General features: G+C 40.5%; 3 protein-coding genes and 1 pseudogene across 5 annotated transcripts; 1 reads left to right on the top strand and 3 right to left on the bottom strand.

Moving 5' to 3' along the window:
* Window positions 1-44406: 44406 nt before the first annotated feature.
* ARMH4 (armadillo like helical domain containing 4) lies at window positions 44407-185416 on the bottom strand. 3 transcript variants are annotated; one of them, XM_070377778.1, is made up of 8 exons: window positions 185261-185416; window positions 174589-175969; window positions 169750-170004; window positions 167292-167504; window positions 133141-133395; window positions 52732-52763; window positions 44797-44931; window positions 44407-44555 (listed from the first exon to the last, which is right to left on the bottom strand). In XM_070377778.1, the coding sequence occupies exons 1-8, from the start codon at window positions 185402-185404 to the stop codon at window positions 44487-44489; spliced, it is 2484 nt and encodes an 827-aa protein (XP_070233879.1). In that variant the 5' UTR covers window positions 185405-185416; the 3' UTR covers window positions 44407-44486. The 3 variants fall into 3 exon arrangements, with proteins under 3 accessions (XP_070233879.1, XP_070233880.1, XP_070233881.1); XM_070377779.1 differs by having other exon boundaries at window positions 44407-44552; XM_070377780.1 differs by lacking the exon at window positions 185261-185416 and adding an exon at window positions 183622-183641.
* LOC102279378 (iron-sulfur cluster assembly enzyme ISCU-like) lies at window positions 143848-164638 on the bottom strand (the record flags this gene model as incomplete). The annotated part of the gene is given in 5 exon segments (XM_070378479.1): window positions 143848-143892; window positions 147212-147555; window positions 147558-147664; window positions 162498-162629; window positions 164604-164638. Coding segments are annotated over 5 exon segments (663 nt in total), but the record flags the coding sequence as incomplete, so codon positions are not given.
* Window positions 185417-192977: 7561 nt separating the features above from the next.
* On the bottom strand, window positions 192978-193766 carry LOC102280227 (mitochondrial carrier homolog 2-like; annotated as a pseudogene).
* Window positions 193767-226019: 32253 nt separating this feature from the next.
* Window positions 226020-252517, top strand: ACTR10 (actin related protein 10). Its single transcript, XM_005900865.3, has 13 exons — window positions 226020-226188; window positions 228604-228676; window positions 230483-230565; window positions 232294-232402; window positions 234538-234645; window positions 236363-236430; window positions 236951-237030; window positions 242243-242278; window positions 244856-244935; window positions 245013-245086; window positions 250202-250283; window positions 251166-251367; window positions 252108-252517. The coding sequence occupies exons 1-13, from the start codon at window positions 226112-226114 to the stop codon at window positions 252287-252289; spliced, it is 1254 nt and encodes a 417-aa protein (XP_005900927.2). The 5' UTR covers window positions 226020-226111; the 3' UTR covers window positions 252290-252517.
* Window positions 252518-257395: the final 4878 nt, after the last annotated feature.

Genomic DNA, 257395 nt, shown 5'->3' with positions numbered 1-257395 from the left:
TTTCTGGGGTCAGGTCATTTCTTTTTAAAATATCTAAAGTTGGTTTATATTATTTGAAATCCAAAGAATCCTAAATCAGAAGAGGCCTAAATGTAGAAGTCTTTCATTCAGTTCAGTTCAGTTCAGTTGCTCAGTCGTGTCTGACTCTTTGAGATCCCATGAATCGCAGCACGCCAGGCCTCCCTGTCCATCACCAACTCCCGGAGTTCACTCAGACTCATGTCCATCGAGTCGGTGATGCCATCCAGCCATCTTATCCTCTGTCATCCCCTTTTCCTCCTGCCCCCAATCCCTCCCACCATCAGAGTCTTTTCCACTGAGTCAACTCTTCGCATGACGTGGTCAAAGTACTGGAGTTTCAGCTTTAGCATCATTCCTTCCAAAGAACACCCAGGGCTGATCTTTAGAATGGACTGGTTGGATCTCCTTGCAGTCCAAGGGACTCTCAAGAGTCTTCTCCAACACCACAGTTCAAAACCATCAATTCTTTGGCATTCAGCCTTCTTCACAGTCCAACTCTCACACCCATACATGACCACAGGAAAAACCATAGCCTTGACTAGACAGACCTTTGTTGGCAAAGTAATGTCTCTGCTTTTCAATATGCTATATAGGTTGGTCATAACTTTCCTTCCAAGGAGTAAGCGTCTTTTAATTTCATGGCTGCAGTCACCATCTGCAGTGATTTTGGAACCCAAAAAAGTAAAGTCTGACACTGTTTCCACTGTTTCCCCATCTATTTCCCATGAAGTGATGGGACCAGATCTTTGTTTTCTGAATGTTGAGCTTTAAGCCAACTTTTTCTTCTCCTCTTTCACTTTCATCAAGAGGCTTTTTAGTTTCTCTTCACTTTCTGTCATAAGGGTGGTGTCATTTGCATATCTGAGTTTGTTGGTACTTCTCCTGACAATCTTGATTCCAGCTTGTGTTTCTTCCAGCCCAGCGTTTCTCATGATGTACTCTGCATATAAGTTAAATAAGAAGGGTGACAGTATACAGCCTTGACATACTCCTTTTCCTATTTGGAACCAGTCTGTTGTTCCATGTTCAGTTCTAACTGTTGCCTCCTGACCTGCATATAGGTTTCTCAAGAGGCAGGTCAGGTGGTCCGGTATTCCCATCTCTTTCAGAATTTCCCGCAGTTTATTGTGATCCACACAGTCAAAGGCTTTGACATAGTCAATAAAGCAGAAACAGGTGCTTTTCTGGAACTCTCTTGCTTTTTCAATGATCCAGCGGATGTTGGCAATTTGATCTCTGGCTCCTGTGCCTTTTCTAAAACCAGCCTGAATATCTGGAAGGTCACGGTTCACGTATTGCTGAAGCCTGACTTGGAGAATTTTGAGCATTACTTTACTAGCATGTGAGATGAGTGCATTTCTCATTAGGGATCATGAAAGTGTTCTGGCAGTTCTCACAGGCTTCAAGGCCAGGAAATGGTCCAGCTGGCTGTCAAAAGCTGGGACTCCAGATAGCCAACTGGTGATACAAGTTGAAATGCTAACCTAGACCAAGTTTAGGCCTCCCTCAGAAATAAACTTTCAGAATCAGTGAGGGCTTAGGTTCAGGCGGACAGTCACGTACTCTGAAAGAATTTATCTGCAGAGTGAAGTTCATCATTTATTTTTCAACAAATATTTTTTATGTACTTTCTGTGAATCAGACCCTGGGTTAGGTACTGGTAATAAAATGGTGAACAAGAACCTGTGTGTTTGCGGAGCCTGCATTCTAGTGATGGAAACAAATTAAAAAATAAGTAAGGAAATAAAGGAAGTGAGATTGTGGTTCAGTTCAGTTCAGTTCAGTCACTCAGTCGTGTCCGACTCTTTGCGACCCCATGAATCGCAGCACACCAGGCCTCCCTGTCCATCACCAACTCCCGGAGTTCACTCAGACTCACGTCCATCGAGTCAGTGATGCCATCCAGCCATCTCATCCTCTGTTGTCCCCTTTTCCTTCTGCCCCCAATCCCTCCCAGCATCAGAGTCTTTTCCAATGAGTCAACTCTTCGCATGAGGTGGTCAAAGTACTGGAGTTTCAGCTTTAGCATCATTCCTTCCAAAGAAATCCTAGGGCTGTTCTCCTTCAGAATGGACTGGTTGGATCTCTTTGCAGTCCAAGGGACTCTTCAAGAGTCTTCTCCAACACCACAGTTCAAAAGCATCAATTCTTTGGTGCTCAGCCTTCTTCACAGTCCAACTCTCACATCCATACATGACCACAGAAAAAACCATAGCCTTGAGTAGATGGACAAAACAAACAAATTCTTCTGTTCTGGGAGAATCTATTTTAACTATGATGGTTAGGGAGGCTCTGGCTGAGAACCTGGAAGTTAAACTGAGAACATAAAGTTAAGAAGAAACAATGCTGTGAAGGGCAGCAAGGAACACTTCAGGCAAAGGGAACAGCATAAGTTGGAAAAGAGCTTGAAGTGTTCCAGAAACTGGCTTTAGGCTTGGGTTGGATCATAGTGAAAGAGGGAGTCCGTGGCATCAGATGTAGTGATACAGGCAGAAGCCAGATCATGTAGCAGTTTGTAGATCATGGAAGGAATTTTTATTTTGTTCTAAGTATAAAGCAAAGATATTGAGGGTGTTTGTTTAACTGCTGCTACTGCTGGTGGTTTAGTTGCTAAGTTGTATCTGACTCTTGTAACCCCATGGACTATAACCCACAAGGTTCCTCTGTCCATGGAATTTTTCTGGCAAAAATATTGGAGTGGGTTGCTACTTCCTTCTCCAGGGCATCTTCCACATCCAGAGATTGAATCTGTGTCTCCCGCATAGCAGTCAGATTCTTTACTGACTTGAGCCGTAGCTTTAAATTGTGGAGAAGAGAGAGACAGTCATCTCAAAGTATTGTACCTTCTTATTTTATAGAAAAGAAGTAGAACCTCAAAAGTTTGGAATTATTGGTTCCCAAGTCCTTGGCCAATCTAATACAGAGCCAAACTGTAGAGCACAGAGTAGTCTGCTCAGTGCTAATGTGGCAGCCTGGATGGGGTGGAGTTTGGGGAGGAGGATGGATATATGTATTTGTATGGCTGAGTCCCTTTGCTGTCCACCTGGAACTATCACACCATTGTTAATCAGCTATGCTCCGATATACAATAAAAAGTTTTAAAAAATAGCAGATCTAGGACCCAATCCCAATGTCATGCCCTTCAGCTTAGTGGTCTCATTTCCTTCCCTTCTCCCAGAGCAGCCAAAGCACCCTCAGGGCTCCAGGCAGAGGACTCAGGACAGGGTGTCTCATTCATGGTCTGTATCCTCCCCTCCATCCTCATATACCTCTGAATGTTCTGGTCATGGGGAAGCCTACTTGTTCCCTGCCCACCACCAGAGACAAAACCAGGTCACTCAGTCTTAGAAATGGACATGTGCTGCAATGATGATGGTGATGACCGGCTTTAGTTCCTTTATCTTAATGCTTTGCACATACCAGGTAATTTAATCGTCACAGCCACACTTTCAGATGGACATGATTATAGCACTTATTCCCATATCTGGAAAATGAGGCACAAATAAGCTAAATGGGCTGTTCCCTAAGCTGCAAGCAGACCATGCATTGTCCCTTAGGTTGTTCACCCCCCACATCCAGCCCTGAGCTGGGGAGAGTTCAGGTTCCTTGTTGCTCCCACAGCATCTGTTCTGTTTTTCTCACATTACCTGTTGTGTAGTGGTGATGTTTTCCTTTTTAGCTACAAGCCAGGAAGTTTCCTGTGGGTGGTTATATGGGAATAATTAGTCTTTATGTAAGCACTGCCTTGCAGGATATGAAAGACATAACTCTCAGGCAGCCAGAGAACCCAGGAGGATGCTTATAATCACTAGGCTTCATTCTCTCCAGGAATAATTATGGATTTCAACCACAAATCACCACTTCAATAGGGTTTTCACACCTTAGCTTCTTCCCAAAATTTTAAGAGCGGATTTTCTAGGGAAAGATTATGGATGAAGGGGCAGACATCCTGTGGTTCTTTTTTCTTTTTTTTTTCTGTGGTTCTTTTTTCCTGCTGGAGGTGGCTTCTCATCAGGAGTGGAAAACAGATGTCACTTCCTGGGGAATCAATGTCATGGTCTAGCCAGAGCCCTCAGAGTCATAGGACATGGGGGCTGGAAGGTGCCTTACAGGCTATGAATTCAGTCTCTTTTGATTATGTATAATGAGAGTCAACTTCAAATGCCTAAAGCAGAAAAGGAGATTGGGGTATTAACATAGTTACAAATGTAATAGCGAATCATCACCATATGTGCATACAAACTTCTCCAACACCCACACTTTCTCCCCACACCCTCTCCTCTCACCATCCCCCACTACCACCTCTGCCATTCTTCAAGACTAGAGAGTGTTTTTCAAGACTAGCAGGGTCTACTGCTATGTAACAACTACTCACAAAAGTTAGTGGTGTAAAATATCAATCATCTTGTTATATTTCATGATTCCATGGATTGAGAGTTCAGGCAGGACTCAGATGAATAATTCTTTCCTTTCCCCATGGTTCCAATGAAGCTCACTTGGTGGCAGCCAACCAGCAGGTGAGCTTGTGCAGGGGCCAGAGACAGCCTCATTCACAGGTCTGGTATCTTGCTGGGACTGTCAGCTGAGCACCTACACATGGCCTCTCCTGTATGGCAACCTTGTTCTTCAGTCGCTAAGTCATGTCCGATTCTTTGCAATACCATGAACTGCAGCACACCAGTCTTCCCTGTCTTTTAGCATCTCCCAAAGTTCACTCAACCTCATGTCCATTGAGTTGGTGATGCCATCCAAACCATCTCATCCTCTGTCACCCCCTTCTCCTCCTGCCCTCAGTCTTTCCCAGCATCAGAGTCTTTTCCAATGAGTTGGCTCTTCACATCAGGTGGACAAAGTATTGGAGCATCAGCATCAGTCCTTGGGGTAGTCAAATTTCTTACATGGCAGCTCAGGGGTCCCCAGAAACAGGTAAAAGCTGTAAGGCTTCTTCTGATCCAGTCTCAGAAGAAACAACATTTCTACCACATTGTATAGTGAAACAAGTCACTAAAGCCAGCTTGAATTCAAGGAAAAGCAAATTATTAATAGAATCCACCTCTCAATAGGGTTGTTAAATGATTTCTCTGGTGGCTCAGACAGTAAAAGTTCTGTCTACAATGTGGGAGACCTGGGTTCGATCGGGTCGGGAAAATCCCCTGGAGAAGGAAATGGCAATCCACTCCAGTACTATTGCCTGGAAAATCCCATGGACAGAGGAGCCTGGTAGGCTATAGTCCATGGAGTCGCAAAGAGTCGGACACGACTGAGCGACTTCACTCACTCACTTTAATCTCCCACAGACAGTTTGCTAGACAAGCATCCACAATACTTAATACTTAAATACTGCTTGCTTAGATCCAAGAGGAAAGATGAATGAGAAATGGAAACAAACATCTGATCAAATGGTTTGGGAGTCAAAGGATATGAATGATGTGTCTTCTCCTCTCATTTCACCAGTGATCAATAGCTCCAAGAAAGGATTATATATAAAGAGAAGGTAAGAATATTATACTTACTTTCTTAGAGTTGTGAAGACCAAATAGATTTTATATATGCAACGTACTTAGCACAGTGCCTGACACATAGTAGACTCCCTATTAAAATGCTTCATCAAAAAAAAAAAATAAATAAATAAAAATAAAATAAAATGCTTCATCATCATCACGCTTGATGGGCCTCATTTTGATACTTAACCTTGGCTGTGCATGTATGCTCAGTTGCTTCAGTGTATATGACTTTTTGCAACCCCATGGCCTATAGCCCCCAGGCTCCTCTGTCCATGGTATTTTCCAGGCAGGAATACTGGAATGGGTTGCCTTTTTCTCTTCCAGGGGATCTTCCTAACCCAGGGATTGAACCCACATCTCCTGCATTGGCAGACAGATTCTTTACCACTGAGGTTCCTGGGAACCCCAACCTTAGCTAGACATCAAAATTTAACTCCCCAGAAGCTTCTTTTGCAGGATTATAATGGAAAGCAAAAAGAGGAGAATGAAAGATGGCTTATAGCATTGTGACTCCGTTTGCACGCAAATTAGCAATGGTCATTCAATCAGGATTCTCAAAGTAAATGCTTTATTTTAATGTGTTATCTAATAAAAACAACAATGCCATTATGAAGCTCTTAGATCCTGTCCCTACATGAATCACAGAAATGATCATATTGCATAAAAAACTGGTGGTGGAGGTGACCATCTTGTGACACTGACTGTTTCTCTTGCAATTCCCTGAGTCCAGGCTTTCCCTTTATCAGCCATCAACTTCTAGGGCTGGACTGATGTCAAATCCTATCTATCTCCTTTAGTAAGATGAAGTTTCTGTTTCTAAGAAAGTGAATTTACTGGGCTCTATCCTTAGGTTTTCAAGGCTTCACAAACTCCCAGGTGCCTGGCATCAATCTTCACTTCTAGAAAAAAAGACCACCAGTGTGGAAAAGGTTGTGTAATACTTTTATATAACTCAGGGTACACTGATGTGGCAGGACACCTGGAGCTGGTTCTGATACATTACTGGGATGGTTCCTTAAAGTTTGAATAGAGTAAGAAATGAGGAACTGCCTTGGCAGAATGTTGACAGGATCAAAAGGCTCGGGAAGGTGGAAACAGTAGAAACAATATATTACATGAGACATGGAAACCCACCAATTGACTGTAATCCAGGACAGCCCAGACACTCCCTTCATTAACATAATAAATAATGAATTCCTGAGAGGGACCCTGAAATATCCAAAACGCTTGTTAGCCATCCTTTGAAGGTCATTATTAAAAATGGGAGAATCTGCCATTGAGCTGGTCCATAAAGTAGAACTAAGAGGATTATGAAATGGCAAATGGCAGTGCTTAATTGTCAGAGGCAAGATGAATGTAGTAATTATTATCCTGGTCAGCAAGATTTGGAGTAGCAATCGGGCTTCCTTGAACACCAGGTAACTATAGCAATCATAGTGTTACAAGAAGTGATGATAAATGGAGAGCAGACTGAGTACTACTTAACTTTTATAACCAATAAAACAAAAGACAGGAGAACAGAAATCTGTGTAAGTTGCAATAAGGGGGAACTATGGTCCCTCAGGGCTTCCCCGGTGACTCAGTGGTAAAGAATCCACCTGCAGTGCGGGAGACGTGGGTTTGATCCCTGTATCAGGGAGATCCCCTGAAGGAGGAAATGGCAACCCACTCCAGTATTCTTGCCTGCAAAATCCCATGGACAGAGAAGTCCGGGGATCTACAGTCCATGGGGTCACAAAGAGACATGGCTGAGTGACACATGCACGCACAGTCCCTCACCTATTCTAAATCTAAGTCAGTGTAAAAGCTCAGGATCCATTAATTTAAGGGAAATCTAGGTCTGGTTGGGGAAAGAATCTACAGCAACACTGTATGTACAGTAAATATCCCCCCAAACCTTCCCTCAGAGGTACATGTGCCCAGTTGCTAGGTTAACTATATACTGGGGAAAGAGATATATCTCGATCTGTGGTATCTGAAATGCAACCACATTCCTACACATGGAGCAGGGATAGGGGGCATATGGGGGCCAGATGATAGATGGAATTTTATATATAATGCATAATTGGGACAGATATTCTTAATAACTGGCAGAACCTTCACAATGATTCCCTGACCTTTTGGACTAAGAGCTAGAATAACAGGAAGAGCTCTACGGGTGTCCTGACACTCTTCCTACACCTAGTCAAGATAATTAATCAGAAGCAATGTCACATCGCAGGTAGAAGTGCAGAATGTAGAACCATCGTCAAAGACTTCAAGCATGTATGACTGGCAGTCCCCATTAAGTCACCTGAGGGTCCCCAGCAAAAGCCAGACGGGACCGAGGACAGCAGACCATGACAAACTTAACTAGATGATGACTCAAATTTCAGCTCCTGTGTCAGATACAGTATCTTCACTAGAACAGATAGACACAGCCTCCAGCACTTGGTATATGGCTGTTGCTCTGGCAAGTACATTCTTCTCAATCTTTGTGAGGAAGGAGGATCAAATGAGTTTCACTGTTTAACATAAGGAGGAGGAGCAGGATGCATTCGCTGTTTCTTATCTCTAAGAGCTTCCTTCTGCAAAGTCTTCAATGGTCTTGATATCCTGCAGACACCACATTTGCCCACCATATTGATAATATCTGCCAGTTATACCTAGGGAGCAAGAAGTAAACTAGATGCCCTAGTAAGAAGCATGTTTGCCAGGAAGTAGGAGAAAAATTCCACAAAGATTAAGGAACCTGCCACACTGATGAAATTCTTAGAGGTACAATGATCACAGTGGTCCCCAAACTTTCTGGCACCAAGGATTGGTTTCATGGGAAACCGTTCTTCCGTGGACTGGAATATGGGGTGAGGGGTGGGAGTGGTTTAGGGATGATTCGAGCACATCCCATTTATTGTGTGTGCTGTTTCTACTAGGCCTTCCCTCATAGCTCTGTCGGTAAAAGAATCTTTCAGGAGACCCGGCTTTGATTCCTGGGTCAGGAAGATCCTCTGGAGAAGGAAATGACAACCCACTCCGGTACCCTTGTCTGGAGCCTGGCAGGCTACAGTCCATGGGATCGCAAGAGTGAGACATGACTTAACGACTAAACCACCACTATTTCTATTCTGATTACATCAGCTCCAGCTCAGATCATCAGGCATTAGATCCTAGAGGTTGGGGACCCTTGATCTAGGATATGTTGGCAAATCGTCCTTAAGGTAAATTGTAATGCCTTGAAATCTCCACCACTAAGAAAAAGAAAAATTTCTTTGGATTTTAGGGGCAATATTGCTCTTAAAAATAATGTTCCAATTCATATATCAAATAATTAAAAATCTGCCCATTTAGAGTGCTATCCATAGTGAAAGGAAACTCTGAAGCAAATCGAAAGTGTACTGTAAGCTGTCCTGCCACTTGGGCCATTAGACCCAATGGGTTAATGGACTAGGGATATCCATGGACGATACGGATGGGTGTCTGGAGTCTGACAAGACCCAGTAGGAGAAGCCAGGGTTCTGGAGCAATGCTATTCCTTCTGTGACAGAGAAATATTTGCCTTTCAAGGAAAAACAAAAACAGCAATGACAACAACTCCTGGAGAGCTTCCGGGCACTGATATAAATTGAGTGAGTATGCGACCAGAGTTGCCCATATCATGAACGGGATATGAATAGATCCATCAAAGCATATGGCCAGTAGCACAGCAATAATCCACTGCTATAGAAACAATACATTCAGGATCATAGAGTCTTAAGGCAAAAATAAATTATGTTACAGTTGATCCAGACTCTCAAGGCACCTAACCTTTGTTTCACTGACATCTCTCACTAACTCACATCCATAGAAGAGGACTATTCTCAGGTCTCATTCACAGATGGGTCTGCTCAGTAGATGGGGACCAGTTGCATAAGTGGGCTACTTCTGCCCTAACTGCCCCCATCCCTGATGAGTGGCCCTGAAGGGCACTGGTGAAAGGAAATCCTCTCAATTGGCAGAATAGGGAATACAGCCCGTGGTGGTTCCCTAGGTGTGGAGGAGTAAATGGTCTGAAGTATGGAGGTACTTGATAGATGTGTACTTTTGAACAGTGGCAAATAGCTTGGCCAGTTGTTCAGAAACTAGGAAGGAGTGAGAATGAAAGTTTAAAGGTAAGGAAGTCCAGAGGAAAAGGCATGTGGATAAACCTATAGAAGCGTACTTTTATTTCTCATTAATGCCCATCAGAGAGCACCATTTCTGAAGAAACATGCTTCATACTGGCAGGGATGAGCTCTCTATGGAGTCAAGATGACTCCCCTCACCAAGGCTAATCTGTTATTCATCAATAGAAGCTGACCTTCCAGGAAAAAATAGCCTAACACAGAGCCTTCTATAAAGCATCATCCACTTAGATGATTTAACAGTCACTTGTTTGCACGGGATCACTTCTACCCTAAAGGTGGCTACAATTTACCATAGTAGAAAATGACACATATCTGGATATGGGTATGTCTTCCTATCCACAGTGCCTTTGCTAATCCCACCATCCAAATATTTACAGGACATCTGATCTACCTGCAGGTATCCTGTACAACACTGCCTCAAATCAAGAGCGCTAAATTCATAGTAAAGAAGTCAGGCTAGGAGCTTCCTTGGTGGCTCAGTGGTAAAGAATCTACCTGCCGATGCAGGAGACACGGGTTTGAGCCCCTAATTCAGGAAGATCTCTCATGCAGCTAGCAACTTAAGCCTGTGTGACAAAACTATTGAGCCTGTCCACTAGAGTGCAAGAGCTGCAACTACAGAGCCCACATGCCACAGCTACTGAAGCCCACACCCTAGAGCCCATGTTCCACAACAAGAGAAGCCACCTCAGTGAGGAGCTCACGCACCACAACTAGAGGGGAGCCCCTGCGCTCTGCAACCAGAGAAAATACCACGCTGCAGCGAAGACCCAGCACAGCCAAAATAAACAAATAAAATTATTTTTAAAAAAATAAGAAGTCAGACTAATGTGTACATGGCCATGGGATCTTCTGGTCTCACCACCATCTATTAGAATGCTATAATGGTTATTTGAGTCAAGCTAAGACCCCAGCTAGGGACACTCTCCTGTGAGGTTGGAGCAAGGCTGTCCAAAATGCTGCTTATGTGCCAAGCCAATGGTTAACAATAACAGCTAGAATACACAGGTATAGGAATTAAGAAACACAAATCGCTTTGGCCTCTTTTACCATATTTGTAACTGAACAGAATCCTACAAGGACTCCTCAGAATAGATCCCACCCATGTCCTCCACCTGCCTTTTATCTATAGAAAAATTTTAGTCAAAAAAAAAAAGGAAAATTTAATCAGAGAAGTAAAAAAATGAAGAAAGGGAAACAGTCAAGCAAGACAAAGAATCCGCCTGCTAATTCAGGAGATGTGGGTTCGATCCCTGGCTTGGGAAGATCCTCTAGAGAAGGAAATGGCAACCCACTCCAGTATTCTTGCCTGGAGAATCCCATGGACAGAGGAGCCTGGCAGGCTACTGTCCATGGGGTCACAAGAGTCGGACACAACTTAGCGTCTAAACCACCAGCCATTAAACAAAGTCAAGGACATTTAGTTCTTCCTCAAGGACTATGGAAAATCCCATGGACGGAGGAGCCTGGAAGGCTGCAGTCCATGGGGTTGCTAAGAGTCGGGCACGACAGAGCGACTTCACTTTCACTTTTCACTTTCATGCATTGGAGAAGGAAATGGCAACCCACTCCAGTGTTCTTGCCTGGAGAATCCCAGGGACGGGGGAGCCTGGTGGGCTGCCGTCTATGGGGTCGCACAGAGTCAGACACGACTGAAGCAACTTAGCAGTAGCAAGGACTACAGATAATATTCTTAGCCATGTCCTTTGAGCTGTTTTGAAGATAATGAAATCCCCACCAGGTGGAAGATGTTAGCTATATGCTGCCCACAAGCACCCCAACCGGTTGCAACTAGGTTGATAATACTGACTCCTACTTGCCTCCCTCCAACCAATCAGAAAAATGTCCATGAGCAGATCACACCCTGTCATCAAACACTGTAAGATCCTCACTACCTGCTCCGGTGTGACCCACAGTTTTGAGGCATTAGCCCACTGTGTCCCTCTTCGTCTTTCAAAGCAATAAAGCTATCCTTTTCTACTTCACCCAAAACTCTGTGTCTGTGTTTCTATTCAGCACTGGTGAACAGAGGCCAAGTTTCAGCAATATATTCACAGTGACCCACTTATAAAAATTGTATTTTATAAATTGTATTTCCTCACCCTGTAAACCTAGGCACTTCTAAAATGTACATCCTGATTGCCTATGTTAGAGCTCAGAAGACACAAATTCCACTGACTTTGAACCTGAGGCTAACTCTTGATCACTTTAGGCTCCTCCTGCCTGTAGATTAATAGGCAAAGAAAGGAATACTGTACTGATGGAGATAATTAATCCTGACTACCACAAAGAGCAGATGTTTCTACCATCTGAGGGAGCATGTAGGAGTAGGTCTGAAATCTAGAGGATTCACTGGGGAATCTCCTGTAGTTTTTATTAACTATGATATTGTGACTGGACAATTGCAAAAACTTTGTCTGGACAAGGGTAAGTCAGATGAGAGCTCAATTCCTCAGGAATGAATGTCTAGGTTATCCTACTAGGTAAGTAACTTATACCAAAAAAAAAAATACAAACAGACATAGAAAACAAACTTATGTTCACCAAAGAGATAAGGACAGGAAGGATAAATTAGGAGTCTGGGATTAACATATATACACTGCTGCTGCTGCTAAGTCGCTTCAGTCATGTCCTACTCTGTGCCCCATAGACAGCAGCCCACCAGGCTCCCCCATCCCTGGGATTCTCCAGGAAAGAACACTGGAGTGGGTTGCCATTTCCTTCTCCAATGCATGAAAGTGAAAAGGGAAAGTGAAGTCGCTCAGTCGTGTTCAACCCTCAGCGACCGCATGGACTGCAGCCTACCAGGCTCCTCTGTCCATGGGATTTTCCAGGCAAGAGTACTGGAGTGGGGTGCCATTGCCTTCTCTGATATACACTAGAATATATAAAATAGACAATCAACAAGGGCCTACTGTATAGCACAGGGAACCATACTCGATATTTTATAATAATCTATAAAAGAATCTGAAAAAATAGATATACATATGTATAACTGAATCACTGCTGTACACCTGAAACTAGCCCAACCTTGTAAATCAACTACACTTCAATTTAAAAACAACCTAGAGGAGTGGGATGGGGTGGGGGGAGTTTCAAGAGGGAGGGGACATATGCATACTTATGGCTGATGCTTGTTGAAGTGTGGCAGAAACCAAAACAATATTGTAAAGCAATTATCCTTAAATTAAGAATAATAAAGTTTAAAAATTATCTTTCAATTTAGAATAAATAATTTTTTTAAAAAATAGGAAAAAAAATGAAAATAGTGTCACAAGCAGGGCTGTAATTGTTTTTCCAGAGAGTTGCCTGATAGATGTTTATCAACACACAAATGTTTTCTTTCTGTCTTTCTTCATTCCCTCTCCATCTGCTTCCTCCAATTCCATTACCAAAGAGTCCATTACTTGCACATGAGCCTTTGTATCAGGCTCTGCTTTCACAAATCTTGGCTAAGACAAATACCTACCTCATAGTGTTGTCAGGTTTCATTGCAATAATATGACGATGGCCAAGAATGAGCAGCCTAATCCTAGAAAAATGTGCCCACCTTAGATGGTTTTACTTATTGTCTCTTAAGGACAATGAGACAAAAATACTTGGAAATTCAATTGCTGGGCAGACTGAGGCAGGAAACAAATAGATGTTAGGATGGAATCAAGAAGGGTTTCTTCCAGTCTGGTCCCTGGACAGGGTGACTTGGAAAGGCTGAAAGACAAATGTTCTGGGGGTGTCCTACTGAGGAAGGTTGGGTTTGCAGCATCTCTGGGCTGTTAGACTGTTGTATCCTTCTGGCTCCTCTGTTAAGTACTATGAAGCCTGAACTCCAGCCCCACCAAGGAGTGGCACGAAGAACCTGAGCTGATTCTTTGGTCCTGATAGAAAGCTAATTTTCAAGTATACCATGTACTGACTGAAACCCCTTCTGATTTTTGCCCCAGTTTTGTAGGCATATGAGTCAGGAAAATGGCTAGATGTGTACATGTACATGTCTGTGTTTTTAGGCTGAGTAAGCTGTATCTCTAAAGTTGTATTGTCCAAAATGGTAACCAGTCACGTTGACAACTTAAATTTAATTAAAATGAAATATAATGTTAAAGTCAGTACCATAGTCAACTAGTCACATTTTAACAGCTCAATAGCAAGTAATTTCAGAATTAATTACAGACATCAGAAAATAATGAAATAGGATGATGTGAGTTGATGGATATGTTAACAAACTTTATTATACCTAAAAGTGAAGTGAAGTCGCTCAGTCATGTCCGACTCTTTGTGACCCCATGGACTACAGTCCACCAGGCTCCTCCATCCATGGGATTCTCCAGGCAAGAATACTGGAATGGGTTGCCATTTACCTAGTAGCCATCATTTTGAAATATCTATGTGTATCAAATCTTAACATTGTACACCTTAAATTCACACAATGTTGTACATCAATTATCTCTCAAAGCTGGAGAGAAAGAGAAAAAGAAGTAATCAAGTGCTCAACAACCACATATGGCTAATGTCTACCATCGTGAACCACACAGATACAGAATGCTTCCATCATCACAGAACGTTCTTTTGTACAGAGCTATAGAGGAGCTGCAGCACTTGGAACCCAGGTCTAGGTTGTTGGGGAACAAACATAGCTGAATGCATCAACGGGAAAGAGAGCTCTCCTCCCTAACTTGCATCTAGAATGCAGTTAATGAACCTCCCTCCTCCCACCAGAGCTTCCCTGGTAGCTCAGTTGGTAAGGAATCCTGCAACGCAGGAGACTGCGGTTCGATTCCTGGGTCGGGAAGATCCTCTCGAGAAGGGATAGGCTAGACCACCTGACCTGCCTCTTGAGAAACCTGTATGCAGGTCAGGAAGCAACAGTTAGAACTGGACATGGAACAACAGACTGGTTCCAAATAGGAAAAGGAGTACATCAAGGCTGTATTTTGTCACCCTGCTTATTTAACTTATATGCAGAATACATCATGAGAAATGCTGGGCTGGAGGAAGCACAAGCTGGAATCAAGATTGCCAGGAGAAATATCAATAACCTCAGATATGCAGATGACACAGGAGAAACAGTGGAAACTGGCTGACTTTATTTTGGGGGGCTCCAAAATCACTGCAGATGGTGACTGCAGCCATGAAATTAAAAGACTCTTACTCCTTGGAAGGAAAGTTATGACCAAACTAGACAGCATATTAAAAAAATAGAGACATTACTTTGCCAACAAAGATCCATCTAGTCAAGGCTATGGTTTTTCCAGTAGTCATACATGGATGTGAGAGTTGGACTATAAAGAAAGCTGAGCGCCAAAGAATTGATGCTTTTGAACTGTGGTGTTGGAGAAGACTCTTGAGAGTCCCTTGGACTGCAAGGAGATCCAACCAGTCCATCCTAAAGGAGATCAGTCCTGGGTGTTCATTGGAAGGACTGATGTTGAAGCTGAAACTCCAATACTTTGGCCACCTGATGAGAAGAGCTGACTCATTTGAAAAGACCCTGATGCTGGGAAAGATTGAGGGCAGGAGGAGAAGGGGACTACAGAGGATGAGATGGTTGGATGGCATCACCGACTCAATGGACATGGGTTTGGGTGGACTTGGGGAGTTGGTGATGGACAGGGAGGCCTGGTGTGCTGCTGTTCATGGGGTTTCAAAGAGTCGGACACGACTGAGCCACTGCCCTAAAATGAACTGATCCCACTCCAGTATTCTTGGGCTTCCCTTGTGACTCAGCTGGTAAAGAATCCACCCACAATGCTGGAGACCTGGATTCGATCCCTGGGTTGGGAAGATCCTCTGGAGAAGGGAAAGGCTACCCACTCCAGTATTCTGACCTGGAGCATTCCATGGACATAGTCCATGGACTCGTAAAGAGTCGGACACTACTGAGCGACTTTCACTTTCACTCCTCCCACCAGTCAGGGAGAGCCATACTGGCCCCCGGGACCATCAGCGACACCTTGTGGCAACAAAAGCAACAACCGTTAAAAGATCGTCTCTCCTTAAAGAGACCTGAATTGAGTTTCTGGTTTTCTGTCCTCTGAATACATGGAACCAGAGCCAACCCACTGTGCCCGAGAGAGATTATAAAATGCATTATTACTTCCCATGAGTGGTGAGCATGCCAAGTATCTTCTCATCTAAGCAGACCAAGAACCTTTCTAGGTAAATGCTATCAGTATGATCCCCATTTTAAAGATAAGGTAGCTGATGCTCAGGGAGACTGTTTAATCTGAGGTCATTAGCGATGGGACAGAGAAAAAGGCTGTTTTGTGCTAATAGATTGCGTTTCCTAGTCGTGTAATTTGAATATTAAAAGGAATGTGACATCATTTTTTCCCAAAATGATACAGTTGGATATAGCATGCGCAAACAGAACACAGGAGAGGCGCCGCATGTTTCTTTCTCCACCCCTTTGTTGTTTGCTGGTGTTTCTCATTGAACTTGTATTATCCTCAGCAGTAAATCAGTCTCCCCTATTCACAGATTCCTATCCCCAAATGAATACATGCAAAGACTATACTTTGGCAAGACTGTACAGTATAGAAAATTCCATTAAATTTGAAATCATAAATTTGCTACCAATTTATCTTATACCCTATTTACAAGGGTCAAGGCATGTCATAGGTTCATTTGGCAGCCATTCAGAGCCTTTTTATAAATGTATAACTAAGAAACAAAATTATAGTATTACCTGTAAAGGTTTTTCAAGGTCTCCAATTGCCAATTTTTTTTGCAACTCAGACATTGACTTCTGTTGCCCGTCAAGTGCTCTTTTCGTGAGCTTCCCCTACCTGTCAATCATTCTAAGTCTTTAATTAGGGCTCTTCCAAGGAGACTCTGACATCCCAGAGAGTGATGCTTCCACACGGCTCCTCATCCTCTTTCCCAAATCAAAAACCATGTGAGCAGACATGGTCAAAAGAGAAGCTTGCTGCTTGTTGGGAAATACTTTAAAGGGCAGATTTTTACAGTGTGGGTTGGGTGGCGGTGGAGGGGGGATGTGGAATGTGCTTTGGGAATGCTGAGTCATCATAAGCAGGGCAGTAGAAACTTGCTATGCCTGAGAAAATGGCTTCCAAAGCCCTACTCCAGTCAGCAGCCACTAAACATTGTTCTGATCATTTTGTGGGGGTAAAAAAATTATAGGTGTTGCCTCCTGGAAAGTCGATAATCAGCAAAAACAGAGTTGGACACTGCTGAAGGGGCTTCCGGCACCAGCCGTGTCCACAGCTGCTCAGCCTCCCAGCTTCCCTGATGAACCAGCATTTTTGTTTTGGGCAAAGACTGTTTCACGTTGCCTCTGACTCAGAAAAGCCAATGAGATCCGAGAGGAGCAATGCAAACAGAAGCAGAGGGCAGGTGAGAGCTAGCCAAACCATGAGAGCTGTTTGTAGCGGGAAGGGCATGGTGCTAGGACTCAGAAGATGCAGTCTGCTTTCTATTTTGAATAATTCCTTTGTTTCTGGAGGACATGGTGGTTACTGGAAAAGTCAAAGCAGTGGGTAGGTACCACCCCTAGAGATGTGTGGTCCTCGCCCCTTCAAGTCTTTTTGAGATCCTAACCCAACCAGCCCCTTCTCTCTCTCTCTCCATTTCAATATAGATGGGTGCCAACTTTCATCCCAGCTCTATTCAGCAAGACTATTTCCCGCATTGCCGTGGCCCAGCTGCTCAAGTCCTGCCCGCAGGAGTCGGGGAGGGGGTGGGGAGGCACAGAAGTCCTCCTGTCTGGACATTACTGTGGCTACCACCTCTTTGCCATCACCTCTGATCTTCAGAGTCAGAAATGCTTCTCCCCCAAACAGACTTCTCCCATCAAATGTGACAATTCTCTCAACTTCATATGTCCTAAGATCTTACTGGAGTTCTCAAAAACTAGTCGTGAAAGTGAAAGTAGCTCAGTTGTGTCCGACTCTTTGCGACCCCATGGACTATACAGTCCATGGAATTCTCCAGGCCAGAACACTGGAGTGGATGGCTGTTCTCTTCTCCAGGGGATCTTCCCAACCCAGGGTTGGAACTCAGGTCTCCCACATTGCAGGAGGATTCTTTACTGTCTGAGCCACCAGGGAAGCCCAAGAATACTGGAGTGGGTAGCCTATCCTTTCTCCAGGGGATCTTCCAACCCAGGAATTGAACCTGGGTCCCCTACATTGCAGGCAGATTCCTTACCAGCTGAGCCACAAGGGAAGCCCAAGTATTTATATATATAATTATATGTAAATTATGTAATTATATATAATAAATATTGTCATATTTATATATATCAAAACTAATTATACCAAATTATTTATGCTTTTGAGAGTGAGGGGACATAATTAGTATGCCAGAGCAACAGGCAGAAACTGGGACTGTCTCAGCAAACCAACATACATTCATCATTTCCCCAAAAAAGCCACTTCGAAACGTGAGGTTTATAACCATCTCTGTGGGGAAGCAAGCTTGTCGTGAGCTAGTAGGAACAACTTATGGGGTGACCTTGTGCACACTTGGACCACTTTTGAGAGTTTCATTCTGAGCCCAGAAGCTTAGCAAGTGGCAGGGTGATTCGCTACCTTACTGAACTGTTGCCCTCTCCCAGGGCATAGAAGGGCCTTCATCTTCCTGCCTTTGTGCAAGAATCTATCTCTGCCTGGGGGCCTGACACCCCAGGGCCCCCTCTCCTTTCTCAGGAGACCCAGCATCCCCCAGGCAGGTAGCTGTCTTGTAGGCACTGTTTCTACTGTTAGAACCACTGCCCCAGCTGCAGGGTGGCCCTGATTCCCAAATCCAGAAGGTGTCCACAGAATTTGTCACTCCTAGTGGGTGAGGCAGGCTGGGAGACACAGTGTGAAAGAATGCATTTCCAGGAGTACATCATGTTTTACAGAGCTGACAGGATCTGATTATTTTCCATTTATTCCACTGAAGTATAGTTGATTTGCAATGTATTCATTTCTGCTCCATAGCAAAGTGATTCAGTTATATTAATACATATATACTGTGTTTTCATATTCTTTTCCACTATGGTTATCACAGGATATTGAATATAGCACCCTGGGTTATACAGTAGGTCCATGTTGCTTATACAAGGATCTGACATTTAGATTAGAAGCTTCTGGGCCCTATTTGTGGGAAAGGCAAAGAGCAAGAAGACTGAGGATAAGAGAGTAAAATTAAATTTTTACATGAAGCAAAATACTATAGTAATTTCTAAAATTATAGAAGTGCCTATCAGTGAAGTACCTGCCCCTAAAAATACACAGGTTTCTTTTCAATTTTTCTCATAATGGAGGTGAATGAGTGTGGTGGTGGAGAGGGGGTGGTGTCTAGCAGGATTTATACATTTTTCTTGACATGGAGAATTAAAAGTCTACAAGTGCTATTTCTAAAACTTAATGAAGCAAAAATGCAAAATGGAATTTCTGCCATGGTTTCAGCTATATAAAAACCATCTAGTCTTATGAGCATGAACCAGAAGGGAACAAGAAAAAATAAAATATTCAGATTATAGGAGTGTGAGGATGGTGAAGATAGCTTTCTCTATTTCCTTTCTTCCTATTATAGCAGCTGTAACATTAAGAATAATTCAACTGAATTAAGCAGTCTTTAACATTAGGCACTCCTAAAAGAAAAGAATCCCATTCGTGCCACAGTTACAGGGCTTACAGCAGATGCTTGTGGCTCCCCTTGGGTTGCAGCTCAGCTGCGGGAGCATCTTTCTCAAACAAGCAAGAGCCAGGGGGTAGGGTCGGGTCTTGGGGAGGCATCCTGGCAATGTGATAGGAGCACAGACTCTGGTCCTGCCAACCAGAGTCAGACCAGCTTACTGTCTTTCTCAGGTCATCACCCAGCCAGGAAGGATTGAGCCCTCAGTGACCTATTTCCTTCTAGGACCCAGGCAAAGCCAGAGTGACTTAATCTTATATTAGAAGACATGACTGATCAGTCAGAGCCTTCTCTGGCTAAACCATACTGACCTGGATGAATCTATTTCTTGATTCACGCTACATCTTGAGTCAAATTCTACTCACCACTCGAACGCTGGCCTTGATTTTATTTTGGGGGTGAAGATAGTAGCTGAAATTTTGGTGACCTTTTCCATGTAAGCCCAAGTAGAATTTGTGGGTTGGGAAAGGCTTCGTGCACTTTATAGACATCTATGTACTTTAGATTCTTCAAAAGTAAAGATACTAAGTAATAGCTAAAATTTTAAGTGTTTACCATATACCAGGGACCATGCTAAGCGATCCCTCACATGATCTTGTTTCCTCTCTCCCTAGGATGTCATGCCGTCCCCATTCCATCCTCTCCAACTCCTGCACAACCACCAATTGATGAGCTCTGGGGAGAAGGTACAATGACCATCCCCACTCTGCAGATGAAGAAAGAGAAGCTTATGTTAAGAAATTTACCCAGGGTCCCACTTAGGACTGGAAACCAGGCTCCAAAACCTGCACGCCTAACCAACATACTGATATATATCGAGCGACATAAATGATCTTCTGTCAATCACCAGCCTGTTTGAAGTTTTCTTTTTTAGCTGTTTATTTTAGATCTGAAAGGAACCAAGAGATGACTGTTGTACATCTCCTTTCTTTATAGTGGAGAGAGTCATCTCTGGGTCCCTGGTCAGTTCAGGATCTAAAGAACAAGCTATTATGATTGGCTGGGCCAGGTTCTGGGTCTTGGGGTGGCGGGGGTGGAGGGAGATTCCTTATGGAAAAACGTGCCTCCAGCCCCAAATCATAGCTGCCTGAATCTGCGGTTTTGGTCGGTTCCAGATTCTCCGTGAACACGCCAATTCGTCCTTCCTTGGGGAAGGAAAGTGATTATCTATCCCCTCCCCTGGGACGATTCGCCCCAGAGAGCTGGAGTCTATAAATAAAGCTGGTCACCTCCACCAGACAGGCTAAGCCTTCAACTAGCTTGATATACCAAATGTCAGCAAGGCTGAAAGAAGAGTGAGGAAGAAGAGAGCGCTGCTGCCACTCTTCTGACTCAGCGCGTTACTCACCAGCAGTGACTAAGCCGCTTTCTGTGCCCGCCAAGGAAGCCTACCCAGTTTATTTTGCAACCAGACGCCTTCTTGACCTAGAGGGTGGAGTCCCGGAATCAGTCCCCAAGAACAGTATCCATTCCTGCAGCCCGAGTGGTTACCTTTAATGTAATAATAACAAGTAACAAAAACAGAGCATGTGCTGTGGTTCAGACACTGTGCTCCATGTGTAACTGAGCAGGACACTATGGGACCTTCCCGGGACAGACCCCACCCCCATATCCTCTGCTGTAGCTCCTCTCTGAAGTGTTAATACCTAGATAAGAGTATCTGGTGCATATTTCCTGAGTTTTCCAGATGCTAAAAACTACCGCCAAATGGAAGAAATTAACTACTTGATGATCAAGAGCACATAGCCCCCTGGACCTTCTGGGGCCTAAGGATTGATGATGTTAACACCCTATTATCTCAAATCAAGCAAACAAGAATTGTGCATAAGGGGAGGGAAGTTTAAAAGGTAGGGGATGTATATATACCTATGGCTAATTCGTGTTGATGTATGGCAGAAACCCACACAATATTTTAAAGCAATTATCCTTCAATTAAAAATAATTTTTTTAAAAAGAAGTGTGCACATGTTGATCACATACCCTGCAACCTTCCTCCCTCACCTGGCCTTTAAAACCTTCAAAGTTTTTGGGGTTTGACGAAGCATGAGCCACTTGTTCTCCTAGCATGGCCCTGCAATAAATCTTTCTCTGCTCCAAACTCTGACATTTCAGTATTATTTGGCTTCTTGTGCATTGGGCACGTGAACTTGTGTTGTGTAGCACGAGCTCTACATGCACCATCTACTTTAATATTTACAATGACTCCGTAAGGTAAATTCCCTTACTACTAGCATCCCCATTCTACAGATGAGAACATTAAGGCTTATTGAAGCTGGACAGGTAATACTGTTTGACTCTCCATACCTGTTCTTCTCCCTACTCTGCACTGATTCGTCTGGCCTGTGTGACTGCATCAATAAGGCCTTTTCCCTCTGTGGTTCCAGTTGAGTCAGGCCAATGGGAGACACTGAATTGAGGCAGGAAACTAGGAGAAGGGAGGAATGGGCATTTCCCCCTCTTCCTCCTGCCTGCTTGGCCAGCTTTGGCAGTCGTTCCTGGACCATAACCCTGATCCAGCAGCTTGGGCCCCACCCTATTATACCCGCCCCGCCAGGTTCAGGTAACTCTGTCCCTTCCTCTTCTCCCTTCTGGCAGAAACATGACCACTCCCCCTGCTATTAGTCCCTGGGGGCTTCACCATCCCTCACTGGTTGCCTTAGCCTTTCCCAGCCTGGGTTTGGTGGGGCAGGGAGGGAGGAAGGATCTCTTTGTTAAACTCTCCTGTCCAGTTCTTTGAGGGTACCATCTCTTCCTGGCTAAGGCAGAAACTGAATTCCTTGCTTGAGTTAGCCCAGCTTAGTATGGTAAAGCTGGGATTAAGAATCTTGGCAGTCTGATTCCAGAACCAACTATCTATCAATATATTGGTTAAAGCCCCACATAAGGCCAACAATGACAGGAAAAAGAGAATCCAGATCATGATTTCAAACCCTCTATCCCTTGCTAGATGCCGCTGTTTAGGTGAATATGATTCATATTCAGAGCTATGTACCGGGCCTTTCTCCCCACACTGTCAAGGTCACCCCAGTTTTCCCAGAGTAGGTAAGGCCACTGTGAGAATGACCTGTCCAGAGGTCCAAGAACCTAACCGGGGAAGCTTTATCCTATCCAGGCCCCTTCTCCCACTTGCCACCCAGCCACTAGCCAAACATGATCCCCCTGAGGGATCAGGTGAGTTACTACCCACCGGGTCCTCCTTGCTCTTCCACACCCTGCGAAAGTCAAATCCAAATCACCTCCAAAGTCCTGGTGAGTCCCATTCTCTCCCTAGCTCTGAACTCTGCCTCCATCTGAAATAACTCACCTTATACCTCCACTCTCCATCCCATAGCCCGGTCGGTGCTCTGGGTCACACTAACCCAAACATGAAGCTTTTTATAGGTAAAATTGTCTGGACCAGCTAGGTGTCCATCACCTTACTCTTCACTTGATGTCTTCTTTCTGCATGTTCTTTTTTTTTTTTTTTTAACGATTCCTTTACACCTAATTGCTTAAAGTAAATCACTTGCTAGTTAAAGCTTTATCAGGCACCTGGTGTTTCTCCCCTTTGAAACACTCCCTAACACTCCTTTTCTTTGCAAGCATTCTTAATTTCAGAGAGAAGGTCATAGTACAACCCCAGAGACCACCAGAGCCCATCTCTGGACATCCTGAAGCCAGCCTTGATGGGTTTTGAAACGTTTCATGAGCAGAGAACGCAGAGCCTGCACCTGGCCTCTCTCTTATCTAAAACCCTGTTTTGAGCTAACACTGTAAGTTTTACTCCCTGAATCCTTTTGGGGAGAACAGTCTTGAAGGTACTAGCCTGCTGCAGCCTCCTTTGCCTGGCAAAACAATAAAGCTGCTCTTCTCTTTTCACCCAAAACTGTGTTTCCATGATTTCAATTTGGTGCTGAAGTACAGAGTCTGAGATTTTGGTAGCAAACTTAGTCCTCTGACTTTCACAAACACTTTTCACAGGGCATGTGTATATTTAGTAGACTTTCCACTAAAGTAACACAAACAACTTCAATTGAGCATTGAACATCTTTGTCTTTAAAAGACCTCTGGACACTCTTCCACCGCGGATTGTCCCTGACTGCTTCTCCTACACAGAACCCGACTGTGCACTGTCTTGCCCTCCTCTTTCCAAGAATAAAAAGCAGGAAAGTTTGTCTTTTTTTGTCATTTTGGCACCTGCACCCTCTTCAACACAGTAGGTTTTCAATGCATTTCCTTTAACAAAGCTCCCTCTCCCTCCAAAACAAAAATTCTGGGAATAGGTGCTGAATTGGTCATCACCATGTCACACACCAAGGTAAATGTTCACCTCCATAATGCAACTTGAACCTGCCTCACCTGCACTGTGCAGGCTAGAAGTCTGAGGAAAAGGGGCAATGATTTCACTTTCAGCAAAGAGTGAATTGTGAAGCATCTAAAGGAAAGGTGCAAAGCACAGAAGAGCCTGGTAGAGCCTGGTAAATAACCCAGGATTCAGCCTGAAGAACTTTGGGTTCTCTCTTTTTTACTAACTGGGTACAATCAGACCACTGATGTCATCTTTCATTCCTATGAAATTTGATAATCTACTTAATAAGTACTTCTCAGAATGTGTTCCTAGACCAGCAGCATCACCTGGAAGCCTGTGAGAAATTCAGATACTCACATACATATACACGATGATACTACATGTGAAATAGCTAAGTAGTGAAGAGTTCTGACAAAATGTGGTCCACTGGAGAAGGGAATGGCAAACCACTTAAGTATTCCTGCCTTGAGAACCCCATGAACAGTATGAAAAGGCAAAATGATAGGACACTGAAAGATGAACTTCCCAGGTCAGTGGGTGCCCCATATGCTCCTGGAGATCAATGGAGAACTAACTCCAGAAAGAATGAAGAGACGGAGCCAAAGCAAAAACAACAGCCAGTTGTGGATGTGTCTGGTGATAGAAGCAAGGTCTGATGCTGAAAAGAGCAATATTGCATAGGAACCTGGAATGTCAGGTCCATGAATCAAGGCAAATGGGAAGTGATCAAACAGGAGATGGCAAGAGTAAATGTCAACATTTTAGGAATCAGTGAAATAAACTGGACTGGATGGGTAATTTAACTCAGATGACCATTATATCTACTATTCTGGGCAAGAATCCCTTAGAAGAAATGGAGTAGCCATCATAGTCAACAAGAGAATCCAAAATGCAGTACTTGGATGCAAACTAAAGAACGACAGAATGATCTCTGTTCATTTCCATGGCAAACCACTCAATATTACGGTAATCCAAGTCTATGTCCCGACCAGTAACACTGAAGAAACTGAAGTTGAACGGTTCTATGAAGACCTACAAGACCTTCCAGAATTAACACCCCAAAAAAGATGTCATTTTCATTATAGGGGACTGGAATGCAAAAGTAGGAAGTCAAGAAACATCTGGAGTAACAGGCAAATTTGGCCTTGGCATACAGAATGAAGCAGGGCAAAGGCTAATAGAGTTCTGCCAAGAGAATGCACTGGTCATAGCAAAACCCTCTTCCAACAACACAAGAGAACACTCTACACATAGACATCACCAGATGGTCAACACCGAAATTATACTGATTATATTCTTTGCAGACAAAGAAGGAGAAGCTCTATACAGTCAGCAAAACAAGACCAGGAGCTCACTGTGGCTCAGATCATGAACTCCTTATTGCCAAATTCAGACTTAAATTGAAGAAAGTAGGGAAAACCACTAGACCATTTGGGTATGACCTAAATCAAATCCCTTATGATTATACAGTGGAAGTGTGAAATAGATTTAAGGGACTAGATAGGATAGACTAAGTGCCTGATGAACTATGGATGGAGGTTCATGACACTGTACAAGAGACAGGGATAAAGACCATCCTCAAGAAAAAGAAATGCAGAAAAGCAAAATGGCGGTCTGAGGAGGCCTTACAAATAGCTGTGAAAAGAAGATAAGCAAAGGGAAAAGAAAAGATATACCCATTTGAATTCAGCTTTCCAAAGAATAGCAAGAAGAGACAAAAAAGCCTTCCTCAGTGATCAGTACAAAGAAATAGAGGAAAACAACAGAATGGGAAAGACTAGAGATCTCTTCAAGAAAATTAGAGATACCAAGGGAACATTTCATGCAAAGATGGTCACAATAAAGGACATAAACGGTATGGACCTAACAGAAGAAGATATTAAGAAGAAGTAGCAAGAAACTGTACAAAAAAGATCTTCATGACCCAGATAATCATGATGACGTTATCACTCACCTAGAGCCAGACATCCTGGAATGTGAAGTCAAGTGGGCCTTAGAAAGCATCACTATGAACAAAGCTAGTGGAGGTGATGGAATTCCAGTTGAGCTATTTCAAATCCTAAAAGATGATGCTGTGAAAGTGCTGCACTCAATATGCCAGCAAATTTGGAAAACTCAGCAGTAGCCACAGGACTAGAAAAGGTCAGTTTTCATTCCAATACCAAAGAAAGGCAATACCAAAGAATGCTCAAACTACTGCACAATTGCACTCATCTCACACACTAGCAAAGTAATGCTCAACACTTTCCAAGCCAGGCTTCAACAATATGTAAACCATGAACTTCCAGATGTTCAAGCTGGTTTTAGAAAAGGCAGAGAAACAGAGATCAAATTGCCAACATCCACTGGATCATGGAAAAAGCAAAAGAGTTCCAGAAAAACATCTATTTATGCTTTATTAACTATGCCAAAGCCTTTGACTGTGTGGATCACAATAAACTGTGGAAAATTCTGAAAGAGATGGGAATACCAGATCACCTGATCTGCCTCTTGAGAAATCTGTATGCAGGTCAGAAAGCAACAGTCAGAACTGGACATAGAACAACAGACTGGTTCCAATAAGGAAAAGGAGTATGTCAAGGTTGTATATTGTCACTGTGCTTAACTTATATGCAGAGTACATCATAAGAAATGCTGGGCTGGATGAAGCACAAGCTGGAATCAAGATTGCTGGGAGAAATATCAATAACCTCAGATATGCAGATGACACCACCCTTACAGCAGAAAGTGAGGAAGAACTAAAGACCCTCTTGATGAAAGTGAAAGAGGAGAGTGAAAAAGTTGACTTAAAGCTCAACATTCAGAAAACGAAGATCATGGCATCTGGTCCCATCACTTCATGGCAAATAGATAGAGAAACAGTGGAAACAGTGGCAGACTTTACTTTTTTGGGCTCCAAAATCACTGCAGATGGTGACTACAGTCATGAAATAAAAAGACACTTCCTCTTTGGAAGAAAAGTTATGACCAACCTAGATAGCATATTAAAAAGCAGAAACATTACTTTGCCAACAGAGGTCTGTCTAGTCAAGGCTATGGTTTTTCCTGTGGTCATGTATGGATGTGAGAGTTGGACTGTAAAGAAAGCTGAGTGCCAAAAAACTGATGCTTTTGAACTGTGGTGTTGGAGAAGACTTTTGAGAGTCCCTTGGCCTGCAAGGAGATCCAACCAGTCCATTGTAAAGGAAATCAGTCCTGAATGTTCATTGGAAGGACTGATATTGAAGCTGAAACTTCAATACTTTGGCCATCTGATGTGAAGAACTGACTCATTTGAAAAAACCCTGATATTAGGAAAGATTGAAGGCAGGAGGAGAAGGGGATGACAGAGGATGAGATGGTTGGGTGCACATGAGTTTGAGTAAACTCCGGAGTTGATGATGGCTAGGAAGGCCTGGCGTGTTGGAGTCCATGGGGTCACAAAGAGTTGGACACAACTGAGCGACTGATCTGAACTGAATGCAATACTGTAAAGCAATTATCCTTCAATTAAAATAAATTTTAAAAATAAAAGAATAAATCTGGAGGTAAAGAAGCTCCTCTGAAATAAGTCATATTGAAACAAACAAAATCCTTATAAATCATGCCAAGGTGAGCTCCTGCTTGCCTGCCGTTAGAACTGTCACGTGAGTGTATGTTCCTCGGTTCTTTGTCTCATCACAACAAAGATTTGGAATGACGGACATTAAAGCCCCCTCGGTGTGTCACAGCTCTCGGTTCTTAGATAGACTGCTCTCAGGTTGCAAAAGGACCGTGTTATAGCTCTTAGACAAATCAGTGCTACAGCTCAGTGTTACAGCTCTATTTTATTTAGAAGATAGCAGGAAAATCCATCTTTGAGGCGTGAGGGCACGTAGATCCAAAGACTAGAAGAGAAGAGCACCCCAGTGCGTGGGGGAGAGAGAGAGAGAGAGCGAGCTTTGCTGCTGCTGCTGCTGCTGCTAAGTCGCCTCTGTCGTGTCCGACTCTGAGCGACCCCATAGATGGCAGCCCACCAGGCTCCTCCGTCCCTGGGATTCTCCAGGCAAGAACACTGGAGTGGGTTGCCATTTCCTTCTCCAATGCATGAAAGTGAAAAGTCAAAGTGAAGTCAGCTAGCTTTGGCTCCTCTTTTTATGTTTTTTTTTTCCCTCCCTGGGCCTGTCCTATGTAAATTGGGCCAGCCAGGAGTGTTGTTTGTTTTACCTGAGGTCCTCACTCTGGTCCTCAGACCTTCTTTTGTTCTATTTTCGCGGGCTTTTCCCTTCTTTGTCTTTTAGCCACCACCATTTCAGACTCCTTTTCCCTATTCTACCTACCTAACAGAACCATGTCAAAAATGCTTACTTCAGGGAATTCCTTGGCAGTTTAGTGCTTAGTACTCAGCGCTTTCACTGCTGTGGCCCAGGTTCAAACCTTGGTGGGGGATCTAAAATCCCGCAAGCCTTGTGGCCCCCAAAAAAGTTTAGTTCAGCTTCTGTCTGTCCCTTCCCAGTGTGGGCAAACAAGACATGCTTTTTAAAACTATCTCAAACCTTCCCCTCTCCCACTCTCTTCTCTTACCTTCTCTACCTTTTCTGTCTCATCACTCACTGGCTGCAAGACTCAGGTTAGCCATGCCCTCTTGCTGAGCTTTCACGTCTCATCCATTTTGATAATCAATGATTCTCAAAATGCAGTCACCTGACCAACAGTATTCCTATCACCTGGGAACTTGTTAGAAGTGCTGACATCAGACCCCACCCCAGACCCACTGAATCAGAAATTCAGGGTGTGAGGCTCAGCTGTCTTTGTTTTAAAAAGCCCTCAGGTGATTCTCAAGCAGCTCCCAAATTTAAAAACTATTGTTCTCCACAGGTGGTTGCCAAAGGGGAGAGGGTTGAGGGAGAGATGGAGTTGGAGATTGGAGTTAGCAGATGTAAGTTCTTATAAGAATGGATCAACAACAAGGTCCTACTGTATAGCAGAGAACTATATTCAATCAGTTTAGTCGCTCAGTCGTGTCCAACTCTTTGTGACCCCATGAACTGCAGCACGCCAGGCCTCCCTGTCCATCACCAACTTCCAGAGTTTACTCAAACTCATGTCCATATCCTATGATAAATCATTATGGGGAAGAATATCAAAAGAAGAATGTGTATATACATTTTTATGTATAATATATGCATGTGAGTGTGTGTGTTGGTCGCTCACTGACTCTTTGAGACCCTATGGACTGTAGCCTGCTAGGCTCCTCTGCCATGGAATTCTCCAAGAATACTGGAGTGGGTATCCATTCCCTTCTCCAGGGCATCTTCCAAACCCAGAGATTGAACCTGTGTCTCCTGTATTGTATGCAGATTCTTTACCATCTGAGCCACCAGTGAAGCCCCATTACATATATATAACATAAATATATATATACGTATATATGTATAACTGAATCACTTACCTATATAGCAGTAATTAACATAATATTGTAAATCAAGTATGTTTCAACATGCTATGTGCTCACTCAGATGTCTGACTCTTTGCAAACCCATGGACTGTCTCCCACCAGCCTCCCCTGTCCAAGGAATTTTTCAGGCAAAAATACTGAAGTGGGTTGCCATTTCCTACTCTAGGAGATCTTCCCGAACATGGATCGAAACTGCATCTCTTGCATCTCCTGCATTAGCAGGTGGATTCTTACCACTGTGTCACCTGGGAAGGCCCCATATATCAATAGAAAATAAATAAAATTTTTCAAATAAAAAAAGAACTTCTGTTCTCAAATATTGCTATGATGCCGTTCTCTCACAAACACCATTTTGTGGTATCATTTGATGACCAGTTTTCTCCCCAGATGTCCGAAGCCCTCACACCCTCTTTATTCCCCTTCTCTGAAACATGGAAAGTTAAGATGCTTGAACCTGTTCCCTCTGCCAGTGGCTTCTTCACATCTCTCAGGTGATGGCACTCGGTAAAATAAGAGCATTAATTACCATATATTATTATTTTATTTGCATATTTTGGTCTCCTCGCTAAAGTGGGAGCTCATGAAGTAGGGACCACACATATTTGATTTGCTGTATCCCCAGAACTTACCTTCCTGTGCCCAGCATAGCCAGAACTGTCCAGTAGAATATTCTGTGATGATGAAAATGTTCCACATCCTCTCTGGCCAATACAGTAGCTGCTAGACACATATGGCTACTTGGGCACTTGAATAAAGATAGTCTGACTGATAAACTGAGTTTTCTTATTAATTTAATTTTAATTAATTTAAACTTAAATAGCCATGTGTGACAATTTCCCAACATAGAAAACACTATAAGTTCTAGGCACTCAAAAAAAAAAAAAAAGAAAATGTATTAACTGGATGAATGAATTTCTTATCAAAAGCACTAAGAATGTTATTTTTTAAGTTCACCACTATTCATAAAAATATATTTATCAACTTTGACTCATACAACTACCTTGCCTGCAAAAAATTTGTTTTTCACTCTAGGTAGGAACTGTCTTTTCCATTTCAGTGAAATTATTTTCAGGTTATCACCAGCAATCTAGTAAAAACTTTTAGCTGGGAGTGGGAATCAAAGGGTAGAAACTAGGCCTATTACATTGGCCTTGAATGTGAAATTGAATTAATTCCTTTCATAGAGTCTTTGGGGTGAAGGGACCACAAGGAATAATCAGTGGTCTCCTCCTCCCTCTGATGGACTCTGCTTACAGCCCTGTCCAGGCTGCCTGGAAACTCTAGAACTGCTAAGGACAGAGAAAACTGGATCTCCCCTCTGTAAGAGGAGATAGAGTGATGTGAATGCGAAAGTATTTGGGGGACTTTCCCAGTGGTACAGTGGATAAGAACCCACCTGCCAATGCAGAGGACACGGGTTTGATCCCTGGTCCCAGAAGATTCCACATGCCTAGGGCAACTAAGCCTGTGTACCACAACTTCTGAGACTGTGCTCAAGAGCCTGTGAGCTGCAGCCACTGAAGCCCACGCTGCCTAGAACCTGTGCTCCGCAACAAGAGAAGTCACTGCAACGAAAAGCCCACGCTCCACAATGAAGAGTAGCCCCCAGTCGCCGCAACCAGGGAAAGCCTGTGTACAGCAATGAAAACTCAGCACAACCAAAAATATAATTAATTAATTTTTGAAAGTATTTGGATTATAATTCATCTTAGAAAGTCACTTAACCTCTCTGAGCCTCAACTTCCTGCTCTGTATGATGGAGATAATAATGTCTACCTCACACGGCTGAATATGTCAATTACTTGGCATGCAGAAATGTATTTATTCCCTGCTTTCACAGCCAAAAATTTAACAAGTCCAAGAGAACTCTCTCTCTACTGGAAAGGTTTTCTTCTTTCTATAAAATATCTGCACCTTCTGTACTTTCTGAACATAGCCCTCAATGAATCTGACCCTGTTTTTCCTGTTCCTTGTCTTCAAGACTCTTAGGTTGCTCCTTTATCTTCAAGACTCAGGTACATAAGTTTACACTTTGGGGAATATTCATCATTATTTTGGTTAGTACTGGATGGTTTGACTGGAAAATCCCTTTTATCAGATATCCTGGAATATATCCACAGCCTAAACTACCTTTTCTTTAAAATAAAAGAGTTAAACTAAAAATAAGATTCCAGGACCTTTCTAGCTCTAAAACCACTACATTCTTTGGTTACAGGATTTTCTGACAAGGAAGTGTGTGGCCTAAATGTGTCATCTTCATTACTAGAGATATCAGACTACTACATTAGGCTCTGATGTCCTGAAATACTCCTGCAGTTTATACCAGATTACAGCTTCTTCCCTTATTTTATACCCTCACTCATCTATCAATACTTTCTCCCTCCCTGTCTTTGTCTGCTGCTGCTGCTGCTGCTAAGTCACTTCAGTCATGTCTGACTCTGTACAACCCCATAGACGGCAGCCCACCAGGCTCCCCCATCCCTGGGATTCTCTAGGCAAGAACACTGGAGTGGGTTGCCATTTCCTTCTCCAATGCATGAAAGTGAAAAGTGAAAGGGAAGTCGCTCAGTCATGTCCGACTCTTCGCGACCCCATGGACTGCAGCCCACCAGGCTCCTCCGTCCATGTGACTTTCCAGGCAAGAGTACTGGAGTGGGGTGCCATTGCCTTCTCCGGTCTTTGTCTGGGTTCTCCCAAAACCAGAAACTGAGACAAAGGCTTAAGTGAAGTGAAAAGTAAAAGTGAAGTCGCTCAGTTGTGTCCAACTCTTTGCAACCCCATGGTCTGTAGCCCACCAGGCTCCTCCATCCATGGGATTTTCCAGGCAAGAATACTGGAGTGGGTTGCCATTTCCTTCTCCAGGGGATCTTCCCAACCCAGGGATTGAACCTGGATCTCCCACATTGTAGGCAGATGCTTTACAGTCTGAGCCACCAGGGAAGTAGTTTGTTTGAAAAAGTGATCTCAGGGAACAGGAGTACAGATGGAGGAGAGAATAGTGGAGGGAAAGGAACAACTGGGAGGCATCATCAGATTGACTACTGTTATGGGTGACTAGCTTCCACTCTCACCAGGTTCCTGAAGTGAAGTGAGTTGGCTCAATTGTATCCAACTCTTTGTGACCCCATGGACCATATGGAGGCCCGCCAGGCCCCTCTGTCCATGAAATTCTCCAGGCAAGAATACTGGAGTGGGTTTCCATTCTCTTCTCCAGGGGATCTTCCCAACTCAGGGACTGAACCAAGATCTCCCACATTGTGGGCAGATACTTTACCATCTGAGCCCAGGGAAGCCAAAGGATATTGGAGTGGGTAGCCTATCCCTTCTCTAGTAGATCTTCCCAACTCAGGAATCGAACCAGGGTCTCCTACATGGCAGGTAGATTCTTTACCAACTGAGCCACCAGGGTTTCTGAAGGACCTTATAAATTTCAACTCCAAACCAGAAAGGAAAAGGAAAGCATTTTTCCATCAATTCCTCTCCCCACTGGCCAAGGGTGGCCCCGCACATATCGATTCCCTCCTATTAATACTTGTGAGTTATCTGTGTCTGAGCATTGATCTGGTTTCCCTGGTGTGGTATCAGGACACTCTGGTAAGAGATAAATGAAAGGGTCATAGCACAAGGCTGGTATCTGTCAGGCTGCACCCACCCAAAGCTGCTCGAAGCCTGCACAGAACTGGGGAACACAGTAGTGACATAAGAAAGAGGATTTGGAGTGTTGCCCAGGAGATATGTACCACCACCCATTTCTTGCACTTGGTTGTGACCCCTCCGCTTTATATTCCCTCTAACATAGAGAGTCCCCTGCAAGTTGGTGGCCAGACACAATCTCTGCAAAAACAGTTGCTGCTGTTGCATCTGATCCCAAGACCATAATTATCTTCATCTTCCTCCTCCATCACCTATTCAGGCTTCTCTCCCCTTTGGCCAGCATCTCAGTGGGTCTAGGTAGTTGGCTTGGAGAGTGACCTTGAGTATCAGAATTTCAGCACAATATACAGGAAAGAGTCTCCTGAAATACTCCCATACAGCAATCTCTTAATCTTAGACAACAGTTCCTGTGTTGATAATTCACTGACCTGAGTCTGTCATTTTATTTTCTTTTTCTAAATATCCCAAAGCAGTCTAAAATCCCAGCCACCTCAATCTTTAAAATACCAGAGCTCCCATACTGCTTCAGGACCACAGCTACCACAATCCAATACTTAGCCTCTGCCCTCACCCCATACCAGTCCACCATGGGTATTAATACTTGAGACATTGCTGGCCACGTATCACCTCTCCACCTACCACCAATAATGGGGTCCTTACTACCTCTGACAGGTGAACTCACTTCAAAATTCCAGTCCCAACTTTTGCATCTTGGGTTCCCTGAAAGCAGAACCTGAGACAAAGCATTGTGTGCCAGTTAAGTGAAACAGGGAAGGAAGAAAGCCAATACAAGGATGAGTTTTCAAGGTGCACTGCAATGGACCAGTGTGCCCTCCTAAGGAATATTCTGAGGAATCTCATGAAACGACCCTGAGAACTGGCCATGTAAGCAGGAAATGGTAGGAGCATGTATCCATTGGTCTCCATCCCCATTGGTTAGGACCCAGCAAGTTAGCCCTCCTGCATTGCTAGGCTGTACATGTGTAAGTGCCAAACAAGGCCCCAGAGTAACCTATGCTATGACATCAGAGCACGCCTGAGGTGCTGGCAGGTTGTACCTGCCCACATTGGGGGACATCTCTGCAGAACTGATGCTACTGCAGTGGCTAGAATAAGAGCTGGGATTTAGAGTGGTACCATGTGGTCCCAGTTTGCCCAGGACCATTCCAGGTTATGTCTGTTGTCCCATCACAATTCTTAGTGGTGTCCTCTTTCAGTCTCATGTGTCCCAGATTAAACCTAAGTATATGCTTACTTAGCGTTTCCTCCCTCCTTCCCTCTCTCTCTCTCTCACACACACACATACATACACACTGGAAAACCCAAGGAAACAAGTTCCACTCTGACAGTAATTGATGCAAAAAAATACTAATTAAACTCAAAAGACTTGAGCTGAATGAGCCTTCAATTTAGATGACACAATAAGCATGTGTTTTTCCCTAGTATTTCTCACAATACAAAATGTTATCTATGGACTTCCCTGATAGCTCAGTTGGTAAAGAATCCACCTGTAATGCAGGATACCCCAGTTCAATTCCTGGGTTGGGAAGAGCCGATGCAGAAGGGAGAGGCTAACCACTCCAGTATTCTTGGGCTCCCTTGTGGCTCAGCTGGTTAAGAATCCGCCCGCAATGCGGGAGACCTGGGTTCAATCCCTGGGTTGGGAAGATCCCCTGGAGAAGGGAAAGGCTACCCACTCCAGTATCCTGACCTGGAGAATTACATGGACTGTATAGTCCATAGGCTCGCAAAGAGTCAGACACAACTGAGCAACTTTCACTTTCACATGTTATCTACTCTCATGGTTATTCGGCCTTACTGTCTAATTACAAAAGCTTACAATCCTGCCTCAGTAGCAAAGGCAAAGAGAGAAAAGCCATCTCTAATCCCTTAGGACTTGACTTTTGCCCACTAGCATTTGTTTCTGGAGATTTGTCTTCTTTTAACTATGTTTTCATTTCTATCATATGGAAGTGACTGGACGTAAGTGGGCAATCTTGGAAAATCAAATACCAACTAAATCTTAATGAAAAAAAAAAAAAAAAAACCCAGCTTATTCCTTCAAATCCAGCTTTGGGATTTTCACAAGCTCTTTTCTTTCTCTTTAGTCCCTTTAAAATAACCATGAGATATGTAGCTACAGGGAGGCAATAAGATAGCATGTAAATTATAATCCTGATTTTGTGTAAAAATAACAGTATGTCTATATAACATAAGTATACAGAAAAAAAGAAAAATATAGACTAAAACGTTAACAAATGGTTATCTTGGGGTGAGACTGAGGTGGTAATTATTTTCTTCTTATGCTTCTCTGCATTTCCTCAATTCTACATTGTTGCCTTGAGCCCTCCAGAATATGCCTTGTGTTGATATGGCAACCGTGAAAAACTTCTTTATTTTTCATATGCTTAAGAAGATAAACTACTTGATGATTTTCTGTGACAACTGTCAAAAGGCCACAGAAACACTCAGCATGGGGCATGGAACCTGCATTGCTCATGAGATTCTCCAGGTCACATATCAAAATCCCAGTAGCATCCTCACATGGTTCAGCCTTGAGAGAAGCTTCTTGGATTTGTTTTCAAGAAAAACAAGATCCTGGGGGTGCAGTTGTTGTTTAGTCACTGAATCATGTCTGACTCTTTGTGACCCCATGGACTGCAGCACACCAGGCTTCCCTGTCCTTCACTGTCTCCTGGAGTTTGCTCAAACTCATGTCCACTGAGTCGGTGATGCCATCCAACCGTCTCGTCCTCTGTGGCCCCCTTCTCCTGCCCTCAATCTTTCCCAGGGGGAGCAGGGGGTGGGGGAATTGGATATAGGTGGTCAAAAGATGCAAACTTTCGGTTATGAGATAAATAAGTACTGGGATGTATTGTACAATTTAACTACAGTTAACACTGCTGTGTGAAAGTTGCTAAGAGCAGATCCTGAGTTCTCATCACAAGGAAAAAACTTTTTATAATTATGTGAGGAGATGGATGTTAACTAAACTTGTGGGAATCATTTTGCAGTATATGTAAGTCAGGACATTGTGCTGTACAATTCAAACTTATACAGAGCTCTATGTCAACTACAGCTCAATAAAACAGGAAAAAAGATTAGACAGCAGTTCCATAATTGTATAAAATTGGTTCTTAGGCATAATAATTGATTTCATTTCCTGAAAAAAAAAAAGGGGGGGGAAACAAAATCCTAAGTTTTGGTTCTCATGTCAAAGAATCAGAAACTCTCACATTGGTCTTTACAAAGCAAGGGAGTCAGTCGGATCGCAGATATAACCATACCCGAGGCACAATCAAAGGAACATAATCACCTAAAGGTATTCTGAGAGTTTTCCCAAATGTTTAAGTTTTATTAAATTCAAAGTTCTTTCTTTGGAGCCTACTATTAAAAGGTACAAAGGATGACCATATACATACTCACATTTTTTTAGAAAGTCAAAGCTGCCTATACTCTTCTTGCAGTTTGCAGGTTATTTTTCTCAGACTGTATCAGCTGGGATAACACACAGTCCATCTCTCTGGAAGGCAGCATACTGGATTCCCAGATACCTGCAGGGTCTCAGAAATACCAGGACCCTGGTCCGCTCCTGTCTTTGTCTTTTCCCTCATCCCCTAAATTCTAAGCACTGCCCAAGGCCCACTGCTTCCCCACTCTGAGCACTTGTGGACCCGTCCTCCTCTTCCACGTTCACTCCTGCAGCCTTGGTCCAGGCCACAGTCATCTCTCACCTGCACTGGTACACCGGCCCTTGACCCTGATCTTACCAGTCCAGCCTTCCCAGAAACTCAGCCTGATCATATCACGGCTCAGCAAAATACCCTTCCATGGCTTTCTAAATGCCCTCCAAAAAAAAGCCCTAATTCCTTGGCACGATCTAGCAGACCCTTCAGGATCAACCTCATATTTACAGTGTATGTGCTCACAACCCCTGCTCCCACCCTTAGTGCCCTAGCATCCCCAGTGCTCCAGACATACTTAATTACTCCATCTCTCACCACTGGCTTTTGCACATGGTTCCTCTGGCTGAAGCTTTCATCCCATTCTCCTTTTCCTGACTAACTCCTACTCAACCCTCTAGCCTCATGTTTGATGCTTGCAGTCCTGGAGAAACATCTCCAATCTTGGCAGGGTTAGATGCTGCTTTTCTGAATTCCGTTGTGTCCCTGTGATGAACTGGCCCATTTACTTCCTCCCTCACTAGTCAGTAACTCTTCCTGGACTTTTCATGCACTATCCTTGTTTCCCCCAGCTCTTAACACACTGCCAAACACAAAACAGATATTTAATAAATACTGATTCCATAAGAAGCAATAACATCACACTGCTCTTGGTTTACCAAAGATAGACTCTCTAACCATCCTCACTCCCTTTAACACAGACGTTCAGAATTTGTTCAGTTCAGTTACAGAACCATTCCAGATTTCTTCTCCTTTCTTTCATCTCTTAACACAAAGAAAGGAAAGAGGGAAACTGATCATTTCACTTTTTGTATCAAAATCACTTTTTGGAAAAGAAAAGACTGGAATATCAGGTATCCAAACACCTTTCTGTTTTGGAAGACTGTGCTTACACTTTCCTGAATGTATACTTTGGTCTGTCTGGTCATGAAAAGTCTGAAAATACACGAACTCTATAGCCATGCTGTGAGGCATAAAATTGGAGAAATGTCTCTAACGCAATTGGTTTCTTCATTTCACTGTGAATTAGGAAGACAATACTGAGATACACATGATGCTGGTTAATAAAACCCCAGTTTTCTGACCTCTTCAGTTCAGTTCAGTCGCTCAGTCGTGTCCGACTCTTTGCGACCCCATGAATCGCAGCACGCCAGGCCTCCCTGTCCATCACCAGCTCCCAGAGTCCACCCAAACCCATGTCCATTGAGTCGGTGATGCCATCCAACCATCTCATCCTCTGTCATCCCCTTCTCCTCCTGCCCTCAATCTTTCCCAGCATCAGGGTCTTTTCAAATGAGTCAGCTCTTTACATCAGGTGGCCAAAGTATTGGAGTTTCAGCTTCAACATCAGTCCTTTCAATGAACACCCAGGACTGATCTCATTTAAGATGGACTGGTTGGATCTCCTTGCAGTCCAAGGGACTTTCAAGAGTCTTCTCCAACACCACGGTTCAAAAGCATCAAGTCTTCGGCGCTCAGCTTTCTTTATAGTCCAACTCCTACATCCATACATGACTAAGGGAAAAACCATAGCCTTGACTAGATGGACCTTTGTTGGCAAAGTAATGTCTCTGTTTTTTAATATGCTGTCTAGATTGGTCATAACTTTCCTTCCAAGGAGTAAGCGTCTGACCTCTTACCAGGTTCATATTTTTAGGACCAGAGCAACAGACCTCTCCACGTGCCTCAACTGCAATGAAATCATTCAAGTGAGCACTACACTGGCCTTCCATTCTGCTTGCTCTCCGTTCCCTCACCTGTGAACCTTGAGAAGGAAAATAAGAGGATTTCTCCCCCTGCAGTTAATTCTTCTGTTTCCACTCCTTTTCAATTCCTCCATCCTTATCCCACCAAAGGTTCACTTCTGAGCATCATCAGTCTTGAACCTTGAATCTGGAAACTAATCTGAGGATGAGAATTTATACACTATAATACAAATAATTAACAGTGATCATGTGTTTATTGATGCTGCTGCTTTTTGAGGAGGGAAAGTTAAGATCTTTGCTTTACTAAGTGAACTACTTGAGAGGTTTTTAACCCCAATATCTTGTGTATGTTTTTAAACAAAGTAGAACAATATGTGATTGGTCTCTGTTTTTTTTTTTTTTGCTGCTATTGACTGGGGGAAATTTCTTTCTTCCTTCATTCGGTCTTCCTTCCTCACTTTCCTATATACACATAATAGAAATTTGAGCTAATCAATAGGGAGTTAGATGCCCCAAATAGGATAAGGCCAATGCATTTATGACTGGAGAAGGAAATGGCAACCCACTCCAGTATTCTTGCCTGGAGAATCCCAGGGATGGGGGAGCCTGGTGGGCTGCCATCTATGGGGTCGCACAGAGTCAGACATGACTGAAGCGACTTAGCAGCTGCATTTATGCAGCTAACAGTGGCTTACAAAATGAATGTTGATGATTCTTTCTGCATATAGAACTTAAGCCATGGAATTATGTTTCCAGCTATGCTGACTGCCAAAGTTGATAATTATCAAAGCAAATAACTAGATGTCTCTCCTCAGTCCATCCCCAGCTTCAGTCTAATGGCTTCCTCCCAAAAGGAAGTGTGTTTCTAGTGAGAGATACTAAATGTACAAATAAGGGGCTTTCAGTAAGTCAGTACTATTATTTTGTTTTCAAATTATTTCCTTCCTAAAAATGTATATTCAATTATTTGAACTTTGAATAATTAAGAAACTTAACTGAGTTTAAGCTTATTTACAATAACCAAGCTCTTTTCATCTCATTGATCGCGGATTTCAATGAGATCCCACCCATGTCTGCTCTACCTAGTGCATGGTCATTTCCTTGGATGGAGAGGATGGAGACCTAGGTTGGTATAGATTTATGGCCTCTTCCCCTGCTAACAGTCTACTTCATTTGCATTCTTGTCACTTATCTTTATAATTTTTCCAAGCATCAGAACTTAAGCCTTCTCTAGCACATACTAATGTCTTGTGCCCTTTTGACATCTGCTTTGTATTATGATTTTTTTTCCATTTTCTACCCATAGTTTTCCCTTGTAATGATACCTTCACATGCCCTCAAAAGCAGAGCTTTTTTTTTTTCTTCTTCAGTTGTAATCCTGCCTTTTCAGATTTCCTTGTATTCAAAACAAAGCCTATCTTGCCAAAAGGTCATGCAGCTAAAACCCTGTGCCAAGTAATGTATCTTGTTCCCAAAAGCTACTCTTTGGCATCTGGTAGAAACACTGATTATTTACACAGAAATTACAATGCCTGTGGATGATCTGATGCATCTCCCCTAAGTTGTGGATGTGATTCCCATTAAGGGGCTTTGTTTGGACTCCATGTGAAGAAGATATCTTTACAGAGAGAAAAGCACAAGGGATACCTCTATGACATTTTGACTTCTAAGTTTTAGCCACTTAAAAAAAAAATGATGAAATAAAGAACCACCTTTGAGGCTGTGCAGCCAAAAAGGTCAGGAAAAAAAAGTACGAGAGGTATACCATGAGGTTAATCAATAAAAATATAATTTTCCTGTACATTTGTGGAATGTCAATTTTATAAAATTTGGGAATTTTCATTCTAAATAAATGTTCACTTTCAAGTCTAAAAAAAAAAGAACTATCTTTGATTGACCATGTTAAAACTACTTTCAGTGTGTTCTAAAACTGTGCTTTAAAAAAATTTCCCCATAACATTTTTGACCCGTGTAAGAGATATAGGTACTCTAAGAAAATGTTTATGCAAGACTGCATCTGAGGCAGTTTATGACCTGAAGCCAAGGCTAAAGCACTGCTCAGGGAATCTGTTTCCCTGGGATACTAATTAACTCCAAATATTGCATATGAATTAAGCCAGCAGCTACTGAGAGAAGCAACTAACAGAAGAGGGAAAAGCAGAGGTTTAAAAGGAAAGTATTGTCTTCTGATTAGAGAAAGACACCAGGGGCACAGGAGGAACCCTCTCCCTCTATCTCAGCACTCTACTCTTTAACAGCGGTTCCCAATCTTTTTGGCACCAGGGATGGGTTTTGTGGAAGACAATTTTTCCGGGAGGGGGGCTGGGGATGGTTTGGGGATGATTCAAGCTCATGACACTTATTGTGCACTTTATTTCTATTATTACTATATCAGCCCCTCTTCAGATCATCAGGTATTAGATGCCAGAGGTTGGGGACCCTGCTCCAGAAGCCTCCACCCTTTTCCTCTTGCCTCCCATTTTCCCTGCTGCACTACGGTGGGTGTGATTGATGAATAGCTGACTAGGGCAGATTCTCTCCCCGGGGGCCTGCTCTCCCTGTCCCTTTAATAAGGAAGCTGTTCTCTGCCTAGAGGTTCTAGCTGTCCTCACACTTGCCCAGACAGGAGAATCCCAAGCTCCTCCCCTGGAGATTCTGATTCAGTGGGTCTGAGAAGGGGCCTTGGAATTTATGTTTAATAAGTATTCCAGGTGATTCTCAGGAGCCAGAGAATTTGGGAAACCCTGCCTACCCCTCAGAATAAGACACAGTCCCTAGCCCCACAGCAGGACACCTGAAGTTCTGACCGGGTCAGTTCAGTTCAGAGGGGCAGGTGTTAGCAATTGAAACTGCATCTGTCACCACCCTCCAACTCTAGACGGCGTTATATGTTTAGTTGTTAAACGTTTTAAGCTTAGTTTTTTGAATAAAGAGTTGATGTTTTATTTTTAACATGCAAATATAAGCATACAAAAACCCATCAGTGCCTGATTTACTACTCTCGACCTGAACTACTGCATAACCATTGGCAGGCACCTCCACAGGGCAGCAACCCTAATCCCAGGTTTTGTTTAGAACACAACAATCTTCTCCGTTCCTCTGAATAACCCAAACCAACCACTGAAAACCACTGTTCCACAGCCACAGGCAGCGAGGAAAACACACTAGCTGAGCGATCCATAGAACCGTCCACTCAACCCAGGTGTTTAAATGGCTTCGTATAGCAAACCGCTAGGATCTAAGTAATCTCTTTCTCTTTAAACAGTCACCTGCCCCCATAAGAACTGCAGAGACATTTCTGTTTAGGCCTAAAGGCACAAACAAGTCACCATAGCCCTCTGGACAAGTGATAATATACGTCTGTCACTGGTGACTTTATTTTACTACAGTTTGAAGGTTCAACCTATTTACCATGATCTTCAGACTAAGAGTAGCCCGAGGCAGGAGTGGCTCTCAGTATCACCCACGGGATACTGCATAGACAGGCCTATTGTGTTTTCTCTACAAACAGCTTGTCAAGAACACAAAGGCAGTAATGATACATTGTGCTCACCTCCTCCTTACCTTAGGAACACTTACAGCAAGAGGCTGCTCTCAGAAAGGGCAAACGTACCCTCTGTAGTATCAGGATGTCTCTACTCATGAAATAACAAAATCCTGAAGTGTCACAGTTCTGAGCTCTATTTTTAAAACCTGACCCTGAGCATGTGTGTCTATTCTAACATCTATTTGACTGTACAGAGCTTTTAAATTCTCTTGATCAAGTTAGCCCATTTGCTTGTATTTCTTGGCAAAAAGAATTATTTAATAAAATCATTCATGTAAGCCAGCTCTCTCTCTCAAGAATGAATTCAAGAAAGGTTTCTCTATGAGTTACCTACAAGTGATACTTAAATTTATGTGATTATAAGGAAAACAGCTGATGTGGGAGAGAAAAAGAAACAAAGGTCTGTCTGGTCAAGACTATGGTTTTTCCAGTGGTCATGTATGGATGTGAGAGTTGGACTGTGAAGAAGGCTGAGCACCGAAGAATTGATGCTTTTGAACTGTGGTGTTGGAGAAGACTCTTGAGAGTCCCTTGGACTGCAAGGAGATCCAACCAGTCCATTCTGAAGGAGATCAGCCCTGGGATTTCTTTGGAAGGAATGATGCTAAAGCTGAAACTCCAGTACTTTGGCCACCTCATGCGAAGAGTTGACTCATTGGAAAAGACTCTGATGCTGGGAGGGATTGGGGACAGGAGGAGAAGGGGATGACAGAGGATGAGATGGCTGGATGGCATCCCTGACTCGATGGACGTGAGTCTCAGTGAACTCTGGGAGTTGGTGATGGACAGGGAGGCCTGGCGTGCTGCGATTCATGGGGTCGCAAAGAGTCGGACACGACTGAGCGACTGATCTGATCTGATGAGAAAAATTAGTAAGACGTCGTTCATTTAACAAAGACAGAAACTTGTGTTCCGTGTTCCTGGGTCAAGAAGCTATTTCCTTAGAATCTTGGTTTTGAAGGACTCTGAAATGTTGTTGGTTCTTCTAAAGCATGTGGAAAGGGCACTGAGCTGAAGATAGGGGTGCATGGTGTGGGGTCCAAGTGGGTTCTAGTCCTGATTCTTTCTGGGTACAATTTTGGATAATCGTTTCACTTCTCTGCTTCAGTTCTGTCTTCAGTCAAATGGGAGAAGAAAAACATACACAGCTTTGAGGAATAACTGTGTAGCTTTCCTTGCAAACAGCAAAGCAGGCCCCATTACATTTGAACAAGTTCTCCATGCTGTAAAACATCATGGACAGTGTTATTAGTAACCTTTATTCTTCCACGCTAATGAGCCAAGTCTTCACCCAAAACCACTTCCTGGACTTCCCTGGTGGTCACTGATTAGGACTTTGTACTTGTACTGCAAGGGGCATAGGTTAAATCCCTGGTTGAGGAAGTTCCAAATGCCATGTGATGAAGTCAAAAAAATACCCCCAAAACTTGCACTTCTTAAAATCCCAAATACCTGGAGAAAAGGAATTGCATTCCACGGGAAATGAGACATGATCTACGCAGTCCAGCATCTCCACAGTGAGTCACCTTGAGAGAGGCTGGTTTTTCATAAGCTCTGTCTTGTGCCAGGACTCTTAGCTCCTGAGCCTGCTCCTACCAGAGAACGCGGTTTTCTAATAAAGTCAAACAAGAACCAATGGTGGTCCAATCATACAAGGACCAAGACTGCAGATATAGAAAAGCAGTGCTCTGAATAATTCAGAATGGTGGCCACACAAGCACAGAGCCAAAGAGAAGAGCCAAACGCTCTGGGAGCTTACCTACCCTCCTTTTCCTCTTGATTTCTTCCTCATTTCTTCTTGACAAAGTCAATGATATACTAAAAGGATCTCTCTTAATGATAAACATGTAAGAATCTATGGATACATCTGTTGGACTCAATTAGACTATTTAAGCGGAGAAGGCCATGGCACCCCACTCCAGTACTCTTGCCTGGAAAATCCCATGGATGGAGGAGCCTGGTAGGCTGCAGTCCATGGGGTCGCTAGGAGTCGGACATGACTGAGCGACTTCACTTTCACTTTTCACTTTCATGCATTGGAGAAGGAAATGGCAACCCACTCCAGTGTTCTTGCCTGGAGAATCTCAGGGACAGAGGAGCCTAGTGGGCTGCCGTTTATGGGGTCACACAGAGTCGGACATGACTGAAGCGACTTAGCAGCAGCAGCATACTATTTAAGAAAGCAAGCTTACATGAAGACCAAGAGTCAATTTAATGCATTACTTCTAGTGCATTTTTTTCTTTGTCAAGAATGAGAATAAAAAAGAAGGGGGAAAATAATAAAACCAGGAGACTCATGTACATAATGTAAGGTACGTACAAATCTACATATATCCTAATGAGCTGAGAGATCTTCTTGATGAAAAAGATTTCATTCCGAGTTGCTGCTAGGTTTGATGTGAATGTAGTGTGTGCCGTGGCCCACACAAACCAAGGGTTCAAGTAGGTTGAGCAATCATCACAAGTTCTTCTTTGTTAAGATTTCTATTTCAGAGTCAAGTGTGCCTTGGCAGCAAGAACTGTTACACTTTAGCACAGATAATCCAAACAAAGGGAAAGACACTGTGGAAAAATACAAAATATTTACTCTATCTAACCTAGCAACTCCTACTGAACAACATGTATGCTGCATATTTACGAGTTGTAGCCCATGGCTGTGGAAAATTCACTACAGGATAAAAACAAATACTGCGCATCACAGGTCATATACAGCATGCCTTTTCTGTTCAGTACAAGAAAAATCTACTACCCAGCAGACAGTGAGACCAATGGCCCGACAGCCCCAATGTGGCAGAATGTTGTTCTCTTTTGTTTTTTTTTTTTTTTAGCCCTCAAATAAAAAATAATAACATCACGTTGACTCTCCCAATTAAACTCCAGTTCAGTTCAAAATTCATCTTCGGAACTGTCGGCTAAGAGCATGACTCGATCTTGCATGCTGTTGAATTCTCTCTGCTGGGGAAAGAAAACAGAAAAGCATTACACTCCTGCTGCAGAGCAAAGCCAAGGAACAGGTCCCCTTTAAAAGACACGTGAACAAATGAAGCCGAGGCTGCAGCTGCAGCAACTCATCGGAACCACTGGGCACATCAGTACCATTCATGCATCATTAAGCCCCATGTGCTTTATTAAGCAAATTAGAAAAGCGAGGAACAGTTGGGAAAGTGACTAGGTTTTGCTGTTGCGGATTCCATACCTTTCTTTTATGCCTTTTGAAGCCGTTTCTCCTTCGGCGATTCATAACCTTAATGCTGTAGAGCGCTCCCAAGATGAACAAGGCTCCTGCTATCCCAACCCCTACGGGCACCAACATCCCAGACATATATCCTGCCTGCATGGGAAAGGAAACCTGCATTAGGATGCTAAGCAGACCACTGCCCTGGGTTTCCCAGTTCTGCTGGAGGGCAGCGGGGTTTTTAGACACTTTGAATTCTCTTGTCAGCTTTGTTCTAAAGTAGCACCTGGAATAAAGTCACTTTTTGGGAGAAGGCAACAGAGAGGTATGACTATTTTTGGATATTTCATATACATATAAATACTGCAATAAATCAGCCAGACCTGGTGGCACCTCCAGCCACTTGGTTATGCACATTTGTCAACATCAGGTTTTGGTGACAGAAATATAATTTGTATTAAAGATGGATGAAGTAGCCTCTGAAATTGCCAGGACTATTAAAATGCTATAAATTGCAAATAGCAGCCTGAGTCTAGCTCTGGGGGGGTGGGGGTAGACACGGTTGGGGGGCATTGCTCAGTGGAATATTGTGTTTCTTGGGGGACAAATGGGGGCCTTGACTTTGGTGGTTCCCCTCTTACAATCTTAGCTGCATCATGGTAGGAAAGGAAAGAGGAATGTGCTTCTACATGAGTGAAAGAGAGAGCTTTCTAGAGACAGCAGGGAAGAGAAGGCCCTGCAGAGGAAAAAAGGATGTTAGGTTTTGGAGGCCAAGCAGAAAAGACAAGGATGAGAGAGAGTTGCACATAATGTAGATGGATTCATTTATACAGAAGAAAAAATCTGCCTAGTGAACAAGACCAAAGTTGAGGGCTGGCAGGGAATTCTGAGTGTCCCAGGCTCCAAAGAAAGAAAGTGACAGAAGCCAGAAATATCACTGCTAACAGTGCTGGTACTTCCAAAAGAGCTTGGAGATTTCCAACATGGCAGTCTCCAACATCTCCAAGGTGTTATTATGGACACTTTGGTCCTAAGAGACCAGCGTGATCTCCACACATCCCTGGACTTGAGTAAGTAGTGCAGAACCAACCCAAATTCAGGGCCAGGCCATCACCCTAAGGAAGGGTCATTTCTGCATCCTGGCCAGTAAGACACCTGAGAGATACAGGTGTATGAATAACCACAGCCCTTCATGGAGAAACACGACACTGGTTTATCTTCCATGACGACCCCTTCTAGAAGCCTACCCGGGGAAAGAAACGTAAACAATTAACAATTCAAAAAATACTATAGTGAGTACTTTAGACAGACGTTATTTTACAGGAGAAAAACTATGAGTTTGTTCACTTATGTAACTATTTCTAAAACTTTTAATATAGCACAGTATCTTTCAGAATAAGCCCAAAACAGAGAAGAACAAAAAATAAAAGTTTTCTAAAAAATGCTGAAGTAAGCGGGCTGTGATGCTTTCCCAACACTCCTAGAAGTAAATCAAAGGAACAGACAAGACCTTACAAAACTGCACCATCCTCTTGTACACAGCCAGCTCATTCACTCGTTCTGTTTTCCAGAGTCTTGAGTTAGAGCACAATATGGAATTTTTTTCATTAATTTGAGAACATAGCATCATTCTTCAGCATACTGTTTTTCCCAAAGAAACAAAGCCCAGTCATTTCCCAACAAATTAATATGCTTTGCCAAAACCCAAACTTTTTCTAAAGTTCTTCTACATCTACATAAGGCTTACAAAAGTATGTAATTTTCCATGTGGGAAAATATTGGACAATAACAAAATCTGGGTGTTCTCACCAGAACTACGAGTTTCATTTTACATCACCATTCTCAGTGCATGGAAATACACATACATGTTAATGTATGATCAATTTTAAGCCCAGTAGATTAGACCTTATTAATACAGAGCTCTACATTCAAAGGATGATACTTGAGCTTTCTGGAAGCTCAACTTGATCAACCTGTGGGTCTCTTAACATTCTGTAACTCAAGCCCACACCAAAAACATGAATATTACAAAATGTGTCACTCTGCATATTTCTTATTTACACATTAAGGCTTCTCATTTCCAGAGCTTTAAATAATGTAGACTTTACAAAAATTCAATTAATCTCTTTCTCCTCTCTTCATTCCTTCCTGTGTGTGTATGTGTGCGTGTGCGTGTGCGTATGTGTGTGCGTGTGTGTGTGATCTGCCTGTGCTTTGAAATTACAAGTAATTTACAAGAAGGGAATAAAGAAACCTACCCTCTTCAAATGTAATTTAACCATTCCTCATTCAAAACTAAGTGAAGATAACCTCTTTTTTTAGAATTGCCATGACTTGTTTCCTGCAGAAATGAAAACAAATAAGATGCATCTGCATATAAAGCTATGAATTGTGCCCAGCACCTTTTCTCTGTTCAGAAATATTGCACGTGCCCATTCCTTCACACTACCTCCCTGAGAAGGACAGAACTGAAATCATGCATATTCCAACTGAGAATGCTGAATCTAATCATGAGGAAACATCCAGTAAACTTAAACTGAACATTCTGTTTTCTAAAGTACCATATTCTTTACAAATATCAGCATCAGAAAAGACAACAGATGGCTATACAAATGGCCCACATTAAGGAAAACTATCAAATCAGTCAATCCTAAAGGAAATCAACCCTGAATATTCATTGGAAGGACTGACGCTGAAGCTGAAGCTCCAATATTTTGGCCACCTGATGTGAAGAACTGACTTATTAGAAAAGATCCTGACGCTGGGAAAGATTGAAGGCAGGAGGAGAAGATGACAACAGAGGATGAAATGGTTGGATGGCATCACCAACTCGATGGACATGAGTTTGAGCAAGCTCCGGGAGTTGGTGATAGATAGGGAAGCCTGGCGTGCTGCAGTCCATGGGGTTGCAAAGAGTCGGATACAACTGAGCGACTGAACTAAACTGAAGCATCCTGACAACTAAATGTGTTATATGACCTAGACAAGATCCTGTACTCGAGAAGAATTATTTTATGAAGGTCATTTTGGGTCTGTTAACTAAGCCTGAAGTCCAGATGCCAGAACAGATAAAAAGTATGATATCAATGTTAAATGTACTCAAGTTGATAACTGTACTATGGTTTGCTAATAGGATATTCTTAATCATAGGAAATATCGGGATTTGGTGTAAAAGGACCATAATGTATGCAACTTTCCCTCAAATGGCTCAGAAAAAAGGGCAGAGGTAGGAAGACAGCCAATAAAAGAGAAAACAAATGGAGCAGCATGGGAAGAACAAGTGCATCTGGATAAAAAGAACAGGGGTGTTCTCTGTACTATTCTTATTCTTGTATCTTTTCCGTAAATTTGAAATTATTTCCAAAAAACGGTTTGAAAATTAAAAAATGCATTATAAGATAAAGTTTACTGCATATAGTTGGGTTTTTTTGTTTGGTTTTGGTTTGTTTTGTATTTATGAGAAAGTCATCCTTTCTTAGGCTAATGTTTTTGTTCAGAAACACTTGTTTTCAAGAAAACGTAAGAAAAAGTAAAGTTTTCTGCCTAAAGTCTACTGAATTCATAAGTATCTTTATGAGGTTTGTTTAACAGTGTTTCTCAAACTTGAGCATGCATCAGAATCACCTGCAAGACTTGTTAAAACACAGATTTCTTGACCCCTTTCCCAGAGTTTCTGATTCAGTAGGTCTAGTTAGGGACCTGGGATTTTGCATTTCTAACAAGCTCTCAGGTGACACAATGCCACTGGTCCAGACTATACATGAGAATCGCTGCTGTGAAGTGTGTGTGTGTGTGTGTGTGTGTGTGTGTGTGTGTGTGTGTGCACTCAGTTGCTTAGTTATGTCCGACTCTTTGTGCCTCGATGGGCAGTAGTCCGCCAGGCTCCTCTGTCCATGGAATTTTCCAGGTGAGAATACTGGAGTGGGTTGTCATTTTCTTCTCTTCCTTCTTAAGAGGGGAGGGATGTTGTAGCCTCCCTTTTTCCTCCTTCCTTCTGACTGAATATGGACCTAACTGCAATCCAGAACCATGAGATGACCGTGAGAATCAAGGTCACAAATGATGGAACATCAAATAAAAGGAGCCTGCACCTTCATAGCGTCGTTCCTCACTGACCCTGACTGCTCCCTCCAGACTCATAAATGAGAGAAAAACAAACTTCTCTCTTGGTTAAGCTATTGCCATTGGAGGTTGTCTGCCATTCAGATCTGATGGACGGAGGAGCCTGGTAGGCTACAGTCCATGGGGTCACAAACACTCGGACACGACTGAGCGACTTCACTTTAATACAGGAAGACTAAACAACAACAACAAAAGGAATAATTCAGAACTTTTGAGAATACCTACCACTCCTTCTGGAATCCAACTAACAGGGACACCAATATCAGGAACAATTAAATGAAGCAAAACTGAATAGATATTATGGGTTGACTGAAGAGCTAGTTAAATATGTAGTTTAGTTTTCAATTCTCCAGGATTCTGTGACTTTCATCAAAACAGCAATAGTTTCACTCTCAAATAGTTTCTGAAGGTAATGACTAACAAGACTTTTATAGATGATAGCTAGCTAGCCAGCTAGACAGAAGACGAGAAAGAGGGGAGAGAGAGAGGGGAAGATAAGTATGTGTGTGTTAGTTGCTCAGTCATGTTTGACTCTTTGCGGCCCCACTGACTGTAGCTCGCCAGGCTCCTCTGTTCATGGAATTCCCCAGGCAAGAATACTGGAGTGGGTTGCCATGTCCTTCTCCAGGGGATCTTCTCAACCCAGGGATTGAACCCGGGTTTCCTGCATTGTAGGCGGATTCTTTACTGTCTGAGCCACCAGGGAAGCCCAAGATATATATACGTGCGTGTGGCGTGTGTGTGTGTGTGTGTATGTATATACACACATATATGTGTGTACACATATACATTATTTATCAAGTAAGTGTATAATATTTTACTCCCAGAGGGAGGGGACTGGTTAAACTGAATCCCTCCAAGAAAGAGACAAAATAAGACAAATACAACAACATTGATGAACCTAGAGATTATCATATTAAGTGACGTAAATCAGAGAAAGACAAACACCACATGATATCATTTATACATGGAATCTAAAAATGATACAAATGAACTTATTTACAAAATAGGAACAGACTCACCGACATATAAAAGAAACCTATAGTTACCAAAGGAGTTAGTGTGGGGGGGATAGAGGGAGGGATAAATTAGGAGCTTGGGATTAACATACATACACTACTATATATAAAATAATGGTCAACAAGAACCTACTGTACAGTACATGGAACTCTACTCAATATTCTGTAATAACCTATATGGGAAAAGAATCTGAAAAACAATAGATATATGTATATGTATAACTGAATCACCTTGCTATACACCTGAAACTAACACAACATTGCAAATCAATCATACTCCAATAGAAAATTAAGCATATAAACACTACTATAACATATTCAAAAGCAGAGACATTACTTTGCCAACAAAGGTTCGTCTAGTCAAGGCTATGGTTTTTCCTGTGGTCATGTATAGATGTGAGAGTTGGACTGTGAAGAAAGCTGAGCACCGAAGAATTGATGCTTTTGAACTGTGGTGTTGGAGAAGACTCTTGAGAGTCCCTTGGACTGCAAGGAGATCCAACCAGTCCATTCTGAAGGAGATCAGCCCTGGGTGTTCTTTGGAGGGAATGATGCTAAAGCTGAAACTCCAGTACTTTGGCCACCTCATGCAAAGAGTTGACTCACTGGAAAAGACTCTGATGCTGGGAGGGATTGGGGGCAGGAGGAGAAGGGGATGACAGAGGATGAGATGGCTGGATGGCATCACTGACTCGATGGACGTGAGTCTGAGTGAACTCCGGGAGTTGGTGAGGGACAGGGAGGCCTGGTGTGCTGTGATTCATGGGGTCGCAAAGAGTCGGACATGACTGAGAGACTGATCTGATCTGATCTGATCTGATATGCAAAATAGGTAAATAGCAAGGACCTACTATATTCAGAGACCTATATTCAATATCTTGCAATAACTTACAATAGAAATAATCTGAAAAGTGTATATATGTATAACTGAATCACTTTGCTATATACCTGAAAATAATACATTATAAATGAACTACTTCAATTTAAAATATAGTTAAATAAAAATATAGACAAGGCATAGAACAAATAAACCTGGTGGAGTTTCAGCTATTTTTCTTCCAGTTTTTTAAAACTAAGACATAACTGAAAAAATACTATGGAATACAGTGAAGAAAGGGCTGGAAAAACTTCAATTCAGAAAACTAAAACCATTCACAAAATTATCTCTCTTGGTGAAATAGAGCAAGGAGAGGGTGCTAGGCCTTTGGGAAAAGATAAGAAGGAAGGGTCCACAGGAAGAGAAAATATAGCCTTTCTCTAAAGCTACCCAGATTTCTAAACAAAGTGGCGAAGCTATATATATACACAGGTAAGAAACTCTGCAACATTCCATTTCAAAACAGGCTATATGCCAAAATTTATTTTCTTAAGCCTAGCTTTTGTCCATTTTGGTAATTCAGAAGGACATTTTCTATAGAAACAATGACATATGGATCCCTAGATTAAACTACCAAAGCCTGTTTACTTTTCATTGCATTATATTTTCCTCTGAAAAATAGCATGAAGCACTACCAATGTAAATATATTCAATTCTGAATTTTTGAGCTTCTCCTACCCCAAATCTTGCTCAGTCCTCTGATTATACTTCCCTCAGACAACTGGACCTATTACGGATGTGAAAATGGCTTCCACTAATGTCAACAGGTTTAAAATTCTTCTATATCACTTTAAATATGTATGAACATCAAATAATCTCATTTGTAAAAATCATATAGTCTAAATTTTACTGAGAAGTAGAAAAATAATACTGACAAGAATTAATATAATCATACAATTTTAACTACTAGTGAATGTTTTCTCTTATCCTTTAACATTAAACTGTAGCAAAATAAATACTAATCATTCAAATATGAGAGAAACTGACCTCAAATAATAAAAAAGATATGGAATACTATCCACAGATGTATATTCTAAGACAGGTGAATTGCAAGTAACTCCTATCTGGCAGTTGAAATGATTTCCATTTAACTATACCCCCAGTGAAATTTGAGCTGGGTTGTAGTAATTAGATCTGACAGAGGCTACAGCAAGGAGTTAAAAATTCCACCAATATTTTTATGAGTAATTCCAGTTTGAAATTACAAGGCACTAAAAATGAAACCTTAGAGAGTGTTGAAAATTAAAAGAAAATGAAAAACATGAACCTGGAAGGAAGTTAATATTGTCAATCACAGTTGTTGATGACAGAATGAATCCAAGAGTGGAAAATATTTTTCTATAGTTGGCCTTTCTAGATAGGTCAGCTCATTGTCACTCAGTAAGCAGCAGCACTATGATAGACCACACAAAAGTGGGCCTAAAGAGAGTGCTCAGGTGCTCGGGGATTTTTAATCTCACCTTCCACTATCGTGAAGGATGCCCTTTCCACCACAAAGTTTTATTCTTAAGTCAGATCTGTCAATTTTTGTCCTTGGGTCAGAAAAATCAATGTCTTCCAAAATCCAAAGTATTTCTTCTTCATACAGGAAGATCAGATTTAAAAGATCCTTGTACTGGGACATAAAATGCCCACTAGAATGGGATTACACTCCTGAAATTCCCTAAAAGGAACTCCGCCTTGATATGTCAAGGATGCTATCAGTTGTATATATCAGGAATTACATTCCAGAAGAACAAATGGCACTCCAAAGAATAAGGCATCCCTTCCTAAAGGGAAGGTCTTCTTTCTTGCTGGGTACCCGGAAGTGGTCCTGGATCTTTGCACAGGTTATCAGAATCAGAATAATGATATAAAGCTCCATTATTCTGAAGATCTTTTATTTGACAAAGCTATGCCCTCTAAAATAAATCCAAAGGAAGAAAGTATTTCTCTTACCTTGTCTTTTAGCTTTTCCATCCAGCTTCTCACTAAGGAAAATAAGAGAAGAAAATGTAAATAGCCATCTTTCTACTTACATTGCATGTGTTAAGTTCATTTGGTAATTTATATTTCATGTACTAAGTTAATTTGATACAATGAATATTTTATTGTATGAAATACAGTGACAGGGTCAACAGTATTAACATAATGACAGTAATCGTTTTTTATTCTCATTTAAAAATGCAAAAAAGAACACTAACATATCTCTCACATCATTGTTAAAGGAACAGAGAATATTTTTCTTTGCTAAATGCATTTTCTATTATTTGGGGGGAGGTCTGGGGGATGAGTGAGAAAAACACCTTCAAAATATCAAGTTCATTTCTAACTGACATTTTCTCTCTTTTTTTTTTTTGAATGGGAAAAGGTATTTATTGGCAAATGATGTATCAGATAAGGGGTTAATATCCAACATATACAAAGAACTCATTAACTCAACACCAAAAGGACTGACAATCCCACCAAGAATCTGAATAGACATTTTCCCAAAGATATACTGATACATATGACCAAGACACACGAAAAGATACTCAGCATAAAAAAGCCCCCATTACTCAACATCAGGGGAATGCAACTCAAAATCACAATGAGAGAACACCTCACACATGTCAGAATGGCCATTACAAAAAGATAAGAAATAACAAGCGTGGAGGATATAACAAGTTGGTGAGGATGTGGAGAAAACCCCTGTGCACTGTTGGTGGTACAAATTGGCTCAAGCGTTATGGAAAATAGTATGGAGAGTCCTCAAAAGCAGAACTACAAAAAGATCTAGCAATTCCATTTTAAGTATTTTTCTCCAGAGAAAACAAAAACATTAATTAGAAAAGATGCATGCATTCCTATGTTCATTGCAGCATTACTTACAGTGGGCAACATATGGAAACCACCTGAACGTCCAGCAACAGATGAACAGATGAAGATGTGGTATATTATGCACAGTGGAATGCTAGCCATAAAAAGAAAAATCTCTTGTGATTTCAGTGTAACAGCATGAATGGTCCTAGAGGTTATTATGCTAAGTGAAATAAGTCAGAAAGAAAAATGATGTATGATTTTAACTTACACGTGGAATCTAAAAAACAGCAAATGAAAAAAGGAAAACAACAGAAACAGATACAGAGAAGGAACAGTGATTGCCATAAGGGAGGGAGTGGTGGGCTGAATGGAGAGTAACAGGTACAGACTTCCAGTTACAATATAAATGAGTCATGAGGGTGAAATGTACAACATGTGGAATATACAGTCAGTAATATTGTAATATCTTTGTCTGATGACAGATAACTAGACATACCATAGTAAATATTTTGTAATACATAGAAATACTGAATCACTATGCTATGCACCTGGAATTAACATAGTATTACAGGTCAATTATGCTTCAGTTAAAAAAAGAAAAAAAAAAAGATAGTTCTTTGAAAAGATCAATAGAATTGATAAGCCTCTAGCCAAGCTAACTGAAAGAAGAGAAAATACAAATTCATAAGATCCAAAATAAAAGTGGGACATTACTACAGATCCCATGGATATTAGAAGGATAATCAGGAAATACTATGAACAACCATATGTCCACATGTTTGGTAACCTAGGTTAAATGGAGTAATTCCTTGAAAAATACATCTGCAAAAACCTACACAAGAAGAAAAAGACTGAATAGGCCTATATCTATTAAAGAAACTGAATCAATAATTAAAAACCTTCCAGAACACCAGCAGGTCCCAGATAGGTTCACTGGTGAATTAAAACATTTAAGGAAGAATTTATGCCAATTCTATACAATCTCTTCTAGAAGACAAGATGCAGAAGGGAACTTCCTAACTCTTTATATGAGGTCAGCATTATTCTAAAACCAAAACCAGATAGTCTTTAAAACTACAGACAAGTATCTCTCATGAACACAAATGCAAAAGTTCTCAACAAAATATTAGCAAATCAAAACCAAAAATGTATGCAAAGAATCTATTCCAGATATGCAAGTTTGGCTTACCATTTGGAAATCCATTAATCTATCACATCAACAAGCTAATGAAGAAAAATCATATGATCATATCAATAGATACAGAAAAAGCATTTGACAAAATCCAGCACTCATTTTTTATAAAATTAGCAAACTAGGAATAGAGGGGAACTCTCAACTTGGTAACATCTACAGCTAACATCATACTTAATGGTTAGAAACTAGAAGCTTTTCCACTAAGAGCAGGAACAAGGCCGATGTCCTCCCACCATCCCTTTTCAATATCATACCAGAAGATCATTAAGAAGGTTCAGAAATTCTTGGGAGGATGCAAGGGAGGCAGAACGTGACTATGAGGTCAGCTGGTGGCCACATGGCTCCATCTAATGGCTTTGCAGCTTGCTCCATGTTCCTATAATTGACTCTGGAGGCCGCCTTGAAAGGTCCTGCCCACAGCTGAAACAGTTGTTGGGGCCTCTCCTTATCTTTTATTCTTCACCTTTGTCAGTTTTTAAGCTCAATGGAAATTCTGCAGTTGAATCAATGTTAGAGAGCAGAGGTAGGAGAGTGCAATGGGCAGGCCAAGGCTGCTGAGCTCTTACTAAAAGTCAATATTTTAGGCTCTTGCAGGCCATACAATCTCTGTCACAACTACTCGACTCTGCTGATGCCTCAAGCCATAGAAAATAGTACATAAATAAGTGGGTCTGGCTCTGTTCTAATCCACTTTATTTATGGACACCAACATTTGAATTTCATATAATCTTCTTGCATCACAAATATTTTTCTTTTGATTTTTTTCAACCAAATTAAAAATTGGAAAACATTCTTTGCTGATGGGCTATATCAGGACAGGCAGCAGGCCAGATTTGACCCAGGGGTCACAGCTTTCTGACCCCTGGCACAAACACATTTTACCCAAGAAGCTAGTGTCTCCACTTACAATCTGACTTTAACAATACCATGTCCAACAACAGTGATGACAGCTAACGGCTTTACTCCTTACCAAGCATGTTCAGACGTACTGAATCATTTGATTGGCAAACTAATGATAAATATGAGAGTCAGGTAAGATGATGCTCAGGGAAGAGAAGAAACTGAGACTCAGAAAAACTAAGAGACTAACCATGGTTTCCAGGGAGGAAAGAGCCACTGGAACTCCAACCCCCATCTGACTAACAACCTGCAGGAATAAGACTTCCTATGTACCCATTTCTTTTGGCGATACCACCGCTGTTCTGCTCTCTCAGGTTGAAGATGTGGAGATATCTTTGGCTCCTCTATCTCCTTCAGTTCCCAGCTTCAATTTCTTACGGCAGGACCTTGGCAAGACCTCTTGGGTTTGTCCTGCTCTCACCACTCCTTCTGAGGGAAGACTCAACTGGGATTCAGACAAAGATGGTGGTGCTCAATCAGAATAATACAGGGGTCAAGGGAAGGAAGTGCAGGAAATTCAAGAACCAAGCCACAGATCACTGGAACTGACTCACTGGAGAAGACCCTGATGCTGGGAAAGACGGAAGGCAGGAGGAGAAGGGGACGACAGAGGATGAGATGGTTGGATGGCATCACCGATTTGACGGACACGAGTTTGAGCAAGCTCCGGGAGTTGGTGATGGACAGGGAGGCCTGGCATGCCTGGCAGTCCATAGGGTCACAAAAAGTCAGACACAACTGAGAGACTGAACTGAACTGAACTGAAGCCCAAGACATAAAGTGAAATTCAAGCAAGAGAATGCTTCCAATTCATTAATCCTTCAATAATACTTACAACATACAGTGCACTGGCCAGGCATTGTGGTCAACACTGTTTCAGTAGAAGGCATGGGGACCTAAGTCCAGTGAAAACAGGTTAGAACATCAGATCTATAAGACGTGGATGACAACAGCAAGGTAGGGACTGACAGTGAGGAACAGAGCAGGAGAGCCAATTACTTCAGAAGCAAGATGTCTGGAATCCAGGAATCAGCTGGATATTACATTAAAAAAACTAGCAAAAGAGAGATTGGAGCAGACTGCTAGTGTGAGACCCTCATGGAGGAGGTGAGCAGGAGCCAGCTGACTACCTGTGAATGGCAGCCCAGGTAGGTTAGAGAAGAGGGAAAAGAGGCAGAGATGGCATCAGGGTCCAAGGCACTCACAAGTTTTCCAACTGTAGGAAATTCACTGCCAAGAGAAATGTTTTAACTCAAGCTTTATCAAGCCAGGTCTCACTGGCAAACTGTCCAGATCTTGGGTTCTTAAATTTCAGAGCCCTACTTTAAGTGATTCTTAACATAGGAATTCCTCACTAGGAGAGGGAAGTCATATCAGCATGGGATGTGCACAGATAATCTGAAAAAACACATTCAATGGGTCTAGTTATGTGGTTTATAATAGGAACTACAGAAAGAAGTTTGGGAAAATTCTTCTTGGGAAGTGAGTGAGACACCAGAGACAGTGAGATGGTGTTTGAGGGGACATGGATCTAAACAAGGTTGAGAAAAATTACTCTTCAGAGTATGTGAACTTGGTTCTGTTTCTCCAGCTGAGAAGGTGAGACCCCTGCGGATCACACCTTGTGTTTCTCAGGCATCCACCAAGGTCCCTGACATGGTGTTGGTCAGTAAGTGCTTTTTCCTTTTTCAGCAATTGTATATTGCTTTTAAATGAGTTCACAACTTTTGAGTAAACATGATTTTCTTTCATGGAGATGCTATAAACTGTTTCCAGCAAAATGTTCAAGGAGTGTAAAATAAATTTAACACAATGATGGCTTTGAAACTTAGAAATCAATAAGAGAATGCAAAAGCTAGAAGAGAGAATGTTGGAAAGATTTTTAATAAAAAGAAAATATGATTCTTTATGAAGAAGAGAACCAACAACTGCAGTTTTTTAACAGAGAGAAATCACACCGAAAAAAGAGGTATGAATTGGCACGACTTTTTGGAGCTGCAAGGAGAAGTTGCAATTGATATCAAAAGCTTTTTAAAAAGTATGAATTTTGCTTTCAGAAGTTTCATTTGTAGAAGCAATGTACCTTATATAGTTAATCATGGAAATGCATAAAAATTTTTTATTTAATTCTTTTCACTGCACCATTATTTATAATAGAGAAGAACATGGAAACAGCATCAATATTCAGCAATAAAGGAATGGTTTAAACACTTAAAAGGAAACAAAACTTTAGGCTATGCCCACAGAGTTAATATTCTACAAAATTAACATTATTTAAAGAAAAATACTTAATGGTATGGTGTTGTTCCCATTATATATTGCAAATGAAAAAATAGCATATGTATAATGTAAACTCAGTTGTGGATAAAAATGTTATGAGAAAAAAAATTTTATATGTATAATTGAAATGATGTACTTCAAAGGTTAACTGAAGTCATCAATGAGTTGTAGAATTAAGGATGATTTTTTGTTTTCTATACTTTTAAGACTTTCCAAATTATTTCTAATCTTTTAGTATATTTAAAATTAAAAAAAAAAAAACATATTTTACCCCCAAAGGCTCTACAAAATTTTGTAAACCTTTGCAAATGGAGGTTAGCACTAGATTGCTGATAGTGGGGAGCAGAAGAAGGTGAGGCCCTTCCACTTGGTTAATTCCTCAGCCCATAGCTACAGATTCATTATCATCCTACTGATTCTGTTTCTTGAAAATTCACTGAATGAAAGAACAAAAATATAGCAATATAATTAGGCCTGTGATCTCCTTCTGTAAGGAAACAACCAGATGCAGGGGAAGGTCTAATGAAAAGCAAAAAAAGTAGACTACGATTATTAAAACCAAGTTCTCCATCACACTCACCAGAGCCCTCCTGCATACAGGTATTCCAGGAACAACAATTTGCCCTCTCCTAGCTTGTTCAGTTACTAACTTGTGTCCAACTCCATGCAACCCCATGGATTGCAGCATGCCAGGGTTCTCTATCCTGTTCTATCTTCCAGAGTTTGTTCAGATTCATGTTCATCGAGTTGGTGATGCTATCTAACCACCTCATCCTCTGCTACCCCCTTCTTCTTTGGCCTTCAATCTTTCCCAGCATCAGGGTCCTTTGCAGCGAGTCGGCTCTCCGCATCAGGTGGCCAAAGTATTGGAGCTTCAGTTTTAGTATCAGTTCTTCCAATGAATATTCAGGGTTGATTTCCTTCAGGACTGATTGGTTTGATCTCCTTGCAGTCCAAGAGACTCTCAAGAGTCTTCTCCAGCGCCACAATTCAAAGGCATCAGTTCTTCAGCGCTCAGCCTTTTTTAGGGTCCAACTCTCACATCCATACATGATTACTGGAAAAACCATAGCTCTGACTATACAGACCTTTGTTGGCAAAGTGATGTCTTTGCTTTTTAATACTCTGTCTAGGTTTGTCATAGCTTTCCTTCCAAGCAGCAAGTGTCTTTTAATTGCATGGCTGCAGTCACCATCCACAGTGATTTTGGAGCCCAAGAAAATAAAGTCTGTCACTGTTTCCATTGTTTCCCCATCCACTTGCCGTGAAGTAATGGGACCAGATGCCATGATATTAGTTTTTTTTGAATGTTGAGTTCTAAGCCAGCTTTTTCACTCTCCTCTTTCACTCTTATCAAGAGACTCTTTAGTTCATCTTTACTTTCTGCCACTAGAGTGGTATCATTTGCATTATCTGAGGTTGTTACTATTTCTCCCAGCAATTTTGATTCCAGTTTGTGATTCATCCAGTCCAGCATTTCATATGATGTACTCTGCATAGAAGTTAAATAAACAGGGAGACAATATACAGCGCTGAGGTACTCCTTTCCCAATTTTGAACCAGTCTGTTGTTTCAAGTAAAGTTCTAACTGTCACATCTTGACCTGCATACAAGTTTCTCATGAGATAGGTAAGGTGGTCTCGTATTTCCATCTCTTTAAGAATTTCCCACAGTTTGTTGTGATCCACAGAGTCAAAGGCTTTAGCGTAGTCAATGAAGCAGAAGTAGATGTCTTTCTGGAATTCCCTTGCTCTCTCTATGATTCAGTGAATGTTGGCAATTTGATCTCTGGTTCCTCAGCCTTTTCTAACCTCCACTTATACATATGGAAGTTCTCGGTTCAAAAACTGCTGAAGCCTAGCTTGAAGGATTTTGAGCACAACCTTCCTAGCAGCATGTGAAATGAGCACAGCTGTATAGTAGTTTGTAAAAAGGGAAGACAGAGAGGATAAAAAAGAAACTGCAGATTAAAAAACATTTCCATGCATCTTGTCAATTGTAAGTATGGCTGGTTTTTAATAGACTGTAGCTGAAAAGTCTCCCATACTGCTTAGAAGGGTATTCTTAATTTTCCTTTATGGCTGATAATAATGTTTTATTAGCTATATTTATCCCAGACACATACAAATTCCCTTTCAATAAAGGGAGCCAGATGATATCATGATTTGGCTGAACTAATAATTATTTGTTGGGCATCTAACAAAAAGCTTGCAAGGTGGGTATTAATACCTTCATTTTACAGATGAAGAAAATGAAGCTTAAATGAAGTGCTTAAAGTCATGTAGCTAAAAAGTGGTTGAGCTGCAATTTGAACCCTATGGCTGTAAAGCATACGCCTATCCAGTAGGCCAGTGGGTTGTTCTGGGAAGGGATGTGGGCAGGTGGGCCAGGATAACCGTATCAGGAGACACAGTGGGGCTTTTTCAAATTCTAGGGAACGGTGTGTATCAGGTCACTTCTGTTATTCTGACTCCTTCTTTCTCTAACATTCTCTTCCCTGTTTCCTCTCTCTGATAAACGTTCCCTCTCTGCCTCTACATGGGTCTGTCTCCCACTCTCTATCTCTTTATATAAAACTGTAGTCTGTGTTTCCCTCTCCCCCGACCCCCGCCTTTTTCCTCTCTATCAGGCTCTGCATGTCTGAATGGCTCTGTTGCTCTCTGTATATGTCTGTCTTTTTCTCTCCCTCCACCTGCCCTGTGTGTGTGTTTATATGAGAATATGATCTCCTAGTTCCTTCCCAGCTACGGCATTTTTCCACCTCAGCCCTGGGTGCCAGCCCTGTGTGCCAGCCCTGTGTGCCCTCCACTGGGAAACAACAGCACTAAATGGCAGAAATCCTGAAGGTTTAAAACTCATAATGAGCAGTGCTGAGGATATTGAGGATGGGATCAGAGTACATGGAGATGTGGTGCAAAAAGAATTCAGAAAGCAGGAGCAGATTCCTAGGGGAATGACAATGAGTTTTACTATGAACATGTGGAGTTTAAAGTATCTACACAGTATCCATGGGGCTGTCTCTATTGGCAGTTTAAAATGTGGATATGGAGAAACCCAGGCTAAAGACTGAGGTTTGGGTTTGACCAGTCTATTGATAGAAGCTGAAGCTAAGAGCAGAGAAAATCACCCTGGAGTACAGAGTGTATATTAGACAGGGCTCTCCAGAAAAAAAAAACTATTATGATATATATATATATATATATAGATGTATGTATATAAACTTATGCTTAGAGACATGTTTTATATACATAAATGTCACACACACATACACACACACACACACACACACACTTATATATATAAAGGGATATATCATAAGGAATTGGTTCATGCAATTATGGAAGTTGACAAATCCAAGGTCCGCAGGGTGAATTGGCAAACGAGAGACCCAGGAAAGCTGATATTTCAGTTCAAGTCCAAAGATAGGGAAAAAACCAATGCTCCAGCTTGAAGGCAGTCAGGCAGGAGGAACTCTCTCTCATTCAGAAGAGAGTCAACCTTCCTATTCTAGTCAGGCCTTCAGCTGTTTGGATGAGGGCCACTCACATTAGGAAAGGCAATCTACTTTACTCCATCTACCAAGTGTTCATCTCATCCAAAAACACTCTTCCAAGTACACCTGGAAAAAAAGTGTCTTGACAGCTTTTGGCCAGTCAAGTTGGCCCAGGCAGGTTGACACATACAATTAGCCATCCCAGAGTAAGACTGGACAAGACCAAGATCATAATGCCTAGGAACCCCAATATTTAAAGGCCATCAGAAGAGAATGGGAAGAGAAGAGACAGCAGAGAAATGGTCAGAGGGGCTCAGAAACCTGGACTGTTGATATGAAACAACCCAGCATAACTATTTCCAAGTGTTCATGAGGATGTTTTCACATTCTATTCATCAAATCCTTTGTCCAGGTACAGCCAAGCCCACTGGTGCCCTGGCCCATGCAGAGGTTGCCCTGCAGAGTTGCTGCCACCCTGTGCAGGCTCTCTCTGCCTGAGGTTGTCCATCCATCATAGGAGGTTGTGTGCAGATGGCTAGAAGCACCAAGGAAATACTGCCCTAGAGGCCATCCTCAATCAACAAGGCCTGCTATTTGGTGGGTATATTAGTTTCCTATTGCTGCTACCCCAAATTTAATGGCTTAAAACAACACAAATTTCTGCTCTCACATTTCTAGAGGGCAGGAGTCCAAAATCAGTCTCATGGGCTAAAATCAAGATGTCAGCAGGGCTGGTTCCTTCTGGAAGCTCCAGGGAAGAACATGTTTCTTGCCTTTTCCAGCTCCTGGCGGCTGTCTGCATCCCTCAGCTCATGGCCTCTACTTCTATCTTCAAAGCCAATAGCACAGCACTTCAAATTTCTCTCTTTCTCTAAGCTCTGCTTCCTATGTCATATTTCTTCTCTGACTCTGACCCTCCTACTTCTCTCTTAGAAGGACCCTGTGATAACCTCTCCCTCTCCAGGTCCTTAACTCCCTCGTATCTGCAAAGTTTTCTGTGTAAAGTCACATATTCACAGGTGCCAGGGCTTAGGATGTGGACCTCTTTGGAAGAAACATCATTCTGCCTACCACATCGGGGAGATTCTTTCCTTTTCCTCATCCCCGAGGTATGTCCCACACAGCTCCTCAGAGAATCTCCAGCAAGAAGGAACCCCAGCAACAGTCCACGCACGAGCTTGCCCCTTTGCACCGGCTCCCCACTCTCCCCGTCTTACTTCCACACTCCCTCACCATGCTTCATGTGGTCACGTCCCAAATAAACTCCTAGCACCATCTTGCTTTTAGGGAGAATGCAAACTAAGACACTTGTCTAATTCTGCCAACCATACAGGCAGGCCTGCACTTTGGCATACTAATTTTATTCATTTTGTATATTAAACTCTCTGGAAAAGAACAGAAGTAAAAAAGCAAGAAAGACAAGCAAGCTGGCCAAGTTCAGAGCAAAAACCATCTTCATTTATCTAAATGAATTCTAATCAAAGACTTCAGGCTACTTGAATTTTAAAAACATACCCTTTCCATACAGCATTGTGCAAGGTGTATTTCACAGCCAATTCCACGTAGCTCACATTCAATTTTGAAAAGGTTATAAATCAGATCTCTCTTTAATAATCAAATTTTCAACATCATTTACATTTTTCAGTAAAGTTTGAAACCTGATTTTTATCTTAATCAATGAAAAGAGAAATGTATGTTCCACCTATAAAAACTGAAACATCAGAACACAGTCCTTTGTTCAAAGCATATATAACTAAATTTCAATTACAGTGTTTCTGTAATGTCAAGAAATAAATGGAGACTAGCTCTTTTTCTTTCTTGTTATTTAATCATAAGTGCCTTTTCCAGCCCAAGAAACAGACAAAGCTTTTTTCCAACTTATATAACACATTTGAGAATAATAAAATGTACCAAGGTTTAAATGTTGTATGCATGTTTTTTTTAAGAACCTTAAGTTTTTCCAGCTACAGATTATTCTCTAATGATGCTAAATTCACCTGCTTTAAAATCACACAGAAACCCTATCTATAATTATTTGCTCCTCACATAATTACAGAACAGTTAAGATTCTGATGAATAGAATGACCTACTTCTTTGCTTAGGGCTAAGTGAGCAGTAATTGTGCATCTAAGAAGCAATTAATTCTGAAGGCTCTGCCCTGATATTTACAGAGAAGGGTACAAAGAGCCCAGATACCCTAATCTCTACTTTCAAGTAGCATTAAAGATGTCAGTAGCTGATAGCAAAGTTAGGAATGACACTAGATACCTACTGGGAAGCTACCAAGGAAACATCTTGTAATCAACTACACATCTTCTGGGGATCATTTATTAATGATAACCATACTGAAAAACCATAAGCTGTATGTATGACTGTATGACGAGAAGGTTGTTATGAACTTCTACCACACAGAAGGATATGGTGCATTAATGAAGAAGAAACTATTCCTCCATGTATGTTCTTTCTCTTCCCCAAAAGGGAAGCATGATATACAACACTGCTCATCAAGGGAACATACAACTTGTCCATGTCCCTCCTGTTCACCAGACTGGCAAGGGGGGGGAAAAAACCACTTTACTTTGCCTAAGACACCCTTGAAAATCCTTCTGACACCAAGGTTTCTGATCTATGGTTTTACCACTAGGAAGCATCAAGGCCACACTCAGTTGACCTGAAATTTTCCCTGACTCACTCTTACAGTTCTCTCTTCACATTTCTACGTACCTGATTTTCAATCCCTTGGTGAAAAAGAAGAGCTTGGTCTGCATACTTTATTTTTAATAGAAACTTCAGTTTCCAGTGCAAAGTCAAGTTTGTGTGTGTTGCTGGCCAGATGCATTGAAACTAACATCTGCTTGTGTGCGTTGCTGGCCAGATACACTGAAACTAACATTTGCCATCTCAAGATGCAGGTGAGGCTGTGGCAACCAGAAAAACCATCAGGCCTACGTCTGCAGTTACGTGTGTGCTCCCCCAGCGTTATGCGACAGATTGCCTCAGCTTCAAAGCAAGATCCCCACGCTCTCCTCTCCTTCATATAAATGTTGGGACTTCTACCTATAAAAAGCCATGGCTTGATCATAGGACGAGACCAAGGGAAGGCTGGCTTAGTGACCAGGTAACTCTGAAGTCTGATGTTTGCTGATGACCCTTATCTAAACTTTCTGACATGACTCTACTTGGTCATCATGAAGCTTCTACTTTTCTAGTGCCATGGCTCAACCAATAGATGAAATCAATTAGAAGTGGAGCACTGAATGAGGAATAAAGTGGTTTTCAAGGCAGCTTCAGGGTTTGTTTTCAAAAATTCCATTTACCAGTTCCTAACATGACACTTCTCACAATAATGGGCAAATATCAAGGTGTACTCTCAAGAGAAATGGAGGCAAATCTTTGGCTAAGAGCACCTCAGCATTGCAGTTAATACACTCAAAGGCAAGCTTTTCTGCCATCTAAATGGATTACTCAAAAAGAAAGTTCCCCTGAGCTCTTGATCCTTAGGAAAAAAACCAAACTGCCTTGCCAGATCACTACAGGCCGGCAGAACAACTTCCATCTTTCCCCTCTGAAATCCCTTCCCCTCTGAAATCCCTTAAGCAAACTTTGCATACACTCCTTTGGAGCAGTTGTTTAACATTTTATTAAATGGGGAAACATTTTATTAAAGCAGTGGAACCAATCTCAATATCCTTATTCTTTAATCATTTCAAACATACTTCTGTTTCGCCAAGTTCTTGAGATGCTAACCGTCCTGTCTGTCACGCCTGCTTACTTTCACCTCATGCTGAGATGTCTCCTGGTGTGATCTGTAGTTTCTCATGGGAACAGGTATTTCAGTGGATGCTGTTTCCCCAGGAGTCTTGGGCAGCCTGCACTGCGGAAATGTCCCTACAGGTGAGCAGTTTCTGTTTGCCTGTGCTGAGCGTACCAGGGGCTTCGCCCACCCGGAACAGCGGTGTGCGTTCATTTCTGAGTTGTGGGGTCTTGCATGATGAAGGCAGGCCTGGAGCTCTCACGTCTCTCTCGGCTCCTGCCCCAGCCTCAAGCTGTATATTTTACACTTTGTTTTGATTCATGCAAAATTTCTCAGTTTGTAACAGGAGACGGAAATCCATATGCAGTCCACCACACTGCTAGAGCTTGAAATCCAGACTTGACTTCTAACCACGTGTTTTCGCTTTTTTATTTATTGAGGCAGAATTCACAAATCATCAATCCTAAAGGAAATCAATCCTGAATATTCACTGGAAGGACTGATGCTGAAGCTGAGGCTCCAATACTTTGGCCACCTGATGTGAAGAGCCGACTCACTGGAAAAGACCCTGATGCTGGGAAAGATTGAAGGCAGAAGAAGGCAGCAGCAGAGGATGAGATGGTTAGATGGCATCACTGACTCAATGGACATGAATCTGAGCAAGCTCCAAGAGATACTAAAGGACAGGGAAGCCTGGTGTGCTGCAGTCCATGGGATCGCAAAGAGTTGGACACAACTTAGTGACTGACCAACAACAGCAAGAATTCACAAAACCTACAATTGACCATTTGAAAGTATACAATTAAGTGACATTTAGCACATTCCCAGTGTTTTATAACCATAACCTCATCCTAAAATGTGTTTTATCAACCCAAAGGAAACCCTATACCCAATAAGCAGTCATTCTCCCTTCTTCCCTCCCCCAAACCCCTGGCAACTACTAATCTGCTTCCTGTGTTTATGGACTTACATATTCTGGATATTTCATATAAATGGAAGCATACCATATGTGACCTTTTGTGTCTGGCTTCTTTCACTTAGCTTAATGTTTCAAGGTTTGTCCAGACTGTAGCATGTACACCAATGGTCAAAAAGCATAGGAAAAGGTACTGAACATCCTTAGTTATTAGGGAATGCAAACCAAAGTCACAGTGAGACACCACTTCATACCCACTAGGAAGGCATACTGAAAACAAAACAAAAAATAAAACAGAGAATAACAGTGTTGGCAAGGATGTGGAGAAACTGGAACCTCACGCTGCTGGTAGAAATGGAAAGTATAAAGCTACTGTGTAAAACAATTTAGCTGTTCCTCAACAAATTCAACATAAATTACCATATGACTCAATAGTTCCATTCTTATATATAGATATCCAAAAGAATTGAAAACAGCCCCTCAAACAAATATTTGTCCATAACAGCACTAATGTTCATAACAGCACTATTCAAAGTAGCCAAATGTGGAAACAATTCAAATATACATCAACTGGTGAATGCATAGTGTGGTTTAATGATACAATGGAATATTACTCCGCTGTAAAAAGAAATGAATACTGATACTTGCTGCAACATAGATGAATTCTGAAGACATTAAACTGAGTGAAAGAAAAAAGACACACTAAGTGATGGAAGATGAGGCAAAGAAGCTATGCAGGTCCTCTTTGAAGCTGGGTGGGTGCCACAGGGAAGGGAAAAGGCAGAACTCATATTCCATCTGCACACACTCCACTCATCGGGTCTCAGATCCCACAGGAGACCCACCTGCCACACTTCCTACTACAGCAAACACCCAACATGACAATCAAGCCAGGCTGCCTGGATGACTAGAAGACATAAGTCTCCTCTCATTAAAACAATTTCCCACTTAAATTATTTACTTCTCTGGAGTAATCACAAATTGTACCAAGTCAACTGCTACACCAGAAGCAGAAGAACCAGAAGCAAAATCTTGGGTAGGTTTTTTATTAATATGCTTTCATTCAATTAGGAGAAGAAGTCAACGTTTACTGAATATCTAATGGTACCAGGTACTGGGTCAGAAAACATCTATTTATAATGCCTTGTATATTTATGAATTAAAGTTAAGTCTGCAGCTATGTTTAAAAGGGAGGAAGAGAAATTGACTCACATTTTTTCAACCGACATAATTAAATCCCAAAGCTCTGAGCATCAATTAGACACTAGAAATAAAATCTGATTATCTGAGACTCATTTCCATACAAACACTTTTATGAGTTGCCTAACCACGCATGGCCCTGAATTAGCCATCAACCAAAATGGATTTGTTTCTACCCAGCAACAAACAAACCTGGAACCCATTTACGAGTTTCCTATGAAGAAACAGCCAGAGACCTTTTGTTTAATTGGCAATATAAGCATCTACATTATTAATGATAAGTTTATCTTCTTCTTAATATAGAAGTCTAAAGGCCATCCACACTGCAGCAAGTAACAAATGTGCAGAAAGAGAACCTAAACAAACGGCATCCACTTTCTCTGTGGTCCAATGTTATGGGGAAATAGTTTCCAAGATTTGTGTGAGGTTTTATGTTCACACAGAGACATCTGCAATAGATCTGGGAGTGAAGTGCAGCTACTATGAACATCTTAACTCTATGAAAGTTGCTTCCAAAATGGTAATGCAGTCTCCGATAGATTAACAAACAGAAAATCAAGACCCAACTCATTCACAGAGCCAAAAAGAAATCAAAAAGAATAACTTGATTGTCTTACTTGTTTTCTCGCACCATGTACCTCCTAGGAGGCTGCCATCTTTTTTCATCTTAGTGAAAAGAGCCTCCCTAGTTTCTTTCCAAGTAATATTTTTGAAGGGAAACTTCAAAAATATTGCTTAAAACCCCTTCAAAGCTTCTTCCTGCCTTTGGAGAAAAGTCTAAACATCTTCCTGTGGCTTATAAGATCTGCATGATTTCAGCTCTTAAGAGTTAAGTGTGTCTTACCACCAAATTACACATAAAGTTACACTTTAACTTCTATCTCCACCTCCTCTTTCCCTAGCTTACTCCTCTCATTCTTCAGGCTCAGCTCAAAAGGCACTTTTCAGGGAGGTCTGTTCTGACCCCTACACAGGTCCCTCTCCCAGGGCACCCAAAGAATCCTGAGGTTCCCATATTGTTAAGGTCACGTGCCACGCTGTAAGATAACTATAACTGTTTTTGTTTAACGACTGTCTTTCCTGTTAGTCGATTAAACTCTCCAAGGGAGGGGATGCCGGTGTTGCTCACTGCTGCAGCTTTAGCACCACCCAGGGCCTGGAGGGACATTGTAGACGAGGGTCACTGTCGAATTAATAAATCATCTTCCACAATAACGTATTCTCACGAGGACTGGGGCCATCATTCTCAGACATTTGGAGCCAGGTAAAGGATAACTGCTAATACAATTGAAATGGTTCTACTGAAAACTACCTGCACGAGGGGTTCTAAACCATTTCTGTGTACTGGACTCCTCTGCCTGTCAGAGAGGACTAAAGACCTCTTCTTGGAATCATGTTAATAAATGCATAAAATAAAATGAACAAAATGCTAAAGAAACCCTTATATTTAAATACCATTATCAAATTATTTTTAAAATTTGTGGTACAATAGCGAAGTGAAAGTCGCACAGTTGTGTCCAACTCTTTGCAACCCCATGGACTTATAAAGTCCATGGAATTCTCCAGGCCAGAACACTGGAGTGGGTAGCCTTTCCCTTCTCTAGGGGATCTTCCCAACACAGGGATTGAACCCAGGTCTCCCACATTGCAGGAAGATTCTTTACCAGCTGAGTCACAAGGGAAGCCCAAGAATAATGGAGTGGGTAACCTCTCCCTTCTCCAGCAGATCCTTCCGACCCAGGAATCAAACCGGGGTTTCCTGCAATGCAGGCAAATTCTTTACCAACTGAGCTATGAGGAAAACCCAATACAGTAGCAAATATGCCTTTTTACTCTCTCATTAAATAAGAAGATCGAGGAACAGATCCAATAACCACCATAATTTCAAAGTGATGATAAGCATAAATGACATATTAAGATTCTGTGACAACTATTATGTTGATATGAAACTATCTATAATATTTATTGGTGAGAAAGACATAGTTACTGCTAATACGACTACAGCTACTGGCTCCACCCGTGATTAGACAGGACACTAAAATTCAGTTAGTGAAAACAAGCATGTAATTTTTACCATCTACGTTCATGGACCCCTAGAGAGATCTTCATGAAGGCCATGGAATTCCTCGCTTAGCTCTCCTGCTGTGGGAGAGTATGGGTTACCCGCCCTCCACTCCTGGATCCATCCCCACATCTGTGCATGTGTCTGTGTCTCCAGGCTGTTCTCAGACAGTGGCTGGGCATGGGGGTCGGGGTACCAGTGCATGTCCAGGCCTGTGTGGCAGAAGGGTCCTCTAGTGGGCAACTTGGGCTCAAGAACTCACAATCAGCCTGGCCAAAACATCCTGAGAACTGAGCTGTCATCTGCATCCTTTCCTACCAGGCCTCGCTCCTTGCGCCACTCCTTTCACAGAAGTCAGACCCGCACTGTAGTCAGAAAGCCCTCCTGGCCCACTCCTGCCCGCTGCCCTTTATCCTCCCAGGCGAACTCCCAATAAATCTCTCATATGCATAATCCCATCTTGACTCTGCTTCTCAGAGGACCTGAACTAACGATCCCTTTTAATCTAAGAAGAAAGAAAGGCCGAGTTAACTGATTTTATTCAGAACTGATTGTTCTGAAGATATCTGGGCATTTTACCAATACCTACTAGCTGATTTCAGAAACCATTATATCTAAATACCACTATCAAATAATTTTTTAAATTTGTGATACAATCTTAAGTATACCTTTTTACTCTCTCATTAAATAGAAAGACTGAGGAATGGATCCATGCTGCAGGGACCTCACCATAATTTCAAAGTAATGATGAGCATAAATGACATATTAAGATACCTGTGACAACCATAATGTTGACATGAAACATAATTTTTTTTAATAGAAAAAATTTAAGCCACTTTCCATAAACTCTTTGGCATCTAAAGGAAGGGCCATATGGGATCAAGGCCAAGGACTAGCTTCCCTGAACAGAAGACAATGGATCATCAAGGAGCCTGGAACAGGAGGAAGAGGGCTGAGCTCTGCAGCCGGCACAGAGACTTTATTTAAACAACACAATTTGAAGTAAACACACTGTCAACCCCTTAGAATATCCTCCTTTTCTCATTTTTGAGAGCATCTCTGACTCAATACTATGGAATGTACACATAACTCCACACACACAATAGAGAAGTTCATATACTGGATGGCTAGGTGTACTTAGAACTTCAGAGAAGATGCTGAGAAAATAGGATTGTGAAAAATAAATTTTAACGCAGCGATGAGAAAAAGACTATTTATAGCACAGAGCGTTTCTCTTCCCCATGCTCCCCTCTTTCCACAAAGGTGATAAAAACATAAAAGGTAGCATCAGTACCAAAACGGAAAAGAACACACCCAAAAAATGGTGGGGGGATGTAAATATGTACATAAGAATCAAGATGACAGCAGTAAACACAAGAATAAAATTTCTAAGAGCTAAGGGGGAGAAATACGTTCTTAGCACCCAACATTGAAACTTGGAACATATTTTCTCACTGAAACCTTTCTGGGTACGTTGGTTAGATTCTGTAGGACCCTCACAAGAAATTCTGCTTCTAGTACACTGTGAGCTAAGTCAGTAGTTACAGTTGCTGCAGGGACCTCACTGTGACAGATAACACGGCTTCTAAGGGGTAATGCCCTCTGCATTTCAAATCAGTTTGGGGAAATGAATTCACTCAGAAATATCTCATGTCAGCTCATGTAATCAGATAAATGATGCTATGGACTGAATTGTGTTCCTAATAAAAGATATGTTGATGCGCTAACTTCTAGTATTTTAGAATGTGACTTAATTGGAATTGCAGATGTAATTAGTAAAATTAAAATAAGTCAGGGACTTCCCTGACAGTCCAACGGTTAAGACTTCACCTTCCAATGCAGGGGGTGTGGGTTCAATCCCTGGTTGGGGAGCCAGGATCCCACATACCTCATGGCCAAAAGAAAAACTAAAACATAGACCAGAGGTAGTATTGTGACAGAGTCAATGAAGACTTTAAATATGGTCCACGTCAAAAACAATCTTAAAAAAAAAAACAGTCATAATAGAGCAGGATGGACCCTTAATCCAATATAACTGGTGTCCCTGTAAGCAGAGGACAGAGAAAGAGAGAATACCACGTGAAAATAGAGACTCGTGGGGAAAAGATGGTCATGGAACAATGAAGGTGGATACTGGAGTGAGCATCTCCAAGTTAAGGAGCATCTCCAAGCTAAGGAACATCAAGGACTCCCCAGATCCCCAGAAACTAAGACAGAAGCACAGAACAGACTCCCACTTAGAGCCTTAATGAGGAGTTCACCCTGCCAACACTATGATTTCTCCTACAGCCCCCAGAACTGTGAGGGTGTATATTTCTCTTAAGTCACCCAATGTATGGTTCTCTGTTAATGCAGCTCAAGGAAATGAAACCTCCCTGTCCAGCCTGCCTGCCTCTGTCACCACCAAGTCCCTGATTTGTAAATCTCACAGTAAGGTACTGGGTTCCACGGGCCTTGAGTTCAGGCCAAAGGTGGATCAACACTTTTGGGAACTGGAATCCTGTTAGCAAAACTCAGCCTGCCAATGCTCTCTATGGACCTGAGTCTCCTCTTTGTTCTGAACCAACAATTTGCATTGCTGAGACGATCTAGTTCAATTCTGGCCTCAATACATTACACTTAAATTGTACTTTTCTTCCAAGAATACTTATGAAAATTGCCTCATTAATTCTCCCCACTCTTTCGTGCAGTAAGAAAGGGACAAGTACTATTATCTTAATTTTGAAGATGAAGACACTGAATCCTAAGATCCTAGGACCATGAAGAACATTGAGAGATCATTGGTTCCAAAGAGGCCAAAACCTGTTGCTTCGCAGAATCACCTGAGCAATGCAGCAAAAATACAGATCCACGCGCCCAGCTCAGAAGCTTCAGGACACAGCCCAAGGGTCTGTATTTCTGACAAGTTCCCCAAGGAATTTTTAATAACCTGATTAGCACGATTTGTGAACTGGCATTTGGGAACCACTGATTGATCTTGTCTTTTCCAAGTATCAGGAATATATGGCAGATCCCTTTTACAAAGTAAGAATTCTTATGATCCTCCAGTGCTAATAAATTATTTTTATTCTAGTGTTACTTAAATAACTAAAACCCTAAGACTAGATATAAACCCCTAACCCTGATAGCTCTTTTATATGACTATAAAACCACAATGAACTCACAAATTAAACACAATTCCAATAAAATCTAAATCGACACCACCAGTCGCTACGTGGCTGCTGCACAGACTGCAGCAGGACTGGCCCCTGACAGCCTGGCAGGCTCAGGCTGCGTGGGCTCCCCGAGACTCCATCCCCCTCCCCTCTGCTCTCCAAGAGCCACTGCCAGGCCTGCCTTCCTGCAGCCTGCCTGCCTCAATGTCATGGCCTTCACTGCATGAGAACGTGATCATAAACACAATGCAATCACGCGGCACACTCAGCTCTAAGGAATCATCCACATAATCCAAAATATGCGTGTCCTGATGGATGCACATTTGCATCCGAATGCAAGCACAAGATTTAAAATTTCTCACAGTAAACGCATGGACCTGCCTTTGATAAACATGGATCTAATCCACCTGCCTTCTTTCTGACAGAGTCAGAACCCAGTGGATGTGGGCTTCGATTTCTTGGTAATAGTTAACACTATATTGTGCTCACTATACAGCGGACACACATTCTAAACCTTTTATATGAACTAACTTGTTTACTCCTCATATCAGCTATGTAAAGTGGGTACAACCATTGCCTCTACTGTGCAGAACTGGGCAAGAAAGAGTAAGAACTGGGAACTGAGAGAACTGGGCAAGAAAAAGTAAGTAATTTGCCCAAGCTCACACAGCTCATAAGGGCCAGACCTGGGATTCGAACCCAGGAAGTCTGGCTCCAAAGCCTGTGCTCTTCACCACTAATTACATATACTTTCAAGTTAATGTATTCGTATTCCAAGATTAACAGTAGAGTCTGACTTCTCCCTACTCCCAACTACTAAGAACCCGAGGCACTGGTTCCAGGCTGGAACGACTTGCACTTACTAGGAGCCTGGGTGAGAGGTGGGAGGCTGCACTGCATAGAGACAGAAACAAAGGGCCTCAGGGACTCACAAAGTCAAAAGGCCAGGCAACCCACCCAAAGAGGCATCCACCCAGAAAAGCTGGGTAAAGTAGGAAAATCTGGGTGAATAACAATAGGGTGGAAACCAAGGAAACCAGATGAGTGAGAGGGTCTAAGCAGACCGAGACAGAACTTAGAAATATTCTCCAAGGAGAAAAGGAAAACTCATGCAGCCTTGAAAGTGACAGGGAGGAAGATATTAAAGTTGCCAATTTAGCTGCAGTAGAATCCTGCACAAAAGAACCCGAGTCAGCTGAGTATGAACTTATACATGTTGCCCAGGAGGACCCCTCATAAGAGAAGGAAAGGCGACACTCGGATCTCTGGAGAGTTGTCACGAAAGTTCACAGCAGGAAAAACCCGACTCCCTCCTCAAAGCAAGTGCATCTTTGATCTTGTCATCTGCCAGGTGTTTAAATGAACTTTCCTAACTAATACTTACTTCTCATACTCTAAAAATACAAAGACATCAGGCTACATCTAGTTGCTGTGGACTCAATGTCAGATGAAGCAAAAAGATTAAATAGCACGCTTTTCAAAAACCTTATTTGGACATAATTAATAGGAGGCTGTCTTAAAGGAAAACTGAGCTTGTATGGTGACGATAAAAGATATCCTTGTAATACTGACCAGTATGGCTTTATCCTGCCCTTTGAATTATCTGAATGTTCACCTTGGCCATCAGCACTTTATGCCTGTCTGCTTCTGGAGAGATCTTGGCACTTCTTTTAATAAAAGGGCAATTTTCTTGACGGGAACAACAACAACCAAAAAAAAAAAATCACAAGGAAAATATTGGAAATGAAACTGAAACTGAAAGAAAATAAAAAGAATGTGAAAGCATAATAAGCAAGAGGAGGAACAGGAAAGAGATGCATGACACACGAAAGCTACAGACAGGAGAGCAAAGCAGTCTTCTTAAGTGACTGACTGACATTGAGTAAGAAGAGAGAAAGTCATTCAAATGCAATTTGGAAATGCTTTGTGCCCATAATTAAACCTTTTACTTCATAAATAAGAAAATCAACCCATTGGACTTTTGATCAAAATAGCAAGAAGCCTCACTGATGAGAGGGAAAGAAACTGAAGGAAAAGCAAAGGAAAACTGTGTCACAGAGAACAGATGATCTTTCACTGCTGCAAGATATACGTACTTGTTTCTGAACTACAAAAAAAATGTCATAATCATAGATACTCACATTTCACATTTTTTTTTTCAAAGAGATCTTTCCTCATCTGCGTCAGCAGTAAGTTTTAGGTCTGATGGTTTCACATCAAAAGTAGCTTTTATTTTATGGTGCAAAGTAGAAGCAAAGATATAGATCCAGAAGAAGCAATGTTTTTAACCTGATAAACCTACATAGATTTTCTGTTTTGACTCACTTTAACAATTTATTAGGCTTCCTCTGAGACCAGGCACTTGCTGGAGGATGAATAAAGAGATAACTAAGACCTAGTCTCTGCCTTCAGAGAGCCTATATCTCACAGGGAAGACTTGTGAGGATGAATAACACAAGCGGTTAAGCCCCTATGATGGCAAGGGCTGCTGTCACAAATAATGAGGGAAAGAACTAATTAAGGGGTGTTTTTACTACTGCTGAAGCTCAGGGAGAGTGCTCAGTTCCCACTAAGGATATTCAAGGATGATGATTCAGTAACATGAGGTGTAACAGAGTAAGCTCACCATTCCAACAGCATAAGCACCTTCACTGCAGCTCTAAAGAAGAAAAACAACACTTTAAGTCTCAACTGCTGAGTTCTGATCCTGAATCTAAGTTTGTTCCCCTTATGATTCAAAGTTCCCATGGCTTGGAGAGTGAGTGATTCTACCCAGAGGTATTTTGGGGAAATGCTTTTGTATCCGTCTAGGTCCTCACGTAGATGATCAAAAGAACCGAACTGAACCTGGATTTCACAGTAATTTGTCCACATCTCTGGTCCCACAGCATGACATTCACCTTCTAACTGTTGGCTTCAAGTGGAGCACTTTTCAGATGGCTTTTTCCTCTGTGTTTTGATTTTCCTACTGGCAAGGTAACTGCGGTTAGTAGAACACTGTCTAACCCTGCAGATGTAGTAACATGGGGAAGTGGGGAGACAGAGTAGACCCTTCTCCAAAGTCTGTGGAGGCCGAAGTAGACTTTCTGAACCTTGAGAACAAATGTATGGACACCAAGGGGGAAGCGGGGACAGCATGAATTGAGAGATTGGGATCGACACATATACAGTATCGTTCAGTTCAGTTGCTCAGTTGTGTCCGACTCTTTGCGACCCCATGAACCACAGCATGCCAGGCCTCCCTGTGTATATAAAACAGATAACTAATGAGAACCTACTGTATAGCTCAGGAAACACTACTCTATGCTCTGTGGTAACCTAAATGGGAACAAAATCCAAAAAAGAGGAGCTATATGTATACGTGGGGCTTCCCTGGTGGCTTAGACGGTAAAGAATCTGCCTGCAATGCAGAAGGCCCAGGTTTGATCCCTAGGTTGGGAAGATCCCCTGGAGAAGGGAATGGCTACCCACTCCAGTATTCTTGCCTGGAGAATTCCATGGACGGTGAAGCCTGGCGGGCTACAGTCCATGGGGTCACGAAGAGTTGGACATGACTGAGCAACACTGGCACTGTCATCTGTATACGTACAGCTGATTCACTTTGCTGTACAGTAGAAATTAACACAACATTGTAAGGCAACCATATTCCAATAAAAATTAATTTTAAAATATATGCACAGAAACAAACCCACTATAAAAACTAAATATTAATAAGGGCATGTATTAGTAAAATGATACCAACCAAAGCCACTGGAACGGATGATCATGTAGGAATGAATACAGAAATAGAAAACAAAGAATAAAGTGAATAAACAGATAATATACAGTAAAACAGGAGTCAGCCTGTATGAAAACTGATGTTAATTCATTTCCATGAATACAGAAGGAATATTAATTTGAATCTTTGACCTTGAGTTAAACAATCAATAAAACAAAATCTATAGTGGTCACTTAAAAAAAATTAAGCTCTTGGCTGCTTCACTTGCATTCAGTTCAGTCCAAGCAAGTCCAGGAAGGACCACATTCCTCAAAGCCCTATCTTATACTATTCAAAACGTGCCTTCCTCTTTCTCCAGCCATTGGATCTGGGTGGAGCCAGGGGCAAAGAGATCAACCATGTGAGTGACTGCATTCTCCCACAGTGAGCAGCTGATCAAGGAAGAACATAAGGGGCTTTGCTGATGGCTCAGTGGTAAAGAATCCACTTGCCAATGAAGAAGACATGGATTCGATCCCTGGTACAGGAAGATCCCACATACCACGGATCAACTAAGCCCCTGCACCATAGCTACTGAGCCTGTGCCCTAGAGCCTGGGAGGCGCAACTACTGAAGCCCACATGCCCTAGATAGCCCATGCTCCACAGAAGAAGCCACCACAATGAGAAGCCCATGTGCCACAACTAGAGAGGAGCCTCTGATCTTCACAACTAGAGAAAAAGCTCGAGTAGCAATGAAGAAACAGCACGGCCAAAAAGAAATAAATATTTAAAAAAAAAAAAAAGGAAAAATGGAAGGAGAGAAGGCAATACAATGAGACCTGCAATCACTCCTGGGGCACCAGTCCTGGGGCGAGGGAACGAGATGCCCAGCTGAGAAACCAGAGAAAAAAGAGTTCAGCTGTTTGTCCACTCTCATTTTGTGTTGGAGCCTACTTCTTTCTTTTGTTTTGGTTTCACTGTTGTTTTCTCAAAATTATGATTACAAGCATACATGCACACAAAATATAAAACTTACCATCTTAAACCTTTCCTAAATGTACAGTTCAATAGTGTTATACACATTCTGATTGTTGTAACAATGGATCTCCAGAACTTTTTCATCTTCCAAAACTGAAATCTATACCCATTAAACAACAGCTCCTCACTTCCATCTCTCCTTAGCCTCTGGCAGCCACCTGTTCTGCTTTTTTCATCATAAGGTGAGTCAACTTAGAAGGAGGGAACAGAGCTAGGTAAAGTGGCATTAAACTCCTCCACTTTATAATGACATCATGTCACAAACAGCAATGAACTAGGAATGAAGGACATTCATTAAGGATAATTTTACAAATAAAGGAAAGATTTTCATTGTTCTTCGTATACTATAAAGTCAGGCAGCATCTCTTTCAGGAATGCAACTTTGGCTGATCAGACACCCGAAAGGGTCCAAAGTTCTCTTTGGAAAGAGACGGTTATTGAATCTAATAATATTTATCCCTGTGCTCCTGCCAATGATCTTCAGCAATGCAAAATCTGTGGCAGCTCAGCAAATAAATAATGCAGTTTGAAGAGCAGCACTAAAAGATGATGGTAAAACTAACCAAATCCATGTTGAGGGCCAATTGATGACTTCAGAAAATATCAAATTAATCAAACAGCCTTGCCACAGCAAAAAAAAAAAAAAGTCATATATTTTCAGCAGCAGCTTCATGCTCCCCAGGATGGGCCTGGCCAGGAAGCCAACAGATGCCACAAAACAGATACAGAGTCACCCTTACCAGAGGGATGCACTCATTCTACTGTCTACACATTCTAGAATGTCACTGGTCCAGGACAAGACTACTAAGTATTCAACTGATGCAATGTCCACACAACTAAAAATATAAAGGTTATAGTTCCAGCAAAGAAAAAAAAAAGTAACTGTACTTTCAGAGCTAATATATTCTTAAGGATAACATTGATGGAATAGAGGAAACTCTTTAGCCTCTTCACAACTTTTGATAAAATGGGTCATCATTTGTTACAACAATCGATGTCCTTTTCAGTTCAGGGCACCACCATTCTGGATTTAAATACTCTTTCTCCAAATTCAAGGGGCTTCCCTGGTGACTCAGACAATAAAGAATCTGCCAGCAATGTGGGAGACCTGGGTTCAATCCCTGGGTTGGGAAGATCCCATGGAGAGGCGCACAGCAACCCACTCTAGTATTCTTGCCTGGAGAATTCCATGGACAGAGGAGTCTGGCAGGTTACAGTCCATGGAGTCACACAGAGTCAAACACAACCGAGTGACTAACACTTTCACTTTCTCTGAATTCAACATACTCCTTCGGCCTCTGGAGGTCCATCTGGGCTTCTCCCTTGGTCTTCAGCCTTCCTTCACTCTACATCAGTAGACAGACACTGCCTATTGCTTCCACCCAACTGAGTTTCTTAGAGCATTCTTTAAAAGACATCCTAGGCTTGACTCGGAGAAGGCAATGGCACCCCACTCCAATACTCTTGCCTAGAAAATCCCATGGACGGAGGAGCCTGGTAGGCTGCAGTCCATGGGATCGCTAAGAGTCGGACACGACTGAGCGACTTCACTTTCACTTTTCACTTTCATGCATTGGAGAGGGAAATGGCAACCCACTCCAGTGTTCTTGCCTGGAGAATCCCAGGGACGGGGAGAGCCTGGTAGGCTACCGTCTATGGGGTCACACAGAGTCGGACACGACTGAAGTGACTTAGAATAGCATAGCATAGGCTTGACTACCGAGTTAACAATTCAAAATTAAACACACTAAAATTAAGAGAAAATTTTAGAATATTGTAAGCCTGAATGTTCAAAAAACAACGTTCAACTTCTCTGTTTTATTCCAGCCTACTATCAAACTTCTGACACACTATCTTAAAAGTTCTCTGCTCCCTCAACTACCCTGACCTTATCCCAGGCTTCGGTCATCTCCCACTCAGGTTATTCCCAGCACCTTCCCAGATACAAACCAAGCTCCAGCCAGACTAGGCCCAATGTCATCTACCCTCTGACCCCAGTTTCTCTAACTCTCATTTTCTCCATAACACTTTTGGTCATTCTTATATCAGCTAACTGTGTGCTTACTGGTTGCCAGCTCTGTGCTGAGTATTCTGCACACAAGCCATGCAGTGCTCAGAACAACTCTACTGCCATTCCCATTTCACAAAAGGAAGCTGAGGAAGTGCTAGGTCCCTGGGAACTTTCTACAGATACTTGACATGCACTATCTATTTTTTTAATTTTTTTTAAATTGAAGGATAATTGCGTTACAGAATTTTTTTTTTTTTTTTTGTCAAACCTCAACGTGAATCAGCCATAGGTATATAAATATTGGTTCAAGAGGGAGGGGATATATGTATATCTATAGCTGATTCATGTTGAGGTTTGACAGAAAACAACAAAATTCTATAAAGTAATTATCTTTCAATTAAAAAATAAATAAATTTTTAAAATAAAAAAGAGGGAGGGGATATTTGCACTATCTCTTGATTTCAGAGCTTTTCATCCCAGAATTTTCAGACCTGTTGTTGGTTGGTTTGCCTGCCTCTCAGCCACATTTGCTCAACCACTCTCCCACCTTGAAACAGTCCTCTCCTTTGGCTTCTGTGACATCACGCTTCCCCTTACCTCTCAGCTTACTCTTCCTCAGTCTCCTTTGGGGGTTTGACTGATTCTATCTCCTCTTTGGATTACTAAAGCTTCCCCAGGTCCCATTCCAGGTCATTGTCCTTCTCCCTCTAAACTTGCTCCGTAGGCAATATCATCTACTCCCCTGGCATCAGTTACCATCCAGTGCCGATGACTACAAAATGGATAGCTCCAGCTCAGTTTCTCCTCTAAACTCCAGATAAATCTCTCCTTCAAGGGCTTTTCATGTACCCAAAATTTAACCAGTAATCTCTCCCCGTCTCCACAACTTACTCTATCCCTACCTTGGCTCATACCCTTGGTCTTCCCCATCTCAGTAATGACACCATTATCCACCCAACTGCATCAGCAGAAACCTATGGGTCATCTTTAGCACTTTTTATCCCTCTCTCCCAAAATCCAATAGCCATGAAGACTTTTTGATTCTATCTCTTAAATCACTCCAAATCCATCCATTTTCTTCTCTGTCCCAGCAAAAGCCAGCCTCCTTCTTGCCCAGTTGACTGTAGCAAGCTCCTCACTGGCTTCCCAGCATCTGCTCCTGCTCCCCTTTACTCCACGGCCACTCCTTGTACAGCATCCCCTACAATACATTCTGCAGCCAGAGCAATGCCTTCAGAATTCAAATAGCACATCAGAACCCTTCTATGGCATATCACTGCTCACAGCATAAAATCCCAAATCCTTAACCTGGGCAGCAAAGTCTTGCAGAGTCTGGTCCCTATCAGGTTCACTAGCCTTCCTCTGCTTCCTTTTAACTCCAGGACACCTGCCTTCTTTCAGGTCCTCAAATACTTCTTCCTGCCTCTAGACTGAACAATTCAGTTTGCTTTGCCTGATATGCTCCTTTCTTAGCCCATACTCCCCATTTCCTACACACCTGAATTCATAAACACATGGCCACAGGAAGCCTTGTCTGATCCCCCTCAGGTCAGGACCCCTGCTATAAGATCTCTGGCTACCTAATCTCCTTATGGTCTTAATCACAACAGTACTTTAAAGACTGGTGATTGCTTGACTAATGTCTATTCCCTTCCCTCCCACTAAAATGTAGGTGTTGAGAGGGCAGTCACTGTGTCTAGGAGCATGCTATGTTGTCTCTGGCACTGCAGGATTCTCACCTAAGTTGCCATAAATTTAGTTAGTTAAGAATGTTGACATGTGTTACAGGTCACATCAGTCACCATCCTCATGCAACAGCCATGCATGTGTCTTTGTGTAATGATGTTCATTTTTGTGTTATCCATGTTATAAATATGTTATCATATAGTAGACTGTAAATTCTAGAGAGTCAAAAAGGTTTAGCCTCTTAAGAGTTGGGATAATGAGAAATTAATACTGAGACTCAATGCCCTGTGGAGGATAAACCAAGAAGGTCTGGTGTGAATGATCACATAAACCAATTCACTTGTCACGGAGACTGGCAGCATATAGATTCTACAGCATTATCAAGGCCTCCTTGATAACTCCACTCTTCTCAGTGTCTACATCAGCCAGCAGAGGGATGAGAAAGGTTTTGAAGCCATAGTGAAATGCTCAATGAAGGGTTAGTTACTATCAGGTTAATATACATATGGCTTCTTGATGATATAACATCCAAAGACATTCCTTTTTTTCCTAAGACAATTATGGAGGAATGTCACTTGTCAGTAAAGCTATCAAGGCCTGCAGTATTATTTATATACAGTGTGTCTGTGACAGTTCAAACACAAAAATACCACACTTAAAACTTAGATAAAAATATAATTTTTCATGGCTCACCACTTATGTCCTTTGATTTCATTTGGGTCTAGTCCAGGACAACCAAACACACTCATTACTTTCCATCTGTCCTGGGTCAGACCATGAACGCACCCTCACCCTTTGACCTGGATTTCAAGAAATGCACAGACCACACTGCCACGGCTATATGGGAAAAGTGATGGAAGCTTAGTGACTTCAACTGAAAGGTGGCTGTGACTTCCTGGAGTCCTGAGGATGCTCAAGCATGTGCCAAGGCATACCTCGAAGGAGAGGAAAATAAAGCAGCAAGAAAAAGTATTTCCAATGTGATCCTCTACAAGGCTACATTTTCTCTCATGTATTAATTCTGATAGAGAAAGCAACAAAACACGTCCCAGGTCAAACAGATATACTTGCTACTTGAAACAAAAAAGTATTCAGTGAAACTTGTCAATCATTCATTTAAAAAATCATTTAAGGGCTTGTGAAATACATGATATACTACCATTCATGCTCAGTTGTGTCCGACTCTTTGTGACCCTTTGGACTGTAGCCCACCAGGCTCCTCTGTCCATGGGATTTCACAGGCAAGAATACTGGAGTGGGTAGTCATTTCCTTCTCCAGGGTATCTTCCCAACCCAGGGATCGAACCCATACCTCCTGCATCTCCTGCACTGCAGGTGGATTCTTTTACCTGCTGAGCCATCAGGGAAGCCTGAACGCATGACAGTATGTTAAATTCATAGGAGAAAGTGAGGTGAAATAAATAGGGCTCTTGCTTGGATTTCAGGATCTCACCATCTTAAAGGGATCATATATGCAAATAACCTGAATATGAGGCCACATAATTACCTCATATTTAATTAATAGGAGCAGAGCATCTTTAAAGTGCTATGTTAACAGGAAACATTCCTTACATCCTTGCTCAAAGCTTGAGCCAAAGACCAGCATCACTGCATCCTGTGGGAGCTTGTTAGAAATGCAGAATCTCAGGGGCCACTACACAGATTCTACTACGTCAGAATCTGCACTTTAACCAGATCCCCAGTGATTCAAATGCTCCATAAAATCTGGAGAAGCACAGCTTTGCATTATTTGGTGCTCAGTCACTGCCCACCAGTAACAACATGATGGATGTAGACTTCAATACAGGGACTCAGATTTTTATAGAATAAATGCTTAACACGCTGTTTCTAAAGTGAATCTCTGAGGGCTTTGTTTTAGAATTTAAATGTACAAAATGTGATTCCAAGGCTCAGCAAATTGTATGGCCCTGCATTTTAATATCCTATGAGTACTCAGACCCTTGCCTGAAACTAAAGGACTTAAAATTACAGGTCTATTCAGAGAGGTGAGAATATTTTCTTTCAAAGCTTCATATGTAGCAGGTTGACCTTGTAGAAGCCACTGGAGGAGATGGAAACTTTAATCCAGATACTCAACCTGATGATATAAAACTTTTAGAGGGAATGTCACTGAAGGCAACTGAGATGGGATTCTTCCCAACTCCAGAGCTGCTGAGTCACAGAATCATAAACTATGAGCATAGGAAAAAGCTTAGAGGTTATTCTTTCAGTTCTGCTTCCCTCCCAGAGAAAATTAGTCTGTGGTACTTCATATCTACAGTTTCTTCTTCCAATGAGCTCCCAGGGACCACAATTATCAACCAACCAATCAGCCAACCCAGAAATATTTTTTGATCTTCTGATACCTGCAAAGTGCTATAGGGACAGAAAGATAAACTTGTTCCCTTGCAAAGCTCATAGTTTCATGAGATGAAATAAAAGCTCCTAACAAAATTGCAAGAGTTGTTTGACATGAGATGCACAGTGAAGAGATGCTTAAAGGAGAAAGAGATCCCTGAGATAAGAGGTCAGGCAGGGCTTCCCAGCACTGGAAGGAACCTTGAGTTCATCAATCCCAGGTTCTTCCTTCCTGCTAAGGAAACGGAAGTGCAAGGGGTTAGGCGCTTTAGCCAAAGTCATGATGCAAATCTCCAGATGAAACACAGTGAGAAGTCCAGGTCCTGGTCAACAACTCACCACACACACAGCCCTCAGCACTGCTGGCTTCCTGGACTCGAACTCTGTGGCAGTGTTGGTTGTCCACCAAAATCCATTCTCCCCTTCCGTAACGACAGAACTGTATCTGGGCATGTGCTGCCCAAAAGCCCTGATTTTCTATTATTTTGCACTTAGAGCTGGCTCTGTGACTAAGTTGTAGCCAATGAAATATCAGTGAAAGTGACATATGTGACTCTGGGGCCCAGACGTGCCTCCTTCACACTCTCCTTCCCCTTCTCACCAACTGCATCCCCAACACCAACACCATCCTACTGAATGTCAGAGCAGCCACTTTAAAAAATGAATCTGTAGACTTCCCTGATGGTCCAGTGACTAAGATTCCACACTCCCAATGCAGGGCCCCAGGTTCAACCCCTGGACAGGGAACTAGATTCCACACGCCACAGCTAAGAGTTCATGTGTCACAACTAAAGACCTGATACAGCCAAATACATAGATAACTAAATATCTTTTTAAAAAATGAACCTGCATCCCTGACATCTGTGGAAAAGCCTAACAACCTGGGATGCACACTTTGGACTTTCATGTAAGAAAGAAATAATCTTCTATTTTTTAAACCAGTGAATTATTTGAGGATATTTTTGCTGTAAAAGTCCAGCTTCACCCTAAGCAATACAGACTTAATCAATATAACATAACCAAAGTGGGGTTCAATTAAATGGTATAAAAGCTGTAATAAGAAGTCTGATAGTTTCCTACTTAAGAAGTAGCTTATGGTTACCAAAGGGGAATAGGGATGAGGGGGGAATAAATTAGGAGCTGGTGATTGGCAGATACAAACTACTATATATAAAATAGATACACAACAAGGACCTACTGTACAGCACAGGGAACTATATTCAATGTCCTATAATAAACCATAATGGAGGGCTTCACAGGTGGTCCAATGGTTAGGAATTCTCCTTGCAATGCAGGAGACACCAGTTTGATCCCTGCTCTGGAAACATCCCACATGCCATGGGACAACTAAGCCCGTGTATCAGTCTGTGCTCTAGAGCCTACAGGCCTCAACTACTGAAGCCCACACCCCCTAGAGCCCATGCTCTGCAATAAGAGAAGCCACCCCAATGAGAAGCCCACACACCACAACTAGGGAGAAGCCCCCACCCTCCACAACTAGAGAAAGCCACATGCAGCAACAAAGACCCAGCTCAGCCGTGAAAGTGAAAGTCACTCAGTCATGTCCAACTCTTTGCAACCCCGTGGACTATACAGTCCATGGAATTCTCCAGGCCAGAACGCTGGAGTGGATAGCCCTTCCCTCTTCCAGGAGATCTTCCCAACCCAGGTCTCCCGCATTGCAGGCAGATTCTTTACCAGCTGAGCCACCAGGAAAGCCCAGAACAACCATAAATAAATAAATAAACATTTGTTTAAAAACCATAATGGAAAAGAATTACATACACACACACACATATGCTGTTGCTTAAGTTGTGTTTGACTCTTTTGAGAACCCACAGACTGTAGCCCGACAGGCTCCACTGTTCATGGGATTTCCCAGGCAAGAGTACTGGAGTGAGTTGCCATTTCCTTCCTCAGGGGGATCTTCCCAACCCAGGAATCAAATGTCTCCAGCACTGGCAGGTGGATTCTTCCCACTGAACCACCAGGGAAGCCAAATATACATGACTCACTTTGCTGTACACTAGAATCTAACACAATATTGTACATCAACTATATTTCAATAAAATTTTTTAAAAATAGAAAAGTATCAGTTTGCATTAGCTCAGTTCCTGTAGGTGTGTGTTGATAGACACGGACAAGTGAATAAAATAAGTGCAGCAGCTAGATGTGGTGACCAGAAACACTGGACCAAGAGACAAGAGAGCTGGTATTTTTCACAAGTTATAGCTCTGGCCAAACTATTTAGCTTCTCAAAGTCTGTGTCCTCTAAGGGAAAATGCATTACCTAAACCAGATGATTGTTAAAGAAACAGCTCTAGCAGTCTGCAGCAGACATACAAAGACCCAACGGTTGCACACCACCACCTATAGGAATAACCTTCTACTCTCAAATATGAACTGAGCAGACCTTACTGGAGAAATAAGGGTTGGGCAGGTCTAAAGACATAACATAGTATAAAAGTTAAAATGAGAAACAGAAAACAACCATGGCACACTCATAAACTCAAGTGCATGGAGTTTCAGAGTGTCAGAGATCATTACCCTATCTTCTATTCACATCTGGTTCTCCATTTTTCTTTAGCAAAGGAAGACAGTCCAGAATGGAAAAGTAGGAAAGTTGTCTCTTTTCTACCACTGGTTTTCATTGCAGCCTTGCTCAAAAAGCAGTACACTGAATCACTTTGCTGTACAGGTGAAACTAACATGTCATTGTAAATTAACTACATTTTAATTTTTTAAAGCAGTAAATTCAAGACTAATCATAGGAATATTCTATCATAGGCCATAGCGTTTAAAGAGAAGAATAGTCTTCAGGATAAGCCCTAAAGAGTCATGAAAGAGGTGACAAATTCCCACAGTGAGGCTCTTTAATGCTGAGTAATGTGGTGGACAGAGGTAGGAAGAGCAGACAATTTAAAGTCGAGTATGTAACCCATACATACATTGGAAAACTCAGCAGTGGCCACAGGACTGGAAAAGGTCAATTTTCATTCCAATCCCAAAGAAATGCAATGCCAAAGAATGCTCAAACTACTGCACAATTGCACTCATCTCACACACTACTAAAGTCATGCTTAAAATTCTCCAAGCCAGGCTTCAGCAACATGTGAACCGTGAACTTCCTGATGTTCAAGCTGGTTTTAGAAAAGGCAGAGGAACCAGAGATCAAATTGCCAACATCCACTGGATCATGGAAAAAGCAAGAGAGTTCCAGAAAAACATCTATTTCCGCTTTATTGACTATGCCAAAGCCTTTGACTATGTGGATCACAATAAACTGTGGAAAATTCTGAAAGGGATGGGAATACCAGACCACGTGATCTGCCTCTTGGGAAATTTGTATGCAGGTCAGGAAGCAACAGTTAGAACTGGACATGGAACAACAGACTGGTTCCAAATAGGAAAAGGAGTACGTCAAGGCTGTATATTGTCACCCTGCTTATTTAACTTATATGCAGAGTACATCATGAGAAATGCTGGACTGGAAGAAACACAAGCTGGAATCAAGATTGCCGGGAGAAATATCAATCAACTCAGATATGCAGATGACACCACCCTTATGGCAGAAAGTGAAGAGGAACTAAAAAGCCTCTTGATGAAGGTGAAAGTCGAGAGTGAAAAAGTTGGCTTAAAGCTCAACATTCAGAAAACGAAGATCATGGCATCCAGTCCCATCACTTCATGGGAAATAGATGAGGAAACAGTGGAAACAGTGTCAGATTTTATTTTTGGGGGCTCCAAAATCACTGCAGATGATGATTGCAGCCATGAAATTAAAAGACACTTACTCCTTGGAAGGAAAGTTATGACCAACCTAAATAGCATATTCAAAAGCAGAGACATTACTTTGCCAACAAAGGTCCATCTAGTCAAGGCTATGGTTTTTCCTGTGGTCATGTATGGATGTGAGAGTTGGACTGTGAAGAAGGCTGAGTGCCGAAGAATTGATGCTTTTGAACTGTGGTGTTGGAGAAGACTCTTGAGAGTCCCTCGGACTGCAAGGAGATCCAACCAGTCCATTCTGAAGGAGATCAGTCCTGGGTGTTCTTTGGAAGGAATGATGCTAAAGCTGAAACTCTAGTACTTTGGCCACCTCATGCGAAGAGTTGACTCATTGGAAAAGACTCTGATGCTGGGAGGGATTGGGGGCAAGAGGAGAAGGGGACGACAGAGGATGAGGTGGCTGGATGGCATCACTGACTCGATGGACATGAGTCTGAGTGAACTCCGGGAGTTGGTGATGGACAGGGAGGCCTGGCGTGCTGCGGTTCATGAGGTCACAGAGTCGGACACGACTGAGCGACTGATCTGATCTGATTTGATCTGATGTAACCATCCTAGAGACACAAAGAGCAGGTTTTGTGGGGTATAAATGATCAACATGAGAGAGCTGCATTAGCACAGGTTAAAGCTGAGAGTCTTCAGGAACAGGAGAAGGCTGTATAAAATATTTAAATGGCTTTTCTGGTGTTTCATGTTTCCCACGGTACATATAAATCTGGGAGGTCATGCTCTTGATGGACTCGATGAATGACACTAGGCCACTTTGCCAAACACTTTGTCCTACATTAGACAGTGAGGTCACTGTAGAAAGGGGGCAAGATTTCAGGAGTGCCATGGCAAGGATGCTCAATCTCATCACAGGGAGAGCTCGAATTTTAAAGTCAACATTTACAGCCAGTCTTTTACATTAAGTACGCCTTCCCAAGGACTGGGGAAGGGAGATTCAAAATGTCTCTTCAGCTGCTGCCTGCAGAAAGGGTTCCAAATGGTCTGTTGGAAATGACTCAACTAATGTTTAGAACACTAATCATCTCTAAAGTACCCTGTAAAAAACAATTCACACCACATCACTCACCAAAAATATGCTACTGAAAACCCTTTGAAGCAATAACTCTCTCTGCATTATGCATTTATTGGGAATTAACGACCAACCGGAATCTATGGACTTTGACCAGAACCAGAGCTATTAATGCACAAGAAAAATCTGACACTCTCTTGATCTTTCCAAAGCTAGCATCCTTCGATGTGTGCAGAATATAAAACCCTGAATGCTGCATTATACGTGAGTTCTCTGGTTGTTTATGAACAGACTGGAGAACTCTCTTGTGACCACAGCTCCAGATTTCAAGCAATTGAAAACCTAAGTAACAGGATCTGTCAGGAGGATATTTACAGTCTAAACCGTGTTGTCCACATAGAGAAGACAAAGTGAGACTCTGACCAACTGAAACATAAAACTGCCCTACAGTCTACAGAGAGGAAAGATGCCTTCTATGTCTTCATAGTAAGTCCACTGGATTACAGTTCATTTTAATCAATAGTGAATTCATTTTTGAATCTTACCTAATACAATCACAATTTCATTTTTCCTTCCACTTTTCCTGAGCTGTATCGTATTCACTCTTTCATTCGTCTGCCTACACTGAAAAGGCTGAATAATTCATCTCCAGAGTCTCCTAAACAGGGTAGTAAAAGCAGCATGAATGAGTCAGCTTTGCAGTTACTTCCTCATAACTCTTTGTCACTAATAGGGAATAGCTTGTTCTTGGCTTTGTACCCCTACTGCACAAATTTGCTGTTGAACTCGTGGAAGGCAATTTGGTCCTAATTCTAACAGAAAAATTGACTGCCATCAGCAAAGACTGATAAAAGTCTGGTAGACGTATAAAACTTTTGAAAATATCTTTTCCTTTCAATAACTAATAGTCCTCCAAAACTGTGGTTTGATCACTACAAACTGCAATTTTTGTGAGTCTTAGATCCAAATATCGCTAACAAGGAATAAATGGACAACTGTAACACTGATCTTGTAGATCATCCCTATAAACTATATCCAGTGAATTTGGGTTAAGGACATATATGAAGTTAAAATGCATTCCAATATACAGTAGGTGCAGGCAAATACTGTTTGATTCTACTTTATACCTATAATAGTCAAATTCAGAGTTAGAAAAGTATATTCCAGGGGCCGGTGGGGGTGTGGGGGAGGGGCTGAGGTGGGGAGTAGTGAGAGGGAATGGGGAGTTAGTCTTTAATGGGGACAGAGGTTCAGTTTAGGAAGATGAAAAATTCAGGAGATGGATGGACAATGGTGAGAGCTACACAATAATGTGAATGTACTTAGTGCCACTGAACAGTAGTTAAATATGGTTAAAATAGTATGTTTTTTATTATGTGACTTTTACCACAATAAAAAGAGATTTTAAAAAGACATATGAAAATAAGGCAGCTGCAAGGAGCATTTCTGAGTCAGAATATCATTGTCAAAATACCTTTCCAGCAGAAAAAGGTGACTGCTCTTCAGAGCAATGAAGAAAGGTATCTCAAGGGCTTTGGGGGCTGGCAAGGGGCTTTTCACAGAGCATGTTCAGCAAATGTACAAAGTGAAGATGTTTCAGAGTTCCTGTATTCCCAAACCTCCTCTGTGTGTTTTTCCAATGGTCACAAGCCATAATGGACATCCATCTGTTAGCTTTATTTTCCCTGGTTCTCCTTCTCTGGGCCTCCCCAGCTGGGACCACTAATGCAGCCTTAGCCTTGGTTTCCAAGGTAACGATGGCAGAGACAGCCCGCACCAACAGTCCATGCTTAGGCCCCTCAGCCCTGTTTGGTGAGGCTTAAGAATTAATTCTCATTCCAGATTCCAGGTTGTACTCCCACCCCAGTGAGGTTCCCATGATTAACCTGGCCCAGGGCAGGCATAGAGAGGACTCTAGCTCATCCCTCACAGCCCTTACTCCCTAGCCCTGTGCTGACTCGGTCCAGAGTCTCCAGATTTTCCATTCTGTTTGCCCAGTCTAGGACCAGAGACCTTTCCTGAGTCCCAGCTCACAGGACAGGCTCTGAAGTCCTGCCTGGAATATGTCAGGTCCTTCTCCACAGCTTGATCCTGGCATCCTACATCCTAGAATCCAGTTCTCATACTTGTAACCCACTTCCCCATGTAACACCACACACAAACCGCTTCTAGAGTCCCCATTCCCTTGCTCAGCCCCCCTCACTGGCTGCCTTAGACACAATCATTCCTGAGCTTAGGGCTGAAACTGTTGATTTCCGTCAGATATCACGTCTGGTTCCCTCCAGAGCCAGAGTCTAGTTTCTGCAAAAAGTGAATGCTTTTAAGAGATGCAGAAGAAAGTAAAATCATGGAACCTGGCAACCACTGACTATAGAGGCTGCTGCTGCTAAGTTGCTTCAGTCGTGTCCGACTCTGTGCGACCCCACAGACGGCAGCCCACCAGGCTCCCCCGTCCCTGGGATTCTCCAGGCAAGAACACTGGAGTGGGCTGCCATTTCCTTCTCCAATGCATGAAAGTTAAAAAGTGAAAGTGAAGTCCCTCAGTCGTGTCTGACTCTTAGCGACCCCATGGACTGCAGCCTACGAGGCTCCCCCATCCATGGGATTTTCCAGGCAAGAGTACTGGAATGGGTGCCATTGCCTTCTCTGGAATATAGAGGCTAGTGAGATTTAAATATCAAATATGACCAGATTAAATTTGGTAGGACTTTTCCCAGCTCCTTAAAAATACTCCATAGATCTATCTCTACACCAAAAGTTGGGAGGGTGGTGGGCAGCAGGGCTGCTGCATTCTACTCAGAGGACCCCAAAAGCAGGGCCTCACGTGGCAGCTCTCAACTAAGGGACTGGAGGATGAGCCAAAGGTAGATGTGAAAGTCATAAGAATCCAGCTTACTCTGGGCCTTCTGCTTATATTATCTCATTATAATTACATTATATTTACTCCTTACAATCACCCAATAAGCACCATTTTATTAAAAAAAAAAACAAAACACTGGGTCTCAGAAAGATTAACTTGTCCAAAGTCAGTGACTTGAAAAAGTACAAAGCTGAGCACAGAGCCCAGATCTGTTAGATTTCAACCAGTGGATTCTATCCACAGCTATAATGCCTTCCCAGGAGAAGCTCAGGCAGAGAGAGCATGACCACAAAGCAGTGGAATGCCAAGTCAGGAGGAGAAAGAGGCCAGTAGAGCCCAATGCTGCAGAACAGCAAAGTAACACCTGAAAAAGGAGGAAAGAGGTGGCAAATCGTATTAATGGAAATAAACGGATTTTAGGTAACAGTTACGTGCTAGGAACTATGCCAAATGCTTTGGCTCTATTAACTCTTTTACGTTTTACAACAGCCCCCCAGGATCAGCTCATTTTATTGATAAACACAAACTAAGACACAGAAAGTTAAAATAATTTGCCTGAGTTCATGCAGCTTGGAAGGGAATGGAGTCTGGGCTTGAACCCAGGCAAGTGGGCTCCAGTGTCTGCAGACTTAGTTCCTCCTTGGAGGTTCCTGAAGACCTCAGCAAGAACAGTTGTGAGTGGGAGAGGAGGGAAGGTAGTACAATCTGGCCAACTTGCAACTGGGTTATGAAGGGAAGGAGGGAAAGAAAGGGAAAGCTCAGGGGAGAATGTGTTCAGTTCCCAGGGCTGCCACAACAAGGCACTGCAAACACACTAACAGTAAGCTTAACTTGCATGTGTGCATGCTAAGTCACTTCAGTTGTGTCCAACTCTTTGTGACCCTATGGACTGTAGCCTGCCAGGCTCCTCTGTCCATGGGATTCTCCAGGCAAGAGTACTGGAGTGGGTTGCTATGCCCTCCTCCAGGGGATCTTCCCTATCCAGGGATCAAACCTGTGTCTCCTGCATTAGAAGGTAGGTTCTTTACCACTAGCGCCACCTGGGAAGCCCAAGCTTAACACAATAGAAATTTATTTTCTTCGTCGTGGAGGCTTAAATCCAAAATCAAGATATTGATATTCCCTCCAGAGCTCCTAGAGGAGGTTCCTTCCTCCCTTGCCTCTTCCAGTTTCTAGTAGCCCTGGGTGTCCCTTGCCTTGTGGCAGCATCACTCCAATCTCTGCCTCAGTCTTAGTGTGGTTCCTTCCCTCTGTGACTCTGTGTCTCCACACAGCATCCTTGGGTGGCTGTGTCTGTGCCCAAACTTCCCTCTTCTTACAGGGACATCAGTCACACTAGATTATGATCCATCCCAATGAACTCAACTTGACGAAATCTACAATGATGCAGGACTTCCTTGGTGCTCCACTGGTTAAGAATCTGCCTGCCAAAGCAGGGTACACAGGTTCAATCCCTTGTCCAGGAAGATTCCACATGCCACAGGGCAACTAAGCCCATGTGCCCAAACCTACACTCCTAGAGCCTGTGCTCTGCAACAAGAGAAGCCACCACAAAGTGGAGCCCATGCACTGCAACTACGGAGCAGCTCCTACTCATCACAACTAGAGAAACCCCGGGCACAGCGACAAAGACCCAGCACAACCAAAAATAATAAATAAATAAAATAAATCTATGGAGACCCTATTTCCAAATAAGGTCATATCCCCAGGTTTTGGGGGTTAGGACTTCAATATATCTTTTTTTAGAGGGGGAGGATACAATTCAACCCAAAATAAGGGCCAGGGGTGCGAGGGGAGGATTTTTAAAGATGAAGATGGGAAAGATGATCTATGTGCTCTTTTAAAATAACATTTTATTAAAGATCAGTAGGTAGGTCATGGTTCTTTCCAAATGAGCAGAAAATCTGATTATCTGTATCCGAAGAAAGGCTTCCCATGCCTGGCGTATCATTTTTAGTATTCTGCTTTAATTTAATGAGCTGGAGAAGGACACAGACTCACAGCTTTTGCCAGGAACATTCTGGCACAATTCATCTATCACAACTTCCCCAGCTCATATCTCCCCTGATCAATAAGAAAGCAGAATCGATGCCATGTCAAGCTGCACGGTTAACTCTCAATCACACAGACTGCGACAGAGACAAGCAGTTGTACAAACACTAAAACTAACAAACAGAAACTTTCCACCTGCCTGGAATTTGGTCGGTTTTTAACCAACATTTTTCTTAGGAGATTTTTTTTTTTTTTTGAAGTGCATAATCCCTCAGTTTATACCGAATAGAAGCAGGAATCCAAGGAATTAGCCTGGAAATAGTTAGGTTAGCAAAAGGAAGTCAATCTGGGAGTAACTGGTCAGTCTAGATAACCCATACACTTTTAGCCAAAGATTTGCTCTACTTAAAATAGCAGTGGTAGGTTGGTTCAGTACTCAAAATATTGGCATTAAAATGTTACCCTAAACAATTCCAACACAGGATTAGTTATCCGATAAAGAACTTGCCATTGATAGTATTTATGCATTCATTAACTTTTCCCAAAACGTTTGTTTAATCATTATTCACTCCTTCGTGACTGGTTTAGCATAATATCCTAAGCACGGAAATTTAGCAAAACTCTAATTAAAAACACCTACAAAGAAGGGCTTCCCTGATAGCTCAGTTGGTAAAGAATCCACCCACAATAAAGGAGACCCCGGTACAATTCCTGGGTTGGGGAGATCCCCTGGAGGAGGGAAAGGCTACCCACTCCAGTATTCTGGCCTGGAGAATTCTGTGGACAGTCCATGGTGTCACAAAGAGTAGGACATGACTGAGTGACTTTCACTTCACTTTCACAAAGAATGTGCAGGTAGTAGCTGTCAAAGTAGCACCGTGAGACACTTCTGATTCTATCTTTGCCATTTAAATTCACAACCACTGCATTCACTACACTATTGGGAGCAAAGAATGACAACTCCCGACTGAGGCAGGAGACATCAACATTATCAAAGGGCAAGCATGCTCTTAAAGCAGACTCACAACTATTTATACAAATGGATGTTGTTCTATTGCAATAAGCAACTCAAAAGCTACAATTTATTCCAATAATACCAATTACTACTCAAAGCTTTTTGAGGGACTCCTTTCCTATGCTCACCACCAGAGTATGTAAAATATTCTTTTGCCTGCATGGATGTGATACTGCGCTAGGTTTCATTGATTTTGAAAGATTCGGGAACAATTCAGAGCAAAATCAGACACATGATATTGTTGATCAAGCAAGGTCATGTCATTTAGGATCAAAAACTGTTTCACAAGGGAGGGAGAGAGTAGGAAGAATAAAAAGGGTAGCACTGACATTTATACACTGCTGCTGCTGCTAAGTTGCGTCAGTCGTGTCCAACTCTGTGCAACCCCACAGACGGCAGCCCACGAGGCTCCCGTCCCTGGGATTCTCCAGGCAAGAACACTGGAGTGGGTTGCCATTTCCTTCTCCAATGCATGAAAGTGAAAAGTGAAAGTGAAGTCGCTCAGTCGTGTCCGACTCCTAGTGACCCCATGGACTGCAGCCCACCAGGCTCCTCCGTCCATGGGATTTTCCAGGTAAGAGTACTGGAGTGGGGTGCCATTGCCTTCTCCGATATATACACTACCATGTGTAAAACAGATAGCTCGTAGGAAGCAGCTCTATGCTCTGTGACAACCTAGAGGGCTGGGACAGGGCGGGGGAGACTCAAGAGAGAAAAGATATATGTAAACTAAGAGCCGATTCACATCATTGTACAGAGGAAACTGACAAAACATTGTCAAGCAATTATCCTCCAATGAAAAATAATTATTTAAAAAACGTTTCACAAAGATTATATTGCTAGCCAGAGTATAGTTTACTCTGTGTATGAAGCAGAACCCCTCAAAGGTTCAGGAATTTCTTCAGACTAAGTCTGGCTGACACTGGACCTTGGAGGATGAACTCTTAACAAACAATGCCGTTGATTTAAGAGGCTCTATCTGCATTGCCTGATGGTGTGATTGCGGCCACTCTGTTCCCTCAAGGCTCCAGGAGACACTTCCAATCGGGCATTTAGGCTGGGCTCACTAGAAGCATCATCATTTATTATCTTCCTCAAAGACCATCATTTTTCCCCAGTTTCCCTTGAGATAACAAACCAAATGGTGAGTCACTGTGGTTTCTAGGCAGCACTGAAGGTATTCAGCAAACTCTCCACAGAATTTTTCCTCATGCCCCCACTGTCCTTCAGAATGAGCCTGTTTCTTTCCCTAATTTACTCTTCAATGCAGGATAGAAATGAGCCAGCTCTGCAGACAGATCTGAGAGGGTAGATGACCCATTTATAAAGCAATATGGCTCTGTGTTATCCCCATTTCCTAATACTCAAGTCCTTAAGAGTCCTGATACTCATCTTGAGCATAAGCAGACCTGTGATTTGATTCTAACAACAAAATATGGCAATGGTGATGGGATGTCACGTCTGTGACTATGTTACATAAAACTGTCATGTATGTCTTGCCCACAGACCTTCCCTCTTGCTGGCTTCAACGGAGCAAGTGGCTACACTGTGAGGCATGGCGAGACCCACGTGGCAAGGAACAGAGGGTCTCCCCAGGCCCACAGTCAACACTGTTGAATCCCTCGGTCATACCACTCACAAGAAATTGAATTCTGCCAACAACCATGTGATTCTGGAGGCAGGTCTTCTCCCGTTGGGCCTTGAGATAAGACCACAGCTTCAGCTGATACCTTAAAGCTAAAATTCTGAAGCAGAAGACCCAAGATATGCCTTGCTCTTCATATTACTTCATCTCCACAAGCTTTCCCACCACATCGGTAGTTTTGCTTTTCATTTGCTTCGCATAAAAAGACCACTAAATTTTAAACACTCCCAGGATGACTCTACAATTGCCAACAGCATATATGTTTAGTAGTCAATCCTGATACTGGTGTATTAGCGTGTATAAACATGTAATAAAATACCACAGCCATGCTTGTGCATTCTTTGCCTTCACAAGTCAAGTGAGAAGGCCTGTCTTCCAGAGTTACCTTCGGGACTAATCGCTGAATCTAAAATAGATCAATCCACAGAGACAGGAAGCAATCTAGCGGTTTCTAGGGCTAAGGGAAAGAGGAATGAGGAATGACTGCTTAATGGTTCTTCTTTGGGGTGATTAAACTGTCTTGAAACTAGATAGAGGTTATTGTTGCACAATACTGTGAATGTATTAAATGTCACTTTAAAGTGGTTGATGAGGGACTTCCCTGATGGTTCAGTGGTTAAGAATCCGCCTTCCAATGCAAAAGACTTGGGTTCAATCCCTGGGTGGGGAACTAAGATCCCACATGCTGTAGGACAATTAAGCCTGCACATCATAACTACTGAGTCCCACACTCCACAGCTAGCGAGAAGCCCACACAGTGGTGAAGTGGTGATCGCAGTGAAGATCCCAAGAGATGCAATGAAGATTCCACATGCCGAAACTGAGATATGACACAGCCATAAGGAAATAATTAAAAAATAAAATGGTCAATGGTTATTTTATGTATATGAAGTTTACCACAATAAAATAAAGTATGCTTGAAAAAAATAGTAAACAAGGAGAGGGCTTCCCAAGTGGCGCTAGTGGTAAAGAACCCACCTGCTAAAGCAGGAGACCTAAGAGACACAGGTTAAATCCCTGGGTCAGGAAGATCCCCTGGAGGAGGGCTTGTCAACCCACTCCACTATTCTTGCCTGGAGAATCCCATGGACAGAGGAGCCTGACAGACTGCCATTCATAGGGTCGCAAAGAGTCAGACGTGACTGAAGTGACTTAACATGCATGCAAACAGGGAGAAGTTAGGGACCAAGAAGGCTTTGAAAGGTCAGAGAAATACTTTTTTCTCAGGTCAGTCTGGTTACTTTTCCATGAGGGAAAAATCAAAAGCAGCTGTACTCTATATTAATTCTGAATAATGTACAAATGGATTCTAAAAGATCATTGATGATAAGATTTACCATCAACAATAAAAATATACATTGACTTTAAGATTTATTCATGATTTTAGAAGCATTAAAATGCAAAAATTATTGGTATTAGAATCAAAGGAAAATACTATCACAAATAAATAAATGTGTTGCTGTTGTTTAGTCACTATGTTGTGTCAGATTCCTTTGTGACCCCATGGACTATGGTCAGTGAGGCTCCTCTGTCCATGGGATTTCCCAGGCAAGAATACTGGAGTGGGTTGCCATTTCCTTCTCCAGGGGATCGTCCCGACCCAGGGATTGAACCTGTGTCTCCTGCTTGGCAGGCGGACTCTTAACCACTGAGCCACCTGGGAACTATAATGTCAACTATGGAGAAATACATAGAAAGACTGGAAGGCAATAGGTCATTTTAACTCCTTTGAGTAGACAGACTGTGGGTGAGTTTTTCCCAACTTCTGAAATGTGGCCAGATCGGGTTTCCTTTCATCTTCTCTGTACCATCCCATCTCCCCCTGGTAGGAAGAGGGCCTTCTAGCCTCAGGCACCAAGGTAATGCATTGTGAGGGGAAAGTGATGGTAACAAAGAGGCTGGTTTGTCTAGGTCAGTATTACCCTCTGAAAACTTCATTTAGTCGACAAAACTTTATGGCAGGTCTATTATGTGGTAGGCAATATTCTAGACACCAGGAAGACAGTCGTAAATATGAAAAACCTCTGACAATGGAGCTTCCAGCCACAACCACAGGGTACAGCTAGAACACCAATAGAAGAACGACAAAGGGGAAGGGGGAGGAGACCAAGAAAGAGGGATTTCTCATCGCTCATGCAAGGAGTCAGCACAGCCTGACCGGCAACCCAGAGGAAACGGTAGCAAAAATGTGTGCCCCATTCTCTGGCCTCTAATTATTTTGTGGCCTTCTCTGAAGAAAGGTTTTTTGTGGTGGTGGACAGAGCTAGAAGCCTGCCCAGCTGTTTCTGGGCATAACGCCAGGATTATATATTTTGCCCAAAATTTTTGCTTTGAGCATATACTGCTTCACAGTAAACAAACAAAAATGGATGAAATAGACTTCTATTAACCCCTACGTTGCTCCTGTTAGCCAACTAAGCAGGTGGTTTTAGAAGGGGTCAGGTCATTATCGGAAAATATAATGATCTCATAAAAATGTATAAAATAAGAAATCCCAATAGAAGCTGAAATTTCACCTCAAGTAAAGAAACGAGAGAAAGGATAAGTGAAATAGAGTTTCTCTTTGGAAAGTGCTGGCTTTTTCTGAATTCTAATGGATTGTGTGTCATTGAAACATCATTTAAGTGGTCTGAATGATTTTTCTTTTCAGGATGATAATGGATGTGACATAGGGGCTAGAGGACTAAAAGGAAGCAAGGATGTGAGACAAGCAGATACTGAGAGAAGATCTTGCAAAAGCTTTTAGTTCTTTTTATTATTCACATCGCTGAAAATGGATATGTCTACAAATTGATTATAAAAATCAACTTGCCACATTTGGAAATGACATGGTAAACTATCTGTTCATTCCTTCCCCTGCAAGAAAACCTTTAGCTGCTGCTGTTTGGGCATTAAAAGATGGATTAATGTCTCCACCTTAAGCTTTTCCTATTGATCACTGCTCACTGACTAGGGTAATTACCTACACTGAGGTATGCTGTAGACCTGAAAGATGTTCCTCACTTCTCGGAACATCACATCACCAGGCCTGTCATGATTAGACAGCATCGTATTTGCCTTGCTCAGCTGAAACTAAGACATTTCATCCGTCTTAATGATGCCTACTTGACAACCAATTTGTTTGGGAATGAGCCTAATGATTTGTCATTGATGGACAACAGAAGCAGATTTCAGAGAACCAAGAAAAGAGACAATGACAAGCTGTGTTTGGCAAACTACCCTTGTTACTCAGCCAGCAGGTAAAAGTGTTACAGACAAGTGTTCTAGCTATTGGATTTGAAGTCACATAGCCAAAATAAAGTTATCAACTCTTACAGCTTAAGGAGACTCTAAAGATCTAGTCCCTGGCCATCAGGTCAGGATCTACCTGCAGATATCAAACCCTTCGCTAGAAGACCAACAAGCCAGTTGCAGCTTCCAAGTATCTTTCCATAGTTACTGACATTTCCACTGAGATGAGAAATACTGCAGTTACCACTTCCATCCAAGCATGTATACACATACATTCACTCATTTATCTCAGCCAGTCAACAACCACTTTTTGGGACCTCCCTGGTGGTCCAATGGTTGGGAGTTCACCTTCCAATGCAGGGGGTATGGGTTCGACCCCTGGTCAGGGAGTTAAGATCCCACATACCTTGTGGCCAAAAAACCAAAACACAGAACAGAGACAATATTGTAACAAATTCAATAGAGACTTTAAAAATGGTTCACATCAAAAAATAAATAGAAATGGTTCACATAAAAAAATAAATAAAAACAAAATTGAGCATTTAAAAAAAAACTTTAAAACAAAAACCACCACTTATTGAACTGCTAAAATGTGCTGTATACTATGGAAGGTCTTAGGAATACAAAGATGACTAAGGCAGGATTCCTCACCTTCAGGTAGCTCACAATCCTGTAAGGCAGACAGACATTAACAAATACAATAAAACCCCATCAGCAAAAAGCCATGCAAGTATAGGAAGTAACCAACCTATGAGAACTCTCCCAAATAAGATGACATCTGCCTCAGCTGCTGCAGAATGAGTTAAGCATATCACAGATCTATGAGGGAGAAGGGAGAAAAGGAATTCCAGACAGAGAGGCCTGGATATGCAAACTCTTAGACACATGGCAGGACACGACATGATCAGGTTAAGAAGCACTCAGTGCGGCAGGGAGGAGAAGCCCACCTGGCAGAAGGAAACACAACAGACGGTAAGCTCACAGGAGGTCTGAGGCTCACATGTGCAGAGCCTTAAAGGCCAGAACAAAGAGACTTGGACATTCTCATAGGCAAACGAAGGAGTCAACACAAGGTTTTAATTTCAGAGGGACTAGGCTGTCTTATTCAAATTGACTGTTTCTCAGAAGTTGGCCTAACACCTTCTCTCACAATATATATATTTGTTGAGTGGGGTTGCTGCTGCTCCCAACAGACATAATCAGTCTTGTGTTTTAGAAGGATTTCACTGAAGACAGCATAGAAGTGGACTGGAAGTGGAAGAGACTGCAAAGGAGGAAACTGGTAAACACGCTCCTTCAATAGTCTGGGCAAGAGAGGATGCTAGCCTAACAAAGGTGGGATGGCAAAAAAGGATATGTTCGATAGCCACTTAGGAGAAAATTAATGGGGCTTTGCTATCAACTGGATGTGGAAACTGAGGGAAACAAAGAGGAATCAGAGATAACATCTCGATTTCTAACTTAGACAATGAATGTTTCCAAATGGCTTGGTACCTCTTATCAGCTCAAACAGCAGCGAGTAGTCAATAGGATCAAGATCACAGGTGGATGGGTTAGACTTGGATTTTTGAGTCAAAAAGGAAGGTGGACCCAGTACACTGCAAGTGTGGACACAGAAAAATCATAGGGGCTTCTACATAGTGACCTCAGTTCATTCAAAGCCCCTTTCAGTTCAGTTCAGTTCAGTTCAGTCGCTCAGTCATGTCCGACTCTTTGTGACCCCACGAATCGCAGCATGCCAGGCCTCCTTGTCCATCACCAACTCCCAGAGTTCACTCAGACTCACATCCATTGACTCGGTGATGCCATCCAGCCATCTCATCCTCTGTTGTCCCCTTCTCCTCCTTCCCCCAATCCCTCCCAGCATCTGAGTCTTTTCCAATGAGTCAACTCTTCGCATGAGATGGCCAAAGTACTGGAGTTTCAGCTTTAGTATCATTCCTTCCAAAGAAATCCCAGGGCTGATCTCCTTCAGAATGGACTGGTTGGATCTCCTTGCGGTCCAAGGGACTCTCAAGAGTCTTCTCCAACACCACAGTTCAAAAGCATCAATTCTTCGGCACTCAGCCTTCTTCACAGTCCAACTCTCACATCCATACATGACCACTGGAAAAACCATAGCCTTGACTAGATGGACCTTTAGATAGATTCAAAAACTGAAGCTCAGAGCAATTAAAAGACTTACCCAAGACCATATCATACACTAGAAGCAAAGCCAAAGCAATATAAGAAATTACCCCAGGGCTCCACAAATGATTTTTACAATGTTTCCTTCACAAATTAAGACAATATCAAACACTTTAACTTCCTAAACATGGAAATGGAAGAGGGGACATGTAAGTAAAATAAAAGAACTTGTGTACAACTCCACCTTTCACCGTACTGTCTTTTCACTGTTTTGTTCAGTTCTTGCAATCTGTTCTATATCCTGGTACACTAGAACATTTATTTTCTTTATTCCAATGAAAATAGTTGGAAAGATCAATAGATATATACTCATACAGCCCTGAGGCCATGGCTTTACTAATGTGACAAATACATATTTTTTGAATGAATCAAATACAGATGACTGCAGACCCCAGAGTTACGTTAAAAAAAAAAAAAAAAAAGTTAGCTTTGCAATTTCTTAACTGAAAAAAAGACATGAAAAGTTGTTACTAATTCACTGGAACACATTTCTGCTGTCTCTGCAATAAATTTTTTTTTTTTTTTTGTCTCTTTAAAAGGAGGTATTTAAATTTACTCACTTGTTTTTACTCATCCAAAAATCAATATCTGGGACTCTTAATAAATTGAATTTAGGGTTTCAAAATATAATTCATGAGTCACTGGAGATACAGCAAACACTGAACAGAATAACTTCATGTCCCTTGCCAATATTTTTTTCTTTATTATCTGCTTAAAATGTTCAAGATCTAATGCATGGCCAGTGCTTCCCTCCAGCCAGGTCACATAATTGTTGCCAAAGTATAGCTCCCAGTTGTACTTTAGGCTGACTTCAAACCCAGATGGAATGTGAAGCTTTTCGTTCAATCCATACACCCCAGTGTGAAGTGAATGTAGAAACAAGGGGAAGACAGAAAGCTTCAACATTCAACTTTACCTTCCAAACATCACATACCAAGAAAACAATCAAAAGTATTTATCACAGAATTTGACATATAAAAGGCACTATGTTTTCAACATCTCAAGGGAGAGGCAATGACATAAATAAATAAACTAATAATGTTTTAGATCTGTCAAGTGATCTTCAGTTCATTTAGTCATGTCCAACTCTTTGCAACCCCATGAATCACAGCACACCAGGCCTCCCTGTCCATCACCAACTCCCAGAGTTTACCCAAACTCATGTCCATTGAGTCAGTGATGCCATCCAACCATCTCATCCTCTGTCATCCCCTTCTCCTCCTGCCTTCAATCTTTCCCAGCATCAGGGTCTTTTCCAATGAGTCAGCTCTTCACATCAGGTGGCCAAAGTATTGGAGCTTCAGCTTCAACATCAGTCCTTCCAATGAATACTCAGGACTGATCTCCTTTCAGATGGACTGGTTGGATCTCCTTGCAGTCCAAGGGACTTTCAAGAGTCTTCTCCAACACCACAGTTCAAAAGCATCAATTCTTCGGTGCACAGCTTTCTTTATAATCCAACTCTCACACCATACATGACTTGGAAAAACCATAGCTTTGACTAGACGGACCTTTGTTGACAAAATAATGTCTCTGCTTTTTAATATGCTGTCTAGGTTGGTCATAATTTTCCTTTCAAGGAGTAAGCGCCTTTTAATTTCATGGCTGCAGTCACCATCTGCAGTGATTTTGGAGCCCAAAAAAATGAAGTCAGCCACTGTTTCCACTGTTTCCCCATCTATTTGCCATAAAGTGATGGGACCAGATGCCATGATCTTAGTTTTCTATGTACCATAAAATCAGGAAGGAAGACATTTTTCTAAGTATTGGTTTGCCAAAAAGTTCATTCGGGTTTTTCCATATCTGTTACAGAAAAACCCAAACAAACGTTTTGGCCAATCCAGTATTTCAGATGGTGCTAATAACAAAGGAGGTAAATAATCACAGCAAGAACCCGTAAGACTCTTAAACAGAGTGAAGGAATCCAAGTTCTGGCTTTCTAGTTTGTACTTTGATGTATAATATGGGCACCTTCTGAAACACCATTTAATTCCAGAGACCATCCCTGACTCCACCACTCAGGCAGGTCCCCTGGTTGTTTTCTTTTCATCTAGTAGTTGCCATGTGATTACACTAATCTTTCTGTACCATAATTACTTCTTGGTGTTTTTTTTTTTTTTTTTGTATTGCTTCTTTAACTGCCTGTCTTTCCCACCCAACAGGAAGCTCCATAAAGCCAGACTGTCTGTACTGCTCATCGTGGTGAGCCCAGAGCCTGACAAGTACCTCACACACCACAGGCGCCTAGTATTTCTCAAGTGAATGAACTGGTAAATGAAAAGAAAGATGGATGGAATGGTTTGCTGAATATACTTTTTGTCCAAAAAGATTTGCCCATATTTGGATATATTATTAAAAATAATAAAGAGTAATATATTGTAAAGGATTTGAGTCTGAGCTGGAGAAGAAAGCTAGATGCACACTTAATTTTATTAATAGCTACTAGTAGTACTCCTGTATTTTTCCACCAGCAGAATCCTTTTGACCAGTGTTTTTCTGCCGTTTTAGTTGACTGCAGCGACATCTACTGATGAGTTGGAGGAAGAGCCATCTTTTTCACTTGCTGATTACAAGTGGTGCCTGAGACCAGACCTCAGGGCACTCGCTCAGGTGTCACCCTGTCGTCCCACATAATGATTCTTACAGAATGTTATCTCCATTTTACAGATAGAAGACTCGAGTGTATATTCCACTCATATATCCCACAGCAAGGCAGAGACAGAGCCCTCAATAGCGACTCCTGGCTCCTGAATGAGGAAGGGGATGATTGTCACACAGATGCCTCGCTAGAAGAAATGAATCAATAACTTAGCTCCTCTTTATTTGAATACCACCTCTACGTCTATATTTGTCTTCAAGAATTCCCATCTTTTTGAGAATTTAGCCCATAAAAATGTGGCAACTCCAAACTAAATGAATGGTGACAAGAAAAATTGAGGAAACCTAGAATAGTATAAGGAAACATCTTCATGCCATTTTGTAAAAATGAATAAAACCCTGTTATTTTTCTAGTGCCTCTTGTTCACTTAAGAAGTCACTCTGTTAGCTCATCCCTGAAGCCAACTGCAGCTTATGCTATATAAAGCAGAAAAGATACTAGAGGCAGCACTGCTTGTGATTACAGCCAAACATATCCCAAGTTACACACTCATATACTTACAAAATTCCAAATCTTAGGACTATGTTTATTGTCTGAAAAAGTAAAAAGTCAAACATCACCCACCCCAAGCTACTGTCCGCTCATCAGGTCATTCTGTCCTCTGATGCCCACTCTGGTATGTGCTCATTCATGCCTTTGAGCTCTAGAGCAAGTATTATCCTAGCAAGCAACCCACTCTTACTTCCTTTGTCTCCTTGCTTGATCTCAGAAAGGATGAACTTATTGACTTAACCAGAAAAAAATCACCTTTCTAAAGCTGCAATCTACCTTTAAGTAAAGACTTTTTTTCCTCAACTTGTGCCTAGAAGACATATGATGATGTGACAATTACTATGTGGGATTTTCTGGGATGCTTGGAGGGATGGAAAACCTGCCTCACTGGTTTAAGCAGATGGAAGGCAAAGGACTTCAGAGATGGAAAAAGTAACCTTGAAACCCCACATCTAGCTTCTCTGCCAACTAGCTCTCAAGTAATGAACTACTTGAGCCTCAGTTTTCTTAGCAGTAAAGTAGGGATATCAATGATTCTGTTTATCTCATTGTTAGGATGACATATTTTAAAACATTTAGTAAACTATAAGAGGGCCATACAAATTTAAGGAAGTGTTCTCTCTTAAACCTCCAAATTGAATCACTGAGGAGGTTCTATCATACTTGCATTGACCTTGATAAAGCAAGAAGTACAGTACATGCGCAGAGGAATGCAGACTTTAAGACTGCAGAGAACTCTCAAATTTACCTTAATTCAAGCTTTTGCTTAAAATGAAATAATTGAGGGGATAACTCACGAGGACATCCTCCTGCAGGGCAGGGACCCAAGTCTCCTGACTGCCAGCGCACGCTTCTTCCAGGCACTGCCATCAGTCTCCCATCCCACCCAGCATGGATCATCTCCTCTCTGGAATACTATCATGTGCCCAGGTATGCGCACCTCAAACACAGAATATAAAACCAATAGGAAACTATTAGCAAGGTGAAAAGGCAGCCTTCAGAATGGGAGAAAATAATAGCAAATGAAGCAACTGACAAACAACTAATCTCAAAAATATATAAGCAACTCCTACAGCTCAACTCCAGAAAAATAAATGAGCCAATCAAAAAATGGGCCAAAGAACTAAATAGACATTTCTCCAAAGAAGACATACAGATGGCTAATAAACACATGAAAAGATGCTCAACATCACTCATTATCAGAGAAATGCAAATTAAAACCACTATGAGATACCATTTCACACCAGTCAGAATGGCTGCGATCCAAAAGTCTACAAGCAATAAATGCTGGAGACGGTGTGGAGAAAAGGGAACTCTCTTACACTGTTGGTGGGAATGCAAACTAGTACAGCCACTATGGAGAACAGTGTGGAGATTCCTTAAAAAACTGTAAATAGAACTGCCTTATGATCCAGCAATCCCACTGCTGGGCATACACACTGAGGAAACCAGAAGGGAAAGAGACACGTGGACCCCAATGTTCATCGCAGCACTGTTTATAATAGCCAGGACATGGAAGCAACCTAGATGCCCATCAGCAGATGAATGGATAAGAAAGCTGTGGTACATATACACAATGGAGTATTACTCAGCCATTAAAAAGAATACATTTGAATCAGTTCTAGTGAGATGGATAAAACTGGAACCTATTATACAGAGTGAAGTAAGCCAGAAAGAAAAACACCAATACAGTATACTAACACATATATATGGAATTTAGAAAGATGGTAACAATAACCCTGTGTACGAGACAGCAAAAGAGACACCGATGTATAGATCAGTCTTATGGACTCTGTGGGAGAGGGAGAGGGTGGGGAGATTTGGGAGAATAGCATTGAAACATGTATAATATCATGTATGAAACGAGTCGCCAGTCCAGGTTCGATGCACGATTCTGGATGCTTGGGGCTGGTGCACTGGGACGACCCAGAGGGAGGGTAGGGGAGGGAGGAGAGAGGAGGGTTCAGGATGGGGAACACGGGTATACCTGTGGCGGATTCATTTCGATATTTGGCAAAACTAATACAATAAAGTTTAAAAAAAAAAAAAAACCAATAGGGAAAGATCAAGGAATCACAGACTATTCCACTTAGACAAGAGAAAGCTATGGAAGAACTTCATAAGTAACAGTTGCAAATGTTCTTCATTTCCACTGAGAACCAAACAAGTGGGCATGGTGGTGATACACGGGTAAAAGCTTAACAACCAATTTTCCTGAGAAAAGGGGTGTGTACGTGTGTGTGTGTGTGTATGCACAAACTTTATTGATATAAAAGATATATAGCACACAATGTACAAATACTTCCTGGGCATATATCTGGAGAAAAGCATGGTTTGAAAGGATACGTGCACCCCAATGTTCACTGCAGCACTGTTTACAACAGCCAAGACATGGAAGCAACCTACCTGTCCACTGACAGAGAAATGGATAAAGAAGATGTGGTGTGTGTATATATATATATATATATACACCACACACACACACACACACGCACACACATATATACACACATACAATGGAACACTACTCAGCCAGTAAAAGCATGAAATACTGCCATTTGCAGCAATATGGATGGACCTAGAGACTGATACTGAGTGAAATAAGTCAGAGAAGAAGAAATATCATATGACATCCCTTATACGCAGAATCTAAAAAGAAATGATACACACGAACTTACTTATAAAACAGAAACAGACTCACAGATTTAGAAAACGAATTTGTGGTTGCCTGGGGGAAAGGGATAGAGAGCCTGGGGTGGACATGTACACACTGCTATATTTAAAATGAATAAGCAACAAGGTCCAACTGTATAGTACAGGAAACTGCTCAATATTATATAGCAGCCTGGCTGGGCGGGGAGTTTGGGAGAATAGATACATGTATATATATGATTGAGTCCGTTTGCTGTCCACCTGAAACTATCACAACATTGTTGATGAGCTGTATTCCAATACAAAATAAAAAGTTTAAAACAATGTACAAATAGCACTAACAGACATAATATTCCCTATTCTAAATCCTAATATAGCCAATTGATTCTCACAGAAGGCTTTCATTAGTTTTTGCCAAACTTTTCTAGCTATAACTAACTTATGGTTGCAATTCATCTATGAGTTGACAAGTGGATTTGCACTTCATCCCACTAACTCTTTTTTCAATACATCTACTGTCATCAAATCTGATGTGTAATCTACTGTTCAGCCATTCTTCATCCTGATACTAATTATACTCATTAAACTGAAGCCAATCTCAGTGTTGGCACTAGAGACAACTACTTTTTAAAATTTAATCTGCATTGTTAAGACTTTAATTCTAGGCCATCAAAAAATAGTAAATCAAGCCCTGACTCGTAGCATTTATCCATTTCTATGATATAAATATTTCCACCAGAGCCAATTCCAAGCTATCCATATGACATCACTGAGAGCAGAGTGGGGAAAACAGACACAGCAGCCCACCATGATACAGAATTTCAACCATACGGGTATAGCAGATGTAAACTGTAACTCAGTTGGTAAAGAATCTGCCTGCAGTGCAGGACCCAGGTTCGATTCCTGGGTCAGGGAGGCACCTGGAGAAGGAAATGGCAACCCACTCCAGTATTCTTGCCTGGAGAATCCCATGGACAGAGGAGCCTGGAGGGCCACGGTCTGTGGGGTCGCAACAGTCGGACACGACTTAGCGACTAAACCAGCACCAACCTCAAGATCACAGGCATAACTAAAATGTAGTAGAATAATTAGGAAGTGAAAAGTTTTGAGTATTATTGTTGTTATTCAGTCACTAAGTTGTGTCCGACTCTTTGTGGACACATGGACTGCAGCATGCCAGGTTTTGAATATGTCTGATTCTATCTTTGATATAATTTATTTAAAGTTTATCTTATTAGTTAAATTAAAATTTAAATGTAAGTTTAATTTATTTAATAATTTGATTTTTAATAATGGCTGGATTTCACAACAAGCTTACAAAATTCCTGAAGCTAACAATTGGCTTTTGCAATTCAGTAAGAGCTAGCTCCAACATGGGGCTCCCAAAACTGTAAGAGGGATGTGGGTTCATATATTAAGAGCAGTAATTTCATAGAGTGACCATATGATCCAGCAATCCCACTCCTGGCCAAACACTGGGAAAAGATGAAAACTCCAAAGAGGTATATGCACCCCACTGTTCATAGCAGCACTATTTACAACAGCCAAGAAGTGGGCATCCAAATACCCACCAACAGATAACTGTTTTAAGAAGATGTGGGGTGTATCTACAATGGAATACTTGTTTTTTAATCACTAAATAGTGTCCAACTCTTTGGCAACCTCCCCTGTCCATGGATTCTTCAGGCAAGAATACGGGAGTAGGTAGCCATTCCCTTCTCCAGGGAATCTTCCCAATCCAGAGATCAAACCCATGGATCCTGCATTGGCAGGCGGATTCTTTACAGCTGAGCCACTAGGGAAGCCCACAATGGAATACAACTCAGTGACTAAAAAAAAAGAGTGAAATACTGCCATTTGCAGCAACGTGGATGGACCAGAGAATACCATACTAAGTGAAGCAATTCAGACAGAGAAAGACAAATACTATATGATACCCCTTATACATGGAATCTAAAAAATAATACAAAGGGATGTATATACAAAACAGAAACAAATTCATAAAAAAAAACAATTTATGGTTACCAAAGGGGAAAGGGATGGGGGAGGGGGAGGGATAATCTGGCAGGATAGGACTAACAGATATGAATTACTATATACAAAATAAACAACAAGGATTTACCATAAAACACAGGAACTATATTCAATATATTGTGATAATTTATAAAGGAAAATAATCTGAAAATATACATATGTGTGTGTATATATATATGAATCACTGCTGTACACTTGAAGCTAACACAATATTGTAAATCAATTATAACTCAGTTTTTAAAAAAGCCAGCATTTTCAAAGCAAAATAAAGATGTGGGTTTAATTCCTGGTTCTCCCACTTGCTGGATATATGAATTTTAAATAACTTCATATGTAAAATGGAAAATATATTACTATGTCTCTCTTAGGGTTATTGTGAAGATTATATCAGGTTTTCTGTAAAAAAAAATGAAATTAGAACATTTTCTCAGTCCATATACAAAAATAAAATCCAAATGGATTAAAGACCTAAATGTATTTAAGACAAGGCACCATAAAACTCCTAGAAGAAAACATAGACAGAACACTCTTGGACATAAATTGTAGCAAAATATTTTTTGATCTATCTTCTAAAGCAAAGAAATCAAAAGTAAAAATAAATAAATGAGACCTACTGATGCTTTTGAACTGTGGTGCTGGAGAAGACTCTTGCAAGTCCCTTGGACTGCAAGGAAATCCAACCAGTCAGTCCATCCTAAAGGAGACCAGTCCTGGGTGTTCATTGGAAGGACTGCTGCTGAGGCTGAAACTCCAATACTTTGGCCACCTCATGTGAAGAGTTGACTCATTGGAAAAGACCCTGATGCTGGGAGAGCTTAGAGGTAGGAAGAGAAGGGGACGACAGAGGATGAGATGGCTGGATGGCATCCCAACTCGATGCACATGAGTTTGGGTGAACTCCGGGAGTTGGTGATGGACAGCGAGGCCTGGCGTGCTGTGATTCATGGGGTCGCAAAGAGTCGGAGACGACTGAGTGACTGAACTGAACTGAAGTAAACTTAAAGGCTTTTTGCACAGCAAAGGAAACCATCAACAAAACAAACAAAAAAAACCCAATCTGTTGAATGGGAGAAAATATTTGCAAACAATATGACCAACAGAGAGACAATATCCAAAATACATAATAGCTCACACAACTCATAATCAAAAAACTAACAATCTGATTTTAAAATGGGCAGAAGACCTAAGTAGACATTTTTCCAAAGAAGACATACAAATGGCTACTAGGCACATAAAAAGATATTCAACATCACTAATCATCAGAGAAATGCAAATCAAAACACAATGAGGTATCACCTCACACTTGTCAGAATGGCTATCATCAAAAACTCTACAAATAATAAATGCTGGCAAAGATGAGGAGAAAATAGAACTCCTGCACATTACTGGTGGGAATGCAAACTGGTACAGCCATTGTAGAAACAGTATGGCGGAGTCCTCAGAAAACTAAAAATAGAACTACCATATGATCCAGCAATTCCAGTCCTGGGTACACACAAAGAAAATGAAAACATGTAGTCCAGCGTTCATAGCAGCATTATTTACAATAGCCAAAACATGGTAGCAACCTAAGTGCCCCCCAACAGAAGAATGGATAAAGGTATGGTGTATATATCAGTTCAGTTCAGTTCAGTGGTGTCTGACTCTTTTCGACCCCATGAATCACAGCACGCCAGGCCTCCCTATCCATCACCAACTCCCGGAATTCACCCAAACCCACGTCCATCGAGTCAGTGATGCCATCCAGCCATCTCATCCTCTGTCGTCCCCTTCTCCTCCTGCCCCCAATCCCTCCCAGCATCAGAGTCTTTTCCAATGAGTCAACTTGAGTAATAATGGGATATTATTCAGTCATAAAAAAGAATGAAAGTTTTCTGTTTGCAACAACATGGACAGACCTAGAGAGTATTGCACTTAGTGAAATAAATCAGAGAAAGGCAAATACCTTATGCTATCACTGATAAGTGATATCTAAAACTAAGGCAAATGAATGAATGTAACAAAACAGAAACAGACTCACAGATATAGAGAATAAACTAGTGGCTACCAGTAAGGAGAAGCGAGAGGGGAAAAAATAGAAGTAGGAGATTTAAAGGTACAAACTAATATATGTAAAATAAATAAGCTACAAGGATATATGGTACAGCACAGGGAAATACAGCCATTATTTTATAATAACTTTAAATAGAGTATAATCTATAAAAATGCTAAATCACTATGTTGTATACCTGAAACTAATACAATATTGTAAATCAACTACTGTTAGTTTAAAAATAATCAAATAAATAAAATCAAGCTTTCTGTGGTTACCATCATAGCCAAAACCTGGAACGTACGGAACATGAAAGAAGCATACGTTATTTAAGTTGTTGAAGAATTTTCTCATCATTTAAGCAATGTAATGACTTTCCAAGGAAGATGATCAAATCCTCTCCTCTGAAAGTATATGGAAATTGAGGAAATGTCCATATGCATGGAAAGCACTGTGGGAATGAAGCCAGGGACAACTGATGCCCTAAGCATTAGAATCATTATCCTTTCTTAAGAATCACTGCTATCTAGTATTATCTAAAGTAACAAAGGAACTCAGGAAGAAAATCAATTGCTTAGCAGTTTTATGCATTGGAGAAGGAAATGGCAACCCACTCCAGTGTTCTTGCCTGGAGAATCCCAGGGACGGAGAAGCCTAATGGGCTGCCGTCTATGGGATCGCACAGAGTCGGACACGACTGAAGCGACTTAGCAGCAGCAGCAGCAGCATGAGTATAGAGCAAGCACCCAGCAAATGAGAGCTGCTACTGATAATTTTACTTTATATTTATGTGCCCATAAAAGTGCTATGTAAACAGCAGGAGTTCAACAAAAACTTTGAAGAAGTGTGCATTTGGATGTGTTTTCTCCCAACAGCAAGGCTGGATTTGTCCTGTTCTAATCTCATTGGAAAAGACCCTGATGCTGGGAAGGATCGAAGGTGGAAGGAGAAGGGGATGACAGAGGATGAGATGGTTGGATGGCATCACCGACTTGATGGACATGAGTTTGAGCAAGCTCCGGGAGTTGGTGATGGACAGTGAAGCCTGGCATGCTGCAGTCCATGGGGTTGCAAAGAGTCAGACACAACTGAGCAACTGAACTGATACTGACTGACTGATGATGAATCCACTCTGAGGGCTTCCCAAGTGGCACTAGTGGTAAAGAACCCACCTGCCAATGCTGTGCTTAGTTGTTCAGTCGACTCCAACTCTTTGCCACCTCATGAATTGCAGCCCACCAGCTCCTCTGTCAATGGGGATTTTCCAGGCAAGAATACTGGAGTGGGTTGCTATGCAGGGGACATAAGAGATGAAGGTTTGATCCCTGGATCAGGAATATCCCCTAGAGGAGGGCATGGCAACCCACTCCAGTATTCTTGCTTAGAAAATCCCATGGACAGAGGAGCCTGGCAGACTACAGTCTATAGGGTCTCAAAATTTTTGAGTCAGACACGACTGAAGCAACTTGGCACACACACAAAATCCACTTGTGACTGGGACTCTCAGAGAGTCACGGCATATTCACGTGGCTCCTTTTTTAGAATTCATCCTGCGATCCTTAACTGAAGGGAGCTGGGGGTGGTTTGCTTGGCACTTGGCTCTTACGAGCCTCAGAGAAGTCCTAAAATTCCACACTTCTTAAAAGCACAAATAATAACCAAGGGAATGATCTGAGTAGCTGAGTTCATGGTACGATCTGTCAGCATACACACTAGCCAAGGGTGGCATAGTTCATCCCCGTTTCATCCCGTTTCTCCTCTGTAGCAGGTAACAGTCAGGTGGTTTCACTTTTGAAGATATGAAGGCAGAGAGAGATGAAATGCCCTTGTCACCATCATTAAGAGTACAAATAATTAAATTAAATCAGTAAAAAATTTAAAGCAGAGCCAAAACTAACTAGTGGTTTAGGGGTCTAGAGAATTCTGTCCCTAATGGAGGAAGGGGAGGACCAACCAACTGTACCTTTAATAAAAGCAGATACTATAAAATTCCTTTTTTAAAAGACCTCTAGGACCTCTCAGTCTCCCAAGTAAGGCTTCCTCATCTTCCCAAATAAAGCATATGTCCATTGGCCTCTTGCCCCTTACAGTGTGGCCCACAGCCCAGCAGCATCTTCATCTCGTGGGAGCTTTGTACAAATGCAGCATCCCCAGTGGCTCCTCAGACCTACTGAATCAGAACCCACACTTTATCAGCATCCCCAAGTGATCTGGATGTGCACTGATATTCAAGAAACACCATACCTGCTTTTTCTTAAGGATTATTCTCAGCTGTAGGAGAAGGCAATGGCAACCCACTCCACTACTCTTGCCTGGAAAATCCCATGGACGGAGGAGCCTGGTAAGCTACAGTCCATGGGGTCGCACAGAGTCGGACATGACTGAAGCGACTTAGCAGCAGCAGCATTCTCAGCTGTATAAAATTATTAAGACATTCACGATGCAGAGAAGCTGGATGTAAAACTGTATGAGGCTACTAAGTAGTACAAAACACCACTTCCAAGTTCATGTCTTAATACTATAGTCTTTATGCTAAATGTCCTGAAAATAGTCACGCTGTGAGTTTTCTTTCTTAACAGCATTCTTTAATTATCCTACGTATTCCAAAAGTTAAAATATATAATTAACACAGAGAAAAATAACACTTAGAGGCAAAAATATAGGTAAGACACAGAAACCTTACCTATATCTTGAAGGTGCAATATCTGAAAAGTGAAAACTCTGATCAATTATTTGTGTTGCCTCTAAAACAGGCAATCACTTTCCAATCTCCTCACACTAAACTCATTAAACACAATGATTAATAAAGTATTGCATGGACAACCTCTGGGTCATGCTGGGGAAAAAAAGAATAAATCAACAAAGGCCACTAGGAATCTCTGTCAGATTTTTAAATAATTCAACTATTGTACTCTCAAGAGCATTGAGGTTCTCAAACATGTGCTTGGTAGTAGATTCCCTCTTCTCATACACAGTCTTAGTGGGAATTCCCATTGTATGCAAACTCCTTGAGAAAATATGGAGGAAAGCAGTCTTTCTTATTAGGTTCCTTGCATTCTCTGCCTATTTAAATCAAACTAACCTTTATCTAAATGATCCTCTATTTCACTTTGCCTGTATATATCTACTCACGTCAAGTTACAACAACCCTATGAGCTAACAGTTACCTTTTTAGAGTTAGGAAAACCAAGGCTCAGAGAGGTCAAAGATTTGTCAAGGAACAATGGCAGCAAAGAGAAGACTTGAATTCAGGACATCATGACCCCAAATTCTAGGCTTTCAACTGCCATCCTGCATGTTGTCTCTATGGCTGTCACGGCTCCCCTTGTTTGAAATTACTATTTCACCCTTCGGTACTTTCAGAGCATTTTTTCCCTGCGTACGTCACTTCCCACCTCACATTATAGAGTTTTCATCCCCATGATTCTTATGCTCCTGGACAGCAGACCCTGTGTTCTGCACATCACTAATGATAGAAAACTGGGTTTTCCTCAGTTCTCTGGGGTTTCCTTCCTAGAGGAAGTGTTTCTGAAAATGCAAAGTGGTCACCAAGTTGGTTTTGCTTCAGCTAAGCTGCAATTACCACCATGACCACAACCACCACCACCTGCTCCACCTTCAGCCAGGTGGGGTCACATGACTAGTTTTCACTAACAGAATCTGAGTGGAAGGAAAATGAGTCCACTCCAGGCTGAGGCATTGCACGTAGCTTTCCTTAAGTTCTTTTCCCTGCCACCTGGCTGGATACAGAGGATCCACGGAGGTTGCTTAGGCCCAAGAAGATAGTAGAGACACTTGGTGGAAGAGTAACTGTTGACAGTGGCGGCTCTGAAGAGGGCAAGTAACAAATCCACTGAGTTAAGCCACTGAGACTGGAATCGTTTGTCACAGCAACTGGCCTTCCCTGACAGATACATCTTCGCTTATCCAAAGTCTCCTATTCAGTTCTTTTAGTTAACAAGTACTCTTTCACAATACAAATGCTTCCAAACAAATTAGGGCTACAAGGGATTCTTACTTCAGTGTGCAAGAAAAAATTTTAACTTTGAAAAAAGGAAGATGATACTGAACATTCTTTTAATGGACTGTTGAAGCCTCTGAGAACTGATTCCTTGTAGGGCTCTGAGTCACCTTTGGACTCAATTTTTTAACTTGTAGATAACTGACAGCGATACAAATAGTTCTTCTCCAGACAAGCAAATTAATTGTCCAGTGGAGAAACAGCCTTCATCCCTTGGAAAAAGTTAGTCATAGATCCATTTGTCAATTTACTTTAACAGTCCTTTTTCTTTTTGTCTGTTTGTTTTGGTTTAAAAGTTGGAGTTCATTTGACAATCCACAAGTGATTTGCAAATTTTATGGCTTAGTTGGAGCCAAATTTGAAACAGTCCTTGACTCCATGTAAATTTGTAATTTTTTGATCTTTCCTTTGATCCAGCTGTGTCTGCCTGGTTTCTTTGTTAATTAATGAGCTTTTAAAAGTCTTTGACACATGTTCATTCTATATCTGAGTAAGAACCATAATTAAATCTTCTTTAAAAATATACCTTTTAACAACTATGAATTGCTGATGGTCCCTCAAAAAGTCTTTAAACCAAGTTCTTAAAGAAAGAGTGTTTTGATATAGTGAAATGGATTAAGGGAAAACTGAAGACTCTTTAGATCCCAAGGGTAGTCCTGCGTGACCGCCACCCTAGTGATGAAAGCAAAGGTACAAAGTGAGGATGATCAGGGAGAAGGAGGAAGAAAAGTTTGAAAGATTTCACTGAGAACAAACTTTCCCCACATCATGATTTTTCCTGTGGTTTTCCCCTACCTCTTTCTGATTAGTGGATTAAGTAAATGAGCTGTTTTTAGAACTCTCTGTGGTTTCTGAGGCTAGCAACAACTCTTCACCTTAGGACTGTGTACATGACCTCTGTCATCAGTCTGCATCCCACATGGTAGGGTTCAGAAGCCCAAGGCTGTGGTCCTATGGGAAGTGCAATACTTAATCAAGTTTGTGATAAACAAACCTAGGTGAAACTCCTGGTGCCTGTGGTGGATTTCACATCTAATCTTCTGCCGCTGGAAGCCGCCGACATTACTTGGAGATTTATCCCCAAGGATTCATCAAAGCCATCCTGTTCCAAACAGTTGCTGTCCTCTTTCAAAAGGAACAGCTTGAAATTCAAATCCCATTATTTCAGAAAGATTTCAGCCCTGCAGGAAAACTTAGAGGTAGAAAGCGTAAATCAAAATTCTCTCAGCTATGAGCCCTTCTCTGTTTTATCAATAAATTCCTTCCCTGGGTCTTGATAATCTGGATGTTTGTAAAGTTTACTTTAAGGATTCTTCACATGAATTGAAACTAGGCATATCTTCGTTGGACACACATTTTTATTTTGTGCCAGATTCTGTGAAAAAAAAGTATTTCTGTCTGACAGAAAATCAGGAACACTCTTAGCTGGAAAAGCAGAATCCTGTGGCTATTAATTCTCAAATGCTGAAATGAAATGAACTGACTGACTTCAACCTCACCTGATCACTCAGCTAAGCTTTGAGGCTTTAGCATCCTCTTTTTATGATCTCAATAGAAAAGGGTAAATTACTGAACTGCTCCATTTTCTGAAATGCAGAAGTTAAGCGAATTCTTTCTCTGATCCAAATTAAGGAAGACAAAACTGGGGAGACTCCAAATATTCCAGATTCTTAACATAGCAGACCTATCTATAACATTTGATTAAGTAATTCACCTTAAATTAGCATCATGTAACTTCAAATCAAGAGATAAGGACACCGTTTTCACTACTTTCTCAATTCTGTTTTAACATAATTAGAAGCTTTTAAAACATCATCTTTGTTTTCTCTGTACTTTTCAAAGAGGACAATTTATACTCAATTTCCTCATTTCTGAAATTTTTTTTCAGTCCTCTCAATATTTCTTGTTTAATTCCCAGAAGAGCCTAAGAGATGTTTTCATATGTTAATAATTCCCAACTGAGCCTACGAGTGCATTCTGATTACAAGAAATTAGTTCAAAGCCTTCTCTTCAGATATAATGTGCCTTATTAATGTTTTTATTAACTGTTGCTGATGAAGAGATTATTTTCTGGCTTAGCTCCAAGAATCCTTTTTTAGCCCTCAAAAGGAAAAGTGACTGCTGAATTTTCACATAAGAAATTCATTTCTAATGAATGAAATGTTATTTTTTTCCAATTCTCTAATTCAATACAGTTTAATTATGAAAATACAGATAAGGGAAAGCATTAAGCTTTTGGAAAGCATTAAGTCTATTATCTCACACAGATCATTAAAAAAAAATAAAGATGAATAATGTGAAGCTGAGATATTTGGGTTTAGTTCCAGAAGTCTCTTCCTAAATCAACAAGTCCAAATGGGTTTTTTCTTTTTCAATCTTTGATACAAGAACATATTATATTATCTAGGCCCTTTTACAGGGCATTAAAGACATAAAAAGAGAAAATTTTTGTTCAAACCTTAAAGCATTTAAAACACTATATTGTTCAGTCGCCAAGTCATGTCCAACTCTTTGCAACCCCATGAACTGCAGCATGCCAGGCTTCCCTGTCCTTCACTATCTCCTGGAGTTAAAATTTGGTTCCAGTCAGAAAGAAAGGGAAGTCGTTCAATCGTGTCCAACTCTTTGCGACCCCATGGACTGTAGCCTACCAGGCTCCTCCGTCCATGGGATTTTCCAGGTAAGAGTACTGGAGTGGGTTGCCATTTCCTTCTCCAGGGGATCTTTCTGACCCAGGGATTGAACCCAGGTCCCCCGCATTGCAGGCAGACGCTTTACCGTCTGAGCCACCAGGGAAGTTCCAGCCAGAAGTTAGATACAAAAGGACAACTCAGCTCTCTGACTTGAGGAAGCAATGATCCAGTGGCAAAGAGAATCAGGTTTAATAAATTTCTCACTCCCATGTAGGTGATGCTATGACTTTTTATTCTTTGGTGGAAGTTATCAAAGGCCTTATCACTACTGAGCCACCTAATTAACTGCTTGGAAATTTTTTAAATGCTTGGTCCCTTTGAGAATGCAATCATTTGATTCTCATCTGATTTAGACTGTAAGGTAATGAAGGTAGTTGGCCCAATATTTTCAAGGTCTGATCACTAAACGTGATCATAGAATCACTCCAAACTCATTCTAAAAAACCATTCTAAAATGTTACATTTCTGGCAATCCAGTAGTTGAGACTCTGTGCTTCCAATGCAGGGGGTACAGCTTCGATCCCCAACTGGGGAAGATTCCACATGCTGCATGGAGTTGCCAAAAAATTGCTAAATTGTTGCCCACAAGAAAGAAACAGTAGTTACTCCACATAATGCAGATGTTAGCTAATGCTATGATGGTAATCATCTTGCAGTATCCAAGTGTATCAAATAAGCATGCTGTACAAAATGTTATGTCAGCCATACCTCAATACTGCTAGAAAAACTAAAACAAACCTTAGATTATGTTATATGGATAACATGCTATCTACCTGAAGTCATGGTATAATTAGTTCCTTACTGAAGGGTTTGTAGATGTAAAAACTATTTTGAGGTTAAGTATAGCGAGAAGCAGAGAAAGTTAAGATCACATGAAGTTCTATCTGTCATGCGATGTTTAAACTTAACCTCAGTTATAAGCAGTATGGAAAACCCTTAGTACCTGATCAGTTATCATTTTTTCCACAAATGCAACTAACTCTGTTTAACCCACCCTTTCCCCTCCCCAAAACTGCTATCCAGGAGTTAAATAAGGGACTAGTGTTTGATTGGCAAAGTGCAATAGAGCATTCCCATCCCTCTTCCCAATTGTGCTGGACGGTTTCTGGTCCAGCATGGCTACCAGCTGGAAGAAAAGCCCCTTTCAGTCCATCAATCCGAAGCAAAATGAGAGAGTGGAGTGGAAATGAGCCCTGCCAAGAACAGCTCGGGGGAGTTTCACAGGGAAGGACTGAGTGGGAGTTAGGGTTCCCAGCAAGGCTTCAGCGAGAGCCTGGGGTGCATCCAGACAAAAAAAGGCAGAAAGCTGTCTGAGGAAAGAAGAATAATGGTAGAAAAATGTGGGGTCAGGAAACATTCGATCCATGTTCTAATGACAGAGATTATAGCCCGACGAAGACAGACCCCAGACAGATCCTGGAGGTCCTTGAATATATCCACAGTATACAAAAGAGACAAATACACTTTTAAGAAATACTTCCTATCCCTGAACTGTTGAATCCCTGAGTTACCTGATGTAAACCTGATTCCTTATTTTTACATTCGGTCTCTCCTTCACTTATCCTGTGCTGTATTTTTACTTAACACCACCAGTCCTTTGAATTTCAAAAATAGCTCTGGCTTCCTGAGGCCAGCTGGAGAGGTTGGCAGTTCTTTTAGATCACACAGAACCTACTACTACAGTACTGGAGAGACCCAGCTGTGCAAAGATTAATATTTTAACAACCAAGACTGATTTCCCTTCCTCAACACAAGAACATCCCCAGGGAAGCTTTACGCAGAAGGGAGTTAGCTGCTTGCTCTGGACAGACAAAATCGCACTCAAGGGTGGTTGTGGCTGCCACTGAGCTCTCCACTAACTCTAGTCTATGAGTTTTCCTCATTAGCATTTGAGACTTAAGAGTTGATTTCTCATTCATTTTCCCCAAAGAAATAGTAGGAGAAAAATAAGGGAATTTGCAGTGTCCCACAGCTGACTCAGGCAAAGGGAACACTGTGTGTGTGCGTTTTAATGATCTGAATTCTTCTACCACTCTTCGAATTAATGAATTTCAAAGCCTCAATTCCAGTCTGCCTAAGATTCTTGGTACAAAAGTCCTACATACAGCTGTGAAGAATCATTGTGTCCGTCAAAAAAAAATTTAGCGTAGCACACAGTCATCCTTGCCATCCATCCTTTCCACCTTCCAAAAGGCTTAACATTTCCTACACTGAAGAAACATGAAAGTTTCACTGTGGCCATTATACATAACTGCGCATCAGAAGTGTCATGAGCACCAAACAAACAAACAAACCAAAAAACCAGAATACATCACATTCTTTTCATGTCAGAGTCTGGTTTTCTTGAGGTTTGGCCAGGTCTCTTTTTGATTTCTGGTTCATGATGGGTGTCCGCCAAACACACCTGCGAGCACAGCCAGAAGTGGGCAGCTGGAAGGAACTCTATTCATATCTTTAACCTATTTATAACCTACCTCACGCGCAAAAGATTTATGGCTTCTAACAAATACCTAAAATATAACAGGATAAAAATAAATAAGTGGAAAATTTAGGAAATAAATGCATTTAAAACCTAAAATCCTGAGTTTGTCAAATGTTTCACCAAGGGCACAGGGAAAGATTTTCTCCCTGCATGCATGTGTGTGTGCTAAGTCACTTCAGTTGTGTCTGACTCTTTGGGACCCTGTGAACTGTAGCCTGCCAGACTCCTCTGTCCATGATGGACAGAGGATTCTCCAGGCAAGTATACTGGAGTGGGTTGCCATGCCCTCCCCCAGGGGATCTTCCCAACCCAGGGATCGAACCTGCATCGCCTGCATTGGTAGCAGGGTTCTTTACCACTAGCACCAACTGGGAAGCCCCTTTCTCCCCTATAGGTCCCCAACTACTCCTAATCTTTGAGTAACTCAGTAACTCAAATGGAAAAACCTATGAGGAAATGATTTCTTGCACTTGGAAGGCATTCTGCTCTGCAGATCTAATATGCCTTAAGCACTCCTTCTCCTGAGTAAGGAGAGGCAGAGATCACGATCTCTAATTCAAGCTTTAGCACCAGTGCATCTTGCCTAATGCGGAAAAAGGAGGTCTACATCCAAGTTCTGCTCCTCCTGTCTAGGACAAATAATTTAGTTCTTTCCAAAGAGGGAATGGTATTACTCTCAAAGCCAGAAAACTGGGTAACCATCTCAGGACAGGAAGGTGCCTATCCATGGAAACTCACATCTGGAGAGGCTCACTCATTTCAGATGCAGGAGTCAGGGTACAAAATGTCCACAGTTCAGATTTCGAAGTCTGTCACGTGACCATGGACTTTCTGGGAAAATTAAACTAAGGATATCGACTTTAAGTTTCATCTCTACATGAGATTAAACACAGAAAAAAAAAATCTTTTTTTTTTTTTTAAAGACACTGTAATCTGCAAGCCAGGCTTCAGCAATATGTGAACCGTGAACTTCCTGATGTTGAAGCTGGTTTTAGAAAAGGCAGAGGAACCAGAGATCAAATTGCCAACATCCGCTGGATCATGGAAAAAGCAAGACAGTTCCAGAAAAACATCTATTTCCGCTTTATTGACTATGCCAAAGCCTTTGACTGTGTGAATCACAATAAACTGTGGAAAATTCTGAAAGAGATGGGAATAGCAGACCATCTGATCTGCCTCTTGAGAAATTTGTATGCAGGTCAGGCAGCAACAGTTAGAACTGGACATGGAACAACAGACTGGTTCCAAATAGGAAAAGGAGTACGTCAAGGCTATATATTGTCACCCTGCTTATTTAACTTATATGCAGAGTACATCATGAGAAATGCTGGACTGGAAGAAACACAAGCTAGAATCAAGATTGCCGGGAGAAATATCAATCACCTCAGATATGCAGATGACACCACCCTTATGGCAGAAAGTGAAGAGGAACTCAAAAGCCTCTTGATGAAAGTGAAGGTGGAGAGTGAAAAAGTTGGCTTAAAGGTCAACATTCAGAAAACGAAGATCATGGCATCCGGTCCCACCACTTCATGGGAAATAGATGGGGAAACAGTGGAAACAGTGTCAGACTTTATTTTTGGGGCTCCAAAATCATTGCAGATGGTGACTGCAGCCATGAATTAAAAGAGGCTTACTCCTTGGAAGGAAAGTTATGACCAACCTAGATAGCATATTCAAAAGCAGATATATTACTTTGCCAACAAAGGTCCATCTAGTCAAGGCTATGGTTTTTCCAGTGGTCATGTATGGATGTGAGAGTTGGACTGTGAAGAAGGCTGAGCACCGAAGAATTGATGCTTTTGAACTCTGGTGTTGGAGAAGACTCTTGAGAGTCCCTTGGACTACAAGGAGATCCAACCAGTCCATTCTGAAGGAGATCAGCCCTGGGATTTCTTTGGAAGGAATGATGCTAGAGCTGAAACTCCAGTACTTTGGCCACCTCATGCGAAGAATTGACTCATTGGAAAAGACTCTGATGCTGGGAGGGATTGGGGGCAAGAGGAGAAGAGGACAACAGAGGATGAGATGGCTGGATGGTATCACTGACTCGATGGACGTGAATGTGGGTGAACTCCGGGAGTTGGTGATGGACAGGGAAGCCTGGCGTGCTGCGATTCATGTGGGGTCGAAAAGAGTCGGACACGACTGAGCGACTGAACTGAACTGAACTGAATCCAAGACCAAAAGATCATTACAAGCAAAGTAAATCTTCACTTCTGGGAATTCAATTCATAGAACACTTCTTAAAATCCGCTATCTCTCTTTACAAACAGAAGCTGCCTCACCCCAAGAGAACAACCAGCGGACCCAGCCTAGGACAGCTGTGCTCCAGGGGGTAGGACCCAGGTATCAATAATTTGTGTCACTCTCCAGGTGATTCCAAAGTGCAGCCAAGAATGAGAACCACTGGTCCAAAGGCTTTAGTCAATCTGCTGCTCACACTGGGCTGGACTAAGGTTTCTTTCTTTCTCCTTCCATACATATATTTAACCATGTTAGTCTGGCAGCTTCCTGAGCAACCTCACAATCCATAGCTTAACATGCTATATGCCAAAATACACTGACATTTGTTGCTGTGAAGGATTGTTTGAAATCTCACACTTCCCACTGTCTTTTACAGAGAAGCTTTTTCTTGCTGCCACAGCCCATGCCGCACTATATTTAAGTTTGACCTTAGCTACACATGAAGTGTTTTAAAAGGACAAGAAGGATGATGAGGAGAAGAAAGAGAAGAACTGACACAGTTTAGGAAGGGTCTGACTTTCTCACAGACAAATGTTCAGTTTCTCTAAGGCCCAATCCCCACACCCTTTTTGCCAATTCAAAATATATTCTCTTTCACATTAAAATCATCCTAAATTACCAGGTAATGAAACTGATAATAATATACAAATGATAACATCTTAATGTGGTTAATCTTAATCTTAAAGGTGGTGCCAGTAGTAAAGAATCCGCCTGCCAATGCAAGAGACTCGGGTTTAATTCCTGGATCAAGATCCCCTAGAGAAGGAAATGGCAACCCACTCCGGTATCCTTGCCTGGAAAATTCCATGGATAGAGGAGCCTGGAGGGCTACAGTCAATGGGGTCACAAAGAGTTGCACAAGACTGAGCAACTGAGCATACATACCACGTTCCAATGGAAGTAGCTTGCTGCTGCTGCTGCGCCACTTCAGTCGTGTCCGACTCTGTGCGACCCCAGAGATGGCAGCCCACCAGGCTCCGCCGTCCCTGAGATTCTCCAGGCAAGAACACTGGAGTGGGTTGCCATTTCCTTCTCCAATGCATGAAAGTGAAAAGTGAAAGTGAAGTCGCTCAGTCGTGCCCGACTCTTAGCGACCCCATGGACTGCAACCTACCAGGCTCCTCCGTCCATGGGATTTTCCAGGCAAGAGTACTGGAGTTGGGTGCCATTGCTTTCTCCAGGAAGTAGCTTGGAGACTCATTATCCTATCCAGATAGTAGATCTGCATTTTACTAAGGCCATCTCAAGACATATAATATTATTTCAATCCAAAGGAAGACTCTTAATATTGAAGGGTAGGCACCATATTAAAACAGGAAGGATGATATAAATTGGGGCTTGCACAAGCACTCCTTAAGTTACACCTCACAGATGGCTGCCCACTCAGAGAAACCGCTGATTGTTAAGTGATGATTCAATTCTACCACAGTGGAATTGCTCAGCCACTGGCCTCACATCTATGGGACCACTCTCTGCCTCACTGCAATTTATCTCTACATGTCAGCCTCTGTTTCCCTAAAATACAGCATACACTTGGTAGGTGCTTTATAAATATCTGGTGAAAAACTAGAAGCATGAATGCACTTTATTTTTCTGCTTTCCACAAACATCCCTATACTCTGTTAACTGAATATTTACCATGTTTTATAAAGACCTCCAGAGAAAAATATTCTACTTCCTGAATCAGGAACCTATTCCAATATTAGATGGAGGCTTTTGGGAAAAAAAAGTGAAGACAGCTATAATTCTGCACTTAACTAATTAATGGAGTCTGGAAGCCTTATCTATTCAGAATGTCAACCAAACCATAAAGTGACCCAAAATGATCTCTTCTTGGAACAATACCATCCTCAGGCCCTCATCCAGAACTCATGAATACAAAACATATTCAGGGAACTCCCCTGGTGGTCCAGTGGTTAAGAATTCGTCTGCCAATACAGAGGACACGGGTTTGATCCCTGGTCCTGACTACTGCAGAGCAACTAAGCCTTGTGCACTGCAACTACTGAAGCCCACATGCCTAGAGCCCTTGCTCCACAACAACAGAAACCATCGCAGTGAGAAGTCCAAGCCCTGAAACAAAGAGTAGCCCCTAGCTGCCGCAACTAGAGAAGGCCCAATGCAGCAATGAAGACCCAGAACAATCAAAAATATTAAAATACATATATAAAACAGACACAAAAACTCAATGTGCAACTTTTTTAAAAAATTAGATAAATTAAATTTTTTTAACATATTTAAAATAAATATATTAATTTAACGAGATTGGTCATAGGAGTCTTAGAAGAAACATGGATAAGAATCAGCCACAAGAGAAGTAAACAGAAAAACACAGAAATCATAGATAATAGGTATGGTGGAAAGAAGAATGGAACTGGAGGAATCAACCTACCTGACTTCAGGCTCTACTACAAAGCCACAGTTATCAAGACAGTATGGTACTGGCACAAAGACAGAAATAGAGATCAATGGAACAAAATAGAAAGCCCAGAGATAAATCCACGCACATATGGACACCTTATCTTTAACAAAGGAGTCAAGAATATACAATGGATTAAAGACAACCTCTTTAACAAGTGGTGCTGGGGAAACTGGTCAACCACTTGTAAAAGAATGAAACTAGACCACTTTCTAACACCATACACAAAAATAAACTCAAAATGGATTAAAGATCTAAACATAAGACCAGAAACTATAAAACTCCTAGAGGAGAACATAGGCAAAACACTCTCTGACATTCATCACAGCAGGATCCTCTATGACCCACCTCCCAGAATATTGGAAATAAAAGCAAAAATAAACAAATGGGACCTAATTAACCTTAAAAGCTTCTGCACATCAAAGGAAACTATCAGCAAGGTGAAAAGACAGCCTTCAGAATGGGAGAAAATAATAGCAAATGAAGCAACTGACAAACAACTAATCTCAAAAATATACAAGCAACTCCTACAGCTCAGCTCCAGAAAAATAAATGACCCAGTCAAAAAATGGGCCAAAGAACTAAATAGACATTTCTCCAAAGAAGACATACAGATGGCTAACAAACACATGAAAAGATGCTCAACATCACTCATTATCAGAGAAATGCAAATCAAGACCACTATGAGGTACCATTTCACACCAGTCAGAATGGCTGCGATCCAAAAGTCTACAAATAATAAATGTTGGAGAGGGTGTGGAGAAAAGGGAACCCTCTTACACTGTTGGTGGGAATGCAAACTAGTACAGCCACTATGGAGAACAGTGTGGAGATTCCTTAAAAAACTGGAACTAGAACTGCCTTATGATCCAGCAATCCCACTGCTGGGCATACACACTGAGGAAACCAGAAGGGAAAGAGACACGTGTACCCCAATGTTCATCGCAGCACTGTTTATAATAGCCAGGACATGGAAGCAACCTAGATGTCCATCAGCAGATGAATGGATAAGAAAGCTGTGGTACATATACACAATGGAGTATTACTCAGCCATTAAAAAGAATTCATTTGAATCAGTTCTAATGAGGTGGATGAAACTGGAGGCTATTATACAGAGTGAAGTAAGCCAGAAGGAAAAACACCAATACAGTATACTAACGCATATATATGGAATTTAGAAAGATGATAACAATAACCCTGTGTACGAGACAGCAAAAGAGACACTGATGTATAGATCAGTCTTATGGACTCTGTGGGAGAGGGAGAGGGTGGGAAGATTTGGGAGAATGGCATTGAAACATGTAAAATATCATGTATGAAACGAGATGCCAGTCCAGGGTCAATGCACGATACTGGATGCTTGGGGTTGGTGCACTGGGACGACCCAGAGGGATGGTATGGGGAGGGAGGAGGGAGGAGGGTTCAGGATGGGGAGCACATGTATACCTGTGATGGATTCATTTTGATATTTGGCAAAACTAATACAATTATGTAAAGTTAAAAAATAAAATAAAATTTAAAAAAGAAATAATTCATAAAAAAAAAAATAGGTATGGTAGCTGACATGCAGCCTCACATTCCACTTGCCAATGACTGTCTAGAAACCAGCATGTGACATAATTTCAGCCAATCAAAAGTGAGTATTCTACTGGAGGATTCTTGGAAATGCTTCTTCTCTCCTGAGAAAGAAACACAATAAAAAGACAGTCTTCTTCTTTGAACAATGTCTTGTCTAGGTGTGACACCTGAAACTGCTTCAAGCCATTACAGTTGTAAGGAGACCAGCCTGGGGCCAAAGTCAACATCCCAAGGGAGGACAGTGCAGTAAGATGGAAAAACTGAGTCGCCAATGGCCGCTGAGCTACTCAAGTCAACTGACCCAGAAGCCTTATCTCTGGACTTCTTGTTTTCAGAGAAAATACATTTCTTTACTCTTTAAGTCTATTTAAGGTTTCTGCTACCTGTAGCTAAAGGCATCCTAGCAGATTCAGAATGCACAAAGTAAAGAATCACCAGATATTACATCGGAAATGTTTAAATGTCAAAATGGATACATTGACTCAACTTTGGCCATATTGATTTTATAGTTTTAAAAGAATAATCATGTGATTACAAAAGGATAAGAAGTAGTGTGGGTCACAGTATCTGCTCTCTACAGGTTCCTACCAATAAATCTGAAAATGATCTTGTTAGATCAGAAAAGAAATTGATTCTGCATATGTAAAAAAAAAAACTTCCTCTACACTACAATCAGTGCACCTCAGCCATAACATGGAACTTTCGCTCCTGATTCTTTATCCTGACAGCCTACCAGTTCAGTCCACAATCATACCTCCCAACAGCAAGATCAAGAAACTGGGCTGTTTCCCTCCAAAGCTTTAGAGGCAATGTGTATGTGACAACAGAAAACAGAAGTGCAAAGAATTAAGCCATGAATCTACTGCTTTGCCTTAGAAAGTAATCTAAGTTTTCTCCTCTTGTTTCTTCACAGAAAATGAAATGATAATCTATTCAAAGAGTGTATATTATTCTTAGCCAATTCCAACTACCCACTTCAATATGTTCATTTTTAAAGGTGTCTATGGGTTTTAGCACTTGCTTTGGAATACCATTCATATTGTAAAATAGGATGTGATCATCTATAAATAAAACAACCCACTTAAAAGTAGAAATGAATAAGATGGTCAATTAAAGTAAAATTGTTTTAAATTAGATTACTTTTTAGAGGCCTCCATCTTTGCATTTTTAGTGATTCATTAAGAAAAAACTATAGTTAAGTTTACAACACTCACACTCACCCTACAGCTGCCATGTAGCTCTGCTTTCTAAAATGAAGCTGCTCATGAAATACTTATTGAAATCTGTATTAGTTTCTTATTTCTGCTATAACAAATTACCACTAAGTTAGGGGCTCAAAACAATACAAACTTATTGTCTTATAGTTTTACACGTCAAAAGTCTAAAATGGGTCTTGAAGGACTAAAATTAAGGTGCCAGCAGGATTGTGTTCCTTCTAGAAGCTCAAGAAGAAAATTCATCTCTTTGCCTTTTCCAGTTTGTGGAGGCTGCCAGAATTCCTTGCTTCTGGCCACATCATTCTGACCTCTGCCTCTGTCATCACATCTACTTTTCTGACTTTGACCTGTCTTCTTCCTGCTTATAAGGACACTTGTGAATACACTTGTGTGACCTTTGCAGAAAATCCAGGATAACCATTCCATCTCAAGATCCTTAACCTAATCACCAGCAAAGCTTTTTGCCAGGTAAGACAACGTAATCATAGGTTCCAAAGATTAGGACATAAACATATTTGAAAAAAGTAAAAGTGTTAGTCGCTCAGTCGTGTCAGACTCTCTGTGACCCTGTGGACTGCAGCCCGCCAGGCTCCTCTGTCAATGAAATTCTCCAGGCAGGAATACTGGAGTGGGTAGTCTTTCCCTTCCCCAGGGGTCTTCCTGACCCAGGGATCAATCCTGGGTCTCCCACTTTGTGGGCAGATTCTTTACTGTCTGAGCCAACTGGGGAGCCATTATTCTTGGTACCACAAAATCCATCACAAACAGGGGAGGGGCCCCTCTTTATCATGTGATCTGAGAGCATTTAGGAAACTATATCAATTAATACTGACCCAGAAGTTGTCAGTGGTTTTGAGTTACTAGTAAATACTCCTGTCCCCCCAAGAAAAAGATGGTGAGCTAATAAAATCTTAGACACAAGCACTACTAACCCAACCCAGTCTTCCCACAGTAGAGAACGGGAAGGACTTCCTGGTTTTGGTTCCCATGAAAATTAGAATGCTAAAAACATGTTGGCAAATTGAATTTTTTCAAGAAAAGAAGTGGCAGCAAAAGGTAAGAGACATCCAGGGAAATGGTAAATTTTATAAAAAGAAAAAATCTGATATAAACCAAAATGTCAAGACTTGGGAAAATCACTTTAAAAAAAAAGACTGATTAATTGATTTACTTAGTCTATTTATTTTTTGACTCTGGTGGGTCTTTGTTGCTCCACATGGGCTTTCTCTAGTAGCAGCAAGCCAGGGCATCTCTTTCTTGCATTGTGAGGGTTTCTCATTGCAGTGGCTTCTCTTGTTGAGAAGCACAGGCTCTAGGCACAAAGGCTTCAGTAGTTGTGGCACACAGGCTTAGCTGCTCCGAGGCATGTGGGATCTTCCCAGACCAGAGATTGAACCACTCCCTTGCAAGGAAAGGCAAATTCTTAACCACTGAACCACCAGGGAAGTCCAAAATCACTTTTTAAAGTGACAAATCACCTTAGTGATAACAAATCATTAAATTGGTATTACTAATTTAAGAAACTTTAGCCATGCGTGGAGGCTGGACTCAGGAGGCAAGACAAGGGGACAACTGGGCTATTCACCCTCCACCTCATGCCCTACACACCTTAAAATGTAACTGCTATTAACCAAAAACTGGGGAAAACCCAAATGTTCGTCAACAGGTGATGAGATAAACAAGATGTAGCATATCCATACAGTTGAGTACTACACAGCTACAAAACCAGAACAAATTAGGGACTTCCTTGGTGGTCCAGTGATTGAGAATCCGTCTTCCAATGCAGGGAATGCAGGTTTGATCCCTGGGTGGGGAACTAAGATTCCACATGCCTCGGGGCAACTAAGCCTAGGTGCATGCTGCAACTAGAGGAAAGACTACACATCGCAACGAAGAGCCCGCATGCTGCAACTACGACATGATGTCACCAAATAAATATAAGGTTTTTTTAATTTTAAAAAGGGGGAACAAATTATTGATACAGACAACAACATGGTTGAATCTCAAAATCATTATGCTAAGTGAAAGAAGCTAGACACATAAGAGTATGTATTACATGATTCTACGTATATAAAATTCTAGAAAATGCAACCTAACCTGTAGTACTAAAAGTAGATCAGTGGTTACCTGGGATTGAGGACTGAGAGAGGGATGGACTGCATAGGACATGAGGAATAACTGGGGGGAAAAAGGGGAAGTGATGGAAATTCTGCATTTTCAATGAGATGGAGGCTGTATGGATGTGTACAAGACTCGAATTGCATACTCTGAGTGCAGTTTACTGTATATAGTTTATACCTCAATAAAGTTGATTTCTTAAAAATTTGGCTCCTTTTCAGTGGCAAATTTGTGTTGAGGAACACGGTAAGGCTAGAGCTCAAATGATCACGTTAGCCTTGAACTGTAGCCTCTACAAATCTTTCTAAGATTCACAGTTCCTCCAATTGCTTATCATTATCATAGATGGTATGCCAACTTTCCAAGTGGTGGAAATTGGCTTCCTAGACCACAATCCAGGAATAGAGGCCATATGATCTCCCTGCAGTACTTCTCCCTACAGAGAGGGTACAAAAACAACCCTCTCTCCAGGAATGGGATACAGTCTTTGAATATTCACCCAATCCATATTTAAAAGACTGTTCAACCATCCATGATCCTTTCATGTTATAAATCTACTACCTGAGGAGTCACTTGACGTGTAGATTTTTGTGTTTAACCTCTATAATAAGTTACATTGGTATTTTGCATTTTATTTCATTCATTTCAACCAGTGGTGGAACAGGTGCATTTCAGGCCTGTTCAGGCCTGAAGAGACCAAATATTTATTCACGTGTCCCCAGGTCAGTGTTTGTGTTTGTTTTGTAATACTTTGATAATATTTTGATATACTTATGAGGTTTTAGCAGTTTCACTTGGTATATTTTTTAAAGTAATTACTGCCCAATTACATGCCAAATTTGTTCAGAAAATAACTTAGTAAATATAGCATTGTATGCACATATACTAATACCGTCTGCCTGCCCAGTGGAAACACATCCTTTATCGCCTCCTCTCTTTACCATAAGCACACTCCACAGGAAATCCCAGCTACATTTCAACTACAACCTTTATGCCAACCTAGAGGGTGATAGGAGAAGGCAATGGCACCCCACTCCAGTACTTTTGCCTGGAAAATCCCATGGATGGAGGAGCCTGGTGGGCTGCAGTCCATGGGGTAGCTAGAGTCGGACACGACTGAGCGACTTCACTTTCACTTTTCACTTTCATGCACTGGAGAAGGGAATGGCAACTCACTCCAGTGTTCTTGCCTGGAGAATCCCGGGGACGGGGAAGCCTAGTGGGCTGCCGTCTATGGGGTCACATGGAGTCGGACACGACTGAAGCGACTTAGCAGCAGCAGCAGCAGCAGAGGGTGGTAAACCCAGAATAACTTCTCAGTCCCAGTCCTCTTCGCTAAATTCAAGACACAAAATCTAAGACCTTCCTGGACACCTCACAGGCTCCTCATATTCAACATGCCCAAAACTAGCTCATCATCTCCCTAAAATGCCAAGTTCATATTGCTCCCTTTATTCCCTTTTTTCGTCAGAGGCATCACTCTCCACCTGTTCACCCAATCTAAAAACCTAGAAATCATCCTCAACTCTCCCTCTCTTTTTCCTCAATCCCCCAAATCCATTAGTACCTATGACAAAAGCTCTCAGGTTGACTCTTTTCCATTCATCCCACTTGCTCTGCCTTACTTCATGTTCTTTATGTCTCACAAAGACATTTCACGGATCTCAGAAGTGGCCTTTTTCTCTCTCCCCAATCTCATGCTCCTCCCCTCCTCCTCCACCACACCATCACCAGAACAGTTTTCATAAAGGACAAGTGAAAACCTCTTGGCAGTCAAAGCTCTTCATGATGCATCCTTGCTTACCTTTCCAACCTTGTCTGCTATTATATCTCCTAGAACTTCTTTTTACCCACTTAACAACATTCTTTGCCAGCCCATCTGTATATGCTCTTTCATCCCTCCAATGCCTTTGCGTATGTTCTTTCTTTGGTTTCTTTTCCTTGCAAGCTATCTCCTATTTATATATCCTTCAGGTGACAGCTCTAAACTCTCCAAGCGACTCTAGATGGCCTCCTTCTACACTTCTACTCTGCCCTCCTATAACCCATTTTTATCACCATCCTGCGCTGCAACCTTTACGAATGGGCTCTGCTCTAATCAAGAAAAAGCATTGCCTTGTTTTTTTCTGTGTTTCCAACACCTTACAAAGGAACATAGTAGGGGTTCTGCTTTTTGGACAAATTAATTAACCACATCAAAAGGACAGCTCACAAAAAAACTATAAGGGAAGAGAAGATGACATTAAAGATCCTTACACATGTTCCTTAGTTTTAGAGATTATGGAAAGATTTCTCCGTAGACTGCAAATCTTTAAAGGTTTTACCAACTTCAGTTTGAGCTTTTAAAAAAGCAAGAGAGCTTTTAAACTACTCAATCCTGTGATAAACAGACAATGTGATTTTTCCCCACTCCATACTCATTATAATGCACATGCACTTACCCTTTCTCACTGCTAATCTGAAAGGGTTTTCATAGGAGGAGAGAAGGACAATCTTTAAGAAATCATATTTAATAAGATTCTAAATTGAAAGTTTCAACCAAGGCACCAAGATACACTAGTATGATATTCCAGAGCAAAATCTGAGATCAACATCCAAATTTTCAATGAAATACTCTAAACACTGGTTATATGACTGTTAAATCAAACCTCTGCTGCACTGAAGGTATCCTTGGGCCTTTTAAAGATCAAGAGAGCTTCAGGGAGGAGATTTCTTTGGAGCAGAGGTCACTTCCCCTCAGGTCAACAGAGTGAGGCCTCAAACAATCACCCAGAGCTAAACAGTATCTCTCCAGAAAAAGTTAAGAAGAGACAGAGGAGCATCCCTGCTGACCACAAGAGAGTATCAAGGTTGGGGTCAGCCTGCCTCCAGAGAGTCTCTCGCCAAAACTCCAGGCCATGCCCAAGAAAGAGTAAGCTTGGGGTTGTCTGGACACCAAGTGACAAAAAGAGATTATATTTGATGATGAAACGCAACCACAAGAATGAGCAGAAACATATTGGGATGGCTAAAAGCTCACCCAGAAGTGAAGGAAGAACTTCCCCAGGGAGGAAATTCTAAAAGGAGGGGATCACAAAATAGATTTGCTTTCTGACTCCAGTGCATTCATGACACTTTGGGCAGCTGACTGGTTACGCACAATTCTGTCCCAATTGGAAGTCCTCCCAGAGCCAACAGCTGTCCTCCAGCTGGGAAGGAACGATGGAACTCTTTCCAAAAATTAAGGTAACCGTGCTCTTCAGGCAGATGGAGACTGGAACCTGGCTACTGAAGAGCATAAATATAAACATATCGGAGAAAGAAGTGAGAACTAAAATGAAACATCCATAAAAAGAAAATCCATTTTGCTCCATCATCAATGCCAATGAAAGAAAGTTGTCGCCTAAGAAAAGTAAGATGAGGGGAGGGAGGAAGGAGAGAAACACACATGACTCTTACCCAGGCCCTGATTCTGCTGTTCCCACTGGATGGCATCTGGCACCTGGAAGGTGACTCCCTCCAAAGAGACCACGTTTTCCTGCTCTAAGCCAGGTTCCTGAGACGTGATGCCAGGGAGCGTGAACCCAGGCAGCTCGGTGTCACCCAAGGCCTCATCCAGGGAGTCAGCATCTTTATCTTCCTCATCTTCCTCCTCATCTTCTTCCTCTTCATCTTCTTCCTCTTCATCCTCTTCATCTTCATCATCTTCTCCCTCTAGGAAAGAGGAAAGCAAAGGGGACATGAAGAAATACAGGCAGTGCACACAAATGAATCTTTTGAAATGACCCAAACACTACAAAATAAACATGACTGGCTTGTTAAAACATATTTTATCATTAAAGTTGAGCAAGAAGAGCTTTGAGGGATTGCATGCCCACCCTATACCTACATTTTAAACTTTCAAAACCACAGTTATGTCAGATAATTATCATGCATCATGTTTATTGGGAGTTAAAGTTCAGGTAATAGGGATTTTTGTTAATGTCATATTTATAATTAAAAGGGTAGCAAACATCATCTTCCTGTTTTCTGGAGATCATTACAGATCTGTCTGTTAGAAAGCTCACTGAAATACTAACAGAATTTAAAAGAAGTGTTCCAGTCTTTTTCTATCTCATAATACTAAACAAGAGAATTCATTATGTTGACATAGTTTTCTTTCTGCTCTTCTTCCACATCAGTGAATAGAACTCACAACAATGTTAACTGAGAGGTACATTAATCCACTCCTGCATCTGTTCTCCTTACACAGGAGGGACCCAAGAAACGGGGAAAGGTCACATGAGCGTTCTCAATCCAATTCTAAAGGGGATCAGGAAATGACACATTGGTCAAGGACAGTCAGAAAAGAAACATGTGAGAAAAAATCACTATCATTACCAGCATCATATGAGTTAAGTACATAATATGTCCATCTGTGACGCTTCAAGAGGTGTAGGTTTAAGGAACATAAGATCCCCAATTTCATTTTATTTCACGTATGTTAATTTTCTAGGAATACTCTGAACTCCCATCCACATTATGAAGGCACCCCTGAAACCCTCCATAAGGGCCCACAAAATCCACTGAAGGCCTTTTCCTTGTTCTCCCTCTTGGCTCTGAACACAGTGGTGACCGTAACATGGAACTCTCTTCAAAGGCTGAAGAGAAAACAGAGGATTAAAGCCACCTAAGAATTCGGAGACTCTCCTTCTTCCAGACAATTTTCTCCTTTTCAGCTATCATTTACAGATTTTCTTAACTTAAAAATATTACTTCTAATCTTTTTCATTCTTATATATCCTTTACCTTCATAGGATTTAATACCTGCCCCTATTCCAAAAATTAAACAAATATTTATCAAGCACCTAGTTCCAGGCACTAGGAATACCACAATAATGTCTCTGCCTTCATGGAGCTGATATGTCACTCAGGAGACATACAGCAAACAAAGAGATATATAAATAGATATGCAATATACTGCACTCTGATTAAAACCAGCAAGAAGACAGAAAATGCCAGGTGCTACTATTTTAGATAGCAAGATCAAGGGAAGTTTTTCTAATAAGGTAAGGTTTGAAAAGAGATCATACCAAAATAATGAATTCTTTTGTTTAATTTAGATCATTAAAGATTCCCAGCAGAGGAGGACGGGGAATGGTAAAGGCAAAGCCTGTGTTCAAAGAATGGCAAAGAAGATTGGGCTGAGAGGCAGTGAGTGACAAGACAGAATACATGAAGTAAGGAAATCAGGGGTAAGCAGAGGCCACATCTAAAGCAGATTTGTAAGGAATGACTGGCTACAGGGTGGAGAACAGGTTATCTTAGAGCAAGAAACAAAGCAAGGAGACCCACAGGAGGCTATTGCAAAAATCCAGGGAATAGATGATGATGCTTCAGATGAGGGTGTAGTCCTAGAAAAAGAGAGAAGTGATCAGACCTGAGATGTAATTTGAAGGTAGAGCCCTGCTGATAATTACAATGTGGGATGTGAGAGGAATATCTCACTTTATTAAAAATGAGAACTAAAGAGACAAATCAAGAATTTTATGTGAAATATATTAATTGGGTGATACTTGTGCCTCTGACAGCCAAATGGAAATGCTGGAAGTCTAAGGAAGGTCAAAGCTAGAAATAAAAACCTAGGAGTCATCAACTTATAAATTATATTTAAGGCCTTGACACTGACTGAGATCATCAAGAGAATGAGAGTGGATGAAAGGGAAGTGGGCCAGCCCAGGCCCTGGACAATCAAACATTTAGAGGTTGGCCAGCAGGGGGAGATCCAGCAAAGGAGACAGAGAAGTGACCGCAGGAGAAAACCAAAACAAGAGAAGAAAACATTTCTGAGTAGGGGGCTGAGTAAGAAACGACGACTGTCCCTCTGGTTTAGACATTTGGGAAGTCATTCTTGAACTTGACAAAAGTTGTATTCCTGGAATGGTAGGGACAAAAGTCAGACTGAAGTGCTTCTAAAGTAAATTGGGGAAAAGGAAGCAGACATAAGTAGAGAAAACACAAGAAATTTGGAGAAGAGAACAGGGACATTAGGGGATAGCTGGAGGGAGATATGGGCTCAAGGGTAGGTTCTGAAAGCAGAAACTGTTAGAATTTGCCTGTAATTGATAAGATCTGGCAGAAAGGAGTGAACTGATGATGCGGAGGGAAGAGCAGTAGGAGAAATGTCCTGAGAGATGAGGTGTGATAGAGAGATGACACACAAGGACTCCGGAGCCACTTAACTTACTATGCTGAGTGGTTTCAGACAAATTACTGAATTCTGGTGTGCCTCAGCTCCCTTACTGTAAAACTGGTGTGAGTCCTGCCACACAGGGCTGTTGTAAGGATTACATTAGTTAATATATCAGGTACTTAGAACTAAGCCTGGCACACAGTGTCCACCATATAAGACTGGCTTCTCTGCTATTACGGAGAGGGGAGACAATGCAGTGCATGGCCAGCTTGGACACACCCACCTCTGCAGGGTCACAGGTGCAGGCCGGTGGCTAGATTTGGGGCAGGGAGCATGTGAAAGCTGTCATATTTCTTTCCTTGGTCAAATACAAAACTGGTGGATGTGGTCAGATTGCCAGGCAACCCTATGAGTCCACGTGAGTCCATTGGTAATGTTATAAATTTAAAGCAAACCATACTAAGATGATCAGTGTGTTTTTCTTCAGCCACATCACTGAATGGGTGGGTGGATAAGTGGAGTAGGCAGAGACATTTAACCAGGGCCAAGTTTTGCTAGGAGAGCTCAACTAAGGAAGGAGCAGTAGATTGTGTGTGAAGAGAATGATTATAAAGATGAACCAGAAAAGGATACAGACTCCCAACAATATGATGTGTAATTTCTCAGGATCTAACCTAAAGCATGGTGACAATGATTAACAACACTGCATTATATACTTGAATGTTATTAAGAAAATAGATCTCAAATAGTATCACCAAACCAAAAATTGGTAATTACTTGAGGGAATGGAAGTGTAAACTAACCTTACTGCAGTAATAATTTTACAATATATATACATATATGTGTGTGGGTATCAAATCATCACCTTATACATCTTAAACTTATATATGTTATATGTCATTAATATCTCAATAAAGCTGGAGGGGGAAAAAAGATGGGCCAGGGACTCCAGTTAAAGAGAAGCTGAGAAGGACAGCGGATAGGAAAAAGTAACAGAGTCACTGGATTTTATGGAGAAAACTATCAGGAATCATTAAGGCTTTTTGAAAATTTTACTGACCATCCTCCTGTAGACAGAAATTGGTGATGAGCTAAAAAGAAAATTTATTTTATTTTTAAACTTTGTAAAATCACTTTTAGTTACTTTTCCTCTCCACAAACCTAGAGGGTTGTTCTTGATAGGAATATCATGACAATATGATTCTGACCCCCTGAGAATGCAAAGGCGAAGCCAGAGCTCTGAGCCCTCGATTTCCAGCTTTTATCATTGAACCATTGTCCTCTGACCACCACCAACCACCAAGGATAACTTACACTTGGTCCTCAATGTGTTCAGTTAGCTCCTCCTCTTTAAAATACAGAGCTAAAACAAATACTGTATACTAATGCATATATGTGGAATCTAGAAAAATGGTATAGATGGTATTATTTGCAAAGCAGAAACAGAGACACAAACAGAGAGGGCACGATACCAAGTAGAAAGGGGTGGGTGGAATGAATTGGGAGGCAGAGACTGACACATACACACACTATGGAAATGTAGAGTGTTAGTCACACAGTCGTGTCCAACTCTTTGTGACCCCATGTAATATGGCCCACCGGGCTCCTCTGTCTATGAGATTTATCAGGCAAGAATACTGGAGAGGGTTGCCATCCCCTTCTCCAGGGCATCTTCCCAACCCAGGGATCGAACCCGGGTCTCCAGCATTGCAGGCGTGTTCTTTACCGTCTAAGCCATCATGGAAGACAGCATATACACACTGCTGCTGCTGCTGCTAAGTCACTTCAGTCGTGTCCGACTCTGTGCGACCCCGTAGACGGCAGCCCAGCAGGCTCCCCCATCCCTGGGATTCTCCAGGCAAGAACACTGGAGTGGGTTGCCATTTCCTTCTCCAATGCATAGAAGTGAAAAGTGAAAGTGAAGTCGCTCAGTCGTGTCCGACTCCTAGTGACTCCACGGACTGCAGCCCACCAGGCTCCTCCATCCATGGGATTTTCCAAGCAAGAGTACTGGAGTGGGGTGCCATTGCCTTCTCCGATATATAGACTACAATGTATAAAATAGATAACTAATGAAAATCTACTATATAGCACAGAGAACTCTCCCTGGTGCTCTGTGTTAACCTAAATGGAAAGGAAATCCAAAAAAGACAGGATAAAGGTATACACATGGCTGATTCACTTTGCTATACAGAAGGAACTGACATAGCAATGCAAAGTAACTATACTCTAAATTAAAAATAGCCAGCTAACCAGAGCTGGTTAGCTCTTTTTAATTTTATCATTATTATTTTTTTTAATTGGAGTATAGTTCCTTCACACTGCTATGTCAGTTCCTGCTGTATGACCAAGTGAATCAGCCATACATATACATGCATGCATACTAAGTCACTTCAGTCATGTCTGACTCTTTGCAACGCTATGGACTGTAGCCCGTTAAGACCCTCTGTCTGTAGGATTCTCCAGGCAAGAAAACAGGAGTGGGTTGCCATGCCCATCACCAGGGGATCTTCCCAATCCAGGGATCAAACCTACATCTCTTATGTCTCCTGCATTGTCAAGCAAGTTCTTGATCACTAGAGCCACCTGGGAAGCCAGGTGGTTGTTGTTCAGTTGCTCAGTCATGTCGATGCTTTGTGAGCCCATGGAATGCTGCACACAAGGCTTCCCTGTCCTTCACTATCACCCAGACTTTGCTCAAACTCATGTCCGTTGAGTTGGTGATGCCATCCAACAATTTCATCCTCTGTCTTCTCCTCCTCTTTTCTTGCCCTCAGTCTTTCCCAGCATCAGGGTCTTTTCCAATGAGTTGGCTCTTTGCATCAGGTGGCCAAACTTTTGGAGCTTCAGCTTCAGAATCAGTCCTTCCAGTGAATATTCAGGGTTGATTTCCTCTAGGATTGACTTGTTTGATCTCCATGCTTCCAAGTGATTTCAAAAGTCTTCTCCAGCATGACAATTCAAAAGTATCAGTTCTTCAGCCCTCAGCCTTCTTTATGGTCCAACTATCACATACGTACATGACTACTGGAAAAACCATAGTTTTGACTATAAGGACTTTTATCTGCAAAGTGATGTCTCTGCTTTTAAATATACTGTCTAGGTTTCTTGTAGCTTTTCTTCCAAGGAGCAAGCGTCTTTTCATTTCATGGCTGCAGTCACTGCAGTAATTTTAGAGCCCAAGAAACTGAAGTCTGTCACTGTTTCCATTGTTTCCCCATCTATTTGCAATGAAGTGATGGGCCTGGATGCCATGATCTTAGTTTTTTGAATGTTGAGTTTTAAGCCAACTATTTCACTCTCCTCTTTCACTTTCACCAAGAGGCTCTTTAGTTCCTCTTCACTCTCTGCCATTAGAGTGGTGTCATCTGCATATCTGAGGTTATCGATATTTCACCTGGCAACCTTGATTCCAGCTTGTGCTTCATCCAGCCCACAATGTACTCTGCATATAACTTAAATAAGCAGGGTGACAATATACAGCTTTGACGTACTCCTTTCCCGATTTTGAACCAGTCCATTGTTCCATATCCAGTTCTAACTGTTGCTTCTTCACCTCCATACAAGCTTCTCAGGAGGCAGGTAAAATGGTCTGGTATTACCAACTGTTTGAGAATTTTCCACAGTTTGTTGTGATCCACACAGTCAAAAGTTTTAGCACAGCCAATGAAGTAGAAGTAGATTTTTTTCTGGAATTCTCTTGTTTTTTCTATGATCCAATGGATGTAGGCAATTTGATCTCTTGTTCCTCTGCCTTTTCTAAATCCAGCTTGTATATCTGGAAGTTCTTGGTTCACAGATAGTTGAAGCCTAGCTTGAAGGATTATGAGCATTAACTTGCTAGCATGTGAAATGAGCACAATGTATTTGAACATTCTTTGGCACTGTCCTTCTTTGGGGCTGCAATGAAAACTGACCTTTACCAGTCCACTGCTGAGTTTGCCGGCATATTGAGTGCACCACTTTAACAGCATCATCTTTTAGCATTTGAAATAGCTCAGCTGGAATTCCATCACCACTACTAGCTTTTTTCATAGTAATGCTTCCTAAGGCCCACTTGACTTCATGCTCCAGGACTGCTGGTTCTAGGTGAGTGACCACACCATCATGGTTATCTGGGTCATTTAGTTCAGTTCAATTCAGTCACTCATTTGTGTCCTATTCTTTGCAACCCCAAGAACTGCAACATACCAGGCCTTCCTGTCCATCACCAACTCCTGGAGTTTATTCAAACTCATGTCCATTGAGTCAGTGATGCCATCCAACCATCTCATCCTCTGTCATCCCCTTTTCCTCCCACCGTCAATCTTTCCCAGCATCAGGGTCTTTTCCAATGAGTCAGTTATTCGCATCAGGTGGCCAAAGTATTGGAGTTTCAGCTTCAGCATCAGTCCTTCCAATAAATATACAGGACTAATTACCTTTAGGATGGACTGGTTGGATCTCCTTGCAGTCCAAGGGACTCTCAAGAGTCTTCTCCAACACCACAGTTCAAAAGCATCAATTCTTCAGCGCTCAGCTTTCCTTATAGTCCAACTCTCACATCCATACATGACTACTGGAAAACGCATAGCTTTCACTAGATGGACCTTTGTGGCAAAGTAATGTCTCTGCTTTTTAATATGCTGTCTAAGTTGGTCATAACCTTTCATCCAAGGAGCAAGTGTCTTTTAATTGCATGGCTGCAGTCACCATCTGCAGTTATTTTGCAGTCCAAAAAAATAAAGTCTGTCACTGTTTCTGTTGCTTCCCCACCATTTGCCATGAAGTGTTGGGACCAAATGCCATGACCTTAGTTTTCTGAATGTTGAGTTTTAAACCAACTTTTTCACTCTCCTCTTTCACTTTCATCAAGATGCTCTTTAGTTCTTCTTTGCTTTCTGCCATAAGGGTGATGTCATCTGCATAGGGATGCAGGTTAGGGAAAGGGAAAATCATTAGATGATTCAGGTATGACCTAAGTCAAATCCCTTATGATTATACAGTGGAAGTGAGAAATAGATTCAAGGGATTAGATCTGATAGACAGAGTGCCTGAAGAACTATGGACGGAGGTTCATGACATTGTACAGGAGGCAGGGATCAAGACCGTCCCCAAGAAAAAGAAATGCAAAAAGGCAAAACAGTTGTCTGAGGAGGCCTTACAAATACTTGTGAAAAGAAGAGAAGCGAAAGGCAAAGGAGAAAAGGAAAGACATACCCATTCGAATACAGAGTTCCAAAGAATAGCAAGGAGAGATAAGAAAGCCTTCCTCAGTGATCAATGCAACAAAATAAAGGAAAACAATAGAATGGGAAAGACTAGAGATCTCTTCAAGAAAATTAGAGATATCAAGGGCACATTTCATGCAAAGATGGGTACAATAAAGGACAGAAATGGTATGGAACTAACAGAAGCAGAAGATATTAAGAAGAGGTGGCAAGAATACACAGAAGAACTATACAAAAAAAGATCTTCATGACCCAGATAATCACGATGATGTGATCACTCACCTAGAGCCAGACATCCTGGAATGTGAAGTCAAGTGGGTCTTAGAAAGCATCACTACAAACAAAGCTAGTGGAGGTGATGGAATTCCAGTGGAGCTATTTCACATCCTGAAAGACGACACTGTGAAAGTGCTGCACTCAATATGCCAGCAAATATGGAAAACTCAGCAGTGGCCACAGGACTGGAAAAGGTCCGTTTTCATTCCAATCCCAAAGAAAGGCAATGCCAAAGAATGCTCAAACTACCGCACAATTGCACTCATCTCACACGTTAGCAAAGTAATGCTCAAAATTCTCCAAGCCAGGCGTCGACAGTAAGTGAATCATGAATTTCCAGGTGTTCAAGATGGATTTAGAAAAGGCAGAGGAACCAGAGATCAAACCTCCAACATCCACTGGATCATCAAAAAAGCAAGAGAGTTCCAGAAAAACATCTACTTCTGCTTTATTGACTATGCCAAAGCCTTTGATTGTGTGGATCACAACAAACTGTGGGAAATTCTGAAAGAGATGGGAATACCAGACCACCTGACCTGCCTCCTGAGAAATGTGTATGCAGGTCAGGAAGCAACAGTTAGAACTGGACATGGAACCACAGACTGGTTTCAAAGAGGAAAAGGAGTTCATCAAGGCTGTATACTGTCACCATGTTTATTTAACTTATACACAGAGGACATCATGAGAAATGCTGGGCTGGATGCAGCACAAGCTAGAATCAAGACTGCCAGGAGAAATATCAATAACTTCAGATCTGGGCTATTAAGCCCATACATATACATACATTTCCTCTTTTTGGATTTCCTTCCCATTTAGGTATAGAGTTAGGTATAGAATGGAGTTCTCTGCTATACAGTAGGTTTTCATTCGTTATCTAAAATAGAGCTAACTATATGATCCCAGGGGCTTCCCTGGTGACTTAGATGATAAGGAATATGCCTGCAATGTGAGAGACCCGAGTTCAATCCCTGGGTTGCAAAGATCCCCCAGAGAAGGGAATGGCTAACCGCTCTAGTATTCTTGCCTGGAGAATTCCATAGACAGAAGAGCCTGGTGGACCCCAGTCCAAAGGGTCACTAAGAGTCGAACACAACTGAGTGACTAATACTTTCACACAAAAGAAATCCCACTTCTGGGTATATATCCAAAGGAAATGAAACCTTAAACCCAAACAGATCTCTGCACTTCCAAGTTCACAGCAGCATTATCCACAATAGCTACAGTATGGAAACAACCTAAGTACTGGTCAATGGATGAATGCATAAAGATGTGGTATATATTATTAAATATTTATATACATGGGATATTATTCATATTATGCAATTTATATTATACCTGCAGGTATGTGTGTGTATGTATATATGTGGAATATTATTTAAGCCTTCAAAAAAAAAAAGAAATCCTGTCACTTGTAACATAGATAAACCTGGAGGACATTATGCTAAGTGAAATAAGTCAGAGAAAGACAAATACCACATGGTATCACTTATATGTGGAATTAAAAGTCTAATTCATAGAAACAAAGACTAGAAAAGTGATTGACAGGGTCTATGAATGGAGGTAAAAAGAGGAAGAATTGGTAAAAGGATACAAACTTTCAGTTATAAGATGAATAAAGTTTGAGGACCTAATGTATAACATGGTCACTACAGCTGATAACACCATATTGTACAACTGAAATTTGCTATGAGAAGAGAACTTAAAATGTTCTCACCAAAAATTAAAAAGGTAAACATGTGAGATGATGAATGTGTTAATCTCATGGTGGAAATTCTTTCACAATGTATATGTATATCAAATCACCATGGTGTACACATTAAATATCCTACAGTTTGTCAATTATACATCAATAAAGCTGTGGGAGGAGGACTACAGAGCTATAAAAATAATGAAAGGAACCTCAAAAGTTATCTTCCTCCATCCTTTTGTATCCTGAAAAGAGAGCTGCATCTATGCAAATCTAGGCCATGGTTGCAGCCTTCACAACACAATTGAGAGGACCTTGCTTAGGTCAAGGTATCTCGATCTCTCCCATACTCACCCACCCTGGTAAAGTCTTCTTTCTCCTCCCCCACCTGAAATGCCTGACATGAGACATATAACTCCAAGTCAGATGATAAAACCAAGGAGCACTTTCTTCAGAAACACCAGATTGAGTAGTATATAATTTTTACATCATCAGAAAAGGAAGGGCCCTGATTGATGTGTGGGATGAAAGAAAAAAGTCGTCTTCTTTTACCACCAACCCTGACCTTCAACACAAAGAAGTTTATAAGGTTTCACTTTTAATACCTGAGTATATCTGAGGACATAGCGATAGAAAAGAAAGTGTCAGAGACTGTGTAGAGAAAAGAAGAGGAATACAAGCCTTACAGGAGTGAGAGTCCTCCTTCAGTTCAGTTCAGTTCAGTTGTTCAGTCATGTCCAACTCTTTGTGACCCCATGGACTGCAGCACACCAGGCCTCCCTGTCCATCACCAACTCTTGGAGCTTACTCAAACTCATGTCCATTGAGTTGGTGATGCTACCCAACCATCTCATCCCCTTCTCCTCCTGCCTTCAATCTTTCCAGCATCAAGGTCTTTTCAAATGAGTAAGCTCTATGCATCAGGTGGCCAAAGTATTGGAGTTTCAGCTTCAACATCAGTCCATCCAGTGAATATTCAGGACTGATTTCCTTTAGGATTTACTGGATCTCCACTGGAGAAGGGAATGGCAAACCACTTCAGTTTTCTTGCCTTGAGAACCCTGTGAACCATATGAACTGTATGAGTTCTCCTTCAGTCTAGCCTTATTCCCTCGTTATCGATTTCTGCCAGGGAATTTTCTTATTTTTAGAAGGTTACATTCATTCTCTAGCTGTTAAACATCTTTAGTAGTATATCATCTGTACCCTGCCACGATTTTCAGTGGACCGTTGACTACTATTACAGATCAGTAACAAAAAGGTATGATCACCTTTCTAATATTAGCAAAATAATGTATTTTATAGCAGCTTGACCCCAAAAGGTGGGAAACCATTGAATAAAGGAAAGATAATCTTGTCCTCTGTTGTATCACCAATGACTAACCCAGTGCCTGGCAGAAGTCACGACTCAATCTTTTTTGAATGGATGGATGGATGGGTGAATGCTTAGTCAGTTAACTAGGTCTATGCTTTTAACAACTGGCTGGATCTAAGGAAACACAGAGTAATAATAAGCAATGGGTAACACACTCCTCTGAGTAATCCTGCAATAAGCACAAAGGCAACATATCAAATGGACAGGTACAAAATAACCCAGAGTTGTATGCATTCATCTTTCACTCATAAAAACTGAAGAAAAACTCATCTGTATTTAGCCCAGTCTTTCAGTAGATGCACCCAAGAGAAATAATGATGTCATGAACACTTCTGAAAACAAAGGACAACAAAATGAAATAAGCATTCAGCAAACTGTGCCAGAAACAATAACAAAATCTCTGATTTCAAGAACTGAAACTAAATGAAGAACTCATTCAAATAACACTATCAGGTTATATGTTAATGGCCATAGGGTAATGCTTTCTGGATTCTGTAATTTTGTTAAAATAAACCCCAAATTTTATTTTCATTTATCTGAATCCCAAAGAAGCATGTGGATCAACATAAAACATACACACACAATTATTCTATCTAAAGGTAGCACCAAAAACAAACAAACAAAAAGAACCTGTAGAAAGCAGCATTGCTCAGGGCTTCCCTAGTGTCTCACTGGTAAAGAATCTGCCTACCATAGGAGACGCAGGTTTGATCCCTCGTCTGGGAAGATCCCATATACCAGGGAGCAGCTAAACCTGTGAGCCACCACTATTGATTCTGTGCTCTAGAGTCCAGGAGCCACAAGTACTGAAGTCTGTGAGCCCTAGAGCCCATGCTCCACAAGAGAAGCCACTGCAGTGAGAAGCCTGTGCAGACATTATCCTCCAAATATACATACTTGACTAAGCAGAGCAAGTTTTATAAATTCTGTATTACTTACAGTCTACTTTACTGGTGATATACTGCCTTGGGTGTTCAAACATCACAGCAGAGCCTCAAACAAGTTTGTGAGACCCCAGATTTTTGACTCTCTAGGTCAGGCCTCTTTTCTTTATTTATTGCAAACATTTCCACCTCTGGTTACCAAAACTAAAAGTTTTCATTCCTTTCAGGGCCAGGGCCATGATTCCCCCAACAAAATCAATAGAAGATATTGGAGAAAGTTTGTCTTGTGGTCCTGGCCTGAGTAATCTGATTCTACTGCAAAGTCCAGTTGCCATTCAATAAGCAGTTCCCACCAAAGATGCTCCATTTCTCTCATTCTATTTGTATCACCATTTAGACAGTTTTACAGCTCTAGAAGACAGAGACATAGCTAGCATTTCCAGAGTATTATTGATGAGTCCAAGGGGAACCCTTGGTTGAGAATTTGTCATCCCAATAATAGGAGTAGGAAGAACTCCACCAGTAACACTTGTTCCCCAACATGACCTGGCTATCCTTGACTTACAGTAATAGGCTCCTACCTGAACTTTCTGTCTCTTTGCAATTGTTGTTTATTTTTCAGTTGCTAAGTCACATCCAACTCTTTGCAACCCCATGGACTGCAACACACCAGGCTTCCCTCTTCTTCATTATCTCCCAGAGTCTGCTCAAATTCATGTTCATTGAGATGGTGATGCTATCTAACTGTCTGATCCTCTGTCATCCTTTTCTCCTTTTGCCTTCAATCTTTCCCAGGATCAAGGTCTTTTCTAATGAGTTGGCTCCTCGCATCTGGTACCCAAAGTTGAGAAGATCCCCTGGAGAAGGGAATGGCAACCCACTCCAGTATTCTTGCCTGGAGAATTTCATGGACAGAGGAGCCTGGTGGGTTACAGTCCATGGGGTCACAAAGAGTCAGAGACAACTGAGCAACTAAAACTCTTTGGAACAGCAGTGATTAATTTGAATCCTTATCTTTTGCCTATTTATTCACTAGGTTTAAGAGTCAAACTTCTCTTTCTCTTTACAAAGTTTATAATCAAAACTAAGCCACATAGATTAGGGCATGTGAAGATGAAGGATACAATGAAAAGAAACGGTGAATTCTCTGGGTGGACGCTTAGCATATGAGTCTTTCTCCCATTTCCCCCATAAAAGAATGGCTCTGACAGATTCCAGTGCCAGACTTTTAAAAGAAGAAATGTTTGTTGCCATGTGTTTTCCTGGGAGCCCCTATACAATATAATCAAAAGCCACTGTAGCAGAATGGTTTCTACACATAGAGTAAATAAAGCTCTAGGGATGGTACTGCTTTAATTTTCCATTTTATTTTTGTTTTCCAATTTATTTATTTAGTCTCACAATACTCCTTTATTTATTATATAGATGCAAAATCTGTTTTATGTATAATACTTGTACATAAATACTTGTACAATACTTATTATTTGGTCCTACCAAATAATCTTACCAAGGCCTTCTACTGGTAATCTTCCCCCCAAAGATTCAGATAAAATTAGATATTGTGCACTTCATGACTACCCAATCAATAGAGATTTCACTACTGATTTCAGTTTTGGGGTCATACACATAAATCGAAATAGACACACGCGAGGTTAAGGCGATGAAAGTGAGTTGCAAGAAACCAGAGGGTTCAGAACTAGGCTGTGTATTTTGCTTGAGTTAGAGTCACAACGTGCGCGGCAAATGTACGGATCTCAGAGTTCACTTACTGTAGTGCAAGGGCTTCTCAACACCTATGTGTCTGCATGGCTGAGGGGCTGGCAGCCTGTGGGACCTTCAAGGCATCACCGGGGCTCATTTCTTCTTGGTCTCTTCTGTTTTCGGTTTGTAATCAGCCAAGGTGGCCTTGGCGTCTTCGGCCAGCACGGAGCAGTGCAGTTGCACAGGCGGGAGGCACAGCTCCTTGGCGATATCTTTGTTTTTGATGGTCAAGGCTTCCTCCACCGTCTTCCCCTTTACCCCTCCAGCTAACAAGCTGGAGGCAATGGCAGAACCACAGCCAGATGTTTTAAACCTGGCGTCCACGATCTTCCCCTTTTCATCCACTTGAATCTGTGATTTCATGACATCACTACATGCTGAAGCCCCCACCAATGCAGTCACAACATTTTTAGATGTCTTGTCAAGGGACCCCACGTTTCGGGGATTTTCATAATGATCAACAATCTTCTTGTGAGCTGACAGCTCTCTGGCGGGCAGGCGTGGGCCGGAAGGAGCAGGGCCAATGCCGCCTGCCACAGACGGCCCACTCCAGCCGTCTTGTGGGCTTGCACCTGCCTCCAATTTATTTTTAATTTGGGCATCAAATTGGGTGCAAAACTGAAAAGTCAGAAAAGAAAATGAATCTCATTTTAAGGAGTTGAAGCCATTCTCCAGCAGATGGCTCCCTGGGATTGGAAGGGGTTGAAGAACCCTAGAAACTACTGAAATAATGACCACAAAATTCAGCAGCTCTCAATGTTAAGCTGATTTAGATGTTATAGAATTTCATTACATTCCTTAAAACTTCTTTAAAACTTAAGCATTTCTGCCAACTGTTTTCATATTTTTATCATGTAATATTAGATATATACAAGAGAATATATATCATATTTATACTGTTAAGCTTAATAATGAAATAAATCCCAGAGAACTCACATTCAGCTAAAAAAAAACTGGAATATTACTAATACTTTGGCATCTATTTGCATATTCCTCTATCATCTTAACCACCTACTTCCCCTGAATGTCATTAAAAAATTACTGAATGATGAATTACTTTGCCATACACATGAAATACTGTAAATCAATTATACTTCAATTTTTTAAAATGTTTTAGAAAAACAACAAGAAGGATGTAATGGAGAAAAAAATTACTGAATGTTTTATTTCAGGATCTTTTTCCACTCAAAATTATGATTTTAAGTTTCACACATCTAACAAAATACCAGTTTGTAAATTTCACCAATTTATGGTATTCCATTTTGCAAGCATGTCACTATTTATTGGAGAGGAAATGGCAACCCACTCCAGTATTCTTGCCTAGAGAATCCCATGGACAGAGGAGCCTGGTGGGCTGCTGTCCATAGGGTCGCAGAGAGTTGGACACGACTGAAGTGACTTAGCATGCATGCATGCACTGGAGAAGGAAATGGCAACCCACTCCAGTATTCTTTCCTGGAGAATCCCAGGGACAGAGGAAGCCTGGCAGGCTGCCGTCTATGGGGTCACACAGAGTCGGACACAACTGAAGCAACTTAGTACTATTTATTTAGCATATGTGAACAAACTTTTGAGTTATTTAGTTGTTGCCAATTTTTTGCTGTTATGCATAGTACTGTTACAAACATTCATATATGATCTCTAATAGATCTATTCAAAGGTTTCCTTAGGGCATGTTCCTAAAAGTAAACTTGCTCGGTCAAAGGAATAGAAGTGTTCAACATTCTAAATAATGTCTAGATATATTTCCTTAGCTCCACATCCTCACCAACCTTTGTTATTGTCACACTTTTTTTTTAAATCCAGTGTATATAAAATGGTATGTCACTGTGGAGGTAATTTGCATTTTTGTAATTAAATTATTTCTGAGGTTGTATATTTGATCATGTTTGTGTATCTCTGTCTAATCATGTTTGCTCCTTCTTCTTTTGGGTTGTCTGTCATTTCCCTATTGATTTTTTTGGAGTTCTCACTACTCTAGACACAATCCTTTATCAGTTACATGTATTACAAAATTATATGTATTACAAACACCTACCCTAGTTTTTTGTTGTTGTTTTGGCCACGTGGCTTGTGGGATCTTAGTTCCTCCGCCAGAGACTGAACCCATACTCACAGCAGTGAAAGACCAGCGCCTTAACCATCGGACCACCAGGGAATTCCCAACCTTCCCCAGTTTTAGAAGTTGTACATTCACTGCCTTTCTAGTTAACTTCTTATAAAAGTTTTCAGTTTCAGCTGAATTTATCAACATTTTCCTGTGGTGAGCAGTTTTTGTGTCATGACTTCAAAAAATCCTTGTGTACCATTAGGGAGTGAAATATTCTATAATTTTTCTCAAGTGTTTGAATTTCATGTTTCACATCAGTTTTAGACCATATGGAATCAGTTTCTGTATATCAGGTTATGTTCACTCTGATTTAATTTTTTCTATATGGACAACCAATTGTCCCAGAACTTTTGTGGGGAAAAATAAATGCTTTCCCCACTGCTCTGTAAAACCATCTCTCTCCTACATCAAGAACCCCTATAGAACTGTGTCTGTTTCTATGCTCTCTATTCTGTTCCACTAGTTATTTTAATTATCCTTGTCCATGACCACGTTGCCTAAATATTTATAGTAAGAGTTTTATAAGTCCTAATATCTGATAGAGCAAGTGTCCCTCGCCTCTAATCCTTTTCTTTAGCAGTGCACTGACTGGGAATTATTTCCTGAACTCTTGTTCTTCCATACAAATTTTACAAAATCTTAGTCAAGCCGTCATGGATCAGTGAAATGTAAAAGTAAGATAATGAAATCTTACTTTTATTACTTCATTCCTTCTGTTTTCTTTGGGGTTCTTTTGTTTTTATAGCTTAAAGTGGAGGCTGCCTGGGACATTAATTCTCAGACTTTCTTCTTTTCTAATAGAAGCTTTAAAGGTTAAATGTGCTATGAGAAACCATTTCAGCTGTGTCTGACTCTTTGCGACCCCATGGTCCGTAGCCTGCCAGGCTCCTCTGTCCATGGGATTATCCAGGCAAGAATCCTGGAGTGCGTGACTTCCCTGGTGGTCCAGTGGCCAAGACACTGCAAGGGGCCTGTGTTCAATCCCCGGCCAGGGAACTAGATCCCACACGCCGCAATTAAGAGTACACATTCCACAACTCAGACTCAGGGCAGCCAAATAAATAAATAGATTAAAAAAAAAAAAAAGAATACTGGAGTGGGTTGCCATTCCCTTTAAATATCCATTTATCTTTATCTTACAAGTTTTGAAAGAATATTTCGCTAGGATTCACTTTTAATTACTCTTATTTTATACTATGGGCTTCCCTGGTAGCTCAGAGGGTAAAGCATCTGCCTGCAATGCGGGAGACCCAGGTTCAATCCCTGGGTCAGGAAGATCCCCTAGAGAAGGCAATGGCAACCCACTCCAGCACTCCTGCCTGGAAAAATCCCATGGACAGAGGAGCCTGGCAGGCTATAGTCCATGGGGTTGCAAAATGATACATAAATTATTTAGAAGTATTTTTTTTAATTTTCAAAGGTATGGGACAATTTATCTTTTTATTTTAAATGTCTAAATTGAGCAGACATCAGAGAATTGGCCGGCATGGTATCAATTCTTGAAATTTGTCAAGATGGCTTTATGGTCTAGCACATGATCAGTTTCTGTAAATATTTACTGTGTGCTTTAAGGTATTGTATATTCTCTAATAGTTTAGTACAGTATTTTTTTATGTCATGCATTTTGTCTTAAATTTTATTTTGTTCGAAAACTTTTTGAGTTTTCAAACTAATCTAATCTGTTCGAACAAAACTAATCTGTTTGAAACCAACAGGTTAAAAGGATGATACAGTTGGGCTTATCCCCAAAATACAAAGTTGTCTTAGCATTCAAAAATCAATCAGTATAACTCAGCATATTAATAGAAAAACCATATCATCAACTCAATAGGTACAGAAACACAGATTCAGAAAAAGCACTTGATAAAATCCAATATCCATTAATGACCAAAAACAAACAAACAAACAAAAACAGAAGTCTCAGCAAACTAGGAAAAGGCAGAAACTTTCTCAACCTGATAAAAGACATCTACAAAAATCCCACAGCTAACTGTGATTACAGCCATGAAATTAAAAGACACTTACTCCTTGAAAGGAAAGTTATGACCACCCTGTTTATTTAACTTATATGCAGAGTACATCATGAGAAACGCTGGACTGGAAGAAACATAAGCTGGAATCAAGATTGCCGGGAGAAATATCAATAACCTCAGATATGCAGATGACACCGCCCTTATGGCAGAAAGTGAAGAGGAACTAAAAAGCCTCTTAATGAAAGTGAAAGAGGAGAGTGAAAAAGTTGGCTTAAAGCTCAACATTCAGAAAACTAAGATCATGGCATCCGGTCCCATCACTTCATGGGAAATAGATGGGGAAACAGTAGAAACAGTGTCAGACTTTATTTTTATAAGCTCCAAAATCACAGCAGATGGTGACTTCAGCCATGAAATTAAAAGACGCTTACTCCTTGGAAGGAAAGTTATGACCAACCTAGATAGCACATTCAAAAGCAGAGACATTACTTTGCCAACAAAGGTTCGTCTAGTCAAGGCTATGGTTTTTCCTGTGGTCATGTATGGATGTGAGAGTTGGACTGTGAAGAAGGCTGAGCGCCAAAGAACTGATGCTTTTGAACTGTGGTGTTGGAGAAGACTCTTGAGAGTCCCTTGGACTGCAAAGAGATCCAACCAGTCCATCCTAAAGGAGATCAGTCCTGGGTATTCTTTGGAAGGAATGATGCTAAAGCTGAAACTCCAATACTTTGGCCACCTCATGTGAAGAGTTGACTCATTGGAAAAGACTCTGATGCTGGGAGGGATTGGGGGCAGGAGGAGAAGGGGACAACAGAGGATGACATGGCTGAATGGTATCACCGACTCAATGGACATGAGTCTGAGTGAACTCCGGGAGTTGGTGATGGACAGGGAGGCCTGGCGTGCTGCGATTCATGGGGTCGCAAAGAGTCAGACACGACTAAACGACTGAACTGAACTGAACACCATATTTTGTTCCCTTGTATTTATTGTCATCATTGACATATTTGAATTCGTTCCTCTATGTGTCCCACTTTTTCTGTGCTTTCCCCTCTTGTTGTCTCATTTGCTGTCTCTTGGTACTATACTGTTTGTAATATCTTTAAACTGATCTTCCTATTCACTAACTCTCTTATTGCATATTTAACCATTTAATTATCAAGGGTTTTCTCCCAACAATTTTATTTTTATTTCTAAATGCTTTATTCCTTTAACAAAAATCTGCTGGGTCATTTTTGTCAGTTTCTTATTATTGACAATTTTTGTGATTTCATCTTTTCTTTCTTTTAATCTTTTTATACATAGTTATTTCACACTCTGTTCTGATCGTTTTAGTACCTAAGGTCCTGGATAAGGAGTAGGTCAATCAATTATTTCACTTTTCTGCTGATTCTCAGTCATGGCTGTTTGTTTCCTTGACAGTTTATTGATCTTTTATTATGAGGCTACATTTGCTTGAATTTAATCTGTGGGAAAACAATGCATTTCAACTGGGCATGCTCTTCTCCAGCGAAGATTTACCTCTGCTTCTGTAGGGATTCAGGCTGTGATACAAACCTGGAACTGCTTTATTCCCCTCTTAAAGACACAGCCTTAATGTGGGAATTTCAGCCTGGGTTCCTCTTCCTGCTACAAGTCCAGATGTTGACTCCTAGTATTACTATTGTCCTAGAAGGCCTTTCCCTTTCCAATTTGCTTACTCCTTACAGCTCACTTGCTAGGTTTCAGCTCACTTTGGGATGGACTGAGCTAAAAAGTACAATCCTTGAAGATTTTTTCTGACTGCAATGTCATTGATGTACTAAAGTGTGTGTTTTATGAAAGACCTAGTCATTTTGCTATGGCTGGGTCTGTCAGAGTCTTCATCAGAAACTGAAATCCACAGAGTGAGTTTCCAAAAGTATCCATATCATCTACATTTAAAGTAGGTCTAAGGACTTGCTGTATAGCACAGGGAACTATATTCAATATCTTGTAATAACGTGTAATGGAGGAGAATGTAAAAAAAAAAGTGTATACACACACACACACACACATATATAAATGTGTGTATATACTCTTCTCTATAGAGAAGAGTGCAGATCCCCTGGTAGCAATATGGTATGTTAAAAATACAATTTTAAAATGCAAAAGTAATTTGCAAAACTCTGTACAATATGGATCTACTTAGCTTATATAAAGATTTTCTATGCTTATACATGAAGAGAAAATTTCTGGAGGAAGATATAAGAAATTACTGATGATGATTATTTCTGAGGAGTTAAATGATCGGGTACTTTATGTTTCACTCTATACTTTCCTGTGCTGAAATTATTTGTCATAAGCATGCATGACTTTTATAATTTGTTCAATAAAAATTTTTAAAAAAAAAAAAAAAAAAAAGTAGGTCTAGTAAGTTAAATGAGAGTTTATTGGCTTTTCAAACACCATTTTCAAATTCCAGATTTCACTCATAAGAGCATCTGTAATTTGCAGTGTATTTTTAAATTACATACAATCTCAAATTTTATTGCTTATTAAACATTCTGCTTTAAATGTTTGTTAATTGCTTTAATTCTCTTTTTAAAATCCCCTCACAGTGATTTTTTTAAACCTCCCATATTAATCTATACAAATTTCTTGAAAACATTTTACTAAAGTTCAAACTTTCTATTAACTCTGTAATAGTGAACATGATCATTAGTAATTTCCTCCATTCTAACTTTCACAATATTTAAAAGGTACATACATGAAAAAATTTTATATCTTGCTTGAGACAAGATAATTTGTGCACTTCAAACACCCCCTTGATAGATATTCTGGATTCAGCCCATATTTCATAAAGATGTTTAAATATTTTCTTATTTAATTTAACATTACTTTCTGTAGAGGATTCTGCTGTTGATAATGTCATCTCCTATATCTGGTTAGCAAGCTAAAAAGATCAGTCTACATAACTAACCTCACATTTTCTGGTCAGTACATAAACCCTTTTCAGCCTTGACCCCATATAATTGGTGTTCTCTATTATCTTGTATAGATCCTGCCCCTAATTAAATTGAGTTATCTTAATAGAGAGAGCACTGAAACAAGTTATGTAAGTTCTTAAATCTAGCTTCTAGTCACTAGAAACAACTCGCTTTGGATTCAGATGACAGACTCTTATGTATTTCCCTTTGGAAAGTGAGACTACAGCAATATTGTTCTACTTATCAAGGGTGCTATAAAGAGAAACAGAGAAGCTTTAATATTATTGTATCTATAAATTCTGAGCCATCCAGAATAAAACCTTTCTCCGCAGTAATTTAGTAAAGAAATATTAAGCAAACATATACAAAACTTATGCATAATAATCCACATAGGAGCTTGGCACAGGGATGGGAATCCACCTGCCAATGTAGGTGACATGGGTTTGATTGCCGGTCCAGGAGGACTCCACATGCAGCAGAGCAACTGAGCCCATGTGCCACTGCTTCTGAGCCCATGTGCTGAACTGCTGAAGCCTGCACACTCTAGGGCTCAAGAGCCACAACTAAGGAGTCCCTGTGCCACGACGACTGAAGTCTGCACACCCTAGAGCCAGCAAGCCACAATTACGAAGTCCACATGCTGGAACTACTGAAGCCCATGCACCTAGAGCCTGGCTTCAAGAAGAAACCACTGCGATGAGAAGCCTGTGCACCGCAAGAAAGAGTAGCTCCTGCTCTCTGCAACTAGAGAAAGCCCGCAAGCAACAATGAAGACCTAGTGCAACAAAAATTTAAAAAAATAAAAAATATTTTTTAAAAAATAATCCACATACACTCAAAAGATAAATCATGGGTTGGTTAGGTTGATTATTAATTTTGCAAAAATATCTATCAAAGTAGATTTCCCCTCAAACTTTAAAAACATGACTTAACTAATTCAAAATGAGGTTTACAAATTAATTAGTGGAAATGTGTTTGTTTTATCATACCTGTGTATATTTACCTTCTTGAAACCAGAGATTCTGTCTTACTCTTCTTTGTGTCCTACCCACAGGATCAAGCATTGTGCCTTGCACAAAATAAGCCCTCAACATATGGTGATTGAAAAAAATTGAACAGAACTCTAATTCATTATCTTCCTCTTCAAAATAATGCCTTCAAAGGACCACAATATAATTTTTATTAATTTATAGTATGCATACACTTCGAGAAGGCAATGGCACCCCCCTCCAGTACTCTTGCCTGGAAAATCCCATGGACGGAGGAGCCTGGTAGGCTGCAGTCCATGGGGTCGCTAAGAGTCGACACGACTGAGAGACTTCACTTTCACTTTTCACTTTTATGCATTGGAGAAGGAAATGGCAACCCACTCCAGTGTTCTTGTCTGGAGAATCCCAGGGACGGGGGAGCCTGGTGGGCTGCCATCTATGGGGTCGCACAGAGTCGGACACGACTGAAGTGACTTAGCAGCAGCATACACTTCAAATGAATATGATATCAACTTTTTAAGGAAAACCCATCTATATGCTTTTGTCACCCCCAGGTGGCAAATGAGAGTGGCCCAAGAGGGAAAATGATCTTTGAACAAATTAACTCCAATAACGTTTCTAGGTTCAGACAATAAAGAATTCACCTGCGAAGCGGGAGACGTGGGTTCAATCCCTGGGTGTAGAAGATCCCCTGGAAGAGGGCATGGTAACCCACTCCAGTATTTTTGCCTGGAGAATCCCATGGACAGAGGAGCCTGGCGGGCTATAGTCCATGGGGTGGCAGAGTCAGACACATGACTAAGCGACTTTCACTTTCACTTTTCTAGATCAGGATCTCCCTCCTCTCCCCTTAGCATTTTTTCCCTCCCTTCCACTTTGGCTTCTCAAAGTGGTCTTAAAGATTCATTTAAGGGGCTTCCCTGGTGGTTCAGGTCCAGTTAAGAATCCGCCTTGCAATGCAGGGAATGCAGGCTCAATTCCTGGTCAGGGAACTAAGATCCCACATGCCGCGGGGCAACTAAGCCCTCATGCCACAACTAGAGAGCCAGAGCACCACAACTACTGCACCCGTGCACTTTAGAGCCTGAGCACTGCAACAAGAAAAGCCCATGTTCCACGAGAAGCCGTTATATCATAATAAAGACCCAATGCAGCCAACATAGCCCTCTGTTTTCGGAGCAGCATCGTACCGAGTATTATTTGCTATAGGATGTGACAGAACGACCCTCAGTTCAGTTCAGTCCAGTCACTCAGTCGTGTCCAACTCTTTGCGACCCCATGAATCGCAGCATACCAGGCCTTCCTGTCCATCACCAACTCCCGGAGATGAACTATGGACGGAGGTTCGTGACATTGTATAAGAGACAGGGATCAAGACCATCCCCATGGAAAAGAAATGCAAAAAAGCAAAATGACTGTCTGGGGAGGCCTTACAAATAGCTGTGAAAAGAAGAGAAGCGAAAAGCAAAGGAGAAAAGGAAAGATATAAGCATCTGAATGCAGAGTTCCAAAGAATAGCAAGAAGAGATAAGAAAGCCTTCCTCAGCAATCAAGGCAAAGAAATAGAGGAAAACAACAGAATGGGAAAGACTAGAGATCTCTTCGAGAAAATTTAGAGGTACCAAGGGAACATTTCATGCAAAGATGGGCTTGATAAAGGATCGAAATGGTATGGACCTAACAGAAGCAGAAGATATTAAGAAGAGGTGGCAAGAATACACAGAAGAACTGTACAAAAAAGATCTTCATGACCAAGATAATCACGATGGTGTGATCACTCACCTAGAGCCAGACATCTTGGAATGTGAAGTCAAGTGGGCCTTAGAAAGCATCACTATGAACAAAGCTAGTGGAGGTGATGGAATTCCAGTTGAGCTATTTCAAATCCTGAAAGATGATGCTGGGAAAGTGTTGCACTCAATATGCTGGCAAATTTGGAAAACTCAGCAGTGGCCACAGGACTGGAAAAGGTCAGTTTTCATCCCAATCCCAAAGAAAGGCAATGCCAAAGAATGCTCAGACTACCGCACAATTGCACTCATCTCACAGGCTAGTAAAGTAATGCTCAAAATTCTCCAAGCCAGGCTTCAGCAATATGTGAACTGTGAAGTTCCAGATGTTCAAGCTGGTTTTAGAACGACCCTATACAAGTGTATTTCTTGTATAGTGAGAACAGTGTGATATTGCCCATACATGAATCATGACATGCTTTTAACAGAGATGGGATTTCCTCTAAACAGTGGGATATACTTAGTGTCAATTATGATGATTGTCTGGTTGTCAACTGCCTAGGGATAGAAGGTGTCTCCTTCATATTGGAAAGCAGGACAGATGATATTTAAGTGGGGTTGGGGATTCCCTACTTGGTGGTCGGCTCTAGAGGAAATCTGCATCTTTGTCTTGGCTCTTCCACGTGGGGGCAGGGATGGGGAAGACAGAATGAGAAGGTACCCTCTGAATAGGAAACAAGTCAAGAGGTGTGAAGCCAGAAAGCATAGCAAGGTGCCTGAAAAACTGTTCCAGGGCTTTGGGTACCAAATATTAAAAACCTTCTCAGAGCACGGAATGAGTCAAGGGCTGGGAGCCCTGGGAGCTCCTTAGCTAAGGTAAGATCAGAGAGAAATTTGTACCCTGTAAGACTAATGCATTTTATGTTTATTTTCTTGATTAATTTGCTTTGTGTTCCCTTAGATTTGAGCTAAGTAGCTTTTAAATTTCTACTAATTTTAGCTGAAACAAGTGAGAGAGTTTTCATCTATGCTCGAGTTGGAGTATTAAAAGGAAAGAGGACGCAGAGAGTATATGAAACAGATACCTTGAGAAAACCCGGAGGGAGCAGTGAGGGGACCACTAACCACCTGGAGAATCTCTTTCTCATGATAAAACCATGAAGATTCTTTATAATGTTTAAAAGTGTTTTCTGTTTGTGGGTGTGTGTGTTTGTTTTGGCCACACCATGCACGGTGCAGGATCTTAGTTCCCCAATGAAGGATGGAACCCACACTCCCTGGACTGCCAGGGAAGTCCCTCTTTACACCATTTTTGTAGAAGAAGTTTCCACAGAATGTTTTTTCTGGAGTTATTAAACAATTAAAAGAAGGAAGAATGGCTAAAAAGAGAAAAAAAGTAGGTAAATGTAGGCAGAATCAATGTAAATGTTTAATATTTCCAAGTGTGAACAATTTTTAAAAGCTTGTAAGGCCAGTCAAATCAATGCATTTTATTTTCCTTCTAATCTTTGTCTTTAGGGATATATATTCATTTTAATAAGTAGTCTGATGCCAAAACAGGGTCATGGTTATGAATATAGCCTGATAAATGCAGTGGTAATATGCTCATATTATTTTATACATTGTTAAAGTTCATAATTATTTGTACTCTGCTGCAATAAAATTCTCAATGATTATATCAGAAAAAGGATAGTTACATCTAGCCTCTTACTGAAAAATCATGCTTTTAAAAATACCTTGATTTTCTGCAAACATATAAAATGTCTTTGAAATCTCCACATCCCAAGCTACAAGCTTGCTTCGACAACTGCACAAACCACCACATATGGAAAGCCCTGCTTGGACCACTTCTCACAGGATTGTCAACCCTGGAGTATGAGCCCAGATGAAACACTCAAAACCAATCCTTTTACCTAGAACTCTGAACAACCTACTCAGGACAGACCTGGCACTGTTTCCTATAAATCAGGTATTTGTTAGCCTGAGGCTGAGTACCTGGTTGCTGCCTCTAAAAACTATTAAGAAATAATTCATCTCAATAATGACAAAGTATCTTTTGCATCGTGACATAACTAGGCTTATCATGGTGATAATTTTGAAATGTATAAAAAATATCAAATCACTATGTTGTGTACCAGGAACTAACACAATGTTGGCAGTCAGTTATACTTTAAAAACAAACCCATAGAAAAAGAGAGCAGATTTGTGGTTATCAGAGGCAGGAGATAAAAGGAGGAAAAGCTGAAGGAAGGCTGACAAAAGATACGAACTGCCAGTTATAGATAGGTAAGTACTAGGGATGTAATGTACAACATAATTAATGTAATTAACACTGCCGTATGGTATATATGTGGAGAAGGAAATGGCAACCCACTCCAATATTCTTGCCTGGAGAATTCCATGGACAGAAGAGCCTGGAGGGCTCCAATACATAGGATCACAAAGAGGCGGACATGATTGAAGAAATTTAGTACATGATATATACGAAAGTTTTTAAAAGAGTAAATCCCAAGAGTTCTCATCACAAGGATAAAAACATTTTATTTTTTATCTACATAAGATGGTGGATGTTCACTAAATTTGTTGTGGTAATCATTTCACAGTATATGTAAGTCAAGTCATCATCCTGTACACCTTATATTTTCACAGTGCTGTATATCAGTTATATGCCAATAAAACTGGGAGAATAAAAAAGAAAGAATTCATTTAACCAGCAAGCTAAAATTATAGAAATATGCTTGATCATATACACATAAAATAACTGAATGCTAGTGTGGCATGTGTGATATATAAAAGACAGTTCACCACCTCTTACAATGTTCTCTATACTTTTGGATCTCCTACCACTTACTTTTCTATAAATATCAAAAGAATGATGAGCATATACATACACACACACACAAATACACACACAAACACATACACACACGACTCCCAAGCATAAATAGCAACTTTGCATTTCTCTAAGCTAGGGTTAAGTTCTCTTTCCTAACTTTCACTGTCCTTTCTCTATAATTGTTTTGTTGCTTTTGTTGTTTGGTTGCTTTTTGTTTGTTTATTTGGCTGCACCTGATCTTGGTTGCAGCAAGCAGGATTTTCCATGTTTATTGTGGCATGTGAGATCTCTAGTTGCATGCAGGATCTAGTTCTCTGACCAGGGATCAAACCCAGGCCCCCTGCATTGGGAGTGCAGAGTCTTAGCCACTGAACCACCAGAGAAGCCCCCTGTAATTTTTTTGTGATCCTTTCCCATCTTCTACCTTGTGTATCTGTTATTTATGCATTTATCATAAATCTTCTACTAAAATTTATACAAAATCTACTTATTATCTGAATCATCAAATACTTAAGTATACACATAAATGAATGAATAAACAAAACCTCTGAATATGTACAAAGCTAAATCCTTTTGTCATCACAAACCATTATATGAAATTTCCTAAGTGTCTAAGAATGAGTTTTACCAAGCAGTCTAACTTTCCGGTGCTGAGCAACAAAGATACAAAAAAAATGGGAAGAATCAATTCTATAACAATGTTTAATTAATTGTGACTGTATCAATAAATGCATGCCCTATGATAAGAAAGCATACCAAAAAACTTAAGAGTGAATCTTAGCTATCTTTCTTCAACGGCAGAATTTGTAGCAAAGTTTTATGGTAACATATCATAATATTGTGATTTTAACTATTTCTGAAATACCACTGGCTATGTGAACATTAAGAGCAGACATATGTTGACTAATCTGAGTGCTGAGTAATTTACTGTAAGGAAATGGCAATCCACTCCAGTGTTCTTGCCTGGAGAATCCCAGGGACGGGGGAGCCTGGTGGGCTGCTGTCTATGGGGTCACACAGAGTCGGACATGACTGAAGTGACTTAGCAGCAGCAGCAACTTACAGAACACACAAGTACTTAAGAACAGAGATCTATCATAAATGCCAGAGAATGTATGATGATTTCAGGACAAGCCAACAAAGTGACTTATCATAACAGGTAATCAGTGATTGAAATTGCCTCTGTTACTGAGGCAAAATTAAATCCAAAGCATTTTCAAGAAGAAAGGCCAAAATTTGTACTCATTCTTAACATGATCAGAGTGAAAAGCAGTATGAACCTCCTTAACCTCATACTACAGTATCACAAGTAACAGTGGACAGTTCAAATTTACAACACTCCACTGGATCTTTAATATTATACCCATGTAACAGCTCCCCAAAATAAGTCACATAAACTTGCTTCATAAATGTGGCCTTGAGATGAGATCTTTGACTCCTCCTTGACTTTCTCATTCATCCATTCTAGCTGCCTTATGAATTGAAAAGTTATTTGAGGATTGAGAAAATAATAAGAAAATATTCTCTGAAAAGAAGTGCATACTGGGAAGACCAAAAAAAATGATTTTGTGAATTAAAGTGCAGGTGAAGAGCAAATATTTCTCTCATAAAAATTACATGAGCTCTTAAGAATCCTCAATGGAGCTATTAAAGAAAAATATCTCTGAGGTTTCTCTACAACGCTGCTTAAAGAATGCTTTTCCCCATTCATTTCTGATTTACCAGTAAAAGAAAGAAACTAAGCATCTTGATTTCAGTACCAATTATGAGGTCCCCACATTGCCAAAAGATATGTCATCTGAACAAAGGCATGCTTTTCAAACATGACTTTCTCCTGGAATTCCTATGTTATTGAAATTCCTATGTTATTGTAGAGAGAATCCTAGGATGAGGCATAACTGAGAATTCCAGATAAGAAAGGAGAGATAATATCACTATCACTTCAGCAGAGGAAATTAAGAGGTGCTGCAAATATATACATATATATAGGAAATGCCCGCAGAGGACTGTGGAAAAAACATCCATGAAATTAAACACATACACACACAGATGTGTACACACAACTATTCACAAAGGGAGGAAAATGGATTGTCACTGAAACAGACCAAACAACAAGTGACAGAGAATGACAGCCTTCTGCCCCATGCACGCTGCCTCGCTGGGAAAAGATGTCAAAAGTACAATCTTTCAAAACCTAAATATTAGGATAGTCAAAATGGTCTTAGAAAAACAAGGGAAAAGCTGTCAGAAAGAGAAAATGGAAGTTAAATGATGTATTTGGTCTCATTTTTTAATCAAGATATTAAAAAATTAAACATGGTTTTCCTATTGGAATCTAGAATTAAAAACCTCTTTATATATATATATTTTTTCAAGTAACATGTCATGTGTTTACATATAATATGCATCATACAAAGGGGGGAATAATTCACCAGCACATCAGTTACTATGCTGCTGCTGCTGCTAAGTCGCTTCAGTCGTATCCAACTCTGTGCAACCCCATAGATGGCAGCCCACCAGGCTCCCCTGTTCCTGGGATTCTCCAGGCAAGAACACTGGAGTGGGTTGCCATTTCGTTCTCCAATGCACGAAAGTGAAAAGTGAAAGTGAAGACGCTCAGTCATGTCCGACTCTTCGTGACCCCATGGACTGCAGCCTACCAGGCTCCTCTGTCCATGGGATTTTCCAGGCAAGAGTACTGGAGTGGGTTGTCATTGCCTTCTCCGTCAATTACTATGAGTTTATTCTATAAACTCTGTAATAAACAGGCGTGTTGAAACAGATAAGGAAATGGGAATTATTTCTTCTCTTGCAGAAAAGCAATAAGCTAAGAGGCTCATCTTGGGAGAGTCCAAACAAATTCACCATGTTCCCAAGTCTGTCCCGTCAGCACCATGGGGAGCACCAAGCAGTTTCCCACCAGCTGGAAAGCCCAGGTATTGGCTTCCAGATATTATGGGAGGAAGTGCTGGGGATGTGAGGAAGGCCGACCAATACCTTAATCACAACATCTGAGAAACCTTCGTTTTTGTTCTTATTTCTCACATGTTCTTAAAACCTAGTACCTGGTATGCATAATAGTATTGAACTATTAAAGCCACAATCTTCCACCCTACAGAACTATTGTTACAGTTTTACAGCACGGATGAATTTCCATCTTCTGTGGAAATATAGGAAAGGCCAAAATTAAGTTTTCCAGTAGTCATGTATAGTGGTGAGAGCTGGACCATGAAAAAGGCTGAGCATCAAAGAATTGATGCTTTTGAACTGTGGTATTGGTGAAGACTCTTAAGGGTTCCAAGGAGAGCAGGAAGATCAAACTAGTCAATCCTAAAGGAAATCAACCCTGAATATTCGTTGTAAGGACTGATGCTGAAGCCGAAGCTCCAATACTTTGGTCACCTGATGCAAAGAGCCGACTCATTGTCAGCTAGGAAAGACCTTGATGCTAGGAAAGATTGAGGGCAGGAAGAGAAAGAGGTAACAGAGGATGAGATGGCTGGATGGCATCATTGACTCAATGGACATGAGTCTGAGCAAACTCTGGGACACAGTGAACACAGGGAGGCCTGGGGTGCTGCAGTCCACGGGGCTGCAAAGAGTCGGACACGCCTAAATGACTGAACAACAACAAAATAAGTTTGATTTGTTTAGATATCCTCAGTTGGATTTCTCAAATACATAAAGTAGAATTTCTTCTGATAAGAAATATTGAAATTTGATATTAGTCTCAAAATATTTTAAAAACAGCTAACCCAAATGAAAATATTCCAAGTACGTTTTCATAAGCAATCAGAAATTTTTAATCTGCCATTTTGGAGCAGAGAAATACATTAATATTCAACCAAAAAAATGGTATCAACTTAAACAGAGATCATGTTCAAAAATTAGTTTATATATATATGTGTGTGTGTGTGTGTGTGTGTGTTTGTGTGTATACTGTGTGTGCTGAGTTGCTTCAGTTGTGAACTCTTTGTGACCCTATGGACTATAGCCCTCCAGGCTCCTCTGTCTGTGGGATTACCCAGGCAAGAATACTGAAGCTGGTTGTCGTGCCCTCCTCCAGGGGATTTTCCCGACCCAGGGATGGAATCTGCCTCTCTTAAGTCTCCTGCATTAGCAAGAGTGTTCTTTACCACTAGCACCACCTGGGAAGCTTTGCTATTATCCAATTTTGAATTAAAAGTTAGAACACTTTGTCATGTTTATAGTCCAAAGATGCTGAATACAGCCCTGGTAGAATTATGCCTGAGATAAGTATAATGCATTTTTTATCATCCTGAAAGCATTTATTCCCTTAAAAAATACAAAGAAGTAAAGATAAACCATTATCCTTCAAAAATCAAACTGCATTTTTGCTGACAAGGTAAAAGACTTATTGAAATAGGCAAAGGGCACTATGCACTTATAGAAGCAGGCTTTCTTCAATGCTTGAGAAATGTGAAACACACCAAACTTTCCCAGTCTACCAGTGCATACCTCTCAAGGGGTGTTCTGTCTTCAGAGCCAACTGGAAAACTCCTCAGAAGCAGACCTCCTATTACAAGTTGAATTGTGCACCTGCCCCCACCCCTACCCCCCAGTGCAAATGTATGTTTAAGTTCTAATCCAAACACTTGTGAATATGATCTTATTTGGAAATAGCGTACCGGCAGACGTAATCAAGTTAAGATGTAATTAGTAGAGCGAGTCCTAACCCAATGGTTGATGTCTTTATAAGACAAGGGAAATTTGGCCATAGAAACACAAAGGAAGGAGATATGAAGGAGGAGGCAGAAGCCGTAGTTCTGCTGCCACAAGCCAAGTAATGCCTGAAGGACCAGAAGCTGGAAGGGGCAAGGATGATCCCCATCCAGAGGCTTTGGAGGGAGCACAGCCCTGCCTACACCTTGATTTCAGGTTTCGAGGCTCCAAAACCGCAAAAGAACAATGTCTGTTGTTTAAATCACCCAGTTTGAGGTACTTTGTTACAGCGGTCCTAGAAAACGATACACACCATTCGTCATCACGTTGTAGTGATGTAAAGGAAAGACACGACAGGCTACCAAGCAGAAACGAATTTTCGGTTCATCTGGGCCATGCTGCTGCTGCTGCTGCTAAGTCGCTTCAGTCGTGTCCGACTCTGTGCGACCCCATAGATGGCAGCCCACCAGGCTCACCCGTCCCTGGGATTCTCCAGGCAAGAACACTGGAGTGGGTTGCCATCTCCTTCTCCAATGCATGAAAGTGAAAAAATGAAAGTGAAGTCGCTCAGTTGTGTCTGACTCTTAGCGACCCCATGGACTGCAGCCCACCAGGCTCCTCCATCCATGGGATTTTCCAGGCAAGAGTACTAGAGTGGGGTGCCATTGCCTTCTCCGATCAACACATCACAGAGATTCAAATTTGAAAGGTAGACAACTTTACCTCACATGATCCTGTTCTAGGTAAAAATAAACTATCCTCCCCTGGGTCCATTGCTATGGAAAAATTAAAATTCTTCACCCAGTCACAGCCTCAAGCTGCACTTATATTCCTGGACAAGGTGGGAAAACATGCATTGAAAATGAATGCCTCTAGGCATCTATTGATTTATCAATTTAAATAAGTATAGTCACTTCTGTTTTCAGAGGGTTTGACAGACCAGCGTAAAACTAACAACATTATTAACACATACTGCTGCTGCTGCTGCTAAGTCACTTCAGTTGTGCCCGATTCTGTGCAACCCCATAGACGGCAGCCCACCAGGCTCCCCTGTCCCTGGGATTCTCCAGGCAAGAACACTGGAGTGAGTTGCCATTTCCTTCTCCAGTGCATGAAAGTGAAAAGTGAAAGTGAAGTCGCTCAGTCGTGTCCGATTCTTCGTGACCCCATGGACTGCAGCCCACCAGGCTCCTCCGTCCATGGGATTCTCCAGGCAAGAGTACTAACACATACTAATTAAATATAAAAACTGCACTCCCTTTTACTTAGGAGAAAAGGTGTGCTCATTCAAAATCTTGTCTTAAGCCCAACAATGTAGCAGAAAGAATATTTTTAAACCAAAACGTCTTTCAAAGCCTTGACAAGGATCATAACTTAGATCAAAAGTGACAAAATATATTCTCAAAAAGAAGCTGGAACTGAATCGTGTAGAAGAAAAGCACTAAAACTCCAGGACATCTCAGGCAAGTTAAGAAAATTCTCACACATCTCAATACAACTTCCATCATCCACTAAATTTAGAAAATTATTGCAGTTTCACAAGTATGGATTATTCACAAATCCAATTTTTTTCCTCTGATTCAGTGAGCTCTGCCGGCAAAGCTGTCATCTGTAACTCCGGTTAATTTGGGGAAACCTGGTCTTTCCAGATGGCATCAAGGAGGGCAGACAGCTAATATGAGTCTACATTCCAAGTTCTGATCTTAATGTGGAGAGCAAGAGCTCTTAGCCTCTGAGCTTGCTTTGATCCATTTCTTAAACCAGCACTCCACAGAATTCACATTCCTCTTAAAATGTCATGTTTCTCTGCCAGAGAACTACCAGCATTACCCTGAAAGTCTGCAATAGAGACTGTGAGCCTGCTGAAAACCTGGCTGAACCACCTTCCCTCTTACAGAGTAGATAAAATAACAGCACACCCTATGTCTTCAATGCTTCAAACCCATGGCTAATTTAGTGCCCAAGAGCTTACCTATCTCCAAGATTAGTTTACAAATCACTGGGCATTTTTCAATCTAGCCAGGAGCTGTTCACCTGCCAAAGTGCTGATTAATTAAACGACCTTTCATTATATCTCCAGTTTTCTCATTTGTGGATGTGCAGCTGTACCTCAAGCATCTTTTTCATGCTCAAAGCCAATGTCTTGCAAAGTAAAATTTGGCATGAATTTCTCAGCCTTAAGAGGTGAGAAGACTGCCCATCTCCAAAAAGTGGAACATCTAACCCAGAGATATAATTAAGGGAGAATGACCCAGCATTAACCACTAGAGCACTGTTACAAAAATACAATCCACATTAAAATTTTTGCCCAAGAAAATCCAGTGGGGAAACTCAAGTTTTCCATTTAAACCAGGTTTTTCAACTCAGCTTGCACACAGAAATCATCTCAAGAAACTCTTGGAAATGTTGATGCCAGATCTCATCCCAACTGAATCAGAATCACTGGGAGAAGGACTCGGGTATTAGAATCCTTTAAAAACTCCCCAAGGTGATTCTAACATTCAACCATAATTGAGAGTTACTAATGGAGAGCAGGGGTCAGTGAGTTTTTTCAGGCAAGGGCCATCCCATAAATATTTTTTCGTGGGCAGTTAGTCTCTGTCACAACTACTCAGTTCTGCTGTGCTGGCACATAAATAACCACAGACAACACACAAATGAACAAATGTGGCTGCATTCCAACAAAGCTATAATTAGGAGCACTGAAACTTCGATTTTATAAAAACTTTTACATCTCACGAAATACTATTCTTGTTTTGATTTTTTTTCCCCCAATCACTTGGAAATGTAAAGATCAATCTGAGCTTGTCATACAAATACAGATGTCAACCTGGATTTGGCTGGGCCACAGTCTACTGGCCCCTCATCGACACTAGAGACTGAATACACTTCTCCTTGATCTTTTCTCAAAAACAACATTTGCTCAGTGACTCACTGTATCTGTCCTAGAAAAGATCCCCTTCAAAGCATGGATACCTTCAGATTCAAGTTGGTCCAGGCCATAGGAGGCAGCTGTGTTAACATAGCTAAAGGATGGAGCTGCAGTTCTTCTTTCAGAAGACGCCTCAGGATCAGCAAGTGCTGGGGAAGTGCTGGGTGCCTCCTCCGTTATTCCAGGGGGCGTCACTGGAGAACCCAAAATTGGTGTGAACAACTCCTCATTTGGTCCTGTGACTGTATCCATTACGTCTGCCAAACACAAGAGAGATGACTTGACCAAAGATGATCTGAATGAGAAATGTATACATTTAAATATACGTTTTTACTTTTTAAGCAAGAAATGACTAATGAAACCAGTATCTCACGTACAGTAGATTTGGCACTTAGACCAGTTCCATCTCCTACAATGCATCGATTCAGCTACCCAAGGCAAATACTTATCTTCCAGGAAAATACACTACCTCAAATCAGAACTCTGGTTTCAAATTTTAATCTCCCATTTATTCTATTGACAATATTATGGATTTTATAGGATTTTATATAACCTATTGGGGCTTCCCAGGTGGCTTAGTGGTAAAGAATTCATCTGCCAAGCAGGAGATGCAGGTTTGATCTTTGGGTTGGGGAGATACCCTGAAGAAGGAAAGGGCAACCCACTCTAGTATTCTTGCCTGGGAAATCCTATGCACAGAGAAACCTGGTAGGCTACAGTCCATAGGGTCCCAAATGAGCTGGACACAACTTAGCGACCAAACAATAACAACATAACCTATTACTAAAGATAGAAAATTTAACAAAATTTGTTTAAATATACACCAAAGATGACTTTGGTGACATAAAGAACCTGCCTGCCAATGCTGAAGACATAAGACATGGGTTCAATCCCTGGGCTGGGAAGATTCCCTGGAGGAGAGCATGGCAACCCACTCCAGTATTCTTGCCTGGAGAATCATAAGGACAGAGGAGCCTGGCGGGCTACAGTCCACGGGATCACAGAGAGTTGGACACAACTGAAGCGAGTTACCATGAGAAGATAACTTTCAAAAGTCAAGTCAAAGAGTAAAAGTTTAGATCTGTGTCTGGAATATGCTCAGTTTTAAAGCAGCGAAATTAGCCCCAGGTATCCCCAAACCTAGAAGCTCTAGAATAGCAGCATTTTTCCAAGCCTAGTTGATCATCATAATCTTTTGAGGTAATTTTGAAATGTTGATTTTCATGCTTTCCGCATAGCCCAACTTAACTGAATCAGAACCTCCTTGGTGATGAAGCCTGAGAAACCATTTGTGAAAGCTTCCAGGATATGGGTCAACAGATTAGCATATACATTGCTGTTGGCAGTATAAATGGAAGCAATCGTTTTGGAAAGCAGTTAGGCACTGCTTCCTAAAGGCAAATATTCATATGCCCTATTCCTACATATATATATACCCAAGAGAATCTCCTACACACATGCAATGGAGAGTACGTAAAAGAATATTCATGGCAGCTATGTTCACAATAGCGAAATCTGTAAACAACCCAAATGCAAATCACTAGAAAAGACTGGATGAAGATGAGATAAATAAACCGTGATATATTTTCATAGTGCAATATTACAAGCAGTCAAACCAAAAGAACCACAGTAAAGAAATAGTAGCCATAGAACAGCAAGTAAAAAAAAAAATGTCCCCAAAAGGCTATCCACAGCACAATACTGCTTTTATAAAGTAAAAAACTAAAACTTTTAAACATCTAATATCAGGAGTACATCCAGACACAGTGAAACGAAAAAGAAGCCAAGGAAATGAAGATCCAGGTTAATGGTTAACAGAGGAAGAAGGGGTTTAGACGGGAAGGATCGTGGGTTACCTGTAGGTTACTGACAAGATCCTAGGGGTTTTGTGGGGAGAGAGGCAGGCATGCAGGATTAGGAGGTATTTATTAGTCAAAGATAACTCAGGTAATAAATAAAAGTATGATTTACTGGGCTGGCCAAAAAGTTTGCTCGGGTTTTTATACGATGTTATGGAAAAACCCAAATGAATTTTTTTGCCAATCCAATACTCAGGCCAATGATGAAACAGAGACATGAAGCCAAAAAATAATAACTAAATAATAATAATAATAATTTTTGTAATTCTCAGGTGATTCTGATGATCACTCAGATTCAAAAACTTCACTGTCCTTAAGATCTCAGAGCATCTGAGGGTCTCCTATATATTAATGTAGAAAGTTCTCTGTATACATTTGTTAAAACCCTGAAAATTACCTATAAGACAGGTAGGCATTATTTAAAGATGAACAAACCAAGGCCTGGAGACATTAAGAAACTTTCTTGAAGCCACAATACTAGTGAGGGTCAACGCTGGGATACAAACCCAGGTCTCTTCTGATTTCATTCTCCTGGTTCTTGCTGGTTTTACCCCCAGGCCATTTGCCTCCCTCATTCTATTCCTTATCAACTCAGAAAAGATCCACCCCGAAAACGCTGAGTTCAATTCCCTCTGTTACAGACCTTCCACAGCAGGAGTAACTTTGAAAGAGACAGGGATGGGTGTCGTTGAAACCACAGTGGCCAGAGGCTCCCATCTTCTTGACAGCTGAGTAGCACGAGGAGCATCCACTGTGGCAGAGGGCAACGCCCTCCCTCCCTTGGTCTCGTCCTCGCCTCTGGTGACCTCGAGGGTGGCAACCTGCTGCTCCTGCGTCACCAAAGACACCGTGGCTTCTGCTGCTTGAACAGCTGTTGTCATCTCTTGAGTGATGATGTCTTAAAAGCGAAGAAACAACGTTTTTAAATAGACTAAATCCCTATACCTGAAAAAGTCACTATATAACTAATAATTTAAAGAAAAGCAGACTGTCATTTCAGGGAATGAGAAGGCAGAGGGATGGCTCAGAAATGAACTGCCAGTAAATAAAAGTTTCCAGTGTTGCTGTTTTCAGGAGTGGTGAATCAATCTAAGAAGTGGTGAATCAATACAAGGCAGAGATAAAGACAATAATACAAAACACATAAAATAAAATTTAAAATAAGAAATCAACAGTTAAGTTTCCCTTTATGAATATCAACATAATCAGTTTATTTAGAAAGACATTATACAGAACTAAGTTCAAAAACTCTCAGAAGCATTTATATATATCAATATTCACATTTGCATCCCTGAAGGGGACAGAAAGTTGGCATTTTGAATTAAAGGAATACTAGTTACAATAACTAATGTTTACTGAATTTCTATTATATGCCATACACACACATTGCTAAGCACATGATGGGCATTATCTTATCCTTCCGTATGTAAGGGGAGGAAGGTACTAACATCATTCCATGGAAGCCATGTATCACAGTGGCCAAGAACACAGGCTCCAGATCCAATTTGCCTGAGTATCGATTCAGATTCAGCCATCTTCTATCTGTGTGACTCTGAATGAATTACTTAATGTTTCTGGACCTTGAGCTTCCTTAAGTTGTAAAGTGGAAATAATAACAGTATCTACCCCATAGAGTTTTTACAAAAATTAAATTAGATAACACGCGTAAAACACTTAGTACACACCCAGTACTTGGTAAGTATTCAATAAATGTCAGCTAGTATTACCTCATTTTCCAAATGACTTAGATGTAGAGAAGCTAAGGAACCTAAGTTTACATAGTTAGCCCTCTTAACCACTGTGCTAACTGTACTTACCCCTCAACAGATGAATGGATAAAAATATGAGATACACACACACACACACACACAGAGGACATTGTTCGGCCATGAGAAAAGAAATCTTGCCATTGCCCAAGGAACAACTTAGAGTGGCCTGTGTAAAAGATCTGCATTTGCTTTTCAACATGAAAAAGAATGAGATATACCTGTGGGGTAAGATGTATCTATTGCAGGTCCACTTTCTTTACATTATAATCCCCCCAAATACATTATTAAAGACTATTTATAGTTATTTAGATTATAGACTATTTATAAGGGTTAATATTTGCCCCCTTCTTAGGGAGAGGTTATGTTGGAAATTTCAAATACTGAGCCACTAGGGAAACATAATTTCTAGAAGATGTTATCGTTTCTCTTTTTTTAAACAGTAATTTTAGATACTCAGCACATTACCATAGGTAATAAAAAAAGCTCCTTCTTAAAAGCAGCTGAAAGATTTTTTCATAGTTTTTATTAATGGCATCATTGTTTTTCCTATTACTCAAAAACATTTCTCCTCAGAAATTATTTGCTTTAAAATAGTGTTTGTATATTTTTTTAGTACAAGCATTTCCATTTCTTGGTCTCCAATCAGTTTAGGCTACTTTTTCTTTGAACTGGAGATTTTTATATTTGAAGGACTGATATACGTGACTATAAGACAACCTTACATGTGCTTCATATTTTCTCTTTGTGCCACTCTTTTTTTCTTTTTTTCTGAAATAATACTAGTATCTTTAGCACCTAGGACAATGCTCTATTTGCCATAAAAATACATAGTTTTACCATTTAAAGCAGTATGCATTCTCCATGTTGCCCCCATTTTTGAAAGCATAATGAACACTTCTAAGGAAAAAATAAGTCAAAATAAATGTTCACTCTATGGTCACAGTTTCACAAAACAGTAAGAAATATAAAAAGGGCACAGCACTTCAAATAAGAGACTGCTGTTAAAGACAGAGTGAGAGCTAGAAATAGTAATGGGAATTTTTAAAGTAACATTCAAAATTTCTCCACATCTCTCATTCTTTCCAGTTCCCACAGAAAAAATATATACACAATAATTATTATAGATTACTTTTAAAACCCGATTTTTTTTTTTTTGGCCACACCACACAGCATGTGGGACCTTAGTTCCCCAACCAGGGATCAAACCCATGCCCCCTGCAGTGGAATCATGGAATCTCAACCACTGGACCACCAGGGAAGTCCCCTAAAACCTGATCTCCGAGTGAACAGCTGAAGGAGCAGATGAATCAGAGGACTGACTCTAACCCCAGGATCCTCATCAATTCATAATATGCAAAAACTCCAAGAAATCATTGTGTTCCCTGAAGAAGAGAATGTGCTAAGTAAGTCCCTGGGCCCTAAAATGATTGGCACTTGAGTGGCTGACTTCTGAAAAGTACTTGTAATCACCAGGAAATGGGCAGACAAACTTTTGACTATTCTTTCACTACTGTCATCAATAATCTCAATTTTTCACATTATTTTTAACACTATGAAACAACCGAAAAAGTAAAAATTGAAAGGAATTATTTGACACTCCTCTCTCTCTCTCTCTACCAAGAATACTTAGAAGCTTTTTGATTAATTTGGACAAGGCAGGCAGGCAGACTGGATAATTCTAGTCTGGATGATTCTCTATCTTCATTTACTCATTCAACAAAGAGATACTTATTGAGTACCTACTATGTGCCATACATTGTTCTATGTGCTAGAAAGAAAAAGAAGCTGCCTATTAAAATATTGTAGTTAAGTGAGGAAATTATGACTAAGTAAGGAGTATATTCGATAATTTTTTTTAAAAATCATATAATTGCCAAATTTATTTTCTTTTTAAGTTACATTAGTAGAAGCTAAGGCAAATCAAGTATAAGAATCATGGATTCAATTGTGCAGTAAATTATCTGGGACTATGTGATTTAATGCTTCAGGAATGTCTTATAGTATTATGGAGAACTGAAGTAAACGTCGTGTTTGGTCATATCTAATATCATCCTGGTCATTTGGACCCAACTTTTTAAATGAAATTTAAAAACCAACTTACAAAATAGTTTTGGAAAGCTTCTACGAAAACTTCCAGTATACTAGGTCTTACAGTCTTTAAAAAATAGACTGGATATGTAAAATTCAATTTTTATCATTTTAATTCAATCTCCATAACACTTTATAAAACATGTTACTAATTAGATATTTTCCATTAATTAAGCCACTTAGCTGAAGTAACAGCTGTACATATTCCAAAACAATTTGGAATGAGCATATGCCTATAACACTAAGTTTTTCCTTCCCCATGCTGTTGTCTGACACCCAATCCAAGAAAAACACCATTTATCAGCAACAAATGCAAGGATTGACATCTCATAACATTCACAGATGTAGAGGCCAAGAGGAAGTAGAAAGTACAGAATCAAGCCAGCAGAGAGGATTGATCTGTATTGTGGGGGGTTTTCCCCCTTATTTCTAGATGAGTTTCTTTTTGGGAAAACAAAGTCAAAGAACTCACATAGTTAATACTATGAGATAAATATTTACCTAAGGCTTTTTGGTAATATCGGGGATGTGAGTATTTTTTACAACAATGTGTAAATAAGTATCTGATGTTGTTGATTATACCATTTAAACATATAGCTATTTTTTTCACATTTTCTTATATATATTTACACATTTTCATAGCAAAAGGTTTGAAAAATATTAATCTATACCAGGGTTTCTCGGAGCTACTGACACTTTGGCTCAGATAAACCTTTGTTGGGGGCTGTGCTATGCTCTGTAGAATGTTAGCAGCATCTTGGCCTCTACCTACTAGAGGCCCTCTGTTGTGACAACCAAAAATGTCTCCAGAAATAGGTAATGGAGATTAAGAGGTACAAACTTCCTGTTGCAAAATAAATGAGTCAAGGATATGAAATGTAAACTGTGGGGAATACCGTCGATACATATGTAACATCTTTGTATGGTGACAAGTGGTAACTAGGCTTACCTTGATGGTCATTTTGTAATGTACAAAATATCAAATCACTAGGAACTAACACAGTATTGTAGGTCAGTTATCTTCAAAAACAAAACAAACACCCACAGAAAAAGAGATCAGATTTGTGGTAAAAATTATCAGATTTGTGGTAGGAGTGGTAGAAGGGGGAATTGGATGAAGGTAATCAAAAGGTACAAATAAGTACTAAAGATGTTCAACATGACAGATACGGTGAATACTGCCATATGTTATATATGAAAATTAAGAGAGTAAATCCTGAAAACTCTCATCACAAGGAAAGAAAGTTTTTCTATTTATTTCGTTTTGTATCTATATGAGATGATGGATGTTCAGTAAACTTACTGTGGTGATCACTTCATGCTGTATATAAGTCAAATTATGGGGGTAAGAGGGTGACAAATTATTCCCTGTTAAACACCACTGGTCTACATACAGGAGTTATAATTGAATGTATTTTATACAAATACATTTATACAAGATGTATTTTTATTTATTTACTTTTGTTTTTCTTTAAAACTTAATTTACTTCTAAATTGTCACTTAAAAAAACATAAACCACCTAAAACTTAATACCATGTTATGTTTCAATTATATCTCAATTTAAAAAAAAAAAATCAAACAGAAACATTCCAAGTTAAACAAAGCTTACTTTTCTTTCTTTTACCTTTAAATCTATTTCCCAATGGTTGATGCACCTCAGACTCATATTCGGAGATGGAAACAGTGGTCTCTAAGAACATGGCACCGTTCTCCTTGGTGGATTCCACAAAGTCCGCAGTATCCTGGACCAGGTTCATGACAGAGACTTTCGTATCTCCCATTGGACTTGTGGGAGTAAAGGAACTCTGATCTGATGCTCTCTCACCCCCATGTGCCATTGGCAGGGTGGTTTCCATGTGTGTTTCCATTTCAGGCAGCTTCAGACTCACATCTGCAGCCTCTGTCAAAGCTTTGCCCTCTTCCATGCCTTCCATACCGATATCAGGTGCTTGGGTTGTCTGAGATATTTCCATTCTCACCTGTGTCTCTGTATTGTCTCCAAGCTTTGGGGTCTTTATCTGGCTTACACTCTCTAATTTGGTGTCATCCCACTCATCACTTATGACAGGAGCAGCTGCAACAGCTGTGCTGACACTCGTCGTGACTTCCGGGGCTCCCAGCAGGCTGTCAGTTTCTGGTTCAACACTCAGGATGGACTCAGAGGTTGGGAGCCAGTGCTTAGTGGCGGCAGTAGCTTGGGTATTATCAGCTGTCATCTGGGAAGGCTCAGGGCCTGCTGTGAGCTTAGACCCAGGAAAAGAAGTGGTCTTATGTTCTGGGTTTGCTTCAAATTTCTCAGTCCTTGGACTGGTGGTTAGCATTTCTTTAGTATTCACAAGGGATAAAGGTGAATGCCCCAGACTAAGTCCTTCCGGGCTTTCAGTTGCAAACAACTGATCGTCCACATAGCTCAGAAAACCTTGTGTTGCTTCAGTGGTTCCTTCCACAGTGGGCTGAATGATGGTACCACGGGAGGGTTCCTCCCTCTCATCAATATTCACAGAAGCAGTTGGCGTGACAGGGTTGGTTAACGTGGCCTTGGAAGGTCGGCTTTCGGGAGACATTCTCTCTGGCTGGCTAGAACCGAACACTTCTTCCCCTGCTGGGACCTCTGGCTCAGTAGCAGTGTAAATGTTAGAACCATCAGCCTGCATGAGCCCAGCTCCTACAGGAGAGGTTTGTTTGTTACTAGGGAATACTTTATTTAAAGACATTGTTGATGGTCCTGCTAACACTATCATTGGATCTCCAGAGACTGGAGTGTTTGAAGTAACAGAGTCATTTTCTAGGTCATCTGTGTTTAGCCTCTCAGACTGTCCTTTTTCTGCATGAAGAAGTACTATCTCCCTCCTTTCCAAGTTGGGGAAAGCCAGACACTGTGCAGCAAAGTTGAGAAGTAGAAGGCTACAGAAAGCCAGACAAATGTGTAACACAATTGGTCTGCTCATAGTGGAAGAGAAATGTGCACATAAATTGGTAGAGTTGACAATTCCAGTAATTGAGTCCTGCAGAAAAATAAAGCATATCAAACCATCATATAAATATATGTTGTAAATAAGCCCCTTTAAATTAAACCATAAGTAAAATAATTTCCTTGACTTCTGTTTAGAGATAGTACATAGGAGAAGAATGTTCTATTTCTTTGTACCTTTGAGACTTGGATAACCCAGTTCATTTTTCCCTATTGAATTTTCAGCTGATTTAACTTGCAGCTCTCTAGCAAACGGTACACACAGTTCAAGTACTAAGTTCATTGTTTTTAAAATATCTATTTGAAATAAACTACCCTTGAAATCACATTTGCAATATTCTTCCCAATTCTTCTATTAATCATGGAGTCAAATGACGGTAGAAATAGCAACACGTCCAGGGAAATAAAAAGGAAATCTTAACATTTATTAATACTACATTCACAGAACCTTTTAAGTATGTTTTAAAACTTATTAAATATCATCATAAAATACTGAATACCAGTTTCATTCAAGAGTTTTTAAAGTATATAAATAACTCACAATTAAAATTTATCTTTAAAATACTTAAAGCATTTGTTTTCTCTGCAACAACTATAAAAATTATAGGCAAAATCTTCATGTCTCAAAAAAATTAGAAAAAGTAAAATAGTTAATGTAAACAAGTGCATATTTTGGGGGAAAAAAAAGCTCTTTCAGAGAACAAAAACACATTTTAAATTATCAACGTTTACTGAATACACATTTATTGTAAGATTAAGATTTATTAAAAAAAAATACACTGTCATTACAACTAAAATTATATTGAAACTGCTAGTTTCCCCCCAACCTTAAGGGTTTTAGGACTTTTTATCTATCCCATCATCAGAAAGTTCTTAGATACTGCAGTTTTTCTAGAAAATTAAACAGGAATGAAAATTCTAAATCCAAAAATAAAAACCTTATCTTTATAAAAGTTATACTTTTCCTTTCTCCTATGTCTAATCATTAAACTCTCGGGGTTAATTAAGCTTATGATGTGCACACACAAAATATAAAGATGTATATTTTCATAGGGTCTTCTCCCCTTAAGAAGTGTGACCCTTCCACATGTTAATCCAGTTAGTCTTCCAGGCCTCTTTGAGACAGAGAAAAGGTCAAGTACTAAGGGCAAGATTTAGATAGCTGAAGAGAAAAAGAAGGTTGAATTTATCTACACGAGGAAAGAGGAATCCATGGATTCGGAGCCGAGGCCTCTTGCTGAACTACCAGCACCCATTTGAATGAATTATCTTGGAAGCAACTCCTCCAGCCCCAGTCAAGCCTTCAGATGACTTCAGCCTCAGCTGCCATCTTGACTGCAGCTTCTTGAAAGACCTGGAGTCAAAACCACTCAACTAAGTTATTGCCAAGTTCCTAGTACACAGATCTGGGATGAGACCATAAATATTTATTGCCACCAATAATTTTTTACCTGAAAAAATTACTTTGGGAGAATATAGGAATGGAAAGATGCCATGAGATGCCATGTGCAAAAAAGGAACAGCATATCAGGGACCATACATTTAGAAGCAAAAGAAAACTGAATCCAGAGATGACTAGAAGAAATGTAAGCCACCCACCCAAGAATCTTCAGATAATGAGTGAAGTTTCAGTGAAAGTCATTCAGTTGTGTCCAACTCTTTGTGACCCCATGGACTATACAGTCCATGGGATTTTCCAGGCCAGATACTAGAGTGGGTAGCCATTCCCTTCTCCAGGGGTTCTTCCCAACCCAGGGGTCGAACCCAGGTCTCCTGCACTGCAGGCAGATTCTTTACCATCTGAGCGACCAGGGACACCCTCAGATAGTGAAGGGGATGCTAAATTTCCTCATTTGTAGGATGAGGGGTTGAAGCATTTATATTTAATATTAAATTACATACAGGTAGCATACATTGTTTAAACACACTGTTTTAAAAGGAAAGAATCCAGGAATGATATTTTTAAAAGAGGGAATAGTATGTGAACATTCTGGGAATTAGTTATCCCCATACTTCAGATGAGCCATAATGCAGCCCAGTTCACAGCCAGGTAACAGAATTGGTAGCAGTATTTGGCTTGCGGCTTCTATTTTCCTTCCTTAAAACAAAAACATGTGACAGCTGTATAACAAGAGTGCTCACAGCTGATGACACTACACCTTTGACTTCTGAACATACAGGCTGAACTATAAATTAGATAGTCAAAGATACATAAAAGCTATAGAACTCTCTGCTTCATTTTTGACCTGTTCAGAGATCTGCTCTTTCCTAAACAAATATTTTTCCAGTTCAATGAAATATTACCTCAGGAGACTGAGGATGTGGCCTAAAAGCTGGGTCTCCATGGCACAGCTTATGGGACCTTACTTAGTTCCCTGACTAGGGATCGAACCTGTACCCTCTGCAATCAACAGAAGCATGCAATCCTAACCACTGGACCACCAGGGAATTCCCAGCAGCAGAGTTTAGAAGGACATAGACTGGCGTGAGAAAAATGAATCATAGCTTTATTGTTGATAAAACATGCCATGTGATACTAGACGAATACCCTCAGTCTCTCCTTTGACAGAATAAGGAGTTAAAAAAAAAAAAAAAAATCTTTGAAATCCCTCTATCTCCATGATTCCATTTTCTTATTTTATCTATAAAACACACAAGAAAAATGCAAATGTTTTCATATTCCCACAACTTTGTCATCAAGCAAGCAGGGCACCCAAATGATTGTATGAATGCCTCACATTTTATTCATATGTTCTGGAATCATGTGGACTGAGAGGAGAATTTTATGAACAAATCAGATTTGGAGGGTGGTAGGGATAAACAAAAAAGATGTAATATCATCTCTATTGCCTTTCTAAAACAGATTTTCCCTTCAAGGTTTCATTTTCATCTAGACCTTAAACTTTACAATTTTTGTGTGAAGGGAATTCTGCCATGGCTCTAAAAGACCTTCCTTCTGTAATTAAGTGTCAGCCACCTGCTTTCTAAATTCAATTACGACAGGAAAAAGTGGGGTGAACTGCACGCCTATTCTATGCCTGTGTATTGCAGCCATATGCTCCTTCTCCCTACTATTCAAAGTGACGCCTGAACTTTAAGAGAGGCAGAAAAGACAGCCTGTTGGAACGGCAGTAGGGAACACATCTGCAACTCAGATAAATTGGTAGATGACCTTCAAGTTCCAGATCTTTCTCTGTCTTTCCAAACACAGCACAGGTTCACATAGCCACTCCCATGAGTTTGGAGTCCTTCACTGGGAGCTGCGTGATGGTAGAGAATAAATAAGGAAAGACTAACTCTTGTCAATTCAGTGACAATATTTCCAAACCTAAGTAACCATGTGTAATCACAAGGCTATAGGCCTTTTCTTTTTTCCCTCGACATTGTCTCCTTTCCCTGGCAAAGTGCCTGGCACAGAGGAAACGCTTAGTAAATACTGGCTGAACAAACAAATCAATGGCTATAGCCCGCTTTGCTGAAGGAGAGAGAGATTTCACTGCTTATTAGAAATTATGTCTTAATTATCTTAAATTAACTCAAATATCAGAATATTTAACAAATAAAACAAAACATTTCTCTAACTTTTCCTTTTACACTGTGACTTTGGAGGCTCCTTTCTTTTCACTCTATCCATCAGTGCAAATTAATTCAGATACATGAACTCTAACCCAGTTGCTCACTGATAGTGGATATTAGCTTCTAATAGCTTAAAAAGCATCCTTTTCTGAGCCAGTCATAGCACTTTATCTGTCATTCACTATCAAGGTATCCTAATGGCTTGGCAGTCCTCTGAACAATTTACTGCGTTTCTGCCACCAGTGAGCAGATAAGCTGTTCTGTCAAGCATTATCTTCGACAATCTTAAATAGATACAGTCCAGAATCTCTTTGTCAAGTCTAGGCATATTCAAGTTTCAAAGACAAATGAAAGACAACATAAAAAAATACAGCCTTAGCCATCTTGTTAGACTTACTAATCAGGTGTTTTCAAACACTTGGTCAATATTTTTCCAACTAAACAGTATGCGGCTGTTGTTCAGTGTGTTACCGAAACGCAGACACAAAAGGGAACTGGCGTGTTCAATCATTTCATCAGTGACAAAGCTAATTTTTTCAAAGAAAATTGAGTTTCATGTATAATATATAAGGAACATGAGCATTGCCCTAAGGGTACTCAAGAAACAGGAGGCCTGTAGAGTATGCCAAAAAAAAAAAAAAACAAACTGGTGACAATCTGCCTGATATTTTCCTTTTGCAGGATAAACATAAACAGCTGGTGTGGGGTTTTGGGGAAAAAACTGCCCTTGATTTCCATCATCTACTGGCTGTTACTTGGGTGCTACTTCAAACACACTCAGTTCAGTCGCTCAGTCATGTCCGACTCTTTGCGACCCCATGAATCGCAGCACGCCAGGCCTCCCTGTCTATCACCAACTCCCGGAGTTCACTCAGACTCACGTCCATCGAGTCAGTGATGCCATCCAGCCATCTCATCCTCTGTCGTCCCCTTCTCCTGCCCCCCAATCCCTCCCACCATCAGAGTCTTTTCCAATGAGTCAACTCTTCACATGAGGTGGCCAAAGTATCTTCATCTAAACTGTGGTGTCATCTTGAAATCTTCTCTCCTATACATTCTAGATTCACAATTTCTGCAGGTCCTTCCCTCATAATATCTCTTGGAATTGTCCCTTCTTAGGAACATTGGATTGTCATTATTTTACCTGCCTCTTAATTTATTATCCTGATCAGATTCTCTCCTCTCCAATCCATTTTATACAATCTAGATGGTTTAGTCTTAAGGAAAGAAATGACAATAATAAATCAAAAATGGCATGGCTACCATTCAGGGATGCCAAGTGTTTTATAAATTATTTAATCCTTTACAACAACCTAATGATACAGGCATTGTCATTATCCTTTTCTCTCTCTCTCTTTTTTTTTTTTTTGGTGAGAAAACTACCAGCTTACAGAGGTTAATTAACTTACCTGTGTAATCATGTCTGTTAGTCATCAAGTTTCCTGTCTTTGCGACTACAACTCTACCTTCCCAAAACACATCAGTTAATGTCCCCAAACATGTAACTGCCAACCTCCATATCTATAGCACAACTTCATATCATTAGTGCCCAGTAGAAACCCATTGCCAGTTGGATATATTGCCCTCTTATGTGCCTTACTCATTTCAGCTTCCTAAGTTTTGCTCATGGCACTGCACTAGCCAGAAAGCTCTCTCCTTCTTCCCTGCCCCTGGTATCCAATCCATGGTCCATCAGGTCATGTCCTATTTACTGACTGTTATCACAAAACTGCCTGGTCCATTCTCTTCCTGCCCATCTCCTAGCTTCTCCAGTATAAATCATCACATCTGTAAGTCTCATCACCTAAAATAAGGTTACCTTCTTTGCATGAAAGCACTAGTCTTTCAGCTTCCTTTGCCATATAATTGCTAATAATGGTAGACACATAGGAGAGGTATTCAATTTTTAGTGGTGTGAAGTGAATATAAATAACCATTTGAAAGTGAAAGTCTCTCAGTCATATCTGACTCTTTGGGACCCCACGGACTACACAGTCCCTGGAATTCTCCAGGCCAGAATACTGGAGTAGGTAGCCTTTCCCTTCTCCCAGGGATCTTCCCAACCCAGGGATCAAACCCATGTCTCCCGCATTGCAGGTGGATTCTTTACCAGCTGAGCCACAAGGGAAGTCCAAGAATACAGGAGTGGGTAGCCTATCCCTTCTCCAGTGAATCTTCCCAACCCAGGGATCGAACTGGGGTCTCCTGCATTGCAGGCAGATTCTTTACCAACTGAGCTATCAGAAATAACCATTTAAGAATATGAAAAAGAAGGTTCGGAATCTCTTTTACACTGTAAGATTTTCAATAACATTTTATGGCTTATGTTTTGTCCATCACCTAGTCAATTTTGGCTACTTATTCAATGTGTGATTTTAATAATAGTAGTAATTTGTGTATTCTCATTCCTCCTGTACTTCAGGTTTTTTCAGAGTTTATTTCATTAAAAAGAGACAGAGAGATCACAGAGGAACAAGTTTCAGAGCTTCAGGTCAACTTGCTTCCCAATTACCCCTTCACCTTTCAAAATCCAATTAAGTAACAGTAATTCTTTGATTGATAATGGAAGAAGAAAACTCTTTCCCTTCTTTGTCTTAATATCTCCATTTTGTGTTTTTCCTGCTCATTAATGATTATTTGTCATTGTCTTACTTTCCTTTAATTGTTAAGGTTCTCATGGCCAACACTATCCTGTTGGTCTGAAGTGGAGCTTATCAAGACTCTGACCCTATTAACCCAGCTGTGGCACACAGCATTAAGGTAGCCCATCTCTGATTTACTGTGCTTTGGATGACTGTTACTGGCCTGATTTATTGGCTTTAAGATGATCTGACCCTACTCATCCTTCACTATAAATTAAGTGCCTGGGATGACAGATGATCCTTTCAGTAGCATGTTCAACCACAGTGGAAGGAGAGAGAACAGAGTAACCACAAAGTAACCCACAGGAGGAAAGAGGCATCCTGCTGACAGCGAAGAGGTAAGTAGGCTGGGGTCAAGATGGTTACTCGGGCAACTGCCAGCAAAGTGCTTTACCATCCCTGCAGACCACAACTAAGTTCTACACATCAAGCCCACAAGCTTTATTCTCTACAATTTAGCAGTATAGACAAAGGAAGATACCGCTGTGTATCACTCTAGAGCATCACCCTATTCCTGGTAAAAGAAGTTGGACTTGAAGATTTAAAAGTTGGCTTCAACTTCCAGCTCTACCTTGGGGAAATCACTGAAACTCAGTTTCCTCTTTGCAAAATGGAGATAATAATGTTCATTCTGTTTTCTACAAAGATGTAAGAGGGACCAAATCAGTGATAACAGACATAAAAATGGTTTGAAAAAAATGTTTACGTATCAAGCAATTTAAGACATACTGTTGTTGTTCAGTCGCTCAGTCATGTCTGACTCTTTGAAACCCCATGGACTGCACAACACTAGGCTTCCCTGTCCTTCACCATCTCCCAGAGTTTGCTCAAACTCCTGTCCATTGAGTCGGTGATGTCATCCAGTCATCTCATCCTCTGACGTCCCCGTCTCCTCCTGCCTTCAATCTTTGTAGTACTACCATGCACTCCCCTCAAAATACAGAAATGTGAGCAGTCTGAAAGATCCATAACACTCTTTTCCCCTCAAGCTATTTCCATGGAGCTTCCCCTTTCAACTTTTCATGTAGACAAAGTGACCTGGGAATTGTCTGATGTCTGCAGAATTCCATCCTAATCAATCTTGATCAACAAGCTCCTGTCCATCCATTATATACAGTTTCTTTCAACAAACCAATGTGACACTTCATTTCTGTTCTTTGTAGTTCACAAACCTCATTTGCTTAAAAAGATCTCTAAATACTAGCTGGCAGGAGAAAGTAATCCCCAGGTAGACATTTCAAGGAATAAACATAATATCTAACATTTCAAGCTGAAACTTGATTCAGATACTTTTCTTATAATCACCAAGTAAACACTACGTGAAAAAACAGGACTGACTACACATTTTAATTAGAGAATAAGCTTTCATTTTACAGAGATCAAACTCAGATTATTCTCTCTGAATAGCCAGCTTCCCTAAGTGAAACTAAACAGAATTCAAGGTGAAAAACAAAATACAATTCCTTACACAAGTTTTCAGGCAAACACCTGCTGAATAAATAGTGAAGACGACCTTTAGTTGATGAGCAGAAATTTTCCATAACAGGTAAGCCCATCCTCCACATTTTGATCCTATACTTATGTTTAGCATCAAACTGCTTCTGTAAAACCAAAGTATAACATTTAAAGATCTAGCAAGAAATGCCGAATATAATGTTAAGAACCTCCCGTGAAAACAAAGACATCCACATCTTCTTAATTGGCTCTGTTACTGTAGCTACCTTAGACTTGCTGAGTCTTGGGAGTTTTGTGAATAAACACAATCAATATCAAGTATGTTGCATAAGTGCTTGGTTCATTAATATGACAAATATAACAACTGTACCTTATGCATAAGAGTAAGTCAGGCTGCCCTTAAATTTCTATTGTGTGTAAATGTTCTGATACTGTAAAATCTCACCCAATTTTGAGTTTCTTCCAATAGATGCTACAGTGGGATTCTGCTGGCAAGTAAGCAGAAAGTGGGTCAGCGACTGACTCTGTAGGTGTTTAAACAAGACTCCTTGGAGCCCAGTATCACTTGTGATAAAGAAAATTCACAAAGGAGGGGAGACATGCAAATTATGGCCACACATTTTGCTCCCTACGGAAAAAAAATCCTTCAGAGTTTTTTGGATGGTCTTGTGAGCCACTCCCCCATTCCCTGAAGTTGCAAACTAAAACTTCCATAGAATGAAGGCAGACTCTTTAATCAGCCTTTAAATCCTCTCCTTCACAGCAGCTCTACACTAAAATGAGGAGCCAAGATCCTGGCCGATCCTTGGCATCAGCTTGGGAAGGCAAAGATTTCTTTGAGAACTCCAAACTCTTGTGGGTCCTCTATTTTGAGCGCCTGGCAGATTTTTAGCCAGCCAGATTTTTCGCTCTACATGTTCGGAATGTACACAAGTCGGGTTCTGTCAGTGACCCGGACGCACAGGAGGCATCTGGGCACCTCCATGTAGCACCTTACAATCATTCTGGAGTCTAACCCGCAGGCCCTCTTTCCAATCGAGTGACCTTTCCAAGGAGCATCCTCTTACCGTGTCCTGGGGGACCGGCAAGGAGGTTCTGTGACATCCCTGCGCTAAACACTCAACTGTTTGTTCTCTGCAAAGTAACACATTTCGGTGACCACCGCAGCCCCCACTCGCTCCTAGGCTCCTGACCACTGACTGGCATCGGGGACATTGCAATCAAAGCTTTCAAAGGAGCAGATCTTAGTCTTCGGGAACTTCTCTACCACCGCTGTGAGACGGAGAGGGGAGGGAGAGAAGAAAGAAAAGCCCACACAAAAGCAGCCAGCCCTGCAAGCTCCGGCAGCACAAAGGCCCGCTCGCTGGTGCGGAGCCGTGAGGCTGGGCTGGAGCGGGGAATGAGGCTAGTCCTCGGAGGCCTGCGCGCCGCGCCCCACGCTCTCGGAGCTGCCCCCGCGCACCCCGAGCCGGGGCACCGCGTTCTGGCGGCGGCGCGGGGCGCACGCTTCGCGCGCCCGGGGCTGCCGAGCTCCCCCGACCGCACAGCGCCCGGGGCGGCCCCGTGCCGCCGGGGACTCCGGCTCCGTCTCTGCCGGCCGCCCCGTCTGCAGCAGCTGCCGCCCGAGTGGCGGAAGCCGAGCCCGTCCTCACCTGTGAACCTTCAGCAGAGGAGCGCGCAGAAGAGAGCGGCGGCGCCCGCGCTCGGCATCCCCGCGGCGGCCCCTGCAGCAGCGGCGGCTCCCTCCGCTGTCTGGAACGCCAGGGGGAGGGCGCTTCGCTTTGTTGCTTATTCATGAGGCCGCGACTAAGGCTGGGGATTGGGCGGCAAAGATGCGCCCGCCCCGGCTCGGCGGGCACAGACAACCCGAGCCGTCGCCCCACGCCCCTCCGCGCCCACTTCCCCGCCTCCGTTCGGGCGCTGTGGGCCGAGCCGCGGGGGCGGGTCTTACCCGCGTCCGGGCTCACGAGACCCCTTTGAGACACCCAGCCCTTCTGCCTCTCTTCGCTCTCTCGGCTTCCGCGACAGTTCTTCCTTATTCCCTGGAAAGAAGAGACCAGGGCACTGTTTTCTCTAAAAGAGCCCGAATTTCTCTGGTCCTTGGTTGGGGCGAGGGGCGCAAGTCCGAGGCCGCAGGTTGTTCTTGGTGGAAACTACGGTTTTAGTCTCTTAGCCGTGCCCATAAGTAGGAACCAGTATAGTAGCCCCACACAAAGTGTTCCTTTCTCAGTCAGATAAGTAGTAACAAGAAGAACGGTTTATTGAGCCCGTGCTTCTGCCAGGCGCAATGCTAGGAGCTTCACTATTTGCAGTTGTTTAGTCGCTAAGTCGTGTCTCTTTGTGACACCATGAACTGTAGACCACCAGGTTCCTCTGTCCATGGAATTCTCCAGGAAAGAATTAACTGCAGTGGGTTGCCATTTCCTTCTCCAGGGGATCTTCCCGACCCAGGGAACCAACCTGTGTCTCCTTCATTGGCAGGCAGATTCTTTACCGCTGAGCCGCAAGGGAAATGGCTTTTATTAATAATCTCCTCAGGAACCCTAAAAGATAGATATTGGTAAACCCCACTTAACAAAGGAGGGAGTTGAGGCTGAAGGCTGTGAACTTGCCCAAGGTTTTATGGCTAACGTGGGCCCTGGGAATTCATGACTTACCTTCTTGAGTTCCTAAAGGATTCAATTTCCTTTACCTGATATTTCTAATATTGGCTAGAAGGAGGTGTCAGGAATCTAAAAGCCATTCTGGAAGAACCCTCACAGCACTTTATGTTTGCAATCCACATGAATCATCTCTTCTACTTATTAACTCTCTGCTTTATAATAGCTTGGTTCATTTTGTAGTTATTTGTAAACATCCTGAAGTCAGAGCAAGGTCTTGCACCTTTGACCTCCATATCTAACACTGCACATCTCTGCACTGTCTTCCCTATTCCACCTCTCTTTAAAATATTTTGTTTGTATTTCCAGAAAGGTAGTCAAAGAGTTCTTGAACGTGATTGAATTGAATCTGTAAGATCTGTTTTTGATATGTATTCAGTGTAATACAATATAATATATTGTACTGTGTGACCAGGCCTTCTACCTGGATTCAAGACCCACCAGGTGGATAAGCTACACATGCAGCCTGACCAGGAAGTGTTTTAACATTTTGTTTTTATGTCAGCTGTCTGAAATTCAGACCACATCTCATAAAAATAATGTTATATGATGAGATTCTCAGCTGGACCACAAAATTGATTCTATTTACCCAAATGCAGTTAAATTAATAGTACTAATTAAAAAAAAAATCAATCAGGTGGACCAAAGGATCAAGGAGAATAGGAGAAGTAAGCAGGAGAAAGGGATTCCAGCTCCCCATGCAGGGAGAGCCAGCCCTACACACAAACTTGAAATATTCAGTTTCTCTGACATCTTCCTGGCTCCCTTTCTGCATCCCTCTCAAGGATGCTAGTGTTTTTCTAAAACACCTGTGATTTTCTTAAGTCCCAGCTACAGAACTCCACTTCCCAGGCTGCCTTATTCTCAAAGTTTTCCATTCTCCAAAATTACCCTTCTCCCATAGTAGAATTCCTATTCGCCTTTTCCTTGATACAAATTATTTCAGCTTACTTTACAGTGATCTTATTGGAACCCATTTATACTCCTCCTTTAGCCTCCCCTCAATGGTTCGTATTGCTTTAAACAACTCTGATGAATGCAATTTATCTCAACAGTTGCTGTGGGTACATGGCAGTGATAATAAGATCCTTTCTTCCACTCCAGCACACACACAAACTATAAATCAGGGAAACTTACATTCTAATCAGTAAATCCACATACAGTGAATGTTATTAGTCTTTTACTAGTAAAGCAAGAAATTGTATGTGTACATTAAAAGAGTTTGGCAATACCCAAACACCAATCAAGGTAACAAGAAAGGAAGCTCAGGAAGACAATTTTGGGGTTGCCAGACTTAGTAAATTAAAATAGAGAATCTCTATTTTATATTTGGAACATACTTATGCTAAAACAATTTGTTTATCCAAAATTCAAATTTAACTGTATTTTATCTGATCATCTTTGCTGTATTAGGTCATCACCTGGTTCTGATTGATTAAAAAAACCTCTGTATCAGAGAGGATCTGGTCACATGAAGAACTGGATAACCAACCCCAAGAGCCAGAAGTGGACAATATCCATGTAAATACCACCCAGAAGTGAGTCTTTGCAATAGAATCTGAGCATTGTGGTGTCCTTGGTAAGATTATCAGTAAATCGAGTAGAAATGCTCCACAGTACAGCACCTAATTTTCTTTACCAAGTACCAAGTACTTTATCTGACAGCTTGATCCCTCATGTATGTTGCCTATAAGGCACTGCTGAAATGAGTGTATGTGAGCTGGAGTGTGTGTGTCTGTAACCAAGGTAACATCATCAAGGGAAGTACCACTTAAGGGTTCGCATTAAGGGCTCTTGAAAACCAGCTGCAAGACTTCCTCAGATTCTGCACCGCTGTTTGATGAGGATGTTTTTTGTTTGTTTATTTTTGTTTTGTTTTCATTTGAAATTACACCAGCGACAACCATGTGAGGCAACAGAACAAAATGAAATGAAAGAGGCACATAAAAAAAAAATTCTTCTTAGAAGTCTGTGTTTCCCTGGAATCTCCTCAAAACATTTCCCTCAACTTTCTGCAAGTTCTTATTTTTCAGTGATTTTCCCTTCCTTTATTTTTGACCCCTTTAAAACTCCTTCCTTGGATTTTGTTGTTCTTATAAGTCTCCCAAGGCAGCCAACAAAGAGATCCAGCCACAAAAGAAGGACAGGAGCTGCTAGAGTCACAGTCATTTGCATATTGGATATTTTCCTTCTCACTGTAAAAGCCTGTCTTTTCTTCCTGGTCTTCCTAAGTGTTATTAACACGAGTTTTGCAGCATCTTGCAGTGTTCTTCTCCCCAGGTCCTCCCTGACTCAAATTCTCTGTCAAGGGCTTTCTGTTTGCTTTTAATTTCTTAAGTTGAAATTCCTAGGAATAGACTTCCATATGCTAAGTATAATCAACTCACTCTGGGTATTCAATATTTGATGGTTGTGGTGATGATGTAGTAAATAAGGATAATGACATTAGAATAACGTTAATATGACGTTAGAATAACGTTAGAATGACGTTATAATAACATTAGAATGACGTCAGAACAAGCTGTTGAAATTCTGATACATGTTTTCATTGCATTCAAAACCTTCAAACACTTGACAGGATCTATTTCAGTACTAATGAGCTTAGATTTCTACCTTGTACTAAATTATGTGTTTAATATGAAGTTTATTGGGAGGACAAGTCAGTAGAATAAATCCAATAAAATGATTTTCTTTAAGCAAAGTTTTGGAGTGGCAATTTTTTTTTAAGTATAGTTGATTTACAATGTTGTGTTAGTTCTGGTATACAGCAAAGTGATTCAGTTTTACACATATATATATTCATATTCTTTTCCATCATTGTTTACTGAAAGATATTCAATGTGTTATACAGTAAGACTTTGTTGTCTATCTACTTTATATATAGTAGTTAGTATCTGCTAATCTCAAATTCCTAATTTATCCCTCTCCCACCCCCTTTCCCCTTTGGTAACCATAAGTTTGTTTTCTATGTCTAGGAGTCTGTTTCTATAACAGCAAATTTTTGTACACTGTAGTTGCTTTTAACTGTCAACACAAAGTCCGTAATATTTACCTACCTTTATTGTTTGACTCTTACTATGCAAACACACAGATGAATCCTCTTGTTTCTCTGCTTTGCCCTAAGAGACCTATTATAATTGTTGAAGCAGAGTATTATATGCTTTATAGTCCCTTCTTTTTAAAATCTGTTATTTTCTATATTCCCTTATTAAGTGTTAGATTTCTTTAGGCCTTGAACTTTCTGATTCTGTTCTAACAAATGGAATTTTGACTGTTGCCTTGAAAAAGCAAGATAAGAGAGGAAAGAGCTACTGATGTAGGTACAAAAGCAAAATGTTCACCAGTACAGCTCTTTAAAAAGAAACTTTTTAGATAAAGTCATGGGTGAAAACATTTATAAGAAATAAATCTTCCTTTTTTCAGCCATAAATAATGTCCTTGTGAGACTGTCAGTAAAAAAAATAAAAAATAAGAGATTTGAACATCAAAGATCTAATGTCTTCTGTGGAATATACCCTTTAATCCTAAGTGAGTTGGTCCTTATGAATAACTCTATTCAAAAATGACATCTATAACTCTAGAAAAGATAAGAATTGCCTTTTATAAGGTCGAAGAGTTTAACTCCATCTTTTCTTTTTTTTATGTACCTAACGATAGCTAAATCAATGACTTTAATAGATTCATTATATTAAATAATGAGCATGAGATATTTATTATTGACATAGGTGTGCATGTATGTGTGCTGTGTACTTAGTCGCTCAATCGTGTCCTACTCTTTGCCACCCCATGGACTGTAGCCCACCAGGCTGCTCTGTCCATGGAGATTCTGCAGGCAAGAATACTGGACTGGGTTGCCATGCCCTCCTCCAGGGGATCTTCCCAACCCAGAATTGAACCCAAGTCTCCCACACTGCAGGCAGATTCTTTACTGTCTGAGCCACTAGGGAAGCCGTATAGGTGTACACACCTACTGCCTATGTTGCAAAGAAAAATGTACTCCTTTATGCCTCTATCAAGGATAGAATTTTTAAAGATGGCTTTCCCGGGAATGGCAAAACTCAGGCCCAAGGAACAACTCTTGTCAAAGAAAGTTCTTAGAGATGGAAGTAGATTAGCTAAAGAGATTATATATTCTCTTTTGTTCCAGGTTTCTAAAAAAGGATAAATTTTATTTTGGCTGGGATGTTGGTTTCTGGTTAAACACCATTAACTCAACAAGGAAATTACAGGGATAGGTTTAAGTGTGGGAAAACTACCAAATATATTGACTATGGCTCATTATATTGTTGTTCATTATCTGGTTTCCAACAAATGTTATCTCACATTTTAAAAATGTGAGTTGGGCATTAACATCAGACTCAGGATACATTATATCAGTCTGTAGCACACGGACAGCAAAAGCAGAGAACAGGATATGATGAAGGGGTTATCAATACCATTACAATGAAGACAGTCTTGAGACTCTTAATCAGAATAGTACCAACAATTTGAACCTTTTGAACATTGACTTACTAAGGTTTAAATATGGCATGGATGTAAGTGCAAAAAGAAAAAAGATTTTCCTTCAGTATAGCACTCAACCTCCTGATAAATTCCTTGTCCGTATACATTTTAGTTAATTCTTCTGGCTACACTGTCTAAGAAACAGCATAATTGAGTCCAGGTTTCACAGTCATTAAGCAATGAGAAGCACATCATTTAATGTAGGCTATGCATTTATCTTGGCATTGAGTTTAGCTCTATGGTTAATCAATCAGCATGTGTTTTTGTTTTGTGAAAAGAATGTGGTTCTTGTAAAGATATCTAAGTCAAACTTAACTTTCCTCACAGATGTTTGTTTTAGCTGAGAGGAAAAGGTTATACACACAAAAACATTATGAATAACACATAATATAAAATTTCCTCATATGCTTCTTCAATAATCTAAAAGTGGCACTCATTTTATTATCTTTTTTCATGATACCACTACAGAGAGGAACTAGCTGATAAAACCTATGTGGAAGTCTATGCAGAAAGGCCATGCCCTGATATAGTAAGTACATGTGCTATATAAAACCATCTTCCGCTCTCCCCACTAAAATCGTAAGTTCTGAGTTAAGACAGTGTGTTTTATATAGTCTCACATCTCCCGCAACACCTACGGCAGTGCCTTGCCTTAACACCGCAGCTGTTCAAAAAGTATTTGTTGACTATTTAATTATGGCCATAAGCCTATTACCAAAATAAGCACGGTAATGCTAATCATTTTACAATTATGAAGCACAAACTAAAACTACTAACTGAAAAGGAAGTTTGACCAGTTTCAGAATGAAATGTACTAATCCCAAGCAAATTAGGAAGATATATCCCAATGGAGGGCTTGCCAGGTAGCACTAGTGGTAAAGAATCCGCCTGCCAATGTAGAGGATGTAAGAGATGCAGGTTTGATCCCTGGATCTGGAAGATCTGCTAGAGGAGGAAATGGCAGCCCACTCCAGTATTCTGGCCTGGAAAATTCCATGGACAGAGGAGCCTGGAGAGCTACAGTCCATGGGGTCACAAAGAGTTGCACAAATGACTGAGTGATTGGGCACACACACCACATTTCAGACTTTGAGACTCAGGAATTAATTATTTTTTATATCTTATAAGAAGGAATTGTTCCTTGCTTGTATACTTCCTATCTGAAACCAGGGGACTAGGCCAATTGATATATCAAGTCACCTTCCTACACAAGTCTGCAATCCTTTTCATTGGTAAAGTTCACATTCATTCAGACAGAAATGGCATATGAAAACAAGATACACCCTGAGAATAAGATTTAAAAAAAAAAACTGCTTCAAGCTGAATTCAGAACTCATATTCTATCCAGGCCCAAATCCCTTAAAATAGCCAGAGCAATAGGTTTTGTTTTCATTTGTTCTTTGTCATGACCTACAATATAAAATGGACATAAAGGATGCATTTTACAGAATCAGTTCAAAGCAATTCCTCCATAACTGGTGTATAAAAATAGCCAAAGGGAAAAAAATTTCCTTCAGAATCAGAGTGATTGAAAATATATTTCACACAGAAAAAATTATTTACTTTTGGATTGGTCTAAATCTAACGTGTGAGCCATCACCACAAAAGAAGAAATAAATTGGTCCCCAAAAGATTCCTAGTAAGGATACGTAGGATGATCACTTGATGTTCTTCCTTTCTCGTTTTGCTTTTAGGAGCTTTCTATAAGGGCCTAGTGACATGCCTTGTTTTCCTTCCATTTCTCTCTTTGTAAAAGGCATTTTAAGGCGCTTATCATTGCCAACTAATGTTCATTTTACGACACTGTTCTCAGCAGTCATCTTCCATGGACAAGCACTTCTCACTCAGATCATATTCTGCTTAGCTTATCAAAAACATAAGACTTCTTTTTTTTCCTGTCAGACTTCATTTTTCCTGTAAATTCTATTTCTGTGATCTTTTTTTTTAATCACACCTCTGCTTGATTCCTAGATTCCATAGTGCTGTTCTGTAATTTACTGTCTTCTCCAGTGTGTATATTGTTCCTAGTTTTGAAGAGGTAAATCTGGGCACTTTGGCCCAATCCTTTTTGATCTCATAGTCTTTTTTTCTCATTTTCCCAAGATCAAATGATTATTTCCAAAGCAGTAATATGGAAATCAATATTCTGTCCCATAATTCTTTGCAACTGGGACTATAGAAATGTCACTGTCCCTGCCCCTCATCTTCAAATGAACATTCTCAGGTTACAACAGTAAGTCTTCCCAAAGGGGAACTTCTGGAAAAACAAGCTATTTCCTTGGCTCATATTTCCCCCTTTTTGTAGGATGCCCAGCCATCTATCCAAGAATATACTGGGGAGTAGAAAGGCATCCACCAAGAAGCCCACAGTGGTTGACAGCCATAAGATTAGAGACAGGCACAAAGGTACAGATCAACATACTGGCAAAAGATCTGTGACAGCTTGGGAGTAACTCTTCATTTCATTCATGGTGGAAACACAAAACATCCTAGGATGCCCTCTTCCTGATAGATAGTTGCTATGGAGTCACCAAGTCCATAGTACTTGGATTCTCTGCCAGTGAGCTATACCATACCTCAGAGTGATCACGTGGAAGGGATGTGTGATGAGAGTAGCAGCAGAAGCAGCCATCACCTTTTAAACTATCTCCCCAATAATTTGGTCAAAGGAAGATCACACTTCTTTCTGTACATTTCCAGATCCTAATTCCTTAGCCTTGTCACACTCTTGGTAATGCTGTGAAACTTTACCATGGACCCCTGAACACAGTCTTGGAGTTAAGCCTGTGAACAACCCACGCTTCCCAAGGATGATTGCAATATGCTGAGCATAATAAATGAGACTAGGAAGCTGACAGAATTCCCACCCCAAAATATTTCATCCTATTGTTGAAGAAAGCGGCTCATACCCTACCAGGAGGAGTACCTTCATGTACATCAGTGGCTGGGACGGTAAGACCAGGCCCAGGAGCACCTGACTGGCTGGGTCGGCCATGAGGGCACCCGCGGCCAGATGGACAGACAGAGCCACCAGAAAACCAAACCTGTCCCAAATCATGTGTCAGGGCTTTCAGCTTCACTGCCCCACCTCCCAGTCATTGTTAGAGTATTGACTTCCAGTATGCCGCCATGTTTGAGGCAGCCGGAGGACGAGAGCTAGATTCCATGTGGCGCAACGCCCTATTCACTCAGGAGCAGTTGACAGACCCACCACTTTGCCCAAGACACAATCTCAGCAGTTGGCTTCACCTCCTCTACTTGGGAGGAGGAAATGTGGCAGACAAGAAGGCATCATAGGCAGATGATTAAAAAAAAAAGATATGGGAGAAATAAAAACACTAGAATATAGAAACATTCTCCCCATCACAAAGAAAGAAACAAAGGCAAAGAGGACTACCTCCAGCCTTTTCCTCCTCTATTCCTTCCTCCAAGCCCAGGAGCTGGACTTCCAACCACAGAAATGGAAGAAGGAGGCACTTGAGTTAGGGGATCGAGCAGGAACTCTGAGGTTGCTGCTTTCCTTCTTGTCGCCTTCTTCAGGAGCAACCTTGAGGGCAGACACTGAGGAGGTGCAGCTTAGGTCTGGGGTGATATACCTGAGACCTGCCCTTTCTACAGGAAAGCTCAGTGGGGTTGGCCAACTGTGGGATTTTCCTTTAAAACACATTGGGACAGTCACACTGGTTGTTAAAATAAAGCATTTATCAGTTGGTGAAAAGCCATGGTCCCAAGCTGTTACTCCAAGCCTTCCACTTTGCTTCAACTCCTTCACCAACTCCCCATCATCCCAGACTAAAATGTTGGGGAGCAGGTAATGCCTGGCACAGACAGGGTCACTTCTGATCAGTGAGTATCATGCTCACACCATTTGAATTATTTTTAATAGCTTCTCTGGTTAAAGCAGAACAGTGACATTTTTAGAGAGGGAATATGAGAAAGATCTTCCCCCTCCAAAAGCACGTTTTCAGGCTAAATAGTCCACAGTGGCATCTTTGTTTCAAAGTGGCTCTTCCTACTTTGGGTTCTGCCTGTGCCTTGTAGAAGGAAGTAGAACTTACTGCATAATTTTTTTAATTTAATTTAAAATTGAAGGATAATTGCTTTACAGAATTTCGTTGTTTTCTGTCAAACATCAACATGAATCAGCCATAGGTATACATATGTCCCCTCCCTCTTGAACCTCCCTCTCTTCTTCCTCCCCATCCCACCTCTCTAGCTTGATACAGAGCTCCTGTTTGGGTTCCCTGAGTCATACAGCAAATTCCCATTGGCTATCTATTTTACACACGGTAATGTCCATGATAGGGCTTCCCTGGTGGCTCAGACCGTAAAGCGTCTGCCTGCAATGCGGGAGACCCAGGTTCGATTCCTGGGTCGGGAAGATCCCCTGGAGAAGGAAATGGCAATCCACTCCAGCACTCTTGCCTGGAAAATCTCATGGATGGAGGAACTTGATAGGCTACAGTCCATGGGGTCGCAAAGAGTTGGACACGACTGAGCGACTTCACTTTCACTTTCAATGTCCATGATACTCTCTGCATACGTCTCACCATCTCTTCCCTTCTCCCCCATGTCCGTAAGTCTGTTCTCTATATCTATTTCTCCATTGCTGCCCTTCAAATAAATTCATTGGTACCATCTTTCTAGATTCCGTATATATGCGTTAGTATATGAAATTTATCTTTCTCTTTTCTGACTTATTTCACTCTGTATAATAGGCTCTAGGTTCATCCACCTCACTAGAACTGACTCAAATGTGTCCCTTTTATGACTGAGTAGTATTCCATTGCAGAGAAGGCAATGGCACCCCACTCCAGCACTCTTGCCTGGAAAATCCCATGGACGGAGGAGCCTGGTGGGCCGCAGTCCATAGGGTCGCCAAGAGTCGGGCACAACTGAGCGACTTCACTTTCACTTTTCACTTTCACGCATTGGAGAAGGAAATGGCAACCCACTCCAGTGTTCTTGCCTGGAGAATCCCAGGGATGGGGGAACCTGGTGGGCTGCCGTCTATGGGGTTGCGCAGAGTCGGACACGACTGAAGCGACTTAGCAACAGCAGCAGCAGCAGTATTCCATTGTATATATATACCACAGCTGCTTTATCCGTTCATCTCTCGATGGACATCTAGGTTGCTTCCATGTTCTAGTTATTGTAAATAGTGCTGCGATGAACGCTGAGATACATGTGTCTTTTTCGATTTTTGTTTCCTCAGGGTATATGCCTAGGAGTGGGATTGCTGGGCCACATGGTGGTTTTATTTCTAGTTTTTAAAGGAATTTCCGTACCATTTTCCATAGTGGCCATATCAATTTACATTCCCACCAGTGCAAGAGGGTTCCCTTTCCTCCACACACTCTCCAGCATTTATTGTTTGTAGACTTTTTGATGATGGCCATTCTGACCAGTGAGAGGTGATATCTCTTTGTAGTTTTGATCTGCATTTCTCTAATAATGAGAGATGTTGAGCATCTTTTCATGTGTTTGTTAGCCATCTGTTTGTCTTCTTTGGAGAAATGTCTGTTTCGGTCTTTTCCTCACTTTTTGATGGGGTTGTTTGTTTTTCTGGTATTGACTTGTATAAGCTGCTTGTATATTTTGGAAATTAATCCTTTGTCAGTTGTTTCATTTGCTATTATTTTTCTCCCATTCTGACGGTTATCTTTTCACTTTGTTTATAGTTTTCTTTGCTGTGCAAAAGCTTTTAAGTTTACTTAGGTCCCACTTATTTATTTTTATCTCCATTACTCTGGGAGGTGGGTCATAGAGGATTTGCTTTGATTTATGTCATCGAGTGTTCTGCCTGTGTTTAATGTGTTTTCCTCTAAGAGTTTTATAGTTTCTGGTCTTACATTTAGGTCTTTAACCCATTTTAGTTTATCTTTGTGTATGGTGTTAGGAAGTGTTCTAATTTCTTTCTTTTACATGTAGCTGCCCAATTTTCCCAGCACCACTTATTGAAGAGGCTATATTTGCTCCCATAAGATATTCTTGCCTCCTTTGTCAAAAATAAGGTGCCCATAGGTACGTGGGTTTATTTCTGGGCTTTCTGTCTTGTTCCATTGGTCTCCATTTCTGTTTTTGTTGCAGTACCATACTGTCTTCATGACTGCAGCTTTGTAGTATAATCTGAAGTCTAGAAGGTTGATTTCTCCAGCTCCATTCTTCTTTCTCAAGACTGCTTTGGCTATTCAGGCTCTTTTGTGTTTCCATATGAATTGTGAAATTTTTTGTTCTAGCTCTGTGAAAAATGCCATTGGGATTTTTGATAGGGATCTCATTGAATCTGTAGTTTTCATTTATTAGTATAGTCATTTTCACAATATTGATCTTCCTACCCAGGAACATAGAATATCTCTCCCATCTGTTTATGCCATCTTTAATTTAATTTTGTAATTTTCTGTATATGGTTCTTTTTCTCCTTAGGCAGGTTTATTCCTAGCTATTTTATAATTTTTGTTGCAATAGTGAATGGAATTGATTCCTTTATTTCTCTTTCTAATTTTTATTGTTAGTATATAGGAATGCAAGTGATTTCTGTGTATTGATTTTGTATCCCATGACTTTGCTAAATTCACTGATTAGCTTTAGTAATTTTCTGATAGTATCTCTAGGGTTTTCAATGTATAGCTTCGTGTCATCTGCAAACAATGAGAGCTTTACTTCTTTTCCAATCTGGATTCCTTTTATTTCTTTTTCTTCTCTGATTGCCGTACTAGACTTCCAAAACTACGTTGAGTAATAGTGGTGAGAGTGGACACCCTTGTCTTCTTTCTGATCTCAGAGGGAATGCTTTCAGTTTTTCACCACTGAGAATAATGTTTGCTGGGGGTTTATCATATATGGCCTTTACTAGGTTGAGGTAGATTCTTTCTATGCCCATTTTTTTGAAGAGTTTTAATCATAATTGGGTGCTGAGTTTTGTCAAAGGGTATTTCTGCATCTATTGAGGATATCATAGGGTTTTTATCTTTTTAATTTGTTAATATGGTGTATCACATTGATTGATTTGCATATATTACAGAATCCTTGCATCCCTGGAATAAACCCAACTTGATTATGGTGTATGAGCTTTTTAATGTATTGTTGAACTCTGCTAGAATTTTGTTTAAGACTTTTGCATCTATGTTCATCAGTGATATTGGCCTGTAGCTTTCTTTTTTTGTATTGTCTTTGTCTGGTTTTGGTGTCAGGGTGATGGTGGCCTCATAGAGAGAGTTTGGAAGTGTTCCTTCCTCTGCAATCTTTTGAAAGAGTTTCAGAAGGATAGGTGTTAGCTCTTCGCTAAATGTTTGATATAATTCACCTGTGAAGCCATCTGGTCCTGGACTTTTGTTTTTGGGGAGATTTTTAATCACAGTTTCGATTTCAGTGCTTGTAATTGGGTTGTTCATGATTGCTGCATAGGTTACCTAGAGATTCTTGGCCTCCTAGCCTAAGAGAGCAAACAAGTGTTCTAGAACCTAAGTAGAAGTAATGTTTAGGAACCAAGAGGTGCATTAAGCTTCAAATTAGGATAATAATAGTTTTGCTAGCCTAGGATTGTTGGATTAAATGAGATAGTGTGGAGTACTTAGCACAGTGTCCTTAATGCCCATTATATCTTCAATAAATACTATTATTTGAAACAGAGTGCAGACCCAGTTGCTGAGACATTGATTTTTAGATATAAAAGGAGCTATTTCTTGAGTTGATGGCTAATGGATTTTCTTTTTCTTTTGAGGACTTTTCTGAGAGCAGAAGTAAACCTATTGACATTCTGCTATTTAAATTTCAAGTTTTGATGGACAGAATTATTTTCTGGGCATAGATCTTTTAAGTAATAAGTTTGATATAATTCTGTAGCATTTTTTTGGAATTTCACCAAAGAAATTTAATCAATAAAGTTATCAAATTTAACTAAGGAGTTTGGATTATGTCCACCAGGATCTTCCCATTAACATAAAAATTTCCCCAAACAGAAATATTCTTAAATAGGGAGAAAATATTGTTTAATTTGCTGATATTATGCTATCATCTAAAATGATTTTGCATTTTATGAAAATGCACTTAACTACAACCAATTACATTGCTTACATAGCTGAAAATAGGTTGGAACTGTAATAGTATCTGGCCTATTGCATGCATGCATGCTCAGTTGCTTTAGTCATGCGACCTTTGTGACCCTGTGGACTGTAACCCGCCAGGCTCCTCTGCCTATGGATTTTCCAAGCAAGAATACTGGAGTGGGTCGCCATGCCCTCCTCCAGGGGATCTTCCCAGCCCCAGTGTGTCTCCTGCACTACAGGCGGATTCTTTACTGCTGAGCCAACAGGGAAGCCCATCTGGCCTATTACAGACATTCAATATATTTATCTAATTTAGGGATCTTAGAACACTTAATAGTTTTGGAGGTATGTTTCTGCTCCAAATTCCGTATTTATCAAATGAGACACTGAAACTGCAAAAAGCTGCCTGATGCCTGGGAAAAGCCCATCCTGGCCTCTGGATCTGTAGCCTGGCCCTCTTCCTCTCCTACACAGTCTATCTTCAGTGACATGAACTGTTTCAAAGTGTGATAAACTTGTTTGTCTTAATCGAAGATTTAGCCTTACAGCGAAGCATCATAATCTATGTTGACACACCTCTGAGCCTGGGCTCCTCTTCTTGCCTCTGACTTGCACACTTATGTCACCTTTCTCCTTTGGCTGACTATGGATGCATGTTCTTCTTCAGGACTCACCTGGAGCATTGCCTCCAGGAAACTGTCCCTGGTTACCCAGGCTGGGCTGAGTGCCCTTCTTCAGGCCCCATCAAACCTGGACCCAGCTGTGTCATAGCACTCAGGTTCAGTATAGCTACTTCTTAGGTACCCAGTCTCTGCACTGGTGCTGAATGCTCTGCTCCTATTCTGGCCTCTTATCACTTTCCAGCTTGCATCCTCCCCTTATCCTGCATCATGCCCCTTCCTGTATTCCCCCTAAGTTTGTACCACTCCCCAACCTGTATCCCTGTCAGCTTTTATCCTCCTAGCTTATATCCCTCCCAACTTCCATACCCTCAACATATTCCCCATCAAGCAATATGACTCTCCAACAAGTCCATATCCCCAGCCCATATCCCTCCCAGCTTGCATCCCTTCCTATCTCAATGGACCCTAGTTTGCATCTTTACCCACCAGACTGTGTATTCCCACCTTATCCCTCCAGCCTCTATCCCTCTGTGAAAGGAAAAATTCTAAAACAGCTTCCCAGATTCCCAGCCCTTGATATGCACACACCTTTTCCCATGTATTCAATCCAACTCTAATTTAGGTGCTGCTGTGAAGGGATTTTGCAAATGTAATTGAGGTCTCAAATTGACATTAAAATAGATTATCTGCATGCACGCTCAGTCATTTCTGACTGTTTTCAAACCCATGGACTGTAGCCCACCAGACTCCTCTGTTCTTGGAATTTTCCAGACCAGAATATTGGAGTGGGTTGCCATTTCCTTCCTCAGGGGATCTTCCAGACCCAGGGATCAAACCTGTCTCCTGCATTGGCAGGTGGATTCTTTACCACCTGGGAAGCCCTGATCTAATCACATGAACCCTTTAAATCTGGGTCTAGAGGTTGGAGACAGAAAAATGAGGGAGATGTGAAGCATGAGAAGGTACAGAGAGGGAGGCATGATGGGAAAGATCGACAGATGTCCTCTAGTTGCTAAGAGTGGCCTCTACCAACAGCCCACAAGAATAGGGGAGCCTCTGTTCTATAACCACAAGGAACTGAATTCTTCCAACAGCTGTGTGCAACCTGGAAGAGGACCCTGAGCTGTAAAAAGGAATACAGCCCAGCTGACACCTTAGATTTTAAACTTGTCATACCCTGAATGGAAAATTCAGCCATACCATGACTTGGACTTCTAATAAATGGATGCTGTTTTAAGCCACTAAATTTGTGATAATTTGTTACACAACCGTAGAAAACTAACACAACCCCACTCAGCCTGTATCTCCCCAGTGTGTATCCCCCTCAGTCTATATCCCCCACCAGGATGTATCTCCCCAGCTGGAATCATTCTGCAGCCTGTTTTGCACCCCCGCAACACCGTTTTCCCTGGCCTGTGTTCCTCCCAGCTTGTACTATTCCCCAGATGAGTGCTCCCTGCCCACATATACATATTCTGTCACGTGCAATGACCTCATCAGCGCACACACACATTCCCGTATCCCTAACACCAGCACCGACCCACATGCCCAGCACAGCACCCTAAGTGACTCGGCCCAAGGAACACACTGGTCGAATCCACAGTCTACATTACCAGATGGAAATTTGTCTCCCTTCCAAGTCGAGTGAGCAGGGCTGGGCATCCCAGAAGGAAAACTGGTGTCTCTCCTCCTTTGCTCCCTTCAGCTTCAAGCCAATCAGCAGCAGCCAGTCAGCCCTCCAGGTGGCCAAAGGCATTCCCTTTCCAAAGGAAATAAACTGGCCTCAAACCTATTGGCCAAAATCCTTTCCTCTCTTCTCTCTAAGGATCTGAAATCCCTTTCCTTCAGGAGTATTGCTGACATCCTTTCTTCCTCTGAATTTCCCACCTCTGTTCCAGGGCCAAGCCTTGTTTCCTCTTCTTTTGAAATTTTTTTTTCCCCACCAGTGCTATCCCACAACTTACACTTGCAAGATAGTGCTTTCTCAGTCATGTATTCCTCCATATTATATCCTTGTACCTAAACTGAAATTCTCTCTGAGGTGTTTGGGATGAGTGGCATCATAAGTAGCTAATTGTTGTTGTTTAGTTGCCAAGTCGCATCCAGCTCTTTTTGACCCCATGGACTGTAGCCCAACAGACTCCTCTGTCCATGGAATTTCCCAGACAAGAATACTGAGTGTAATGTCATTTCCTTCTCCAAGGTATGTTCCCAGCCCAGGGATTGAACCAGCATTTTCCTGCATTGGCAAGATTCTTTACCAGTGAGCCACCTGGGAAGCCCAAGTAGCTAATACCTATCTTCAAAAAGCAAACTTTAGGTGAAGAAGATGGAATATCAGACTAGAAGGATAAATAATTTTATATATAATAACCCTATGAGGTATAGTTATTACCTTTATTTCACAGGCAAGGAAATTGAGGCTCAGAGAGGTTAAGTAAGTTGTCAAAGGTCACACAGCAAGCAAGCAGCAGAACTGAGATACCAACTCAGGCAGTCTGGCTCCAGAGTCCATCCTCTTGCCTGCTCCACTGAACACTTAATATATGTCAGGATCCCTGTGCCAAGCAGACTATGTGTATGATCTACGTGACAAAGGAGAAGGAGAGAAAGCAGAGACAACTGTGTGCTGAAGTGATAGGGAAATTTCCCATAGAGCAGTGTGGCTTGAGCTAGCATGACAGGAAACTTAGAACTCAAGGTTACAAGGGTAGGGTATTCAAGTCAGGGGAATGGGATCAGCTGGGCCTAGGAGTGAGAACATACATTTTCTGGTACCTTAATTTGCATAAGAGAGTCATAGGAAATAAAGCTGAAGATCAGATTGCTTAAATAAATAAGTAAAGCTGGAGACCAGTCTTAACTACTGGACCCTAGGGAAGTCCTCTGTGTCATATTCTTATTCCCTGCCCTCCCAAAAAAAGTTAAAATAATGTGTTACATTAAATGTCATCAGCAAAATGCTTGCGTGCGTGCTGAGTTGATTCAGTTGTGTCTGACTCATTGCAACCCTAGGGACTGTAGCCTGCCAGGCTCCTCTGTCCATGGGATTCTCCAGGCAAGAATACTGGAATGGGTTGCCATGCCCACCTTCCAGGGATCTTCCCAACCCAGGAATCGAACCCACATCTCTTACGTTTCCTGCATTGGCAGGCAGGTTCTTTACCACTACTGCCTCATCAGCAATATTCCTTTTAGCAAACTCTCAAAACATGGAAGAGACACACAGCTGTTAGTTCCCTTTCTATTTCTTCAGCGGGAAACAAGAAGGAAGCAGCGGAGGTAACAGGATTTTCCATCAGGCATCTGGGCCAGGCCCAGGACCAGGGACACCAAGAGAAGGCAAGGCCTGGAGAATAAGGCTGGGTCCCAGGGTGCCGGGCACACACCTTCACAGCTGGTGAACAGCTTGCTGGGATCGACCTGCAGGGCTTGTTCACACATGTTCACAGGAAGGTGAATGGAGTCAGCAGTGAGCCCCAGCGGAGGTACCAAACACCTGGAGATGACATGGAAAAGGAAGGGAGTTTAAACAGGAAGTATGTGTATAGAGGGAGGGAAGGGGAATGAGGAGGGATTTTGGAATAGAGTGGGGTTTACAAAGTGCTAAAGGCAAGTGCTTTCAATTAAAAAAAATAAAAAAGAGCCAAAATCGGAAAATCTTTGTCCTGCGACCAAGATTCAGGGACAGCCTCCCCTGAGGAAACTGGTGAGAAAAGGACCAGGGTTTGGTGACAAAACAAAGACCCAGTTATCAAAACTGGGATAGAAAATGGGAACTAGGTTGGAGCTGGGTGACAAGATCAGAGCAGGAGCAACAGCTGTGACCCGGTGCTGAGTCACTGTGACCTGATGCTGAGTCAGTGGAAGACAGACCTGATTGGACCCAGGCTTGAGGGCACAGATGGAAGTCCGGAGCCCTCGCTGTGAGCTGGGACGGACTGTGAGAGCAGGAACCTGAGTACTGAAAGGGAAAGGGCAAACGTTCGATGGAATCTTGCAGGCAGGTTCTCCCAGGCAATAGCAGATGACAAATTCTTTTCACCCTTTTTGCTTCTCACTCATCTGGGGGGAGCCTGTTAAAAATGCTAGTGGCCAGCGCTCCTTAGACTTAATGAATTAGAATCTTTATTGGTAGGGACAAGTCATCTGGCTCGAGGGAATCCGATGCACACTAACATTGGAAACGGAGAGGTTTAGATTCTAGATTTTAGAAGGATAGTCTCCCTTACCTTGATTCTGCATTTTTGTATTTGTCTCCTCCCTCACCGTCTAAAGAAAGTAACTTGCCTCTAATAACCACATGCAGTTCAGACTGAGGTAGGTTCAGATAGATTCTTTTTGATGTGGCAAAATATATATAAGATAAAACATACCATTTTAAACATTTTTTAAGTGTAAAATTCAATGATATCAAATTATGTTGTGCAATCGTCACCACTATTTATTTTCTTTTTCATCACTGCTAACAGAAATTCTGCACCTTTTAACCAATGATTCTCTATTTCACCTGCCCCCAACTCAACTGTGGTGACCTCTAATCCACTTTCTGCCTCCACAGTTTTGCCTATCCTAGATATTTCATGTAAATGGAATCCTACAGTATTTGTGTCTGGCTTCTTTTGCTTGGCATAATGTTCTCAAGGTCCATCCAGTTGTTATCATCTGATATATGATAACATATATCAGAACTTCATTTCTTTCTATGGTTGAACAATATCCCATTGTAGGTATATCATGTTTTATTTACCCATTCATCTGTTTATGGGCACTTGGGTTCTCTCCACTTTTTGGCTATTGTGAATAATTCTTCAATCAGCATTGGCATGTAGGTATCTGACTGAATGACTCTTTTCAGTAGTTTGAGTATATTCTGAGGAGTGGAATTGCTGGGTTATATGGTGATATGCTAGGTTATATGTGTTTAATTTTTTGTTCTTGTTCAATCATTCAGTCGTGTCTGACTCTGCAACCCCACAGACTGCAGCACGCCAGGTTTCCCTGTCCTTCACCATCTCCCAGAGCTTGCTCAAACTTACGTCCATTGAGTTTTTAGGGAACTGCTAAACTGTTTTCCACAGAGGCTGCACCAGTTTACATTTCCATCAGCAATGTACTATGGTTCCACTTTCTCCACATCTTAAATAACATTTGTTTTCTAGTTTTTAAACTATCATTATCTTAATAGGTGTGAAGTTGTACCTCTTTGTAGTTTTAATTTGCATTTCTACAGTGACTAATGATGTTGACATCTTTTCACATGTTTACTAGCTATTTGCATACCTTCTCAGGGGAAATGTCTATTTAACTCCTTTGCCCATTTTTAAACTGGGTTGTTTGTCATTTTGTTGTCGAGTTGTAGGAGTTGTTTACATACTCTGGATTTTAAACCCTTATGAGACATATGATTTGCAAATATTTTCTCAAATTATGTAGGTTGTCTTTCACTTTCTGGATGCCTTTTGATGGACAAGAGTTGTCAATGTTAATGATGTCCAGTGTATCTACTTTTTTTAATTGTTGCTTATGTTTTGGTGTCAAATTAAGAATTCAGTGCCAAATCCAAGGTCATCAAGGTTTACTCTGTTTTCTTCTGAGTTTTATAGGTTTTCCCTTATATTTAGGTTATTGATCCATTTTTCATTAATTTTTATATATGGTATGAGGTAGGGTGGTTCAACCTCATTCTTTTGCATGTAGAAATCCCACTGACCCACAACTGTTTATTGAAGAGATTATCCTTTCCCTATTGAATAGACTTGCTGCCTTTGTCAAAGATTAATTGGTCATATTATTACTGTTTAATGGGTATAGAGTTTCAGATTTGCAAGATGAAAAGAGTTCTAAAGATGGATGGTGGCAATAATTGCTCAACAATGTGAATATACTTAATGTCGCTAAACTGAATACTTAAAAATGGTTAAGATAGATTTTATATCACATATATTTTACTACAGTTTTTAACAATAAATTGACCATAGATGAATGGGTTTATTTCTGAATTCTCAATTCTGTCCCATTAGTCTATATGTCCATGGGGTCGCAAAGAGTCGGACACAACTAAGCGACTGAACTGACTGACTAACTGAGTCTATACGTCTATCCTTATGCCAACAGCACACTGTTTCGATTACTGTCGCTTTTAATAAGCTTTGAAATTGGAACGTGTGATTACTGCAATTTTGTTCTTCTTTTTCAGAATGTTTTGGCCTTTTGGGTCCCTTGCAATTGCATATGAATGTAAGGACCATCTCTTCCATTTCTGCAAACACTTTTGGACTTTTGATAGGGATTGTGTTGAATCTGTAAATAGGGGTATTACCATCTTAGCAATATTAAGTTTTCTAATCCATGAATACAGAATGTCTTTCCATTTATTTCAGTCTTCTTTCTTCTTTCTTTCAGAAATGTTTTGTAGTTTTCAGCTAGGGTAGGTTCTTAAACTATAACGTTTTTCTTCCCTTGCTTAGTATGACACACTTTAGATCAAATAAGAAAGGAGTAAAATTTACAGGAAGGCAATCAATATTTCCCTCATTTTGTTGGCAACCACCTATGAGAAAAAAAGACTTATAGATCACTCAGTATTAAATGAGCATTTATTGACAATTCTTTCTATTTTGAGCCCTGAACTAGGTGCTGGTTTCCATAAGTTTAAAATAGTATGAGTATCAGGTTGAAATCCAAACAGTGATGCTATAATGGGAAATACTACAAAGCAGCCTTGGACAGAAAGCTGAGGGAACAGAAGCAAAGCAGAACTAAGGTCTGTAAGGAGTGTCAGAAAGAGGCTTTGAAGGTGAAGTGAAATTTTGGCAGCCAGAAAAGGGGAATGAAGACAACATTTGAGGGTGAGGATGTGAACCACAGCATGGGGAAGGCAAGTCCAGGAAATGCTGAGGATAGCTGCTCATTTGAACAACTGTTAAAAAAAATATTAAGGCGCATTGTGTGTGCTGGGTTGCTACAGTCATGTCCAACTCTGTGTGACCATATATATGGACTGCAGCCCACCAGGCTCCTCTGTCCATCGGATTCTCCAGGCAAGAATAGTGCCCTCCTCCAGAGGGTCTTCCTAACCCAGGGACTGAACCTGTGTCTCTTACATCTGCCTGGATTGGCAGGCAGGTTCTTTACCACTGGCACCACCTGGGAAGCCCCTAATAGGGCACATTATCTGTTAATATATTCCTTTCAAAAAAGATGATGCATTTTATTGTATTTTATTTTTGGCCATGTATCACAGTATATGGGATCTTAGTTCCCTGTCCAGAGCCCCCTGCAGTGAAATGGCAGAGACTTAACCACTGGACAGCCAGGGACGTCTCAAGATGATGCATTTCAAAAGTGAGGGATAGAATAAAGGCTGCACAGTAAGTAACGGTATTTTCATCAATGTTAATTTCTTGATTTTGATACTTGTACTATGGTTAGGAGAGACAGTGTTTTACACTGAAGTATTTAGGGGAAGGCGGCACCTGTTAGCACAAGTTACTTTCAAAGGGTTCAGAGAAAATAATACGTTTGTATATAGACAGAGAGAAAATAATAAAGTAAAAATGATAAAATGCCAACAAGTGGAGAATCAGAGTGAAGGGTGTAGAAGAGCTTTTGTACTGTTCTTGCAACTTTCTTATAATTCTGAAATTAATTAAAAAAAAATCTCCCCCCAAAAGTAATGATATCTCTTCTCTACAAACAATACAAATGGAGTTGGGGAAAAAAAGAACAAGTTCTGTTTAAAATGTTTTTATACACAGAGAAAAATATCTGAAAAGACACCAAACTACCTGTCAGTGAGTACTTCTAATGAGTAGAAGTAGGTTGAGAAAAGGAGTATTTAAATTTACTTTATACATTTTTGTATTGCAACTATTTTATTAAGAGCATGTATTAATTTTGTAGTTAAAACTAAAACCACAGAAGACATTTTAAAAGACCTGGGGGTAATAATTAATGACTGAGGAACACCTTTGCATTGTATGATAATAGGAAAGGGTGGTAAGAAAAGATATTTTTTAATAAAGAAAAATACATATCTTACATACATCAAAACATATATAAAAATCAGTAAATAGATGTGAACAGATAAACAATTGTTGGTACTTAATGAGAGTGGTTTTTATGTCCCTGAGAAGCTTTTCTTCAGAAACTCAGAAGTCAAAAATCTTACCACGTTGTTCTCCCTGTTTAATGCTCCATTGGTAAGGAAAATTAAAGAAACTCTCTTAGTAATTTAAGCAAAAAACCTACATCTTCACCTTAAATACCGCCTACATTTGCAGAAGCCAAGGTTGTTTTTGTTCATTTGACAACTTCTGTGGGATGACAAAAAAAAAATAAAATAAAATTACAGCCTGTTGTATTTTTCTAAGCCCACCCAAATGATCAAACTGAATTAAACACTCCCTAGAATCACACACTTAAAAAAAGAGAGAAGTTCCATTTAGTATATGTATAGATGTAAAGGGAAATATAAAAATGACATCAATAAGCCATTACCCAATATCCTGCTTCTGGCCCCAGAATAGAAGGACTACCAACTCACGCTTTCCCCAGGGTTAGAAGTGGCTCAAAACAGAAGTGATGTTGATAAAGCGTCCTAAACCAAGGCCATGGATATGCTTCATCTCTTCAGTTCAAGAGAGGACCAAAGGAGTTAGGTTAAGTCTTAGGGCATCAGCCTATGAGAAATATCGAATGGCAAGCTCAGAAGGCTCAGATCATCGGGGCTCAGTCTATTTTCTCCCAATTCCTCCCACTGCTGAATACCATTGTTATGGTCCCTCAGCCTCAAGGGTATAGGCTTATCTATTACTGTCCTGGGTTGTTAACTCCCAAGACTCGGCAGAGGAGAGGGCTGGCTTGACTATCTGTCCTACTTGTGATTCTTTTATTAAATGAGGACATTCTTCTGGTTGGATTCTTTTGTATCCAAGGACAACATATTTCAACTCTTGATACATTTTAAACTAAAATATGCTCAGTATATAAACTCTGGATGTGAATATGACATAGCTTTCTTCTTTAGTAAAAGAAAAAGTTACAGAAGAAGATCCCCAATCACAGGTTGAAAACTACCTCACTTTTTAAAATTCTAAATCCCAAATTTAATGACTGCGAATTTACCTTTTTATTTACCTTACAGCTTGAATATTCATCTATTTATTCAAAATTATTTATTATCACTGTGATAGTCAATAAAACATATTTCCTCCCTTAAAAATCATATACACTAATAAGCTTTTTTTTTTTTTTACTTTTAAAAAGAGACCAATAAGAAATCACCTAAATATATCATCTTCAGTTCAGTTCAGTTCAGTTCAGTCATTCAGTAATGTCCGACTCTTTGCGACCCCATGGACTGCAGCACTCCAGGCTTCCCTGTCCATCACCAACTCCCAGGGGTTACTCAAACTCATGTCCATTGAGTCGGTGATGCCATCCAACCATCTCATCCTCTGTCATCCCCTTCTCCTCCTGCCTTCAATCTTTCCCAGTATCAGGGTCTTTTCAAATGAGTCAGTTCTTCACATCAAGTGGCCAAAGTATTGGAGTTTCAGCATCAGCGTCAGCCCTTCCAATGAATATTCAGGACTGATTTCCTTTAGGATGGACTGGTTGGATCTCCTTACAGTCCAAGGGACTCTCAAGAGTCTTCTCCAACACCACAGTTCAAAAGCATCAATTCTTCAGCGCTCAGCTTTCTTCACAGTCCAACTCTCACATCCATACATGACCACTGGAAAACCATAGCCTTGACTACGCGGACTCTTTGTTGGCAAAGTAATGTCTCTGCTTTTTAATATGCTGTCTAGGTTGGTCGTAACTTTTCTTCCAAGGAGAAAATGTCTTTTTACCAGTTAGATAATATATTGTTTTGGGCAAGTTTGCTTAGTGACACACACGCACATGCGTGCGCACGCTCACACACACACGGACACACACACACACAATAATAGAATCTTGCTCATGAAGAATTGTATTGGTGATACTAAATTCAAATTCATTTTGCACTACACTGTATGTAGGTATCTAGCCATTTTATATTTTATTCTCCCAAGATCACTTTATTTTGACAGCATTTGTCTTAAGGTATATTCTGATCCAGAATAAATATTGGATAAATAGTGTCCTCACTGACATATTACAAAGCAACAGAAACCAGTTCTGAGCAATAGCATTGAAAGGAAGCTCCTGTGTTTTCCTTCCTCAGGTTAGGTCTTAATAGAATTTCAAAAGTACCATTTAAAAAATTGTAGCCATTGAGATAACCATCTAACCACTCTTCAAAAGCTGGATCTCTGTATTCTTTCTTTTCAAAAATGTATCTGAGGTGGATCAGAAAGTAGGTGTATGACACCATAAGTGTACCAGAAAAAAATGGGTAAATTTTTTTATAGTCTCGCATTATGGAGATATTGTATAAATATTATAGTTATTCCAGAAGCCATAAAATGGTAAAATAGTTCACATAAAAATTACAATTCTTAAAGGTAAAAATTACTTTAATAGAGTTGAAAGAAAAACTGAGAAAAATATTTGCAGCAAACATGACATAAAAGGACTGATTTGTTTAATAAAGAGCTCTTATAAAAGCAGTGACGAAATCAAGGAGGGACTGGGAGACTGACAGGCTGTTTCCATTCCTGTTCTCTACTCTTTGATAAGGACAATTGACTTTTCTCAGTCTTATGTAAAGTACTGTGCAATCACAATTGCAAGCAAGGTCCTTAGCTTCAATCTTTCCAACAAAATTTCTTGCTTTTGAGCTCTTCCTATATAGAAATTCTGGTGTTGCCACTAGTAAGATATCATCTCAGTAAAATAATTAGCAAAAACATAAATAGGCAATATAAAATAACCACATATGGTTTTCAATAGCAATCATTATTATAGGAAATTATATTAAAAATTATGCAATACCATTTTTCATCTATTAATTAAGCAAATAATAAAAAGATGATACCTTGTGCTTGAGAATGTGAGAAAAATGGGCATTCTTATTTACAACTGGTGGGAGTGTAAATTGGTACAACTTTGGAGGATACATAAAGGATATATCTATCTATATAGATAGATACTGAAATGGAACTAGCAATTCCACTTCTAGAAATTTATCCCATAGATATACTTGTCCATGTTCACAAACATTCAGGGATGTTCATTAGCTTTTGATAATAGTGGAAAGCTAAAAATAACTGAAATGTCAACAATAGGTCTCTGAAAAAAAAAATATACTATAGCTATTAAAAAGAGAGAGGTGAGAGTATATTACAGACTTAATTAGATTTCCAAGTTATATTATGTGAAAAATAAGTTTTAGAACCAGTGATCACATTTGTGTAAAATAATGTGTATATATCTATACATATGTGGGAGGAAAGAGCACATTTTACATATTTCTGTACATATGAATATTTTCCAAGGAAAAAATGTTAATAAAAGATGTGGTATGGACCTAACAGAAGCAGAAAATATGAAGAAGAGGTGGCAAGAATACACAGAAGAACTGTACAAAAAAATCTTCACAACCCAGATAATCATGATCGTGTGATCACTCACACTCACCTAGAGCCAGACATCCTGGAATGTGAAGTCAAGAGGGCCTTAGGAAGCATCACTATGAACAAAGCTAGTAGAGGTGATGGAATTCCAGTTGAGCTATTTCAAATCCTAAAAGATGAGGCTGTGAAAGTGCTGCACTCAATATGCCAGCAAATTTGAAAAACAAATCAGTGGCCACAGGACTGGAAAAGGTCAGTTTTCATTCCAATCACAAAGAAAGGCAATGCCAAAGAATGCTCAAACTACCGCACAATTGCACTCATCTCACAGGCTTGTAAAGTAACGCTCAAAATTCTTCAAGCCAGGCTTCAGCAGTACATGAACTGTGAACTTCCAGATGTTCAAGCTGGTTTTAGAAAAGGCAGAGGAACCAGAGATCAAATTGCCAACATCCGCTGGATCATCAAAAAAGCAAGAGAGTTTCAGAAAAACATCTATTTCTGCTTTGTTAACTATGCCAAAGCCTTTGACTGTGTGGATCACAATAAACTGTGGAAAATTCTGAAAGAGATGGGGGTACCAGACCACCTGATCTGCCTCTTGAGAAACCTATATGCAGGTCAGGAAGCAACAGTTAGAATTGGACAAGGAACAACAGATTGGTTCCAAATAGGAAAAGGAGTACGTCAAGGCTGTATATTGTCACCCTGCTTATTTAACTTATATGCAGAGTACATCATGAGAAACGCTGGGCTGGAGGAAGCACAAGCTGGAATCAAGATTGCTGGAAGAAATATCACTAACCTCAGATATGCAGATGACACCACCCTTATGGCAGAAAGTGAAGAAGAACTAAAGAGCCTCTTGATGAAAGTGAAAGAGGAAAGTGAAAAAGTTGGCTTAAAGCTCAACATTCAGAAAACTAAGATCATGACATCCTGTCCCATCACTTCATGGCAAATAGATGGGGAAACAGTGGAAACAGTGGCTAACTTTATTTGTTTAGGCTCCAAAATCACTGGAGATGGTGATTGCAGCCATGAAATTAAAAGACACTTACTCCTTGGAAGGAAAGTTATGACCAACCTAGACAGCATATTAAAAAGCAGAGACATTACTTTGCCAACAAAGGTCCGTGAAGTCAAGGCTATGGTTTTTCCAGTAGTCGCGTACGGATGTGAGAGTTGGACTATAAAGAAAGCTAAGCACTGAATAATTAATGCTTTTGAACTGTGGTGTTGGAGAAGACTCTTGAGAGTCCCTTGGATTGCAAGGAGATCCAACCAGTCCATCCTAAAGGAGATCAGTACTGAGTGTTCATTGGAAGGACTAATGTTGAAGCTGAAGCTCCAATACTTTGGCCACCTGATAGGAAGAACTGACTCATTTGAAAAGACCCTGATGCTGGGAAAGATTGAAGGCAGGAGGAAAAGGCGACGACAGTGGATGAAATGGTTGGATGGCATCACCGACTCAATGGACATGGGTTTGGGTAGACTCCGGCAGTTGGTGATTGACAAGGGAAGCCTGGTGTGCTGCAGTTCATGGGGTTGCAAAAAGTCAGACACGACTGAGAAACTGAACTGAACTGAAAAGATGTTTTTATCCTTTGGACTTAAAAAAAGATGATTGAATATTGTCAAAAACTACAAAGCATCTTTGAATTTTTCCATGAAAATAAAATTACACATTTGGAAAAAAAAAAGTTGTTTAGTGTTTAAGGCAAAACATCTGCCAAGTGTATTTAGTTTGACATTTTTTCGTGTCTTGTTTACCAAACTAGAAACAAACTTCAAATCAGTTAACTGATATAATTAGAAAGAACTGCTACCTTAGAATGATATGCTTACTGATATATTTGCACTGTGGAATACATTGATCTGTAAATGCAAAAAAAGACTACAGCCAGGAAAAGAAGCACGTAGAGTTAAGCAGCATGATACCCATTGAGATAACCCAGTTCTCCTTAGTTATCTTGCCCATTACCTTCTTTCATATGCAAGAGGGAATAGTAATCCAAACATCAAAAGTATTTATCTCTGGGAAGTCTAAAACTAGGTGGTCCTGAGAGATTGTGTTCACCATACTAAGAAATCTAGAATTTGTCCTAATGATAACTATTAAGCAGTTTTAAGTAAGAAGACGGCATGATCAGGATTGGGTTTTACAAAGATCTCTTGGGCAGCACTGTGAGAAATGTGAAGGAGAAGGACGATATTTAAGGTAGAAAATTGCAGTAACATAGGAAAGGGATGATGAGTACTTTTGGTTTTTAAAGAACATATCAAGTTACAAATGAAGACACTGGTCCTCTGGTTGGGCCCTGAGGCCCTGGGAGGAACTCTGGAGGACAGTGCTGAGGCAGTTTATGGAAGCCTTTGGCAGTGATGGTCAGGCCTTGGGAGGCAAAGACAAGGAGTGGTACCTGTTATACAAGGTGGCCCACTTAGCCAAGGCTATGGAGGTTACTTTCCTGAAGGACATTTCTTCTCTTTGCCCATTTTAAGAGTCTGAGGTTTTTTTCACTCCTTCCCAGGGAAATCCCTCAAGGTCCTGAAAGTCTTGTCCATTCTGAAACAGACCCAAGGAAGTATATGACTGAGGTTGAAGGAATTTGTGACCACTGGTTGATCTGGCAGTCCAAATGCCCAAGAAAGTGAAACTATCATCCATGGTGCCACCATTCTGACCAAACCACCTTAATTCTGTGAGATTAACTGTAGAAGCAACTGTAGGGAAAAACAAAGTCAATAAGCGCTTTATTCTTGCCAGGATATTATCTTTGCAAGGTGACAGGGCACTGAGTCTCATTAGGGGCACATCTTATTCTTATTTCTAAAACAACTTACACTATCTCTCTGCTCTTGTGCCTAAGACACTGCTGCTAATGACTGATGTGGACCACTGCTGTAACTCTGCTAAGAGTTATACTTCTACTTGGGCAGCTTTGCTAAAGCCATCTTTGATGCCATCTCCAAGTCCTGCAGCTATCAGACCCCTGAACTCTGCAATGAGATTGGATTTACCAAATTTAACTCTCAGGGATTTAGTGATCATATAGACTCAAGTGACAGTGAAAAGAACCCAGAGACTTCTTCTGCGGCTACCATGTTCAGTTCTTGTAGTACAAGCAAAAGTAAAGGGTGAGAAAGATAATGAAGATCTGAACTAAGCTGAACTACTAGTGCAGTAGTAGTAGCAAGGAGAGAGAAAGGGTAACAGACTGAGATATACAAGAAAGAGAAATCATAGGCCTTCAGGACTGACTGGGTGTGGGGAGTAAGAGGGAGCGAGATGTTGAAAATGATTACTTTGGGTTTTCAGTTTAGAGGAGGTCTAGAAAGGAGGTCTTTCAAAACGATAAGAAAAGCAGGCTACAGAGCCACTTCTCAAGAGATTACAAATAGTTAAGTTTGGGACATACAGAGTTTAAGATGGTTGAAAGACATACACCAAGATCAATATGTAGTTGGATAATACAGCTTTTAAATTCAGGCAATAAATAGTACTGGGCTGAAGGTACAGATTGTTGGAGAGTGGGTAGGTGGGTAGGCATGATTATAAGATGGTAAATGAAGCTGTTGAGGAGAAAGAGATGACTCAGGGAGAGTGTGTAGAACTGAGAAGAGAAGTGAGCAAAAGATAACAATTCTCGAGACAAATGGTAGAGAATTTGCATTAAAGGGTAGATAGAATAACAGAAGTCTCCAAAGAAATACACATAAAATATGTTATAAATATTATATATGTGTATATATATATAATGTATATATTATACATGATATATTATGTTATATATTATATATAGGGCATATGTTATATAACATAGAGAGAGCATAACATATATAGGGCATTATTATAGAAACTAAAAGAAGAGAAAGCTTCAAGAATTGTTAGTTATGCCTATGATTTATTCGAAGCCAAAATTTTGAAGTACTAGGACCCCAAATTTTTTGTTTTGACTATGCCACCGGCTTGTGGGATCTTAGTTCCCTGACCAGGGACTGACCCAGGCCCTTGGCAGTGAATGTGCCAAGTCCTAACCACCAGACAGCTAGGGAATTTCCTAGGGCCCTTGATTCTAATGTTTCTGTGGAAAGAACTCTTGGCTTTATAATAATCCACTTTTTGATGCAGTTCCCAAGAATATGTTCTAGGGAAAACAGGAGCCTATATAGACTTGCTTTCTTTTTAATTGATAAATTCTCTCTGTTAATTGATAAACAGATAAATTCCACATTTATATTTGTGCATTCTATATATGTTAATATAGATTATATATGGAGGGAATTATTAAGTCTTAAAACTATTAACAGAATTTTGAATACATAATTCTAAAATCAATTCAAAAAAAAAAAAACAGTTTGAAAACTTGAAGAGAAGTGATGTATGTTAAAAATTGAGATGTGTCCATTGGATTTATCAACTAAAATCACTGATGTGTTAAGCAAGAGCAATTCTGGTCAAGTGGCAAAATCTATACTGCAATGAAGTAAGGAAGGGAAAACAAGGCATATGGTTGTTGCTAGAGAAGACAATCCAGTGGTCACGTATGGATGTGAGAGTTGGACTGTGAAGAAGGCTGAGTGCCGAAGAATTGATGCTTTTGAACTGTGGTGTTGGAGAAGACTCTTGAGAGTCCCTTGGACTGCAAGGAGATCCAACCAGTCCATTCTGAAGGAGATCAGCCCTGGGATTTCTTTGGAAGGAATGATACTAAAGCTGAAACTCAGGTACTTTGGCCACCTCATGCAAAGAGTTGATTCACTGGAAAAGACCCTGATGCTGGGAGGGATTGGGGGCAGGAGGAGAAGGGGACGACAGAGGATGAGATGGCTGGATGGCATCACTGACTCGATGGACGTGAGTCTGAGTGAACTCCAGGAGTTGGTGATGGACAGGGAGGCCTGGCGTGCTGTGAATCATGGGGTCGAAAAGAGTCGGACACGACTAAGTGACTGAACTGAACTGAACTGAACTGAGAGAAGACAATAGGTTGAGAGAGGATTTTCTTTTGGGGAAAGATGCTGCTAAGACAAAGACTAGGCTTCCCAGGTGGTGCTAGTGGTAAAGAATCCACCTGCCAATGCAGGGGACTCAAGAGATGCGGGTTTGACCCCTGGGTCAGGAAGATCCCTTGGAAGAGGAAATGGCAAACCACTCCAGTTTTCTTGCCCGGGAAGTTCCATGGACAGAGGAGCCCGGTGGGTTACAGTGCTTGGGATGGCAAAGAGTCGGACACAACTGAGCACACATGCATGTGAACTGCTGAGAAAGAGAAGGAGGCAGATAAGTGAAGAAGCGTGCCAGCAAAGAGGAGTGGGGGATGAGGTCCAGAGCCCAACTGGAGGGATTAACTTTGGATAAAAGAAGGGCTGTCACGGCCTCTTTCCCATGATAAGCAGAAAGTCATGCAAATGTATTTCTATGAGACATCCACCACCCACCAAAACTTTTTGATACAAAGCTTCTTGGTTCTGGAGCTCCAAATCAGATGGAGAGTAGGCATCTGCAATGCTGTAAGAGGTAACAAGCAAACTCTCTCCCTGCTGCCAAGTCGCTTCAGTCGTGTCCGACTCTGTGCGACCCCATGGACTGCAGCCTACCAGGCTTCTCCATCCATGGGATTCTCCAGGCAAGAACACTGGAGTGGGTCGCCATTTCCTTCTCCAAAACTCTCTCCCTGGGTCATCCCATTTCACAACTTTGACAACTACCACATCTCACATGTTCAGCAATGTCAAAAGTAGTGTGAAAACCAAGTCCTTAGTGTTCCTTAGTTGAGGTATAATTTACTCAGTAAGTATCATAAAATATTTATTAAGGTAAATACCATCAAATGCACCAGTTTTAAATATACACGTAAATGATTTTTAATAAATTTATCAAATTATGCAAGTGTCATTGTTACCAAATCAAACCTGGGTCTGCTTGCCCATGCACAGTAAAGCCAGTCTACTAATACCAGACTGTGGGAGCAAGTGAAGTGGAAATCACTCCATCATGTCCAACTCTTTGTGAGCCCATGGACTATACAGTACATGGAGTTCTCCAGGCCAGAATACTTGAGTGGGTAGCCTTTCCTTTCTCCAGAGTGGTGAAGGAAAGTACATTGTGTATTGCAAGGCCAATCAAAGAGTATGGACAGCTAGCAATCAAAAGACCTAAACTCTCCAGTGGATTTTAGGAAAGGGTTTTTAAAGGCAAAGTGAGGGACAAAGTGGGAGGACGCATGATCAACTTGTGCACAATTCTCTGATTGGTTAATGATGAGGTAACAGGGTGATGTGTCACAGGGATTAATATCATCAGTCCTCAGGCTCCAGCCAGTCTGGGGTGTACCTGTTCTTCAAGCAGTTGGCTTCTTCCCTCTGGTGGGGGTTTTAGTATCTGTAAAACAACTCAGAAATGTGTTAGACACTATCTATGTCCTTCAGGGAGGGACTAAAGATTCTCTGACTCTACCATTTGGCTGTTCTATTTGTTCAAATTGTTACCAGTTCTTCTTACCCAATTGCTATCGATTATTATTATAAGTTCACATTCTTCTGGTCATTAATTCTTGACCCAGCATTTTGTGACTGAGGGCAGGCCTGGAAAACTTAAATTTTTCTACAAACAAGAGGCAAGCAGAGGCTAAGGCCCATTTTCAGCTAATTCAGCTGGGGATTACACCAGCCCTATGCAACTACAGATCTATTTTTCATGCCTATAGATTTGCCTTTTTGGACATTTTATATAAATCATACAATATGGTTTGGGTGGTCTTTTTGGCTGGCTTCTTTCATTCAGTATAACTGACTTTTAGGCTTATCCCTGTTGTAGCATGAACCAGCAGTTCACTCCTTTTTTATTGCTGAGTAGTATTCCTTTGTATGGCCACACAACATTTTGCTTAACTATTCACCAGTTGGATATTTGCTACATTGCTTTTGCTTCCTCCTTTGACCCTGAGTGACAGAACCTAGACTGACAATTTTCTCTTAGTTCTTTCAATATGCCTGTTTACAATTTTAGAGAGTGTGAAGCTAGGCGTTGCCAACTTTTTGGTGAAGGATAAAGTAAGCTGGGGGGAAGTGGTGAAGATAAAGATATTGTGATCAGACTCAGTCACCACATCAGTGTCTTACAAATTGTGACAGGATGTATCCCTGCCACAATCGCAGGAGGATAACTCACATACTCTGAAATGGTGGCCACTGCAATATACCAGGACAAAACAATAATGGCAATGACAACAATAGCCACCACAATAAAACCTACCAGGAAATAATGGGAAGAATGATGCTATCTGGGTGGCGGGGTGGTGAGGGTGGAGACCCAGTGAGAAAAATGACATTAGTTATGCCAAAATAGGAATAAAAATGTTGTCCTAATATAAACATTGTCCTATATGCACTGATGTCCATGGATGATAAGTGACCCTCTCAGAACATACCTTGAAAGCTGTATGTACAGCCTAAATGGTTGAAGGCAAGGTTATCATAAAATGAATATGTATATATCCCAATAAGTGATTCAATCATTTTGTATTTTTCACTTTTCTTTTTTCACTTTTACTTTTTAATACACAAAAGTATAAAAAGCCCTCGAGTAGCTATCATCCATATACAACAACCAGCAAACCATGGCCAATCTGCCCCATCTACAAATTAATTCTACCCCCGACACACACAAATTAATTCTGCCCTCCCATATTATTTTGCAGCAAATCTCAGGTATCATTTAATTTTATCCATAAATATTTCATCATGCAACTTCACAAGAGAATTTTTTGTAATAACATAGCCACAATACCATGATCACATCTAAAATGCTATAATTTCTTAACATCAATTTTCCAGTCATTGTTCCTGTAATTCAAATTTGTAACTTAAAGCAACCAGCCCAGATGACAAAAGAACCTCTGTCAGATGAAGACTTGGAGAAGAGGGGCTCCATGAACGTCTTGATAGAATACACGAGGTAACATTTCCTCATATTGCCAAGTGATCTTGTCAGGCTGGGGTTTTAAAGGACAGAAGGGAATGTAAAAATAAGCTTGGAAAACATATGCCATATGGACATTAGAGGATTACTCTCCTCTTTTGGATATGAAATGACTAATTAACTATTTGCAGCTAAAACGTGTGGGATCTTTTTCAGAAAATGGAATATATCTTTCCCTCACTAAGCATATTGATTAGAGACATAATCTAGACTGTCTGGGAATAGTTTTTCTGGAGCAGAATAAATCACACCCTTATAATAAAACACACCCTTTGATGTACTGTTTAATTTTAGATATGTCTTGACACATTTATTTAAATATTTTGGCGCTGGCTTTTTTTCCCTTTAGGCATGCCTGATGTCCACATTTATAATTTAGCTGTCATTTTTTTTCTCAAAAGGTTGTGTGAGGCAATAGGATAATCAATCCCAAGTTTTGTCATATATGAGCAGTATGACCTTATAAAGTTACTTAACCTCTCTGAGCAAGAATTTTTTTCCCATTTGTTGGCCATTAAGGATTTGTGATGATTAAATGAAATGAAGAATCTAGCATTATGTCTGCATGAAGAAATCATAGCTATCATTAACAAAGACAATTTTTCTATAATAAAAGTGTATAATCTATCAAAAGTTCCCCCAATGACAGTTTTTCTTTAGCTGTATTATTTCTTACTGTTGCTTCAACAAAACCATACTGTTACTATACACGATCAGATAGCTAAGAAATACTTTACATTGTCTTGAATGTAAAAAAGGGCTTACAGTAATAGAATTGTAACTGATAGACTCTCTTAAATCATTCTATTTTGAATCTACTTTTTTAAAATCAGTTCAGTCCAACCATCTTTATCTATTCTATCCTCTCAGAATAAAATACCAAACTTTTCTGTTTGAAACTGCTGCTGCTGCTGCTGCTAAGTCACTTCAGTCGTGTTCGATGCTTTGCAACCCCATAGACGGCAGCCCACCAGGCTCGCCCGTCCCTGGGATTCTCCAGGCAAGAACACTGGAGTGGGTTGCCATTTCCTTCTCCAATGCATGAAAGTGAAAAGTCAAAGTGAAGTTGCTCAGTTGTGTCTGACTCTTAGCGACCCCATGGACTGCAGCGTACCAGGCTCCTCCGCCCATGGGATTTTCCAGGCAAGAATACTGGAGTGGGTTGCCATTGCCTTCTCCTAACAGACAAAAATAATCAGAAAAGACAAAAAAAAAAAAGTCTCATACTCTCATTTTAGAGACAATGCCCCTCAAATTTCAAGTCCTTAAGTTCTATTCCAAGCCTGACCCTGGCCTGAAGTATGCCTGGGGGAAAACCAGAAAACTTTCATTTTTTTTCCATCCATTTGTAGGCATAGAATGAAAATCATTTATAGTAGAATATTAATGAAATAGGTTGCTAGTTCAGCAAACATACTTTTATGCTCAATGTATGGTTTATTAAAATCTGTGTTAAATACTTAAGCCAATTGTCTCTGCCTCTATAGGTTTAAATATGCTTTGGGCAACTGATTTTGTGATTGATGGTTTAGGATCTTGCCATACCTCATAGTTAGCAATAAATCTTCATTATGTAGTTCCTCAGAAATGAAAAGTATGATAAATCAGCCTAAATGTGTTCTGACCTTAACACAGTTCCTGGTGCTATTCTCTAGTGAATTGCCTCCCTTTAGTAAAAGGGGACACACCACCATAATTCCAGCCTATTATAAGCTCTGATTCATTACTTGAAGTTTTATTACAATGTGTCATGAGTGTTCATGATATGTGGCATGAAATATTCTTTGAGAGGTCAGCTTCAAAAGTGCTACTGTGGTCAATCATGTAGATGGATAGCTGCATGCTGTGTCTAGAGCAGCTGTCTATGTCCTTTGCTAACCAGCTACAAGGTGAGCTGGCTGGCAGCAGTTCAGCTGGCTACTTTCCATGCTACTGTTGCCTGTGTGCTCAGTGGCTCAGTTGTGTCTGACTCTTTGTTAACCCCATAGACTGTAGCCCACCAGGCTCCTCTGTCCATGGGATTTCCCAGGCAAGAATACTGGAATGGGTTACCATCTCCTTCTCCAGGGGATCTTCCAGACTCAGGGATCAAAGCCAAGCCTTCTGCATTGGCAGGCAGATTCTTTACCACTGAGTCACCTAGGAAGCCCCAATGCCACTGTTATCCATTCAAAAAGTGAATGAGGGCCAGGCCTGCTCCATAGTCAATTCTATACCTGGTGCTCGTCTCTAACCCCCTGCTATCTGGGTGGAGGCACAGTAAATAAGAGGTCACTTTACAGTAATAAGTGTTAGTCACTTATCAAATATTTATCCAGAACCTCCTATATGCCAGGCTCTCTGTTAGGTCACTAGAGCCACAATAGTAACCTAAGCAGACAAAAATATTGTAATGTGCTGTAATGTGCATAGGATGTCATGAAGGCCCAGATAAGAGGATCTAAATATACTAATAAACTAGGGGTCAGGGAAAGTTTTTCAGGGGAGGTGATAACTCAGCAGAGTTTGGAAAGATTAAAAAGATGCCAGGTGAGGAAGGCATTCCAGGTGCGTTATGAGAGGTGTGAAGCAGCAGGGAAACTGGCAGGTTGGTATATAGCTGCTGCCTTATCTGAAAAACAGCAGAAGTCAAGCAGAGACTTCATGGTGGTCCAGTGGCCAAGACTCTGCACTATCAATGCAGGGAGCCTGAGTTCAATCCCTGGTCGGGGAACTAGATCCCACATGCTGCAACTAAAGATCCAGTATGCCACAATGAAGATTGAGGATCCCACATGCCACAATGATGCTCCAGCACAGCCAAATAAATAAATCAATGATTTCAAAGAAAGAAAAAAGAAAAACGTGAAGCAAAAAGTGTCATGACTGCATTCACATGTGAGAGTGTTCATTCTGCCTGCAATACAGAAAATGGACTGTGGAGAGGATGAAGAGGTCAATTAAGCAGCTAGTGTCATAACCTTGATTGCAAAGTAGGAGTGGAGCAGATTAGGTTTATACTAAACTTACTGCAGGACTCTGCAACTGATTAGGATAGGAAAAGACGACAGGTGACTAGGACACAGGTTTCTGGCTATAAATGCAGTGACTTGAGATATTGGTGCTGGTGAATACTCTGGCTCATCAACTAAAAATTGAAGCGCTTTTCTAATGAACTCAAGAAGCCTAAAGTTTAGGTCACCTTACCAGCCGCTCTAGACCCAAAACTGGCCTCCGAGTTAAAGCCGGTGAGTTATTCCTGGAGACAGAAAAGATCATTAACTTTGAGGAGGGCTTTGATGATGAAGAATGAACAGTTTGGTAACATGGGTTCAAGAATTAGTTATTGTTTTCATTTTGGTGACATAACCTGCAGAAGTAGTTGAAAAAGAGGTTAAAAATGAAGCTACATTATGAGATCTGTGATTATGATCACATCTTGTACTTTAGAAAAGATTAATTAGTAAACACTAATAAAACGGGAACTATAAAGTCTCTCTGATAATGTAACTCAATGGTTGATTAAATCAGAATATTATTTTTCTAACACAGTGCTTGAGAAAACAGCTCCAAACTATGATCAATGCCTTATTACAATTTCATTCTTAATAAATAAAGAATTACATCTTTTCCCAATGGATAACATTTTAAAGGTAATTTGTCACATACACATGATAATTCTCTAATTAACAGTCATCATTTATCTCCTGTACTGGGTGTGTTCAGTTGTGTCCAACTCTTTTGCAACCCCATGGACTGTAGCCTGTCAGGCTCCTCTGTTCATGGGATTATGTCAGCAAGAATACTGGAGTTGTTTGCCATTTCCTCCTCCTCCAAGGGATCTTCCAGACCCCTGGGGATTGAACCCGCATGTCCTGCATCTCCTGCATTGGGCAGATTTTTTTACCACTTGAGCCAGTTAGGAAGCCCCATTTCTCTTATTGACTCTTGTAATAGCTTGCAAATTGGTTTCTCATCACCAGTCTCAGCCCCCTCCATTTCACCCTAGTCTACCCCACTTCACAATAAATGAACACAAACTGATTAAATTGAACACAAACTTGACATTGTCTTTCCCGTACATATTTTGAACAGTGACTAATAACTGTAGCATAAAGTCAAAACTCCCCAGAATATTAGTGAAGGGCTTAATGATTTGGGCCCATCACTTCTTGTCAATTGACAGCATAAGATCCTATATGCTGCAGACCGTGGCCAAAGGGGGGGAAAAGTGATTCTTGTAGCATTTTCCCTTTTCTTTTAAAAACTACATGTATTAGCAAATGTATTTTCAGTATCTTGTATATCCCAACCAGTCATGAGTTTTCTATTCATCACTGGAACCATCTGAGGAGGTAATTTTCATCACAGATGGACATTAAAGTCTTATATTAGGTTGGAGTTCAGACTTGAAAAACTTTTATATCACTTCAGATACTAAGATTGTACAGTTCTATGATAAAACATAATTCTTTGAAATAATATAAAACTGCGTTATAATCTAACCATATAGTTTTGGCCTGGAGTCAGATAATCTGGGTTCAAATTCCTGCTCTATTACTAACCGGTTGAAAGGCCTTGGGCACGTGATTTAATATCTTTTGGCTTCAGTATCCTCATTTGTAAGATGGAGAAAGTTCTTGTGGAGAAGGGCACGGCAACTCACTTCAGTATTCTTTCCTGGAGAATCCTGTGGACAGAGGAGTCGGTGGACTACAGACCATGGGATCACAAATAGTTGGACACGACTGAAGCACACTGAGCACATAAAGCTATTGTGAGAAATCAATGGGATTACATTCAACAAATAGAGCTAGCAAATAGAACTCAACAAATATTAGCTCTAGGTATATGTAGGGGAGTGAAAGAGGTTATTAAAAGAGACAGTATACAATAAGAAGTCCGAGGGCAGGGCTATGGAAGAGAACACTTAGCTGTTGGGCAAAATGTTGTCAAACCCCAAATGCGTTGCACAGTATTCCCCCCAAATTCTTTTCCACTGGAAAACTTAAAATGTGATATTATTTGGAATTAGAATCTTTGTGGATAAAATCAAGTTAAAATGACATCATACTGGTTTAGGATCAGGGCCCTAATCCAACTGACTAGAGGGAAATTTGGACTCAGAGAACTACAAGAAGGAAAATGTGAAAACACTGGGAAGAGAATGTTGCATGAAGACAGAGACGCAAGAAGACCAGGTGACAAAAGAGACAGAGATTCGAGTAATGCATCTACCAGCGAAGGAAGACCAAGGGCTGCCAGCACCCACCAGAAGGTAGAAAGAGGCCAGAGAGCCTTCATAGAGAGCACGACCTTTCTGACACCTTAGTCTCAAACGTCTAGCCTCTACAACTATAAGAGGATACATGTGTATTGTTTAACCTTTATTCTTGGTTGTGCCACAGGGTATGTGGGGTCTTACTTCCCTGACCAGGGATAGAACCTATGCCCTCTGCAGTGGAAGTGTGGCATCCTAACCACTGGACTGCCAGGGAAGTCTCCATTTCTATTGTTTCAAGCCACTCAATTTGTTGTACTTGCATCCCTAGAAAATGTTGTAATGGCATCCCTAGAAAACTAATACAGTTGGTGAGCAGTCAGGGAAAACAGAACGTCAGTTGATCTTCTCAAATACCTTGAGAAGTGGCAGAACAGTTTACAAGATAAGAAAATGGATGATCAAAAGTATTAGACTCTTGACAGAAACAGAACTTAAATCCAAGAGAAGAGTCCTGTTCAAACACTCTTGACTCTAGTGAGCAAAATGCTTTATTCTTTCTCTTTTTGAAATTTCCTTCCTCATCGCAACTCCAACTACATCCTCTTACCTCCAGCAACTCACTTTCAGGAAGACCACTGATTAGTGAATTCTACTGTCACACTGTACAAGCTTATACACTGTATGTAGCTTTCACTCTTACAGAAAGAACGTATCCCTCAGTAGGGAGGCTCAGGCATCTACAGTAAGAAAGACACACTGGGGAAAAACAGAAAACAGATCATTTCTCTTTCTATAGTCAGAGAGACAAGGCAGCAACCTACATCACTGACTCCAGTTTTCATGGGCAATTTCAGCAGAAAGAACAGAGCTGTGACATGACAAAGTTCTAAGTAGTCCATATCATACTTTCTATTGTGTATTCATATTGGCACAGAGGCTTCCCAGGTGGCGCTAGTGGTAAAGAATCCGCAGGTCAATGCAGGAGACATAATACACCCCGGTCTGATCCCTCGGTCAGGAAGATCCCCTGGAGAAAGAAACGGCAACCCACTCCAGCATTCTTTCCTGGAGAACCCCATGGACAGAGGAGCCTGGGAGGGGGCTACAGTTCATAATGCTGCAAAGAGTCGAACACGACTGAAGCTACTTAGCATGCACGGGCACTGAAAGATAGTTCACTAACTTTTCTCAGTTTTAAACAGGACCCTTGCTTCAGTGTTCCTTCCATTAAACCCCCTTGATAGTATTGTAGATGCTATTGTTTTTTAAGATTAAAATGAACTTTCAGCCGAATGACTACAAAATAAAAATTTGTCTTTACTTGTTCTTCTCTAAGGGATAAGTAGCACAAGGTTTGAAATCAGAAAGTCTTCGGGTCCAATCCTGGCTTTAGATGGGGCACTGGGGACATTCGGTTCGAACAGGCAAGGAAGTAACCAACTTTCTGTGTTTCTTGCGAAGAATAAATGATAGGCAAAACACGTGGCACAGCAATTTTGTCCCAAGACGGCACGAATCAAAGCTTCTGGGGTCGTTTCTTCTCTAAGAGAGCTCGGTAGTGGATACGTTCTGACACCTAAGCCACAAAAGCGCTCCTAAGACCCTTACCCCAAGGGGCGGTCCGGAGGGAAGGACCCGGGGTTGGCTCCGCCCCAGCTAGGGGCGTCCGGCGCGCCTGATCGTCTCGGCCCTCGGTGTTTTCCACCCTCGACCCAACCTGTATCCAGAACAGCGGCCGCGTGCACTCGTAGCTCCCTAGTGCCCAGGACGCGGCGCCTGCGAGGGTTCAGGACCGACGTGGAGTGAGGCACAGCCAGGGACAGCCCGGGCCCCGTGCGCCGCGCCCACGCGAGGTCCCCGCCGGCGCCACCGCCCGCTCGCCGTCCCCCGGCCCCGCCCCCCGAGCGCCGAGATCTGTCGGCTGCCGGGGTCGGTAGGTCTCCAGGTATTTATCGGCCTGTTTGCTACCATGCCGCTGTACGAGGGCCTGGGAAGCGGCGGGGAGAAAACGGCGGTCGTGATAGATCTGGGAGAGGCTTTTACCAAGTGAGTGACTGCGTCCGGAAGGGAGGGCGGGTAGCGGAGCCCCAGGCCCAGCCCGGGTCCTCATCGCAGTCTCTAGGGCGGCTGTTTAGGCCTTCACTTCGCCCCCGGGAGCTCCGCAAATGCCGGCCCCTGTTACCTGCACCGTGGGCGATGCAAATCCCGGGGATCCGTTGGGCGGTCTGGTTCTGATTCCTAGAGAGGCCCAAGAGGCTTCGAGAGAATGGCCTTCACTGCCGCCCCTGTCGTCACCCCCAAACTGAACGGACCCTTTGGGGTCACCTATGCAGGGGATGACAGCGATGACTTAGGCCGCGCTTATCCTAATTTTATCTCCTTAGAAAGGTGGTAGCCGAACTGTAATGCTTGATGACGGCCTTCATTATTAAACATTTATTGAACGGAGATGCTATTGGTGCTGGAAATTCAAATGTATCTTGCTTCCCAAGAGTGGGACGTCGAATTAGGAAGACTGAATACGTAACGATCCGAAACCCTGTGGACATTAGAGATCCTCTGTTGCCCACCTCCCCCCCCCCCCGCCCCCACAGCTTTTAGATTACGAAATTTACCATATTTTAAAAGGCAACTTGTAAACTCTAGATTAGTGATTCTCAACCTTTTGGATGACATAAATCCTATTGATGACCTAAAGAAAGCCAAAAATACACAAACCTTAAAATACTTGCACACAATTTCAAGGCTTGGTGGCCCATCGCAGTGGTCTGTGGACTCCAGATTTAGAACCCTTGCACTGGGCTCAAGAAAAAAGGAAAGTGACAGCCAGAATTGCATATATATAATGGAAACTGTTTGAAAAAATTTTGTATATCCCTGAATAGTGCCTGACATACAGTGTGTGTTTAATAACTATTTGTTGAACAAGTGGTCAGAAGAGCCTGTTTAAGAAATTGGAGGAAAGTCCCTGGCGGTCCAGTGGTTAGTTCTTGGTGCTTTCACTGCCAAGGGCCTGGGTTGAATCTCTGGTTGGGAAACTAAGATCCCATAAGCTACCAAGCATGGCCAAAAAAAATGAAAAGAATTGGACATCAGGTGCTCCATAATTGGATAAACATAGTTCTTGGTTCATGATATTCTCTTACTGTTCTATGCAAGATCTTCCCATATATGCATTGTTAAATTTATTTTAAAGGTTTGTTTTAATAGCATAGTAAGTACCTTGAGGTTGACACCCAAAGATAATTACTTTAGGTATATTGAGGAAATGAGAAGTGGAATGCTAGTATATAGGAGGATGGTTATTGACAAAGACAACAGGAAAGTGATGAGATGGGTTTATGCATCCAGCCAGTGGGTTACATCCTGGAGTTTGAGGAGCACTGAAACAGGTAAACCTAGGGGTGTAACTAAAAGAAGATAGAGAAAGCTATTTGGGAATAGGAGGAGATGAGTACTGAAAACCAGACAGGACAAAAAGAGATAGTATTGAGACTGAACTTACATGGTAATCGTTTTTAACAGCATTTTTAGCAAAGTTTTGTTTTATGGGAAACAGAAATGGAAATACTTAAATAATCAAGAAAGGAAAAAAATTTTTTTTTAAAAGGATGAAGTATTTTATGCAATTTAAAAAATGATGGCAGTGAAAACTAATAGTTTGGGCAAAGCTTATTTTATGAATTCATGTTATATGAACAGTGTGATTATAATTATGTCAGATATGCATAGTTTTAAAAATAGACCAAAGGAAACTTCAGTATGGAAACTAAATAATATTAGAATGATGGAATTATGAGTAACATGAACTATATATAGGAATGAAATCAGAAACTGGAGTACAGACTCATGGCTGTAGAGATGTATTACCTAAAATTCAAATAAAATTAAAAACTGAATAGTTAATGCTACTGTAAAATAATACACTGGTTTATTTCACTAGTGCTAATTCAAAGTTATTTTATTTTTTTTACCTTTAGTTTACTTATGAATGGGCTTCCCTGATAGCTCAGTTGGTAAAGAATCTGCCTGCAATGCAGGAGGCCCCGGTTCGATTCCTCGCTGGGGAAGGTCCGCTGGAGAAGGGATAGGCTACCTGCTCCAGTATTCTAGGTCTTCCCGTGTGGCTCAACTGGTAAAGAATCCACCTGCAATACAGGAGACCTGCGTTTGACCCCTGAGTTGGGAAAGTCCCCTGGAGAAGGGAAAAGCTACCCACTCCAGTATTCTGGCCAAGAGAATTCCATGGACGTCCATGGGGTTGCAAAGAGTAGGACATGACAATAGGTGATATTAACTTTTCCTTAGTTTTTTTTCCCCTTTGAATACATCAGAGATGTTTCTAGATGTTTTTGTGACCACTGCTTTGAAAAAAATACACAAAACCTTGTTTCTGTGACAAATATATAGAAAGAATGTTATAATAGTTGAATGTATATCAATTTTCTATTTTATTTGCAGATGTGGATTTGCTGGAGAAACTGGTCCAAGATGTATAATTCCCAGTGTGATAAAAAAAGCTGGCATGCCTAAGGTATTTTTTTTAAACAAATTAGCAAAATAAATGCTGTTCTGTATAATATTTTTAAATATGACTTTAAGTAAGATTGATTAGAACAGTGCTAAATGCATAGCTTAGAGTATAACCCAAGAAAACTTTTTTGATTATTTAGGTTTAATTTTGCATATTGCAAAATTTACCTACTTTAAGCATGCAGTTCATTGATTTTTGGTAAATATATCAAGTTATGCAGCCATTACCACAGTTCAGTTTTAGAACATTTTTATCATTCTAATAAGATTTCTAATGCCTGTTTATAGTTGATCATCACTTCTACCCTACCATGGATGTTGTTTCTGTTTCTACAGATTTGCTTTTTCTATACAACTTGGATATAAATGTAATTCTATAACATTAAGAGAAAGTTTTTAAACTTAGTAAAATAATTGCATGAGCCTTGTAATGTAATTATAGAATCATTTTATTCTTACCCTGTTCAAAAATATGAGCCAGATTCTCATTTCTTTATCTGTAATTCAAAGGACCTGTGAAAAACACATTTTTTAAAAGAAACTTTCTTGCCAGAGTTAATTTTGCAGATTAGGAATTGTGGAACAATAGAAAGAATAATTTTGCATGCCATAAAATTTGCTTGTTAAAATTGAATACAGATATTTCTACCGTAACTCACTATTTGCATTCCTGAAAAACCTCTCCTTGATTGCAAACAAAGACAGGTTTTGGGAAAAATTGGGTTGGAGCAGATAACTTAAAACCCATGTAACTTTGTAATCTGAGCCCTAGCAAAAACAAAAATTGGAATAACTTTAAGATACAACTGAGCTGAAGGCTCTCTTGGGGATATTTAAAGTAAAATGAATAGTTGAAACTGTTGGTTGCTGGGTACTGAGACACAGAAGGTACAGAAGTGAGCTCTGAGCCGCTTGAGCTATTGTTAAGGTGGGACCAGAAAGAAATGCAGCCCAGTAAAAGGTCTTGAAAGGCTTCACTCTGGTATGGTAGCCCCTGGTACACTGGATCATTTAAACTTTTTAAAAATAAATCTGCAAGAATGCCCATTTCTGTGACCACTGAATTGATGACTTCCTTTACCTTGATGAAGGTTATAACTCTCCTATTATCATTTCAGCTCCTCTTGCCTAATATGAACTGTACAACCTTCCTTATTATGTAGACATTATTCCCTTATTTAACAAATATGAGCATATTTGTTTTCATAAAAGTGCAAGTTGGAGCAGGATGCAGTGAATGGAGCCCTGGTGATGTATTAGTGGTGACTTAGCAGCAGCAGCAGCAGCACCCTGGTTTGGTAGTGTTTGCTTTAGTGGTAATGGTGCATGTTTTTATTTTACCACACATATTTATGAGCTGATTTACTTTGGGACTGTCCCTATATCAACTAAAAGAGACTGTCAAGTGAAGTGCTACTACAGGAGGACAAATGTCAGTGTTTTGGGACTAATTTAACAGAAACTGAACCAAGTCTGGAGTATTTGATGAAGCCTTTGATGCTTTTTAGTTGATGGTGCTTTTTGCTGATGATGCCAAAATAATGTCAGATGAAAAATGTAATGAGCATTGGTCTTTACTCACTGTGTGTACAGACTTATTCTGTAAACCAAAATGTTTTGTCATCTTGGACATGCCGGTTCTTAAAGATTTCTAATTTAAGTGATTAATCTATTTTTAATATTTACATCTATTCTAAATACAAATTGCTTTTGATTTGTTATCAGAAAATCCATTTGTAAAGTAAATAAACATGTTTAATTTGAGATTTATTACTGTAAATTAATAAATCATTTTAATTTTTTATAGCCTATCAGAGTTGTACAATATAACATCAATACAGAAGAACTATATTCCTACCTAAAGGAATTCATCCATATACTATATTTCAGGTAAAATGCAATTGTGTTTTCCTTGCCCCCCTTCCCCCAGCTTTTCCTAGTGCCCATAATAGTGATATTTGGTCATATTATTTCTAATGTGAAAGAAAAGGTTAATTTCCAACTGCCATTTTAACTTTTTCATATTCAATCTTTTTAAAAGCATGTTTGAAGACTAGAAAACTGGCAAGCATAAGGAAATACTATGTCCATTAGTAAAGGGGATTGGATAATTTAATTACTGTATTAATACATCCATATCGTGAAACACTGTATTGTCAAAAAAGTTTTATATCCATATGTACTGATACAGAAATGTCTTAGATATTCTGTTAATTAAAATCTTATAGAACAGCATCTATGGGATGAATATTTCTGTTAAAATATATAAATATAAATACACAGTAATGATGGAGAAGGAAATGGCAACCCACTCCAGTATTCTTGCCTCGGAAATCCCGTGGATAGAAGATCCTGGAGGGCTACAGACCATGGAGTTGCGAGGGTTGGACACGACTTAGCAACTAAACGACAACAACACACAATAATGAAAATATACAAACTGCTGTTAGTAATAGTTTCTGGTTAGAAGAGGTATAAGGTATTTTTGTACTTTCCAAGTTATAAACTTCTATAATATTTGGAGTCTTGTGAGTGTATACTACTTTTGTAGCTTAAAAAAAGAACACATCCTTTTAATTACTCAAGTTAATATTCATAATAGGGTTTAGTTTTTGTTTTCTGAGATAAATGAATTAATATATGTAAATTTCCTGACACAGTACGTGGCATATAATAAGAGATCAAAAATGTTGTCTTTCTGTGGCATATATATTGATATATATACAATGGAATACTTCTCAGCCATAAAAAAGAATGAAATTTTGCTATTTGTAGCAACATGGATGGATTTGAACGGCATAATGCCAAGTGAGGGCTTCCCTGGTGGCTCAGACAGTAAAGAATCTGCCTGCAATGCAGGAAACCTGGGTTTGATCCTTGAGTCAAGAAGATCCCCTGGAGAAAGGAATGGCTGCCCACTGCAGTATTCTTGCCTGGAGAATTCCATGGACCGAGGAGCCTGGGGGGCTGCGGTGCTTGGGGTCACATAGAGTTGGACATGACTGAGTGACTAACAAATGCAAAGTGAAGTAAGTCAGATAGAAAGACAAATGTTGTATGTTATCACTTCTTTGTGGAATCTAAAAAATACAACAAACCAGTGAATATAACTGGAGAAGGAAATGGGAACCCACTCCAGTGTTCTTGCCTGGAGAATCCCAGGAACGGGGGAGCCTGGTGGGCTGCCATCTATGGGGTCGCACAGAGTCGGACATGACTCAAGCGACTTAGCAGCAGCAGCAGTGAATATAACAAAAAAGAAGCAGACTGACAGACACAGAGAACAAACTAAAGGTTATTAGTGGGGCAACATAGGGGTAGGGGAGTTGGAGGCACAAACTTTTGGGTGTATGATAGGCTCAAGGCTATGCTGTACAACATAGGGAATATAGCCAATATTTTGTAATAATTGCAAATGGAAAATAACCTTTAAAAATTGAATAAAGAAATTTATAACATGAAAATAGCGATAAACGTCTTTCGTGGATCATAAAATGAAGATATCTTTTTGTTATAAAGCTTCTTAAGTGAAAATGGTACAGTTTCTTTAACCTTAACAAATTGCATTATGTAAAAAAATACAAACTTTTAAAATTGTTAAAAACTATCATTTTTCAGGCATCTATTGGTGAATCCCAGAGACCGCAGAGTTGTGGTTATCGAGTCTGTATTATGTCCTTCCCACTTCAGAGAGACACTCACTCGTGTTCTTTTCAAGTATTTTGAGGTACCTGTTTTTTATGTTGTTTTTAGTAGGTACTCAAAGCTTAAACTAAAAGGTCCTCATTTTTTTTCCTTCGTTGAAAAGAGGAATTGGATGACAAAATAAACTGACCATCTGTTTTCTTTGTATGGTTATTTCATGCATAATTAGCATTTTATCTAATACGTAGATAATTGGATAATTGAAGGTTCCTATTTGTTGCTCTTTCTCTTACTTATTTTACTACAGGTTTTAAGTTTTGGGTTGGTTTTTTTTTTTCTCCTGAAATGAAAACTTCTTTGGTGAAGTTTATGATATTTTTCTTCCAGGTCTCTCTAGTTTTTCATTTTTTAGGTATGCTGACTGTTCTAAATTTTCCAGCTCTTTCATTTTCATTTCATAGGCTTTAAATTCCTAGAAATGAATTCAAATAATGTCTCCCATAGAGTAAGTGGACAATGCCAGGAATGACTCTTAGATCTTGATATTAGTGATATTATTCATACCTGTCATTTTATATGAGTTAAGTAAGATTATTTTAAAGACCAAAATTATGACATAAGATGATTACATTTCATAGTAGGCCAAAATCTTTATTGTTTAACATTTAAAAAATTTTTGCCTTGCAAATTTAAAGTTTTTTTAGCAAGAGTGTATAAAATGTGTACAATATATAAGAAACTGAGCACATAAAAATGTAATTTTCATACATTCTACCGAATACAAAATATATCAAAAATCACAATTTATTTATGAGATAAGGGCAGTTAATTTTTCTAAGTTATAATTTAGTAGGACAGATACAGAGAAACAGGTTACATACCCTCCTATACTTAACTGTACATACCCTATACATACCCTATACCCTATACATACCCTCCTATACTTAAATCAGGAATTTGGTTTGCAGTAGAGAGAATGCAAAACATAGTAAGAAGTTACTTCAGCTCTTATCTAAATAAAATAGATGATTTTCTGTATTTTTACTGGGACTTAGCATTTGAGTTTTGTTTGTTAGTGTTCTTATCTAGTATATTATCAGAATACCTGCTGTACTTAGGCAAGGGAAATATATCCATTATTTTGTTTGCTATTTGGTTATGATGGACTTCCATATTTTGATTGAATTTGGCAGGATTTTCACTGAAAAGTGTCACTTAGAACTAAGGATTTTTGTAGTTCTTCACTTTTGTTTTTAACTACTATATTATAACATTTAAAAAATATAATTCATATTATAAACTTTGTGAGTAAGGACAGTCAAGAATTCTTTTTCTCTGTTTCTATTTCAACCATTTTATAGCACTAAATAAAGAATTAACTGATTTACTTGAATTCACACATAATCAAAATATACTGTAATACACAAAAACATTCTTTGAGTTCTGTAAGTTGTTTCATTTTGAAATGACACTTATAAAGCATTTCTATTAACTCAGTTCTTCTCTTTTGGAAGAAAAACTGAAAACAATAAAGGGATGGTCCAGAAACATACATTCAAAGAAAATGCTAAATTCAAAAAATAGATATCTTTACCATCATTTGAGTTGTGTTTATGTTAGTGTTCTTATCTGGTATAGATAGAAACAGAGAAATTGGATGGGGAACACATGTACACCCATGGCTGATTTATATCAGTGTGTGGCAAAAACCACTACAGTATTGTAAAATAATTAGCCTCCAACTGAAATAAATAAATAAATTAAAAAAGAAATCAAGAAAAAAAAAATTACTACAATTAAATCAATTAGTGCTTCACACAACCTGTTCACACAACCCGTGTGCACAGGCTGAGCAAAAAAAAAAAAAGGTAAAAACATCTCTTTATTTTTTAAATTTAGCATTTTCTTTGAATGTGTGTTTCTGGACCATCACTTTATTATTTTCGGTTTTTCTTCCAAAAGAGAAAGAACTGAGTTAATAGAAATGTTTTATAATTGTCATTTCAAAATGAAACAACTTGTAGAACTTAAAGAATGTTTTTGTGTATTACAGTATATTTTGATTATGTGTGAATTCAAGTAAATCAGTTAATTCTTTATTAGGTGCTATAAACTGGTTGAGTAAGTATCATAATTATGAATTTTTTCAAATATATTTGAAATGTAAAGGAAACACCTTCAACTACTGACTTTCATTCTGGTTTTGTTGTTTTCTAGGTTCCGTCTGTCTTGCTTGCTCCAAGTCATCTAATGGCTCTTCTTACACTTGGGATAAACTCTGCCATGGTCCTAGATTGTGGATATAGGGAGAGCCTGGTGTTACCTGTATCTTTTTTGTAAACCAGCTAATTTTGCAGTTTTTACTCTAGTTTGAAATAATTAGTTAGGCTTATTACAAATTGTTTTTGTTGCATCAAGCTATTTTGGATTATCATGTACAAATATGATATATGTGGGAAAAATTCACAGGATTTTGAGATTTAGATGTACTTTCTGTAGAAATTGTCATTATGGCTTGATCCCAGTATATACTCCAGAGATCAGACCTAGGATCAAAGAAGTTGGATAGGATAGTAAAGTTTTAAAATAAGTCATATGAAGAGTGATTGGAAACAAATGAGAAAGTTAAATCAAGAAAAATTAAAACTTAATGACAACATGAGATCTACCTTCAAAAAACTGAAGGGCTCACTGTCGAAAAGTAAATTCCTTTTTTTCCTCTCAATTTCCTGAGGCTATCATGGGGACAGTATGGCATAGGGTTTGTGAGTTTGGGGTTTGGAATCAAATACATAAGTTTAAGTCTCAGCTAAGCTTTCTAGTTGTATGATGTTGGGCAAGTAGCTTACTCTCCCCTTGGCCCAGGTTTCCTCATCTGTGAAATGGGAATTAAAATAATTGCACCTCATAGGGGTATTGTGTGACTAGAGTGAGATAATAAGTGTAAAGTATTTAGTATAGAACCTGGAATATAACTTACGCAGTAAGTGCTATAGTTTTTGTATCATATGCCATAGGGAAGAACTCCCTAGTAATTTCAGCTGTTACAAAATGAAATTACTGACTATAAACTGGTCTATTCTCAGTCATTAAATGAATTTAAGTATAGGTATAAATATTTCTTACAAGCGTTAGAATAGATATTTGCTACATTTGAAAAGGAATTTGAAGTGCGTAAGTGCGAAACTCTTGGAATTTTGAGATCTATATGTGTGTTTGTTAGAAGAAATAATCATGGGAAGGAAATCAAGGATCATTAGCTGCTCAGGAACTGAATTAGGCAATAGCTTTTTAAAATAGAAAGTATTTCGTGTGTAAGTCTCATAACAAAAAGTATTATTATATAAGTGAGAAGCTGAAAGTTGAGATAGGTGGCTGACCCAAGTTAATAGAAGTGTACAGCAAGATACAAACCCATGTTAGTTTTCAAAGCCAGTGTTCCTACCCATAGACTTTTTGCTTTTCATAAATAATGTACTTTATAAAACATCAGGAAAAACAACATGTAAAATAAGGTAGCAAATCCATAGTACAATATCGTTCACTGTTCTCTCAGCTCTAATAGAAATACAGTGTGAGACATGTAATTTAAAATTTTTCTAAGAGCTACAAAGTTTACAAATACAAATGAAGGAGATGAAATTAGTAGTGTATTTAGTCCAGTATATTTAAAATATTATCATTTAAATATATAATTAACATAATTATAATGGAATATTTTACAGTTTTTTTTTTTTTACTGTTTTCTAAATTTGTTGTGGAATTTATTCTTATAGTGTATCTTAGTTCAGACCAGCCATATGTGGACAGTGGCTACTTTTTTGGACACCCAGGCTCTAACAGATGAGTTCTCTGTGTGTGTTGTTTACCATGTATTTGTATGTATATGTTTAGCTATTTTCTTTGGAGAAGAAAAAAAGACTGATTTTTCTGTAACTCCTTAAAGAATTTAGCCGGCCAAGCTGATATAGAATAATAGTGCAGAGGTGAGGGAAACACATTTTTACCTCCTCAACTAGTAATATCCTTGACTACCTTATAGATATATGAAGGAATCCCAGTACTAAATTGTTGGGGAGCACTCCCCTTAGGAGGAAAAGCTCTTCACAAGTAAGTTTCCTGGCATTTAGCACATTGCTTCACCTGTACCAAAAAAGCAGATGTTAAAGAAATAAAAAACAAACAAAAAGTAACAACAACAAAAAAAAGATGCTACTTTTTTGACAGTGATCAATAGAAGACTTGTAATGTGGACATTCATTGTTATTTATTCCATTCTTTACTTCTCTGGCGGCTCAGACGGTAAAAGCGTCTGCCTACAAAGCGGGAGACCTGGGTTCAATCCCTGGGTCAGGAAGATCCCCTGGAGAAGGAAATGGCAACCCACTCCAGTACTCGTGCCTGGAAAATCCCATGGACGGAAGAGCCTGGTAGGCTACAGTCCATGGGGTCGCAAAGAATTGGACACGACTGAGCGACTTCACTTTATTAACCTTGAGTATGTTCATCTTTTAAGGGTAAAACCACTGTTATTTAAAGCATCATGTTCTGTTATGAAGTAAAAGTATTAAATAGAAAAAGGATATCAATTGCAATATTTTAATTACAGTAACTTTTTTTTCTTCTTCAGGGAGTTGGAAACTCAACTGTTGGAACAATGTACTGTTGACACAGGTGCTGCTAAAGAACAGAGCCTTCCCTCTGTGATGGGTAAAATCATTTTAATCTATTTAAGAGTGGTTTACATTCAACTCATTTTTTCCCCCCCACACTGCATACTTACTCTCATTTTCTCACATCACTCTGATGTCCTGGCTCCAATTACAAGGTCATTATTGAGCTGTTGTTAATCACCAGATCTAGTAGTTAAATTTTAATCATTCTTTCCAGAACTTTTAACATCATGGATTATCATATACTCTCTTTTTAAAAAAAAATTTTTATTGAAGTATAGTTGATTTACAATGTTATATTAATTTCTGCTGTGTAGCAAAGTGACTCAGTTATACATATATATATATATCTTTTTCATATGGTTTATCACAAGATATTGAATATAGTTAACCCTAACCCTAACCCACTCCAGTACTTTTGCCTGGAAAATCCCATGGACGGAGGACCCTAGTGGGCCGCAGTCCATGGGGTCGCTAAGAGTCGGTCACGACTGAGCGACTTCACTTTCACTTTCCACTTTCATGCATTGGAGAAGGAAATGGCAAGCCACTCCAGTGTTCTTGCCTGGAGAATCCCAGGGACGGGGGAGCCTGGTGGGCTGCCGTCTATGGGGCACAGAGTCGGACACGACTGAAGCGACTTAGCAGCAGCAGCAGTACCATACAGTAGGACTTATTTATCCATTTTGTATGTACTAGTTTGCATCTGGATCGTCATATACTCCTGATACTACTTTCCTTAGTTTTCAGGACTTTTCTTCCTTTGTGGTTTTCTTTTAGTTCTCCAACTATTCCTTCCTAGTTTGCTCTGCTCTTTCTTTCCCTGCTGATATTCTTCTAGGGATCCATTTTTTGTTCCTTTTTTTCTCCTACTGGCTTTTTAAACGTGATCTCATGTGTTCCCATAACTTCAGCTACATCTATATGCTGTTGATTCTTAACTGTATCACTGAGCCTGGCCCAGTTCTTCTAAACTTCATGTTTTCAGCTCATTTTAGATAGAAACTACATATGCCTCTAGGCATCTCAAACTTAAGGCTTCTAAAAGTAAACACATTATCTCTTCCCCTAAATTCATTCTAACAAATCATTGTTGGATTATTTCTTTCTGAGCTCACATTTTAGAAAACTAGTGTATCAATCCTTTGAATTCTTCCTCAGAAATCTGTTTTTTGTCTTGTTTTTTTTCTGTCCTCCATAACACGGAACATTTGAAAACAAAGACATTGTAAACTAGGTCCTCATTGCTTCTTTCTTGGAGCCTACTCTTTGGACCCATTTAGTCTATTTCATACTCTTGCCAGGAATAACTTTCACAGAATTAATTTGATTACATTATTCTTTTGCTTGAGAATTTTTGCTGGTCCCCACAGGTTAAAATCCAAATTATTGGTTTGATACACATGTTTCTTTACAATCCAACTTTATTCTACCCTTTAACTTTAACTTAGCTTTAGCTTTAACTACTAAACTCAACCCTTTGCACCTTATTTCAGCTGTAGTAAATTTCTTACCTCTTCCAGGCTATATTCCTGGCACCGTTGTTCTTCCATAACCCCATGCCTTCATTTATACTGTTTCTTTACCTGGAATGTTTTTCTTTACCTATTTGAGTTTTTTATCTATCTCCTTGACAGAAAGGTCATTTAAATTATGAAGCCTTCCTCATTTCCCTAAGCAGAATAAATTATTCCCCTCTCTGTTATACCCTCAGCAGTATTAATTATAGTACATTTTAACTTTTTCTGTCAGTAGACTTTGAGAATCCCTGTCTTGTTTATTTTTCAAGCGCCTGGACGTTGAATAAATGTTGGAAAGAGAAGGGCAGGTTGTTAGGACTTTTATCCTTACATGTATTGTTTCCTGTTGTCTTTAGATAGTTAAGATAATAGCATTCTTTATTCTGTAGATCAGTTTATTATTCATCCATTCCAGATAAACTTTGTTACCTTTTTAGTGTAGTTTAATGTAGCATCCCAAGATTTTTTTCTTTTTGGTTCATGGCATGTGGGATCTTAGTTCCCCAACCAAGGACATGAACCCATCCCCCTGCAGTGAAAGCACAGAGTCTTAACCACTGGATACCAGGGAAGTCCCCCAAGATATTTTAAATAAAAGTCTTCATTAAAATTGACCTTAATATTTCCTTAAAATTCTGAACTGTGTGTTCTTAGACACTTTCTCTTTTTTTTAAATCTTTAATTGAAGGATATTTGCTTTACAGTGCTGTCTTGGTTTCTGCCATACATCAACATGAATCAGCCATAAATATACATATTTCCCCTCTCTGTTGAACCTTTCTCCTACCCCCATCCCACCCCTCCCCTCTAGGTTGTCACAGCACCGGGTTTGAGCTCCCTGTGTCATACAGCACATTCCCACTGGCTGTCTGTTTTACATTTGGTGATGTGTATTTATCATTGCTGCTTCTCAGTTTGCCCCACCTTCTCCTTCCACTCCTGCATCTACAAGTCTGTTCTTTATGTCTGCCTCTCCGTTGCTGCCATGCAAATAAGTTCATCAGTACCCTTTTTCTAGATTCCATATGTATACACATTGATATGTGGTATTTTTCTCCTTTTGACTTACTTCACTCTGTGTAACAGGCTCTAGGTTCATCTAGCTCTCTAGAACTGACTCAAATTCATTCTTTTTTATGGCTGAGCAATATTCCGTTGTATATATGTACCACAACTTCTTTATCCATTCATCTGTTGATGGACATCTAGGTTGGACACCCTTTTCTTAACCAACTGTCTTGAAGTCTGATTCTAATCTTTCCTTCTAATATGCCCCCAAATCTTGACTCTGTCATCGTAAGCCATATATTCCCCATAGTTGAGGAATTAAATCGTATCACTGTTTGCTGAAGGATTCACTTAGAAGGGAGGCTCCCCTGATGGCTCAGACAGTAAAGAATCTGCCGGCAATGTAGAAGACTCAGGTTTCATTCTGGGTCAGGAAGCTCCCCTGGAGAAGGGAGTGGCTATCCATTCTAGTATTCTAACCTGGAGAATCATGGACAGAGGAGCCTGGCGGGCTACAGGCCATGGGATCGCAGAGAGTTAGACAAAACCGTGTGACTAACACTTTTACTTTCCACTTAGGATCAGAAATGCGAATATATTTTAAATATCTCTTATCATGGTTCTGACAAAGATTAGATCTAAGTCCTACATATATTTGGTATCCTTAAGTGACCTCTTTATTTAGTATTTAGAACCTTGTTCAAAAAAGAATGAATATACTAACTTAAAACTTACAAAGACTAAATACATTAATTTAAAAAGTATAGTTGAAAAGTAAATTATATGTAAAATATTATACTTATTATTCTAAATTAGCTGAAATTTAAATATGACTTTTCAAAGCCAGAGCCAATGAATGCCTCATTTGCAGTGTTTAAATGGCTGTGATTAAACCGCTAAGATTGAGAAGCTCCTTCCCAAAGCCAGCATCTACTCCTAACTAAAATAAGCCTTTTATTTTCAAGCTTGCCTTCCATGTTGCCTAGAGAAAACTTTCTCACATTACCAAATGTCTTTGGCACATGTTGGAGTTCATTTGAATTTTCCTAGAGAGAGTTTAGCACATGTGAAATGTTACAGTTTTTAGCACTTATTCTTAAATTTGTACATTCTTTATAATCTAGTTACATTTCTCTCATCTATATATAGCCAGGTTTAAATTGATTTGGAAATCTTTATATTCTCCATGGGATAAATTTTAACATTTAACATTCAGATCAGATCAGTTGCCCAGTTGTGTCCGACTCTTTGCGACCCCATGAATCGCAGCACTCCAGGCCTCCCTGTCCATCACCAACTCCCGGAGTTCACTGAGACTCACGTCCATCGAGTCAATGATGCCATCCAGCCATCTCATCCTCCGTCGTCCCCTTCTCCTCCTGCCCCCAATCCCTCCCAGCAATCAGAGTTCCCAGCAACTCTTCGCATGAGGTGGCCAAAGTACTGGAGTTTCAGCTTCAGCATCATTCCTTCCAAAGAAATCCCAGGGCTGATCTCCTTAGGAGTCTTCAAACTTTTTGATCACACACTGGCCTCACCAGTAAAAAAAATTTTGAATATATACCTGCAATACATACTTATATTTATACTAATTTATAAAGTTTATGTATATCATTATTACTGTATTATGAAACACACAAGAATTTGGAAAGGACCAATAAAGGACCAATGTAATACCTTTATTATAATAAAGGTAAAATAATAATTCCAAATTCATATTTACTAATGGTAAATTTTTTTGCTCCCTCTTAAAAAATTTGTGATTAAATAGTTTATTAATTTTTAAAGATTATGGCTTAACATCTTAAAGATGTGGTTTTTAATTTTAATTCTTTCAGTAACAGACAAGATATGTAGCTCCAGATGGAAGAAGTGCATGATTACCCTTACTAAATCATGGTTCCTTTTATAGCTATAAATTTCTGTCTTCCTTGACATAAATAATTTGTTCTTACAAATTAATGAGACTGTTTTTACATATTTAACAATGGATTAAAAATTCTGAGTTTCAAAGATTCTAAATTTTTGAGTCTGACTTGGAAAACTTGATTTATTGGCAACAAAATTACATAACAATGATAACATATCCAAACATTATCTTTTAAAATCTTTCTAAAAATTTGAAGAAATCTATATAATAGGTACTTTCTCACTCATTTTTTTAAAAATCACGTTTACCTTGAAGAAAAAAATTGTCTATGCATGATTCTTTTTACAAATATGCATAAAGTTAGTATGTCACTCTCTGACAGTCATTCATTATCATAGGAAAGATAAGCCAACTTGAAACTTCCCTTTTTGTAAAAGAAAAGTACGTAGCTCATTTTTAAGCCTTACTATTTCTTGTAAGTACTTTAACACAAGATAACCAGCAAATCTTTTTATGGTAAAAAAGATTTCCTTGGTCAGTTCCTATCCAATGCCATTTATTCTGCTATATTTTTAAGGTCTTTTTTTTTTTTAATCAAATTTATGAGTATTAGTCACATTCTTTAGTACTTTGTGTACATCTGGCTTCAACTTCTGTGCTTTGGCTTGACTTTGAATGCTGACATTTCCTCCCTTTTTAGGGAGGAACCTGATTTTTCTATTTGTCTTTTAAAAAAAATTATAGTACTTTTTAATAGTTTGCTGAAATGGAAAATGGAAATGTGAGTGCAATTTAATAGACTGTTTCTGCTTATTAAAGTTCTATAGTTGTAAATAAAATTTCTGTTTTAGGTTCAATTCCAGAAGGTATCTTGGAGGACATTAAAGGTAAACTAAGTTCCTATTTTTTTTCCTTTCATCATTAAATATTCATTTGGAGGGCATGTTTCTAAGTATTTATACAGATACAAAATGTATTAAATTTATAATGCAGTAACCTAAAACTACTTAACATATATCCTATGGAATAATGTATATAAAATTTTGGTTTTTCTTCAGATTTGTGGAAGCTTTTGGCATTATTTATTTTTTTTTAATTTGGCCACACCACCAGCTTGTGGGATCTTAGTTCCCTGACCAGGGATGGAACCCAGGCCCTCGGCAGTGAGTGCACAGTTCTAAGCACTAGACTTCCTGAGAATTCCCTTTTGGTATTACTTTTAATGTACTAGTAAAGAAACTTCTCAGTGATAGAGATACAGAGTTACTAGGGAATTAGTAGTTTTCACAGTATGAATTAACAATTATACTGCTTATGGAAACTACTGATTTTATGTTTAGCTTTTTTTTTTTCTTTAGTATTTTAAATGCATTTTTATAATGTTAAAAAAATCATTTTACTGACTTCAGAAATTCTACAGTTGGGTAAATATATTAGATTCACTTTAATAAGATACATTATTAATATTCCTCCTTTGCTAGAGTATATTTTTATGATAATGTTTAAATTGAGTTTTCTGGTATCTTGATTCACTGAAAGGAAATCAGTTAAACTATAGCGTTCTTCATTATTAAGTGTCATGTAAAATTAATACTCTAGAATGTTTAATAGAGAATTAGACAATAATGAATTTTAAAATTAAATGGGACCTGGAGATATTCTGGTACAGCTGGGTCCCTGAGATATTAAATGATTTATTCATTGTCACACAATAGGTAAGGTGAGAGCTAGGGCTGCAAAATAGATCTTGTTCTTCATTATATTGCTTACTTATGTGGCATAATTATCTAAAATCTCTTCAGTTATTATAAAACTTCAATCATTTCTTCATTATTTTTGCAGAAGCTCAAATAATAGAGGAAATATCTCAAGTGAAATGAATAGTTTCTCTTCCATTCTTCCAGTCCTATTCTCCATAATGTAACAGTTGATAACTTCTTGGAATATTTCTTTCCATATAGCCTCCAACTTGTGAAAAGAAGTTTACATTAGCCAGGCAAACATCAGATTGGCAAAAATTTGAAAGATAGACATTTAGTGTTGGTGAGATTGGGAAAATTAATATATTGCTATTAATAAGAATTGAAAACTAACCTTTTTGGAAGGCACTCTGGCATATTTATAAAAATGGAAAGATATGCATCCTCTGCAAGAGGGAATGCGGAATGAAATTTGATGCCTTCATCATAAGGATTACCATATGGCTTTTTATTTATTTATTGGGTACCCCAGATGGGACCCATATAACTTTTAAAAAGGAGGAGATAGATGTATTGATTTGGAAGGGTATCAATAATATATGAAGGGAAAAAGCATGTTGCTGGAAAATATGTGTAGTAGGAACCCATTTATATTAAAAAGAAATATGCAATATGTACACTTAACTCTCACAAACTTCCTATGTTACTTATGTAATACCTAAGTTTTTTCAATTAGTTTAAAATCCTTAAGTGTAATTTATCTGTTCTCGGGTTTTTAATTCAATGAATTTAGTTTCCTTAAAGAACACCTTCATATGCTAAGTATGTAAGATGTTGAGCATCTGCGTATTCACATTTCTTAAATAGTTAATGAAGACTTAAAGTTGTAACTTGAGCACCAGCTTACTGTAAGTCAAAGTATAGTTGACTTACAGTATCTCAGGGAATAGCAAACTGATTCAGTTATATATATTCTTTCTCTTTTCTTTTTTTTTTTTGCCACACCATGAGGTATGTGAGATCTTAGTTCCCCGACCAGGGATCAAACCTGTGCCTCCTGCATTGGGAGCACAGAGTTTTAACCACTAGATTGCCAGGGAAGTCCCCAGTTATGCATCTTCTTTTTCAGAATCTTTTCCATTATAGGTTATTACAAGATATTGAATATAGTCCCTTGTGCTATACAGTAGGTTCTTGGCATATTTTAGATTCTTAACAAGTATATTTTGAATTAGTAAATGTAAAGAATTTTGTATAATATAATGTTATGTCAACATGTTTTGTAAGTAACCAAATCATTAGATTTCTTGCTCTCAATGTCAGTTTTGTCCCTTCTTGAAAAAATTTTTTATTTCTTACTTATTTATGAAAATAATTTGAAGCCACTTATTATAAAAGGTACTTTGCAGCAGAAATAATATTTAAAAGAATAAATGTTCAAAGTGAAAAAAAGGTGATGTAGTGTGCAAAGAGGGAGAAAAAACCGTAAACTAAAGAGTGTTACTGTAGCTAAGGCCAAAATTTAGCTTTGTGTTCTGACCAACCAAGATTTTTTTTAATGTGGCTTTGTGGCAGGAAAATGTCTTATGATTCTGTAGTGAATGAAAGCTTTTTAGATGTGAATAAATTGTAAGCTAACTAAAGACAGAGTTAGTTTATAAAATCGGAAGGAACAGATGATTAACATGTTTACTTGAATAGAATTGTTTTAACTGGAACATTGACTCAATCACAAACCGTAATGATGTCTCCTTTTCTTTTAAGTGCGCACTTGCTTTGTTAGTGATCTGAAGCGTGGACTAAATATCCAGGCAGCAAAATTTAATATTGATGGGAATACTGAGGTAAGCTGAAAAAGAAATGTATATCCTTTTTGTAGGTTGTACTTTGTTTACTTATGCCTGTGATATTTATATTTCAGCGTCCCTCACCACCCCCAAATGTTGACTACCCATTAGATGGAGAGAAGATTTTACATGTCCTTGGATCAATCAGGTTAGACCTTAATTTTTACAAGCAAAATAATGAACTAAAATAAATTTTTGGCCTTAATATTTTTGAAGCCTTTAGTATTATTAATTTGCTAAGTATGTGTTTTTCATTAAGCTTCATCATTCATCATTGGGGCTTCCCTGGTAGCTCAGATGGTAAAGCATCTGCCTGCAATGCAGGAGACCCAGGTTCAATTCCTGGATCAGGAAGATCCCCTGGAGAAAGAAATGGCAACTCACTCCATTATTCTTGTCTGGAAAATCCCATGGACAGAGGAGCCTGGCCAGCTACAATCAATGGGGTCGCAAAAGAGTCGGACACGACTGAGTGACTAACACACTTTATCATTATTTTTATTATTCAACTTTTTAAAAGTTAAAAAAAATTTTTTTTCTGTTCTTCAGAGTAATTCAGAATTAGCCATTCTTTGAGTTGGAGGATAAAGTATGATACTTTAAAACAGGATTCATCAAACTTTAAAAAAAAATTTTATTTATTTCTGACGGTGCTGAGTCTTCGTTGCTGTGCGGGCTTTTCTCTAGTTGCAGCGTGTGAGGGCTACTCTCTAGTTGCAGTGTACTCACTGTGGTAGCTTCTCTTGCTGCAGAGCACAAGTTCGAGGGCGCGTGGACGTCAGTAGTTGGGATACACAGGCTTGGCGTTTGTGGCTCCCAAGCTCTAGTGCACACTCTCAGTAGTTGTGGTGCGTCTGCTTAGTTGCTCTGCAGCATATGGGATCTTCCTGGACCAGGGACCGAACTGGTGTCTCCTACATTGGCAGGCAAGTTCTTTACCACTGAGCCACCAGGAAAGTCCTCAGACTTTTTCTATAAAGGACCAAATGCTAAATACCTTAGGCTTTGTGGGCCATATGGTCTCTTTTGCAACTACTTTGCTCTACAGTTGGAGTGCAAAATCAGCCGTGTGTGTGTGTGTGTGTGTGTGTGTGTGTGTGTGTGTTTTCAGTCACGTCCGATTCTGTGCGACCCTACGGACTGTAGCCCACTTGGCTCCTCCTAATGACTTTCCAGGCAAGAATACTGGAGTGGGTTGCCATTTCCTCCTCCAGGAGATCTAGGGAGTATGTAAATAAGTAAGCATGACTTGGATTCCAGTAAAACTTTAACAAAAACATACAGTGACTGGTTTTAGAAAAGGCAGAGGAACCAGAGATCCAATTGCCAACATCTGCTGGATCATGGAAAAAGCAAGAGCGTTCCAGAAAAACATCTATTTCTGCTTTATTGACTATGCCAAAGCCTTTGACTGTGTGGATCACAATAAACTGTGGAAAATTCTGAAAGAGATGGGAATACCAGACCACCTGACCTGCCTCTTGAGAAACCTGTATGCAGGTCAGGAAGCAACAGGTAGAACTGGACATGGAAAACAGACTGGTTCCAAATCGGGAAAGGAGTACATCAAGGCTGTATATTGTCACCCTGCTTATTTAACTTCTATGCAGAGTACATCATGAGAAACGCTGGGCTGGAGGAAGCACAAGCTGGAATCAAGATTGCCGGGAGAAATATCAATAACCTCAGATATGCAGATGACACCACCCTAATGGCCAAAAGGGAAGAAGAACTAAAAGAGCCTCTTGATGAAAGTGAAAGAGGAGAGTGAAAAAGTTGGCTTAAAGCTCAACATTAAAAAAACTAAGATCATGGCATCTGGTCCCATCACTTCATGGGAAATAGATGGGGAAACAGTGGAAACAGTGTCAGACTTTATTTTTGGGGGCTCCAAAATCACTGCAGATGGTGATTGCAGCCATGAAATTAAAAGACACTTACTCCTTGGAAGGAAAGTTATGACCAACCTAGACAGCATATTCAAAAGCAGAGATATTACTTTGCTAACAAAGGTCCATCTAGTCAAGGCTATGGTTTTCCCAGTGGTCATGTATGGATGTGAGAGTTGGACTGTGAAGAAAGCTGAGCGCTGAAGAATTGATGCTTTTGAACTGTGGTATTGGAGAAGACTCTTGAGAGTCCCATGGACTGCAAGGAGGTCCAACCAGTCCACCCTAAAGGAGATCAGTCCTGGGTGTTCATTGGAAGGAATGATGCTAAAGCTGAAACTCCAATACTTAGGCCACCTCATGTGAAGAGCTGACTCATGGGAAAAGACCCTGATGCTGGGAGGGACTGGGGGCAGGAGGAGAAGGGGACGACAGAGGATGAGATGGCTGGATGGCATCACTGACTCGATGGACATGAGTTTGGCTAAATTCCAGGATTTGGTGATGGACAGGGAGGCCTGGCGTGCTGCGATTCATGGGGTTGCTAAGAGTCGGACACGACTGAGCGACTGAACTGACTGACTGACAGTGACTGGTTTTGACTTACAGGCCACAGTTTGCTGATTCCTGTTTTAAAATACTGTCTAGTTAGAAAGAATTCATTCTTCCAAAGGTACTAAATCTTTAGGACCAGTTAGTAATTCACCTTTTTATTATTTATTTTTCAATCTGATGATGCAGTGTAAGTTGCCAAGAACTTACATAATCATGCTGGTAACAATGTAATTTTTGTTCATACCCAAGCTATATGAAATTTGTATTATAAAAGTTTCATCTGTAAAATATTAGATCAGAAGATGCACAGAAAAGAATTACAGAAATATGGAAGATCCTGTTAAGATTTTGAGATAATTAGAATAGAGTTTGAGATTCAAAAAGGATTTACATAAACATACAGATGTTAAATATAGTAGATTGGGGAAAAAAAAGTGAGAATGTAATACTCTTTGATAGTAACTTTTTATCATTTTACCTCTTATTTAAATTATTTTCACTAATTTACTGTTTTAAAATTTCTCCTGTTTACTGGAGCCCAGAATAAGAAATGAAGAAAATGAGTGTTTATTTTCTACCCTACTGTTTCATTGCTTAAGTGTGTGCATGCTCAGTCACCCATTTGTGTCCAACTTTTTGTGACCCCATGGACTGTAGCCCACTAGGCTCCTCTGTGAAATTTCCCAGGCAAGAATACTGGAGTGGGTTGTTATTTCCTTCTCCAGGGCATCTTCCTGACCCAGGGAGAGAACTTGTGTCTCTGCATTGGCATGTGAATTCTTTACCACTGAGCCACTTGGCAGCCCTCATTTCTTAAATACTACTTGTAAAATTATGTCTTTTCAATATCACATTAACTGACAAAGATTTGGAAAAAGAAAACTGATGCTTCGTAAGTATTCAGCTCAGCTGGTAGAAGCAACAGTGTGCAGGCTAGAGGCAGGTGGCTAACCATGAGTGACTGAGTGTTCAACACACTTAGGCCTCATTATCCTGTACTCATAAGATGGGCAGTAGGCAAGTATGTTGAATATCAGGAAGAGAATTTTATGTTTTGAAAAAGATTCAAAAAAACTTTAGTATGCATAGTGTGGTTCAAATTTTATTTTAACAGTATATGTATATTTATATATATAGTTTTGTATTGCATTGGTTAGGGTTCAGTTTGATTACCAGATATCCAAACCTGAAAATACTGGCTTCAACATGATAGAATTTGTCTTTCACTTAAAAGAAGTTCAGAGGTAGATCGTCCAAAGTTGGTATAAAAATTGCCACCAGGGACCCAAGTTTCCTTCCACTCATCATCTTTGGGGGCATAGCCCTTGTTCTTGGGTTCCAGGGTGGTTGCTGGAGTTAGCTACTACATGTGTTTTCCAAGCATGCAGTCCTCGGAAGGGAAAGAGAAAAGTGCCTTCTCTCCTTGTAAAGGAGACTTTCTACCAGTCCCAACTACCACTTTTGCCTCCATCTCATTGTCTGGTGCTTAGCTACATTCTGCTGCAAGAGAGGCTGTTAAATATAGTATTTCAACTGGGGAGGGGCTTTGTATCCAGCTTAAAATGGAGTTTTATCTTTTTTTTAATTTTCAAATAATTATAGATTCACAGGAAGTTGGCAAAGGTAATATAGATAGGTCCTATGTAACTCCTTAAAGTTTCTCCCAATGGTTACATCTTAGATAACCATAGTATAATATTAAAACCAGTAAATCTGCATTGGTACAATGTGTATATATTGTTCTGTGATTTTATCACGTGTAGGTTTCTCATTCACCACCACCACAATCAAGGTAGAGAAATATTACATCACAACAAAGATTTTCCTTCTGCTACCAAAAACAGAGTTCTTTTAATTTGAGAATGAACAGGAAAATGAGTATTTTATTAGGCAACTAATGGCACCCCACTCCAGTACTCTTGCCTGGAAAATCCCATGGATGGAGGAGCCTGGTGGGCTCCAGTCCATGGGGTCGCTGAGGGTCGGACACGACTGAGCGACTTCACTTTGACTTTTCACTTTCATGCATTGGAGAAGGAAATGGCAACCCACTCCAGTGTTCTTGCCTGGAGAATCCCAGGGACGGCGGAGCCTGATGGGCTGCTGTCATGGGGTCGCACAGAGTTGGACACGACTGAAGCGACTTAGCAGCAGCAGTAGCCATCTTTGCCACGTATTGTTTTGACCAACAAAGCAATACTTTTGGCCGGGTTGGGTAAGGTTTGTTTTTAAATCTGTTGTATTACTATTGATCTATTTGTTGAATTCCATTAACTTTTACAGACTTTCAGTCCTTTTTGTTATTAGGTTTAAGGTGGACAAAATATATGTAAATCTATACATGTGTGTGTCAGTTGCTTAGTCATGTTCAACTTTTTGCCACCCCATGGACTATGTTGCCTTCCAGGTTCCTCTGTCCATGGGATTCTCCAGGCAAGAATACTGGTGTAGGTTGCCATTCCCTTCTCCAGGAGCTGTTCCGAACCCAGGGATTGAACTGGGGTCTCCTGCATTGCAGGTAGACTCTACTGTTTGAGCCCCTAGGGAAGCCCCCAAAATCTATACATAGTGATAGTTATAGCTAGTATTTAGGGCATACCTTGTATGTGCCAGGCGCTGTTCTGTTAAGTCATTGAATCTTTATTGCAACACCTGTGAGGCAAGTACTGTTATTCTTCTCATTTACAAATGCAGACACCTTGTGTCCTAATCACTACTCTACATTCACATAGTACTGGTAACTAAAAATATATCTGTAGACCTATTGTACTGTGTTGTGTTCTGTGATGCCAACAAAACACTGTTCTTAATCTCATTAGAGATTCTGTTGTGGAGATCCTTTTTGAGCAAGATAATGAAGAGAAATCAGTTGCCACTTTAATATTGGATTCCCTTATGCAGGTATTTTTATTTTGTAAATGGTTTCTTTTTATGACTACAGTCCTTTATAAAGAATTTTTTAAAATCTGTATTTTTAATTTTAGCCATTGGTTACATTTTTTATCTTTTATGTGAAGTTTTACTGAGTTTTACTTTAGACTGAGATATGGTACCGACAGCATTTCAAACCCAGGGTAGTTTGTGCTGTAGATGTATCATGCATTCTTTTCCATGATAACAATACCAGATTTTTATTATGTACTGAGTAGTTTCTTCACATGCACGTTTGTGTAGTATTAAGGTTTTCATTCCACAGGGTATATATGTCTCTTTTTATGTAATGACTGTGGAGCCATAGAACTCCTGTAAAATACTTTGGGAGATATTATCTACTTCTCCCACTCTACCTGGGGACTTTTTTGAAAATCATAACATCAGTGAAGGACTTTAACATTCCTGATGCTTAGAGAGAACTCTTGTGGAAACAGTTTTTCCAAGAATTTTATCTTACCTCTTGACAGCTAACTCTGGATATCATGGCAATAGTACCTTCGAAAAATTAGGTTTCCACAAAAAGTAATTTCTTATTATGTTCTTTGCTCAACTCAGACATTCTACCCTGAAAATGAGAATACTCCCATATTACTACTATATGCCCTCTGGAATTTAAAATTCTACACTATTAGCTTTTAAATCTTTAAGGATTTATTTAAGTACATGGTAATGTTATCATGGTGGTATATTTGTCACATGAAAAAATCCCTTGTTAAAGAACGCTTGCTGTGACCCTTTTTTGTGATAAAAATGATCACCTAATAATCTGTATATTTTCCTAAATTCAGTCAGGCATTATTTATACAGTTAAAGTTAATTCTTTTTTTTTTTTCTTCTTTCTATTAACAGTGCCCAATAGACACCAGGAAGCAGCTAGCAGAGAATTTGGTAGTCATAGGTGGCACGTCTATGTTGCCAGGTTTCCTTCACAGACTACTTGCAGAAATAAGGTATTTGGTAGAAAAACCAAAATATAAAAAAACGCTTGCCACCAAGACATTCCGAATTCATACTCCACCTGCAAAGGCTAATTGTGTAGCATGGCTGGGAGGTAAGATTTTTTTTTTCTTAATTTTGTTTGTTCTGGCCTTATCTTGCAGCTTGCAAAATCTTACTTGCCTGACCAGGAATTGAACCCAGACCCCCAGAAGTGGAAGTGAAGAGTCCTAACCACTAGACCACCAGGGAATTCCCAAGAATTTCATTTTTTAAAATAATGATTATATAGTAAATGGTTCCTGAATGACATTACTAATGGTTATAGATGATTCATTATTAGAAATTGCCTACTTAGTTAATAGAACAATTAATTAATCAATTTTCTTTGACCATTTACTTTTCCTTACATTATTGATTTTCAGAATTATGTGTCTATTTTCTCTTAGCATTTGCACTTTGATTTTTTTAAAATGAACTTCTCTCCATTAAAGTCATCCCACGTATAGAGTTTTGGCTAAGAAAACTAAGATTATTATTTATTTTGTGTACAGAGTTGAAAATACTTCCACCGTACTCTACCTGTATTTAAACATAGTAACACAGTAATTTTCACTATAATCTAGTTTAGGCCATTTAAGTTATTTTCAACACAAGAGTTATGGCTTACCCGGTTTTTCAAAATATAGGATATAGAACAGCTTAACTGGAATTAATCTGAAGACTGTGAATATGCTTTACTGAATTTTACCCATTCTCTCTTGTCATATAATGAAGTGGATATATGTGTACATAAAATTTTCCAGTAAAAGTTTTCATATCAGCTATAAATTTTTTATTTTTTTTACCACACAGGAGCTATTTTTGGAGCACTTCAAGACATACTTGGGAGCCGTTCAGTCTCAAAGGATTATTATAACCAGACAGGCCGTATACCTGATTGGTGTTCTCTTAATAATCCACCTTTAGAAATGATGTTCGATGTTGGGAAGAATCAGCCTCCTCTGATGAAGAGAGCATTTTCCACTGAGAAATGAAAGTTTGATTAAAATTCAGCTTTGCTTCAAGTATCTCATCAATTAGAAGCAAATTGTACAAAGTATATAGAATGCTGTTAGAGACGACTTTAGAAGTGAAAGCATTTCTGTAATTATTTGTCACATTAATATTTAATCATTTTGACTGGTTTCTCATGTAATGGTAGAATGGTAGCTGATGCTTATGAAATTAGTTGTATTTATATCAATAAAATATACTAAAGCGGTTTCATTTTGGAGATTTGTTACATAGTTAAGTTTTCAAAAAGAGGAAAAGCATCTCTCCATAATTCACATAATCTGTCTTGGGCATCAGAGACTTCATTAATTTCATTATTTTCATCAATTATTTCATCTAAAGAATAATGTTACCATTTCTAGTTATTTCAGATATTTACATGGGTCTGTGTCTGAAGATCCTTTTGTTTTGATGTTTGTGTCCAGGTTATAATAATGCTACTTTTGGACTGATAATTTTGGGTAGTAAGTTAAGCATTTGGTAAGCAAAATGTGGAAATGTTCACTTTCTTAACTTCATAGTTTATGAATTTCTAAGGAAAAGATATTTTAATGCAAAGATACTCATGCATTTTTATGCAGCTGCTGTTTAAACATGTCTTCATAATGTCTTTAATCTTTTGTGTTTTTTATTTTCTAAAAGCAGTGTTCTTTGTAATATGTACTCAGTCATTGTTTAATTTTTATTTTTATTTTTCTTCCTTTGTTTTTAATGAACTACCTCTTACTAGAATGTTGCTGGTTTCATTCTAAGTACCTGTGAAGATAGGAAATATATATGTATTTTCATAGTCCTGAAGACTGAGTAAGAATTTATACATTTTTTAGACTATATGTCCCAAGTCTGTTTTTACTCATAGTTTGATCATTTTGTTTCTCCTTTTTCTATAGTCTGCCTAGTTTTGCTATGTGCTCTGTATATGAAGATACTAACACCAAGTAACACTTGAAAGAGTTGGTTCCTGGCATTAAGAATAGGAAAGGATTCATTTTTATCTTTGTGTGTGTGTTACTTTTTAAAATACATCTAGGTTTACTTTGTCACCGTGTACTACTATTTTAGTAGCCCCAAACTATGATTCATTCAGTATTTATTGACTCTTGGCTGTGTACCATGTATAGTTTTAGATCCTGTAAATGCTACAGCAGTAAGACATGGACCTCTGCCCTTGGAAGGGTTGTAGGTTAATAGAAGTGGATGTGTACACAAGGATACAAAACAGAATGTGGTATGTGCCATCAAGGGATCCCTTGCCAGTTGCCGATGGAGTTGGTTCTGACCAGTGCACCAGGGACACTTCATAGAAGAGGCTTCTGACCTTGATCCTGAAGAATGAGGAGAATATCCATAATAGGGGATTACTTCAGCCTAAGTGAACTGATTGCTCTGCACAAAATCTTAAAGCATTTGGCACTGAGATGAGGCATTACTAAAATAATTTACAATTAGACCGCAAAGAACTTGAAAGCTAAAACTGAAAATTCAGTTTCCCAATATATTCATTCCTAAAGTGAGACTCCTGTGTCCTCTCGACTTACCATTTCCTACAGCACCTTTTTCCCCAAAGTAGTGCTCTTTCCCATAAGCACATTATCTGTAACAAGGCACTTACAATTTCACCTTGTATTTGTTTCTATTCAGGTTTTATCTTCTTTCTGGAATGTAAGCTCCATAAGAACAAAGCTCCATTTCTTAACTTTGAAATCTAAGTGTACTGGGCCAGGAATAGGTATACTACTAATTGTCCATTGTATGGATTCAGTATTAACATTATCTCATGAAGTAAACATAAAATTGTCTTTTGTAGCATTTGGATGATTTATTAGGTTTTCATTACTGAATAATATAAAACATAAGGTCTCTAGCTGAAATACAACTTTATAGATACTATAAAGTAGCAGACACCAGTGATTGAGGTTAAGAAATGGAGACCTCTGTTAAGGGTTGAATTGTGTGCATTAGAGAGATTGCAAGTTCTAGCTCCTGTGAATGTGGCCTTACTTGCAGGTGTAACCACATTAAGATGGGATTATTAGGGTGCGCTCTAATCAGATACTAGGACTGGTGTCATTATACAAAAAGGAAAATGCCATGTGAGAGAGAAACGGGAAAATGTATCAACAGATCGAGATTGGAGTTCGGCACCAACAAACCAGAGAACACAAAGGGTTGCTGCTGCCACAAGAAAGCTAAGAGAAAGAGGTGACAGATTCTTCAAGAGAGTCTTTAACATCATGACTCTCCTTGCACTTTGATTTCAAGCTTCTAGCTTTCAGAATCGGGAGCCAGTACATTTCTTTAGTCACTCAGTTTGGGGCACTTTGTTTATGGCAGCTTTAAGAAACCAGTGCAGCCTTCTTAATTCACTAATTTTTAACATATTTATTGAACATCTGCCAGATACTAATTTAGGTGCTTGAGATACATTGGAGAGCAAAGACAAAAATCCTGCCTTTGTGGACCTACGTTCCAAGGATGTGAAAGTAAAGCAAATAATAAGAATTAGAAGATACTTCTATAGAAAAAAATAATGTAGGATGAGGTGAATGGGGGGGCTACTTGGCAATTAGAATAGGGTGATTGAGGGCCTTATAGTGACTCAGACAAATTAGGCAAGTGTGACACAAGAAATGTATTTGGTCTCTACCTGTAGTTTTTGACACAGCTCCTAAAATCCTTGTTGATTCCTGCATGATAGGGGTGTTAGGAGCAGCTTACACAGAGCTTCTAAATCCCTTAGAATTTCCTGGGTAATAGAAGTGCCTTTTGTACTTCTCACCAAAAGGTGCCTCTTGGGGGGCTTTTGGATGACTTTAGGATGAGAGCTGGTCACCAGAAAGTCTTAAGTCAGGTTTTGAAGGAGAACTTTCAGCCCCACCCCTGCCTGCCCCATCCTCTAGGGAAAGGACAGGGTTTGGAAATTGAGTCAATAACTGATCACGCCTGTGTGAAGAAGCCTCCATAAAAATCCCTATCATACATTGTTCACAGAGCTTCCAGAATGGTGAACATGTTCAGGTGCTGGGGGAGTGGCATGCCGAGGAGAGAACCCTAGTCCCTTACCTTGGCTTACCATCTCTCCCAGTTAGCTCTTCTGAGTTGTATCCTTTTCTGTGAGCCATTCTAGGAAATTAACAAACCTCAGGAGAGACCGTGGGAACCCCTGATTTATGGTGGGTTGGTCACAAATTGGGGAGGCCTGGACGTGGAATCCAGATTTCATAGAACATTCACTTTAGACAAGTTGGTCCCTATCCCACTCAGAACACTGAACACTTTTGTCCTAAATGAGCGACTTTCAGTTTAAGCTTTATCCCTCCTTTAGTCTGCTTTCCATATGCTGCTGCTGCTGCTAAGTCACTTCAGTCGTGTCTGACTCTGTGCGATTCCATAGATGGCAGCCCACCAGGCTCTCCCATCCCCGGGATTCTCCAGGCAAGAATACCGGAGTGGGTTGCCATTTCTTTCTCCAATGCATGAAAGAGAAAAGTGAAAGTGAAGTCGCTCAGTCGTGTCCGACTCTTAGTGACCCCATGGACTGCAGCCTACCAGGCTCCGTCCATGGGATTTTCCAGGCAAGAGCACTGGAGTGGGGTGCCATCGCCTTCTCATCATAGAATGGCCCCTGCTTCCTGACAACAGAAATCCAGAGGGCGCCCTCATTTCCTTAAAGTGAAAGTGAAGTCGCTTAGTCGTGTCGGACTCTTTACGACTCCGTGGATTTTAGCCCACCAGGCTCCTCCGTCCATGGGATTCTCCAGGCAAGAATACTAGAGTGGGGTGCCATGTCCTTCTCCAGGGGATCTCCCTGACTCAGGGGATTGAACCCAGGTTTCCCGCATTGCGGGCAGACGCTTTAATCTCTGAGTCACCAGGGTCATTTCCTTAGACCCTCTCCCAAATTCCCTGACTAAAACACAAATCCTGTGGTAGATTCTAACACCCTCTTACTGAGACACCCCACAGGTCTCCCTCACTGCAAGGGGTTATAAGTCAAACTTGTTCAACTACAGGAGTTTGTTTTTTGGTCTTTGTCAGGTGAGAGGAGAGAATGGTGAGCTTGCGCCATTGTGGGGTAACTTGCTCCAAAGAGGAACAGAGAAATACGGTAAAATGGTAGCTTGCAGGGAACCTAGGTCAAAGTTCTAAGTTATGTTTTAAGATAGAGAATTAACAGCATATTTGTATGTTGAGGGGAAAAACCGAGAGAGACAAATTGGTCCTTTAGTAGGAGGAAAGCTAGCGGATAACACGCGGCGTACAGAAAATAGTAATTCAGGTTGGAACCTGGCCCTTCACCTACAGCGGCCGGTGAGAGATCCTGGAACGTGACTGGCTGTGGTGTGCACATTCTCTTCCTGATTATTTCGAAGTTCTCAGTGAAGAGGGTAAAAAAGCGGAAGTCCTACATTCCATAGTACTTAGTAATAATTGCCCTTTCGAAGTTTCACATCTCAGTTCTTTTGTGCTTCGGTTTCAAAGAGCCTCCCCTTCACCGGAATGTTAACTTGATAATATTTATCCAACTGGATGGATAGATTCCAAATAAGTCCCACGAACAGTGGAAGAAAACCTGATTGTGCCCTGGTTCTCACAACAGCATGGAACATTTCTCACTGTATATTTCTCCAGAAGACATTTCCCCTTCCCTACCCCAGGAAAGCCCTATATTGAGAAAAAACGTAAAATAAACAAGAGAGAACTTCGAAGTCCTCCGACTCTCTGCTTTTCCATGGGATTGCTTAAGTTTTAGAAAAGTTGCCAGTATTGAGGCTCCTAATTTTGTTCCTGATGCTGGGAGGGATTGGGCGCAGGAGAAGGGGACGACAGAGGATGAGATGGCTGGATGGCATCACTGACTCGATGGACGTGAGTTTGAGTGAACTCCAGGAGCTGGTGATGGACAGGGAGGCCTGGCGTGCTGCGATTCACGGGGTCGCAAAGAGTCAGACACGACTGAGCAACTGAACTGAACTGAATTTTGTTCCGATTAAATAAAAAACCGTCCTCTCTCAGCAATAATGCAGGAAGGCACAGTAACACAGAAAATCAATTTCAACTGTAAACATTGGCCGTTTCAGTTCCTT

This window comes from Bos mutus, chromosome 10 (genome assembly GCF_027580195.1).
Source record: "Bos mutus isolate GX-2022 chromosome 10, NWIPB_WYAK_1.1, whole genome shotgun sequence".
NCBI lineage: Eukaryota > Metazoa > Chordata > Mammalia > Artiodactyla > Bovidae > Bos > Bos mutus.
The sequence above is the reverse complement of the archived record's forward strand: the minus strand, read 5'-3'. Positions and strand labels throughout refer to the sequence as shown.

Bases quoted from the DNA above. Each gene is read 5' to 3' on its own strand.
- ARMH4 (XM_070377778.1), bottom strand. From the start codon at position 185,404: ATGAATAAGCAACAAAGCGAAGCGCCCTCCCCCTGGCGTTCCAGACAG. The intron at 44,932-52,731 runs GTAAGAGAAATA...TTTCCCATGCAG, and splicing joins TGGAAAAGCTAAAAGACAAG to GCAGGATATATGTCTGGGAT. The intron at 44,556-44,796 runs GTATGGAATCCG...TTCTTTCCCCAG, and splicing joins TCAAAAGGCATAAAAGAAAG to CAGAGAGAATTCAACAGCAT.
- ACTR10 (XM_005900865.3), top strand. From the start codon at position 226,112: ATGCCGCTGTACGAGGGCCTGGGAAGCGGCGGGGAGAAAACGGCGGTC. The intron at 226,189-228,603 runs GTGAGTGACTGC...TTTTATTTGCAG, and splicing joins CTGGGAGAGGCTTTTACCAA to ATGTGGATTTGCTGGAGAAA. The intron at 228,677-230,482 runs GTATTTTTTTTA...AATTTTTTATAG, and splicing joins AAAAAGCTGGCATGCCTAAG to CCTATCAGAGTTGTACAATA.